General features: G+C 42.6%; 2 protein-coding genes and 1 non-coding gene across 4 annotated transcripts; 1 reads left to right on the forward strand and 2 right to left on the reverse strand.

The window, feature by feature from the left end:
* Positions 1 to 12,302: 12,302 nt before the first annotated feature.
* On the reverse strand, positions 12,303 to 243,384 carry PRKCH (protein kinase C eta). 2 transcript variants are annotated; one of them, XM_043918912.1, is made up of 14 exons: positions 242,483 to 243,384; positions 175,087 to 175,150; positions 125,270 to 125,420; positions 119,468 to 119,502; positions 117,522 to 117,610; positions 115,888 to 116,017; positions 112,794 to 112,921; positions 109,380 to 109,523; positions 109,029 to 109,202; positions 82,395 to 82,549; positions 34,935 to 35,073; positions 34,082 to 34,270; positions 14,964 to 15,107; positions 12,303 to 13,592 (listed from the first exon to the last, which is right to left on the reverse strand). In XM_043918912.1, exons 1-14 carry the CDS (start codon positions 242,843 to 242,845, stop codon positions 13,446 to 13,448), a joined length of 2,052 nt encoding a protein of 683 aa, XP_043774847.1. In that variant the 5' UTR covers positions 242,846 to 243,384; the 3' UTR covers positions 12,303 to 13,445. The 2 variants fall into 2 exon arrangements, with proteins under 2 accessions (XP_043774847.1, XP_043774848.1); XM_043918913.1 differs by lacking the exon at positions 242,483 to 243,384 and adding an exon at positions 201,886 to 201,909.
* TRNAW-CCA lies at positions 29,375 to 29,446 on the reverse strand. Its single transcript has one exon. It is a non-coding gene; the product is annotated as a tRNA-Trp (tRNA).
* Positions 243,385 to 282,269: 38,885 nt separating the features above from the next.
* On the forward strand, positions 282,270 to 285,583 carry TMEM30B (transmembrane protein 30B). The gene has a single exon (XM_043920726.1). The coding sequence runs from the start codon at positions 282,404 to 282,406 to the stop codon at positions 283,463 to 283,465; it is 1,062 nt and encodes a 353-aa protein (XP_043776661.1). The 5' UTR covers positions 282,270 to 282,403; the 3' UTR covers positions 283,466 to 285,583.
* Positions 285,584 to 288,358: the final 2,775 nt, after the last annotated feature.

Genomic DNA, 288,358 nt, shown 5'->3' on the forward strand with positions numbered 1-288,358 from the left:
ATTCTTCTTAATGGTATGGTAAATAAGATTTTTCTTTAATTTCTCTTTCTGACCTTTCATTGTTAGTATATAGAAATGCATCAGATTTCTATGTATTACTTTTATATCCTGCAACTTTACTGAATTCATTGAGCTCTAGTAGTTTTCTGATAGCATATTTAGCATTTTCTATATATAGTATTATGTTTTCTACCAACAGTGACGACTTTTCTTCTTTTCCAATTTGGATTCCTTTTATTTCCTTTCTGATTGTTGTGACTTGTCTGATTGTTGTGACTAGGACTTGCAAGACTATATTGAATAAAAGTGGAGAGAGTGGATATCCTTGTCTTGTTTTCTGATCATAGAGGAAATGCTTTCAGCTTTTCACCATTGAGTATTATGTTGGCTTAGGTTTGTCATATATGGGGCCTTTTTTAAGTTGAGGTATGTTCCCTCTGTTCCCACTTTTTTTTAATCTCTTCAGATATTTTTTCAGATCCTTTCTCTCTCTCTTCTCCTGGGACCCCTATAATGCAAATGGTGGTGCATGTAACATTGTCCCAGATATCTCTTAGACTGTTTTCATTTCTTTTTGTCTTTATTCTGTTCCATGGCAGTGATTTTCACCATGGATTTTTAAAAATTCAGTTGTTTTACTCTTTCAATTCAGTTCAGTTGCTCAGTCCTGTTTGACTCTTTGCGATCCCATGGACCGCAACACGCCAGGCCCCCCTGTCCATCACTAACTCCTGGAGTTTACCCAAACTCATGTCCATTGAATCGGTGATGCCATCCAACCATCTCATCCTCTGTTGTCCCCTTCTCCTCCGGCCCTCAATCTTTCCAAGCATCAGGGTCTTTTCAAATGAGTCAGCTCTTCACATCATGTGACCAAAGTATTGGAGTTTCAGCTTCAATATCAGTCCTTCCAGTGAACACCCAGGACTGATCTCCTTTAGGATGGACTGGTTGGATCTCCTTGCAGTCCAAGGGACTCTCAAGAGTCTTCTCCAACACCACAGTTCAAAAGCATCAATTCTTCAGTGCTCAGCTTTCTTTACAGTCCAGCTCTTTAGCTCTGTAATTTCTGTTTGGTATTTTCTTATATTTTCTCTTTGTTGAAATTTGTTCTTGCATTGTTCTCCTGACTTTGATGTGCATCTTTATGACCACTATTTTAATTCTTTATCAGGTAAATTACTTATCTCCATTTCACAAGGTCTTGTTCTAGATTTTTATTTTGTTATTTTGTTTGGAACATATTCTTGTGTTTTTCATTTTTCTTTACTCTCTGCATTGGTTTCTGTGTGTTAGATAAAAGAGCCAGCGCTCAGTCTTGAAGACATGACCTGGTGTAGGAAATGAAACTTATCATTCAACTCTGCCCTAGCTCTTGGTTGTCTTTCAATCATCTGTGATTGTCTAAGCAGCCATCTTTATTCTTGGTGACTCCCAGTATTTGAGGGAGTGCCAAGACCTGTCAGTGGAGATCTCAGTGGGGAAATCTCAAGGGGATCTCAGTCAGCACCAGATGTGGGCTGACTGGAAGCCACACCCCCAGGAAGCAGCATTTTAGGATATGCAAATATACCTCTTTCACCGGGAAGATGAGAAGGCATTTCTGTCTGCTCCCTTTGTACTGAGCCCTGGAGGCTAGCCAGTTTATAAGAAGAAGAACCATTGATTTGTTGGCTACCTTCCAACTGAACCTGTTAACTCAGCCCCACTAGACATCAGACTCAAGGATGTAACTTTTGGGTGACAGCCACAAAAGCCAGGGTACCAGATGTGTGCACAAACTGCTTTATCAGAGATACTGGTGACCCTGGGGTGGGACACAGGGAGACTGCAAAGACGGACACCCACTGGCCTCCGTTGTCTTTGGAGAGGATAGTGGTCAGCTCCTAGGAATATATTAAGTTAGAAACATGACCTTCAGTCTGCAGCTTGTTTTTAAATTTTTTCTTTATTTTTGGCTGCAACTGTTCTTTGTTGCTGCGCACAAGCTTTCTCTGGTTGTGGCAAGCAGGGGCTACTCTCTAGTTGCTGTGCACAGATTTCTCATTTCAGTGGCTTCTCATTGCAGAGCACAGGCTCTAGAGCAGCAGTTCTAGGCTTCAGTAGTTGTGGCTCACAGGCTTAGTTGCTCTGAGGTATGTGGTATCTTCCTGCACTAGGAATTGAACCTGTGTCCCCTGCATTGGCAGGCAGATTCTTAACCACCGGACTACCAGGGAAGTCCAAGGCTATTGCTTTTAAGATATGTAGATAGGCCTCTTTGATGGAAAGACTGGGCTTTTCAGTCTGTTGCCTCTGTACCATGCCTTGAGTGGGTAGCTGGTTAAGAATTGTTTTTCTGTCTGTTTTTGTGCTGGGAAACCCACAAATACATGCTCTGCTGGCCACCAAAGTCAGGTTATCAAGGGTTGCATCTCCTGGGTGGTAGCTGCAAATGCTGTGTACACAAGTTCCTTTCTGGGAGATACTTGTGACCTGGACTGAGACAGAGGCAGAGTGTGAAGCAGATGGCACCTGCCAGCCTCCCCAGTCTCTGGAGCAAGTGTTGTTGTTTAGTTGCTAAGTAGTTGTCCCCTAGATGCCTTAGAATCCTACCCCTCAGGCCATCACTTTTAAGATAAATATGCCTATTTTTTAGAAAGACTGGACATTTAATTCTGCTGCCTCTGCCCTAGACCCTGGGGTCATAACCTTGATGAATCCATGGGAGTTGGTTAAGAACTGTTTTTTTTAATTTGCGATAGCTTTGTAGATCTCATGGATGTAAGCCCAATTGCCTTGTAGAGGCAGATGTTTTGGGGGCTCATCTCTCAGGTGGAAGTCTTGAAAGTTGTTGCACCAGATATGCAGACTAACCCCTTCACTCCTCAGAGAGAAGCTCAGAATTACCAGTTCCCATCCCAGTTGTGTGTCACTGAGCTAGGGGTGGGGTTTATGGCAAGATTGTGTCTCAGCACCTTCTATCTATTTTGATATGGGTGGTTTTTGTTTTTTTGTTTTTCCCTCATTTGCCAAATATGTAGGAGCCACTCAGCTAGTTTCTGGGTTTCTTTCAGTGGTACTTGCTCCCTTGGGAGCTGTAGATTTGGTATATCCGTAGGAGGAGGGGAATTCGGGAACCTCTTATGATGCCATCTTGAACCAGAACTGCAAATGCTTTCTTAACCTTTTCCCTCCCATGCCTTATTTTCTCAAATCTCAATCTAAGACTTCATTTCTGTTTTTCAAACAGTTGAGTATCTCGCCTCTAAGAATGGTTTCTTAATACCTCTGGTTTTTCCCACTGAACTCTTTGCTCCCCACCCAAAGCGCCAGTGGTTGGGGATGCAGACTGGGGCCAATGCTGCTGGTTACCTGATACACTGCCTCCTTTATCCCTGTCACACTCCTTGAACCCTGGTTGTGTCCTCCATCCTTACCCTCCAGGAGAAAATGAATCCCTCTTTGGGCCCAGTGGGCTAAGTCATAATTTGTCCAAGACTTCGACTCTAAGCCACTGGTTCTGTATTCTAAATGCACAGGAACTTTAAAAATCCCACCAATCTCACCTGGGATTCTAGGGCACCCTCAGAAGCTGTGGTTCAACTTCTGTTGCCCTTGCAATGTGAGTGCTTTTAGGTATAGTCATGTGATGCAAAACTGGCTGATGGACTATGAGGAGGTAAGGTTGGGACACTTCTGGGAAGGTTTTACACATTAAAAAAAGAAGTAGTTGCGATTCAGAGGTGTTCTTTTTCTGTCCCTGGAGGTTGTTGTCTGTATGTGCTCCAAGGTGAAGGAGCTTTGATTAGTTTAGTAAATGATCTGTGAACATTATCTCATGTGATCCCCACACTACCCTCTTAGGTAGTTAATAGTTTGATCTTCGTTATTTTTTTACAGATAAGAAAACTAAAGTTCATGGAAATTTCAATACATTTCCCCTAATGACAACAGCCAGTAGAGCACGAACCAGATCATTTTGGTTCTTAAAATTATGACTTTCTTACTGTTAACCAAGGGTATGCTGGTAAGCTGTCAAATAAAACCAAACGAACCCCTGATTTGTAACATTTACTGATTTCCATGGTGTAAATAGTTCCACCAGGGCTGATTTAAAGCTGCCATAGTGAGCTCACTCATTACTGACTTGGAAAGAGATTTGTCTGACTGGTTCCTGTGAGCCAGTATGAGCCAGCTGCGGCAGAATGTGAGAAGATGGGGCAAGTGCTTGAATCCAGCCTTTGATGCTGAGATCCGTATTTCTCCCCAGACTTTCTCTCAACACAAATATCCCCTGAGAAGATCTTTATACTGGACTTGCTTGCTTAGGGAGGACATTTAGCTCTTCTTCCTGATATGCTTAGAAAGCATATCAGCACAATGAGGGACAAACCAATAGGGGTGAATTCAGTGGTTTCCTACTGTCCCCAGGATGCTATTAATGCAGACAGAAGTCCCAGAAGTCTATTTATCAATCTACATGATGGAGAATTGAGAGAACTGTTACCATTTGTTTTACCTCTTTGTCGTCTGAGCGGCTGTGCAATTGGTGCACACTTGCTGAGCCCATCAGCAGTGCTGAGCACAGGCGCAGGGCCGTGTGGAAGCGTGAAAGCAGCAGAGGCCCTGGCCAGTGGAGACATTATGGTGAGCCAGCCTCAAGCCCACCCCAGTGGGCCCTGGGGTGTGGCACATTTACAGTGTGCATGCTAAGCCCATTCAGTCTGTGTTGTGATGGTCTCCTAGGGTTGCAAGAAGCCTTTCTGAGATGGTCTGATCTGACTTCCTGTCCACCATCCCACCAAAGATCCTTGAAGATGTCCAGTGATGGTGAACTTCTTTCCCAAGAAAGTTGACTATATGCTTGAGTGCCTTTGTGAAAAAAGTTCACTTTTATGCCAAAACAAGTTCTGTAACCCCTGTTGCAGCCTGACAAGATCCCAGTTTCAACCCTGAGAGCTCTAAATTACCAGACTTTCTCCATATAGCAAGCATTAGTCAGGATGATGTTGTTCAGTTTCTCAGTCTTGTCCACCTCTTTGTGACCCCATGGACTGTAGCACTCTAGGCTTCCCTGTCCTTCACTGTCTCCCAGAGTTTGCTCAGATTCATGTCCATTGAGTTGGTGATGCCATCCAATCATCTCATCCTCTGTCACCCCTTGCTCCTCCTGCCCTCAATCTTTCCCAGCATCAGGGTCTTTTCCAATGCTCTTTGCATCAGGTGGTCAAAGTATTGGAGCTTCAGCATCAGTCCTTCCAATGAATATTCAGAGTTGATTTCCTTTAGGATTGACTGATTTGATCTTCTTGCTTGAGAGTCCAGGGGACTCTCAAGAGTCTTCTCCAGCATCACAGTTTGAAAGCATCAATTTTTCATTCAGCACTCAGCCTTCTTTATGGTCCAACTCTCACATTTGTACATGACTACTGGAAAAACCATAGTTTTGACCATATGGACCTTTGTTGGAAAAGTGCTATCTCTGCTTTTTAATACACTGTCTAGGTTTGTCAGAGCCTTTCTTCCAAGGAGCAAGTATCTTTTAATTTCATGGCTGAAGTCACCATCTGCAGTGACTTTGGAGCCCAAGAAAATAGTCAGGATGGACTAGGTTATGCCACAGTGGCAAAGAACCACCACAATCTTAGCAGTAATAAAAATATGAATAATTATTGCTGATCTTGTAAAATATCCATCAAGGGTTGGTTGAGGGCTTGAAGGTGAAAGTGTTAGTTGCTCTTAGTTCATGTTAATCATTCAGGGACTAGTCATTATGTTTCAACATGGCCATTTACTGGGAGAAAGAGTATGCTCACTGAAGGGGAAAGAGAGACTTTCTTAGCAGTGAATGGTCTAGCTGTATTACATGTACTATACATCAGTCTCCTCTTAACTTGTTGACTAGAACTCTTTACATGGCCTCATCATCCATAATGGGGCCCAAAAGGGATTCTTACCCTATGCCCAGAAGAAAGAGAGCTGGAAACACCTGGAGAGCAGCCTTAATGATCACCAGGGTAGTTTTTGGTATACTTGAAGGTCCTTTCCTTCTCAGGCTCATGCCCAGTTTACCCCCTCATTGCTATGTTACATGCTTTTTCTCCTCCATCATCCAGTTTACTCTCCTCTGAACATGATGGAGCTTTGTATCTATATGCTGGTATCCTCAGCTGAGTGCAGTTGTTTGGGCACAGTCTAATCACAGCAAGCTCAGTGGGGCTCATCACCCCCTCCTCTGAAACAGTTCAGTGGGAACTCTGGGGCCTTGATTGCATTTTTATTTATTTGGCAGCCATGGCACCCTATCCCTGTATTCACTAAGCCATAAGCTCAAGGATGCTGGGGACCATGACTGTCTTGCTTGTCATAGTGTCTCCATCACTTAGCAAAAGGTCTGATAAAATCCTAATAGACATTTGTTGGATGAATACGTACATTGAATTTATTCTCTTTGCTTCTTGCCTACTTTTTACTCATGCTATCATCTCCATCTTGCCCCAATATACTCAGCTTCTTCAGACCCACATACAAGTTATGTTTATTTCTTAATTCCAGCATAGAGATGAGCAAAAGTATTATCTTTGGAGTCAGAAAGTGGGTGGCTGACACCTAGCTCTGATGGCATCATTCAACAGCACATATTTCTTTAGCACCTACAATGGGCCAGGTGCTACAGACACAATTATGTTGAAGGTAAGACCAAAAAGCTGCTTTACCACTGAGTGGATTCATTTGGGTAAACACTGTCACATCTCTAGATTAGAATGTAGGGATCTTTGGGGTTTTTTCTTTTTTTACTTTAGTTTTTCCAGCCACAAAAGCATGTAGGCATATAGTTGATGCTTAATAAATGTTAGTTTCATGAGTGACTAGATCTCTAAGCTCCACTCTGCTCTATGTACCAGAATCTCCTGAGAAAGCATGTGTAGTTGGAAAACAAACAAGTAGCACTGTGTCTGTCATATTTTTGTGGTAGGTCATGATGTCTGAAATCTAAAGGAAGATATGAAATTTGTCTATTAATCCCAGGGAAGCAGGAATTACCTTAGGTTGCAGAACACTATTTCAGATCGATACTAATCTAGTAATCACCATACTTTGGGTACCATTGTTCATTGAATCCTGCTGGGTCACAAGGAAGACAGACTTTGTCATGTATGTTTTTGAAGCTCAGTTATGTGAAACCGATCATATATGCCTGATCAACCAGTCTAGTAACCATCAACAAAAAAGATTAGACTTTCAAGACATGTCTTTTATGAACCCCTGTACAATCCAAATGATTAGTAACCCTTCTGGTGCTCATAAATTACTGCTTAAATAATTCTGCAGTTTTGCCTGTACTTACCTAAATAACTGATATCATCTCTTTATCTCCCTTGGCCTACAATTCATTTTGTCAATGACAATTGTATCCTTGAAAATAATTTTCTTTGAGAAAATAGGGAACTGGGTTGAGGAATATTGCTTTCTCTTTCATTTACAAGAGCTATATTATCAGTTTCTAGAAGAGGGCTTATCCTTCTTGTGATCTTGGCCTGATGGTAACTTTAGAAAGCCTTTTTCCTTTTCATGTGTGGACAAGCATGAGAAATGTGAAGGGCAACCTTGTATGAGATATGGATATGTGATTTTTGGGGATAAGTGATCTGTGTGAGCCTCAGGGGGATTTGGGATAGAGAGAGCTTGTGGAGGTATAGGAGTGTGCCAGGGTGTAAAGGTTGTACAGAGAGGGATGGGGGAAGGAAATCTGAGAAGTGGAGGTTTTGCATGTGGTGAGGATAGTATGGAGTTGACATCTACTGATGAACGATTTTCCTCTGTTCATCTGCAGTCCTGAGAGCATAAGGCTGGAAGAACTTCAGAGATCATCCAGGCAATTTCTGACACTGTCAGATCAAATGACTACTAGACTAGCTTTGGTTTCTAATTTGAGATGTCTCCAAAGAAGATTCCTGTTTCAACCACTTGAATGTTGGACTGTACTCACTGCCTGCACAATCTTCACTTTATTTAGCCCAAACTCTCCTAGCTGTGGTCTGAGCCCTTGGAAGAATGAAACCTCTGTGGGTAAGAACTGCCTTGGTGGTGTAAGAAAGGCAGCTCTGGGTGGTCTTTGGGTGTTGCGTGAGGACAAGGGTGCTATGGCTCAAGGTCCAGTAAGAATACATAGGACTATGAGGTCTCTGGTTTTACCAGAAACCTTCATAGATATCTTAAAACAGGAAAAAAAGGCCCTGTGTTCTATGATTGGCTTCAAATCCTAATTCATGCCAGGGTGCAGCGGACATTGTGAGCACATGTGTTCTATTTTCTGACCTGGTGGTGTGTGTGCTAAGTGTACAGAGCATGCCCAGCAGGTGCTGGTGTTGGGGTGTGGTTCTATGTTATCTGGTCAGAAGTGAGTTGAATCCAGCAGAACAAAAGAATTCCTGAAAGGTTTAAGATAAGAGCCATTTTATGGAAAACCATGGGAACTTCTTAAGTCTCTTTTTTTAACGGTGAGCAGCACAGTCTCAAGCTTAACACTGATTCTGCATGTCAATCAGGGTAGGATGGACTCAGAACATCCTAGAAGTTTTTGAAAGAATCTCCTGAGAAATCTCTGCAGGCAACTACTCAGGAAAGTACAAAGCCCTCCAACTTGGAGCTGGCATGGAATCCCCATAGGCGAGATGGGCAGCGTGAAGAACGTGGGGGTCCCACTCACCCATTTTCCTGGAGGACATCACCTGCAATCTTCCCTTGTCCTCTGAAATAGCTGACGGTAATAATCTCTACCACTGACCAAGCATTTTCTACGTGCCCCGCTGTGGTACAGGCTTCACATAGAGCATCACAACCAATCCCTGCAGTAACAGGACTGGCTAGGCAGGTGTCAATTTTACTCATTTCTCAAATGAGCCCTGTAGACATAGGTTCATCTGAACTGAGTTGCAGATTGGACAGGGTGGGCCAGAGTGCAGAGTGTGGGCTAGAAAATGGTAACCTGGAGAAATGACTCCCTTTCTCCAAGAACACACATTAAGAGGCAGATTTGGTGAACAGATGTGGGTTCTACCCAGCTCACTCCTCTGATGTCTTGCCTCCCAGAACCATGGTGGGCAGAGCAGGCAGGGTTGCCTCAGAGGCAGTCTCTGCCTGGGCAATACCTGACATAGTGGGTAGAGTGTGGGTACGGGGGTGAAGCCAAAGATGTGGAAATACAAGGGATGGATGGCTTCCATTTCTGGGCCCTAAAAGAGCGTATAATGTAAGCAAATCAGGATTTTATGTCATCTTTGTGTATTGTAAACCAAATGATAGAGGGAGGGAGAGAGTATAGAGCTGGCTTATTACACCAGGGAATAAAGAATGCAAAAGGTGAGGAGGAGAGAAAGAGGAATTGACAGGGGAGTGGAGGTGATGGGGTGCCTCTGGAACAGGAAGAAGCCGAGGGTGGCACTCTTAGCCGTGGTTCTAATTCAACACAGGAAGGAAGAGAGACGATAAAGCCTCATTGATAGCTGCACTTGGACCTGATCTGTCCAACCTGCACCTCAGTTTAGAGTGACATATGACCAGAGGGCTCATTTCCACTGCACACGTCTCTGGCGGTATCAGAGTCTTATCCCTAGATGACGTAAAATGAGGAGTTATAGGACCTGGTGCAACTCTGAGCCAGGGGCAATCAGAGAGAGCTGCCTAGGCATTTTAAGTCAACACAGCCAGACAAAGCAAACAGGATGACCAAATCTGGGAATAGTGGGGACATAAAGCCTTATGGTGTTGGCCCGTGATATAGTCAAGGCCATATCTGTGACTAGAATATCTTTATAGCAATGTTCACCCAGTTAAGATCAACAAGTGATAAATGGGGTGCTTTTAATTTGGTCTTTTCTTTGCTACCAAATTACATCAGCTCTGTAGCTGTAACCATGCAGCTGCCCAGGTTAGCCCCAGGCTGTATGTCTCCTTTCTGATGATTCCACGTTACCAGCAGGATGGGTGACCAAGGTGGGTTACTGAAACACAGGGGATCCCCTAGTAGGGAAGAGAAAGGGGCTAGACCGCCCCTCACTAAACTCTCTCACCTCCAAGGCTCAGAGGTTACCCCAGGACTTCACACAGGGTTTGCAGGATCTTTTGACCCAGACTATTTCCTCTTCCTCAGGGAGGTCCAAGTGCTGATTGCATCATTCTGGCCTGCCCCAGTTCCTTTAAGGGGGGGCGGGGGGCAGATGCAGCAGGGTGGGGGTGAGCCACTCCAGGCCCTTGACATGCAAATCACACAGTTTCACTGCTGATAAAGGGTTCTACAGAACCGGATGAGTAATACCGTCCTGCCCAGCTGTCAGTTTATCTAGCGCTCACTGCTAAATCCAGTTTACACCCTTTTTATTGTGCTCAATACCTCACAAAATTGGGAACAATAAAATTGACCTTAATAGAGGAATTTTAACAATTTGGGCTAAAACTAGGGACTCAGGAGTTAAACTGCCTGACCTCAATCCTGACCCTACTGTTTCACTTGTGTGACTTCAGACAAATTACTTAATCACTCAATACCTCAGTTTCCCCATCTGTACAATGGAGATGAGACTGCCCGCCTCTTGGGGCACTGAATGAGTAAATTCACTGAAAAGTGTAACAGCACCTGTGCAATAAATGTTATCCATCAGTAAGTGAAAACTCCTTCTGCAGTCAAAAGATAATCAACATGTCAGAGCAAATGCTCTATTTTCCTTTCAAACACTCAGGGCTGCATGGCTAATAGGGTAGCATGGAATAGTTTAGGAGAACAGGGACAAATGGGTGTGGAGATGAGGGAGAAGGGTGTTAAGGCCTGAAGACTTTTCAAGATTCCTTTTTGAAGAGGCGAGATGGTCTTGCAGGAGGGAAGAGGCAGTGTGACCTTGTCTTGACCTCCATGGTACCCATGGAGCTCAGGGGAATGGCTGGCCTGGCAGACTAAGCACCCGCTGATCAAATGGCTTGTGGCCAGCCCGCCTCAGGAAGTGCAGGCCTTGTGATCCTCAAAAGGGAAGTAAGGTTTAGGAGGATGGATGAAAGATATGAAACAGAGCTCCAACCCTAGGGTCGAAGACTCTCTGAGTTTTAGGTCAATCTCCTGTACCTCCTCTCTCCTCACATAGAAAAGAGGGATGGGGCAGAAATGTTAGAAATCCTATCACAGCCACGTCTGGCTGTCAGATAATCTAACAGGTCTGCAGTTATCGTAAAAGAATGGACTGAACCCAAATTAGGGGACCCAGGTGGCAGACTTGGGAATAGGTTGCCACGAGGGAAGCTGCTGAGTCTAGAAGATAGTGGGGTCCTTTGCAGGCCTGTGACAGTGGATTTTGTAAACGAGCACAGGAGGCCTGCTATTCTTTGTGGTTCTTTACACTGTGAACAAGACCGAAGCTAGTCAGCCCCACAGAGCAAAAGGAGACACTGAGCTGCAAAGTTGCTACAAAGGCCAGAGAGTCCTCCAGTCCCTTCCAGAAGTCTGTGGGATTTGAACATCCAAGATGTCGACTCCAGACTGGACCTACTCTTCACCAAGTCTGAAACCTTTGGGTAATCAACTAATTCAACTTCTCAGATCCTTTCTTGTTCTCGGGTACAAAATGCACCATGGTGCTCACACTGGACATAGTGGTAGAATGAGCAGCTTGCCTCACAGGGGTATTGTGACGACCTAGTAAAATTACATGAGTGAGTATATCTAAGAATGGCTGAGAGTGAAATATAAAGGGAGGCTTCTAACTACTCTCTTCATTCAAAAGTCATTTTCCATCTTGGAATACAAAAAAGAACCTCCAACAGTGATGTCATTACTGCCCAGATACCCCTTGGCTCCTCTGTAATTCCCAGTCCTGTCTGTTTTTCTGGCCAGTCTGGTGTGAGCACAGGTGATGCGTGTTCCTCCCAGGAGAGGTAGGGAAACACTCAGCGCTGCCTCCATTTCGCCCTTCCCTTCCTATGGCAACCTTGGAATCTGCATAAACAGATGGCATAGTGAAGAGTAGGAAGGGGGCTGTTGAACTTGCTCTCACTGGATGAGAAATAAGCAATTATTGTGTCTAGCTACAAAGAGTTTGAGGATGAGTCTGTGGCAGTGAGGCTTAGACCTCATTACCCTGACTCAGAATGAAAGTTGTGGTTACGAAGAGACAGGCCACATTCATTTAAGTGACACACACAATGGGATGTCAACCTTTGCTCTCAGGAAGTTGCTTTGAGTCAAAAGTTCTGTCTGTTGTGCTCAAAGCTTATTTTAATTATATATCTCCTCTCCTAGTGGGGATGGGACAAATCCTTCTAGACAAGTAAAATCCCTTTTGTTACAAAATGCATTTATTTCAGCCAGATAAAATTCTCCAACTGCATACATGGGTACATATGATAAGGTCCTTCTTCGATACATGTCCTGCTTACAAGAGCCATTTCTAATTATTAAAACGCGTAACAAACATCTTTGTCTCTTAAAATATAATTTAAATAACTTGCTAAGGTATAAGCCATAAGTCTGGTCACGGACCTGATTGGAGAGTGGTTCTCCAGTGATGAGACCAGAGCAATATCGGCACATTGCCTCGACGATGAGATTCCACCGGTCTGCTAGCTGCTGAGCTCATCTGCTGGTCAACTTGCCAAGTATGTGGATAGTTGCTGTTGGGGCAGCAAGCTGCCTTCTGTGAAAAAAGTTATGTGCAGACAAAGTATGATGTAGGCAACGTGGAGAGGCATTTCACAGAATGCACACACCTTTCCAGTAACTTAAGGATGAAAGCTTGGTGAGAGCAAATCTGTTTACACTGCTGGGTACTGTTGCACCATCTCACTGGGCACTCAATAAATATCTATGAAGTGAAAGGAAAGATAAAAGAATAAGCTGTAGCAGTTGCCTTGATGTCCAACTGTTGTCAAGATTGGGCTTTATGAGCTTTATGGACACTATTTCTTGTTCAGAGTAAGTCATTCTATTTGGAAAGCCATCCCTTTCCTTCTCGTCAAGTTCTTCATGAGCATTTAGAGACTTCTTACAGACTGCCAGTATTCAGGGCTCATTGGCTTACAGAAGAGCTGGGAGTAGGCCATACAACGTCTAGGTTTGTCCCTTGAAGTAAGAAATCCTGAGTGACTTGGAAGTTCTAGGATCTGGTTTATTCTTCACACCTGTTCTTCTTTTGGCTCCTGTTAATATCCTGAACCTGAAGTAACCATGGAAACTCAGAGCTGAGCAGTGTATTTCTTCATGAAATCTCATTTCAGTATCCACTATTTCTAGGACCCTGGCTCCCTCAGAACTTGAAGTGGTTGATCTCCTGATGTTCCGTCCTTTACAGAGTTCTCCACCTGTTCCCTGAAGGTAAGGGTCTTGTTCGAACGTTGACACTGAGGAGTTCCCCACAGAGGAAATTCCTGGAAAAATCTCTCCTTTTGCTTCTCATACCATCTCTCCCATTCGCCACAGGCTATGGATGCAACTCTGGAGAGACAAAGGAAAAGTTTCTAAACTCATCCTGGTTAATCATAGGAAGATGTCCCTCATCAATTGGAGTTAAAACCGGTTCTTCCTTTATGAAGTCAGGGTCAAAATTACTGACGTCTTCTCGGGATTTCTGTCAAAAAGGAAACAAGGAAAACTTCAGATTCTGTACATGAGGCTTATTAATCTTCCGTGGGACTTAGCCCTTGCCAGTGAGTTCAGAGGACGGCCCTGCAACTCTCTCAGCAGCATTAATTCCAGTTATGACAATTGGTTAAACATTGCTTTCTACTAATTCTACTGCATTGTGTATTATTAGGGCATCTGTAACCACCAATTCACTAGCCTCATAAAAATCTTGCTGAGCAGACCAGTCTTAGGCTGGGAAGCTAAGGAATTAACTTGCTCACCTGACCCAGCCAGCTGGTTCACCCTGTCCATTTCATGGAAGTAACACTTCTCAGCAGGCCATACAGGGGCCCACAAGACAATAGAGGTTATGTAAATTCACACTATGTGCTTGAAGCGATTTTCTTGAAAGACTTCTTGGAAATTCTGAGTTCAGGGAACAAATGCCTCTCACTTCACTCACCAGCAGCTTCATTCTGCCCTGCTGGCAAAACTTCCCCTCCTCCCAGAGGGGCTGGCAGGGGGATGCCCATGAAAGGAAGTGGTTTTATGCTCTGGGTGTTTGGTGTCTCAACCTAGCAGGCTGTTACAGATTAAGCCAATGACATACGGAAACGTGTATTTTATATCTTTATAAACTAATGCTGGAGAGATCATTTTTACCATTGTGAGATCTCTCACTTCTCTTCCTGGAGTCAACGATATTTCTCTCTGAGCATCCTTGTCCCCCCTAACTTGTGATGTACTGGAAGCCCAGCTTCTCTGCCTTCCCACTGTGGTTCTCTTGATTCACCTATAAGAAACAGCTTAGCTCTCAGTCTAAGAGCTGGACCCTTCAGGAATGCCACCCTACTTAGCTTCCTCCCTTGGGGAAGCACCCATGGTACTCCCAGTATTTCCTCTCTTGCCCTGAGCCCTGTGCTGCAGGGGCTGTCACAGAGCTGAGCTCTCCAAGCCAGCGAGCCAGGCTGAGGGCCCTGAGGAGCATTTCACATCCTCTCTACTTTCCTGGGGGCTTGGGAAAGGCTCCCTGACTAAGGAGCATAAGGAAATCAGCTAGAACAATGAATTTCTCAACCAAACTTTTTTGGGGAAACCTGGAAAGTTTCAAAGCCTCTTCAACTCCAGGAAATTTTAACTTGAGGGGATGGGGCCAAGGCAAGCAAGAGGTGAACACTTTTTGAGACATAACCCCTGGCACACCAAGAGATGTTGCCTCGGGGGCAAGGAGGAGTCCTGGATAAGGCTGCCCTGTAGAGCATCTGGCTGAACTTCTGGTCTGGTCATCCCCTGGTGGACCATCTAGCTGCTCAAGTGGAACACTGAGACAGTTTAAGAAAGAAGAAGGTCTACTGAAGTGGTGTCAGACACTTACGATTCTGGGTCGGAAAGGTGGTTCTACTTGGCGATGGTTCAGCTGGGCCCAGTCGATTTCCTTAAAGAAAGGGTGTCTCAAGATGGCATGCTCACCGCCTTGACTTGGGCTGCCCAAGCGCATGGTGGGGTTCTTGGTCATGAACTGAGAGGGGGAGAAAGACAGTCAATCATACAATCACACACAGTAAGGCTGTCACAAGACGGTAGGCATCAACCCTGCCAGAGGAGATGATGTGAGGCTTCATGGCTGATCTTGCTTAACCAGCTGCATTTTCCATCACAGGCGGCACAACCACTATGAATCATCCCGTCAAGGCGCAGTTGCTCGTGTGTATTTCTGGCCTTCCCCACTTCCATTTCAGACGTGGCAACCAAAATAAAACCGAAGGGCCCAGTTTTCTTTCCTGTAAATACCATGTATTTTTTTTTTCTCCCCTTTAAAGAAAAGAACCTCTCTATAAAACAGTGTGCCTTTCTCCAGCACCGCAGTTGAGGACAGCCGGCAGCTTATGAATGGGGCTACTTTTCAGAACAGCTGTGCCATTTTTCTGAGCGACCTGACCAGCCGGCCAGGATTCCCGCTCTCTGACAAGACCACGGAGAGAAGAGAGAGCGTCATTATTCTGACGCTCCGGGTGAAGGAGCCGCAGGGTGAGAAACTTAAAGTTCTGTGTTCGGGCTCCAGGAAAAACAAAGTTGGACACTTTTATTTATGCAACAAAGATATTATAGTTTTGACTGAAGAGTTTTTTCCTTCGAGATGCTCCCTTCTCTCCTGCTCTTCCATTTTGAAATGTTTCATGACTGAGACTCTTGCCACATAGACCAAAATTGGAACACATTGCCACACATTTAAGGACTGTGTGTGTGTATCCATCCTCTGTGTTTATATGTCAATTGGGCAACTTCTTGGCAACTGACCTCCTATCAAGATGTTTTGGGCCAACTCTCCTTTCATGAAGTGGTCAATACAGGCATTCTGATCATTTCCTGACCAAAGACCAGTACAGGATAATTCACTCTTCATGGCAGGATGTCATTTCTAATTTTAAAGGCATACTCTTCCATAATCAAAAGAAAATGACCTTGGATAAAAACTTTTCAAAAATTTAAATCAAGTTATCTTTAAATGAATTTATAACAGCCCCCACCCCCAAACACCCCTTTCCAAGTCTGACTTAAGAACACAAGGCAAAAGTAATGAGCAGAAGCTGATACTTCTTTGGAGTGGAATTTACCCAGTACATTTGAAAAGATCTTGAAGGTGCACATAAGAAAGGGTGGGGTTGGGAGATGACCAGCCCTGCCATGTCACAGGTGTCCAAAGCTGCCAAACCTCCTGGGTTGCTTCAGGTGAATGTGATCAGGTGGAAGGAGGAGGCTGCCAAGGTCCCTAAGCAAAATGACAGGAGAGACCTCATAAAATGCTACAAAAGCTTCAAACAAGAGCTAGTAAAAAATGATGGAGTTTAATGGTTTCTCCTCTTTCCAAGAGACGGGGAATCAAAGGCCTGGTGGTGCTGAATTTGGAGGTGGAACTCTAAAGTAAAAGCAACTTTGAGAGCTACTGAGCAGTGAGCGTTCCGGGCATGCGGGGTGATCAGCAGACTTATAGGAAATGTCCCATAAACAACTCCATTCTGGAAGAGCTAGGCACTCGTGCTGTGCGGGCTCTGCCTAGATTAAGTGTATGCATCTTAGGAAGACAGGGGAAAATACACACACCGAAGAAACGAGTAGACTCCCTTCTTAGGAAAGTCAATGGGATACAATCCCTGAAGGAGTAGCTGTGTCTGTTCTAAAAGCTAATTAACAAAAGACAATGCTGCAAAAAACTCAAGCTACAAGGGCAGCAGAACAGACCCAGATGGCTTATGGGAAACTCCCAGGCCTGCCAATGGTGCGAGCAGAGGACACCTCGTGAATGTGTGGGTACAACTTGTTCTTCTGGGCAAGAGGAACAGTGTGGGGCTCTTGCTGCCAGGGTGGCAGAAACCCCGGTGTCTGAACGCCTTTGCCCATTCTTCCCTGCCCCGGCAGAGAAGCCAAGCTTCCAAGAGGCACTGTGGCAAGGCACTGACCAAAGAAAAGCAGACCAAGCCGTGGCTGTTCTCTACAGACTTCATCCCTGCAAACAGGGTCAGGCAGAATGACCCTTTCCACTAGCTTACTTAGAATTCTGATAATGTTCTTTTGAATGACCAGGCAGTTTTGTGTTAACTTTGAATATCTTGAGCCTTTTAGATATTGCCATCCTCCATGTAGAAGAAAAAAAAAAGTTCAATTTATAAAAGTTGCAGGTGTCTATGCAAGGCAGTGAACTAGGCCTCATGGTGGGGGGTGGTGTAGGAGGTGCACAGATGATGAGGATAGTATCTCCCCATGAAGGAGCTGATCAAGAGAAGCGGGCAGAGGCAAGCACGCTTTAACTAACACAGCTGGATAAAAAGAAGACATAGTCAAGTGCAACGGAAGCTTTGGAGAGAGCCTGGGCCACTAGCACACTAGCATTGGGGAGCTGGTGGAGAGAAGGCAGGCAGTGGCCTCACAGAAGAGGGGACATTTGATGACACGAGGTGGATAGAATTATCACATGCCTGAGAACGCAGACTGGCATAGCTGCAGGCAAGCACCCACCACGTTGGGTGTTCGGGCTGGCATGAAAGGACAGCTAAGGAACCGCAGGGGAGCCAGCAAGACCTGTCTACAGCGTATTTGACGTGAAGGATGGGAGCTGCCCTTGACCTAGGAGATGACTCTAGACACAACATGATGGCTAAATCCCTAGTAGAGAGGGAAGAGATACATGGGGGTGATTAGTTAGGAGGCTGAGATCACTGCCAAGAAAACATACGTTTGGAAACTAGAATCTCTCGTTAGTGAGAGGAAAGGCAGGGAGCAAGCCCTGGAGGGCTTTTGGAAGAAGAATGAACAGACTCCACACTGCCTGGAGCTGGGGGGGCAGAGAGAGGAGGGCAGCCAGGTCCCAGGGTCCTCTCTGGCTGTTGAGTGATGGAAATGGGTGACAGAAGAGGAACCAATTAAGGTTGGGAGTATACTGGTGTTAGTAGAAGTAGAAATAGTAGCAGTGATGACTTTTGTCAGAGGAATGAAGACATAATAAACATCTACCATTCTATCATTTCTCAAGACCTTACAGATCTGGGAAGTTGGTGAACTCAGCTTTGCATCTGAGATGTGCAGACATCCACCAGGAGGATCCTGACCAGGGTGAGAAGTCTGATTCCCAGGGATGATGACGACATTTGATAAGATAGAGCTGAGGCTGGGAGGGAGGCTGGCGTGCTGGGAAGGCGGACGTGGAGGCAGACAGAAGAGAACCGAGGGCAGCCCCAGGCCACAGACATTTTATTTGGCCCACGTAGAGTGTTTTAAAATAATTTTAACGACTTGTCAAAGAAGTAGCAAATGTTACATCACATGAAAGTCAAGTTTTCCAAATTCTCTTGGGAGATGGAATATTCTGGAATGCTGGGCCTGTACTACTTCCTGGTGAAAATGACCTGAGCTGAGCATGCCTGCCTCCTTGGCTGGGGCATGTGACCCCCGGTCCCGGCACTCTTCACGGCCTCACACCCGGCTCCACGCTCCCCGGCCTCCACATATGCCTGTGCTGGCTCCCAGCCCTGGCACAGGGTGAGAAGAAGAGCTCATGAGACAATCACAGGAGGACAGAGATCATGGAACAGAAACTAGGAGGGGGACCATTCCGGGGAGGAACAGGGGAGTGATCTGTGCTGCTGAGGGAGCAGAAGGCCAGTTGGAGGCGGGGCGGGGTTATCGGTCCTCTATGACTAAGCCCCACCCCCTAGCAAAGATGCAGAGATGGGAGGTTCAGGGAACACTGAACATCAATCCCAGGCCTGGAATCTTTCTTGGCACACATCAGTGGAGAGGGCTGGGGGCAGAGGGGGTTCACCGCCCTAGGCCAGGCCCAGGACTCGCCTTAAACACCATGTTCCTGCTGCTGGTGATGGCACCATCCCGTTGCAGAAAACTTTCTCTATTTGCTTATGTCCCTACTGGGACCTGAAGCCAAACACGTTAACAACCACGGTGTTCAGAGGCATCACTCATCCATGTCTAAGGTCATACTTAAAACTTGCCTCACCTCAACTGACCTTCTCCCTGACTGTGGTCTCAAAAGGGGAAGTCAGCCCAGGAGGAAAATAAAGTGACTCCATGAAAGATTTTGGATACATTTACTAAAGGAAGCAGACTGTTTGCTAGGTTCAATGAAAGCGTTTTATAAGCTGCAAAGAGTGAGGAGTCCAGGGTGGAAAATCTGATTCCACCTCGAATGTAAGTCTCCAGCTAACTGGAGATCAGGGGCAAGAAAGTGTGGACACCTCTTGTATTCCCCTTTCTCCTGAGGCCCTCATGAACGTGGAAAGATGGTCCTAAAGGACTCAAAGCATACCTGCCCAGAGAATGAGAAACAACAGTTCCTTCCAGGCTGCAGAGAAGGCAGGAGCACAGTGGGAAGCAGTCAGCCAGGTGCCCCGCCTGAGAAAACACAAGTGCTATGGGCCAGGTCGGTACAGGAATGTCCCGCGAAGCCTCCTGCCGGGCCAGGGATGGGTACATAAAGGATGTGAGAGCTCCTCTGATATGCAGGGCCCAGAGGGGAAGTGGTTCCGCTCCTCAGCTTCATTACTGTGTTTGGATGCCAGTTCTTCCATGAGCTGTGTGACCCTGGACAAGTGTATTAACTTCCCTGGACTTTAGACTCCTCAACTATGAAATAGAGATTTTTTAAAAGTTCCTCCTATTACGATGAGTAAATGAATGTAAAATACCAGCACAGAGCAAGCCCTTAATCAATGCTAGTGAGTTTCAGCAAGTATCTTGTTAAAGCACTCGGAGGGCCATCCTGTTCTACCTAAATGCAGGAGCATGGACTGAAACGCCTGTCAGAGAGGAACGTCTGAGCTGAGCTTTGGCCCCAAGGTTTATCTGGCGCTCTCTCTCTGCTATTCTACTTTGTAACCAGGAAAAGGGCACAAGATCTGTTTCTGCCTTCACAGTCCCAGACTCCAACAGGGGGGTGGTAGTGATGGTCTCAGGAAAAACAGCAAAGATTTCTTTGCTCATTTTCTTTGAGGAAAGCAATTGCTTTTCTGACAGCAAAGATTTCTAAAGACAATCTGAAAACAATAATACAGACGATTCTCGGGTTTTAACGTGCAGTTATATCTGCTTTAACAATAGAAGGGAAGTGTTGAATGCAGGGTGAAGAGAGCACTGGAACACCTTCGTGTAAATCTGAGATCAGACAGTACCTGTCATGTCTTGTGGGCTCTGCTACACCTGAGGCGGCTGTGGTTTTGAGTTGTCAGATGTTCCAGAGGATAGAGTTCAAACTCACGCTGTGTAACAATGCATCTAGAGATAGGGTCCAAATGTACTTTGAAACTCATTCAAATGTACGCAATGATTGAAAGTATTTTTTCTTTTGGAATCTGATTTCATAGGAAGAAGACTAGTTATATAAACAGAGTGATTAATAAGATTTTCTTTCAGGAGAGAAAGAACACTGTATTTCCTACTTAACAGATGGATTTGGCTGTTGAGCAAACAAAATGACCTCCTCCTTCCATTCAACTTCAGACCAAAGGTCACAGAGTTAGCAGTTAGTGTTGGGAAGCTAAGAGGGCATGCCTCAGGACATCCCCATCAGTATTTCAGGGAAAGACTCCTAGTTAGGAAGAATGAATTTCATGGCTCTACAGAGAGTCCTGAGGCGGGACAGCAGAGAAAGAATACAGGACAGAGAACAGAATATGGTCCATGGCCATGAAGGCTCTCCCTGCATCCAAGGCAGATAAAATGCATGCTGGTATAGGTTGCAGCCACCGGGGTCTGTGTGTTTTGCTGCTGTCACAGGTAGAATCTGACGTCATTATAAAGACTAGTCAGTCACCTTTTTCTCTCGCCCTGCTTCCCTCAGGCTGTGGTGTTAGGGCACAGACCCGAGAACCACCTGTGCCAGCAGCACCATGTGGCCCAGGGCCATGGTAAGAGGGATGAGGTTGGGCACCGAGTCAGGGATGGGGTGTCATGGGAGGAAATGCAGATTAGGAAACTGAGAAACAAACCAATCAAAAATACTGGGCAGAAGATCTAAATAGACATTTCTCCAATGAAGACATACAGATGGCCAAGAGGCACATGAAAAGATGCTCAACGTCACTAATCATCAGAGAAATACAAACCAAACTACAATGAAGTATCACCTCACACCAGTCAGAATAGCCATCATCAAAAAATCTCCAGTAAATGCTGGAGAGGATGTGGAGAAAAGGGAACCCTCCTACACTGTTGGTGGGAATAGACATTGGTACAACCATTATGGAGAACAGTATGGAGGTTCCTTAAAAAAATAAAAATAGAGCTACCATATGATCCAGCAATCCCACTCCTGGGTGTATATCTGGAGAAAACCCTAATTTGAGAAGATACCTGCAGCCCAGTGTTCACTGCAGCCCAGTTTACAATAGCCAGGACATGGAAGCAACCTTAATGTCCCTCAACAGAGGAATGGATAAGGAAGATATGGCACATATGTACAATGGGGTATTACTCAGCCATAAAAACAATGAAATAATGGCCATTTACAGCAATGGATGGATCTAGAGATTGTCATACTGTGTGAAGTCAGACAAATATCATATTGCTTATATGTGGAATCTTAAAAAATGGTACAAATGAACCTTTTTACAAAGAAACAGAGTCACAAATGCAGAAAACAAACAAGATTACTGGGGCAGGGGGAAGGAGAGAGGGATTAATTGGGAGATTGGGACTGACATATACCCTCTACTATATATAAAACAGGTAACTAGAAAGTTTTGTTGATTATATTTTTCATCCTGTCTATGGTTGGAATCCAGCAGGCTGTTCCTGGACATATACTTAATTCTTTATCAATGCTCTTAACACTTTGTCTTGCTCACGTTTTACACTCATTATAGCTTACCCTGAAACCCAAGCTATCTCAGTAGCTTCACTATAGTTATGTTACAGTGTTGGTTAAAAAAAGAGGTAAAGGTCAGAAGCGAGTCTCAGAGAAGGAAGCCCAAGGTCGGGCATTTGTGCCAATGCCAATGTTGTTGCCCAAGATGGTTTTATTCCTGGCAAACCAGTCCCAGGCAGCTCTGACTGATGGGGAGGATTTCATTGCTCTCCAGTAACTCCCAAATGTTAAAGGAAAGGGAAGCTCTCCTGACAGCTATGATCCTCCAAACACAGCTATTGAGAGGGAGCAAGTGTTGAAGAAGGACCCTCCAGAGGCATACTACACAAAGTCTTCGTTTCCTCTTGATGAAACCCAGTCCAATGCCCTTCTTTATTCCGGATACACATTGTCTTGGGTGTCCAAACCAAACCTAACCATCACCTGCTAAAAAGGAACTCTGTGTGATAACTGGAAGTGACAAATTAAAGAAAACAAAGTGTGCTACTTCTGTTCATTAGACTTTTTTCCAACTCTATCTCTTGGGACCCACAGACATCCGTCAGCAAACCTCTACATAGAAAATATTTCTATGCTCATTTTATAAAACCTGACATTTTTATCCTGTTTGAGATATGAAGATTAAAGAGTCATGTGATATTAATACTTCATTTAAAAAAAATCCTTCATACTGCTAGCCACAGATAAAATGTAAGTTTTCTAAGAACAGAGGTCCTAACAATCTAAAATGGGGGAAGGAAATTGAGAACAGTAACTTTAATAACATGCCAAAAATGAAGTCTCTAGGATATCAGCATTTTTCTGTCTTCTGCCTATACCAGCCTGGTCTGTCTGTGAGTACATGACCCGTTTCTATAATGTCAGTTTCAGTAAGAAGCCCAAAGCTCCATTTCCTCCTAAGGGAACTCCAGTCCTGGCCACGGGCAAGCACTGCCAGGCTGCATGTTAACCATCCTCTTTTTAAAGGATCTTTTGGTAACTGACTTCTGGATTCTCCCCGTAACAGTATTTGAAAAATCGGCTGTAATGATGGAGAGCTAGATCCTCTGCAAGACCCTGGCCCCAGGCTTCCCTCTGCTTCCTCGGCCTCCCCCTGGCTGACCACCTTTGGCTACTGCCTCAAGCACTCCAACCTCTGCCAGGAGGGGAGCAGGAAATGCCGAGGAACATGCCCAGTGCCACTGCGGTTAACTGCCTGGTGACAGGTGTGGGACACACTCAGCGCTAAAAGAGGATCCCCGATTTCTTGTGGTTCCCTCTCTGTACACAGAGGTGAGCGAGACTCCTGCAGACAACACACAGAGGAATGAAATCTGATAGGTGTGATGACAGATAAGCCCACACGCAAACATACACTTTAATTTCTGTAAAGCTCAGAAGCGAGAGCACGCTATAATCTCCTTCTGAGGCCAAGTTTACAGTGCTTCCTGAACTGACAAAGGTGACTCAGGGGAACGCACCAAACTCCTTTCAGCACTTATTTAACCCGGCCACCTGTGTGAGCAGGAGGAAAGGGCGTTGACTCAGCTGAGTCAGCACTGGTGCCTTGTGATCTCTCACAGGAGATGAAGGAGCACAAAGGAACGCTCACCTCAGGGAGGCCTTCATCTTCCTAAGCTCTGGGGACTCAGGAGGACTGACCCCGCCAAGCCTCTCTGGAGCTGATGAAGCCAAAGTTCAGTGCAACTGCCGAAGCTCTAAGCAAACCATGTATTTTCTTCTGTGTCATGATTATTAGCATTTTGGGATAATTGAATGCCAGTTTAGGAAACTCAGTGACATGGTAGCCAACAGAGAATGTGTTTATACCCAAACCAAGTAAAAAAAAAAAAAACATTTTTTAAATCATCTTTAAGGTCAGCAATCTAGAAAGTCTCCATCTGTTCATATCTTTATCTTTCCTCTGCTACCTTCTGTGGATGTTGCCAGTTTTTATATAACTGTTCTTTGAGAGCAGGGGTAGGATAGTTTTGCTTCTGAAACATGCATTTAACATAAACCTTCACCGAGATGAGACAGGAGAGACAAAAGGGCAAGAGAGAAAAATAGTCTTCTCTATTGGAGTGGAAACTGTGGTTATTTTTAGTTGTAGGGATCACTGCTTAATGACTTGGGATTTTTTTATTTCTCACGTAGAAAATTGGGCCAAAAACTCTGTACTCCATGTCCCCTCCCCCACTGACTCTCTGCTCCAGGGGGAGTGTTCTCACCAGCAGGTTCTCAGCCCTCTCTCCATGTTTATGTACACTTTGGGGAGACTCTTGAGTTTTTGGTGTAAGGCTATCCAATCCTGTGGTGGGGGTAAAGATGATGAATGGCAGAGTGAGGGAAGGAAAGGAATAGGGGTTAGGGGCTATGTTGGGTGAGATGTTGGTGCCCACCCTGTTCAGCCCCTCCCTCACCGTGAAAGACAGACAAGAACACCCCTCACCCTGAATTGAGGGGACTCACTGACGTTAGTACACCATACAAAGCCCCCGGGTCATGAACATCTATGATGCTATGGTGTTACATAAACGCGTATCCACACAGTTTCTACAGACATGGGATAATAATAATACCTTCTATTTTAAAGTAAGAAGGCATTTAGAAAGCATTTCCTTCTGAAGGAAAAAAAAAAAAAAGGGCAGGAAAATATCCAGAAGACGCCAATTCCAGGAATGCTGCTGACCTTATGCTCCAAAGACAAGACTGTCGGGAAATCTCAGGAAGCCAAGTAGGGATGACCCACCACGCTGAGACAGTGGTGAGAGCGGATGTGAGGGGCTGGCTCAGGGATCCTGGCCCTTCCTGCCTCTCCCGTGGGGAAGGGCAGACCCAGCAGAAGAGGGTCACACACAGAGACAAGAGGACCAGCGTGGGCACCGCTCACCAGTGGGTGCTCTCCTTCTCTGCGTGGTATTTGTTACAAATTCTCCTTTGGGGTGCCCTCAGGTACTCAACTTGGGACTGGGAGAGATAAATTAGGAGTTTGGGATTAAAAGATACATACTATATAAAGTGGATAAAAAATAAGGACCTACTGCATAGCACAGGGAACTATATTCAATATCTTGTAATAATCTATAACAGAAAAGAAAATGGAAAATAATATATATATTATGTACATTATATATATATGAGTCATTTTGCTGTACATCTGAAACACAGCATTGTAACTCAACTATACTTCAATTTAAAAGATGCATAAGAAAAAAATTTTAATTGAAAAAAGAAAAAGGCTCCTGGGAAAACAGAAATACAGCTCTCTCCAAAATAAAAAGCTAACACAACCTCATGTACAATTAAGCACTTAATAATCTTGATGATGTTGGTGGATGTTCAAAGAGAGGATGAAGATAATGACAGCTCTCAGCATGCTGTGAAATTACTACTCATAATTTAACAATACCAGTAACTTCTCCTGCATTGTGCCTACCACTTTGAAAATGCTTTCATGGTGCTACCCCCATTTGAAGTGGGTACCAAAGGTGTTACCATCACTGTATTAAGGAATAAAGACTGAGTAGCAGTGGCAAGTAGAGGTCTTGCGACCCTCAGACTAGTGTGTGTTCTTTCCATTCTATTATGTGAGGTTGCTTCGCCTGCCAACCAGGGATTTAGACAAACTGTTTTTATACATCCTCCATCTCTGAAATCCTGTGTCTAAGTTTCTAATGGTCACCAAGCTTCATGACAAATGATTACAATCCAGAAGAGCATGCATGACTTCCTGACAGTTTGGGGATTATGACACCCAGTGGAGTCAACATTAGGAACTCTTTTTTTTTTTTTTAATTTGAAATATACTTGATTTACAATGTTATATTAGTTTCAGGTGTACATCACAGCGATTAAAATGTTTATAGATTGTATTCCATTTATAGTTATTATAAAACATTGGCTATATTCCCTGTGGTTGTACAATATACTCTTGTAGCTTATATATATTTTATACATAGTAGCTTGTACCTCTTAATCCCCTACCCTTGTCTTGCCACCTCCCCTCTTCCCTCTCTCACGGGTAACCAGTAGTTTGTTCTCTATATCTGTGAGTCTGCTGCTTTTTGGTCATATTCGCTAGTTTGTTGTATTTTTTAGATTCCACATATAGGTGATAGCCTACAATATTTGCCCTTTAACTTATTTCCCTAAGCATGATACCCTCCAGGTTCATAACATTAGGAACTTTTGAAGTCAGTAAGCCCCCAGAATCACAGATGGTTACAAAATCCTTGAAAAAGGCCCGAAGTCCATATTTTTAAAGGAAGCAGGGTATCTTACCTTGATCTGGAATTACAAAACAAAATGAAAGTTCATTCAGAGTCCTTAAAAATGTCTCAACCTACCTAGCTCCTAACAGATGCATTTCCCAAGCCCTAGGTTCCTGGCCAAGGACTAGCACTGAACCTGGCTAGCACTACTCAGAAATTACCATGAGCATCAGTTTCTGAGGAAAGCACACTGCAAAAACATTAGCCTATCTCACCACATGTAAAACTAGCAGATGGGCTTCAGAAGGAGATGTTCACACAACCCAAAGTCATTCTTCCTCAACCTCCTCACCGGATCATCTCCCACTGTCACCCCTTCAACACCCAGGCCCCCCTCTTACTCTCCACCCTCTCCCCCAGTCCACGGCTGCTCCCCTGTTCTCAACACCATGCTATAGTGGTCATCTGCCGCCTCTCTCCTGAGCTCCAGACCCACGTGACCAACTGCAAGGAATAGACCACTTTCTGAATGTCTCCTGGACCCCTCAGAGGCCCCATGGCATCTTTCCCAGCCCTCACCCTCCCCTATCGCACTAAGGGTAGAACTGGTGATTGCACTTTTTGAACACACATGCTCCACTCCCCTCCGGGTACTTATACAAGATAGTTCCTCTGTCTAGACTACCCTCCCCCCACCCCCGTCAACCCTACTGAACCCTTGTTTGTTTCTCAACGCCCAGCCGAGACGCTGCTTCCTCTGCCTTGTCCTTATGTCGCTTCCCTGTCCTTGACCCCAGAGAGAGCTTTGATCGTTCCTCCTTGGCAGCGGGCTAAGTATCCGTTTACGTGTTCTCATTCCTACGAGGCTGTGAGCAACAGAAGAGGCTGTGTCTTTTCAGCTTTGCTTCCCGGCACTTCACACAAGGCCAAGCCAAGGGAAGACATCTGACAAGTATTTGCCGGGTGGAATGAGACAGGGATCCCGATTCCCTCATGTATCAGTTTCTTCTACGGTCACAGGCTCATCTCAGGTCAATAGAGAAAGACTCAAATGCACAATCTTTAAATAACACTATCATTCTTATCATAAACATTATATCTTACTTTGTGGAAAGTTAGATGGTTGGCAGATTCATGCTCTGTGAGTATTAAGTACATGGCACCCTGGAAGCTTCCTCCAGTGGCTCATGTTTCTAGGACAGTTGGAAAGAATCATATCAGGGAGTTATTTGGGTGCTAAACATGTGGGGCTCTAAAGGCAAAGGATACTTATTAATGGAAAGGAGAATAAAAATGGGGAGTGGCCAGGTGTAGGCTAGCTCAGAACCCTGGACTGGGAGTCAGAAAAAACTGGATTCTGATCCCAGGGTATTTCCCCCTCACTGTGGTATAATATATAGAACACAATATTTACCTTCTTAGCCACTTTTAAGTGTACAGTTTAGTGGGATTAAGTATATTCACATTGTTGTACAACCATCACCACCATCCATCTACAGAAATTTTTCATTTTCCCAAGCTGAAATTTTTCATCCCTTAAACCCTAACTCCTTACCAACCCCTCTGCTAGCTCCTGGCAACTACCATTTTGCTCTTGTCTCTCTGAATTTGATTACTCTAGGATTCTCATGTAAGTGGAGGTCCCTTTGTATTTGCTTTATTTCATTAAACATAATGCATTCAAAGTTCATCCAAGTTGTAACAAGCGTCAAAATTTCCTTCCTTGCTAAGGGTGACTAATCCATTGTATGCATATAACATATTTTGTTTATCCATTCACCTGTTGATGGACACTTGGGTTGCTTCCACTTTTTCCTATTGTTCAGTTGCTCAGGTCCAACTCTTTGCGACCTCATGGATGCAGCACACCAGGCTTCCCTGTCCTTCACCATCTCCCAGAGTTTGCTCAAACTCATGTCCATTGAGTCAGTGATACCCTCCAACCATCTCATCCTCTCTCACCCTCTTCTCCTCTTGCCCTCAATCTTTCCCAGCATTAGGTCTTGTTCAGTGAGTTGGCACTTCGCATCAGGTGCCCAAAGTATTGGAGCTTCAGCTTCAGTCCTTCCAATGAATATTCAGGGTTGGCTTCCTTTAGGACTGACTGGTTTGATCTTCTTGCTGTCCAAGGGACTCTCAAGAGTCTTTCCCAACACCACAGTTCAAAAGCATCAATTCTTTGATGCTCAACCTTTTTATAGTCCAACTCTCACATCCATACATTACTACTGGAAAAACCATAGCTTTGACTATATGGATCTTTGTCAATAAACTGATATCTCTGCTTTTTAATATGCTGCCTAGGTTTGTCATAGCTTTTCTTCCAAGGAGCAAGCGTCTTTTAATTTCATGGCTTCAGTCACCATCTTGCAGTGATTTTAGAGCCCAAGAAAATAAAATCTGCAAGTGTTTCCACTTTCTCCCCATCTGTTTGCCATGAAGTCATGGGACCAGATGCCATGATCTTCATCTTTCTGAATGTTGAGTTTTAAGCCAGCCTTTTCACTCTCCTCTTTCACCTTCATCAAAGGCTCTTTATTTATTTATTTATTTATTTTTTCCAAAGGCTCTTTAGATTCTCTTCACTTTCTGCCATAAGGGTGGTGTCATCTGCGTATCTGAGGGTAATGATATTTCTCCCGGAAATCTTAATTCCAGCTTGTGCTTCATCCAGCCCAGCATTTCATGTGATGTGCTCTGCATATAAGTTAAATAAGCAGGGTGACAATATACAGCCTTGATGTACTCCTTTCTCAATTTTGAACCAGTCTGTTGTTTCATGTCCAGTTCTGTTATTTCTTGACCTACATACAGATTTCTCAGGAGGCAGGTAAGGTGGTCTGGTATTCCCATCTCTTTTAAGAGTTTTCTGGTTTGTTGTGATCCACACAATCCAAGACTTTAGCCTAGTCAATGAGGCAGAAGTAATTTTTTTGGAATTCCCATGGTTTTTCTATGATGCAGTGGATGTTGGCAATTTGATCTCTGGTTCCTCTATCTTCTCTAAACCCAGCTTGTACAACTGGAAGTTCTTGGTTCATGTACTATTGAAGCCTAGCTTGAAGGATTTTGAGAATAATGTTGCTAGCATGTGAAATGAGCACAATTCTACCTTTTAGATTTTGTGAATAATGATGTGAACTAGCCTACCAGGCTCCTCCGTCCATGGGAGGAGGCAAGAATACCGGAGTGGGTTACCATTTCTTTCTCCAGGGGATCTTCCCGACCCAGGGATCGAACCTGGGTCTCCCGCATTGGAGGCAGATGCTTTAACCTCTGAGCCACCAGGGAAGCCCCAATGATGTGAACACTGATGTACAAATATATTCAAGCCCCTGCTTTCAATTCTTTGGGATATACAGAAATGGAATTGCTAGGTTATATGGTACTTCTAAGTTTGATTTTCTGAGAAACTGCCTGCCATACCACTTTCCACAGTGCCTGCACAATTTTACATTCCCGTGAGAGCTACACAAGGGTTCTAATTTGTTTGGTTGTTTTAAGTAATGTGCTGAATGGCCTTTGATGAGTCACAATTTCTCTGGACCTCAAGTTTCCTCATCTATTAAATGAGGGAATTGGAATAGATAATCTTTTAGGTTTCTTCTAGAAAAAAACAACAACACTATATTGGTCTAATTAAATCAAGTTGCAATTAGAGTCAGAAAGCAGTTTGAATGGTTTGTGAGGCATGACTTGCTACCTCAAACCATCTTCCTAATACAATAAGTAGAATCATACTTTTTCAGAGAAAAGGACCAAGAGTCTAAAAATGCAAAAATGCACCCCAGTCTCATTGATGACATTGGCATCTGCTTCCTGAGCATCTAGTCTATGCTCAGCACTGTTCCAAGTATCCCCCTCACATCATCTCTGATCCCGAGGGTACAGATGAGGAAGACCGAGGCATGGCAGAATCACACTGTGTGCCCAAGTTCCCACAGCCAGCAGGTGAAAGAGCCAACATCTGCCCTCGGACAGCTCTGGTCTGCAGGCCAGTTCCTCACCACCGGGCGCTGACACTTCCCTCCTGGGTGCTTCTCCCCACGTCTTGAGAGCTCTTCACTGTTTTCTTCCTTTTCTTTGATCACACTTCTGTTTAAATATCTCAGCCCTCTGCCAAGAACAGCTGAATTTCCTCAGCTACAGCATTTAAGCTTTTTATTTTTAGGCCTGGGGGCTGAAATGTACAAAGCTGTCTCCGAAATCCTCTCGGTGAATATGTTTTAGTAATTTTCTCTGACATCTTTTCCAGTGTTTTTCAGAAAATTGCTCTTAAGGTACACTCCTTGAGGGAGGAAGAACCAGAATGCTTACCGTGTTCCTGCGTGGCTTATGTGTACGAATTCACTGAATCTGGGGAGTAACCCTGTGACATGGATTTTATTACTTCAATTTACAGATCTTTTGAGCAAGGACACAGATTCAGAGAGGTGTGTTAGCTTGCCAAGGTCACTCAGCCAGAGCGTAGCAGAGCTGGGAGATAAGCCTGCCATGGACTGAAACCCAGGCTTCCTCGTACAGAAAGATGCCCGACAGAGGACACAGAGAGCCACGTAAGAAAGTCAGTGCTCGGCCAGCGACACAGCGTCATCCCCTGTGCTGCTGGCATTAGAAAGGGGCCAAAATAAAGTAAGCCAAGAGGTTCACAACTTCCCAGAAGTGAGTCTGCAGGGAGAAGGAACAACTCAGTCCCCACTGAAGAGCAAAGTCTCGCGAGACACCAGAGGCTGTTTTCTCCCAGAACCAAGATTGTGGAGGCAGGATGCTCCTGGATAACATATATACTAGTTACCAGCAATGTTTCTATAGATATCAAAGATATAAAGTAATTGAGGGAGGGATAAGTCAGGGATTAACATACACACGCTACATATATAAAATAAACAAGGACCTACTGTATAGCACAGGGAGCTCTACTCAATACTCTGTAATAACCTATATGGGAAAAGGACCTGAAAAATAGTGAACATATGTATAATAGACTCACTTTGCTGTACACTTGAAACACAGCATTGTAAATCAACTATACACTAATAAAACTTAAAAAAAAAAAGTAATTGGATCTATCTGGTTAAATATAAATCATCTTAACAGTTCCATGTGAATCTTAACCTTGCTTAGTAGCTACTCTAGGTTTTATAGGGATTGGGCTAAAAGGGGTGAAACCTGTATCTCAGATTTAGTGGGGAAGAATTCTCTTAAGAGGATTCTAAATGCTAAAAAGAGGTTGAGGACTTCTAAAAAAATTAAGAGGAGCAGATGCGGTGATGGTCAGCTCAATGCTGATACGGTCTCTAAAGATTTCTCCCGGACCTGGATTCAAAAGGTATTAAGTGTTTATCAGAGAAAGACTGAACTGGACTGTTAATCCTTAAATAGGGAACATTAAAGTTTCTTGAGGCACAGACTGACTTTTGTTTCCTACCCTGGAGAAGGACATGGCAACCCATTCCGGTGTTCTTGCCTGGAGAATCCCAGGGACAGCGGAGCCTGGTGGGCTGCCGTCTATGGGGTCCGACACGACTGAAATGACTTAGCAGCAGCAGCAGCTTCATGGTACCAAGCACAATAACTTTTATATACTAAGGCCAACAATGCATATTTCCTTATGGCATGAACTAGCATTTTCATTTGAATTATATAACTCTGAGGTCTTTCTTTTAAATAGTAAAAAAAGCTAAATCAGCTATGGTAATTGGACTAAATTAGACTAAATATGTGCATCATGAAAAACCATTAGTACTGTGATGGTGGTCACTGCAGGCTACAGGGGATTAGCATGCCTTGGAAGTCAGAAGGACCCCAACTCTAGACCACAGGACTGGGAGAGTAATAATTCAAAAGTAAGCCCAACTCTGCAGCACAATTTGTTGTGTTATCATAGATTAGGTCATCCACATTTTCCTTCCAAGGGTTGAGAAATTTTAAGGCATAAATCTATAAAGACAAGCCCTTCTCCCTGATTTTTTATTAATGAAAAATTATAAAAGCCACATTCTCCTTAGTCTAGATTTTCTACTAAATATACAAATAAATTTTTCTTATGAAAACAGGGTAGATAGAAGACATTTGATAGAATCCCAAAGTACTTCACTTTTATTTCTATGTGCAATTAAAGCTTCTTCAATATTAGGAGAGCACTGGTGCCTGAACTTGAGAATCAAGTAATAAATTATGATTCACTTGGGCAATATTTGCCTGAGAAGGATTTCTGTGATCATTTCCTGAGAAGTCTCCACTTCTGAAGCAGTGGAGACTTCTCAGGAACAACCATTCTATCGGCCCCAGGACAGAGTAATCTGTAAACAACATGTCCTTAAAGTGACACTAATTATATGACTGGAGATTTCCAGAGAGGCAAGCCTCTCACCAACAAAGCTAGTATTTCCCGAATTTAGTTTTTTTTGTCTCCAATCACTGGAAGTGATATAATTTGAACAAAGTAATTTTTGTTCATAGATACTACCCATAGATACCACCCCAGAGAAAATGGATTGTTCTGATATTCCCCTATTTGGAGAATATTCATCTTTATTCTCTCTGTGCATATACTGGGAAATAATACCTGATTTCCTAATAGGGTATTGACCCAAATTATATTATTCTCTCATTACATGTTAACTTTTTTATAACTTTATATTTTACTGGTATATTCGGGGTCTATAGGATATATAAGACTGTAAGGACGACAGGTGATGTCATATACCTGGTAATAAACAATACGAAAAAATTAGTTATCATTCTGTACATTAAACAGGTCCTAGAATCAGAAGGTTATTGGCATATGGCAGGGCCCTTGATCAAAGCCCTGGAAGAATTTCTCCTTCTTGTTGGTTGTTCCTTCTTAATTTTTTTCTGGTTTTCTTCATCTATTTCTTTTTAAAGCTTTTTATTTTATATTAGAGAACACTGATGAACAATGTTGTGATAGATTCAGGTGGACAGTAAAGGGATTCAGCTGTCCATATAGATGTATCCATTCTCCCCCAAACTCCCTTCCCATCCAGGCTGCCACATAACATTTAACAAAGTTCCCTGTGTTACACAGTAGGATCTTGTTGGTTTATCCATTGTGTATATTACTTGTGACTCTCTTATTTTCAACATAAAAGCATCAAATCCACGTTTCTTCCACACTTGGAAATAAGGCTTCCATCACATTGCCTTAAATGCACAAAATAAACACTTTTTCTACACAATATTCCACACTGCACCTAAATTGTGGGCCTGGCACCTGACTTACACAAGGACAACATGGAAGCAAATGAGATCTTGCCCAAATCTGAGAAACCTCTCTTCTCTGCCAGCACTACTGGAAAGGCCCCTTCATCCTGCTCCTTGGATGTTGCCGACAGAAACACAATCAGTACAGAAACAACTGCTAGCGCCATTTACATGACCCAACAGCCTTATTCATCCTGACTGGATGAAATAGGAGCATCACCTCACCTACACTGAAGCCACAAGTGGTAGAAATAACTTGACATCTGGCCAACAATGCTATCAACGACTATTACATGTGCTCAGTTGCTCAGTCATGTCAGACTCTTTGCAACTGTATCCCACCAGGATCCTCTGTCCATGGGATTCTCCTGCCAAGAATACTAGAGTGGGTTGCCATTTCCTCCTCCAGGGGATCTTCTTGACTCAGGGATCAAACCTGCATCTCTTGTGTCTCCTGCGTTGGCAGGCAGATTCTTTACCACTAGCATCACCTGGGCAGTTGGCTCCAAAAATAACTATTGCATAAGAGGACAAAAAAGCCTGAGAAAACTCTGGTTCTTTGATTCTATAGATTAAAACACACATTTCAGTTAGAGCTGGTAGGTGGGATCAAAAAACAAACAAACTTCAAACCCAAACAGCACACACAGCATGCTGGTTTATAACAGTTGGAAAGCTGGCTGAGTATGTCACACTTACAGATTTCAGGATCCCTGTGGCGTCTTCATGCAGCCATGTAGGGTAGACCACTTCATCATTCAGTATGGCCTCAAAGAGGTCATCCTCGTTCTCTGCCTCGAAGGGTGCGTGGCCACACAGCATCTCGTAGAGTAGCACGCCCATAGCCCACCAGTCCACCGCGGGCCCGTAGAGCATCTCCTGGAGGATCTGTGCAAAGGGGTGACATGAGAGGAGCTCTGTGCATTTAGTGAACAAACGCACCCTTAATGACTACAGAAAATGAAGGGTTAGGAGCTGAAGTAAAGCAAAGAAATTTCCTGCACTGGCATGCATGTTTCAGTCCATCTCTAGATTGGGGTCTATTTTCCTGGGGTCAAATCAGAGGCCTTCTCATCCCGGTGGTCAAACATCTATGATCTACTTAGGCCAAAGTAATAGTATACGCCGATCCAAACCTGAAAGCACTTTGGGACTACATCTGTGGAGGAGGAGGAGGTGGGCTCACTCACTCATATGGGGGCAATTCAAGAGCTTGTAGTTATTTCTGCTAAATGGGGCTGGGATCAAAGCTCTGTGTAGAGACAAAGGAGAAAATTAAATGGGACAGGTGTAGAGTGCACTTTGTCCTCACATTCAGGGCTAAACCCTGAAGCAACTGCAAAGTTTACAAAACTCTTTTGGACTTGAATTTGTACTGGGAGGAACCGAGGACATTTTTAGCCATCATTCACCCAAGGAGCCAGAGAGGAGTCTGGAGGTGTCAGCTTTCAACGCCTCCCACAAGCAGCAGCGTCTGCTCAGCCTTGCCTTTTGGATGGGGCTGCTGGGGAGTCTGGATTCCCAAAGCCGCTTAAGCAGTGAGCACACTCACCTCCGGAGCAATATAGTCGGGCGTGCCGCAGAAGGTGGCCGTGGTGACCCCGTTGCAGATCCCCTCCTTGCACATCCCGAAGTCTGCCAGTTTGCAGTGGCCCTCATGGTCCAACAGTACGTTGTCCAGTTTCAGATCTCTGCAAGAAACACAGAGCAGCAAATATGGGAGGGCAGCCAGGCCCCAAACCATCCACCTGGCTGAACTAGGTCATGAGATGGGGGTCAAACAGCCGGGAGAGCTTTCTGCACCCACCCTTCAAAGGGGACACACTTGTTTGTGTTATCTGGATAAGAGATTGAGATCTGCTCTCGAAATCTGCCTCATGGTCCTGGATGATGGTTCCATCTGAATGGGCTAACCACGCATCAAAACACAGGCTGCCCATTAAAAACTGACAATGTGACTGCCAGGCTTCCCACTGACCTTCTATCCAGGAGACATCCACCCCCCCTACACCCTGTTCTGCGGCATCTCTCTCTGCCCACTGGCCTTCGCTCGATGAAGTCCTAGAGCACGTAGCCACTGCGCAGCACACAGTGGGATAGGCATCAAGAGCAAGATGATCCTTCTCCCCAAGGAACGCACTGTGTGTTTGGGAGACAGATAGATATTCACTCGACTGTCTGCTCCACGGAGGAGGCATCAGATGCATCTGGTTCATGCTGTGCCTAGCACAATGCACTCAATAAATCTTTGTTCAAAGTATATACACATAGATGTGTGTGTGTGTGTGTGTGTGTGTGTAGATACGTGTATGTATACACACATACATTGGGGGAAAGAGGAAAGGAGATGGGGAGGGAGATAGAACCAACTGTTGTGTAATACAAGTGGCATGAGAGAAGTAGGAACCATGTGCTGTAAGAGAAAAATGAGAAGGAACAATTAATTCCTATTAGTGGCAGGACAGAGGGACAGTTCCACAGGAGAGGCAGGAATTGAGCTGGGTCTTACAGCATGAGTCAGTCTCCTAGGTGGGGAAGCGGTATGAGACGGTCACTGTGGGCAGGTGGACAGGGCCAGCGCACAGAGCAAGCGCAGAGATGCAGGTGAGCTCAGGAACCCCATGTGGCCTAGGAGGACTCACAAGGAAACACTGAGGCCATCACAATGCCAGGGCTAGAAAGCAGAGCTAGGTCCATACTGTGAAGGGCCCTGCATACCACACTAAGGAGTTCTGATACTTAGATATTAGGCAAAAGTGATCCACTGAAACTCTCTAAGTTTTCCAGCTGATGAAAAAAGATCAGCTAGAGGGGAGCTGAGAGAGTCCAGGGAAGAGATGTTAAGACCTGAACCAGGACGGTGACAGATGGAATGGAAAGTAAGGGTCAGTCAGCAGTGTTTTAGTGAAAACACTAGCAGGATTAAGGCCTGATGACCACTTAAAGGCAGATGAAGAGCAGCAGCAGAACTGATGACTCCTGGGTTTCTGCCTTAGATTCAGTGGGTTAGTGGGGACATTAATGACCAGGGAAAAGCAAAACAGGAGTGAGAACAGGGTTTGTTTGGGTATAACCCAGATACATAGAAACCTCAGATATTACGGTGAGTGCATGGTAAAGGCACTCACCCTCCCTCCCCTAACCCAGAGGAGCAGAATCCAATCACAGGAAGTGAGTTTCCAGCAGCAGAACTGCTTGGTGAAAGGTATCGATGGAGGTAGGAATATTGGTCAAATGTCAATAAAACTGTCTGCAAATGAAAGGCAGTGCTCCTAAACACCCCCTCCCCGACATAGGCTTCTGGCATCAACTGTCTCCCATTGCCCACACATACCAGGCATCATAACAGAGGGAAGCTGGCACCACAGCAAGCTGGGAAAGAGTCCCACACACCTACATCCCATTGTCTGCCTCTCAATCTAGCCTTGGGGAGGATCAGGGGAGCAGCCCTGCCTACAGGGCGACAACCTCTATCCTTTGATTTTTCAAGGAAAGATGTGCTCAGAGGCAACCACACTGGCTTAGCAGTGAAGGAGGCTGCCCAGCCAGCAGCAATGCTAGACCACCGCCCTGACCTGGAGGTCTGCAGTCGACTGCCAGGTGGGAAGCTACAGTAGCCGCGGCCTCCTGGGGCTATGATATGGGGGGTGACAGTGGTCCCTCACTGGGCATCTCCACAGTGGGGGCTACTGACTGCTGCTCTGGCTCTTAGCATCCCCAGGGGGCTGTGTCGGGGTATTCATGGCTCTGTTTTCCCATATCTTCCCATCTCCACTCTGACAATAAAGGCCTGTTGGGCTGCTTGGCCCGAGGGGAGAGGCTGGTCTCTGTCCAGCCCGGGATCACGTTGCCACTCCAGGGAGGGAGGTGATGACAGAACTGGCAAGACTGGTTTCCACCCTGGGCCCAGTGAGTTGATGCGGCTGGACCACGTGGGACCTGCAGACAGGGGTCACTGGAAGCCACCCAGGAAGGAGAACCAAGTCCCGTTTTCCAGGAATCCCCGGAGAAGCAAGATGAGAGCAGCAGCGTTCTCAGGCCAGCCTCCACTCTGCGCTCATGCTCCAGGCGTCTCCCGGGTATCTGGTGGAGATATGCTGGGTGCCTGTGCAGCCACTTCAGCAATGCGAGGCTCCTCCACCTCTAAACCAGACTCGGCCCCGGCCCCCCGGTCAGCCTCCTGCCCCTTTCCCTGGGCAGAATCCCACGTCCCACACAAGCTTTCAGTGGGCTCTGGTCTGTGGAAACCATGTCCTCCTCCACTGCCCTCTCAACACACACACAGTGTGAGCAAGATTCATTAGCCCACATGAAGGCAGGATCCCAGAAGAACAGGTGTGTGTGCTGTTGGGGGGCGGGAGGATTCTGGTCATAGCCACTGTCAAGAGCATGGTCTCAGTCGTTCTGCTAGAAGTGGTTTCAGACTCGAGGCCCTATTAGCGCCTGGTTGTCTGGCTCCTCTGGGGACTCATCAGTCCAAACACTGTCATCTCTAATCTCTGCCAGCTCCAGCTTCTCATCTGCGGCTCCAGGAGGGATCACGGCCTTAGGGGATCTGAGCCTCGGGGCTGGCTTTATCAGCACCATGTTCCAGCCCAGCAGTCCACGTCTGTGTGGTCCTACACTCAGAGACCTCTGATTCTCACACTGCCTGAAAGGGTGGGTGCATTTCTAAAATCTCCTGAAGCCAACGCGCCTGCTGAGAGCTCAGAAAGGATCTCCTTGGGTAGAAGAAGCAAGTGCTAACAGAAACCCACGATGGTCTAAAGAGCCGAACTGACATTGCTCAAGAGAGCTTGTGACTAACGTCCCAGCTAAGAGGTCTGACTGCCTCTTACTCAGCAGCCGTCACAGGTATCAGGACTTGTTCAGGGAGGGAAAAGCGCTTTGTCATCAGTTTCATATGCTGCCCATCACAATGCCCTCTGCTGAGAGAAGTCTTGGGACACGGCCCCGCTGCTCAGGACAAGGAACTGAGCGGCCCTAGGGATGTGACTTGGCCTGGTCATAGGATGCCCCAGGGCACAGAGGCCAGTTCTACACCTCAGTCCTGACTTTGCAGTCTGCTTTTAGGCATTTTCAGAACTGGACCAGCCTTGAGGGAAATGCCATTGCTGGTTTCATACCAAGTACTACCTGAGATCTGATGCTGGGAATGATTGAAGGCGGGAGGAGAAGGGGACGACAGAGGATGAGACGGTTAGATGGCATCACTGACTCAATGGACATGAGTTTGAGTAAGCTCCAGGAGTTTGTGATGGACGGGGAAGCCTGGTGTACTGCAGTCCATGGGGTCGCAAAGAGTCGGACACGACTGAGCAACTGAACTGAACTACCTAACAGGACAAAACTCTCAACTAGAAATAATAAGGGGGTTTGATTAAGAGCATAAGATAACCTGAGGATTCAGTTCTGCCCTCAGCCCAAACGTCTCATACCTCTACTGTGAGGTCTGTGCCAATGTCCCCAGATGGTCAGCTCTGCCCCCAGAGCACCCAGTTCACAGCTCTATGACTGACAACTTTCACTGCATTCCAGAAGACTCTGTCTATACACCTGTCTCACCCCTTGGCTGGGGCTGAGCCTTATTGCTCCCTGGCCTCAGCGCACACCTGGCACAAGATGCTGACCAAAGAGATAAACAGAGGCATTTTGGATGGGTCACAATGAGTTGCACCAGCCAATTCAGAGCCTATTTTATTTTGGGGGGAAGGAATGAAGTTCCATAAACTTCACTGGAACCCTTGTGCCAAAGTAATTAAACCTACAAAAATCCATGTGCTTTTCCTCTTGGAGAGAGATTCCAGGGGTGAAAGAAAGAGCCCCGAAATATAATAAATTCAAATTCTCTGCTTTAGGGGAAAAGACACCACTTTAGGAGGGGCAATTATAAAGCAGAGAGGACCCAAGCATAATCCTTTCCCTCAGCTCACACACAGATGAAAGAGGAGAACACAGAGCCATTTGTGGCTATTGTCAGCTTCCACTCTAAGGGTAAATAGCTATCTTCACTTAAACAAAAAAACCAAAGCAAAAAAAAAAAAAAGTCACTCTTTGACTCCTGAATTGAATATGAAATAGGCAGAGAGGTCAGTTTTTGGCTTTGGACTTCCTCAGCCTCCCCAGCCAACATTTAAGTCAGCAGCCGAAGTTAACAAGGCTCCACAACGAAGATTACAAGTTCATACAGGGCACAGGCTCAGATCCTAAAACACCAAATACACAATTATGGCCTCATCATTCATTAGCTTATTGAGCAGTGGTATTTAATAGCTCTACCTTTGTTATGCAAGCACAGAAGGGTAGAAAGAGTTATTTTATCCTCCCTGATGGTCTGAAAGGTACATTGTTCTTGCCAGGGTAATGAGGGTTACTTAAAATGCCCACAGTGGTTTCAGAGAGGATTCTGAAGTGGTTGAAAACAAAGGAAATTCAGAAATTGTATTTGTTTTGTTTTCACCACGAGCTATTCTGAGAGTCATAAAACAGAATGACAGGAGTCTTACTGCTTAGATCTCTGGACTCAGTTATTCTTCCAAAAGAAATAAAGACCAGTGAGTTGAGACTGGCTCCTTGAACAACAATGCATCTAAGAGGCTATTCAGAAGCTATTTTTAATGTATCTAAAAAAATTTTATCATGGAACATTTCAAACTTATATGGAAGAATAGTGAATAACATAACATCTCCTGTAGTGATCACACAGCAAATACAGCTATCTGCCCAATCGTGTTTCAACTGTACTTCTACTGCCTTCTTGACCCATCTTTTTTGTCGGATCTGGAAGCAAATCCAAAATATGAAATCGTCTCATCTATCCATATTTCAATATCTAAATCTAAAAGACTATTTTTTAGATAGAGTACAACTTTGGTATTAGTTATCTTAAAATATACAGTCAATATACTATTGTAAGTATATTGCTTTTTGTCTGTTTGCTTATTTGGGTGTGTGTGTGTGCCTGAAAAAACCTTCTGTAGATGATGATAACAAAATAACAACAACAACAATTAGTGTCAGTAGTAGTAACATACACTGAATGTTCACTAAATGCTAAGTGCTTCATCCACATTCTTATTTTACCTTCAACCCTATGAAGTAAGGTCTACATCAACGTCATTTAGTGAGCCAGGGATAAAGTCAGGATTTGAATTCAGTTCTGCTCACCTCCCTTCTAAGGCCTGGGCTCCAAACCCACCACAATAGGCACCCTCTCTTCCATACAGTGCTACTGTGTCACTGGCTAATTCTCCTAGTAGGCTGTTTCCTGAAAGAACTTCATCAACTGAAACAAGAACCATCTGAAAATCAACAAATATCCTGAAACTGATTTATGCCAAAAGGACATGTGACACATTATTAAATGCATAATCAAAATTCTAGAAAAATAAATTCTTTGTTTGGTTCTTAACTTTTGCGTGGAGGAGTTGATTGGATTTCATACAATCTTGAAGGTACAGGAGTAGGGGAACACATAGCAAATCTCTTTCTAGTTGTCAAATACTATAACGATAACTCTCTACCCTTTTCTAAGGAAGAAAAGCTGACATGTAGGCAAGAGTTAAGAGGTGGCATTTGCCAAGAGAGTGAATTTGGATTATGATCTTAGTCTCAAAACAAAACCATTTAGGGTTAGTTTGTGTTTTAAATATCTGGGTTTATAAAAACTTGACAGCTTTTTGAAGCAGGGCCAATTGTATTAAATTGGTAAAAGAATTCTAAAACGTCACTGAAAAAGCAAAAGCCTAAAATGTGGTTTTATCACCTGTTATAGTAATGCCATTTGTGTGTTACCTAACAGAAGACATTCAGCCATTCATTCATCCAACAAATCTCTGGGTACCATCCACGAGCCAGGCAATATGCAAGGGGCTCAGAAGATTAAAGGAGACAGGAAAGAGCAGGACCTCATACAGCAGGGTCCAGTGAGGATTTCAGTCTTTGGTCCAAGAGGGAAAAAAAGAAAAGAAAAATATTGAAAGGTCTTAAACAGGAGAAGGATGGCATTAATCTGATTTTACAACAAGGCCCTCCAGCCACAAGGAAAACAGGTCAGAGGGGAAGAGACAGAACATGAAGAGACCAGTTGGGAAGCTACTGGAGTATTCAGAAAAGAACTGATGGTGGTCTGGGCCAGGGTGGGGCAGTAATGTAAAGAGAACTAGACAGACGGAGAACTACCAGGGGAAGAAAGTAATAGGATTTAGTAATGGAAAGATGCAGAAGGTAAAAAAAGAACGTATGAGCATGTTCTGGCTTAAAGAATTTATTTTGGACATATTGAGGTATTTTTTAGACATCTGAGTAGACATGTTTAATGGGCAGCTGAATATACACTGCTAGAGCTTAGATGAAAGGCCAGGCCAGGGATAGAAAATGAAGAGTCATTAGTTGGGTGTGGATGAGTTCACCTGGGGAGAGAGAATGGAATGGAAAGGCAAAGGCTTGGGATGAAGCTTTGGAAAGAGCATCCTGAGGATAACATCCCTGGTCATTTTCACACTCAGAGCACAAACACTTTGTTGTTCAGTCACTCAGTTGTGTTCAACTCTTTGCAACCCCATGGACTACAGCATGCCAGGTTTCCATGTCCTTCATTATCTCCCTGAGCTTGCTCAAACTCATGTCCATTGAGTCGATGATGCCATTCAACCATCTCATCCTCTGTCACCTCCTTCTCCTCCTGCCCTCAATCTTTTCCAGCATCAGGATCTTTTCCAGTGAGATAAATTATAGTCAGGGTGGGTAGCATAACTGGGTACCAGGAAGGAAAGAGCCAACTGTTTTGCTTCCAATGAACCAAATGTAGTCCTGTTAAGATTTAAAAGGCTTAGAAAATGTTACCCTTTCATGTTCAAAACCATTTCATGAATTCGTTCTAGGTTAAACTCTCAACCTCTGCTACATGAAGGGATCCTTTGGGGAGTGTAGACTTAGGTTTTTTACTTTACAAAGATGTTTGTTGCTGTATTGTGCATAACAGAGCAAATTTTGGAAGCAAGCTAAATTATTTATTAAGAGGGGAATAGCTAAATAAATTATGGTATATCCATGACAGAATTTTATGAAGGCTATTAAAGTTGTATGAGGTGTAATGAAGGACAAATAAATGCAGGGAAATGCTTATGACAGAAATTTTGTCTTTTGAAAATGATTTTCTTTTGTGATTATACAAGTACTATTTTCATTATCTTAAATTCCATCATTCCTGAAAAAAATTATGGAGAAAACAAGAACAGGTTTTTAGTCATACAATCTTTCCTTAATGCCACACTAACAAATGTTATGAAGTAACTTTTTTCTCACTTAATGAACTTTTGGACATATTTCTATATCCTGTAGATCTGCCTCATTCTTTGTAATGGTTACATAAAATTCCATTATAAAGATGTTCCATAATTTAATTAGGTCCTTTTCCATAAACATGTAGATTGTTTCTAATTGCTTGCATCTTTAAACACATTACTCCATGTGTCCATGGAGTAATGAACATTATTTGCACTCTTGTAGGAGGGTTAAATTTTTAGAAGTGGAAATGCTGTGTTAAAGTGTACAAATGTTTAAAATTTAAATAGACGTTGAGTAACTGCCCTCTAAAAAGCTGGCACCAATTTATACTCCCACCAATAGTGTACAAGAGCATCCATTTACCTTCCATATTCAAGTTAGATGTAATCACCCTTTTATCCTTGCCAATTTGCTAGGGGAAAATGATCTCACTGTTTTACCTTCATTTCTTGATTATTGAGATTAAACTTTAAAAAAAATCTATATGGTTAATGGCCATTTGTATTTCTTCTGTCTGTTGCCTACTCACAAGTTTTATCCGTCTTAAAATTTGAGTTGCTTTTTGGATTATATTGTAGAGATTCATTACACATAATGGACAGCAGAAATTTGTTATATTGGTTGCAAATATTATTGTTCAGCTTGTTTTGTTCTGTTTATGATAACTTTCATATTTTTTATATAATCAAATCTATCAATCTTTTTATAGCTGCTGGGTTTCATGACTTATTTACAGGATGATACAATTCTAAATGAAAAAGCAGAACACAAAATTTTACTTTCAATATTCTTTTAATTATGTTACAACTATTGGAGAGGGAAGGAAGAAAGACAGGAGGGAAAGGGAGTTGGGAAAAGCTAAAAGATTACATGTCTAGGTGATATGTTCATGAATGATTTTTTCTTTTATGTACTTTCTAAATTTTTTGTAGGAATTATGTATTACTTTGATAGCCAGGAAAAAGTCTTAAGATATGTATTTACATATTTTGGCTTTAATCCTTTTCTTTAGTCTCTCTACTCTTTCAGGCTATAATTCCCAAGGAAGATGTGTAGGGAAAGTGATCTACTGGTAGGAATGGAAAGGACTTATTCTGGAAACCAGGTTGCAAGGGCATGTTGAAAAAAAATCACCTTACTTCCTTAGGGAACATGAACATTTGTGGACTCAGAATTCTGACCTGTTGTCAGAAGCTCATTTTTTTTAACCAATGAAATTATTTAAAGTGTCTCACATGTACATAATTATCATGAATGGCATTGATATTTTCAAACGCTCCATGATATGTCCCTAAAGTCTTAACCAACTTAAAGATGAGAATGAGGCACCTGCTAAATGAAGCAACGTTCTGAATTATTAAATGAGGTCCCCATGCCATTTGTCCTCATAAAGTGACATTCTAGCTGGTGTTTGTGAGGCAGATCTATTGCAACACTGGCTTAAGAACTAATATATGAAGCATGAACATTCATCATTATGAGAGTGGATGTAAAATAACTTATTTTCTAGTGAATGAAAAACAATACAACAATTTCCAGCCCAGAAAATGTTAGAAGCACCTTTGTGGCTCTTTTCCCTCTACCTTTTCCTATTTCTTCCCAACAGCTACTTGAGATGGGAAATAATCATAATAAATGACTCTGTGGCAAGGCTGGCTATTACACCCCCTTTAAAACAGGGCCAGAGACTCACAAACGAACCCCCTCAGGCCAGGTGCTGGGCTCCATAGCAGGCAGCTTGTTTCCACCATCACCCCTGTGTACACACAGGACCAACTTGAGCAAAGGGCCTGAGAAATTTCCCCCTGCCTTGTCTGACGGTAGGGAAAAAAAGAAGCACAAAGGAAACACTCCCTGACTCTCTGGACAAATGCAAGAGGCAGTGAGTTTGGCTGATGTCCACCCTGTGTGGATCACACACCTCCTGAGGACCATCAAATGAATGAGCCATCAAACTGGCAGTTGAGCCTTCCACATTTTTTTTTTTTCATTCCATTTCCCCTACACTTCCAGGAGGGTTGAAATTCCCTGGCTGAAGCAGCACAAATTTATTTAGGAGCTCCTCACAGTACTTTTATTTTATAGTTGCCAAGAAAAAACTCTCACCGATCCTTCTTGTCAAAACACTTCCTACAAGATGCCTGGCAGCATCCCGTGGGAGAGCAGGAGGCAGAGTGGAGGGCTTGGGACAAAGACACCAAAGAGATGACAGCCCCTTGGTGGCCAGGGACCTTCTGGCCATCAGGCCTAGGTCCAACAGAGAAGAGATGCTGGGTACAACGTCATACCTGGACTTGATGATTCAGGGGAAACAAAGTGATCAACAAGCTGAATCCTCCTTTAACAACACAGGCCCCCCACTGCAGAGAGCCAAGTGCAACTGACCCATGGAAAACCACCTGCCAGGGCAGCTTGGCTTCCCAACCACAGAAATACAACAAGGAAATAAAGGTTCTCCAGCTGCAAGATCACCAATAGCATCAGCGAGTCATGGGGATTCTGAGAGCCTGCAAGCTGGGGTCAGGGTAGGCAGGCAGAAGCTCCTTACTGGCTGGCTAGTTGCAGGGCATGTGCACAAAGATGAGGATGGAAAGATTTCCAATAAGGAAGAATCAGAGCACAGCTCCCTCCTAAGCAGGAGGAATCTAAGGACAATTGGGGCAGCTGTGGACTGGATGGGGATCCTGGTCGACAGATCCTACCAGGTTTATGTTGGACACACAGCACCAATACCAACAAACAGGTTCATAGAGTGCAGCTCTGTTAACATTACAGGGCACTAGGAAAGGCCAGCTGTGGTTGCTGCCATCATTGCTGGAGACAATGGGGACAGTGTAAATAAGGGACAACGAGAACCCTAACCTGTCCTGCTGTGGCTACTAGCTCCCTGAAAGGAAACCCAGGGCTCTTCTGACTAATGGGACTAGATCCCATCACTGAGGCAGTTCCCTGAAGAGAGGCTACTGCGAAGAGATAGTAATGTCCCTCCTTTGCCAGAGTTACTACCTGGGATGAACAAGTAGCAAGAGTTGTTGCAGTGGATGCTGAAGGAACATGCAGCCTTGCAGAATATGTGAAGGGGACACGGGTACTACTGGGAGGGGGTGATGAGGAATAGTTTATGGCAGGAAGGAGTAGAGTTTATAGCCCCAACCCAGGAAGGGATATGCTTGGCAAATGGCTAAACACAAATCTTTGCCAGCATTAGTAATACCTTACACAATAGCAATTTCAGAGGGGAGGGGCGGGGAGGGGCGAGGGGAGGGGAGATGGAGGGAGACCAAGGCTGACTTGAACCGGAACTTTCAGCCACACCTACGGGTCTTATCCAGTTACCTGCTCTCCCCATTGGAGAAGAAACCTGAGCCATCTAAAGGGAAGTCTCTGAAAAGCCCAAGGACACCTGGAGTTCAGAGCCACTCCCAGGTCCTAAGAATTCAATGGAAACCTCACATCTTAGTTCTGGCTTATACTTGGTACTGCTTTGTCTTCTAATTATGTTTTGCACAAAAAGTCTTGCTTTCCCAAATCAGATTACAAACTCCAAGAGTAGGCCTGGAATATTCCACAGGTCATTTCCAGGCTACTGATCACAAGCTAGATGCAGGGCAGCAACACACATCTGAGTTCCTTTCCAAGAAAGAACTTTACTGGTTTCCTCCGAATGCTATGCATATCAGAGGAAAATGTGCAAAGCATCAAAATTTCCTCTAAGACATTCCCTTTGGGAGAAGTCATTGCTACTTCCTCAACACCTACCCTATCCGTTCCCAGGACTTAGTCTTGAAACCAAAGAGCCCATGTTTTTCAAGAAAACCATTTATATGGTTTACTTTGAAATATGTGAGCACTTATATGTGGAGATGCTGTCCAAAGACTCCCCAATTTTATGTAGTAATATTCTTTTTAATTGAACAAACTCCAGAAGATAGTGAATGACAGGGAAGCCTGGCAAGCTGGAGTCCATGGGGTCACGAAGAGTCAGACACAATAATTCTTCTTATTAATCTGTTAAATGTGTGAGAATCATGATAACCTCCTATGATCTTAAAAATCAACAGAATTCACAAATCATGAGGAAAAGCATTTTTAATTTGTACATCTTAGTTTTGCTTTGGAAAGTATCACCTAGCTTGCAAGCAAAAGTAGCAGATGAACACATCTTTTGAGAGGAGATTAACATTCTTCTGGCCTGAATGCTGGACTAATCTTGATCCAATAAATACCGGCTAGTTCAGTTTGGTCACTTTCCCAGCACCTCAGTTTCTCTATTAAAACACTGTTAAGTTCTCCAGAATAGATCACATCCTGGGCCAAAAATCTAGTCTTGGTAAATTCAAAGAAATTGAAATCATTCCAGTCATCTTTTCTGACCACAGTGCAGTAAGATTAGATCTCAATTACAGGAAAAAAAATTATTAAAAATTCAAACATATGGAGGCTAAATAACACACTTCTGAATAACCAACAAATTCATAGAAGAAATCAAAAAAGAAATCAAAATATGCATAGAAATGAATGAAAATGAAAACACAACCCAAAACCTATGGGACACTGTAAAAGCAGTGCTAAGGGGAAGGTTCATAGCATTACAGGCTTACATCAAGAAACAAGAAAAAAGTCAAATAAATAACCTAACTCTACACCTAAAGCAACTAGAGAAGGAAGAAATGAAGAACCCCAGGGTTAGCAGAAGGAAAGAAATCTTAAAAATTAGGGCAGAAATAAATGCAAAAGAAACTAAAGAGACCACAGCAAAAATCAACAAAGCTAAAAGCTGGTTTTTTGAAAAAATAAACAAAATTGACAAACCATTAGCAAGACTCATTAAGAAACAAAGGGAGAAGAACCAAATTAACAAAATTAGAAATGAAAATGGAGAGATCACAACAGACAACACTGAAATACAAAGGATCATAAGAGACTACTACCAGCAGCTCTATGCCAATAAAATGGACAACTTGGATGAAATGGACAAATTCCTAGAAAAGTATAACTTTCCAAAACTGAGCCACAAAGAAATAGAAGATCTTAACAGACCCATCACAAGCAAGGAAATCGAAACTGTAATCAGAAATCTTCCAGCAAACAAAAGCCCAGGACCAGATGGCTTCACAGCTGAATTCTACCAAAAATTTAGAGAAGCGCTAACGCCTATCTTACTCAAACTCTTCCAGAAAATTGCAGATGAAGGTAAACTTCCAAACTCATTCTATGAGGCCACCATCACCCTAATTCCAAAACCAGACAAAGATGCCACAAAAAAAAGAAAACTACAGGCCAATATCACCGATGAACATAGATGCAAAAATCCTTAACAAAATTCTAGCAAACAGAATCCAACAACATATTAAAAAAATCATACACCATGACCAAGTGGGCTTTATCCCAGGAATGCAAGGATTCTTTAATACCTGCAAATCAATCAATGTAATACACCACATTAACAAATTGAAAGATAAAAACCATATGATTATCTCAATAGATGCAGAGAAAGCCTTTGACAAAATTCAACATCCATTTATGATTAAAACTCTCCAGAAAGCAGGAATAGAAGGAACATACCTCAACATAATAAAAGCTATATATGACAAACCCACAGCAAGCATTACCCTCAATGGTGAAAAATTGAAAGCATTTCCCCTGAAATCAGGAACAAGACAAGGGTGCCCACTCTCACCACTACTATTCAACATAGTGTTGGAAGTTTTGGCCACAGCAATCAGAGCAGAAAAAGAAGTAAAAGGAATCCAGATAGGAAAAGAAGAAGTGAAACTCTTGCTGTTTGCAGATGACATGATCCTCTACATAGAAAACCCTAAAGACTCTACCAGAAAATTACTAGAGCTAATCAATGAATATAGTAAAGTTGCAGGATATAAAATTAACACACAGAAATCCCTTGCATTCCTATACACTAACAATGAGAAAACAGAAAGAGAAATTAAGGAAACAATACCATTCACCATTGCAACAAAAAGAATAAAATACTTAGGAATATATCTACCTAAAGAAACAAAAGACATATACATAGAAAACTATAAAACACTGATGAAAGAAATCAAAGAGGACACAAACAGCTGGAGAAACATACCGTGTTCATGGATTGGAAGAATCAATATTGTCAAAACGGCTATTCTACCCAAAGCAATCTATAGATTCAATGCAATCCCTATCAAGCTACCAACGGTATTTTTCACAAAACTAGAACAAATAATTTCACAATTTGTATGGAAATACAAAAAACCTCGAATAGCCAAAGTAATCTTGAGAAAGAAAATGGAACTGGAGGAATCAACCTGCCTGACTTCAGACTCTACTACAAAGCCACAGTCATCAAGACAGTATGGTACTGGCACAAAGACAGAAATATAGATCAATGGAACAGAATAGAAAGCCCAGAGATAAATCCACGAACCTATGGACACCTTACCTTTGACAAAGGAGGCAAGGATATACAATGGAAAAAAGACAACCTCTTTAACAAGTGGTGCTGGGAAAACTGGTCAACCACTTGTAAAAGAATGAAACTAGAACACTTTCTAACACCATACACAAAAATAAACTCAAAATGGATTAAAGATCTAAATGTAAGACCAGAAACTATAAAACTCCTAGAGGAGAACATAGGCAAAACACTCTCTGACATAAATCACAGCTGGATCCTCTATGACCTACCTCCCAGAATATTGGAAATAAAAGCAAAACTAAACAAATGGGACCTAATGAAACTTAAAAGCTTTTGCACAACAAAGGAAACTATAAGCAAGGTGAAGAAACAGCCCTCAGATTGGGAGAAAATAATAGCAAATGAAGAAACAGACAAAGGATTAATCTCAAAAATATACAAGCAACTCCTGCAGCTCAATTCCAGAAAAATAAATAACCCAATCAAAAAATGGGCCAAAGAACTAAACAGACATTTCTCCAAAGAAGACATATAGATGGCTAACAAACACATGAAAAGATGCTCAACATCGCTCATTATTAGAGAAATGCAAACCAAAACCACAATGAGGTACCATTACACGCCAGTCAGGATGGCTGCTATCCAAAAGTCTACAAGCAATAAATACTGGAGAGGGTGTGGAGAAAAGGGAACCCTCTTACACTGTTGGTGGGAATGCAAACTAGTACAGCCACTATGGAGAACAGTGTGGAGATTCCTTAAAAAACTGGAAATAGAACTGCCATATGACCCAGCAATCCCACTTCTGGGCATACACACTGAGGAAACCAGATCTGAAAGAGACACGTGCACCCCAATGTTCATCGCAGCACTGTTTATAATAGCCAGGACATGGAAGCAACCTAGATGCCCATCAGCAGACGAATGGATAAGAAAGCTGTGGTACATATACACCATGGAATATTACTCAGCCATTAAAAAGAATTCATTTGAATCAGTCCTAATGAGATGGATGAAACTGGAGCCCATTATACAGAGTGAAGTAAGCCAGAAAGATAAAGACCATTACAGCATACTAACACATATATATGGAATTTAGAAAGATGGTAATGATAACCCTATATGCAAAACAGAAAAAGAGACACAGAAGTACAGAACAGACTTTTGGACTCTGTGGCAAAAGGTGAGGGTGGGATGTTTCGAGAGAACAGCATCGAAACACGTATATTATCTAGGGTGAAACAGATCACCAGCCCAGGTTAGATGCATGAGACAAGTGCTCGGGCCTGGTGCACTGGGAAGACCCAGAGGGATTGGGTAGAGAGGGAGGTGGGAGGTGGGAAAGGGATGGGGAATACATGTAAATCCATGGCTGATTCATGTCAATGTATGACAAAAACCACTACAATATTGTAAAGTAATTAGCCTCCAACTAATAAAAATAAATGAAAAACAAAACAAAACAAAACACTGTTAAGGTCACAAGGTGATCAATCTTAGTCTAAACAGATCCTAACCCCGGATTTCACTTCATAAATAACCCATGCCACAGCATTATACATGCCTCTATGTATATTAAAAAAGAAATCTAAAGATCTATTGCAAATATAAAGTCTCATGCAGCAATAACTATTTTCTGAAAGTGAAAGTTGCTCAGTCGCATCCAACTCTTGGTGACCCCATGTACTATACAGTCCATGGAAGTCTCCAGGCCAGAATACTGGAGTGAGTAGCGTATCCCTTCTCCAGTGGATCTTCCTGACCCAGGAATCAAACTGGGTCTCCTTCATTGCAGGCGGATTCTTTACCAACTGAGTTATTTCTAATCCTCCTGTGGGGCATATTTGACATTTCCCGGGGACTTCCCGGGGAAGTCCATGCTGATGACTTGCTAACAATCCAGAGTGACCAATCCTGGAGAGAGCAAACCAGGTCTTGTGACCAAGAATGACAGATAGCCAGAGGCCAAGTGAGAGCTCTCAACTACGCCCCCATTTACCTCTCAGTCTGCTTCCTTTCCCCGCCCCCAGGTAACCTTGGGGAGGTCATTCGACCAACTTTTGCCTGCCTGTTTCCAAGAGGTAGTGTAATGTGTGGTTAAGGGACTCTGGAGCCAGGCATCCTGGGCTGGAGTTTTGGCCCTGTTCTCTACCAGCTTGGGATCTTGGGCCAGTTACTTAACCACCATGTTTATTTCCTTATTGTGAAATGCAGATAACAGCAGTTCCTGCTTTATGGGAATTATGAGTTTTTAATATGCATTGCTTAAAACACTGCCCACAATGCATTGAAGTGCTATGGAAGCGTTAGTTATTATTTCCTCAACCAAAAAACCAGATAACAGATCACAGCATGGCCTATTACTTCAGATTTTTATGGGAATCAAAAATAGAGTATACACAGACTTTTAAAATTCTAAGTAACTACTGTAAGCTTCTGAGTTTGGGGCAGGGAAGTCTATTATATTATTAAGTGACGCACCTGGCTTATAAATGGCTCTGCAGGGAAGGGATCAAGAAGTCAAAGCAGGCTGCCATGCGGTGCCCCTGCCTGGCGCCAACAACCAGCAAAATGTCTCAAGAACTGGCACAACCTCATCACCCAAAACCTTCGTCTCCTTTGCACATCTTTGCTGAGACCACATTCTGAAGCACGAAGATGCTCTGTTCGGCAACAGCAGCCCCACCCAGCACAGCAGGAGAAGATTGGTTTAAGTTCATCTGCCAGCCAGTTCACTACAGGCACAGTTCACTACTGTACCATTTTTTTTTTTAATACATGTTTCAATGCTATCCTCTGAAATCATCTCACCCTCACCTTCTCCCACAGAATCCAAAAGTCTGTTCTTTACATCTGTGTCTCTTTTGCTGTCTTGCATATAAGGTCATCGTTACTGTCTTTCTAAATTCCATATATATGCGTTAATATACTGTATTGGTTTTTTTCTTTCTGACTTACTTCACTCTGTATAATAGGCTCCAGTTTCATCCACCTCATAAGAACTGATTCAAATGTATTCTTTTTAATAGCTGAGTAATATTCCATTGTGTATAAGTACCACAGCTTTCTTATCCATTTGTCTGCCAATGGACATCTTGGTTGCTTCCATGTCCTAGCTATTGTAAACAGTGCTGCAATGAATATTGGGATACACGTGTCTCTTTCAATTCTGGTTTCTTCAGTGTGTATGCACAGCAGTGGGATTGCTGGGTCGTATGGGAGTTCTATTTCCAGTTTTTTTCCTTAAAAAACTATACCATTCTTATAAGCAGTATGTACATGCATGTGTACTCAGTCAAGTCCAACTTTTTGCAACCCTATGGACTGCAGACCATCAGGCTCCTCTGTCCATGGGATTCTCCAGGCAAAAATACTGGAGTGGGTTGCCATTTCCTCCTCCAGGGGATCTCCCCCACCCAGGGATTGAACCCAAGTCTCCCATGTCTCCTGCATAGACAGGTAGATTCTTTACAACTGTGCTGCTGGAGAAGCTCTTTAAGCAGTATAAGCTGGAGGAGAAGAAAGTCACTAAATCCTACTGTTGCTACAATAACGTCACTGTGAAAGTGTTAGTCACTCAATCACTCAGTCTTTGAGACCCCATGGATTGTAGCCAGCCAGGATCCTCTGTCCGTGGAATTCTCCAGGCAAGACTACTGGAGTGGGTAGTCAGTCCCCTTCTCCAGGGATCAAACCCGGGTCTCCTGCATTGCAGGCAGATTCTTTACCATCTGAGCCACCAGGTAAGCCCCACCATCACTGTGGCTGGGGACATATATTTCCTTTCCGGAGAACTGACATGAAATCCACATCTCGCAATGCAATCAAATAAAACTCCTCATCTTCTACCCTCTCCCTGCCTCATTCTTTGGGCCATACACCCAATCATGGAGATGGGCCTCATACATTCAATGAAGTGATAAAACCCAGATGTTGCAAGGCCACTTTTGGGAGATGTTGCTACAAACTGTTCACTGTTTAAACAACCGGATGATAAATGAAGGTATCTTTTCAGTGTATCCAAGTCTCTTTTTTTGTCAAGTGTTTTCACCAATGAGCAGTCAACTCCGAGCACCATGCTTACACTGAAGCATTTCTATCAAGGCCACTGCACTGGTGTTCGCTTTCCTTTAACCACAGAGGTCTTCAATGGAAGGGGTGGGCAGAGGGTACAAGGTCCAAAATCCTGCCGCGGGCTGCTGCTTTTTTATGGTTCTTGTTTACCTAACTATATGTGACCTCCAAGGAGGTGCCTCCTGGTTTTCATTTTTCTATCTTTGTATTTTTTAGTTTCCCTTGGTGCCTAATACAGTGCTTTGCACCTCCTGGGCCCTTAATAAACGGCTGATATTCTGAGGAGCCTGCCCCCTCTGCCGTCTGGTGTCGGATTGGTTCTGAGACCCCAGTGAAGCCAGATTAAGGGACGCTGGAGGCTGGAGGGGGGAGACTTTTAGGAAACTGGTCGATTCTGGTTTGTGCTGACACCCTGGCACCTCTCTGGGATCTCTGGAGCAAACATGAAGCTGCCGTTGCCTGCTGGGGTCCTGTCCTGGGGGTGACCTAGGACCAGGATGGCACCCCAGGAAGCTCTGGGGCTCTGAGCACACTTTCAAGTCTACCCCACTCCAGACAGGAATCCTTCCTGACCCATTTAGAACCAAACCAATTCCAACCAAGAGATATCAGAAAGGAAAACTGGCTGTGCTTGGGGATGGCCTGTTAACATTTGGCTGACAGGTGAGAGCAACTTTTGTTCCTGCGAAAGGAGGATATTAAGAATTCTGTTAACTGACTAAACAGGATGTATGTGAATCTAACTGGCTATCAGAGGACACAGTGAACCTGGGAGTGGCTTCTGACATTAAGACAGTAGTTGAGAGGACAGCACAGGGAGTCAGGCCCTCTGGCTGAGAGCTGCTGGCCAGCGCGGGGGAGGGGAAGCGGGGGTCGGGGTGCAGGCTGGCATCTGGGCACACCAGAACCTTCTGACGGACGTGCATCCTACCCTCTCCTCAGAGGCAGCACAGGGGTCAGGCGGTCAAGCTGGAAGGCAGGTACTATCTGGTGCCCTGCCTGATCAGTCAGTCAAGGGACAGGGACATTTGTTTCAAGCCAGAAAGCAAGGTTTCTTGTCTCAGCTCTGCCACCACTCTGGGCCTCAGTTTCCTCATCTGTAAAATAATGGAGTGGGACCGGACGACACTTCCTCTCTACTGTGAACATCCAATTAAACACATCCAGTGAAAATTACACCTCCTTCTTATATTTGGAATTGGATACCTTCTTTGCACCACACTGCCACAGGCTCTATCCAACCCATCTCTTGGATCACTGCATTTCCTTATTGGCCTCTTTCTCCTTTTCAATCCTCCATTCTCCATGCTCTGCCAGTTATTTTTTGGAATGACGATTCTGATCTTGTCCCTTGAACATCTGAATTTAAGAGGCTCCCGTCTGGCTGTAGCATCTGTAATGCTCTACCATCTGGCCTCTGCCGGCCCTGCCAGCCTTCCTTCCTTCCTACACTGTCCCCTGTCTGCTTTTCATTCCCAGATGAGCAACGTGCTCCCTGGTGGACAAACGCTCTCTGGGCCTAGAGCAGTGCTGCTCAATGTGTGGTCCGGGGACTGGTACTCACCTGCAAATTGCTACTGGCCCACAGTGAAGTAGAAAATGAATGCATGAGGTAGCAAGGAAGTAAGTAGAAACCTTGAGAGTCAGCATGTATTTAGTAGACACTTTTACAACTATTTGACAGTAATTTTATGCCTGCTGAAACTAATAAAAATTTGGGCTTCTATGTATGTTTTCTTTTAAAGTTCACTTTTCTTATAAAATGAATAAAATAATAAAAAGTTTATTACATTTTATACAAGCTTTGATCCTAAATGGATTGGAAAAGAAGAAAATCCACTGGTTTACCACTGCAGAGAGTTCAAGGAGCTCTGGCCAGCATCCTTCTTCCTTCCCCTCTACCGGGCTTGTTTGACAACGGCAGTCTCACTGCAGGCTCTGTGTCTCGGAAACCTCCTGTGTCCCTTCCTCAGACAAGCATGGTGTCTCTCCTCCACGCTCCGTGGGAATTTGGTGCATACTTCTAATTATAGCATTGATTGTACTGACTGTAATCACTGGTTTCCCTGTAGGTTTTTCCCAGGCTTATTTCAGCTCTCTAACCTCAGAGCCAAGGGCCTGGCACAGGGCTGCATGGACAATTATGTGCTGGTTGAACTGAACAAGCCCTCAGTTTTCTACCCTGAACTCTGGACCTGCCTCTTGAGAAACCTGTATGCAGGTCGGGAAGCAACAGTTAGAACTGGACATGGAACAACAGACTTGTTCCAAATAGGAAAAGGAGTATGTCAAGGCTGTATATTGTCACCCTGCTTATTTAACTTATACACAGAGTATATCATGAGAAACACTGGGTTGGAGGAAGCACAAGCTGGAATCAAGATTGCCGGGAGAAATAGCAGTAAGTTCAGATATGCAGATGACACCACCCTTATGGCAGAAAGTGAAGAAGAACTAAAGAGCCTCTTGATGAAAGTGAAAGAAGAGAGTGAAAAAGTTGGCTTGAAGCTCAACATTCAAAAAACTAAGATCATGGCATCTGGTCTCATCACTTCATGGCAAATAGATGTGGAAACAGTGGCTGACTATTATTCTGGGCTCCAAAATCACTGCAGATGGTGACTGCAGACATGAAATGAAAAGATGCTTGCTCCTTGGAAGGAAAGTTATGACCAACCTAGACAGCATATTAAAAAGCAGAGACATTACTTTGCCAAAAAAGGTCCGTCTAGTCAAGGCTATGGTTTTTCCAGTAGTCATGTATGGATGTGAGAGTTGGACTATGAAGAAAGCTGAGCACAGAAGAATTCATGCTTTTGAACTGTAGTGTTGGAGAAGACTCTTGAGAGTCCCTTGGACTGCAAGGAGATCCAACCAGTCCATCCTAAAGGAGATTAGTCCTGGGTGTTCACTGGAGGGACTGATGTTGAAGCTGAAACTCCAATACTTTGGCCACCTGATGCGAAGAGCTGACTCACTGGAAAAGACCCTGATGCTGGGAAAGATTGAGGGCAGAAGGAAAAGGGGACAACAGAAGATGAGATGGTTGGATGGTATCACCGACACAATGGACATGGGTTTGGGTGGACCCCGGGAGTTGGTGATGGACAGGGAGGCCTGGCGTGCAGCAGTTCATGGGATCACAAAGAGTCGGACACAACTGAGCAACTGAACTGAACTGGTTACACCCCTTGAATATAAAATACTTCTGGCCAGTGTCTCTCCCTCCAATGCCTATCTGGTGTTCTGTATATCATGGGTGCCTAGGAAATGAGGACGAAATGACAGGACATGTTATCTGTATCTGGGATTGACTTCTTTGTGCCATTGAGCCAGTTGTACTCAATCCTCTGGCTCTCAATCTAGTCCTAGAGCTAATATAAAAAAGCTGGGCTTGTAGGTACAACAACCCATGACTAATGTGTGTGCCTAGTGATTAAACATCCTTACAACAGTCTGGTATTATAACCAGACAAGACAAATCACCTCTGTACATTCTGCATAAAATTAAAAGGTCACTCCAGGAAGAAAAAGAATAATGAGATTCCTGAAGTCCTTCATCAAGTTGAAAAGCTCATTTAATTTTTTTTTAAGGCATCTTATGGAAAACTCCAAAACCAGAAGGGATGGAATATTACAGAACAATTAACTTTAAAATCTCAGAAAATCCTTTAAGCCTGAACTAAAGAACACAATTCCCACCGTGTGGTACTACTCTCTTTTTGAAAGTTGGTAAGTGAAGTGAAGTCACTCAGTCGTGTCTGACTCTTTGCCACCCCATGGACTGTAGCCTACCACTCTCCTCTGTCCATGGGATTTTCCAGGCAAGAGTACTGGAGTGGGGTGCCATTTCCTTCTCCAGAGGATCTTCCCAACCCAGGGATCGAACCCAGGTCTCCCCGCATTGTAGGCAGACGCTTTACCATCTGAGCATAACTCCCAAGTTTATTTGGGATTCACTGGGAACCAGTGGTTTTTCCAGAGAAGGCAATTTGAGAACACATTTCCTAAACCTCAGCTTTTGGGATTCTACATTTACACTACACTACACTTACACTTTCTCTTTGAAGCCATGGAAAAATTCTCTCTGCTTCAGAGATCTTTCTTTTAAAATGGTATTTCAATCACCTGCCCACTTTCAGGATGTAGGGTATGAAATCATCCCAAGGCTTCATGAGGGCTTCTGAAGCCGGGGCCCCTAGGTTCACATATGGTCAGGAACCAAACAAGCCTCAGGAACAAGACAAGTGATTTTTTCCCCCATTAGAGAAGGAACTCTTCCTCATTCAAATTGAAAACAGAGAATCAGTTAATGAAAGAAAAATCACCAACATTTAAGATCTAAGTGATTATTCTGAAAACAGAACATTCTGACCGACTGATGTAGGTAATGTACAAGCCACAGAGTTCCACCCACTCTGATGAACTCCAGTTTCACTCTGAGTTTCATGGCCATTCGCAACAATGTTTTATCTGCCTATGAGGCCTAGGTCCCCCAAGTTCACAGATGGAACTTTTGGAACTTTTGGTCTGGGTTTCATGACACCTTTCCGGCCAGGAAGGCGGTGCTATTGCTTCTCCTGTAACTTTCCACCAATGCAAACAAGGTCACGAGTGCTGGGAGGCAGCAAGGACAGGTCTGCGTGGGCAGAGACTCACGCCAAGGCAGGGTACATGCTTTCTCTTCTGCAAAAAGCATTTGTACCATCCTGTGGGTACACGTGGGGGAGGCTGTGAGCGCTGCTCTCATCTGTGGTGACAGACGAGACAGCCTCCAAGCCATGGCTCTGGGAATGTCTTCTCCTCTCTGCATGGTTCAGGAGGCGTTAAGTTTCCTCTGCCTTGTCAGGCCCTCAGAGGTCAGGACTCAGGGCCATCTGAGAGGTTCTGCCTGTTCTGGTCTGGGAGCGCCCCCAGCAACTCCTACCTTCTAGCTGGCCAGAGCCAAACGTGACAGGGGTGAGTGGCCTGAGAAAGTGCCCTTTCCTAGAGACAGCGAACACAGCCTGCCCCCTAGGAGTCATCAGGGTCAGCTCTGGAGTGAGCACTTCAGAGACATCTCTTCACTCTGAAAATGCTCACCTGCCCAGTGCTGGCCCTCAGCAAGCAGGGCCACAGATTTGATGATGCTACATCCTAAAGAGATGAAGACTCTTAACTAGCCCATTGCCCAGGATCCCTTGGGATATGTGAGAAGGGAAAACTAAGGGATATTATTTGCAGAGGCTACACCTGAGTCCTTAAACTAAATAAGTTGAGAGCCCACGGAGCTGGGACTACTTTGTTAGGTAAATTCCAGGACAACTAAACTCAGTCTTCCTTAAGTCTCTAACCACTCCTAAGTATCTCCATTCTGGGCTCCTCCTCCACCCTCCCTTGAAGGGTGGGCGGTTCCCTGAGGTTCTGTTCTTGGCCCTTGCCTGGGTCTATTTCCAGCACAGATGCTAGACCATATGGCGCCTTTGTGCAAATTAGAGAAAGGCACCCCTTTCTCAAGACATGTTACCACCACCTCCTGGGAAATTCATAGTCATCATGCACATCGTCACAGACTCTGACAGAGTGGCACTCCCTGGAGTTGTCCAGGGCACAATCTGGCTGGTTGTGTGTGCAGTGAAAGCCCTGGATTCAAATATCACCCTGGACAGATGGCTCCTAATTTGAAACCTTGACCCTGATACCTCTCTTCGGAGATCCAGAGGTGTATGAGAAGTTAGCCATTAACCGATTTGGGAGCATCGCTGCTAGAAATATTTCAGCCCTTCAAACACAAGAGGATAAAACTGGACGCTTCCCACTGCTGTCTTCACTTAGTTAAAAACTTTAGAGTTCTCCACAGGAAATCTGAGTTGACCTGAATGCGTACTCCATGGGCCCCATATCCACAGAGTCCTCTCAGCTTTCCCTCTACTCCACCACCGGTTCCTCTCTTTTTTCCATCACTGTCACTGGAATGATTTATGACCAGGTCTTGACTGACTTATTCCACAACGGTTGGAGTTGTGGAACTCTCAGCTTCCAGACTTGCTCTTCTGATCTCTATTTTAACATGCCACACTTACTTCCTACTAGTCTCTCTCTCTTTCTCAAAAGCTTCTGATAACTTCAATTGACAGGCAGATAAAACCCAAACTTCCTAGGCCACATTCCAAAACCTTCCATGCTCTCACCCCAACTTACCTCAAACTGCCACATGCCCCCTGCTCTGGCCCTTCAGTCACACGGAGTCCTCACGATTCCCCAGCATGGAACACTTCCTGTCTCCAGGCCTCTGGCCCTAGTGTCCCAGCTACCTGGCATGTATTTTCACGTTCTGCTGTTAACTAAAAACCTACAGCCCAAATGCCGTCTCTTCTCCAAAACCTCTGTTGACCCTCTGCATGAGAATTAATTGCTTCCTTTTTGTGGGGTTCTCATTGCATTCTGTTTATGCTTCACTCTGAGAATTTATGGTACCATGTCTTAAATTGTCAATTTACGTATGTTTGGAGCCCTCAGTAGACTAAAGCACCCTGTTCTATTTATCTTCTGGTCTTCAGGTACAAATCCAGTACAAAGCAGATGTGCAGGACATACTGAATGAGTAGCTCAATGGTGGAGATGGAAAGACTTAAAGATAGTCTACTCTGAGCCTGCATGTTTTAAACTCCAGCCAAACAAGGGCAAATGAGAGCACCACAGCGTGTCAGGAGGGGTGAAGGGCAGCTTCCAGACTGAAAAGTCCATTTAACACAAACACACATTGATGCCATAACTCACAACCTGCATCAAATGTGATTCCTGGAAACCAAAAGCTCTTGGCAGGGACTGAGGCGCGACTCCTTGGAAGAGAGCTGGCGGGATTTGGGGCTTCATTCTGGAGTCCCCTTCTGCCTTTGCACAGCTCTCCAGACCCTGGATTGAAGCAGGTCCACCACCCTTGCTAATAACACGTTAGAGGAATTCTGGACATGACAGAATAATGCTCTCCTTGGGAAAGTGAGTACCTGGATGGCAATGAAGTGACACCAAATGGGAGGTTTCTGAATCTAATTAGTAGCACTGTTTGAGAACATAGCAAATAAGTTGATTATAAATTCTGAGTGGAATAATGTCCTCAAGCTTCGCTCGTTGAGACACATTTACAGACATGAGAAATCCATCAAAGAAAGACCATTTACAGAACAGGGGCCTCATGTGTAAGACACATTCAACCACCTGACCAGCATTTCTTCGCTTTTACCTTATGCATTAATAATACTAGGATAGGCAAACCTTCTCTTATCTGAGACTGGGTTCCCCAGTGTGGGGGAAAGAAATGACCAAGAACACAAATCTATCCAGACAGAGACAGAGGAGGGGTAGACTGACTTTGCTCTTCTGACACACAGGAAAATGGTGTCTGCACATAACCCTGCCCTTTATACACTGTCTCCTGCAGAAGCCTGACTAGCACAGAGAAAAAGGGAAGAGACTTCAAAGTCAGCTGCTCATAAACTTTCCTTGCCATCTAGGTTTCTGTTTCCCTTTCACTGTCATGGCTCCAATAATATCATTAACCAAGCCACCCTAGACAGCATATTAGAAAGCAGAGACATCACTTTGCTGACAAAGGTCCATATAGTCAAAGCTGTGGTTTTTCCAGTAGTCATGTATGGGTGTTAGAGTTGGACCATAAAGTAAGTTGCATGTCAAAGAATTAATGCTTTCAAACTGTGGTGTTGGAGAAGACTCTTGAGAGTCCCTTGTACAACAGGGAGATCAAGCCAGTTAATCCTAAAGAAAATCAACCCTAAATATTCATTGGAAGGAATGATGCTGAAGCTCCAATACTCTGGCCACCTGATGCAAAGAGCTGACTCGCTGGAAAAAAACCTGATGCTGGGAAAATTGAGGGCAGGAGGAGAAGGGGGTGGGAGAGGATGAGATGGTTGGATGGCATCACTGACTCAATGGACATGAATTTGAACAAACTCCAGGAGATAGTGAAGGACAGGGAAGTCTGACACGCTGCAGTCCATGGGGTTGCAAAGAGTTAGACATGACTGAGCGACTGAACAACAAAAACCACACTCACCATACCTAGAGTGGGGAAAAAAACAAAAACAAAAACCATCTATCACTACCTAGAGAAGAATGAAACTCCAATCCCTGTATTGCTTGATGCTAAGATTCGTGCCCACTGCATCCCATGGAATGCTTTTGTAACAGGAAGTTCCTTGAAACTAATGACAAAAAACTTGTCAGTTGCCAGTATTCTCATTTTCATCACATCAGACATCACCAGCATTTTGTGATCTTTGGTTTCTTGGAATCAAGGATGTATTAGTTATTAGTATGCATTCTCCTTGTCAGCTGCCATGTTAAAGGTTGAGGGAACCAAAGGGAAGGAGATGTTAACAGGGAAATGTAGGACTTATGCATACCGATTCACCTTCAAACGAAACAGTTTGGGTAATTCCATTTGAAGACATCAATGCCTTCAAAGAGGCTTCATGGAAGGCCACTGGCTGCAAAAACTTTGTTACAACCAAACTACTGCATTAAATGTTGTTCAGGAGGAGTCACTGTGGCCAATAGGAATAAGAGGCAGTTAGGTTCCTCCCTATTCAGGTTTCTCTTTTTCCCTTTCTGTCTTGGTCTCCAAAAGAGCTCCAGGGAACCACAGGGCAGAGGACTGATAGCCTCTCCCATCCTTTACAGAAATCTAGGTTAAGGATAGTGTCTGGTTTCTTAGGAGATTCATTCTTGGCACCGAAGAGAAATTTTCTGGGAGAGTGGCAGGGGGTGGGCATTGGCTAAAGACGGGAAGATGAATTTTCCAGAGTCAGCCCACCCAAGAACCCAAGGAAAGTGGACTTGGCTTCGGAAGGTCATCATCATCTGCTCAAAGGAGCCTGCATTCCAGGGCTGGCATGGAAGGTGACACCACGTAGCCCCCCGCACACAACTGTGGAGCTGGGCAACTGCCAGAGCCCCTCTGATTCGAGGCCTAAGGCTGCAGTGTGGTGACGTTCCTCCTGCGGACTCATGCGCGCTGCAGAAGTGTACAGAAATTCCACGATGAAAGACGATCATCCTGACATTTCTGCTAGCACTCGGGTTCTCCAGCAGATTTCCTGGAGCAGAGTCTGTCTGCCATCCAAGCTGTGGAGGCAAAGCTCAATGTTTTCCAAAGCAAGGCGGAAAAGCTCCCTGTGGCTGTGACATCCTAACACGGCCCTCGTTTCCTCTGAGAGAGCCACATGGGGACCAACTGCAATGGGAGACTTTGAACCAGGCCTGTGGGCACCGATGTGGAGTTAAAGGACATCTGGGTGTCCGGGAGGAAATGAGTGGCCAGGGCCAAGTGGAGTGTGGCCATTTCCTGCTGGTCTGGCCTCGGGTTCCCTGTTTTTCATTTTTAAACTGAACTTTAGTTGTATGGACACATGAGTTCTATTTGGTTAGAACGGTGTGACTTTGTGTCCCCTTGGGTCCATATTCTGAAGCTGTTTGAGTTCGAGACCCCAGGTCAAATACTTTAGACATTCAACAACGAAAGAAGTAGACAGAAAGGTATTCATCTGTCTCTCTCTCTCCCCCTTTCTTTAGCTCCACTGAGTAAAACTAAATGTGAAAAACTCACTTCCTTCCTTCCATGTCATTTTTACAACTGGAAAAATGTTACTTTTAATATGTTTACATTATACTTTTAATATGTTTACATTATAATATGTTTACATTACAATATATGCTTCCTATAGGCAGGGTCCTGGCCTGTGTTGGCCACTATGGTATCCTTAGACACAAAGTAGGTCTCAGTGAAGATTTGTTTGCATGAATGAATGAATGATGGGTAAATAAACAGATGCACAAATAAATAATGAATGTGGACCCATATAGTTAAGACTACTAACAAATTTGTATCTCACGTAAATATATTAAGGTATCATGCAAAGGAAATAAAACATGGGACTCAGGGGAAAGGCAATTTTCTTCCACGTGTCTTTCAAATCAAGATGGTGACCAATGCGAAAAAGATATTTTTAAATGGTTAGTAACTAAATTTACAGTTCATGGCCTGGGGGGAGAAGAGTCCATGAAAGGAAAATGCTGGGAGAATTCCTTTCCTACAGAAAGGGAACCCTTTACACTCGTAAAACATCTCACAGGAAGAAAAAAAAATGGTTTTAGAATGCAGACCCCTCTTTGCAGGGTGACTGTACAGTATACTGTCCAAAATGGGACTCCAAGTAAAAGGGGGCTATTCAGGAGGAATCACAGGAGCAAGCTGGGACTTCTTGGGACACAGGGCTGACTCACCTCTCCACTGCATAAGCTACCCACTGAAAGTGGAAGCAATTTCTTGTAATTCATCTCTTAAAAAGTGTCGTTCTTTTTTTTTTTTTTTAATTTATTTATTTGGCCATGCTGAGTTGCAGTGTGTAGGATCTTTAATTGAGGCATGTAAACCCTCAGTTGCAGCATCAGAGATCTAGTTCCCTGCCCTGGGAGTGAACCTGGGCCCCCTGCACTGGAGCACAAAGTCTTAGCCACTGGATTACCAGGGAAGTCCCACAAAGTGCTTGTTCTTTCCTGAACTCTTCTCATCTTAACTTTCTGCTGAGTTGTTATCTTGAGAATGGATTCTTAGGAAGCACCCTATCTTGGGCTTCTCTGGAAAGTTATTGGTTCTGGAGTTAACTCTTTCTACACCCAGTGTGACCTAGACCACCCTTCCTGGATTATCATCTAGTGAGATACTGTGAAAATGCTTTGCACTGTAAGCCCTCGACCCTCCCTCTGTGTTTGGATGCAAACACAACATCAAACTATACCCTAGCTGCCGCAAACTGGACAAAGCCAGCCGCCCCTCAGACGGACTGCGGAGGGAAAGTGCTTTTTAACATACTTCCTCTGGCGGTGCCACAGCACAAAGATTATACTCAGCCTCCCCGGCCATAAAAGTTTCAGTTTTTCCCATTCTCGCTGCCAAAGCTGAAATGCCAAGAAATGCTGGGAACTGTGATTATACACACTTCATATTTTATATTCTGAAACCCCAAGGAATAAGCCTTGGAGAACAGAGTCCTATTTCTTCAATGGCAGCTGAACAGATAGAGCACTCGACTTCTGCGGAGCAGGGCTGAGGATTTGCATGGGGAGAAACAAACAGAGACCTCACAGATGTTTCCCGTCTGTGTGGACCTTCCTGGCATCTGGGAGAGACCTTGGCTAGCTTTTCTCGTTGCTTTCTCCTTTGCTATTTTTTAACTTTCTGAATTACTCATCCAGATTCTTACGGGAAAAAAAAAATTGATGCCACACATACAAGTCAGTCATAAGGAAACTCAGTGACTGCCTCTGACAGGTTTGAACCTGTGTCTTCACAGACAAGAAAACAAAACTTCAGTGTTCTTCAGGCCAAAACTGAATCCCTCCCCTTTTTGAAGAGTGGCAATAAAAACAGCCATCCTGACAGCATTCAACCCTCAGGTTCACTTTGTCAAAATTTTCCTCTGTCAATGGAGTCGTAAGTTAATTTCAAGCTGTCAATGGAGTCTTAAATTAATTTCACCACCCCAGCATATTTTTCTCAATTCCAGTGACTAGTGTAGGAATTAGAACAAACAAATAAACACAAATCCCTAAAACAGGTCTTCCTTCCTCCCTCCCTCCAAGAAGTAACACAAGAGCCCCGTGTCCCTCGGGAACGGCTCATGATGGCAAGACCCATTCTTCTAAAGGGTGAATTTCATGACTCACTATCACCTGCTTTCCTGTGTTGCTCTGTTCCATTTCTTCGTCAAAGGAGTGTTAAAATCCTCACTAAGGGCAAACGAGGGAGGGGCAAGCGTCTCATGCTTGGATTAAACAAACATTTAACACTGCTCTCGCTTCCCCGGTGGCTCAGCAGCAAAGAATCCACCGGCCAGTACAGGAGACTCGCGTTCGATCCCTGGGTCAGGAAGATCCCCTGGAGAAGGGGATGACAACCCACTCTAGTATTCTTGCCTGGGAAATCCCATGGACAGAGGAGCCTGGTGGGGCTACAGCTCAGGGAGTGACAGAAGGGTCGGACACAACTCAATGACTAAACAACAACAACGCGCTGGATTTACAGGCTCTGGAGAGCTCTCACATGTTTTCAGAACCTAAGAGCTCATGTCTTATTTTTTCTCCCTTTGACAATGCCTGCTCCAGTGCTTCATAGAGAAAGAGACTTGAGAAACTTGATAAATGAGCACTCTCCCCCAAAGCAATGCAAGCCCCATGCAGCCAGCGTGGACGTGTGTGCTGCTGCTCCTTACCACTGATGCAACTGCAGGGTGTATAGGGCTGGAAATAAATTTCTCTTTGTAACTATACAACTGCAATAAACTTTTATAAGCCTGTTGCATGATCTGAACAGATCTGCACAGTTTCTCCAACAAGAGCAGAATTCTTTGCAGGTTTGAGCCCTTATCCATAGACCATTCTCAGAGAAGAGAAGGAGGCTCAAAACTTCTAGCTTTTTACAGGAGTTCAGAGTTGGTCTTTCAAAAGGCTTAGGAAAAACCTCTGTTCTTCGAGCATATACTATAACACCCTTTGTTTTTCAATAGGAAATACCCTTAAATATAGAGCTTGTGTATGTGTGTAAACCATTTCTGGAAGGACGTACAAGAAATGGATAACTGATTGCCTTGAGAAAGAGAAATCAGGAGGCTGGACTTAGCTTTCACTGTAATCTTTTTAGAATAGCTCAACATTTCTTTTTATCAGATTATGTATTAACACATCTAAATAAGTTACATCAACACTGCTCTTTAGTCAACAACTAATCCCCTATTTATATCCATCTTTCTATCATTTATCTCTCCCAATGTGATCTCCCCAGACAAGCTCAGCTGCTAGACATAAAAACAGAAATGAAGAAAACAAAGAAGAAACATTCTATACCATGTGTCAGAAATGGAGGGGTAGCGATTAAAAATGAACAAGGAAAGCAAGGCTCTGGATGCCAAGCTCTGATAGAGCCACGACAAATGCGAGAGAAAGCCTGAGGCTCCCAGCTCTTCATCCTGTACCCCCCGGAGAACATCCCTTCCTGAGCTGACCATCCTCCTCGTGCGCTGCTGATTGATTTCTCCTCCTCCTCTGCCCCACTCCTTTTGCTTCTTTCATTTAAAAATATTGGTTCTCAAAAACCACAGAACCAACCCATTCTCACCACAATCTGTGGTACAATCTGAAGACACATAATGAAAAATTAAGAACTGTCCAATCCATTCCAGACTTGTTTCTGCTTTTCCACTTCTTCCAAGCACATGTCTAGGCACAGCTGGCTTTGTTACTCTTTTTTTTAAGCAAAAAATGGGACTTAAAAGAGCATACATACTATTTAACTTATTTTTCTCACTGATTTATCAGGAGAAAACCACCCAGGTGAGTAAATATATGTCTAACTCAGTCATTCTTTCAACAGTTGCATAACATTCCTCAGGATGTATATACCATAATTTATTTATCCTTTCCTTATTAAATCTGTGCACCTCTTAAATGGATTCACTGTTCACATTTCTTTCCTGGATCATTTTCTAACTGATAACATGTATGGAACATTAACTGATATCAGACATGGTATCAGGATTATCAGAAATAAACCACATGAATTGAATTTTCACAATAATCTCATGTTATGGATTAGGGATTAGAAAACTGAGACTTAGAGGAATTAACGAGTTCATCCAGTATCACAGAGGTAGTACACTGTGGAGGTAAGTTTCAAATCCAAGTTTGATTCCAAAGTCTTGCTCTTAACTGTAAGTCCATACCTCCTCATTTGCAGTGTTGCCATGCAATCAGCCTGGAGCCTATGGCCACTGAAATGTTAGCCTGGTATTTACAACTTTGAGATGGGTCATTGGACTAGGAGTTCCACATGTTCCTCTAACTTGCAGTGTTCAGGTCTTCATCTCCTCCATCCCCACATCAGTACTCATCCTATACCTCACCTTCGCAAAAGGAAATTCTGAAGAGCCTAACATCACACCAACAATCAATTTCCCACTAGGCTTGCTACCCCTATAATCAGCACCAACAAAGTTCAGTTAAAGCCTAAGTCTTATTTACGAGGAATAAAATGAGCTAAGCAAGTCCTAGCTATGATACTGCTGATTTTACAACAGGAGAATGTAACACAGCAATAAGATACTTAATCAGGAATGAAAAATTACATGGATGGCTTATGAATGCTCAGAAATCAGTGACTGAAAAAGACAACCAGGATGAACAACATCACACGAATCATATTTCCTTCTTTGACAGACAAACTACACTGGAAGAACCAAATTGCTTCCAAATATCTGAAAGGCTTTTTTTTGTGTGGAAGATTTGTGTTTTTTCAGTCTCCTCTTTATGAGTGGTTCAGAACCAGTCAATAGAAGATACTGAGAGTTACGGTTTTGGTCAATACAGTGGAGAAATTTCCAGTAGTCATCGATGCCTAGAAGTGAAGGAAACAAGTTCCCCTCCATTTGGAGGTGTTTAAGTATAGACAAAATGACCATGCAGCAGACTATTAGGTATGCATGCTTTGAAAGAGAAGGGTATATAACTGAATTTCCTCCCAACCCCAAGACTCAAGAATTGTGTCAGTGGGACATGGACCAGGTAAATACTAAGAATGTAGGCTAGAATGCAGGACAGAGATTCTGTATGTGAAAGAGAAGGTTTGAAAGGATATTCTGAGGTTGAGGAAGGAGAAATGAAAGGTCACACAGTCAAACTGCCATCTCCCCATTGTGAGCAGCATCACACATTTTGGGACCCGGATCCCTCAATGATGTCATTCTTCAAGGTGAGAGGCAGTTTGCCTGTCAGTTTCACTCACTCCTCTTTGCAACTGAACCCACAGAATTCATCAATGTCTGGGCATATTTGCCGAAAGGTAACGTGGTTGTGGCAAGTTATATTTCTTCTTAGGAAGTTTGCTGATAAGTAAAACTTGATATTTGCAAGACAATGGAAAAAGATTCCACCTTCAGGCAGGCTATCTATCAAAAGGCAAATGGTAACACCACATTCCGCTTAGCTATCTCTCCTGCCAGGCTTAAGTACCAGGATCCAGGAGGAGGATTTGGTCTCAACACACTGGAAAATATAGCTCCAAGACTAACATACACGGCTCAGTGAGCCAAAAGAATGGCAATGCCTTCAGCTAATCCCCAGCTGTTCTCTCATGTCAACCCACAGTGTGTTCAACTCCAGCAGGTGCTATTCTCTTCAAGGTTGAAATTATTTCCGGGTAGATTTTGTACCATCAAGTAGACACAAAGCACCTTGCTTCACATAATAGAAAACATTGAAAGCTTAATAAACATATGAATGAACCACTGCGATGGGCTGAATGGTTGCACACCTCCCAAATTCATATCTTGAAGCCCTGACCCCCCTGTCCTTGGAGATGGGGCCTTTGGAAAGTAATGGGGGTTAGATAAGGTCATGAGGGAGGGCCCCCCATGATAGGAGTAGTGCCTTTATAAGAAGAGACATCAGAGAGGTTGTTTTTTCCCCATCAGACATGTGAAGATACAGTAAGAAGGTGGCAGTCTGCAAACTGGGAAGAGAGCTCACACCGGAAACCGAAATGGCCAGTGGCTTGATCTTGGATTTCCCAGATTCTACAACTACAGACATGAACTTCTGTTGTGTAAGTCACCCAGTCTACAGTGTTCATTATGGCACCTGAGTAGACTAGGATGTGACTCACAGACGAAGTGATCACAGCCTGAAAGCCAAGGCCTGACAGAACTTAACTGGCACAGAGCAACAAGGCACCTATTTTTGACATAATCAAAAAACTTGTACTAGGGTATATTCAATATCACATATGAGATCCCTTTTGAAAATAACATTTTATAATTATTAAAAAGGCAATGGTTGTTCTATGTAGAACATTTTAAAAACATTACAAAAAATAAAAACCACCTACACTCGCTCAGATACTCAGACAACCACTGTTGATCTGCTGATGTTTATCCTCCTGGAACTATGTTCTCTACAGAGAGTAAAGCTGACAGAAAAAGAGGTCTTTGGGGGCTTTCTTTTGACCATGACCATCGCTGCATTCAGTCACCTAGAAGAACTGCATCCTCTTATACTCACAAAGATGTTACTGAGAAGTGACTTTACTTTCAGGCTCCTAGTATGGATATTCACATCATACAACGTCCATATGGAATCAACACTGGTTGATTAGGGAGAACTGAACGGAGCACCAGGAAACTTTCTGAGACGATGGAAATGTTCTATTATTTGGAGAATTGATCACATATTGTGTATACTTGTCAAAACCTATCCAACTGTATATTTAAGATCTGTTGGGGGAAGTGAATTGGCAAGATCAATACAATCCATGGGGTAACACCAATACCCATCATTAAAACGTGTGCTTTGATGCATTTTTTCCCAAAGAACGTTCAAAAAGTGAACATTGCTGAGCATGCACAACATACTAGGCTCCGGGCTAAAGGCTTCACATGCACCTCTCAGATGTGCATTTCTCGGATCTGTATTTTATCAGTGAAGAAACTGCAGCTTTAGCAGGGTTAAGTAACTGGCTCAAAATTCCACAGCTGGGAAGTGGCAAGACAGAAGTGGAAACCAGGTTCCTCAAATCCCAGGAAAAAAATTACAACAATGCAAATGTCTTTTGACTCAGCAGTAATACCTCTAGGAATCTGTTCCAGGAAAAAAAAATCAAAGACTGAGCCAAAGAGATGTGTACAAAGAAATAATAAACTCACCACTGTTAATAAATCAACTTAAATGTACTATAAGTTAAGTAGGATCATATGATAGACCACTTTGCATCATGTAATATTAGGTTTAAAAGAGAATACAAAAGACTTTCATGATGGGGGAAAATGATCATGACAGATTAAGTGAAAAAAAATCAAGTTAAAAATGTATATATAGTATGATCTCAATTTTGTTTCTTTTTTTAAAAAAGTAAATACATTTTAAAACTCTAGGGAAATATATCTAAACAAAAATGATTATCTTTCAGTAGTAGGATTATAGGTTATTTAATTTTTAATTTAAAATTTTCAATGGTTACTATATGTTCCTTTTATAATTAGAGAGGAATCAATTTTATTTTCAAAATTAAAAAAAACAGGGGAAAATGATTGTTCTCACTAAAGAATGTATATCCCATGAAGACTATACATACACATTTTTATGAGAAAAATATTTGTGTACAGCCCCTTAATAACTTTAGGGTGTTAATGTCATTCAGTAACTTACACATAATCATAAAAAAAGTGAAATCACCAGGATTTCTAACATAGTCATATATGTATTTTATATATTATTTTATAGGATGGGAGAGTTCTACCACAGGTTGTGTGACCTTGAACAAGTTACTTTACTTCCCAGAGCCTCAGGTGTCTTTATCTGTAAAAGAAGGAAGACACAATCCTCTGGGAGAGATGTAATAAGAAGGTAAAACTAAATAGGTCCAACTTCTTACAGAGGCGTTTATCCACACAAGATAAAAGCTCAGTGCATGTGGCTATTACTTTGAACAGCAGCATCAGGCAGAGAGCTCAGGTTATCTCCTCCTCGCTACCCCAGACCTCCCTGCACCATCATCCTTGTCCTTGCAGAGCACACACCCCTCCCACAGGCTGTGCCCTGCCATTCCTTCAGACCAGAATGCTCTTTCCCCAGACATTCAGAGAGAGCCTGTTTCCTTGAGTCCTCAGGTCACTGCTCATCTGCTCAAACAGTCCTTACAAGAGAAACCTTTCTTAATCCACTATGTGTTAATAAACAGTAAAACTATTCTCCTCAAGCTTTATCTTCCCTGACAGAGCTTTTTCTCCATAGAGTTTATCACCCCAACACTCAATATATTTACTATCTGTTTGTCTGACCACCTGTGCTAGAATTTAAGCTCCTGGAGGGTAGGGGGTATTGTCAGCTTTATTTTCAGAGCTTTGAATAGTGCCAGGCCCACAATGGATGCTCAACCAGTAAGTATTAAAGGAATGAACAAGAAACCCAAGCTGGAGGGCAGGACTCTGTTTACTCCTCTTTTAGTCTCTGAGAGTCTGACATAAAGCTTTGCATTAAGTAGGCATTTCATAAGCAGTTGTTGAACTGAACAACTGAATCACTTGTTACAAATGGCAGTGTTCACCTGATACCTAAAGATCAATGATTATATTTTTAGAGTATAGCAAATAAATCCAAGGTTGTATTTAATTATAATGAAGAGGTAGATTGCTTAACCAATTTGGTGAGGAAGAGAGCAAAACTGGTGGTCTGGTTTCATTAGCCAGTGGAATCAATTAACACATTTGTCAGTTAGTCCCAAATAACCACAGCCTTTGTTGATGTAAAGGTCAAGCACTGATGAGGTAGGCCAGGATTTGTATTCTGATTTAATAAGTGAAGTATAGAAACAAAGTGTTTCAGGGCTGAAATTTCTTTCTGTCATTAATCTGGGTCCTTGGAGAAATTGCACCAGGATATTCACTCTAGTAACGGTGTGAAAGTGTTCTTGAATCTCCCCTCAAACAAGCAACCAAAATATTTGCTTCAAATGAAGCAAACAAAATGACTTTGACTGTTTTCCCCATACATTACAGAGACAGTTGAAATTTAAACAAAATGTTGAGTAGAGTCTCCAAGTTTTACAACCTGTCCCCTATGTTCCAAGGTTTCCTAAGGAAAATATATATATATATTTTTTTTAAATATAAATTTATTTATTTTAATTAGAGGCTAGTTACTTTACAATATTGTAGTGGTTTTGCCATACATTGACATGAATCCACCACGGGTATACATGTGTTCCCATCCTGAACCCCCCTCCCACCTCCCTCCCCATCCATCCCTCAGGGTTATCCCAGTGCACCAGCCCCGAGCACCCTGTCTCATGCATCGAACCTGGACTGGCGATCTGTTTCACATATGATAATATACATATTTCAATGTCATTCTCCCAAATCATCCCACCCTCGCCTTCTCCCACAGAGTCCAAAAGACTGCTCTATACAACTGTGTCTCTTTTGCTATCTTGCATATAGGGTCATGGTTACCATCTTTTTAAATTCCATATATATGCATTAGTATACTGTATTGGTGTTTTTCTTTCTGACTTACTTCACTCTGTATAATAGGCTCCAGTTTCATCCACCTCATTAAAACTGATTCAAATGTATTCTTTTTAATGGCTGAGTAATATTCCATGGTGTATATGTACCACAGCTTCCTTATCCATTCGTCTGCCAATGGACATCTAAGTTGCTTTCATGTCCTGGCTATTATACACAGTGCTGCGATGAACATTGGGGTACACGTGTCTCTCAACTCTGGTTTCCTCGGTGTGTATGCCCAGCAGTGGGATTGCTGGGTCATATGGCAGTTCTATTTCCAGTTTTTTAAGGAATCTCCACACTGTTCTCCATAGTGGCTGTACTAGTTTGCATTCCCACCAACAGTGTAAGAGGGTTCCCTTTTCTCCACACCCTCTCCAGCATTTACTGCTTGTAGACTTTTGGATAGCAGCCATTCTGACTGGCGTGAAATGGTACCTCATTGTGGTTTTGATTTGCATTTCTCTGATAATGAGTGATGTTGAGCATCTTTTCATGTGTTTGCTAGGCATCTGTATGTCTTCTTTGGAGAAATGTCTGTTTAGTTCTTTGGCCCATTTTTTGATTGGGTCATTTATTTTTCTGGAATTGAGCTGCAGGAGCTGCTTGTATATTTTTGAGATTGTCAGTTGCTTCATTTGCTATTATTTTCTCCCATTCTGAAGGCTGTCTTTTCACCTTGGTTACAGTTTTAAGGAAGCTATCTTAAGGACTTACGATAAGTACACATAAGTATAGTAACTACACACAGTATCAAAATGTGGCTAAAATGTGAAGAAAATTATTTGGTTTGAAAGAAAAGCATAATCAAATTTAGTTTATTATAAAAAAAAGATTGGTCTTCTTTCAGCTCAGAGGAGGCCAAGGTGCAACTTTCTTTGTTCAACCTGAATCCCAGTTCATCTGACACCAGCTGCCTCCACCACACCACTTAAGTTCAATCCCAGTGAGATGAAAAGCATACATATGAGGTGCACCAGAGGGGGATTTGGTGCTACATCTGCCCTGGGCCCCAAGATCGGCCCCCTCGGTCTGTCTCCAAAAAAGGCTGGTGATGACATCACAAAGGCAAGTGGTTATTGGGATGGTCTGAGGATTACAGTGAAACTGGCCATTCAGAACAGACCCAGACTGAGGTGGTACCTTCTGCCTCTGCCCTGATATCAAAGCCTTCAGGGAACCGCCAAAAGACAGAAAGAAGCAAAAAAACATTAAACACAGTGGAAACATCACTTTTGATGAGATTGTCCACACTGCCTGGTAGGTGCTGTTGAACTGAACAACTGAATCAACAACTGATGGTGCTGAGAACTTTCTGGAGCCATTAAAGAGATCCTGGGGACCACGGGCTGCAAAGTCGGCGGCTGCCACCATCATGACATCATAGATGACATCAACAGTGGTGTGGTGGAATACCCAGCTAGTTAAGAACTACAAAGATTGGTCTTCAGATCAGTTCAGTTCAGTTCAGTTGCTCAGTCGTGTCTGACTCTTTGTGACCCCATGAACCTCAGCATGCCAGGCCTCCCTGTCCATCACCAACTCCTGGAGTCCACCCAAACCCATTCCCATCGAGTCGGTGATGCCATCCAGCCATCTCATCCTCTGTCATCCCCTTCTCCTCCTGCCTCCAATCCCTCCCAGCATCAGGGCTTTTTCCAATGAGTCAACTCTTTGCATGAGGTGGCCAAAGTACTGGAGTTTCAGCTTCAGCATCAGTCCTTCCAATGAACACCCAGGGCTGATCTCCTTTAGGATGGACTGGTTGGACCTCCTTGCAGTCCAAGGGACTCTCAAGAGTCTTCTCCAACACCACAGTTCAAAAGCATCAATTCTTCTGCACTCAGCTTTCTTCATAGTCCAACTCTCACATCCATACATGACCACTGGAAAAACCATAGCCTTGACTAGATGGGCTTTTGTTGGCAAAGTAATGCCTCTGCTTTTTAACATGCTGTCTAAGTTGGTCTTCAGAGGGTTGATTTTTACAAGCCACAGATCCAATTTCTATGAAGTGAAGTGAAAGTCGCTTAGTTGTGTCCGACTCTTTGTGACCCCATGGACTATACAGTCCATGGAATTCTCTAGGCCAGAATACTGAAATGGGTAGCCTTTCCCTTCTCCAAGGGATCTTCCCAACCCAGGGATCGAACCCAGGTCTCCTGCATTGCAGGCGGATTCTTTACCAGCTGAACTACAAGGGCAGCCCAAGAATACTAGAGTGGGTAGCCTATCCCTTCTTCAGCAGACCTTCCTGACTCAGGAATAGAACTGGGGTCTCCTGCATTGCAGGCAGATTCTTTACCAGCTGAGCCATGAGGGAAGCCCAATTCTCTACTATTGAGGACACATCCTGAGCAAAATTTCAGCTGAAGCCTACGCCACAAAGAAAATCCAAATCAGCTGATAGCATGTATTCAAAGAATAATCTCATTTGTCCACATAGCATGTTTCAAAGAGCTTTCACATGTCCACTTCCATCTAATTGGAGCTTCATTAACACCCTGCATGTAAGTTATGTCAATGGTACCCCTCACTGAACAGACAGGTAAACAGACTTGGAGCTTTCAGCAACCCACCCATGTTCCCAGGACCGTCACGAAACGGGCTGAAACTATGCCTAGCATTCCTTCAGTTCAAAGAAGATGATGATCTCATCTAGTCCTATGATCTGAACTAACAGGTGTGTCCTGATGACTGCCAAATATTTAGTTCCTGCCCATTTTCACTGGGCTTCAGACTCAAGTCCATCTGCCTATTATGCATTTCCACCGGCATGTGTCTCAAGTACCTGATAGCTTACGCTTCTAATTCTCATCTTCTTCACCTGCCGAGGTCTCTTTCCAGGCTCATGATCTCTCCTACCTAATGGCACCATCATTTGTTCAGACTTCTAACTAAACACCCAGGTATGACCCCAGGTTTTTCCTTCACCCCCTGGGTCTACCCAGTCACCGAGCCCAGTCTGTTCTACTTGCTGGTACCTCAAAAACATATGGCCTTCTCCTCAGACCTAGTCTCAGAGCCTCCTTATCTTCTTACCCAGAACACAGTAACAGGCACAAACTCAACCTTCCCCTTCTGCCCCATGCACATATCCACACAAAATATATGTAAAATATAAAGCCAGTCATGTCATCCAACTTGCTGAAGATTCTTCAAAGACTCTCCATTACCTGCTACATAGAGCCAAATTCCCTGGTATCAAATTTGTATCTGATAGTGCAAGTTTTCATCAAATAAATATTCTCCTTCTTTTTCCATAATAAGAGAACCCTAATTTTTAGCTAGAACATGGCCATGTAATAACATCCTAGCCTTTACTGCAGTTAGGTGCAGCCATGTGTGACCAAGCTCTGGACAATCCATGGTAAGTACTGTAGGAAAGTTCAGGGAGGATCTTTAAAGAGAGCTGACTCCACTGGAAGGAATGTCCTTCGCCCTTCTTGTTCCAGTACTGCCTTGTATTGGAATACAGAGATGACTTTTGGAGCTACAGCAACCATTTTAAGACCATGAGGTGACTTTGAATATAGCAGAATATAAAAGATAGAAATCTGGGTCCCGGAGGACTCCATGGAGTTTTCTTGGCAGAGCCAGATCTCCTACCTCCAGACTTCTTACAGGGAAGAGAAATTCATTTCTATTTAATTTAAGCCCATGTAATTTTACATTTCCTATGACAGACAATGGTGCCAAACCTCAAGTGATACTGAATTCAAGCTTCTCCAGAATATTAAGCCTTCTATAACTTCGTTTCTGTCAACTCTTCTAGCCTTATCTCCCACCATACTTCAATCTTTAGGCTTTAGTACTACTAAATTAGTACTACTAAATTTAGTACTACTAAAACTAGTAGTTTTCTACCCCACCCTCCATGGACTTTCATACTTCTCAGCATTAAGTTCTAGAGCTTGTCCCCTACCTAAACACCTACTTAACTTTATTCAGCTTTTAACTTTACATACTCAGCTCAGGAATCATCTCTATAGGAAGTTTGCCTAAATCTGAATCTTAGGCTAAGTGACTGTTCCCTGTGCTCCCATAATGCCCTGGGCATGCTTCACTTTTGGAACCCACTTGCTATTATTTATGGGCCATCTCTCCCACCCCACAGAAAGAACCTTAGGGCAGACACCACATCTACTCATGTTGTATCTTCACCTCCTAACACCAGTGGAAGCTCTAATTATGTCCTGAGATCCACTGCACTTTCCTCAGTGAGATGGAGTGAACAACGTCACGTGCTTCTCAATGTCCTGTTTAGCCCGTAAGCTCAGTGTTCTATGAAGACTGAACGAAAATTTCCTAATGGTGATATTTTTTTTCTGAAGATGAAAAACAAGTTGCAAGTGAGCCCTCCTAAGAAAACATCCACCCCAAGAAGCAAGTTACTGTTTGGATATTTCAGGCTTGAAATCTTTCATCTGTAACAGGGAACTTGGCACTAAGTAATCTTGGAGGTCTTGTCTGGTTCTGACATTTTGTGATTTCATTGTTGAATATAAACACATAGATCTGGACACAAGGAACTCACTGTGAGCGGATGGCTCCTCCAGGGACTGACAACATGACCAGCCTTACCCAACTTTTAAGTAAATTATTTACACGGAGTGCCTAATAAAATCTTAAAAGTCACCAGAGGTCAGAGAGCACACCAAGTTAATGAAATGTCAACTAAGGGAAGTGATGCCTCCTGGATCCCAACCATACTGAACTTCTTTCTCTAAAAGGTTTTGAACTTGCCATGTTCCCTCCTGATACTGGGCACCTCCATTTGCTATTCCTCCTGTCTTGAATGCTCTTTCCTTCCCTCTTTACTTTACCTCAGCTCATGAGTCACTTCCTGAGGAAAATCTTCCACCTTTCCTTGACCAGACTGAAACACCCTATAAGACCTTCTCATTCAGCACAATGCATTCCTCTTCTTCACAGCACTGGTCACAGTTGCGATTTGGTATTAATATGATCACGTGATTGATGTCTTTCTCCCTCACTCAACCATACTCTCTACAATATAGCACTTTTGTTTTTGCTCATCACTGTATCCATATCCTTGGCAGAGAGTTGATGCTCAATAAATACTTGTCAAATATCCCCAAAGGCTGTGCAAGGGAGGACAAAAGGGGCCGATGAGTTTCACTGGAGGAGGAAATGTCAGGCTGTTCTAATAAGCTGGTAATTCTCAGAGCTCTCCATCATACCTTTGAAAAAAGATCTTGGGAGTTAGGGATTGAAGTCACTTTCTGGTGATGGAAGAGCAGGCATGGAATGAGACCACCAACTGGCAGAACAAGCTAAGAAGAGAGAAGGCAAGCATATGACTAAAAAGTTTGGAGTTCCAGGAACAATGCTAGGTAAAAGCTCATGGCCAAATCCAAAGTGAAAGTTATTAACGTACTGAGAATCTCACGACCTGTGCATCCTAAAGAAACAAGAGCTACTATATGAAGATTAAAATGACAATTGTCACTGTTTTTGTAGCACACATATCAAGAAAGAGTAAACCTACTTCTTGGGGCAGAAGGAATGATGCATTGTATGGCAAAGGGAAAACAGAACTCCTAACTTTGACTTTCATCTTTATCTCAAAAGACCATCTTTATCACTAGAATGAGTAGAATGAATATAAATACAGAACTGAATTCCAATACAGGTAAGAGTCCAGAATTCTAGGCTCAAATGAAAGACACATGGGGACTCTGTAAGTTCTGCTAATACTTAGGAGTTAGAAAGGCCCCAGGAGATAGGAATCAGACAGGTGTGACCCCAATTTTCAACAGAGGGAAGAGCTAGATAACAGAGAATAATGACTCAAGCACATGCAGCTACCACCGACCCAACACCAAGCTGATTTGGAAGCAGATGACTTGTGACATCTTAAACCTGAAAGCAATGCTCACAGAGGTGGCTTCTAGCATGGGCTCTCTGAGCAAAGCAATGCTCAGCTAACTTTAGATCACACAGGAATATGAAGTCAGCAAGGAATCTGATGGTCCCTTACAGTATCTTTGAGAAACAAGAGTCAGATGATATTAGAGACTGGTGTATTCATGCAGATGCTACAGCTGTGCTCAGAGAGAAGCTTAAAAATCTCATCTGGCAGGGATATTGCTAATCCTCTCAAATTCTGAATTTATTTAAAAAGTCAAATTAGGTAGTGATTGTTCTCTAATTTGGGGAGAACTCAAAAGTGATTTTCTTTTAAAACTAAGGTGCTGCGTAAGTATACGAGTACAAGACAGTATGTCAAGTCTGGCAGTCACCCTCTGTGACCAGTCCAACATCTGGGAAACAGGAGAGCAAGTGACCCCAGGAAGCACTTGGAGCTTGAGGAGTAAACACTGATTACCAAGACCCCACATGCTGAGAACTGCACAGGGCACAAAGCAGCCAGACGTGTAAGATGAAAACTGTGCATTGAAATGCACCGTGTTCAAGTATAGCCTCAGAAGGATGAATCAAAACTTAAACTGAGCTCTTCTATAAATTCTTCCTCTCTCAACCTATTTTAGATACATTCCATGTTTTCTCAGAAACAGAAAATCCAATGGGTGCTGGCTGGCTTTGGGAGCTGACATGTCAATGATGGCTGAGTTCCCGTAAGTAAGTTCCTGTGAGCAAACCTTAATACAGCTTACGAAACAGGATAGAAGTGGTGCCCGTAATGCTGGCAGGCAGATAAATGGGATGCGGGGCCCTTTGTTTGCCCAGTTGTGTAGGGCTTGACTCTGGAAAAAAGTCAGTGCCCATGTAAATTATTCATGAGTACTATCTGGGCTTCTAATCAGCCAACAAGCCCCGAACAAAGGAATGAATGGTCTTTTTTCCCCTTAGCAAAGTGACTCATTGACTGCTTAATTCAAAACCCTCTAGACTTGGTCTGTGGCCACACCAAAGCTCCAGACCTTCCAACCAAAGGCAAAGGGGCAGCCTCTTTCCTTGCTGTAATGCCCAAGAGCCAGACTTCTGTTCCTCCATGAAATGCAAATGAACACATGAACACATCTGAGAAATCAGGGTCAGAACGTAAGCAGAAAAGCACCTGAATGTAACTGGCCTGTGTCCTCTCATACAAGGCACAGTTGGCAGAGAGAGAGAAGAAAGTCATGTCAGAGGGAGCCTAAGGCAGTACCTTCTAAAGTCCCATTTGATGATGACTTGCAAATGGCACCATCTTTGTAATTCACTAGAAAAGAAATACTTCCCCTGGAAAAATAAGACAAAACAGCCAAACGACAACAATCCTATTTGAATAGATCAGAGGTATCATTCAGGGAGATCTTTTTAGCTCTGATAAAGGCCATCCCAGGACATGTATGATACACGGAGGCTGTCCAACACTCCTACTGTGCTCTCTGGATCAAATTCATACCCCTGGGATCCAAATGTGCCCTTTGCTATGTGTGGATTCCAGGGACTTGGCATCCAAAGGCTTATCCTTAAGACTCTGCTCTCAGGCGAATACCCTGAATGGAATTAAATTATCCAATGAAATAAACCCACAGGATGAAAATAGCATTGGAATCTATCCTAATTAAATGTGCTCCCTTCGAAGTCAAGCATATCAGTAGAAACTGCACGTGGAATTCAAGTGAAAGAGTACATTAAATTCTCAGATTTGAACTGCAATACCAAGAACTGAAATAAAAATTCTCAAGATGTGGGCTGATACTGCTTCACCAGAAACCACATCAGGTTACACTGTCCATCCTCCACATTTCAAAACAAATGAAACAAGGAGATGGAGACGCAGATGAAGCATGTGCCTTGCATGAAGGTAATGCAGTCCTATGAAAAGCCAGAATATTTAAGTATTCAAGTATTTTTCCCCCTTGCTGGTCTGAATATTTGTATCTTCCCTTCCCCACATTATATGTTGAAATCTTAATTCTCAAAGTTGATAGTATTAGTAGGTAGGGCCTTTCAGGGGTGCTCAGGTCATGAGGATGGGGCCTGATAAATAGGGTTAGTGCCTTATAAAAGTGGCTCCAGAGAGATCTCTGGCCTCCTTTACCATATGAGGTCACAGCGAGAAGGCACCAGCTAGGAACCAGAAAGAGGGTCTCCATCAAACATGACCATGCTGGTGCTCTGATCTTGGATTTCCAGACTCCATTGTGAACAATAAATGTTCATTGTTTATAAGCCACCTAATCTGTGCTATTTTGTTACAGAAGCCTGAATGGACTAAGATACCCATTCTGCCTCATTTTCACAAATCAAAGTCACTCTGTCACCAAAGGGGGAGTAAGAAGTCCACTCTTCAAGGGGTTTACTTGAAAATTTACTTTACAGTTGTACCCTAAGCCTTTAGGTCTCTCCTGAGGAGACAGTGTAGCTCAGTGGTTAAAAACATCACTGGAATTCTGGCTCCACTACCAGTGAAATTGCAATCAGTTCAAATTGCAGTTGAAAATCAGTAACTCATCTAAGTAACACGGATAACACTAGTGTCATATAATTTATTATTAGGAGGATCAAGAAAGAAAATGCAGGTCAAGTACTGGGCCTGTAACAAGTACTCCATTTAGCTTTTGTTGCCATTTTGTTTGTTTGTTTGTTTTTAAATTAACACCACAAGCCCTTGTCAAACAGGAAAGTGGTTATTCTTAAAAATTAAATGTGGGGAAGGCTCTCCTTGGGGTCCACAGACCAGAGATGGGTAGCTCAGCCACGGAGAGGAGAACAAACACGGAACACACAGTCCAGAGTCCCAGACCACCACCAGGAAGGACCTAGAACCCCCTCCAGCATTAGAGACCATGTCAGCAACCACCAACAATCATGTGCTGGGCTCCAGGCTGAGACAGGAGACATGCCCTGCTGGAGTCGCCAGGACAACAGCACGGCTGGGTCAGGAAAGCACAGAGCACAGACCTTCCACAGAGTAACCTGTGGCCGCCTCATGACTTAGGAGTGAGCGGAGACTCTTGGTTACCTTCAAGGGATGACCCCGCTGCGGGCTATCCTGCCTAGCACCCCACTCTGCTACCTCACAGTGGGGGGCTGTGACAGAGCACTGTGTCCACTTGAGCTTCCATGGCTCTGCACTGCGAATTTACTAGAAGACATTTTTGCACCACGCCTGCTCCATCTCGTTTTTCCACTTCTTTCTGGCACCATGGACCAGTCCTGCTGCATTCTTTACTGATCTCACTTCTCTTTGCCTATTTTGTTTCCTCTCAGGGTACTTAAGAATATTTCGTTTTTAAAGCTCTCTCACACTTTAATAATGATGTTCACACTGTCACCAGCTCACAAAGGAACAGCAAAGCTAATAAACGGCAAATTTCAATCAGGAAATTCTTTACATGAATGCACCCGAGAGAGAATTTTTCTCAAAGGAAAGAAACAATTGCCTCTCAAAGAAGGAAAAATAATGGAGCATATGTGGCAACTAAGTTACATGTGATGTAAAGGGCAGGAAGACATTGTTGACAATGGGAAAAAAGGAAAACTTGAGGATGAAAATTACCTAACACTCACTATTATATTTCCCACCATACTCAGCTTTGTGTCTGAGTAAAGGTTACTTTGATCTGCTCTGAGATCTAACAACATTAACCAGACTTCAAGCCTGTTTAACATATGATATATTACGATAAAGACTATGTGTCATGAAATGAAATCAAACAAGATTTAGGAGGGGACTTCACATGATAGACATCATCAAGCAGGACTCTGCTTGTCAACAGGTCACCTCTTGGCTCCTGGACTGGTGAGCGGCAAGCCTATCTGACCATGATTCTTATCACAGCCATTTAGGGCAAGAGGTATTCACGCTCTCCAGTTTAGGCATGGATCCTGAAAATGGAATGAATCACTCCTAAGGTTAAAACAGAGGAGACCAGCAAGTTCAGCCACTTGAAAACCCCAGCTGAACAAATGCATGAACAGTCTCCTTTCGAGACCCTCAAGCCTAGTTTACAAACACCACACAGGCACGAGCTTTAGTCTTCAGGCAGTGCTTATCACTGTGTTATTCATTTATTCTAACGGACACGCAAAACTTTGTGAATTTCAAAAGGAGTTCAACTGTCCATCATGAGAACTGGAAGGACAAGCTGAATCAGGGGAATGAACCAGGGATGAATTTTGAGAGGGCTTACCAGCACCCAAAACTCACCTATAGATGATTCCTTTGTCATGAAGGAACATAAGTGCCGAAATGATCTCTGCAGCATAGAAACGAGCCCGCGCTTCATCAAAACGCCGTGACTTCTGAATGTGAAACATCAAGTCGCCCCCATTCACAAACTCCATCACAAAAAACAGACGATCCTGGGTACAAACACAAAAAAAGGATTCAAGGTGGTATAGCCATCAGCCTAGAGATCAGTCAGCATCATACGATCTGGGACTGCAGTGTGGGGAGAAGAGGTTGTTAAATGGAGGTGCTCAATGGAACACCCTGACAGCGGCTCAGGGCAAAGCAGGAGGGTCTAATGGATTAGATCCTGGGGATGGTGGGGATTGGGGGGGGGGTGGGCAGTAGGTGGTGATAGTAACACCTGGATCTCTTTTAAAGAATTCCACACAACCTTGAATTTCTGCATTAAGTAAAAAGTAGAGAAGGTATCAGAAGCTTTTGGTTCTAATTCTGCACCTTAAACACCACGTAATCTTGAATTAAATTTTTTTTTTTGGATATTCAGCATTAGTAAGGTGAGAATGACGTCACTATCTTTACCAAAATCATTGACTTTCATAAACTGAAAGAGAGCAACATAATCAAAAGGTGCATGCTTTTGTCTGGAACGTGCAGAGTTATCACAGCAAGAGACATCCCATAGGTCCCCACACCTGGGCAGAGAATAACCAGAGAAAAAGGAAAACATTTTTGACCAATCAGCCAGACAACAGTCTAATGAGAGCCTCAGAGTTGCCTGGATGTTAGAAATTCCATTTAGCCCATCACAAGGTTCCTGAATCAGAAAAGGGAACTTAAAGTCAAGTGAGATGCTGTCTCCATCTGGAATAAAACTCTAACCCAGCAGGTTAAATGGGCTCTTAAAAGTCATTGATGCAGTTGGTGTACTAAGTACTGTACAAGTGTCATGAATAAAGTGCTGTGGAAAGCAACACTGCTTAATGGAAGAAGTGTACAGGTCCCCGTTAACAAGTGGTGTCTCCAAAAGGGACAGTGTAAAACACTTTGCTTTGGGAACCTCTGAGATCAAAGGATTTGCTTGCTCCCTCTCATTAGCATGTATGGAGTCCCAGGTTAGCCACGTGCTGGGAACGAACAGAGAGTAAGAGAGGCATAAAACATAGTCTCTGTCCACAGTGCGTCTGCTCTGGGAGATACACGTTACTTTAAAATAAAAACACAAAGTCATATAACCAGGTAAATTTTCCAATTCTGGTAAATGCTGTGAAGGAAAAGTGGAGGAAGCAATGACATCATATCATCTGTTTGTGGAGCTGGGAAGGTCACTCTGAGCAAGTGATGTGTGAGCCAAGACCTTCAGAATGAGTGCCATCAGGCCACTGGTCATCTTTTTGGGGGGTAGGAGGGTGGGAGGTTGTTTTGTAAGGAATCTGGTATTTTACCAATTCACAAAGGATATGTATATGCACCCCGAAGCATTTTTATTTGTGGTTTCAGTTGAGTTCAGTCGCTCAGTCGTGTCCAACTCTTTGTGACCCCATGAACCGCAGCACACCAGGACTCCCAGTCCATCACTAGCTCCCGGAGTTCACCCAAACCCATGTCCATTGTGTCGGTGATGCCATCCAACCACCTCATCCTCTTTCATCCCCTTCTCCTCCTGCCCTCAATCTTTCCCAGCATCAGGGTCTTTTCAAATGAGTCAGCTCTCCACATCAGGTGACCAAAGTATTGGAATTTCAGCTTCAACATCAGTCCCTCCAATGAACACCCAGGACTAATCTCCTCTGTGGTTTCAAGTGCTGCCAGCTCTGCCAGGGGCTGCCATACAGTCACAGCTGAATGGCAGACAGAGAGGGCAGAGATTGTGTGTGCTCCTGTTCACCTCCTGATCTACCACAGGTTTAATCAGGCTCTTCCTTATTGGAAGACACTACCATTATGACCTCTTATTCTCAATTTAAGACAGACCTAATTAGAAGAAAAAAAATCCTCTGGGTCTATGAAACATCTCTTCCTGCTGATGAGAAACAAGACTTCAGGAGTAAAGATGGAATAGCAAGATTCACACACACAAAACCAAAAACCAAACATCAGTAGAACAACTCTTCAGGCTGGCCAATATAAGCCAACAGAAAACTAAAAATACCAAGTCATCTGACTAAGCTAGAGGCCTTCAACTGAGTGGGAGTGACTGGCCAGGGGAGAGGCCAAGTTGGGCAGGACGAGCTTGGATGAGCAACAGGGCCCCCTGTTTCTTGTATGGGGCAGGCTCGTGTGGAAGGAACAGGTTAGCAGTGGGTGGGGCAGAGGGTGAGCCGGTGACAGAGGTGGGGCCAAGAGCTACAGCCACATACATGGACGTTGTTATGCCCCTGCTGTGTTTATTTGGAGGGGCCTCAGGGGCCTGGATGAGGATCCAGGCCTCAGCAAGAAGGTACACCTGATACATTTTTGTTAACTGGCCTGTCCACCTTTTCATGGCTGTGTCTGGCAGCCACATGAATTCCACTAGCTTAAAATGCCTTGTTACTGGAACTGGGTCAGTAGGTAAGTGGCTACTCTGTAAGCTGTGGACATCAGTGAAGTTAGCAAGAGCGTCGGCGACAGTAGGCATCAAAAAGATGAGGGCATTCCAAGGGAAATTGCATCCATTTCTAGCTTGCCCCCAAAACAATCCTCATAACTTCAAGTCTGAAAAGCCAGACTCTGGGCTAAATCCCAGATCTGGGGAAGGAAATACTGCCTTCCTGCCTTGGTCCCACTTCTCTGTCTCAATCCCACCACCTGCCCTAGAGGCAGATTCTCAGATAATGCAGGGGTTCCTGGGAGGCATGCACACCTGGGATGCACAGGAAAAGGTCATAAACTTTAGAACTGAGAAAGCAGGGGTTGCTTTTCACCCAGAGTTTAACTCTAACCTCCTGTCTGGCACCACCTAGAACAGAGGGTACAGCTCATAGCCCTTGGGCGACACATGATGCTTTAAGCAAGCAGGAAGGGAAAACAAGCCAGTTGAGACACAATGACGCTGTAACAAAAAGTAATGGCCCATCTTACCAAAGACCTACAATAAGGTCACAAGGGAGAAAAATAAAAGCATGTTATCAGCTAGCAAAATGCATTTGTTGTGAAGAGACCTTCTGTTTACATACAATTCTGTTCACTCCATTTTAAAATGTCTGCTGCAGAGACAGTTAACACTTGGCAGCAATTTCCCCACACTTTCTTTTGCAGAGGTGGAGATAAATGATAAAAATCTCCAGCTTTTAGCCAAGAAGATTCACTCATCATTAGCTGGGGGTGAGTGAGAAGCCATCCTCAGCAATAAGCTTTCATTAAACATGTCCTCAGGTGGGGCTTCTAGAAACTGTGCAATAAACAGTAGGGGTTGCTGCTGCTGGCAGCTGTAATGGGGAAGATGTTTCACATCAGAAAAAAAAGATCATACACATGAATGTACAGAATGATTTCAGTTATAGCCAAATGCAGATATGCACAGAAAAGATGAAAAAAAAATGCTTACATATGACAAGTTGTTTTCAATTGTGAGATCTCGGATGACATTTATCTCTTTTTTATGTTTTTCCATATCTCTGAAGATTTCTATGATGACTGTTACAACAAACCAAAGTCACTCATGGCTTCCTCCATTTTCTCTGATTTTCATATGAAAGCTGGGACATTGGAAAGGACAATTTTGAGACTGTCTAAGAGCAGGTATTCAGGCAGTAGGAGGTAGGATTAGGAAGCCAATAGAAAGAAGGGTCTTTACATCGCTGGTTGTTCATTATTAAGGCCCCTAGTAACCACCTTCTCCCTTAACAGCCATTCTCCTGCCTGATGTAAGCATGCCATCAGGCTGGTTGCAATCACATCCAAAGAGAGACTCAACAGCCTCTGACTTGGGTCCCAGGGCTCCACAGGGTGTACGGGGTCTGAGTTCTGATATGGGCTGTACAGAGTCTACTGAGTCTTTCAGAGAGACCTTTTGGGCTCACATTAAGAGTCTCCACAAGGAGGGATAAATGTTTGCTGGGCACACACTGTGCCAGGCCCTGGGTGGGGACTGAGCAGCATGGAATGAAGGAGAGCCCAGGCCTCCTCCCGGGAGCACGGCAGCCCAGAGGGCTAAGCACAGTACCTGGGCACAGGGGGCGTCAGGGGACACAGATCGGGGACACTGGAGAAGCCTGGAGGCTGGGGCGGGCTTTGGGGAAACTAGGAGCTGATTTCACCAGCTGTGAAGGCTGAGGAAGCACAAGGTAGGCTGGAGTGGGGATGGACAGGGCAGGACTCAAGGTGAATGAACAGCTGGAGTGTCAGGGGTGAGGCAGGGTGCGGTGGCTGCCAAGGGGGACACTCCCCAAGCACTGAGGGTGCTGAGTGGGGGCCTCATTGTAGCACATGCGGCTTTCATGATCAAGTGCTGGTACAAAAAGCCAAGGCTAGTTAGGATGCTCCCCTTCACCCTTTCCCCAGGTCACCCACAGCTGAGAAGAGGGCCCTAGACCTAGGAATACACGGGATCCCTCACTATAGGCTTTGGTCATAATTACAGGCCCAGTGTCTGGGCTAGAACATGTGGCGACTATACATTTTCAAGGGCTTGGCTTGAAAAAGACTCCAGGAAGTGTTGGAACCTGCCACAAATAATAAAACCTCAGCTACAAAAACCAGTGACTCTGGCTGAATTCTACTCCTATGGAATGAATGCCACCAAGCTAGAAACCTTTCATGTTAAGCAAATGACCTTTAAAGGCAGAGATGAAGCAATGAGGCAGAAGATCACCACCCACCTACTATTCCACAATCTGTGATGCTTAAGACCTAGTCTTGCTGGGGACTTCACAAACATTAAGTCACACTGAACAAACCCAAATGGGAAGCAACCAGAGGAAGCGTCTGCTGGGATCCACGCATTTAGGGAGGCCCTCACCGCATGGCAGGGTGGATTAAGGCTGCCATGAGTCATTTCTAGGGCACAGATGAGCTTCCAAATCCCACCGTGGGCAGGGAGGGCAAACGGCTGCTTCTGTATGTAAGCCTGTATAGACAGCATTCCAGTTTTTCTAAAATCCAATTTCCTAGACGCTGAGCCTGGACACCTGCACAGCCTCTGGCTCCTCGAAAGGAAGTCTTGCCCTGATCTGCATAGCAGCAGATTGAAGGTCCCGCAGACTAGTTGAACCTCAGCTCTAAAGCCAGTGGCCCAGCCCTTTGTCTGTCCCGTGCTCCTCTCTTTTGTCCCTGATCCAACCAACCACAAACACAAGTCATTAATGTGGAGGAATAACAGCAACTCAGAAATCCCTTTGTCCCAGGCAGCCTAGCCCAGCCCAGCGCAGCCCAGCCCGTGCGAGTTCCAGGAGGCCAAGGAGCTGGTGCCTGGTTAATAATAGAATTCCTGTCATCACCTGCCTGCTTCCATTGACCCGCTGCAGGCTGGGCCAGGTCCATCTGGGCTACTGTCAGTCCTGGGCTGCTACTTCCCCAGGCCACAGGGGATAAAAATATCCTGTGACCTGAAAGTGACTGTCAGTATAAGCAGTGTGCATTCCCTAAAGCCCCTCATAAGGACTGTTCTTTATGAGGTAGAACTGGTACGCAATCCATGAGGAAAAGCTAGAGACAAAACACATGTTTAGGACTTCCCTGGTGGTACAGTGGATAAGAGTTGGCCTGCCAATGCAGGGGACATGGGTTTGATCCCTGGTCTGGGAAGATTCCACATGTCACAGGACAACTAAGGCCGTGTGCCACAGCGACCCAGCCCATACGCTGCAACCCACTGAGTCTAAGTGCTGCAACTACTGAAGCCCTAGAGCCTGTGCTCCATTCCAAAATAAGCCACTGCAATGAGAAGTCCATGCACCACAACAAAGAGTAGTCCCCACTCGCCACTAGGCAAGGCCCATGTGCAGCAAAGACGACCCAGTGCAACCAAAAAAAAAAAAACCTACCCGTCCAGATAAAAGTGCTATGGTACCTGTGGCAAGGTGACCCTGCCGAAGGAGGGTGACTCTAGAGAGAGCAGGGGCCAAGGATGAGACGCCTTAGGGTCAGTGCGCCAGGCACCTCCAGAGGTGTCGGCTGAGCTCACTGAGCCCTTTCTCAGAGACCTGCCCTGGCGCAGTCACACAGGTAAGTGCTGGACACACTGCCCGTGGTAAATCGGACCAGGCTGCCCTTCCGCCCCACCCCAGGCCCCTTCACAGAAAACTGGAACTGAGATGGGCAGGTGTTCAAGAAGGCTGTGCTGAGCATAGGACCCGAGGAGGCATAAGCCAGGCAGCAGAGGCTTCCGCCTTTGTGATGTGAACACATGAAAAGTTTTGCTGTGTCAGAGGGGTAAAAGCCTGGATGGGCAGATGAAGGGGAAGAATGAGGGCAGAGACAGAGAGCATGAATGGCTGAGAAGGAAACCGTCTGGGTCCCTCACAGCCTTCTAGCTTCTGGTCTCTGCAGAGACCTGGCCAGTGTGTGCCCTTGGGTTCCATGAGACACCCCTGTACCTCTGAATCTCTGTTTTCACTTCTCCCGTTTTGAATGATCCTGGTTTAGTATTATCCTATTATTTTCTACCAGGAAAAATTTAACTGAAACATTCACCAAATTTTAAGGGGCAGGAGGTTTCCTGATTTCTAAATCTGGGGTAATAACATCTCTAATTACACTGATCGTGTGAAGATTAAACCAGAAGCCAAGTGCTTGGCGTGGCACCAGACCCAGAAGAGGATCTCAACAAACAAATACTACTGTTATTACTACATACCACAAAGAGGACCGAAGTTACAGCTGGGAGACCTTGTGCCAGCACTGAAGTCCCTGGTGTAGCTAAAGGGAAGCAGTGTGGTCAGGGCCGTGGCTTCCGGAGCCGGGGAGCCCGAGATACCAAAGCAGTTCCTGCTGCGCTCTATTTTCCCTTCCTCAAAACTCTCATCTACAAAATGGGGATAATAAGATGACTGAACTCACAGGTACTGGAGGATGAAATGATTTAAGCTTAGAATTTCAATCAGTATATGGCACATAGTAAGTGCTGGATAAAAGTTACCAGCTATTAGTGAAAGTGAGTGTTAGTCACTTAGTCGTGTCCGACTCTGTGCGACCCCATGGACTGTAGCCTGCCAGGCTCATCTGTCCATGGGATTCTCCAGGCAAAAATACTGGAGTGGGGTGCCAGACCCTTCTGCAGGGGATCTTCCTGACCCAGGGATCGAACCTGTGTCTCCTGCTTTGCAGGCAGATTCTTTACCATTTCAGCCACTTGGGAAGCAGCTTCTAGTAGTAGTACTATTGATGTCTTCCTCCTCATCACCACCTCCCCCAGGCTGCAGCCACCCTGGCTCTCTGCTCCTGGGGCTCTGGCTCCTGGGGTGGGGGTTGCAGCAGCCTAGAGAAGGAGCACCTGGGGCAGACATGGAGATGGTGTCCACAACAGAGCACTCGGCCTGGCAAGTACACGGGAACGAAACAGCAGCCGAAATGCTGCTGCAGCAGCTCCCTGATCCTCAGTTCAGGACAGGATTCTTGAGGGTTCAGGGAGTCAGGAGGACCCCAGGGCAGCTGCTGGGACGAGGGAGCACTTCCTGCTACTGCACGGTCATGGCCTTGACCTGATAAAGAGGACTTATCTTTCTCTGACGTGACTACTGAACAAGGGGTCACGAAACCAGATTTGATAAGCCAAGCCACATTAACTAAAATTTCCTCTCCAGCAAATTTTTTCCTTTTTCTAATGTTAGATGACAATTCATACTATTTTAAGAGCTTTATAATAATCATAATTATTATTGCAAGGCAAATGTGCTCCCCCATGAACTGCAAACTTTATGGGACTTCTTATAGTGGCTATTCTCCCCTTCGACGGCGTTCATTTGTTCTCATACATAGACTGAGAAAGATTTTTCTGTTTAAAGCAAGAACCCATAGTCACTGCCATTGACACATGTAAATCTCACCGAAACATGTATTTATAGGGAGGATACAGGTTACCTTTTGGAAATAACTCCAAGAATAGAAACAACACTTAAAGTTAAAGACTAATTTAGTTATTGCTTGAAGATAATGTTAGGCTGGGAGCCACATCTATACTTACTCATCCAAATCCTAAGAACTGCTATGAAATTACTTCTAAATAAGTAACATATCAACCCGGTATCAAACGCTGCTATTGACCAGCTGTGAACAAGCAAAAGGAAACCTCCAGGAATAGACAGCATTGTGCTGCATTTCTCGTAAGTGCCTCCTGCTTTGCTTTAGGATTTTTCTCTGACGAAGTCATCTACAGGGTGAATACGGAGTTCAGATCAACAGGAACAGTTACTGACGTCAAAGAGGGGACAGTGGAAAAGCACCCTGGTGAGGAAATCTGATTGCGCCATGCCTGAACTGGAAACCACTTGAACTTAACCACATTAAGAACAATTACAAAGGCTTCAAGGAAGAAACAAAGAGGGGGAAGCAAATGGCTTCTTCGTTTTTTGGTTTTGTTTTCTTTTTTTAACTCATCATTTGGTGTAGCCCAGAAGAGATGAGAAGTTAATTCAATCACCCGGCAAGTCTTCTGTTAAGCCCACAGGCATGATACATCCTGTCTGAGCTCAGACACTAGTCTTTGGGAAGATAAAATATGTCTCCAATATAACAAGCTCCAAGGAGCTTGCATTTGAAACCTTGGAGAGACACACAGTTCTTTCCAAAAACCAAGTGTTCTCCTGGTAAACTGGACACATTATGGTCTTCTCTTGTAATGCAACTTGACAAGGCTTACTGGCATACTTACCAGATGAGAGAAATGTCTGACAATCAAACCTGCAGTTCAGTCCCCTGTGAAGCATCTGGGCCGGGATACTTCTTAAGGCATAAATAAGTTGCAAACATATGATAGGGGATATAGTGAAGCTGGTATTCAAGTCCTCCCTTTCTGGGGGAGCCTCCTTTGTGCCTCTGATCCACACATATCTTCCCCAGTATCACTGAACTGGCTGTTCTGGCTTTCTGCACTTGTTCTTGTTTTCTCTGGAAAACCTGCAACCTTTCAAGGCAGAGCCCGGATGCCAAATGATGTATCTCTAGTACCACTGCCCCTGGTGCCTGGACCACACTAAGGGTTAATAAACCCAAGGAACTAACATAGCAGGAGCCAGAATATCAGAAAAGCTGGAACAAACTGCCAAAGACTAGTTTCACCAGCCATTTTGTGGGAGTCAAGCGCAAAGAACTAAAGTGCCTTGCCCACAGTTAAAATAGTTGGTGGAAGAGCTCAAGAGAAGTTAGGTCTGCTTGACGCCACTTCATCTCCCTTTATTTATAAAGCTTTGGCTTTTCTGTTTATAAAAGTAATTACATGTTCTTCATTCAAATGTAATTACAAAGTAAATACATGGAAAATTGAGGAAAAAATAAAATAGCTATAATCCTGACACCCAGAGATAGAAGTCTAAATACGAGGAGAAACAAAATTATTTATGGCTTTTAGCAACCAAAGAATTGCAGACTTTAGAGCACATAAGATATTTGCAAAATAATTTTAACTATGTTTGGTTTACCTCTTATGTCCTAATTATACTTAATACTTCACAGCATGAGAAAGAACAGAAAGGGAGAAAACAAAAAGCATACCCCTTCTTTTTCACTTACATTACAAATATTTCCTGATGCACTCAAGTCATCAAAACTGTGATTTTTTAAGTTACGTACTATTCCGGATGCCATTTCTATGAAATCCTACAATTAGCTAGATTTCTGCTTAAGTTGATCTGAATAAGAGGATATAGTATTAATAATCTAGTCACTGTACTATGATAAAGATCAGATTTATTAGCTTGGAAAAACAAGCATCTCTGACAGCAGATGATTACTAGCTGGACATGGTGTTTTAATTCTGAATGTAGACTCCCAAAGAAGAAATCTTAGGTCAGGAGTCCCCAGACTCTGGGCCACTGACTGATACCTCCAGTCAGATCAGCAGCAGCATTAGATTAGGAATAAAGTGCACAATAAATGTAATGTATTTGAGTAATCTTGAAACCATTCCTCCCAGCCCGGTCCATGGAAAAATTGTCTTCCATGCAATCAGTCCGTAGTACCTAAAAGGTTAGGGACCATTGTCTTAGGTGATTATTCACTTTTTTTTTTTTTGCTTGTTTGAATTTATTTATTTTTAATTGGAAGATAATTGCTTTATGATATCATGTTGGTTTCTGCCAAATATCAACATGAATCAGCCATAGGTATATGTATGTATACCTCTTAACCTCCCTCCATCTCCCACCCCATCCTACCCCTTTAGGTTGTCACAGAGCACTGGTTTTTTGATTATTCACTTTTTTAAAAAGGTTGGGTCACTTAAAAGTATACAGAATAGGATTTCTTTAAATCATTATTTCACACAGTACATTCTTTTTAAAAAAGATTTTGGTTTTAGCATCAAATAGGAGCAAGTCTACTGAAGATACTTGACGCATTTAGTTTGTATAGGGTGATAAAATAAAAAATAAAAATGCCATTACGCCATTTCACTTATTTAGATCCTTTTCACGACAGAGGTTCTGAAACTTTGCAACTTTTTAAAGAAGATTTCATCTCTCCCTTTGATTTGTGGATCACTTAGACATGTCTGCCTTCTAGGAAGAGATTCCAGGTTACAGCTGTCTGATTAAACACTTTTCCCAGTTAGGGAGGTATCGAATCTGGCCAAGAATATCCATGTCTGCCTTGAGAAGATGCCTGGGAATCCACTGGCTGAGAGGCTCTTCCTTCCTCTGCTCTATGTGCTGCAGTTTCTGTCTGGAATGTGCCTTCCATGTGCTATTTGAGTCTGATTTTTCCAGTGCAGCCACAATATCATTCTTCTCTGGCCCTCAAACTGGGGAATAAAATTCCCTAACCCCCCCTACAATCTCCTACAATCTCCTGACCCTTTGTTCAATGTGGGAAAAATATGGGTCTCCACGTCCACTGAGGAAGAAAGATGCAGACCTTAGTGTAAAGGGTGTGTGTGTGTGTGTGTGTGTGTGTGTGTGTGTGTGTGTGTGTGTGTGTGTGTGTGTGTGTGTGTGTGTGTGTGTGTGTGTGTGTCGCTCAGTTGTGTCTGGCTCTTTAGCCCACCAGGTTCCTCTGTCCATGGAATTCTCTAGGCAAGAATACTGGAGTGAGTGACCATTCCTTCTCCAGGGGATCATCCCAACCCGGGAATTGAACCTGGGTCTCTTGAGACCCAAGTAAAAGAAGCACAGCCATAATAAGATGAGGGACAAAGTAATCAGAAGTAGATGAAAAAGGTTTACCCTGGGGAGAGGATATTGTGTTGACTTTGTCAAGAAGCTTCAGCTGGTGAAATAAAGTTCAGAAGTGCCCTTCAAACCCGAAGGATGAGAATGGTGATTAAGATAGTGGCACCAACAATCACATCCCAGATTCAATGGATAGTTTTGAATCCTTTGGTGAACTGACTTCATCATGGCACTTGATGCCTCCTCCTATGAAACCTCTTCCTTCTGATTTTTCTTTTTTCCCCCACTTAGAAATTTCTAACTTAGGGCTTCCCTGATAGCTCAGTTGGTAAAGAATCTGCCTGCAATGCAGGAGACCTGGGTTGGGAAGATCCCCTGGAGAAGGGAAAGGCTACCCATTCCAGTATTCTGGCCTGGAGAATTCCATGGACAGTCCATGGGGTCACAAAGAGTCAGACATGACTGAGAGACTTTCACTTTCACTCTCCTCTCTTCTCCCTCTATAAACATCTATGGAAATATTTAAAATTACAGTTTCTACTATGCCAAGAAGAACTAAAGAGCCTCTTGATGAAAGTGAAAGAGGAAAGTGAAAAAGTTGGCTTAAAACTCAACATTCAGAAAACTAAGATCATGGCATCTGGTCCTATCATTTCATGGCAAATAGATGGGGAAATAATGGAAACAGTGAGAGAATTTATTTTTGTGGGCTCCAATATCACTGCAGATGGTGACTGCAGCCATGAAATTAAAAGATGCTTGCTCCTTGGAAGGAAAGTTATGACCAACCTAGACAGCATATTAAAATGCAGAGACATTACTTTGCCAACAAAGATTTGTCTAGTCAAAGCTATGGTTATTCCAGTAGTCATGTATGGATGTGAGAGTTGGACTACAAAGAAAGCTGAGCACCTAAGAATTGATGCTTTTGAACTGTGGTACTGGATAAGACTCTTGAGAGTTCCTTGGACTGCAAGGAGATCAAACCAGTCAATCCTAAAGGAAATCAGTCCTGAATATTCATTGGAAGGACTGATGTTGAAGCTGAAATTCCAATACTTTGGCCACCTGATGCGAAGAACTGACTCATTTGAAAAGATCCTGATGCTGGGAAAGATTGAAGGTGGAGGAGAAGGGGATGACGGAGGATGAGATGATTGGATGGCATCACCAAATCGATCGGCATGAGTTTGAGTAAACTCCAGGAGTTGGTGATGGATAGGGAAGCCTGATGTGCAGCAGTCTTTGGGGTTGCAAAGAGTCAGACATGACTGAGCGACTGAACTGATACTTGCACTATGCTAGGAGGATACTGATGACACAAATCTAATCTTCCATCTGGGTTACCATCTAATCTTACCACTGGGTTTTCTGTAAAGTGAACCCATGTATTCCATTCCCCCAGGCTCCCAATGGGTCAGAACTCTGGCCACTCCTCTTACTCTTTTACTCTAAAAGTCCTACCAATTCCACCTCCTACGTGTTTCCCTGACTCCACTCTTGTGATGGCTGCCTTGGGGCAGAAAGGTTCTGAGGGCCAGTGGTTCAACGGCCTTACCAGGGCTGCCCCCTGTCAGTCTCCTCTGCAGACAGCCACCTACAGCCCTCCCCAAATGCAGATCTTAGGTTGCTCTCTGACTTCACATCCTCTGCCAGTTGCTTTCACCTCTGAAGAGTCTAAACTCTTCAGCACAGGATGTCTTCTTTCCTCCCCATATTTCCTCTCCTGCAATCCTGCGCCATCAAGTTATTTGGGGGCTCCTGGCCACATCATAGTTTTAAGCCTCTATGTCTTTGCCTGGCTGTTACCTCCGTCTGGAAGACCCATCCCCTTTCTGTCTCTGTAGGGCTCCTATTCATCCTCAAAACCCAGCTCAGAACAGCCCCTCCCAGGGAATGTCCTCCCAACCTCCCCAAGGGCCACACTATGACTATCTTCTATCACACAGTGATGAAACGTACCTGTTTAGGATAGGGTGATCCTTGAATGAAAGCAACCAAAGGACAGTCCACATTTTATTCTTCCTTATGCTTTCAGTCCCTAGCATATAATGTCCCTGACTCAGGAAACATTTCCTAAATTGAATTAAAAATGCAACATAGATACAATACTACCATTCAACATATCAACAGGTAATGTCTCTGGTGGCTAGGATCTACTTGTCTTTTTTTTTTTTTAATTGAAGTATAATTGCTTTATACTGCTGTGTCAGTTTCTGCTATACAGCAAAGTGAATCAGCCATATACATATATAAATCCCTCCCCTTTTTTTTATTTCCTCCCCATTTGGGTCACCACAGAGCACTGAGAAGAGTCCCCTGTGCTATAGAGTAGGTTCTCATTAGTTATCTATTTTATACATAGTAGTGTATATATATCATTCTCAATCTTCCAATTCCTCCCACTCCCCTGCTTTTCCCCTTAATATCCACACATTTTTTTCCTCTATGTCTGCACCCCTACTCATGCTTTGCCAATAAGATCATTTTTACCATTTTTCTAGATTCCATATATATGAATTGATATACAATATTTGTTTTTCTGACTTACTTCACTCTGTATGACAGTCTCTAAATCCATCCACATCTCTGCAAACGACACAACTTTGTTCCTTCTATGGCTTAGTAATGTTCCAGTGTACATATGTACCACATCTTCTTTTTCCATTCCTCTACTGATGGACATTTAGATTGCTTTCATGTCCTGGCTATTGTAAATAGTGCTTCAGTGAACACTGGGGTACATAAATCTTTTTTAATTAAGGTTTCTGTGGGTATATGCCAAGGAGTGGGATTGCTGGGTCATATGGTAATTCTACTTTTAGTTTAAGGAACCTCCACACTGTTCTCCATAGAGACCGTATCAATTTACATTCCCATCAACAGTGTAAAAGTGTTCCCTTTCCTCCACACCCTCTCCATCATTTACTATTTGTAGATTTTTTTGATGATGGCCATTGTGACCAGTGTGAGATGATACCTCATTGTAGTTTTGATTTGCATTTCTTTAATAATTAGGGTGCTGAGCATCTTTTCATCTGTTTGTTGGCCATCTAAATGTCTTTCTTTGGAGAAACATTTATTTAGGTCTTCTGCCCATTTTGGGGTTGAGTTGTTTGTTTTGATATTGAGCTGCAAGAGCTGTCTATATATTTGGGGGATTAAACCTTTGTCAGTTGCTTCATTTGCAAATATTTTTCTCCCATTCTAAGGGTTTTCTTTTCATCTTGTTTATGGTTTCCTTTGCTGTGCAAAAGCTTTTAAACTTAATTAAATTCCATTTGTTTATTTTTGCTTTTATTTCCCTTACTCTAGTAGGTAGGTCAAAAAAGATCTTGCCGTAATTTATCCTAAAGAGTGTTCTGCCTATGTTATTCTCTAAGAGCTTAATAGTGTCTAGCCTTACATTTAAGTATTTAATTCATTTTTAGGGTCTACTTTTAACATGTAGAGACCACACAATTTTGCATACAGCCTCTATGGTATCTGTATCTTAAGCTGAAATGACATTTCCATACATGGAAAACAAACAAAAGAAAACAGCAAGTCTGTTTTCCCCTAGAGTACGCTTGTATTGCTACCAGCACATATTTTCTACACTGATTGGGAAATGTTTCTTAAAACTTGATCTCCGTCTGTAAATTCCAGTTATATGCAGCACACAGAGGACAGGAGTCTGACTCACAGATAAGAACCCCTTTAAGACCACTGTGACGATGATGAGTTTCATAAAATGTCACTCATTCAGGGCCTTGTTGGCAAAGCAGAAATCAAATCATTAAATGCCAAAACATGAGAGCTGCACTATATGGACCGCTTGCTTTCTAACATAATCCATTTTAAATATATGCTCGCTGAGCTAATCTTTTGTTCCCTAGATGCCCCCCGCTCTGATAACTCTGCCCCATCACAGCAGCTGGCAGCCTGCTAACTCCTGCTCACATTCAACAGATCCCTTATTTCCACCTCCTCTTCCCAGCTCAGGGCCCCAGTCCCCTCAAATGCCACAGTCTAGCTGCTGACAGCTGTTAGCAGCCCCTAAACAGGAACTCTGTCTACACACTCAGGAAAAAAAAAAGATATAATATTTATGTTTTTATAAAGAAGATCTGACACATTTTCTTTGACCTCTGTAGAGAGTAAATTGATCTAGCTTACTTGACTTTCCGTATGTAGGCTGGACCACCAGATGTTCACGTAAGGCAGGGGTTTTCAACTGGTGAGATTTTCCCCCCAGGAGCACCTGTTCATGTCTGGAGACTTTTTTGGTTATCATAATTAGGCACGTGCTATTGGCATTAGTGAATGGAGGCCGGCAATGCTCTCATCCTACAGCACACAGGACAGCCCCCACCCTCTCATAAAAAAGGGTTATCCTGCCCCCAACGTTAGCAGTGGGCAAATCTCATCACATTACATAAATAAGTCATTCAAATTTTATATAAAATTTTTAGTAAATTTAAATAAATTCATATATATATGTATATTGCTGTTGTTTACTCATTCAGTCATTTCTGACTTTGCGACCCCATGGACTGTAGCCACCAGGCTCCTTTGTCCATGGGAATTCCCAGGCAAGAGTACTGGAGTGGGTTGCAATTGTCATTCCCTTCCCCAGGGGATCTTCCCGACCCAGGGATCATACATATATATATATGTGTGTGTGTGTATATTTTTTTTTTTTTTACTGGAAAGGTTAATTATTCATCAGTCATTTAATTCCTTGACATATTGACCTGCTGGTGAAGGTCAAGGCTGTGGAGGTAAAGTTCTGAGCAATGTGGAGGGAACTTCCTGCTCCAGATCTGACCTGAAGCCAAAGTAAAGAGGGACAAATTGAATTTGTGAAAGTGTTAGTCGTTCAGTCGTGTCCCACTCTTTGTGACCCCATGGACTGCAGCCTGCCAGGCTCTTCTATACATGGAATTCTCCAGGCAAGAATACCGGAGTGGGTTGCCATTCCCTTCTCTAGGGGATCTTTCCGACCCAGGGATTGAACCCAGGTCTCCTGCACTACAGGCAGATTCTTTACCATCTGAGCCCCCAGGGAAGCCCCTGGTGGGTTTATGAGCAGGATCTCAATTCCACAGGTTCCCAAAAGAGCAACCTGAACCAGTCTGAGGTCCAGCTCCCTACTTTGCTGGCTGTGCCTAACTCATTTTGAACCACCTTTCCACCACTGGTAGACACACACTAGCACAGAATATCTGGGCTAGTCATGGGCACAGGCTACTTCCCACTTTGCAAGGAGATCTGAAATGAGGAGTGAGAGGAAGGACAAGGATGAAGGCACTTCCCATGGGCATAGGATTGGGAATGCACGTAGGGAAGAGGGGAGGCGTTTTGCTGGAAGGGCTCTCCTCTTGTTTTGGTTGGGAATTAAACATTACATCATTTTAATGTTGAAAATATCATATACCATAAGGATGAAATTGAGTTTCTGGGAAGAGTTCCAAGGCTCTCTTCGTAAGACCTGAGCAAGACATCATCGCAGACCATCCTAAGGAAGTGGGAAGGAGTGAGCTCCAAATACAGCAAGCTCTTTTGCTGTGCAAATATACTGAGAGCTGGATGTCTGCACAGAAAGGAAACAGGAGCTCCCTGGGTGGCCCTAAGGGGAGACGGGGCCTCTGCCAAAGCCTCTGCCGGTGCAGCACGGAGGGTCTCTGGTGAGAGGAGCCGAGGTGCTCTCTGGCTTCAGAAGGCAGGAAAAGGAACCCTGCATAGGAGCAGTCAGTCCTGAAGGCGTGGATATGGGGGTGGGGGCAGGGAGTGTTGTCCCGCAGCCTCCTGTGGGGCTCTCAGGGAAATCAGTCCTCCCAGCAGCAGGAGGAACTCTGTACCAATAGCAAAGGTGAGCGCGGGAAGTAAGCTGAGCTGCTGCTTAGCCACGACACCTCCTGCTTTGGACTCCAAGCCCGTTGCCCTCCCTGGCCCCAGGAATCTCCATCAGGTCTTCAATTCCCTGCACCAGATGGGAATGCACAAACAAATACAGCTTCAAGACACTTCTCCTGGACTCTCCTGTAAGCAGATGGCTGCTCTGAGCCTGCCCTAAATAGTAATCCCAGAAATTCGACCATGACCAGCCACTGCAGAGGGGTGACTCTCTGCTATGGACCTGCTCCTCAGGTCCCGAATTCCCCAGGAGGACACCGGCTCCATGAGGGAAGGGGCTCCTTCCTGCTTTGTCCACTGCTGTGTCCTCAGGGCTCAGAGCCAGGCCTACGCCCTAGAGGAACTCTGTGCACATTTGCCGAATGAATGAACACCCCTGATCTTCACCAACTGGTGGACAAGTCTCTGAAATTTGAGGTTGGCAAAGTTTATACTGACAGACAGGGCTGACTTTGTCCTGAGAGGCCCTCGATCTGGAGCCCGAGAAGAGATGGACATAGCTGTGTTCTGACCGGTGATGAAGTAATTATGGAAAAAGCAAGTATTTCAAAACTAGGAGACATTAGTCTGTGGTTTCCACCCAGTGCAGTTGGGTTTCTAGACTGCATGATTCTGGATGGGACTTGCTCCAGCCACCCACAGATGTCACCTTAGGTCTTGGCCCCAAGGTCCTAGTTGGTCCTGACAAAGGCCAACCCAGCTTCCCAGGGAAACACCTGCAGGCCACCCTAGGGTGCTAGTTGGACTGTTAGTATTATATTCTGGTTGCCCTTCTGAGGAAAGACTGGCCCGGAAGTAAAAATCTCCCCCAGAATCCAGAGCTCCTTTTCAGCTACCTTTCCTTTTGTAGCAGGGAGTAAACACAGTCATCATACTATCTATGCCACGTGCACGACTCTCCTCTTGCCAGCTAGACTGAGCATTGCAAACACTGTTTCTTTCCCTTGCCCTCCATCAGTGTGATTCCGGACTGGCTGACTTGTCACTAAACTATTTGGCAGAAAGCCCATCACGTTCTCATGCCTGGAGCTTTAGAACAGGGCCCCGCGGAGGTCTGAGCATCCATAGTTTGGCAGGTTCCCAGGCATGGTTAGGGAAAACCGTAACCAACACTCCCTACCACAAAGCTTCGCCGGTCATCAGACACACAGGGGATGAGTCTGACCCTGGCAAGTCTCGGCCAAGCCAAGGGAAATGACACACAATCCGTGAACCGCCTTCCACACACTGGAGGTGGGGGGTCCAGGCCATCTCTAGGTCATCACCGTGGGTGACAGCTAGTGACAAGGCCAGTTGCAGCTGAATAACCTCAAAAGGAAACACATGCCAACCCTTTCAAGCCCTTTGGTCACACCAAGTGTTCTGGCATCCTCCCCGAGCAGAGACAGCCAAGGGAACAGCAAGAACTCCGGGTTCTCCTATTTCTCATTCATTTTCACGACCCTATTGAGTCACAGATAGTCGGGAAGCTGGGATGCCTCTGGGGACAGAAGCAAAGGTCCTAAATCAGCCCCCACCTCCCCCGCTGGAAATTCAGAGCCCAGAGACGGCCCCTGTGCATTCTGTCCCCAGCGGGAACATGATTAATGTCAGGAACATGCCCAACTGGGAAACACCACGTTCTGGCTTGTTCTCTATTTTGATCTGAGCCAAAGGCAAACTATACCAAGTGACCCATAAGCAGACCACCTTGTGTTTGCGGCACTCAATGCTCAGTGGAAGGAGGAAGCCCAGTTGCAAACAGGCTAAGAAGAAATGGCCTTTCCTTGGGTATTTTATAAAAGGCCACAAAAGCCTATGCTGTGAAAACCTGCCTTTATTCCTGCCTGATAACAGGCAGGGGGCCCTCCTCAAGACAAGGGTGCCATTAGCTCGGCCAGAGAACCCAGAGCTCGCCTATGGAAGGCTCAGTGCAGTCACCTCCTGACTCCGGAAGATGCACCCCAGGGCGACAGGATGACTCTGCTGCCCATCTCTCCTGTCTGTGTCTCTCTTTGACACCTACACCCCTCTGCTAATATTTAACATAATGACAGAGAAAATAACTCAGACTGTTCCCCTGCACCCCTGTTGCCGGGTGACTTTCAGACATATTTTAAGGGTGACTTATGTGCACTGAATCAGTTTGCACCGGTTGGGTAAGCTGACAGCACTTGGGTCACAAGATTCCCAGCCACCCTACCCTTCAAAGGCAGGGTTTCTGCTTTACTGATGGACACCGAGGTGCGGCTTCTTAGGGAAAGCGATGGCCCCCCGCCAAGAACTCCAGGTGCACGGCTTTGGGAGCGCCCCCCGCAGGTGACACCTGACGACACCCCATCAGCAGGGAGGTGAGAGCGCCGGCTTCAGGCCCCGTCAAAGGAGGCTCTGTGTAACGCCCCCCCCGCCCCCCGCCCAGGGCAGCAGATCAGCAACGCATAAAGGGGCTCACGGCTCCAACGCGGCCTGGGCACCGGGCACAGTGTGTCCTATGTTTCCCAAACGGAAACCTTCGCTCTCACAAACTGGGTCTCTGCACAAAGGCTGAGGCATCTGACCACTGTTTACTCTGCCCCTGCCTCTTTGTTCCTCCCAGTCTCGGCCCTCAGCTCTCAGCCAGGCTCCGGGAGCGCCAAGGAGAGCCCGGGGAGCTGGGGGTGGGGAGACCCGGATTCCAGGCCATAAATGCCAGCAGGCTCAGCTGCCGACACAACAGTCCCTGATTAAGATGAAAGGAGTGTGAAGTGAATTGAACCTGAAAGGCTGGGAAAGGCAGTGTACCCCAGGCCAGCAGCCCGGACCTGGGCCCTCCTGGCTTCAGGAGGCCTCGCTCCCCCCACCCCATCCACAAAGAAACAGAAGCACATTGCAGGAACTGGCAAACAGAACAAAGAAGAAAAAGATCAACCATAATTCCACTACCTTCATAAGAGTCCCTGATAGTTTACTAGCATCATTTCCTTTCTGGCTTTTTTTTTTTTTTTTGGAGGAGGAGGGGACAGGTTTGCCAAGTTGCTCTCCCAGGAGGAACCTGAAATGGATTCATACTGCTAATATAAATTCTGTACTATTTCCTGGCCTCCCATCTCTCGTCCTACCATTTACTCTGTTTAATTTTGGGCAAGTAATTTAGCTTCTCCTTCAGTTTATCACTCAGCAAAATAAAGATAATAATTGTACCCATCTTCTAGGGCTGATGTCAGAATTGTATGCAATATATCATATATGTTAGATGCTTCTGAAAGTAACGCACAATCTTTAACTACTTAATATTCAATCATATCTCTACTGGCCAAAATCTTCATCAAGTAGTATGTTTTTATTTATTTTTTTTTCATTTATTTTTATTAGTTGGAGACTTATTATTTTACAATATTGTAGTGGTTTTTGCCATACATTGACATGAATCAGCCATGGATTTTAAAAGTAGATTCCTATCACTGAAGACTGAGGTTGTTTCCAGTATCTTCCTATTATAAATTATGCACTGAAAATTAAACATATTTATGCATAACATTTTATTCTTTATGTTGCTTTCTTTGGCTAGGTTATCAGAAATAAAATCAACAGATCCAAGAGTATAGCATTGATTCAGACTGTAAGCCATGATCCAGATTAATGAATTATTCACAAACAATTAGAATTTACAAATTTCAGAAATTTATGAGAATGCCAATGGAATGATGTATTTGCAAGTAACATGTATTATGATAAAAAAAAAAAATCTGAGGCAATAATTCACGGGCCCGTAATTCTAGGGAGTAAACTTGACAAATTATCTAATATTTGAAATTTGCTTATCTTTTTGTTTTGACCAAGAACAAAAAGCGCTCCCAAATCCCTACTTTGTGAGTGTTTACTGTCACCGTCATGCAGGGTCTGTGCTGCCCCTGGGAGTCCTGGGACATGTTTTGGTGTGGGGAAGGAGGCAGTCATCACAACACCCAGTTGGTTCACTTTTGAACCATGTCATGCATGTGGCAAGAGTGTGTCTGCATTCTCGCCTTTGGTCCTCACAGCAATCCTGCTTTCATCTCCACCAGGAGAACTCTGAGGCTCAAAGGAATTTTAAGGGAGTTGCAAGCCATTTAGACAGAGGAAAACAGAGCTGGAAGAACTCAGCTTCCTTTCCCAAGGGCAAGGCTGCTGCCATATCAACAGGTTGGAGGGGAGCCAGTGGAGACAGGAGGGGCTTAAGCAGATGCTGAATCAACAACCTCAATGTTGTACAAGATACCAAGTGGACGGAGCCGGACTCCAGAGTCAGCCTGACCCAGAGATGAACCTTGTTTCCACCATCCAGCTCAAGGGAGCCTTAGCAAGTTGCTCCCTTTCTCCTGGGCCTCAGAGACACTCATTCCGCAGGCCTGGACAGTGAGAGAAGTGCTGTTTCTACCAGCATCTTCACAATGAAGTGACACATTGCAAATGCTGGGGAGTGGCTCCCACGCCTCACCTCGGGTCCCTTCTAAATTCTGCAGGGGTGACTGTTACAGTTTGGCATGACACAGTGATCAGCATCTTCTTTTAGATGTCAGGGCCTGCCAAACCCAGTTGCTGAAAAGTAGTCATTTACCTGCTGTAATTTCTCATAGTAACCGGCATTTTCTGTTCTTCATATTTAGTTTTTCAATAGCAAATGGAGATAGTGACTGAGGACTTCTGACAGATGGACTGATGCAGAGAGCAAATAACATGCATATGTAGAGTCTGATACCTTGCAAATCTGAGAGATGGCTTAAACTATAGCAACATGAAAATTGCATATCTTTATCTCAGCATAAGAAAAATGCACTTGATTCTTTTAACCTGTTCCTACCACTTTATCATCTAGACTTAGGGGAGGGGAAAATTACTCTTATCCTTTGCTTTGGAGACATCTACAGCAACACACAAATTTTAAACCCCAAAGTCAGCTCCTCTCTGGTGCAGAAATAAAAATCACCTTGTGGTAACGACTGCCACCTTGTGGCCATATATGAAACTGTCACTAAAAATAGATGGCCAATGTTAAAGGCTTCACTGGCTGTAGTCCATAGCGTCACAAATAGTCAACACACGACTGAACATGTATTATACACACATACATCAGCTGAACACTGTGGAAATCACATGAAGACACTGATATTTGGGGATATTTTATAGTTCACATTTTCCTGGAAAGTTCTGCATGGTATATTGTATATTTACAGGCCTTCCAATCTGTTTCAGGTTAATTTATTTTCTACTACAACACCAGCTAATTGTTCATAAGAACTTAGACTGCTTCTATGGAGTCATGGGGATTTCCTTGGGTAGGTAAAAGTCCCCTGGAGTTGGGCAGGAGACACTTCTTTATTTGTTCATTAGAATAACTTTAAGTGGCCACTGCATGACCATGTCAGTCAGCTGTCTGACTCAAAGATGATCACCAGTTAATATTGTCCAACCCAACATCACAGCAAACTATCTGCTCTTTGGTGCGGCCCTGAATGTAGTCCTGCCCAGCTCATGAAATGAGGAGGAGCTGAGCTTGACGCCCAGGTGGACAACCAGCGCCACCCACCAGTCTTACCTTCCTCACAAGGGTGTTCTCAAATCCAGAACCGTCACCCCGCTTTTCTCTGAGAAAACAGCTGGATGAGGACCAGCAAAAGACTTAGGTAGACAAAGCACAGGATGTGGGAAATAATGCTTTGAGGTTACTCCGGGTAGCAATGGAGGATGGGCAGAACCGAGCTCTGACGGAACGATGGACCCAGAAATGGGAAGCAGAGAATCGGGGGCATGGTGGCAGGGGCAGCGTGGGCTCCAGGACTCCTGCAGCCACTGAGGACTCTGAGGAAGAGGGTGTGGCCTCCAGGGGCCCAGACTATGAGAGGCAAGAGGAAGGAGTGCAAGGGAAACTGCAGCCCAGGAAGCTAATGGTTGGACCCCGAGGCGCTTCGACATCACGGGAGTGCATGCCATGCGTCCCTTTTCACCTGTCCTCCTGTCTCCTGGCTTCCCTGCTCCATCCATCTCCATGCTGCATGGGTGCCTCTGCCAACACAAGGGGCCCTTACACACATGTGATGCTCAGCCTCACTTACTGTTGGAGAACTGCCAGTTAGAACTCCAAAGTCACCTTTAAAAAAAAATCTCTCCAGCCATCAAAATGATAGGCAGCATCATGACTGGAGAGGAGGGGAAACGAGCCTTCTCACATGTGGTTTGGGAGTGTGAATTTAGAAATACGGCCAGCAAGTGGAAAGAGCTTGGGCTCAGCAGACAGACTGCCTGGCTTTAAAACATCTGCCACTTGGAAGCTAAATTGCTTCCTGCCTCAGTTTGCTCATCTGTAAAATGGGAGTGATGCTAACAGAACTTACTTCACAGGATTACCATAAAGACTGATAACACACATAAGGCACTTAGAACAGTGCCTGGTATATAAGTGATAAAGTCTTAGCTATTTCCAGCCATGACAGGGGAGAAGGCCCACTAGACTCCATCAGAATCATAAATCCATCCATTTCTGACCAAGCAATACCACTTCCAACAGTGTCCCCATATAGAAATCATAGCACAGGTACATAAAGATAAAAGTACAAGGGACTCATTGCAAATTTGATTGAAATAAAAGTTAAGTATAACCTAAGTATATACCAATGGGAACTAGGTTAAATAATTTGTATTATGTTCTTAAAATGGAATAATATGCAGCCATTATAAATGAGGCAGTCAGGTATATACAAATATGAGACAATCTCAAGATACATTATGTTTTTTTCAGACAAATAAGGTGAATGGGGATGCAATGTACAATGTGGTGACTATAATTAATGATATAGTATTGAATATATGAAAGTTGTTGAAAGTATTTCTTAAAGGTTCTCAACACAAGAAAAAAATGCTGTAACTAAGTGTGCTGATAGATGCTAATTGGACTTAGTTGTGGTGCTCATTTTACTACACATGCAAATATAAAATCATTCTTTGTACACCTAAAACGATGTTAAATGTCAATTATATTTCATTTTTTTATATGCAAATTTTTAAAAAGTATACATTTTGCAAGATGTGTTACAGAGATTTACTCTCTTAATAAAACCATTTTGGATTTTTTCCTTAAGAAGACAGGGGTGGGGGGACTTCCCTAGTGGTCCAGTGGTTAAGAATCTGTCTTCCAATGCAGGTGACACAGGTTTGATCCCTGGTCGGGGAACTAAGGTCCCACACACTTCGGGGCAACCAAGCCTGAGCGTCACAACTACTCAGCACACGTGCCTCTGCTAGAGAGAAGCCCCCGTGTAGGAATGCAGAGTCTGTGTGCCACAGCTAAGACCCAAGACAGCCAAACATAAATAAATGTTTTTAAAAAGGAGGGTGCAAAATGGTATGCCAATATATACCACCATTTATGTTTTTTTTAAAAAAAACTAAATACAGATGCATATATGTTGTGTGTATGTATGCTTTTGTGTACAAACAATTCTCTGAAAGGCTATACATGAAACTACTAGTTTCAATCAAAGAAAGGAGATGAATACTTGAAGAAGGCTTATCTTACCCACTGCACACAAAAAATTTGCTTTTTTATGGTATAAAATTGCAGTCTGGTATGTCATTCTTCTGCTTAAATGTCTTTCATTCATTCTTAGGGCTAAAATACAAGCCCTTTTAACAGAGCCTTCAAGGCTCTCACAGCCTGGTCCTGGTCTGGTCCACTTCTGCAGTCGCAGTTCTCACTAGGCCCCTTCTCAACCTCACATTTTACGCTTGTGGGCTTTATGCACCCTTCTTGTTCCTGTTTACTGGTGGTGGTTTAGTCGCTAAGTCGTGTCCGACTCTTGCGACCACATGGACTGTAGCCCTCCAGGCTCCTCTGTCCATGAGATTTTCCAGGAAAGAATTCTGGAGTGGGTTGCCATTTTCTTCTCTAGGGGATCTTCCTGACCCAGGGACCGAACCTGCATCTCCTGTTTAGGAGGCGGTTTACTGACTGAGCTACCACGGAAGACCTGTTTACTGGTAGACCCACCCGGAGCTGTTCACCCTGTACAACATACTCCCTTTCACTCTCTCTGCCTGATTAATTCTAACCGGTCCTTCTGGTCCCAGTGTAGCTGTCACTTTCCCTAGAAATGCCTTGCAGCATCCCTAGACCAGGTGTGATGCCCCCATCCCACTCCTCCCAAGGCCTTTACATCCCTGATGGTGGCAGAGACAAGGGACGTGTCCTGAACTCTCTTTCAGAATGCCTTTGACAAGCAAGAAGATTGGGAAATAACTGTCAGACCCTCCCGATGCCTTCATAGGAGCCCTCTCCCCTCTCCATTGACAGCAGAAGCCCAGCCTGAGCCCAGTCTAAGTGGGCTGCAGAATGCCCCGCCTCAGGGATGAGTCAAGGTGGCTGGGAGCCCACTGTGACAAAGCAGCTTATCTCGGCTAGATCTTCGCTCTTCCAGCCTCCTCTGCAACTCAGGATGAGCCTACAACTCAAGCCTAGGAAAGCTTTTTCTACCCCTGATAAGAGGAAAGTGCATGAAGCCCTTCTGCCTCTCTTCCCGGTGCTTCCTGCGTTAGATGCTGTCATGTGACGTGTGATGGCTAGGGCTGTGATATAGGGTGAGTACCTTGAGACCTCAAGAGGAAGAGATGCCTAATGACACTAACCATCTCATACAATCCTAATAGTGCTATCATCAGACTTCTCAAGAAAAAAGTCTCTACTATGAACTAAACTCATCCTCTCTGTTTATTGTGTAAACCATTATCAGTCATATATTCTGTTAACTGCAGCCAAAAGCATTCCTGCTAATTGCACCCCATGATGAAAGTGAAGTCGCTCAGTCGTGTCCGACTCTTTGCAACCCCATGGACTGTAGCCTACCAGGCTCCACCATCCATGGGATTTTCCAGGCAAGAGTACTGGAGTGGGTTGCCATTTCCTCCTCCAGGGGATCTTCCTAACCCAGGGATTGAACCCAGGTCTCCTGCATTGCAGGCAGATGCTTTACTCTCTGAGCCACCAGGGAAGTTCCCACCCCATGATGGGGTAGACAGAATCCCAGGATCAGTCCACAGAATCAAGCAAAGGGTCCTTGATTGAGGCCAGGAGCAAGGCCTTGGGACATTACAAATCAAGATGCCCTCTTTGGGCCTATCCTGGTCTGAACTCTTTTTCCCCAGGTCAGAAACAGTTTAGCATTTAGCAATGAAGCCAAGGTCACAGTCACCAGGATAAGCAGCCCATGATGTTTACTGTCTTCTTGGACTTCTGTAACCTTCACTCTGCTAGAGAAGACTTATATACAAAGACATTTTCAATCTTAGGACACACAACCCTCAAAGTGATCCTTCTCCAGGACAGCATGAAAGGAAGTGGTTAGTTCATTGGTTCTGGTCATCAGAAGTCACTGGGTACTTCAAATGACCCTATCTTGGGAGTCTCCAACCCCCAAAGTTTCTGATCACTTTATGAAACCTTCACTTTATGAAATTCAACATATTGCAGTCTCAACTTTTGAAGACAGGAGGCCATGGGATGGTGACTGGGAGTCATACTTACAGGGGTCTGAAAGCAGCAGAACAACTGAGTGAGGAAGGGGTGATTGCGGGCCAGGGACAGGATCCTTTTCTCGGTCATGGTGCACTCCACGTCATCGTCCTGCAGGATCACGTCCTTCTTTAGCACCTTCACGGCATAGAGGTCTCCTGTTTCTTTTATTCTTGCAAGCATCACCTATGGCAAAGCAGCAGGAAGGAGCGTGAGCAGGAGAGCTCCTGCAGCTCTCAGGGTATGGCCTCGTCTGGGGCAGAAGGCAGACGGGAAACAGGCACGTGGGTACGTCCCTGCACATACAAACAACCTCCATGGAGCAGGCTTCCTTTAACCCAGACAGCTGAAGCTAAGACTCACCTTCCCAAAGCTGCCCTTCCCCAACACTCGGATGAACTCAAAGTTGTCGATCCCAAGTCGGTTGGAGGAATTTACCCCAATGCCATTTCCTTCTTTGGTGCTCTCCTTTCCCTGTCGTCTTAGGGTTGATCTAGAAACAAGCTTCTGCAAAGAAGAGATACAGGGAGTCAGAAATCCCCGTGGATTTACAGTTACAGATGGAGAAGACCTTACTTGCAGCTTCACCCCTCAATATAGCTCATGGGGAGCGATTAATACAGCTTGACATGTGATCAGGTTCTGCCATTCAAAGCTGCTTCAGCATAAATTCCTGATCTGTGCTTACTGTATTTGGGTAAGAATCATTTAAAAATATATCTAAGCCACCGAGTTTCAGTTTGTGCTCAAATGGCAGTATATAGAAACACTGTCTCAGCCTGGTCCACCCAGTTGCTTTCTACAGGTGACCACATTCTAAGAGCGCCATCTGGTGTCCATGTCCTACAAGTAGCAGATTTCACAACTGCTCAGAAAATCAAAATGAGAACAAAAGAAGCAACGTTATAATATACATTTTAAATTATAGAAGAGAAATGAAAATTAATGTAAACATTGGAACAATGAGCAAATATATGAAGGATAATATTGAAATTACCTACAATCTCATCAACAAAAAATAAAAACAATATACACACATCTATCTTTATGCTTGATTAATTTTTAAAAAGACAATGAAATCATTGTTTCATAACATTAATTTTAATTTAACATTTTTCATGCTATTATCATACTAACATATTATGTTAATTGCATGCTATTAACCTATTATCCACAGTTCTAAATGTCCTTCAAGAACATGAGTTTTAAAAAGCTGTCCAATAATCCATTTTATGGATATATTGCAATTGATTCAATAACTCCCCCGATACTGGACATACAGATTATCCCCCGTTTTTCTCTATATAGATAACACTCAGTGATCGTACTTGCACGCAAATCGTCCTATCACAGTGATAAGGAGTCTGGGCTCTCGAGCAGGCTGCCTGGGTTCAAATCACAGCTCTGCAACCCAACCCTGTGACCGTGGACCAGTCACCCACCTCTCTGTGCTTCAGTTCCCCTCCTAACAAAGGGGATGTTACAGCAGCTGCCACATGGATCACTATGAGGAGTAAATGAATAACTGCACCTAAAGCTCTTAGACCAGTGCCTGGCACATTCAATAAACCTAAGCTGTATTGTCATCATTATCAGCAAGATCATCTTTAGCATCATCTATTCAGATAACTTTCCGAAAAGGGAACTCTTTGAACCAAGGATTTAAGTTTGAAGACTTGGGATGCATGCTCAACTTGCCCTCCAGAAAGGTTAACCGCCAATACAATGAGAGCTCCTAGCTCACCAGGTGGAACCAGAGGTGGGTGTGAACTCTTCGGGGAGTTCTCCAGCCCCATCCTGCAGAGGACGCTACCTACAGACATGGCGACGGTGCAGATGTCCATCTTGGGATATTTATAAGACAAGCAGACCAGAAGAGACAAGAGACCAGAAGTCTAACATCTTGGAGCATTTGACCTATTAAAAAAACAGCTAATTTGGGACAACTTCTAAGCAATGTTTGCAGTAAATAGCTGGGCAATAGCCTGAAACTGCAAGGACTGTACTTACTCAACCACGTGAAACAGTGATTGAAGATAAAAAATGGATCATTTTTTAAAAATCCAATTGTTTTAATAGTTTTTCCTCATAAATTTTTCAAAGACAGAAAAATTTTACCAGCTTGAATTTCACTTCCTCCACCTAAATCTTTCCCCTGGTTGGGCTGGCCCTAGCCAAAAAACTTAAAGCCAGTATTTCTCAATCTTTTTTTTCCTTTTAACCCATTCTTCTCTTTTGAGAGACTAAAGACGTCTCTCTTTAGTGATGAACTGTCAGATAATAGATAATTTGGGTTTTCTCACTATTAAGTGTCAGAACATTAAAGACACTTGATTCAAATGGCATATGACCCTGCCCATTCCTGGAGGTTGTGCTGCATGGCTCAGCTCATTCCCACGGAGTTTCAGAAGCTCTGGGGCAGGCTGAAAGCCTTAACCTGACAATCTTCAGGCACTGCTGTCTGCGAGCATGCATGCTAAATCACTTCAGTCATGTCTGACTCTGTGCAACCCTAAGGACTGTAGCCCGTTAGACTCCTCTGTCCGTGGGATTCTCCAAGCCAGAATATTGGAGTGGGTTGCCATGCCCTCCTCCAGGGGATCTTCCCAACCCAGGGATTGAACCTGCGTCTCTTACAACTCCTGCATTAGGAGGTGGGTTCTTTAACACCAGCACTACCTGGGCTTCCTTGGTAGCTCAGATGGTAAAGAATCCACCTCCTAATGCAGGAGACAATCCCTGGGTCAGGAAGATTCCCCAGAGAAAGGAATGGCAACCCACACCAGTATTCTTGCCTGGGAAATCCCGTGGACAGAGGTGCCTGGTGTGCTACAGTCCAGGGGGCTGCAAAGAGCTGGACACGACTGAGCCACTTTCACTTTACTTTTCCTCAAATCAAGAAATACAGTGTCAGTCCAAGGCCCCGATCTACCAGGTGGGGCCCTCCACCTGGTAGAGGTGGTTAGTGAAAAAAGAGGAAACGGGATGGTTAGTGATGACATTTTTTGGACAACCAAGCACCTGCCAGTGATTGCACTTTTCTTCTTAAGTATCCAAAAATAGTTGCCAGTTCAGTCTAGAATTTTCCTGAACCAGACATCAAGCTACACATTTTAGAAGCCAAGCCATAGCTGTGGATCTTTCCCCAGCTCTCGGCAGACCCCAACTAGCAAGGCAGCAGAAGGATGCGGCTGAAGCTCTAATGGACCAGGGGAGGGTATGGGTCACTCAGGGAAGGGAGAAGACAAAACGGACACAGCAACAGACCCGCTCCACCCACCCCCCGAGAGCCAAGAGGAAGGAACTCCTGTCTGTGGCTGGACCAGAGATAAATTCACGGTCCATAAACAAAACCTTCACACTGGATTCCAGGGCTGTGGAGAATGCCAGCTCTTCAAGTTCAATGCCTTCAGAGAGGAGGAAGCAGAGGCCCACAGTTACTGGTCAACTGTACACCCAGGGACCCCACCAAGAGTAGAACCCAGGCCCCTGGATTCCAGGCTTTTCACCAGACCACAATGACAGGAAGCTGATTTACCAAAAAAAAAAAAAAAATCCTTTTTCTGCTTATTGCAATATCTGCACACTCACTATGTGTTGTTACATAACTGAATATAGAGTCTTATTTGCAGAAGAAAATGTTCTTTAAAAATGCAGTAAATCTATTTACCGTATTTGCTGAGACTAGGACTTGGATTACGCCACACACGATATGAGGACTCACCACATCTGGGAACGATGTCCAGATTACAATATGTGAAATCAGTAAAGGCTCACCGAGGTTGGAGAAATATTTCCTGGTTGGAGGCCCATTCCCGCCAGAGTCTTGGCCAGCTCCACTGCGTTTACCCCACAGTTTGGGGCCACGTTCGCCTGACATCGAATGTGTACGTTCATTTTACATACTGGAGGGAAGAGGAGAGAGGAATCCACATTCAGAAAAGAGCCACGTCAACATGAGATGCGAAACAGAACCGTGATAACCTGAAAGACTGTGACGGGGCAACTGCACGGGCTGAACAATTCCATCTTCTCTTAAAATTCAACCGACACAAATAATGATCCCTGACGGGAGCCTGGTGGGCTGCCGTCTATGGGGGTCGCGCAGAGTCGGACACGACTGAAGCGACTTAGCAGCAGCGGCAGAGTGTAAGTAAATCCCTGACTTTCTCTATTTCTGTTTTGTGCAGAAGCAGAAAGCCTAGCATACTGAAGAATAAGAAATTTCAAATACCTTTTTTTTTTTTTCACCACAACTTGATGAAAGACATTCAACTATGTTACATTTTAGCTGTCATCACTGATTTCCCAGCATGATTCAACACAGATTAAAATGCTCATCACAGGGACAGCTCAGTCAACTAAGTAACAAGGACACATGCCAAGTGACTTTATACTCTTCTTGTACCTCTCCAAAAAAAGTAGCAATCGCAAAGCCATGTGTAGATGGCTGTTTAAACAGTGAAATGGTGAGTCTGAGAGAAAAACCTCTAAGTACAGCCTTCTTTCTGAGCACTGTCTTTGGGTGGCCCTCACAGCTCAGAAGGCGGCATCCTGTGTGGCTGCATTTCTCAGGGCTTGCAGCCTGTGGCTTCATGGGTGACGAAAAGCAACTGTTTTAAAGGTCAAAGTAAGTGGCGGTTGGAAGAGCAGACCGAAGCGAAGCGAAGCTCCTGGCGCACAGGAAGCTGACTTGGGATGATGAAAGCCCTGAGGTTTAATCAGGACAAGGTTCTGATATGGTTTCTTGACCTGGCCCTGCGGAGGGGAGGCAGGAATGAAGCAGCATGATATGTGTTTGGGGTGCGTCAGCCCATCTTTGGAAGGATGCACAGATCCAGATTTTGTGGGGGCTGAATTTATGCAATTTAGGGTTGCCTTCTTTGAGAAGAAGAGCTCTCTGGGGCTTCCCTGGTGGCTCAGTAGTTGGGAATCCGCCTGCCAGTGCAGGAGACACTGGTTCGATCCTTGGTCCGGGAAGATCCCACATGCTGTGTGGGGCAGCTAAGCTGGCGTGCCACAACTGTTGAGTCTGTGCTCTAAGGCCCGGGAGCCGCAGCTACTTGAAGCCCGCACACCCTGGAGTCCATTCTCCCCAACAAGAGAAGCCACCGCAATGAGAAGCCCGTGTATCACAACTACAGAGCAGTCCCTGCTCCCTGCAACTAGAGAAAAGCCCATGTACAGCAACAGAGACCCAGCGCAGTCAAAAATAAATAAATAAAATCATTTAAAAAGAAAAAGAACACCCCATCAAGTAGAGACCGTGGAAGGTGCCTTGCAAGGGAGGGGCTCTGAGGCTTAAGCTTTATTAGCTTCATAGCACATCTTCCTCTCAGGAAGGCTGGTACAGACACATACAAGCCAGTAGTGGCTTTTCTAAAGCACCACGTGACCATAAAAGCAAAAATTATAAGAGCCGGAACGCTGTAGGTGTGCTACCCTCAGCACCACCAGGCACAAGAACCATGCAGATGAGCCCCACCCATGGCTCTGTACAGAGCATACAAGAGCAGAAAGTGACTTTCACCCTAGAAAGGGACACCACCCAGCTAATGATCAAGCAGTGCCTAAAACAAAGCCATATGGGCACTGTCTGCTATTTTGGTCAAAAAAGAATTTATTTCACGTATCTATGAAAAAAGAATCCTTGTGACCCCCATGGACGGTAGCCCTCGGGGCTCCTCTGTCCATGGGGATTCGCCAGCCAAGAATACTAGAGTGGGTTGCCATGTCCTCCTCCAGGGGATCTTCCCAACCCAGGGATGGAACCCAGGTCTCCTGCATTGCAGGTGGATTCTTTACCTTCTAAGCCACCAGGTAAGCCCACACACACAAAGAACACATGAACAAAGAATAATCAAATGGGGCTCTGGAGAAACAAAAGAATTGGCCTTTCTTAAAAACAAGGGACTAGCCCCTTTTTGGTAATAGAAGCAGGTTTGGTAAGTCCAGCCAGTGGAAGTTGCCCAGTTTTATTGACATGAACTCTGCCTTCCTCTGGTGACTTAGAACGTGTCTAAGGCTTTAAGCTGAACTCCACATGTATTTCAGCAGGGGACAGTGCATCCCATGACAGCCAGACTGTTACAGAAACACTCAGTGAGAGATGACTCCAGGTCAATAGCCTCTCAACTCCTAACAGGACAGGGATCAGCCCCCACACTTCCCAACCCTTTGCTAAGGCAAAAGCTCAAAACCCAGGCTTCCTTGGGCATAGCTGTTGAAGTGCAAGCCCGCGTGGGGTCAAAGCTGAAGAGTCCGTCATTCCGCCTACCCTCTGATCTCTACCAAGCTCTTTGACAAGACACAGGGCAGCTCCAGCTATGCCTCTGGAACTCAATTTCTGCTTATTTCTGGTGAGGTCATCAGACCACCTCTCTTACCAGTTCTTTACCCATAACCCAACCTTCTCTGCTGACCACCTCACCTCCTACTAGCTTCCATTTCTGACCAGATGCCATTTTTTCCTCTTTCATATACCTACTGAAATACACAAGGACTAGCCTGTACTCAGCACTAAACAGAGGATGGCCAGTAGGCTAGCTAACCAGATGGGACATTTAATTTAGCAACTGTGTAAACATGCTGTAGCTGGGAAATCTGTGGATCAGATTTCTCTACATGCCTGACAAGGGGTACATTCGATCTAGAGTCTCTCTACATGCCTGACAAGGGGTACATTCGATCCAGAGTCTCTCTACATGCCTGACAAGGGGTTCATTCGATCTAGAATCACAGAGATGTTTGTTTATAAAAGATCTGAAACCATGAGTTCTAGGTCAGATTCTGAACTGCAGAATTTGGAAAGCTCGCAGCAAGGTGTTCTCATGAGGAAGCGGGCCCCCCCCCCCCCCCGCCAGCATCTCACTTTTACACTGAAGTCCTTGTCGCATTATACCCCAGAGCAGGGAGCCACAGTGGTCGCAGAACGTCGGCACCTTGTAGTTGTGGACGCTGAACTTGTGTGGGATGTTGATCCCAAACCTCTGCTCAGCAGTCTGTGAAAAGGAAACGGGAGGACGAGAGCTGCAATGTCACACGTTCCGCGAAAACCGTAACGGGAGCCCACCAAATCAAAGCCCGCTGTAACTCCTGAGGTGGGTGCCTCATTACTGCTCAGCAGCAACGAATTACCCCGGCCTGACAATGCAGATTGAGCACGTGTTCTAGGGAACAAGACCGGACAGAAACATGTGGTACCCAAGATTGTTCTCCATCTTGGGGGATTAAAAGAAATTTGAATTTTCATTTCATCTTTTATATTCAAGCTGTGTGTCTCTCCCTACCAATCCCCTCACACTTATGTCTATTTCCTAGCACCTGTGAACTTCAGGATTAAACAAGCCTTTTGTAGACTATATACACTTACTATCATCACAAGTTCTTCCAAAAAGCGATTATATCATGAGGACAGGGCAGAAGGTGGTACCCAGAGGACATGGAACCACCTAAGGAATTCATTCCAAAGTGACATTCAAGTGGTGATCTTATTCCGCCCTTCCAGCCTCTGCCTGTCTTTGCATTTTGGTATCTCAGTGCAAAGATTCTGCTTTCATGTCAGGTACAATCACTTCTTGGATCAGGTGTAATCTCACAAACTATTTTCAGCAAATAATTAGATTAGGCATATGCTCTATAGTCTACATCAAATTTAAAGCGATAACAACAGAGCCACGCATAACAAGGAGTGGGTTATATTACTCCTCTTGAAACCTTTCTGGCCTCTTTCTCAAAGGAAAGAACACACGCCTCTATGTGTACTCCATAGCAATCCTGGGCGTACACTGTAAAGGACCATCAATTCAGAGCCAGACTCTTCAGTGCACTTGTGAATTTACCACTAACTGTTGGTCATACTTCACCTGCCTTCTACCTTCAGAATTTACACTGTTATACCCACCTCAGCTGGACGCAAAATGGCAAGAGTGAAGTTCAAGAATTTATGTATAAATAAACATCCTCCTTGAAATTCCTTGAGAGGCTGGAAGGAGCCAACAGTCACTTTGTTTAGGGAGTGCAATTTACAGTTAACATATTTATCACATCAGTTGTATCTTGCAGTATTGATCCTATTTTAAGATATAGGCTGAGAGAGAAGCTAGCTAGCAGAGGGTGGATTCTACATTCAAATACCAGTCATCCAATGCCAAACTCAGTGAACTTCTCACAATTCCAAATCTCTCTTCATATTAGAAGAACTGATCCCTAGAGCTTTTACCCAGCTGATCACTAATGGAATTATCTTAAGGACAGGTTAAGCTAAGCAAGTATAGAAACACAATGCCATAATATAAAAAGGAGAGACATTTCAATTCTGATACCATTGTTGGCTTCAAAGAGTATGGAAGGGAAGTGGGGGGCGCAGCAAAGAGGGACAGAGGGAGAGAGAGAAAGAGAGAGACAGAGGCGGAGAGGGAGAGAAAAGGAAGGAGGGAGGCAGAGAGGAGAGAGAGAATGTGCACACGTAAGCATGTGTAGACATTCAGCAAACTGCTATCTTACCTTTGAATCCACTTTGTTAATATTGTTTTGGCAAGTGCAGGCTGTAACAATTAGATGATGGCAGCGCTTGTGGACGACACAGGTGCACACTAGGGAATCAAATCCAGCAGTTATACATTTATCAGAGGCTGACAGCCTAGCCAGTTTCAGTAGAGCAATAAGGGCTGCACATGCCAACATGGCCTGATTTAGATGCTGGGCTCACGGGAAGCCTGTGCTCCCGTCCTTCCTATATTCCTTACCCTCACCCTAACTCAGGCCTTTGCTGAAGCTCACGCTATTCATACTCATATCTGGAACCAATGTCACCATTCCTGGCTTTAATCCTTCCTGAGCCCACCTCCAGAGGAATCATCTCACAGTATGATGCTGGTATCCTCAGCCCCAGGATCTAAAGCACTCATTCGTGTCTCACTATCAGTCAGAACAGAGCTGAAGTTTTCCAGGTGAGTTTCAGGCTCTCTCAAGCCCACCCGAGACTCACTTGTCACATTTCTTCTCTGAAGGTTTTTTGTCCCATTAAAAAACTAGACTAGTTGCTCTTCCTGGAGTAAGTCTTCACCCTCCTCCACACACTGTCCATGTCCTTCTCAATTCCTAGGATATCTTCCTTTCCTATCACTTGACTAAATCAAATTTATAATAGGACACAACTTTTAATAATGTTTCTTTCATGGAAACTCACTCCCCATGGCTTCCCTTCTAGACTGAAACTCTCTTCCTCCTCTGATCTCCTAAACTTTTAGCTGGCCTCCCTCATTTAAATTGTTCCATATATGGCCTCCAGTGTACTCAGGATTCCCAGCCAGCATGATGACTTGAACAAAGTAGGCATTCATTAAGTATTTGCAGAACGACTCAATCAATTGTTTGAATAGCTAAAACTTTATAAATAACTTTTTCTTCATTTTCATTTCGATAACTAACAGAGTGTAGATAGAGTCCAATTTCCATTAAAAAGCAATGAAGCAATATAAAAATACACATCATTTTTAAGATCTTTCAAGAACATACGAAAGTTTCCAGGATTAAATACATAAAGACAGATGACAAGTCAGTAAACAGTACTATAATCTAAAACAAATCTAGCTTTCAGCAGATCGAATTCTCAGGAGAACCAAACTGAAAGTGCCCAGGGAGCTAACTGGTCTTTTTATATGAGGGAATCCTTCACATAGAAAAAATTTATATTCTGAGGCATTTGTGTTTTTCACAGTCGGCTTGGCTACAGGTTTATTAATTTTATTGATATTTTTGGAGAACTAGCTTTGGATTTAGTGGATTTTTTTTTATTGTTTCCCTAATTTAAATTTCACTGTTTCCCACTATTATTTATTTTCTACCGCTTATTTTAGGCTTAAGTTTCTCTCCTTTCTGAGATGGAAACTTACTGATTCTAGATCTTTCTTCTTTTGTAATCTGTACATTTAATGCTATAAATTTTCCTCTCAGCACTGCTTTCACTACTTCTCACAAACTTTGATAAACTGTATTTTCATTGAGTTTAAAATATTTTTAAATTTCCTTTTAAGTCTTCTTTGACCCAGGAGCCATTTAGAATATATTGCTTAATCTCCAAATACTTGGAAGTGTTTGAATTATCTTTGTGTTATTGATTTTCAGTTTAATTACACTGCTGTCTGCGAAGATACTTTTCAGGATTTCGATTTTTTTATATTTGTTATGGTTGGTTTTATAGCCTAGAATGTGATCTCTGTTGGTAAATTTTCCTAGGAAACTTATGAAGAATGTGTATTCTGCTGCTCTTAGATGGAGTATTCTATAAATGTCAATTTGATCAAGTTGTGATAATGCTGTTATGGGGTCTCATTTGACCTACAGAAAGTTATTTATCAAAATATTAATGGAATGTACCCTGTTTCTGCTTGGTATAATCACTTAACACAGGAACAAGATTAAATATACTTTCAAAAATGTTTTCTTACCTTGGCATTGATAGCCCTGTTTTCCAAATACACCCCTGGTTCAAGACAATACAGAAAAAAGTAACCATTAGTCAAACACTTCAGCAACAACTCCTATAATTACAGCACTTAAGGAAAACAAATTTCATCCTCTAGTCTTTTATAAAAAATAAAATTTCAGAGAAACAGCAGTGATGATGGCCTTTTTGAGTGCTTGTTACCGTGAGACAAAAAGGAAACTGACAAATTAGAATACTCCAAATCATAAAAACAGGTAAGTATTGCCAATTCTCATTCTACCAACCTCTGTAGCAATCCCCCTAGTCCTTAGTGAAAATAAGCCCTTCTCTGTGTGTGACTGAGCCTCAGGCTGAAGCGTCACTCTACCACCTAACTGAGCATTCTCGCTCACATAAAGATGTGCAGAAGGTGAAGTAAGCATATGCAGATATACATACAGAGGTAAACAGGTGAGTCCAGTGGACCTGACTGACCTGAGGCATCTTTCCTCTTCTCTGTGCCCACATCACCCCAGAGTCCACAGGGGAGAAGTACAAGATGCCCATCACGCTCATAGCTCCCATCTCTGTCTCTCCCTAATACAGTCTCTGAGTGACAGTGATACAATTTTCACCCTCATTAATAAAGATCATTTTCCTAAGCCTGTAGGATGTGCTAGGCAATGAGCCAAGCAGCTAACATGTACTATCTCACTTAATCCTCACAAAGGCCATGTGAGGTAGCAGACATGATAGGATGACCTAGAGCACAGATCATAAAGTCAGATGGCCTGGATATGTGTTGGGGCAAGTTGTTAACTTCTGTCACTGATTCTTAATGTATAAAAGGCCCAATGATAACAGTACTTACTTTATAAGGTCATCATGAAGATAAAAAGAGTTAGTTGATAAAGACTTAGACCAGTGCCTGGCACTCTAGTGTACATAAAATTTACTATGTAAAAAAAATAAAATAATCATCTCTGTTTTGCAGATGAAGAGACACTGATGGGTTATATAACTTGTCCAGGTTCACATATCTAGTTGGTGATGAGAATGAATGCCAGGGTCTATATGCTTAATCATATATATATAAAACACATATACCACTATTATAAGTGTGTGTGTAGGGAAGGGGGAGGTAGGTGGGAGTTAAAGTTCCTTGGTAGAAAAAATTTAGTTAAATTATCAAGCAACTTTCCATTTAGAATGTTAGTTGAGATCACAAGTTCTCACCCAAAATGCCTACTAAACACCTGTAGTAGCCAGGTCATGTAAAGAAGAGAAGTTGAATGGTGTGACATGAAATAAACAGCAATGGACAGTCACTCTTCTGGTTGGGCAAACCCAGGGAGAGGTGTGTCTACAGCTAACTGGAGCATATAAAGAAGAGAAATGGGCTCAAAGTTGCCAGAGATGCTAATTTTTCTCATTTAAAAATGGAATAGGAATCTTTTCTTAAAGACTATAACTTTAGGCTTCATCATATCAACAACCAGTATAGGGCCTTTGGTTTAGACAAGACTCTCTTTTTTTTTATTTAACTTTTTAATGTGTACAAAGTTAGGGTCATTTCTTTTTTAAAATTTATCTTATTGAAGAATAGTTGATTTATGATGTTACATTAGTTGCTCGTGTACAGCAAAGTGATTCATTATACATAGGTTCTTTTTTAGGTTCCTTTCCATTATAGGTTATCAGAAGATATTGAATATAGTTCCTGGTATTATATAGTAGGTCCTTGTTGTTTTTCTATTTTATATATATATATGTGTGGATGTCTGTTAATCATGAATCCTTAATTTATCCCTGTCCCCTCCTTCCCCCTTTGATAACCATAAGCTTGTTTTCTATGTCTGTGAGTCTATTTATATTTTGTAACTAAGTTCCTCTGTGTCATTTTTTAGATTCCATGTATAAGTGATATCAAATGATATTGGTCTTTCTCTGTCTGACTTCATTTAGTAAATGAAGTTGGTTGAAAGGACACAGAAATAAGACTCACCTATGTTACCTACAAAACACTCACTTCAGATCTAAAGAAACACAGACTGAAAGCCAGGGGATAGAAAAAGGTATTCCATGTGAATGGAAATCAAAAGAAAGCTCAAATAGCAATATTTACATCAGACAAAATAGACTTTAGAATTAACACTGTTACAAGAGCTAAAGAAAGACACTACATAATGATCAAGGATCAATCCAAGAAGATGATGTAACAACTGTAAATATACATGCATCCAATATAGGGGCACCTCAATATATAAGGCAAATATTAACAATCATTAAAGGGAGAAATTGACACTAACACTATAATATTGAGTGACTTTAATACACTACTTACAGCAATGGACAGATCATCCAGACAGAAAATCAATAAGGAAACACAAGCCTTAAATAACATATCAGACCAGATGGATCTAATTAATATTTATAAAACACATCACCCAAAAGCAGAAGAATACACATTCTTTTCAAAGTGCATATGGAACATTCTACAGGATGCATTCTCCTAGATCACATGCTAGGCCACAAAACAAGCCTCAATAATTTTAGAAAATTGAAATATCAAGTATCTTTCCAACCACAACACTATGAGATTAGAAATTAACTATAAGAAAAAAACTTCAAAAAACACAAACATGTGGAGGCTAAACAATATGCTACCAAACAACCAATGGGTCACTGAAGAAATAAAAAGGGAAATTTTAAAAAAAGATACCTAGAGACAAATGAAAATGAAAACATGGCAATCCAAAACCTATGGGATGTGGCAAAAGTAATTCTAAGAGGGAAGTTTATAGTGATACAACCTTGCCTCAGGAAATAAGAAAAAGCTCCATAAAGAGCCTAACCTTACACCTAAAACAACTAGAGAAAGAAAAAACAAAGCTCAAAGTTAGTAGAAGGAAAGAAATCACAAAGATCAGAACAGAAACAAATGAAATAGAAACTAAAAAACAATAGGAAAGATCAATGAAACTAAAAATTAGTTCTTCAAAGAGATAAAATTGATAAACCTTGAGCTAGACTCATCAAGGATAAAAAGAGAGGGCCCAAACAATAAATTCAGAAATGAAAAAGAAGTTACAACTGACATTACAGAAATACAAAGGCTCATAAGAGACTACTATATGCAACTATATGCCAATAAAATGGACAACCTAGAAGAAATGGAAAAATTCTTAGAAAAGTACAATCTCCCAAGTCTGAACCGGAAGAAATAGAAAATCATAACAGACCAATTACCAGAACTGAAATTGAATCCTTAATAATAATAATTAAAAAAACCTTCCCAACAAACCAAAGTTCAGGCTCAGATGGCTTCACAAGTGAATTCTACAAAACATTTAGAGAAGAGTTAACACCTATCTTTTTGAAACTCTGCCAAAAAATCACAGAGGAAGGAAGACTTCCAAACTCATTTTATGGGTCCATCATCAACCTAATACCCAAACCAGAGAAAGATACCACAAAAAAAGAAAATTACAGGCCAATACCACTGATAAACATAGAAGCAAAAAATCATCAACAAAATACTAGCAAATTGACTTCAGTAATACTTTAAAAGGATAATAGACTGGACCCTGTTCATGATTTAAAAGACCAGAAACATAAGCTAAGCCTGGATTCTGACTTGCTAAAAGGTATAAAATCCAAAGTAATCACAAAAACCCCACATCAGTTCAGTTCAGTTCAGTCACTCAGTCACGTCCGATTCTTTGTGACCCCATGAATCGCAGCACGCCAGGCCTCCCTGTCCATCACCAACTCCTGGAGTTTACTCAAACTCATGTCCATCGAATCAGTGATGCCATCCAGCCATCTCATCCTCTGTCGTTCCCTTCTCCTCCTGCCCCCAACCGCTCCCAGCATCAGGGCCTTATCCAATGAGTCAACTCTTCACATGAGGTAGCCAAAGGATTGGAGTTTCAGCTTCAGCATCAGTCCTTCCAATGAATACCCAGGACTGATCTCCTTTAGGATGGACTGGTTGGATCTCCTTGCAGTCCAAGGGACTCTCAAGAGTCTTCTCCAACACCACAGTTCAAAAGCATCAATTTTTTGGTGCTCAGCTTTCTTCACAGTCCAACTCTCACATCCATACATGACCACTGGAAAAACCGTAGCCTTGACTAGACGGACCTTTGCTGGCAAAGTAATGTCTCTGCTTTTTTTTTTTTTTTTAATTTTTTTTATGTCTCTGCTTTTTAAAATGCTGTCTAGGTTGGTCATAACTTTCCTTCCAAGGAGTAAGCGTCTTTTGATTTCATGGCTGCAATCACCATCTGCAGTGATTTGGGGATAAACCCCACATAATACAAAGCAATTGATCAATATGCAGAAATGAATCAAGTGTTTCTGCCTTAAACAAAATGACCAAGTTCAGTTCAGTTGCTCAGTCGTGTCCAATTCTTTGCAACCCCATGAACTGCAGCATGCCAGGCCTCCCTGTCCATCACCAACTCCCAGAGTTCACCCAAACCCATGTCCATCGAGTCAATGATGTCATCCAACCATCTCATCCTCTGTCATCCCCTTCTCCTCCTGCCCTCAATCTTTCCCAGCATCAGGGTCTTTTCAAATGAGTCAGATCTTCGCATCAGGTGGCCAAAGTATTGGAGTTTCACCTTCAACATCAGTCCTTCCAATGAACACCCAGGACTGATCTCCTTTAGGATGGACTGGTTGGATCTCCTTGCAGTCCAAGGGACTCTCAAGAGTCTTCTCCAACACCACAGTTCAAAAGCATCAATTCTTCTGCACTCAGCTTTCTTTATAGTCCAACTCTCACATCCATACATGACCACTGGAAAAACCATAGCCTTAACTAGACAGACCTTTGTTGACAAAGTAATGTCTCTGCTTTTCAATATGCTGTCTAGATTGGTCATAACTTTCCTTCCAAATGACTAAAGTTTGCAACAAAAGCAAGATGCAAGAGTGTTTTTCTTCCTTCTGAGAAGGGTGTGTGTGAGTATGTTTTGTGCAAGTGAGGGAGTGTTTCTTCTTTCTCTCTGCAAATAAATGTGTTTAACGTTGCCTCTAATTGAAGACTAAAGGAGGAAATGGAAACCCACTCCAGTATTCTTGCCTGAAGAATCCCATGGACAAAGGAGCCTGGCAGGCTACAGTCCATGGGGTCACAAAGAGTTGGACACGACTGAGCGACTTCACCTTCACTTTCTAACTGAAGGTAACTACTACTTAAATTTATTTCACATTATAGATTTGCCTCTTAGACTTAAGCTTGAGTGACATATATAATAAGATTATTCCAAATCATCTAGAATTTCTCAACTATTAATTATCTTAATTATTCTTATTATTAAATAATTATTTAATTATTCTTAAAGGCCAGGGATTATAGTATGTGGTCACTGAAAGCTATTACCTTCAGCTACATATGATAAGGCTGAAGGCCGCTGTATGCTTAGTATAGCTGAAAGAATTTCTGTAAGTCATCATGTGATTCATGCCTTCTTAGAGAAATACTGTTGATATTTCTTTCCTCTTCAGGGGCAGACCATTTATTAATTGATTAGCCTCTCTCTCTAATTACTGCTTTTTGATCAGTTCATGATTCATTTAACATTTTTACCAAAATGACTAGCGAAAGAAATAACATGTAAAACTTAATCTGTAAATTGTATAATTTTTTTCTGCTGGTTTGGGAATTAAAATTTCTAGGTCAACATATTAGAATAAGAGGGGAAAAATCAGATTCTAAAACAATTCTTAATAATCATGTTTTCTGCTGAAATCACATACAACCAGAGGAAGTCTCAGCTCATGGCAGGAGAGAAGCCAAGGAGCCTCTTACCAGATAAACTCCCTGCAGTGAGAGCAATAGGTGGGCTGCCTCAGGTACGTGGCCATGAACTTGTGTCCGTTGATCTGGTGGACTCGCCTTCTCATAGCCCTTTGGCGCTTCCTGGTAAAATGTTTGAAGATTCGGTCTCTCTGGAGAGTAGCTATATATTAAAAGAAGCGGGGGAAAAAAAAGAGTGTAATGAATCTATCTGCACCTAATGTATGAGAAAATTGGATAGTTCAAATACTTCCCAGATGATTATTATTTTTTTCTTTCTTCAAGATGCAAAACTGCCCAAAAAATCATCATGCTTTGTTGGACCTATGGAACTCTGAGATTCCCATTGCCTGACTATCTTGGACTAGTCTCTCCAGCACAGAGCATGGGGTCCCCAGGGTTCCGATGTCCCAGTATGTGACAGCAACATGGTCTCATGGTACCTGTCCAGCTGTCCAGGACCTTAGATTCACTGACTGGCTGGCAAACAGGAATCCTCATTACTCTCCTTCCATGCTAGTGTCCTCAAAAAGCTTAGTGACGGAATTGCCCCCTACACAGTGAGAGCCCTGCCCCAAAGCATCATTTCCAGCACCATCTCTGTGAATTTGGAATACATAGAAATTAACTGGGAATATACTCAAAGTTCCTTTTCTAATCTCACATTTTAAAGATAGTGGCTCCTAATCTGAAGACTTGAGAATTGTGCACCATTTAAAGATAGTAAATGATCTTTTCCACTTTACTATTCTAGAATGTTCCCAATGTATGCAGAGACTTGTGATTATAAAATAAAGATTCCTTCTTCAATAATGCTTTTAAATAAATCACTGCTCCAAAGGAAATTAGAGGAATCATACAAGAATAATCTGCTAATAAATTTTAAAACCTGGGAAAAAAGTAGAAGATTTCTGTGTAAACATAATTAATGATCAAAATTCACTAAGAATTACATAAAACAATAGTCTAACTCTTTAGAAAAAATTATAAAGATTTTAAGGACTACCTCTGTCATTTTAGGTAGACTTTTCTCAGTAGCAATTATACTCAAATAACCAGAAACAACTGCACTACTCAGCATTACCTTAAAAGAAAAACTCATTGTGACCAAGTAGGAATTTTCTCAGAAGCATAACAATGGGCATATTATTACAAAATCTATTATATCTTATTCTATTAATAGGTAAAAGAATAAGTATGACAGTTTCAGTAGATGTTAAAAAGGCACTTGGTAAAATTTAACTTGTAATCCAATAAAAAATTCTTTTAAAAAGACTAGAAGAGTGTCTTTTTAACATGACTAACACATGATTTCACAAATCAAAAGCTAAATGGTAAGTTTTTAAAAATTCCGGTGACAGTTAAGAATAAGACTAATTCTCACCACCATTGTTTAATATTATTCTGAAAGTAATTGCTAAAATTATTAGATATGAAAATTAAAGATCAAACTATCAGGAAAAGGTGCCAAAGATACCATTATTTTAAGTTATTTAATGTATGACTAGAAAACTCAGGAGAATTTAGCCTAATTTATTAAAAAATAAGTACAGTATGATGGACAGTAATAAGTCATTAAAAGCCAAGGTATTTATTATGTCAAAAGAACTGATTAGAATAATCTTAAAAATCCCATTCATATAGCTACAAAAACCAAACTATCTAGGAAATAATTTATCAGAAGTGCAAAATTTATATGAAAAAAGACTATAAAACCAATTGAAGAAGATGAAAAGATGTGTAAAAATGAAGTTCTTAAATTGGAACACTCAATACTATAAAGTTGCCAATTCTTTCTAAACTAATCTCTAAACTGAACAAAATCACAGTCAACATTCCCAAAGGATGTTTTTAAACTCAATGATTTGTTTCAAAGTTTATTTGGTACCATAAATATTTTAAAGCTGTTCAAAAATTTCAGTAAGAGAGGACTTGCTGTACATGTTAAAACATATTCTAAAATTAAAATAATTTAAACAGTGCTTTACCCCTTCAAGAACAGTCCAAAACTAGAAATCAATTTGGCTGAAAGATAATATGGTTCAAATCAGTAGGAAAGATGGATTTATTCAATAAGCAGTGTACAGACAACTAGGTAGCCTTTTGGAAAATATCTCTACCTCACTTCTTACACCTAAATAATCTAAGATAAATATGAAGGTGGAAATTACAGAAAGAAAGAAACCACAGGGGGGAAAAATATTCCTAGAATGGGATAAGGATAACAAACTTCTACAGCCGTAAAAGATCCACGGATTTGTAACCTATGAAATTTAAAGTCCTACTGTCAATAGAGTTGAAACAAACTGGGGATAAAAGGATTTGCAACACATGACAAACTATTACATTTATAATATGTACAAATCACTTAGAAAAGAAGATAAAAATCTAGTAAAAAGGAGGGGCAGAGGAAGTGAACAGGCAACTCATAAAATTATAAATGCAGACAGAAATTAAGCATGCCAAAGATGTCCAACCCTATCCAAGATAGCCATGTAAGAATCGCGAGGTAAATAGCATTTTACCTCTTAGGTTGGCAAATACTTATAAAGATGGTTAACATGCCCATTCTTACAACCTGGTACGGAAAGAAGCACCTCCAGCTTCTGCTGGGAGGAGGATAAACTTGTCTCTAGTCCTGGCCCCGCCGTGCTCTGGATGTGTTTATCCTGCTAAACTTCCCTGTTCTCATCTATAAATCAGGTACTATCTTCCTTCTAGGTTTTTTTTTCCCCCAAGGACTGAATGAAGTAATGCATTAAAAAGGTTTTGGGTAAAGATAGACACATGGTAGCATTCAACACATGTATCTATTTCGAGAACGATTTCTTTTGATAACCAATTTGACAATACCTGTCAATGTTTTTTTCCAGTTTTATTGAGAAATAACTGACATAACATCACTGTATATGTTTATGGCATATCAGCATGATGGTCTGATTAAATACTGTGAAATGATTACCACAACAGGTTCAACTAACATTCATCTTCTCATAGAGATATAATAAAAAGAAAGAAAATATTTTCTTCTTGTGATGAGAACTCAGGATTTATTCTCAACTTTCCTATTTATAATACAGAAATGTTAGCTGTAGTCATCATGCTGTTCACATTATATCCCTAGTTATTATTTATCTTATAACCAAAAGTTTAAAGCTTTTGACCGCCTTCCTGTAATTCCTCTTCCCCCTCCAGCCTGCCTCTGGTAACCACAAATCTGAGATCCTTTTTTTCTGTGAGTTGGTTGTTTTGTTTTTCTGTTTGTTTTTTAGATCATACAGTATTTGTCATTTTCTGTCTGACTTCTTTCACTTAGCGTAATACCTTCAAGGTCTATCCACGTTGATGTAAGTGGTAAGATTTCCTCATTTTTTAAAGCTGAGCAATATTTAATTGTGTATATATTATCTCAGCTTCTGTATTCATTCATCATCGATAGATGCTTAGGTTATTTCCATGTCTTGGCTATTGTAAATAATAATGCTACAAACATGGGGATGCAGATATCTTTTCAAGTTGGTGTTTTTGTCACCTTGTTCAAGTGTTATGTTCATTTCTTTGCATGTAACAACTTCTAGGATTTTTTTCCTATAAAAAATACCAGAAAGCAGGAATGTATATCAATTGTATTTATATAGCATCATATCAATGTATGCTATATTCTTTTTAACAATAAAAATGAAGTTCAATACAAGAAATCTTAGAGAATGAAATGCAAAAAACATCCAAATAAATTTGGCTAAGACACCAACTCTCCAGAGGCTCTAGTACAGTTAAAATCATACCTACTTGAATTTTTGTTTTGTAGTGTGTGTGTGTGGGTGTGTGGGTGTGTGTGTGTAAGTTCTTTAGTAAGCAGCCTAATTACTTTCATCCTCAGGTTTCCCATCTATCCAAAGAAGATGAAAATATACCCCAAGTCCTCAGTCATATGGGGAAAGTATTATATAATCAGTATTCCTGAGAGGGTCTTACAACTTTGGATAAGGGTCACATGAGAACAGAAATCACTCTACTGCTCTCTTTCACAATAATTCTAGAAGCCATCTAGTAACCACAAAATAAGCAGATTTTAATGTCGCTTTGCTGACAGATGATGAAATTTAGCCTAGATGATAACACCCTATATCTGATCTACATTATCACCAACCTAAGACCCAGCTCAGCACTGGCCAAAGTAAAACTTGTACTGAATTACTGAACACAAATCACATCTAGATGCAAATTAAATTCTCCCTGGGGAGTCTAATTACCAATAATTTACTTACATAATCCCTTAATACTATAAAGATTGGTTAAAAGGTCAGCTCATTTGCAGTTTTAACATTTCATAAATTGAATCCTTTTTCCCCCCTCAACAGCTATTACCATTGCAGTAATATGACCTATGAATCTCCTAGGTGATCTTACAGCCAGAAGGACGTAGGAAGAAACTGCATGTAGTTGTTCTCCAAGTCAGTCATCCCCCAATGCACTCACTCCTGCCTTTCACCCTTCCTCAAATGTTCTTTCCTTGGGTTTTTTTTTCTTCCCTCAAATGAGTTAACATAGACTTTCCTGTGTGTTTCAGAGCCTAAGCGGCTGCCCCCAAACCCTAAATTAGGGTGAAATGCTTCTCCTCACCCTGTTTCGATAGCAACCTGGGAGCACACCTCCATCTTTTCCCTTATCCCAGGAAACTAGGGACTGTGTCTCTTTCACTAAACTTCACTCTTCCTTCCTCGTATTCATTTGCACATGTGCCTCTTTCTATTTAAAAAGCAAACACATATTTACCCACATCTTGGAATCTGCAAGAAACTTAAGTCATGTAAGAAAACTGGGGCTGCTGTGGCTTCATATGGCTTTCCCTGTTGCCCTGTCTTGCTGGCTGCCCTGAGCACAAGAATGAACTCTGGGACTGCACTCTGTTGCTCTGTGTACAGACTGAACCCCCGCTTGAGAGTGCAGGGAGATCTTCCTCATTGTCTGCATGGCCTCCTGTTGATTTAGGACTGAGAAGGGCTTAAAAAGACAATTTAATCCTTCTGTGCTTGAAACCACCCTGGGCCTTGAGAAACCTTTCAGATCATCTGTCAGTTGAGCACGTCAAGCAATCCTAACATGCTTTGCAGCCAAAACTTGCATCACAACTTCCATTTAGCTCCTGAGGTGCTCAATGCCTCTAAGTAAATAGGAAGCTGGCTCCATGCCCCAGCGTGGAAACTCACATTGCCATCTCTGGAAGTGGGCAGGTCTGGAGCCCTGATCTGTCTTTCTAGGAGTTGGTTTTCACAAGCCCTCCCAACCACAGGGTGGAGACTAATTATGTGAAGTGTAATGATGATTAACTATTTTGAAATAAAATTGTGTTTCATAAAATCTGATTGTCATCCCACACATTCTTTTTCAGAACCTGAGAAGGCATTAAGTGACCAGAAGCCACCCCAGGGTAAGTTCTCCTCGTAGAAAATTTTATTGGTATGAAACTTGTGTTGCTGGTGGGAGGATTTGTAGGGGAGAGATGGCTTTCTGAAGTCTCCATCAAACTGTCTTAATTTTATCTCAAAAATGGTAAATATTCCATCTTTTTCAGTCTTCTGCCCTCCCTACCTGAATTTAAAGTTTCACATACCAGACATGGGCTTCCGAGGCAGCAGTAGTGGTAAAGAACCTGACTGCCACTGCAGATAGACGTAAGAGACGCAGGTTCGATCCCTGGGTTGGGAAGATCCCCTGGAGGAGGGCACGGCAACCCACTCTAGTATTCTTGCCTGGAGAATCCCACAGAAAGAGGAGCCTGGTGGGCTACAGTCCATAGGGTCCCATAGAGTCGGCATGACGGAAGTGACTTAGCATGCATGCACGCACGCACGCATACCAGACATAGAAATCCATGTTTGAAGGCACTTTGGAAACATTCTGATGTGAGTCAAAATCATAGTTTGACTATGATATTGAAATATCATATTTCAATATGATTCAAATATCCTATTTGAAATCATAGTTACAAATTTCCAAGTTAAAATCAGACATAAAAAATCTATGGCATTTCGTAATTTCTATAATTACTGACATAGAATACATAAGGCGAATACTTTTGAATTTAGTGTAGAATGCAATTTACGTTGAATTTGCTCAGCAGCACCAGTATTTGGTTTACTATACTCTGTAACTGGTCTTCAAGGGGCTGTGCAGAGGAAGTCATGAGGCCTTCATTTGTGACCACAGGTATAAAGGCCTGCAGGTGGGTGAGGCAGGTGAGGGCCTAGAATCTGGAGTGCAGCTGTGAATCCTGCATCTCCCCCTTATAAACTGGGTGACCTGGAACACGTTGTTCAGTCTATGCCTCAGTTTCCTCATTTGTAGAATATGAAGGCTAGAGAACCCTCCTCAAAGGGCCACTTTGGGGACTTGCTGAAATAATGTGTAACATAATTAGAAAAATACCTGGCAGGAGGCGACTGTTACTAATTACAACTGTTGTTAAAACTCTTACTTCAGCATTCAAGGAATAGAAAGGATTTTTAATCCAGTCATCCAATTGCCTCGAAGAAGAATCAATACCTAGGAAACCATTTCCTAAAGAAGCTCAACAACATTCCCAAGGCTCATCTAGCTACTTAGTACCAGAACCACCCCCAGAATCCTCCACTCTTGATTTTATCCCAGGACCATATGGCTAACATCATACTGTACTTTGTCCTTTATTAACATTATTAACAATGGGTCTCCTAGAATCTCCTAGAATCAACTGGGTCTCCCCCTGGAAAGCAGTAAATTTTCTAGTGAGGAGACAGAAACTCACAGGAAGGTTAAACGAGGTCAAGCAGACAGTGATCGAAGTGGGTACGCCAAACCTTGTTTACTGTGTTGAACTACTGAGCAATGCTATCAAAGTCTTTTTTCTTCTTCCTGAGATACCCGTTTTATCATGTGTGCACATGGGAGGGAATAACTGTGGGAAAAGCAAACAGGAAAACTTTTGTGTTGAGCAAAAGTTACTAGTCAAGAAAGAACCACAGAGTATGATGTTGTTTATGTCTCCCAAATATGTCCCTGAAAGGTAATGCAATAAGGTAGTGAGAGAATTTTGCTTAGTATTATCCAACACACTGAAGAAGAAACCATGTGATCACAGAACTGTGTGGCAAAGAATAATGCTTAAGAGTTTAACGTAGGTGACTCCTGTCTGAGACAATAATGATAATAACAGAACGATTAGCACACATATAAGGCAAATACATAACAAGTAAATCTTTACAAGAACACAACACCAGTGGGAGAGAGCATTTAGTGAGTGTTGAGTGAAGATGGAATCACAGGAGATGTGTACCTAGTCCTTTGATTAATTAAGGAAGATTTGACAAATGGGCAGAGATTAGCAGTTGTTTAGAAGTGGAAAGGGAGCTTGGTGACCCAGGATGGGGAGAAGATTCTGAGAATTTGTACCAGCAGCGATGACAATGACAAAGAGTATTGGTATTAAGAATGGCAGGCAAAAGCCCCTAAGTGGCACTGAGCAGAAGAGAATCTTCTGTTTTTTAAAAAGAGTTGAACCACATGACTCACAGTTATTTCCAAATTCAGAACGAGTGACTAGACTCAATGTATAATGAGACCTGCTTCTTCAGAAGCTATACACAGATGTTTCTCAGGGACTTGGCTTCTGAGGAAGCCCAGCCTACAAAAACATCTACCATCATGCAAACTCGCAGAGATGACTATCAATGGCAACAGAAGGAGAGAAAAATAATTTGTACTAGACTGACTCTCTCACGTGGGACTCATGGCTCATAGCACTGTGAAAGCTGAGCTCATCCTCCCCGCCCCCACCCACCCATCCCTCCAGCCTCCTCTGTTAGCAGAAACAGGAGCAGAACAGAGGTCCTGGATAAGGCCATCAGAAATGGTACCCAGGTTCCATTAGAAGCCAGTACTCTCCTCAGTACTTAAAGAAAGGGATCTTGGCTCCAACAACATATGGTTCCTCTCACTTCACAGTTTCTTAGTCTCCTGCACCAGCTAGTCTCTCCACCCAACCTTTAAACATGTGCATATCCCAAGGTTCTTTGTACATCATTCTTCTGGTCTTTCTGGATGCTCATTCATCTTCTACAAGACTTCATAAGATCTCTTGACTTCCAACAATTGCCTGTGCATTGAGGACTCCCAAATATGCAACTCTAGTTCTGGCTTCTAACTACTAAACTTGTTTCTAAGTAGCTTCTCAGCATCTCTTCAAGACATACCCAAGACAAACCTAAAACTTGACATTTGTAGGCTGAACCCTCTTCCCCAACTTATTGAAGCCATGCTAGGGGTAGTAGCACCACTCTGCCTGAAGTCATCCAGAAAAAAACAAAACATAGAGATGCCTTCATATACTTCTTCACTCACAACAAATTGATCATCAAGTCCTGCTAAACCTTCTATGATCTAACTGGGTCTTTCCCTCCCATGCTCGTGCCTTCTTCCTCTCATCTGGACTGTGAAATAGTTTCCTAACTAGTCTCCCTGTGTAAGTTTGTTCCCTTCCAAAATCGATCCTTTATCCATCCAGCTATACTTATAAAATATGCATAATTCAGGGTATGTGAAACTCCTTAGGGAAATTAGGTTTACTGTAGTTGTCCTATTCGAATCATATTTTATTTTAAGGTAATAGGGCATAGATTTTCCCCAAAGGGTGGTGCTTCCATTGTCCAACATCTGAGAGAAAGTTGAGTCCTCAGACAGCAAAATACCTTTCAGGTGGGCCTTAGGTAGGAGACTAGTCTCTCTCCTTGGTCCTCACTTTTTGAGGTTCAGACCTGAGGTCCCAGGAATGGGGCATCCCCAAGGCTCTGCAGAGGAAGACTGAGGTAGACTGGGAATAAGCCCAGTAGTAATGGGCTTGGAGGACCAGGGTTCCTTTCGTTAAGAACCTAGCAGACTCCTCTAATAAGTTTGTCTGGGATTCCCTCTTAACTCAGTCAGTAAAGAATCTGCCTGCAATACAGGAGACCCAGATTTGACTCCTGGGTGGGAAAGATCCCTTGGGGGAGGATATGGCAACCCACTCTAGTATTCATGCCTGGAGAATCCCATGGACAGAGAAGCCTGGCAGGCTATAGTCCACGGGGTCACAAGAGTCAAACACAACTTAGCAGCTAAACCACCACCACTAAGTCTGCTTAGTAGATACCAAGGTCAACCGAACACCCACAGCTCTCAGGAACCCATCAAATCTTCTCCATTTCAGCCTGCCACCTGGGTTCCTTCAGGGATCTCAAAGGGTTGGTAGATCATACTCAAGGGGCAACGAAACTGGGATATTTATCCTCTAGATCTCATCTGACATTGATTAATGGCCGCTTCAAGGAAAGAGGACGTTAATTCTCCAACATTTCCACCCTTCCTTTGTGGGCCGAGAGGAAATATGGGTGGATCACTCATAGTATCTACCATAGAATGAATTCATACTTAGCCTGGCCCTGGTTTCTTATTTATATTTAACTGCTATATATATTTCTTAACAAGGAGCTTCAAATTCTTTGTGGAATGAGATGAAGTATAAATAGAAAACCCTTACAATGATAAACTTTATGATTGTGCCTACTCTTTTCTGCACACATAACTTAATGAAAGAAACTTCCTCTTGCTCCCTATGATCAAATGCAAGAATCCTACAATTCCTTGCTGCAAAACAATGGTAAGAAATTCTACTCTGTTAGCAAGATTCTACTAATATTTTATTTTCCCCCACTGATTTCATCCATAAATGGACTTCCAGCAGCCATTTCTTCATTCCTCAGTTTTTTAAAAGAAAAGTAAACACTGCTCAGTGAATTATTAACCATCGGCTTTCAGGATGAGGAGGAAACACGTTTCTGTCCCATCAGATTTGTGTTGCAGCCTTGGAGATGTGTCCATATCATCCCTCTCACTGTCATCCTGACTATCTGGAAATTACTTCAAAATGACATTATCCACAACTTGAAGCTTACGTTAGATAAAGTATCTTGGTTTTATATGCTTTAAAATGGAAGCATTTTCCAGTTTTCTGGCAATTTCCTTTTATCCTTTGTTACTAAATTTAACTGGAGAGACAATGCCCTACTCATGGACTCCTGTTCCTTTGATAACCTTCTGCACTTCAGAGGATAATGCAGCCATGATGTGGTTTCACTTGTCAGAGCAGAGGTAACATAAAATGTCTGTTTGCTTTTTCATTGTAGCTGTGTACAAAGATAATATATGGTCACTATAGAAAATGCAAATGATAAAGAAAATAAAGAAGAACATCTTCTTTTAAAAAGTCATCTTCAATCGTACTATGCAAATAATCACTGAAAATTTTAGTTAACATGCCACATATATACACTGTATAGATATGCAATCTTATATAACTGATGTCACTCTGTGCTATTTCCCAACTACTTTCCAATTAAAACGTCTTTCCATATATTTTTAAAGACTATTTTTTAGAGCAGTTTTAAGTTCACAATAAAATTGAGAGGCTGCACAGAGGCTTTTCATATACCTCCTGTACCTGCCCTGCACATGCATGGTCTTTCCTATTATCAATATCACTCACCAGACAGATACATTTGTTACCGAGGATAAACCTACATCAAACACATCATAATCACCCAAAGTCCACAGATTACCTTAGGGTTCACTCTTGGTGTTGTATATTCTACAGGTTTAGATAAACGTATAATGATATATATTCATCATTATAAGATCATACAGAGTATTTTCACTGCCCTAAAAATCTTGTGCTCTGCCTATTCATCTGTTTCTCTCCCCCTAAGTCTGGTAACTGCTGATCTTTTTGATTCTCCATAGTTTGCCTTTTACAGAATGTCTTACAGTTGGAACCACACCGTATGTAACCTTCTCAGACTGGCTTCTTCCACTTACTAGTAAGCATTTAAAGTTCTGCTGTGTCTTTTCACGGGCTGATCGTGCATTTCTTTTCAGCACTGAACAATATTTTATTGTGTGGATGTACCACACTTTATCTTTTCACCTACTGAGGGATAACTTGGCTGCCCCTGAGCTTTGGCAATTATGAATAAAGATGTTATAAACATTCATGTGCAGGTTTTTGTGTGGACATAAGTTTTCCCTATGTTTTTAAAAGTTACTATTTCTGCTTTTATAGCAACTAATGCTAAAGTTACCATTTAATCATATCTTATAAAATGAAAATGCAGCAAGGCGAACTTAAAAGTAAGCTAATAGTATTAGCATATCATCCCTATGAAAGTAGAGTTTTCCTATCTGAAAACTGTATGTTTTCCTCATTCACTCAAAGTTTAGAGACTGTTTTCTCTACCCCCACCCCCAGCCTCCAAGCTCAGGTTGGTCTTCCTTCCTCACAAAAAAGATTCTTATACAAACAACCTGTCCAACCAAAATCTTTTCCAGATAAACATGTGTTTCCTGCTGAGAACTAAAAGAATCCTGCCCTTTAGTTTGGCTGATTCCATTTCCCTTTCATTTTTTTTTCCCCTTTCCACTGGTAGACTTCTGAGGTCCCTTCTAAGCTCCAGAGTCCTGATTTCATGATTTTAGAAAAACTTCACAGGATATTAGCCATGAAGAGTATGATGTCTAATCATTTCCTTTTCCAGCTACATGGCTGGAATAAAAGCAATGTTGCTCCCTCACGTTGCTGATTCAACATGATTTTTAAAACCACTGCACCACTGCCCACTGTAAACAGACTAATTCAAAACCTAACACTGAGGGTAAAACATTTTTATCACACAACCAAACTTCCTCTAATTTCCAACACCAATGCCAGGGCTTTAAACCTCCGTCAACTTTATTTGAAAATTTAAAAAAGAGAGAAGAGATAGCTGTTCTAACCGAATGTCATTTATATCATACGGTCACATCCTATTAGAAGCTAACAACTCAGAAGCACATATTTGGCTATTAGATTGGTGGGCTTTTTTGTTTTGTTTTTTGACAATTGCTTTATGCCTTAAACAGGAACCAAAAAAAGGCAATAAATTAAACTTTTTAAAACAATGTAAACAAATGCTTGGTACTGACAGGGATTGAAACCATTGATAAAAGCAGAGTTTTGGATTAGCAATAAATTCCCGTCTTCTTGCTCCAGTGTTATTATTTCTGTGCTACCAGAAAGAACATTCCACTAGTCAAAGACAAATGAATTCTCTTTTCTTAAAATGCACTCAAAGGGTTCTTTCTTTATTATCATTTATAGTCCACTCTATATCCTTGAATCAGAGTTCTTATATTTCGAGGAAAAGCAGAAATGTATATAAGTATATACCAAATTGCTGGAAAAGGTGGGACAAATGCCTCCAAATTCTAGAGTACTTAGTACTAGCTCAACATATCACCTTACAAAGTCTGTATATTTTGGTTTTAATTCAGAGCTTTATCATAACCTAGTAAACATAGTCTAAATACACCACAGTTCAACAAACTGCTAGGGTTCTATGGGAAAATGAAGAGCAACAGACTTTTCAACCCTAACCTGTCATTCAACTCACGAATCACTTTGGGGATAAGGAGGTATTCTTCCCCATCTTAAACATTAAAGGGCAGGTTGGTTTTGCTACAACCTTGGTCCCCAAACAGGCTCTAAGGACGTACAACCTCTTCCTTCTGTATCCTGCACTTAGTCGCTCAGTCATGCCCGACTCTTTGCGACCCCATGGACTGCAGCCCGCCAGGCTCTTCTGTCCACGGGGATTCTCCAGGTAAGAATACTGGAGTGGATTGCCATGCCCTCCTCCAGAAGAGCTTCCCAACCCAGGAATCGAACTCAGGTCTCCTGCATTGCAGGCAGATTCTTTACCATCTAAACCGCCAGGGAAGCACTTCTCTGTCCTATGTGTATTCAATCCACAGATTTTTGAATCTTTATTAGATGTTGGACTTTGCAATGGGAAGTAGGGGTATGATGGTGAACAAGGTACAGTAATGCCTTCAACAAATGAAAGTCTATGTTGGAGGCAGACTATAAATAGCTATTACTGTGCAGGAGTGTGGAAGGGCAGAAGTCTTACCCACACAGGGGTGATCAGAGGTGGCTTCTCTTAACGACAGTTCAGTTCAGTTGCTCAGTCGTGTCCGACTCTTTGCGACCCCATGAATCGCAGCATGCCAGGCCTCCCTGTCCATCACCAACTCCCAGAGTTTACTCAAACTCATGTCCATCGAGTCAGTGATGCCATCCAGCCATCTCAGCCTCTGTTGTCCCCTTCTCCTCCTGCCCCCAATCCCTCCCAGAAGCTACAAATTTCAGAACAAGTGAAGGGGAGGTGAAGGAACAGGAAAAATGTGCTTAGTGAAGGGAAGGAACAGGAAAACTGGGGAAGAGTGCTGCAAGAGGAGGAAACAGAAAGTACCCATGTCCAGAATGAAGAAAATACAAGAATCAAGCAATCCCTAATAGTCACCTTCTGACCTAGTCACTTTAATACCTAGTAATACCACCATCATCAAATATTTGCCAAGTGTCTACTATTTGCTAGGGCCAAGAACACCAAGAAGTAGGATAACATTACTCCAAGAGGTTCTCAAATCATTATGGTGGGGTACAGGAAGAATCTACTGCACCTTCTATTTACTTGTTTCTCACATTCCTCACTTTGAAAAGAAAACGTTTAATTTTATATTGGAGCATAGTTGACGAACAATGTTGTGTTAGTTTTAGGTGTACAGCAAAGTAATTCAGTTATACAGTCTTTTCCATAGTATTCTTTTCTTTTCCATCGTCTTTTCCATTTTGTTGTTCAGTTGTGTCTGACTCTTTGCGACCACGTGGGTTGCAGCACACCAGGCTTCCCTGTCCTTCACCATCTCCCGGAGCTTGCTCAAACTCATGTGCATTGAGTCTGTGATGCCATCCAACCATTTCATTCTCTGTCATCTCCTTCTCCTCCTGCTTTCAACATTTACCAGCATTAGGATCTTTTCCAGTAAGTCGGCTCTTTGCATCAGGTGGCCAAAGTATTGGAGCTTCAGCATCAGTCCTTCCAATGAATATTCAGGACTGATTTCCTTTAGGATTGACTAGTTGGATCTCCCTGTAGTCCAAGGGACTCTCAAGTGTCTTCTTTAACACAATTCAAAAGAGTCAATCCTTTGGCACTCAGCCTTCTTTATGGTCCAACTCTCACATCGTTACATGACTACTGGAAAAACCACAGCTTTGACTAGACGGACTTTTGTTGGCACAGTTAAGTCTCTGCTTTTTAATATGTTGTCTAGGTTTGTCATAGGTTTTCTCCCAAGGAGCAAGCGTCTTTCAATTTCATGGCTGCAGTCACCATCTGCAGTGATTTTGGAGCCCAAGAAAATAAAATCTGTCACTGTTTTCATTGTTTCCCCACCTTTTCTATTTAGATAGTTACATAATATTAAGCAGAGCTGCCTGTGCTATAGAGCAGGTCTTTGTTGGTTATCCATTTTAAATATAGCAGTATGTACACGTCAATCCCAAATTCTTACTTCAATTCTGTGATACTTTGTGTTTATAGCAACTATAGTATTATATACACACCACATATATATAATCATATATATATATAACTTGTAAAAAATATACATATATGTGGGGTTCATGCCAAAACTTGTTCACTGATGTCTCCTTGATCAAAAAAGCTTGAAGGCCATTTATCCCAATAGATTCATATTCCAGTTTGAGTCACAGCTATAATGAGATAAAAAGCACCAAGCAGTGAGGCTAAGTGCTACCTTCAGGTGTTGGAGGAGTAAGGGGTGAGAAGGAGCTACCTGAGACCTATGGTGTTAGGAGAAGCTCCAGACCAGAGACGGCATTTCATTCAGGTCTTGGAAGAAGAGTAGAACTTAGACCAAGGTACATTATAACCGTTAGGGAGGACATTCTATCTGGGAAGACTGACATAGCCCAGGAATACAGGTCCTAGGGAACAATGAGAAAGCCAGCTTCTCCAATACAAAGGCTTCCCAGAGAGGCACACTTTTTTTTTTTCTTTTTTTTTTTTTTTTGTACCATCACTAGCTGAGTAAAATAATCCAGTTAAATTTTAATATTTTTGAATTTTAATAAAATAACCTCAATTACATTGATTCTATTTCATCTCTGTTTACAACTCCTACTCTGTCGCTTACAGTCATGTCTGACTCTTTGCGACCCCACGGACTGTAGCCCACCAGGCTTCTCTGTCCATGGGATTCTCCAGGCAAGAATCCTGGAGTGGATTGCCATTTCCTCCTCCAGGGGATCTTTCTTACCCAGGGATCAAACCCTGGTCTCCAGGATTGCAGGCAGATTCTTTACCTAGCATATACATGCATATTTTTTTTCTGGCCTCATTAAAATGAATCATGTTATATCTTTGTCAAATTCCTTACTTACTAAAATACATTTGGTTTTAGCAACTGCTGCTGCAACTATGGTAGAGTCTGCAGGACACAGATTCCAGGATTCCTCAAGACTCTGGAAGCACCAACAATGGATGTGCCACTCACTTTCTTCATTTGGAAGTAGCATCCCTAGCTACTGATGCTGATCTTTGCTGTTGATCTTTGCTGTTGTTCAGTCACTAAGTCATGCCCACTCTTTGCGAGTCAGGCTCCATGGACAGCAGCATGCCAGGCTTCCCTTTCCTCCACTATCTCCTGGAGTTTGCTCAAATTGATGTCTGTTGAGTCGGTGGTGCTATCTAACCATCTCATCCTCTGCCACTCTCTTCTTCTTTTGCCTTCAATCTTTCCCAGCATCAGGGTCTTGTCCAATGAGTCAGCTCTTTGCATCAGGTGACCAAAGTATTGGAGTTTCAGCTTCAGCATCAGTCCTTCCAGTGAATATTCAGGGTTGATTTCCTTTGGGATGGACTGGTTTGATCTCCTTGCAGTCCAAGGGATGCTCAAGAGTCTTCTTCAGCACCACAACTCCAGAGCATCAGTTCTTCAGTGCTCAGAATTATGGTCCACCTCTCACATTTGTAAATGACTACTGGGAAAAAAATACCTTTGACTATACAGATATTTTCTTCATAGCCTTCTTTGATCACAAAGATCAAAAACAGGGGATCAGAGCATGCCCTCTAATTGTAAGGCATTTATAAACCTCCACCATTTGCCCCTGAGAAACAGAATGGCCACTCAGTTTTATTTGAGCTATTGCCCAAAGCTTACAAATTGGTTCCTAAATGTAATTCTGATGAAAGGAGCCTAAAAAGTCTCTGTGGTCTTTCTGGCCTTCTGTCTCATTTTCCTCAGTTTCTTACTTGTATTTAATGAGAAGATAGGAACCGGTTTCACTTGATCGGTAAGGAATGAAGTTTTTCATGTTTCGCTCTACTCCAGATCACCTGGAAACTCAATGTAAAACGGTGGGAGTCCTCCATATAAGAGATAAGTCCTCTTGCTTTAATTTTGCTTCAAGAACTTAGTGTTGATTGTCTTGGAGGCTAGCTATGGTGCCGGACGAAACAAATGGCTCACGTGTCCACTGGTGGCAAAGCACTGCCCAAGCAGCTGGCCACCGAGGAGGCCCGCTGAATGAATGTGAAACAGGGGTGCGATGGGAACAATGACATTCAAAATTCTTTAAACCATCTATGCGACAAAGCAAAAACTGCTGTTACTCAAAGTTTGTCCACTTCACTCACTCCCCCTTTCAAAAAAGGGGATATTTTAAAGAGACATTTTAGAGAAAAGTTCACCTAGTCAAAAAATATCCTTTTTTAAACTTTTAGGCAATGATTGAATCTCAGAAGCAAACCAATGGGGAATATTTTCTGTGATTGATAGACAGAAATGTTTTACTTTCCCACAATATAAGAGTCCCCAGTAATATCAATGAAGTATTTTTGGTGTTTAAGTGCCAAGTGAAAGCTCTAGCTCATAGAAATAAAGTGGACCAATTCTCAATCAACCTGTTTTGGGAAGAACCCCACAACAGTCACGGCCTATTCTCAGTATCTGGTGTAGACTGGGGACAAAGCGGAAATTCTGAGGGGAGAGCCACGTTGCTGCTCTTGTGAGCACATGTATTTCCCCATTACAAGCTGACTCTAATCCACTTTGGTAAACTGCATTCCTGAAGCAGTAACTCATGAGAGATGAAAGAGTAGAATTTCCTCTAACAAAACTTTCCGCATTTTCTTGTAGCTGTGTGAGAAAATTCCTCCATGAACACAAGGATGAGGTACTCCAGCTTCACACTGTACTTGTAGATAAAAGGCTGGGAACAGAAATGATTTTAAAATAAGCGATAGCCTTTTACATAAGACTGTATAAACAAGGGTAATAACAGAAGACTTTCTTCTGCCAGTATTTGTGGCCAGCTCTAAAGAAAACAAGAGTCTTCACGGGAGTCCTCTTATACCTCCTTGGGGCAAAATTTCCATCTAAGACTACAAAGAAGCTATCTTGGATCAAAGGGTTGTTAAGAAGTGACACCTCTGATGGAAACATCACAGGCTGTCTGCCCAGACTTGTGAAAGAGCAAAGAACCTGGCTTCAGCAATGACAGGGGCAGCGTGAACCAAAATTTTATTCTAGATCACGTGTCTGGTAGCCTGAGCACTGTGTTTTGGGTGAGTAACTAAGAAAATCATAGTCTGATTTTTTTTAAACCATTTTCCCTGAAGGCCCTGGCAAACACATGGCACCATGGGGAACATGACAGCTTGGTGGTGTGAGCAAGGCATGGGCATGAGGAACAGGTGGGATATGAGAACCCTCCTCTCTAGGAAAAGCCAGACAGAACTGTCCCTGGATGCAGCCTGGCCTGCTTTCCACTCACTAGGAACTCAAGTGTGGCCAGAACTCTCCAAAAAAAAAGTAGTAGATAGTTATCTCTTAGATAGGGATTTCCCTGATAGCTCAGTTGGTAAAGGATCCACCTGCAATGCAGGAGACCCCAGTTTGATTCCTGGGTCAGGAAGATCCACTGGAGAAGGGATAGGCTACCCACTCCAGTATTCTTGAGCTTCCTTTGTGGCTCAGCTGGTAAAGAATCCACCTGCAATGTGGGAGACCTGGGTTCGATTCCTGGGTTGGGAAGATCCTCCGGAGAAGGAATAGGTTACCCACTCCAGTACTCTGGCGGACAGCACTGAGCGACTTTCCCTTTTTAGTCTCTTAGTAAAGTCATGCATTTCTGAATCTAAGGTCAACAGAGTAGGAGACAAAGAAAACCGACCTTTCAAGGGCTGAATTTGCCTGAAACAGGCAATTACCCAGATCCCCAGCCTTTTCTTTAAGGCCCACCTAAGCTTGGAGCAACGTCCCCTTCCAGAGTAATACCAGAGGCCCCTCTACACAAATCTGCTCCAAACAGGTGTCTCTGTCGCTCAGAGCCCTTCCTCCGGCCAGACTCTGCCCAGGTCACTCTCTTGAGCATGACTGGCTGTTCACCTTCCCAAAGCCAACCCTCATTGAGGTGCTTCCTCTTCCCAAGGTGAATGCAGACCCCTCCAGCCCCTTGTGCTCTCCCCTCCTCTTCCTCCTCATCACCTTGTGGCCTGATGCTCTTCCATGGATAGCACCCCACCTGGCCTTCACCAGCTCACAAAGTCACTCAACTGTGCATCTTCCCCTTTTGCCTCAAGTAGATGAACGATGTCTTGCAGGCCAGAGCTACTTTTTACAGTTTTGTATCCTCACAGGATTCCATTAGTGGAATCCTTGCAGATTATACCAACACACAATTGAAAATCATGAAATGCAAGTTAAAGGCCCCTTCTTTCCCATTTCTGGGTATGCAGAATGCTGTGGTTCAATGGGACTGCCTGCTTCTCTGGGGCCATGACAATGTGGCAGTTTTAAGGTAGTGAACTGTAAAAGGGCCTGGCCTCAGAATCATCTGGGAGATTTAATTTTGACATCAACACTTACACATATAAATTTGTTCTATTCATTAGACCAAACATTTGTAGCATACCACATCTGTACCAGGCACTCTGTTAAATACAGTTTTAAGTATGACTAAAACAAAGAGTGTGAATGAATACAGCACATACACACGTATGTAAGACACTGGGTCGCATTAAGCTCACAGTCTGCTGGAATATTTCTTATCAATAAGTGGAGATTCCCAGACTCTGAAAGTGAAAGTTGCTCAGTCTTGTCCAACTCTTTGCAATCCCATGGACTGTATAGTCCATGGAATTCTCCAAGTCAGAATACTGGAGTGGGTAGCCTTTCTCTTCTCCAGGGGATCTTCCCATCCCAGGGATCGAACCCAGGTCTCCCTCGTTGCAGGTGGATTCTTTACTAGCTGAGCCATAAAGGATGCCCTCCCAGACTCTATTCCAAACTAAATCAGAGTATCTGGGGTAGGAAGCAAGAATCCGCTTTTTAAACACCAAGAGCTAATGGTCTAGCAGGAAGGACCCTCAAGTTAATTGTTAAAACACAAAAGCAACTGTTGCCTCATTTCTAGGCTGCGTGTCCAGGGTGTTATGAGACAGGGGAAGGAGCCTGGAAAGAGCCCAGAATCTGGAGCAATGCAGAAGAGACGTGGCTGAATCCAAAGCCAAAGCAGTGCTGGATCGGCGGGGGCGGGGAAGCAGAAGGAACAGGAAACCCTCAAGAAGGTCTTTCTGAGCCATTAGCCATTACTACCCAGCTGGCTCCTACTTAAAGGCCTTTTAGTGGCTGCCTTCAGGCCTCAGGGCAAAGTCCTTAAGGCAGCACACGTGCTGGTTTATCTCTCTGCACCAAAGCGTTATCACTCGTCCAGCCCCGCCTGGCCCTGGGCTCTGGACCAGCCTCATCTCTGCCTTCCTCTCTCCTCTCCCTCCCTCCTACCCTGCCTCCCACTAAGATGACTTACTTTAAGGTTTGCCTTGTTGAACATGATTCAAGCCAGGGTTTAACTGCCCTCCCGGTAGTGTCTGCAGCCCCAACACCAAAATTCTTATCACACAAACTCTCATTTATCTGTTTAGACTGTGAACTAGGGGTATGTTGGGGTGGGAAGATGTATCCTTGGGCTTCTCAGGTGGCTCAGCAGTAAAGAATCCGCCTGCAAATGCAGGAGATGCAGGAGACGCAGGCTCGATCCCTGGGTCAGGAAAATGCCCTGGAGTAGGAAATGGCAACCTACTCCAGTATTCTTGCCTGGAGAATCCATGGGCAGAGGAGCCTGGTGGGCTACAGTCAGTGGGGTCACAAAGAGTCAGACACAACTGAGCATGCGTGCATCCACCCAGCAAAGAATGAATGAGTGAGTGAGTGAATGAATAAGTAAACAGAAGTATAAAAGAGTTTGCCACATTCAGACACCTACAAGTAGTATACTATTAACACAACTGGAACTACAGTGAGAGTGAAGGACTAGTAGGAGATGAGGTTTAGAAGGAAGATGAATAACAGACCTGGGCAGGAATGAGCCTTCACAGATCAAGGAAGGCACCTAGAGGATTCAATGTTATCAGATTCCTGAAATTCTCTTGAGATAAGGCCAAGAGAGTATCCAGGTCACAAGAGCTGGTTTCTGATGATTAAAGAGGAAGATACATGTAAAAACAATGTATACATTATAACGTCACATATAAGTATAAAAATACTTTCTGCAACGCCTATCTCCGAAACTCATTCAATCTTACACAGTTAGTTTTCACAGTCCAGCATTACCTAAAACTGGCTGCATATTTTGACGATAAAAGGTGACAAAAGTGCAGAGGTCAGGAAATGCAGTCATGAATCCTAGGAATGCCACTCTCCTTTCAAAATAAACCAGTTACACCCCTGGGTCATTCATCAAACCATCCATTAGATCATGTCTACTATAGATTCATCCCAGTGGTAACCTTTGCTGAGCCTCTGTTTTTAGCTCAATGGTTTGTGTACTTAGAGCAATAAACCACAGCAAAGATACATGTCAATAAAATTGATTGCAAACCTTAAGCAAGGAGTAGAACCCTTCTTTTCTAAGTATTCTTACAACAAGCTTCCCCATCATGAGGCAGAGGGGGCTTCGGGGTGTCTCAGGTCCCGTACCCAGTTCCAACCTAAGGTGTCCTCCTGAGCTTCTCTCCTCTAGCCCAGGCAGCAGCAATGGGAAAGATGGGGGTGACGAAGACACATCACAACCGGCCCTTAACAGCCTCCTCCAGGAATTCTAAGCAAACCTCTCCAGGGCTCCTGCAGGATTTGGGGCAATAGGTTTCTAAGAAGGGTTAGAGATTCACAGATGAACAGATAACAATAGTTTTACTCATTCATTTGTCCCCATAGCTCACTGCAATGGTTATACCATCTTTGAGGAAAACAAAACTTTGCTCTAAGTGCCCAAGACCTTCACCAGCAGCTAGGCAGACGGCTGGGAGAAGCGAGTCCTCGAACAAAACACAAGCTCTCCAGGGATCCAACGCAGGACTCCAGCTGCGGCATGGGGTGAGAAGGAGTTTGCTGAACAGACCGAGTCCTCTGGGCAGTCAATCCCCTCCACCCTGAGCCCATGCATCTGCCCCAGGGTGAGAGTGACTCACTCAGCAGTACTGTCTTTGACACTGATACCCACATACCTAGGCTACAGAGTCTGCCTGTGGGACAGACTTCCACACACTTGCATCAGCCTGGGTTAGGGAGGAGAAGGTGGCAGTGGCACGTGCCCAGGTTGTATTTCCCCACCCCTACCCCTAACTGGTAGCTCAGCGTGGCAGGGGACGGGAGACAGCGCTGGGCTCCTTGAAGGAGAGGCGTGGTCACTCACACACATACGAAACACGTGTTACTCCCTAAGTACAAAGCGTACAAGTGTAAAAACCCATTCAATGGTTTTGAAACAACCATGGTCCAAACTGGGATCCAGCCAGCATCTGGTTGAAAGAGGCTGCAGGGACGAGCCCGCAGTGTGCAGCGGTCTGGTTCTGCTGAGTCTTGTGGAAGCTGGGGTTCACGCAGCAAGGGCGGGCTCTGGCACAGGGCTGGCATCTCCGGTAAAACATGACAAAACATGGCAGCCAAAGCCCAGTGCATAGGGGGTTAGGTGGCTCTCTTCCAACCACCTCTCCTCCCTTATTCTGTACATCTAAGCTCACCTACAAAGTACACCTTCGTACACATGTAACTGTTCAGCATACAGCCAAAACATTTGTAAGTCTAATTTTTAGATTTTCTTCATTTTAAGCAGTTCCCCATGTTCCAGATCTTAAAAATGACAATCTATCCCTCTCGGATTGTGTCTCTGTGTAATAGCTCAAAGCCCTATACCAGTTCCTTAAATACCACCAGTGAGAGTCAGGGACCTTGGACAGAATTTGGAAGAAGTTTTATCCCACTTCCAAATCATCGGTTCTTTCTTTTTTTTTTTTTTTTTAAATCAGTTTTACATACTGTACTCTATTGGCTTTCAACTGGGTATGATTTTGCCCCCTGGGGACATCTGGCAATGTCTGGAGATATTTCTGGCTGTCACAACTGGGATGAGGGTGGGGTTGCTCCTGGCATCTAGAGTGTACAGGTCAGTGATGCTACTAAATGTCCTATAATGCACAGAACTGCCCCCATGACAAAAAATTATCCTACCCAAAGTGTCAATCGTGCCAAGGTTGAAAGAACCTTATGGTATTTGGATTCTGTAGATTTCATTTGGAGGAAAAAGAAAGAGTATTCTGTTGCTTAAAAATAAGTTTGAAAACTTCTGCTCTTGGACACCTGCCTGGACCTGAACTATTCAACAGCTGATAAAGGCTCTTTTGTATTGAGCTTCAAAGTCCTTAGATAGTACATATTTTCCCATCAGACATTTGCTTTTAAATTCCCATAATAGGTCTTTGGAGAAGCTCTAGCTGCTAGAAGAGTTAAGACCTTGTCTTTTTATCTTTAAACACGGGATGGGAATCAAGGCCAGGTAGCCACCTAGTAGGACTTAACACAAGACTCCTACTGAGCCGGTGCAGAATCTAAATAACTTCAACCCGAGCTGGAGAAGATCAGATGGACGCTAAGGGTTTGTCCTGCTGGGAAGCCACGGGTGTTGGCTTCATAGCGATCAACCTTCCATTAGTCAGGCAGAAAGCCAGAAGTTAAATATATTACTTCTTTTAGGAAGGAAAATGAACAATGGCCTCTTCATTTGAAACCACGATGGGAATTTAGGAAGTGGCAGAGCTTAATTCTCAGGATGGAAAATGGCCCAGGCTTCAGGGTTAACGTCCTTGTTCTTGTGAGACAGACTTCAAGAGGTTTCCAGTCTCTGCCGGTGAATTCTCTATTTACTAATTCTAATGCAAAACCCAGGGATTAAGTGGCATCTCTGATGCCAAGCAAAGAGATAATTCTGACTCTGGGGTCAGAGGAGTAAGCAGAGCTGCCCAACCTATTACAAAGGCTTCCTGGTCCTCTGAGGGTCTCTGAGACATCTCTCAGTACCTGAAACTGACACTCCTGGCTTAGGCTAATCCTTCCAGATACAAACACAGAATCCACATAACCCATCACACGTGGCTCTTCCCAAGCCCAGGCTCACCTTCTATCCCCATCTTCTCTCCTGAGGCCATCAGGCCTTCCAGGAGGCGCCCTTGCCCCTTGTATATAAACCATGACCTGCCATGCTGACTGTGTTTATTCCCCTCCAGACAGAAGGCAGGGATGCTGTCACAGTCACCTTTTTATCCCTAGGACACAGGCTAGTGCCTGGCATACGAGGGGCTTAATGTTTAATGAATGACTGAATGAGCCTGACCGTCAAACATGCAACATGCTTCAAAGTATGACCTCCCCAAACTGGACCCGGCAGGCCAAACCCGCCTTCACACTTGTACGTGCAGTTCACGGTGTGAATGTAAGGGCAGAACTCGCTTTGGTAAACACAGCCGAGGAACAGGATAGACCTGTGCAGATGTTAGATCTTTCTGCAGGAACCACTCCATATGGAAAACAATTGCAGGGTGGATAAATTCAATAAACAGCTGCCCTTTGAGGTGGCAAAAGACACACTCTCCCTTTTCAAATGTAATCAGCGGGTCAGATGACCTTGCCTCAGCCCTTCCAGCAGAGAAACAAGCCTGGTGTGGCTTCCTCATCAGTCCCTTAGAAGCATCTACAAAAACCCTCACACCCAAACCAGCTGTGCACACAAACATACTTTCAACCTCGACACTTTCATTTCAAGTTTTGTCAGATAAAGATTCCATCACTCCATAGGCTGTTTTCTTTTCTTTCTTCCTTTCTTTTTTTAAAGAAAACTGGCTATTGGGACCATTCCCAAGCTATGAGTTTATAGTGCTGGGGTGGACTCCTTATAAAGGAAGATGACTCCACAATGCAGTCAAACACTGTCTCAGACCACAAAATATACAAAATAAACACAAGTAGTGTTTATATACTTTTGTAAATTAAAATCTAATTAAAGACTTTACAGAATTTAATTTTGCCATTAAGTACATTCCTGGTCCAAAAAGACACAGAGTCTAACTAGCTACACTTACGTGAGGCACTGGGAAATTAAGCAAAGGCTTGGTAACCAACAGAATTAGAACACTAAGCCAGCCCATTTAAAGTTGCTGCACCAACACAAACATCCCTAGAAATAGGGCTCTTTCAGTTACAATGATGGTAGATCAGGAAAGATCACCAAAAGAGGAGACACTAACAGGGATTCTATTCGGTAAAGCAATCTGGGGTGCTGAGAATGAGAGGAAGCCCTTTCACAGAAGTTCACCCCAAGGACGCATCTCACCTCTGGAGACACTGCCCTTGCAGTCAGTAATCATATAGTCATATAGAATTGGTGGTCGTTTAGTCACTAAGTCATGTCCGACTCTTGTGACCCATGGACTACAGCCTGCCAACTGGGTCACTTTTAAATTTAAGATGTTGAGTAGGAATTTTCTTGATGTCCTCGAGTTTTCACTGAGGACAAAAGGTACTAAGCACCCCAAATCTAAGTTCTGAGTGCCCCCTCCCAGCAGGGCTTCCTAGGAACAGAACCCTTAACCCCACTACCAGATCTGCGCATTCCCTCAAAGTCAGAACCTGTCTGAGAAAGGGAGGGGGCTTCAGCATTAGAGGGGGGTCAGAGGCTATTCCCTCCCCAGCCTGAAGCAGAGGGAGGGAGACTGACTCCAAGAGAATCACTCTTGGGGGAGGAAAGAAGAGGAAGGGGAGATAGAAAGGACAGAAGGGGATGTTGGATCTCAGGATGAGACTGTGCCCTCCTTCCAAAAAAATACAAACTTCCAGTTAAAAAATAAGCCACGGGGATGTAAGGTACAGCATGGTGACAACAGTTAAAACTGTTACATGTTTAAATGTTGTTTAGAGAGTAGACCTTAAAAGTTCTCATCACAAGGATTTTTTTCTTATGTAACTATGTATGGTAATGGATGTAAACTAGATTTATTGTGGTGATCACTTCACAATACATACAAATATCAAATCATTATATTGTACACCTGAAACTAATGTCATGTTATCTATCAACTGTACCTCACAAGAAAAATAGACTTCATTGTCCTCTTCACTCCAGGCAACCAAGTCATGGTTGGGAGAGGTGAGCCAACGAAGTCTCAACGGAGTGTGAGACTGAAGCTTTCAAAACGAACAGGATTTAGTCTAACATATTAATATGAGAATGTTTTAAAACTGAAGGTGAGCAATCCAAGAGTCCATTGACAGATGAATGGATAAACAAAATGTGGCATTTACAGACAATGAAATATTAGGCAGTCTTAAAAAGGAAGGGAATTCTGATACATGCTACAACATGGATGAATTTCAAGGACCTCATACTAAATAAAATAGGTCAGTCACAAAAGGACAAATACTGCATGATTCCACTCATGTAAGACACCCAGAGTGGTCAAATTCAGAGACAGAAAGAATGATGGTTGCCAGGGTCTGGAGAGAGGGGGAATGGGATTTATTATTTAATGAGTAGAGTTCCAGTTTCACAAAAACTCTGTTCAGTTTCAAAAAAAGTTCTAGAGATGGTGATGGCTGCACAATAATACAATAAAAGCCACTGAACTGTACAGTTATCACAGATTTAAGATAGTAAATTTTTATGTTAAAAGTATTTTGCTACAATTAAAAATAACTTTAAAAACTGAAGGTAGTGATGGATGTGTTAATTAACTAGATGATGTATATGTATTTCAAATCGCTATTATGTATACTTCAAACACCTTGTGATTTTATTTTTCAGCTGTACCTCAATGAAGCTGAAAAAAGAAACTGGAGGTAACAGGACAGTGATGGAATTGGCCCCATATAGTGTTAAGGAATCCACCAGCCAAAGAGAAATAAGATTGTACATAGCACAGTCTAAAGTAAGAGTAGTTAAAATAATTCCGGTAAACATCCCCAGTGAGAATCCTCATTAAACTGATTCCACATAAAGAAGATTAAATGGCTAATCTTCTTCCCAAGCTCCCTTTCTGGGTAGAAATAGAAATCTGGGTGAAATCTCTTCCAAAAATATCATTTCTAATGTGATTCAGTTCAGTCGCTCAGTCGTGTCCGAATCTTTGCGACCCCATGAATCGCAGCACGCCAGGCCTCCCTGTCTATCACCAACTCCCGGAGTCTACCCAAACCCATGTCCATCGAGTTGGTGATACCATCCAGCCATCTCATCCTCTGTCGTCCCCTTCTCCTCCTGTCCCCAATCCTTCCCAGCACTGGGGTCTTTTCCAATGAGTCCTTAATGTCAAAGTTGGAGTGGGTGGGGGCTCTGCAGATGCTTTTTAAAACAGGAAATGGTAGGAACCACTTCTCTCTGCCTCACTTTATGCCCTCACAGATCGACATGCTGGGGGTGGGGTGTACAGACAGAGGTAAAAAGCAGAGCCGAAACTGTGCTTTTGGTTTTAGCTGGAGAGACAAAATGCGTAGGTGGGGGAAATATGTGGGTTCAAGCTTGGTGTCTAGAAGAGAAGTAGCAAGGACAGAAATGGAGTAAGCAGAGGTGGCTGAGAGGAGAGGAAAGCGATGACTCGGGTCTGAGTCCAAGGGCTGTGAGTCTGAACCAGGGCTCACAGGAAGCACTGAGGCTGAAGGTAATAACTGACAGTTTCCCTGAAGATGAGAGACCCTGTAAGGGTAGGTGCTTAATTTTAAGATACAAGAGGCGGAATGGAAGCCCACAAAGGCAGAGGAAAGAAGAGATGGAGCAGGATCAGAACAGGATTAGCACCAAGCAGAGGAGGGCTGCTTCCTTTCATCATCAGCACTTCATATTCAACAGAACATGGAGATGGAGATTTGGTGTTTAGTCGCTAAGCTGTGTCTGACTCTTGCCACCCCATGGACTGCAGCCCGCCAGGCTCCTCTGTCCATGGGACTTCCCAGGCAAGAATACTGGAGTGGGTTGCCATTTCTTTCACCAGGGGATCTTCCCAACCCAGGGATTGAACCTGTGTCTCCTGCATTGGCAGGCAGATTCATCACCAATGGGCCACCAGGGATGCCATGTTTGCTAACTGAAAGAATGAATGAACAACCACGGTGGGAGTGCCCAGCATGTGACTGGATGTGGAATGCCGCCACTCAGGAGAGTGGGCTGGACCGCAGATGAAGATATCAAGGTAGACAGCAAGAGGCAGAGTAAGCCCCTAGACGAACACAGATTCCCCAAGGATATGAGTGAGCACAGCAATGGACTGAACCCTGGAGAATACAAACTGAAGCAGGATGCAGAGAAGCCTAAAGATACAGAGAAGGGAGAGTCAGGGAGGACATCAACAGATTTCAGTGTTGTGGAGGTGGAAAAGTGGAGGGCCCTGAGCTGGAAGGAGTGAGGACATTGTCAAATGCAACAGAGACGTCCTAAGACGAGGACTGAGAACTGCCGACTGGATCTGGCAATGCAGATGCCCCTGGGGACCTCATCAAGGGCTCCTGGAGTAGAATGGTGTGAAGGAAGCCAAGAGCTTCAGGAGTGGCTAGGGGAGAAAACAGAAGGTGAAGAAGAGGTGAGAGTGTACACAGGCAGGGCACACTCTGAAGATGTCTGGATGAAAAAGAAGAAACACAATGGACAGTACCCAAGAAAGTGCTGGATTTTTAGGCTGAGAACATTTGGCCATCTTTACAGATTGAGGAAAGAATCCAAGAGAGAGGGAAGTGAAGAACTAGAGGTAGGGAAGCAAAGTGTTTGGAGAAGCTCAGGTCTTTGGCAAAAGCAAGGACAACTGTCCTCTGGGACAGAGGCTAAGGAACAAAGACGGTGGGGATGCAGATAAAGTCAGGAGCAGGATGTAGCTGAGAGAGGTCACACCTGCTGCAATTTTCTTAATTGCTTAGGAAGCAAAGCCACCTGCTTCGAATGAAGTGTGTAAGCCGCTCAGTCGTGTCTGACTCTGCGATCCCAGGGGCTGTAGCCCACCAGGCTCCTCTGTCCCTGGGACTCTCCAGGCAAGGATACTGGAGTGGGCTGCCATTACCTTTTCTAAAGGATCTTCCCGACCCAGGGACCACCAGGTCTCCTGCATTGCAACTGGATCTCTTACTGTTTGAGGCACCAGGGAAGCAAGCAAATGGGCTCTTGAAGAAGATAAAGGTTAAGTCATCATAGAAGCGAATGGGAGAAGGAAATGGAGGTGCTGAGGATCACCACTCAGAACAGAGGGCAGATATATGCAGTGGTGATTTGAGGCTCCCAAAAGAACAGGAAGCAGAAACAAATACAGCAGCAAGGTCAGAGCAGATGATTGTTGAGAAAAGCTGGTATGTTTTGTAATCAGGAGGTGGCTGAACAAGAGAGACTCAGAGACTGAGGTGAAAGTAGGTGGTCAGGAGCAGAAACAGAATATTTGTCAAGATTTGTTGTTCTCTCACAAAGTCAAGTCCAACTCTTTGTGACCCCATAGACTGCAGCACGCCAGGTCACCCTGTCCCTCACCATCTCCCGGAGTTCACCCAAGTTCATGTCCATTGAATCGGTGATGCCCAGATAGTTGGCTATTAAAGTGGAAAAGAAATAGGATGGCAGCTGAGGATCAGGTGAAGAATTTTTTTCTATCAACATAACCAAAGGAGAAGCAACCAAAAGCAACTAAGGGATTGTACAAAGTGTAGTCAGACCAGATAAGTGAGCAAGTAAGAATACATTAAGAGGCCAGAGACGATGAATCTGCCCAGGAAAAAGGTGTAGCCTCTGTGAGAAGAGAGGTTTCCTTGGCAACCGGCAGAAAGGAAGAAAGGAAATAGCCATACTGAGAGACAGTGGGCACATAAAGATAGAAGTTATTGCAGGATATATTTTAGCAGAGTATTAGAACCAGAATTTTTTGAGAGGGCAAAAAAGGCTTGCAAGTATAATGGTTTTGGAGTTGCTGAAAAACCACGAATTTTTGCTGAGCACCTGGTTATACACTGAGAATTCAGATGCATTCCTTGTCCCAGGAGCAGTGCTGTAGAATAATTGCTTACGTCTGGCACTGGCAGAGCAGGCATGAAGGAAAGTAAAGGTACAACTAACTCCTGGCATCACTGAGTCAACACTGATTGGTGACCCCTAATCTAGGATCAAGAGAACACTGAACGGACCAGGATGGGCTTAGTGATCAGATAAATCAGTAGGGGCCAGATTTGGGTCATGTGAATTTGATGGAAGTAGCATTAGGATTAACTTATAAAAGGCCTGACTTAGGTACATCATGTTGGAGGATCCAATTTGTGGGATTTTTTTATATCTTCCTTCTCTGTATTTCACTTTTTTGAACATAGGGAATAGTCATCATAACTGTTTTAATGCTAATCCTAACATCTGTATTAGTTCTAGATCAGTTTCAACTAGTTAACTGATTTTCCATTATAGGTCACGTTTTCTTGATTCTTTGCAGGTCTGGTAGTTTTTGATAGGATGCCAAACATTATCAACTTTACCTGTTGAGTACTGGATAGTTTTGTATTCCAGAATCTTGAGCTTTGCTCAGGGACACAGGGAAGTTACTTGGACATTGTTTGATCCTATCAAATTTTGATTTTTAGATTTTTTAAGTGGGCTAGAACAGTGCTCAGCCTAGTGCTAGTTATTCATCACCAGGGAGGCAAGACCTTTCTGTATACTCAACTCAGTGCTCCCTGAATCTTGGTATTTTCCCATCCAGTTGGTAGGAACCGGCAGTATTCCTGGCCCTTTGTCAGCACCAGGCAGAGTTCTCTCTAAAATTCTTTTGGGGGACTCTTTCCCCTGCCCCAGGTATTTTCTTATCCTCACTAGAACTCAAATACTAAAGGGGTCACTCTGCATATTTGTGGAGTTCCTTTTCTTGGCAGCTGTCTCCACTCTGCTATTCTAGCCGGAGATCTCTAGCTGCCTTCTTCTTTATGGACCCTCAGATCCCCATCTCCTCAATTCAGAGAGTCCATAGACTCCACCTGAGAGAAGGGATGGGGGAGCATCCAAGAATATGGTGAGGACTGCAGAAAGAGGACCTTAACCATGATAGCTCCCATGTCACAGTCCATGAGTTGGAAACAGTGCTAGAAGAAAGAAGCCAGCTCCCAGATCTAGATTCTTGTTCACCCTTGCAAACAGCAGCACTTCCCCAAGACCCCTAGAAGAAGAGAGTCTTTAACACTGTTTGATGACACCTGTCAGGCTTCCCTACCCTCAGCCTTTTGGATTCGTATTACCCTCCCTACGTGTACCATGCAACAAAGAGGCTAACCTAATCTAAATCCACACAGAAGTTCACAGATTTTCAGCATGCACTCCTCCTTCATGTGCAGTGAAGTTGTAATTTTGCCTCCAAAATGTGCAAGAGATATTTTAATTAATAATTAAGTACTGGGTTTAGAGATGGATTTTCACTTGAATAGAACATCATCCTTAAGTTAAGAAGGAACTGGGTGGTGGTTAAGCCCTAAACAGAATAAGCCAGCCTGCAAACAAACCCTGCTTATGGGCTCAAACAAGAGACACCATCTGGTAATACAAAGACAACCAAGCCTGTAAAATTAAAAACCACAAAAGTCAACACACACTTTGACTGATAAATGAGAAACTAATTTAATAAACTAAGGCAAATATTTGGGAAAAGACTAAAGGCTACAAAAACATCCACATGCAGTGAACCAATTGCAAGGTGTGAATAAACAACAAAAGAAAACAGTTAGTGCTTTTCCGAGTTGATGGACAGCACTTTGGTCATCAGCCTGATGACCAAGCCTAACAAAATCCTGGTACAGGAGAAAAGACAGGGAGCCAAGGCCAATGCCACCCGACAACTTACAATGTCCAAGCTGGCACTTCAGATTAAGTCCTCTAGGGATAAGAAATTAACAGCAAGTAGCACATATCAGTTCAGTTCAGTCACTCAGTCGTGTCCGACTCTTTGCGACCCTATGAACCACAGCACGCCAGGCCTCCCTGTCCATCACCAACTCCCAGAGTTTATCCAAACTCATGTCCGTTGAGTCGGTGATGCCATCCAACCATCTCATCCTCAAGTAGCACATATAATCTGCTTTTAAAACATACCTTTATTCTGGGACCTAGAAATATCTTATTAACTCATTCTTCTTAAAAGAGCTATGGAAGAAGGTACTCATTACATCTACATATCTGCACCAAAGGAACCAGCCAACCCTGGGAACTGGTTTACAATATGATCTCAAAGGACAGTTCCCTGGACCCACTGCTCCCTGGGTCATGCTAGATAAGGGTGTAGACTCTAATGCCTGTCCTGTTGTCCTGTCAGCATTCCTATGGAGCGATCGTGGCAGTTACACACACACACACACACACACACACACACACACACACACACACACACACACACACACACACACACACACACACACACACACACACACACACACACACACACACACACACACACACACACACACACACACACACACCCCTTCAGCCCTCACAAGGAGACACCATACAATCCATCCAGGCATTGGCTAAACTCTGAAAGGATGACTTGGGAAAAGATGTAGTATTGGGTATGGTGGGCAAATTTAGGAAGAGGGGCAACCTATGATCCCTGAGACCTAGCAAGCAGGAAACTGGTGAAGCAACATCCCGTTATAGGGAGAGAATCCTTCCCATACCTTCTTTTCCATCCAGGGCTTCACTGATAGCAGCTCCCATCAAAAGCACTTAGATACACAGACTGGAATGTACCGTGTACCCTTCCAGAACATGAAATCCACGACAGGTTCAAGCACTGTCTAGGATTTGAAACGATGGCCGAGAAAGGAGGCTTATGTTATTATATCTTTCCCAGTGTCTTTTAGATGATGCACCACAAAGTACATGGAAATATATCAGGTATGGATTTCCTTCCCAAATGGGTGGGTACATAACATGCATCAGGCCATATACAATACTTTGTGGGTGTGTGCAAGCATGTATCATCTCATGTAACCTTCACAGCAGTCCTGGGGGTAGACACCACCAGTCTTGTGCTTTTCACATAAGGCAACCATTGCTCAAGGTCACACACGGCTGGGAAGCGCAGGAAGCAGAGCCGGGTCCATCTGATCTAAAGCTGATGCCCTTCTACCACCAACCCCACATCTCGAGCACAGTAAAAGACCCCCTCCCCTGACAGCAGTTCCCAGGGGACTGTATCTATGTGGTTCTGTTAATGACAGGGTTAACATGAACACCAGAAATGAACTTTGGGGGGTATTCAGGAACCTGGAGACCTATTATCTAAAAGCCTGACTTATTTTCTTGATTTAAAAAAAAAATAAAAGAGAAAGAGTTCTCTCCCTACCCTTCCCCCTAAAACTCCCCAGACCATGAGACGCCGTCTGACCCCAAACCAGAAGTGGGAGTGCTTCTGGGGTCGGCTGGGATGCTAAACGGTGCAAGAGAGGAACCTTTATGTTCTTCAGCGAAGGGAAAGTGTTTTCAGTTGACTCCAGCAAAGTGATCCTTCCCCTTAAAAAAACAATTAAGAGTGCCCCACGGCTACTACACACTGCCAAGAAGAAACACTGAACAAACACTCATCTGGGGTTGCAAGCTGAGAGGTGGAGACATGGAGATGTGAAGTCAGAGGAAATAAGACAACTGGGAGTGCTGGGGACAGGGGTGCCCTGGAGAACCCTGGGTCTGAAGAGTTCAAGTTGAAACACTTCAAAAGCATTGCACTGTGCCACATACCAAACCAAACCCGCCTGCAGGCCAGTCTCAGCCCATGGGAAGTTCATGGTTCCTGGTTAGAGGCAGAGAGAGAGAGGACCGAACAGACAGAGCTAGCATAGAGTGAATATCCTGCACATGAAAGAGAACATCTGCAAGGCTGGACTTAGAGTGACCCTGCAGCATTCACGGAGGCACTATCAAGAATGTAGTGATTAGAATATCCACTAAGAATGTGCAGCCCATGAGGCAGAGGCATAGAACAAGACACTCGCTGACTGGTCAAAGGCACCCTTGAGCAGGACTCGTATACTATTCCTTCTGCATCTTGGCTGAGTGTCCCCATGGTATCCTGAAGGGCCAGCAGGAGGCATCAGTCCTACTGAATCATCACTTGTTAATAAGTTTAACAAAATTAATGGTTCCCCCTGACAGTTAAGTTCAGTCTTTGTCAATGAACTTCCCTAAAGTTCACTGCTGGAAGGACCCCTCCGGGTATTTTTAGGCACTCCTTTGGGTAGACTCTAAGCAACCATTAGGTGAGACAGTGGTACCCAGACATGCAGTCACTTCTACATAATGATTTCTGAACACTACAGACTTAACTGTTGTTGTTCGGTTACTCTTTCATGTCCGACTCTTTGCCACTCCATGGCCTGCAGCATGCCAGCTTCCCTGTCCTTCACCATCTCCTGGAGCTTGCTCAGACTCATGTTCATTGAGCCAGTGATGCCATCCAGGCTTATTTCAGAGTTATTACACCTTTTCTAATAAATAAGTTATTCATTTCATTCCACTGAGACACCCAAACTCATCAACTGAGTTTTCATTATCAAAATCCCTGTAATAGTGAGATTAATATAGGTGAACTAAATGCTCAAAGCATAATCATCAAGGGAACACTTTTAAACTAGCCCCTTCTCTGACATTCCTCCTTGCTTAAAACTATCCTAATTCTTGCTCACCATGCGAACAGCTGCTGTTTTCATTTTCTGAGTATCAGCTATATTCCATAACACAAGTTACACAATAGAAATCAGGTGCGGGGTCAAAGCGAGACCTTGTAGTTGATGCAAGTCTTGGAATTGGTTGACAACCTGCTCCAATCAGAGCTACTGTGCTGTGTGTAGTTGCTTAGTCATGTCCAACTCTTTGCGACCCCATAGACTGTAGCCCACCAGGCTTCTCTATTCAGAGGATTCTCCAGACAAGAATACTGGAGTGGGTTGCCATGCCCTCCTCCAGGGAATCTTCCCGACCCAGGGATCGAATCCAGGTCTCCCACATTGCAGGTGGATTTTCTACTGTCTGAGTTACCAGGGAAGCCCAATCACAGCTAAGCCCCTGACAAAGTAAATCTGTGTATCAGGTTCACCACCACCGAGTAGGAGATCAACACCAGTGGAGCTATGCCCGGCCTTCAGAAAACTTGATGATACCTTCAAATATTTTTGCAAAAATAACTCTCTTCATGAGAGTGCTGAGAAAGTCAGTGTAAAGTGGAAGATATAAAACGTTTGAATCAGAAAAGTACATACTGAGTTATTTAATCTGTTCTTGGCTCTAAGACTTAGCATACAGGTGCCACTGTAACACAAATACTGATAAATAAAAGATGAAAGACATTTTCATAATTCTTGTCATTTTTAAAGACAGAACACCAATCAAATCTTTTAAAACATATATGTTGCTTTTTAAATGTTGGCTTCTATTGTAACTGGAATCACTTTAAATCGCCTTTTCCTGATCCCAGCTACTCAAAGAGAAGGGGAAACGCCTAGAAGTTGTCTCAAAGCCAACATTCCCATCTTGATTTTATGCATTCAATCCTGATTTGAGTCTCAGCATTAGCACCAAATTTAGACATATATACATATATACTAAGCAAGGCCCTTAGCCTCTGAGTCTCATTTTCTTCTCCCAAAGGTGCAAAAACTGTAACCCGACCTGTTTATGTCACAGCATTTTAAAGTTTCTTAAAAAAAAATGCATTTGGGGTTTTGTCAACTGTTAAAAGACTAGAGCAAAGTAATACACTCTGCTATGCAGTTTTTTTTCCTTTTTTTTTTTCAACCTGTAAACTTCCTCCCAATCACCAAAATTTTCCATTAATCAAATTAGATATGATTTAAAGTATAACAGGGGCATTCAAACTTGGCCAAACATTAGAACCACTCTAAGTGCTTATTAGGAATCTGTTTTCCTGGCCTCTTCCCAGGAGATTCTGATTCAGTCTGGGGCCTGAAAAAAAAATCTGCATTTTTCAAAATTCTCAAGTGATTTCATTGTTCTAGAACAGATCCTCCTCTCTTGCCATTTCATACTTTTTGAAGCCCGATTTTCAGGACTTGGTAATTCTCAATTGAAGGACTCAGATAATGGAAATATCCTTGTTTACACAAAATGCAGTAAGAATTAACCTTCAAAAAGTTATATACTAAGTCTCCTATGTGCCCAGACTGACCTTTAACCTACTTACTTCTCCAAATGTCATAGCATTTATTAAAACTCAACAAAAGTGAGTTTCCGCCACATTCATGGACAGAAGATTCTAGCTGAACCAAATTTTCTGACTGTGTTTTAGATAGGTCAGGTGAATAAGAGTAATTTCCTAATAACCTATAATTGAATTTGAATTATACCTAATTATATTTAGTAGTGTATGGAACTGTTATATATTGCCAGATAGTACATTTGAACTTTTAATGCATATTAAACTATGCAACTGATCCTAATGTAGTTTAGAACAATAAGAAACCCTGATGGAATGCACAGAACTCAGGATAGTCTTCATGATAAATTTAAAAGTTTTTGCTTAACAACTTACATTAAATCACTATAAGTGGATGTAAATATGGTGCTCTATGGGCTCCCAGACGAAGAAGAAAGATTATGTTCAGCCAGATGGTAAGACAGCATCAAATATAGGTGAACTTCACTCAATTAACAAAGATGTGTTCCTGATAAGGGAAGCAACATTAACAGGGTGCAGACTTTGTCAACGAGGATGCTAGTACCTCCCCTGAACTTGAGCGCTCAGTAACAATCTTCTCCTCTGCTAACACTCACTCCCCCTCCACACTCCCCACTGAAGGTTTCTGTATTTCCTGTCCCCTCTTCCCGTAACACAATCTCATGGTCCCTCCTTCCCTTTAGGTCGGCAGCTCTAACACCAACCTAATTTGAACAGAACAGCACACACACAGTCCTCATCTCTGTCCCCTCACTCTGCCCTATTTTTTCCATAGCATTTACCACTTGGCATATTATGTTAATTTGTCTAGTTGTTTGTGTCTCCGCTCACACACCAAACTTTGAGTACTATAGGAATAAACTCAATGTCATTAGTAAGTACCTACCTACACACATGCATGCATACATATATCACATGTTATACGTAAACACACTGTGTGTCCAGAGAGAGTTCTCTTGATCCACTGGACCCAAGTGGTGATAATTTAGAAGTACTGCCCAACCCAGTAAATTGTGTAACCCAAGTAAATTCACAGAGATAGCAACCGACTTTCTCCAAAACAATGTTAGAACTAAGCTGCCGCTTAGGAAAATCAAAGGCAATCTCTGACATACACAGAGAATGTGTCTCAAACCCTAGACCACTAAGGCTCCCCTCGCCCACTCTCAACCTCACATAGGAAGTCATATAGTGCTGAACAGAAATTTCAAACACCAGGATGAAATCCTAATGCTGATGACAAGTTTCAGGGGAGAAGAAACAGCTCTTCCTGCCTCTTCACCTGCCCACTGACACAGGCATTACTGGGGAAAAACCCTACTAAAAGGGATGTCAATATAACTGGCCTGGCGCACAGAACCTCTGCTGCCTTGCTCATTTCAAACAATAAGAGCAGAGAGCACTGGGGCTGCTGGAAATGAGACTGAAGCACAATGAAACCAGACTCTGTAGCAATTAATTTTTCTATCAAAAAATTAAATCATTTCTGTTTTCCCCAGATCTCAGCTCCACTGAGAGAATTTTGCATGAGTGTAATTCCAACTAAAAAAAAAAAGAAACTTGAGAAAATGAAGATACTAGTCAGGCTCTGTGTTCTGCACGAATCTTGATTTCAGATGAACATGCTGGTGGGTGAGTGTCACAGGAGGTGAATCTGTGGATGCTGCCATCCATTGGCTTTTGAGCTATTTTTGTGGTTCAGCTTTTAGTGCTAACAGCTCTGACCACTTGCTCAGAAGTACTGCGACTGCCTTGTTCTGCTCAAATCAAGCAAAGGTTTAGCATCAAGCTACCGACAGCAGCATCTCTAAAGTTAGAAACCACCACAGGTTTCTGGGTAGTTTGGGTGTCATTTCCTGACCTCCCTATTTTTATGAGAAAGGGCTTATAAGAAAAACCGGCTGCAGAAGTACACCACACGGTAAAAAATAATTAGAGAAAAAGGATAACAGTTTCAAAAAATGACTGAATTTTTCTGTTGCGTATATCACCTAATTGTCACCTAACATCAGTCCCAGTAGAGCAGACACAAAAGCTTGTCAGTTCCTTCTTCTTTAAATTATCACAAAAAGTGCTGGACTTCTGAAAGAAAAATTAAAGGGGAGATAACTAGAAATTCTAGAGATAATTTGGCCTCAGGACCCTTTTCTAGTCTTAAAAATCAAGGGCTCAGTTTGTTTATGTGGGTTCTCTCTACTGTTATTTATCATGTTAGAAATTAAAATTGAGACTTTAACAAATTTTATTCATTTAAAACAATAACAAGTCCATTGCACGTTAACATAAATAACATTTTTATGAAAGAGAACTTTATTTAAAAAAAAAATTAAGTGGGAAGAGTGGCATTGTTTTACAATTTTGCAAATCCCTTTAAAGTGTGACTCAGAGGCCAGTAGGATTCTTAGATCTGCTTCTGTATGCCATCTTCTACAACACTGTTTTAGATGAGGTATATGAACAAAATCTAGCCTCGTACAGAGAGTAGTGGAAAAGAGAGTGTTTTAATAGCTTTTTCAGGTGCTTCTTTAATTCTATACCAAAACTTGACAACTGGTAGTTTAAGAGTTAGTTGCAATGTAGAATCTATATAATCAATAAGATTTTTATACTGTTACACTAAATCAATTAGTCTATCTTAAGCTTTCAATGGATCCTTGACTCATGCATGGCTTTGTAACATTTTGTATCGGTCATTTTGAAAATGAGGGTTTACTGAGTTATGCAGATCTTCTTCCAAATGTTGACCTATTTTACAATATTTAAAAAAAAACCTCACAATTGTTAATAAACAACAAATTCATAAGAAAAGTCATTTTTTTTTTAAGTATTGCAAGCTGACAAGCTCATATGGTGAGTATAAAATTTCTAAAATTCTACCCATGCCTTGCAGGATCCAATTTTATCACTAGCATCATACTCAGCTTTTTGCTTGGAAATAAAAAGCTCATTTCATTCATTTTTAAGAAAATACCTGACAAAATCCTATGTCTCCATAACTACAGTTTGTCATTCTTTCAAGTAAAAATGGTGTCCCATGGGGTGAAAAAAGTAGATCAATTATTCAAGTGTTCTTTCTTGAGACACAATAGTATTGTAGTATAGAGTGCCTTATGCATTGTTGTTGTTCACTCCCTAAGTTGTGTCCGACTCTTTGCAACCCCATGGACTGCAGCACACCAGGCTTCCCTGTCCTTCACTATTCCCAGAGTTTGCTCAAACTCAAGTCCATTGAGTCAGTGATGCTATCGAACCATCTCATCCTCTACCACCCTCTTCTCCTTTGACTTCAATCTTTCTGAGCAACAGTGTCTTTTCCCATGATTTGGCTCTTCACATCAGGTGGCCAAAGTATTGGGAGCTTTAGACTCAGCATCAATCCTTCCAATGAATAATCAGGGTTGAATATTCTGGAACTCCCAGAGATCTGCAGGACCACACTTTGGGAACCATTTAAAAGTTCATCATCAATAGTCGATGAAAGTAACAGAAGTAGTCAGAATGAAGCCAACAATGGTTGAGACATAACTAAGCAAATATAGCAATCATATGCTAACTGAACTTGTTTGACTTAAAATTTTTCCAAGTTCTAGTTTAATGCTTTCAATAAGAGAACATACTGATGATGATGGTAAAACTCAGCAAATCTCAAGCTCAGTCTTCCCAGAGTTCTCTGATCTATACCTGGTATTTAAGAAGGTAGTACCTTTCCCAGGTTACTATCAACCTTTAGGTGTAAGAAGGAGGAATCCAAAGAAAGTTTCACAAAAGAACATTATCCCAAAAGAAAACAAAACTCTGCGAAGGTTGGGATTATATCACCTAAAGGGCAGTTTTTATCCAAGGTAGAATAAAGAGAAAACATGGAAACACCTCCCAGATAGTGGATGGCCTAGGAAGATCGTGGACCTCAGCATCCCAGTCTGAGCTTGTGTCTGGGCTCCAGCACTCATTATTCAGGAGACCATAGCAACTCAGCATCCCTGAGCTGGATTCACCGCTTGCATACTGAGAACTATATCAGCCTCAGAAGTTTGTTGTGAGGAGCAAATGAAATAATATGCATGATGGCATGAACATATAGACAGCAACTATTAGGAGGGTAAGAGGCTATCTTGCTACTGGAAGAAAATGAAACAAGAGCTGCTATTGCTCCTTGCTCAGTTTCAGGCTGAGCACAGTGTCTGGTCCTCAGAAGGAGCTCAATAAATGAGCCTGCTCTCATGGGAAAGAGGATCAGGTCAACCATGACATGGGCAGTTTAGCCTCAATTCTTTAAAAAGATCATTTCTTTTTCCAGCTTTCCTTGTCTCCCCATTGCCTCAATGCCTCTTTGTTACCCCCCAGCCCTGTCTCCAACCCAGCAGTCATTTCCAGTGGGAGCCACAGAACTGCTTGGACCACCAGGAGGACTGAAGTAGCCACTCATCCCTCAGGTTGAATGTACAGAAAGAATACGTATTTTTTCAAAAAGCTAACTTTATATCAACAATATGTCCCCAGGCTTGAAACATGAGAAAGGAATACTGAAAACTGCCATCAGAGATGACTTTTCCCCCTTTAAAAATGACGCACAGAGAGTGTGAGAAACTGTGAGTTGCAGCCTCCAAGCAGTTAACACACGTTTCATCTGCCTTGGTGCATGCAGCCATGATGATTTAGCAGAGAACATAATTACGTGTAAACCAGTGGTTTGACACAGGAAATCTGAGGGAAAATGTTTCAAAAAGATCAGAATCTCACTCAACCTTATAGTGCACTCCCTTAGAAGAAAGAATACTTTAGGCAGATACCAAAATTCCAGCACTTTCCATCCTCTCCCCAGGGGAAATGAGTATTAGCTCCAAGTAACATAATCTAAGAGTCTGAAAGAGGGGGGCAATTCAAAGCTTCAGTGACGCTTTCTCGATGAGCTTCAAATCCACAAATGACAGGTTCTTTGTCAGACTGTATTTTTGTTTATCTTTTAAGAAATCACTTTTTCCTCCAAACTGGTACAGAATACTCTCAACTTTGCTTGGGGAACTCTGGGGAAAAGACATGTCCACAAGATTTGTCTACCATTAATTCTTTTGCTTTACGTCATTCTTTAAGAAAACTATCTTAAAATGAAACTTTCTAAGGGCAAAGTGTTATGTAATTGTTAATAGATGATTTACCTGTCATTGGTTATGAGTGAGAACTTTACGACAGAACGAAAGGATTTGTCTTACTCATTTCTTCCTACCTGCAGGTTTTGACTCACAGCTTAGTATTTATTTAGAATCTTTAAAAATATTTCTGAAGTACTCTAGTCATTTAAATGTTTAACTCTTCCTCTTCGTCATACATAAAAATAGGGAATTAAGGATAAAATGTATAGAGATAAAAAACACCAGCTTTAATTTATAAATGAGAATAGATATCATGTATTCAAAGTTAAAGCATCATTTGGATGTTCCAGAGGCAACCCACATACTGTTTTTTGTTTAGGAAATAGGTATTTTAAATGTGTAATTTTGATTTCTTATTAAGGAGAATTTCAAACACATGAAAAAGTAGTCACACTTATAAACCTACATGTAACTGTCATCTAGCTTCAAGAGGCAACTTGTGGCCAATCTGGTTTTATCTGTACCCTCTCTCCCCTTCTTCCACCTCTGGAATACTCTGAAGTATACCTCAGAAATCATTTTATCAGTAAACATTTCAGTATGTATCGCTCATAGATGCTCTATTTTAAACAACCAAAATGCCACAATCACAGCTAAATAAGGTTAATAATTCCTTATTATTATGATGTATACAGTCATACATTTTCCCAGTTGTATCCTGGGAGTTCGTTTTGCAATTCTTGCTTGATATGTTTCACATGTTGAAGGTGGTTAATATGTTTCTCATTTGTTATTTTGGTTTTCTCTCCTTTTTTCCTTTTTTCTTCCAATTTTTAATCTTTTGCTATTTTTGGTTTTCCCTTCTCTTTTTTCTCTTCCAATTTTTAGTCAAAGGAAGCAAGTCTCTTGTCTTATCAAATGTTTCCACATTTTGAATTTTGCTGATTGTATCTCGTGGTATCATTTTAAATGTGTTCCTATCCCCCTATTCCCTCCACAGTGGTGGTTAAATGTGGAAGCCTCACCAGATTTGGGCTTGATTTTTTGGCAAGACTACTTCACAAATGGGATAGTGTACTCCCATAAGGAAACACACGTCATTTGGTTCTCGCTCTGTGGGCCAATCATTGAAGTATGAGATATCCTGAATCCAGGCAAACTTCACTTATATAAACTACACTATCTTCAAATCTTACACTGTATTTCTTAATAGCATTACAGTGCAACAACATCTTTTTTGATTTGTTGAGGGGATATCACTATTTTAACAATTTCTTTTGTTGCTTCTCTTCCAATTAAAAAAGTGATGAGTTTAGTTCAACGCATTTTCAACGATACTTCAAACTTTCTTTTTCTTGGCCACTCCACTCTTCCAGGTAAGAACTAGTCCAGCATAGTGACCATCAAACAGAGCCACAGTGACAGCATCTAGAGATTGCATTAGAAGTCCAGGTTTCTTTCATCACTTTAATAAAATTTCAGCTCGATTAGGTGGCTGATCCAGTGGTTAGCTCCAGAAAGGCTTAGTCAGAATGAAATAAAGAATGAAATGAGACAGCCCTTTGAAAACAGTAAGTCAGTTCAACTGTGTCTTGGCAGCTGTGCTGAGGGGAATTCTATATCTGATCAAGAGTGATAACATCTTTCTTAATATGAACAATGGTGATGGGTTTTTGATCCAGTTGACAATGTTATGCCTTCAGCTCTGTGACGGATCTCCATGAAGAGTTTTTCTTGCTCCATCTCAGTTCAATGTTAGGTTTTGAAGCGGGCTCATCTTCTCATCTTAGCATTAAACATAAATCTATACATAGCACACTTCATGATCAAATTGTGAAGCTACTGATGTTAACACCAATTTATGTGTAACTTTTTTTTCTAAAAGTCCTTTATGTCTGTACTTTTTTCAAACTTCATTAGCAAACATTTTGATGTCAATTTGTAAGATGTTCTACCATCTGGCAAAACAGTCCCTAACATGCAGTAAGCACTCAAATATTATTGAATAAGTAATAAATATACTAACAAAAAGAGTGTTCATTAAGTAAACCTTCAACAGAGTTTGGGTGAGTTTGACAAATTATAATCTGTGAGCCAGATTCTTAATTATTGGTGTTCCACAGAGTTCTGCACTTAGTCAACCTTGGTTTTCTAAATCTTCTCAGTGGGTCCCAGTCTCCCACTGGCAGCCATAGTTACATCTCACGCCTAGATGCCTTAACAAACTCTAGACTCTTATTGCTACTAAGCATCTCCTCCTGTATTTCTCCCAAGTGTCTCAAACTCCACCTGCTCAAAGCTGAATTCACCACCTTCTACTGCTATGTTTCTAGTCTGGTGAATGACTACACGATATCCTCTGAGCATCACTGGAGTCTCATCCTTCTTCATCCCGGACACCCCATGAACTGCCAATTCCTGCTGGTTTTAAGACCTATACATTTCCCATAGCTGTCCCCCACTCTCCATTTATCCCCACAGATTCCAACTTAACTCCAGTTCTAGTAATCTCTCTCTTCAGTTCAGTTCAGTTGCTCAGTCATATCCAACTCTTTGTGACCCCATGAACCGCAGCACACCAGGCCTCCCTGTCCATCACCAACTCTCGGAGTTCACCCAAACCCATGTCCATCGAGTTGGTGATGCCATCCAACCATCTCATCCTCTGTCATCCCCTTCTCCTCCTGCCCTCAATCTTTCCCAGCATCACGGTCTTTCCAAATGAGTCAGCTCTTCGCATCAGGTGGCCAAAGTATTGGAGTTTCAGCTTCAGCATCAGTCCTTCCAATGAACACCCAGGACTGATCTCCTTTAGGATGGACTGGTTGGATCTCCTTGCAGTCCAAGGGACTCTCAAGAGTCTTCTCCAACACCACAGTTCAAAAGAATCAATTCTTCGGCGCTCAGCTTTCTTCACAGTCCAACTCTCACATCCATACATGACCACTGGAAAAACCACAGCCTTGACTAGACGGACCTCTGTTGGCAAAGTAATGTCTCTGCTTTTTAATATGCTATCTAGGTTGGTCAGAACTTTCCTTCCAAGGAGTAAGCGTCTTTTAATTTCATGGCTGCAGTCACCATCTGCAGTGATTTTGGAGCCCAAAAAAATAAAGTCTGAACTGTTTCCACTGTCTCTCCGTCTATTTCCCATGAGGTGATTGGACCAGATGCCATGATCTTAGTTTTCTGAATGTTAAGCTTTAAGCCAACTTTTTCACTCTCCTCTTTCACTTTCATCAGGAGGCTTTTTAGTTCTTCTTCACTTTCTGCCATAAGGGTGGTGCATCTGCATGTCTGAGGTTATTGATATTTCTTCCAGCAATCTTGATTCCAGCTTGGCTTTCCATCCCAGCATTTCTCATGATGTACTCTGCATATAAGTTAAATAAGCAGGGTGACAATATACAGCCTTGGTGTACTCTTTTTCCTATTTGGAACCAGTCTGTTGTTCCATGTCCAGTTCTAACTGTTGCTTCCTGACCTGCATACAGGTTTCTCAAGAAGCAGGTCAGGTGGTCTGGTATTCTCATCTCTTTCAGAATTTTCCACAGTTTATTGTGATCCACACAGTCAAAGGCTTTGGCATAGTCAATAAAGCAGAAATAGATGTTTTTCTGGAACTCTCTTGCTTTTTTGATGATCCAGGGGATGTTGGCAATTTGATCTCTGGTTCCTCTGCCTTTTCTAAAACCAGCTTGAACATCTGGAAGTTCACGGTTCACGTATTGCTGAAGCCTGGCTTGGAGAATTTTGAGCATTACTTTACTAGCGTGTGAGATGAGTGCAATTGTGTGGTAGTTTGAGCATTCTTTGGCATTGCCTTTCTTTGGGATTGGAATGAAAACTGACCTTTTCCAGTCCTGTGGCCACTGCTGAGTTTTCCCAATTTGCTGGCATATTGAGTGCAGCACTATCACAGCATCATCTTTCAGGATTTGAAATAGCTCAACTGGAATTCCATCACCTCCACTAGCTTTGTTCATAGTGATGCTTCCTAAGGCCCACTTGACTTCACATTCCAGGATGTCTGGCTCTAGGTGAGTGATCACACCATCATGATTATCTGGGTCGTGAAGATCTTTATTGTACCGTTCTGTGTATTCTTGCCACCTCTTCTTAATATCTTCTACTCCTTTAGGTCCATAACATTTCTATCCTTTATTGTGCCCATCTTTGCATGAAATGTTCCCTTGGTATCTCTAATTTTCTTAAAGAGATCTCTAGTCTTTCCCATTCTACTGTTTTCCTCTATTTCTTTGCATTGATCGCTGAGGAAGGTTTTCTTATCTGTCCTTGCTATTCTTTGGAACTCTGCATTCAAATGGGTATATCTTTCCTTTTCTCCTTTGCTTTTTGCTTCCCTTCTTTTCACAGCTATTTGTAAGGCCTCTTCAGACAGCCATTTTGCTTTTTTGCGTTTCTTTTTCTTGGGGATGGTCTTGATTCCTATCTCCTGTACAATGTCACGAACCTCCATCCATCTCTCTCTTAGAAAACTTTAATTGTCTCTTACTGGCTATCTATACCCATCTCCTCTTATGATCCTAGTAGCCCTCTGCCCCCAGCCCCAGGTACCCATGGCCACCAAGTAAGATTTTCCCACTCCTTAAAACCCTTCACTGGCACTCCATCATGTCTGCGAGCCTAGAAGTAGCGTAACCATGCAGTTTATCCTCTAACCTGGGATCCTCATGATGCTGTGAGTGGTTACACTGGTCCAGCAGACAAACTCAGACTGTCCTGGGCAAACCTACGCATGCCTGCGGGCTCAGTTTCTCGTTTGTGTCTGACTCTTTGCGACCCCATGGACTGTAGCCCTCCAGGCTCCTCTGTCCATGGTATTTCCCAGACAATTATACTGGAGTGGGTTGCCATGTCCTTCTCCAGGGGATCTTCCCGACTGAGGGATTGAACCTGCGTCTCCTGCATTGGCAGGCAGATTCTTTATCACTGAGCCACGAGCATGAGGCCCTCCCAAGTCTCTGCCGCACTTCCCACCGCACTCCCTCCTCTCACTCAGCACCCCTCTCACTATGCTCAGTCTAAGGAACTCTTCACTGTTCTCTCACCTCTATACCTATCTTCCCCTCTTAAACATTCTCCTCCGCCAGCAATATTTCTATTGATCGTTCCACTATGCTCCTCCCCAGTGGAGCTTCCTCTAAAATCTCCTGGCTGATCTGATCACATGTTCCTGCCAGCCAGCACCGTGCCTTGAACTTATTCCTGTGCTGGGTCCTGGGCCCCCACAGCAGAGGAGCTCGTTCCAGTGTCTGTATCTTGTTCATCTTTATATCCCCAGCATCTGTGATGAGATCACAGGTCTGTACCCAGCAGGCATCGCTCATGTCATTTCTCATGTCATGTCTTATATTTAATAAAAACTCTTTTGCCTTAGCTGCAAATTCAGCACAATTATCAAAAGATGAGAAGATGAGACAGGATGAAATAAGGACTAGTCAGTAACTCCTAATGCCAGTCTGGTGTATCACAGACCATACCTCCATTTAAGCAATTGCTTTTTAAAGGAGAGCCTTGGGATTATAGCATCTCGGTTAATGGCAGAACCCCTAGAACAGGCCATGAAAGGGAAACAGGTATGGTGATAAGCCAACATCACATTAGAAACTGTCCACTAAATTCTTGAGGCTTCTAGTATAAAAGAAAAACAGTGCCGAAATAAAATACACCTGCTGATTATACATGGGTGCCACGCAGGGGTGGGGAGAAGGACAGGAATCTTGCTGCCCTGACAACAGGAACATGGAGATGTGCCTTCAGAGAAGACTCTACACTTTCCTACACATTCTATCATCTGACCTCCCAAACAACCCTATGAGATAGATCAGGTGTACACTGAGGTTCAACCAACATTTCTTTCTTTTTTAACTTCACTTTTATTTTATATTATAGTTGATTTACAATGTTGTGTTAGTTTCTGCTGCAAAGCAAAGTGATTCAGTTATACATATATCTATTCTTTTTTCAGATTCTTTTCACATACAGGTTATTACAGAATATTGAGCAGACGTCCCTGTGCTATAGGTCCTTGTTATCTATGTTAAATATAGTAGTGTGTATATGTTAATCCCAACCTGCTAATTTATCCTTCCCCCACCTTCGCTTTCCCCTTTGGTAACTATAAATTTATTTTCTGAATCTGTGATTCTGTTTCTGTTTTGTAAACAAGTTCATTTGTATCATTTTTTTAGATTTTACATATGAATGATATCATGTGGTATTTGTCTTTCTCTGCCTGACTTACTTCACTTACTGTGATAATCGCTAGGTCCATCCATGTTGCTGCAAATGGCATTATTTCATTCTTTCATCAACCAACATTTCTTGAGCCTTGACCATCCCTCTGGGATCCCAGGCCAACGCTCCCTTCACAGCCTGCGCCACACCAGGCAAGCCTGACTCACCCTGCTCCTTTATGGAAAGCCCTCCAGGACCCCAGGTGGGAACTAGAGTTCCCAATGTTCTCCAGCTGACCTGTCACCTGATAGCCAGAGATGATCTAGGGTGGCTGACAGGAGAGAGGCCAAACCAGGGGCATTCTCACAGAGCCAGGTCCCTGTGCTGTCACGGCGGAGGCAGGAGTGTGGGGGTGGGGAGCACCATTCCTTCCTTGCGTAGCACAGAGACAGTCATCACATTCTCTGCATCTGACAAGGAAGCTGGGCCCTAAGGCAGCAGCAACGTGCCAGCTCAAGTTGAGCCCCAGCCTAGGAGCTACACTGACAAGATAAGGCTCCCACAGACAGGGAGATCAGCTCTGAGCTTCTAAAATACAGCCCACACAGTGATGCTATAGATCCTGAAACTTGAACATTAAAAATCTCCTTCTCATGGGTAAAACAGCCCTTTTAACATCATTTAAAAATACACACACACACACCCCCCTAAGAGGGGCAGAATGCGAAGATATCGATCACTGTCACTTTAGTGTGAATTAGCCCATGAATTCCCTGTCTTCCTTATTAGCAAGTGTTCCTGGAGAGAGGAGATCACTGAGCATCTTTCTGGAGTAAGAGACATTTGAAGACAGAGAACAGGAAGGACTAACTTAAAGGGGAGGTGGAATTACCAAAGATGAACTTGGCCTGCCTCGCCATTTTACCCAGGGTCACCTCTGAAAGGAATATTATTGCAATGGCCTAGTAAGCACTCACCCCAAGTAACACTTGACATTCCTTTCTTATCACCATAACTAATAAATTAATACCATGAGAATATTGAGGATTATTCGAGTACCATTGTTCTGATGTTTCTAGTGTACAGTTAAGGAAGATAGAAATGTAATAAAATTTATTCTTAGAGAGCCAGTATAACTCTAAAAAGATTTGTAATGTAACAACAGCAGCACCATCAGACCTGGTCTAACACACATGGCCTCACTCCTCTGGCCTGTTGCAACTTAGGGCAGCATACTCAGGTAGTTCAGCATATTCAGAATCTCACCCACTCCTCATTCATGCCTCTCCACTCACTGTTGGGTTTGTCTATACCATGGTTGTACCCACCTTCCATGTGCTGTAAGAATGTTCTATCAGCAATGTTTGGTAATATTACATTATATTTTATTTGACTGAGTTATGAGCAGATTCATTTTTTCTCATGAATCCTGTTTGTTCAAAATGCCAAGCAAAACCAAAAGATGTGTGAGCAGGCAGAAGACCCCTAAACTATAATTTGGATGGTTTTTTCATGTTCAAGTAACCTAAGTTTCTGCTAATTTCAATACCAGAGCAAAAAGATAAGATGCAACAATTGAGACAAGTTGAAAAATACTAACCTTAAGATAATTTGCCCACATGAAGGAGAAGGGTTGAATGTGATAAGAGACAATCATTTCTCAAAGGTGTCACCAATTTGCAAAATGCCAACACCAAATAGACAAACCATAAAGCCACACCTCTATAGACCTTTGCAAGGATTTTAGTAATGGTAGAATAGCTTGCAAAGGACTAACCTTGCCAACGAAAACAATTAAATATTTAGAGATATATTCTAAAACAATTAATTGGAAACACTGGAAAGCCACTAGAAAAGGGACAGAAATTGCAAGGAATTTGATACACAAATTAATACAAGTTATCATTCCATAGCCACCAGCATGTCTAAAATTAAAGAGAATTACCACATTAAATGTTGGTGAGGACATGGAGTAATTAGAACTCTCATACATTGCTGGTGGGAATATAAGAATACAACCACTTTGGAAAATCATGTGAGTTTTTTATAAAGTTAAACATGTATCTACTCTGTTATTCAGCAATTCCACTGCTAGGCATTTACCCAAGAGAAATCAAGGTGTAATTTACGTACAAGAATATTTATGGAAGCATTCTTCATAATAACCCCAAACAGGGAAAACTTCAAAATGTCCATCAGGACAAGAATGAGCAAACAAAATTGTGCTACATTTATAGAATAAAATATTCAGCAATAAAAAAGAATAGAATACTAATATACACAATGACATGAATAGATCTCACAGAAATTATGCTGAGCAAAATAAATCAGACACAGAAGAGAACATGTTCTATAGTTCCATTTATATGAACTTCCAGAAAAGACAAAACTAAACTACAGTGAAAAAACAAAACAAAATATTGCATTTACTATCTCTGGCAGCAGGGGATTAACTAGGAAAGGACACAGGGAACTTTCAGAAGGATGGAAATGTTATGTCTTGGATTGAAGTACTAGTTACATGGTTGTATGCATTTGTCAAAATCAAATTCTTCACTTCTGATCTATTCAATTCACTTTATATAAATTTTACCTCAATTAAAAATAAAGGAAAGTGGGAGGTGAGGGTAGTGTCAGGGGAAGAGGAAAAGAATCACTCGAAGGACAGGATGAGATAAAGATTATAAGGAAAAGAATATGATCCTTCAATTTTTAATACATTAAGAGGCAAACTAAAGGTTTGGCCCAAAGTCAAAAATTTAAGTACAGCTTAATAGACATGAACCAAAAGAGGCAAGAACTTCTTGAACTAAGAAGATGATGAATAAAAAACAAAACACAAGATGGCCAGAATTAGCAAATATATTTGCTCTGGCAACCAAAACCAGTAGACCATTAGGCAATAAAATACCAACCAGCCTAATTTAAACAGTTAATTTTTTAAAGTATCTTTTATAAAATATTATTTTTATAATTTCTATGATGGAAATTCCTATTGAGTATGAACTCAACAGTACACAAATACCAGAAACCACCCCAAATTCACTCTTACCTTCAGTGAAACTCCCTGTTAGAGTTATTACGACAAATACTTTCCCTTCTGGCTCCAGATCCACCTAGAAAGAGAGGGGAAAATGTGTTATATTCTAATTTTGAAGTATTCTTTTGGTGGATCTCAAAAAATTCTTTCCAGAGAGGCCTCAATGTGCAAATCACAGCCACAGATCAGATCTCGGTCTTTCACTGAACAGCAGATGGGCAAGAAACAAGTAACAGTGCAAGAAGTTGTAAAGGATGAAAAACAGATCTGAATGAAACTATCCTTGCAATGTTTCCCCTCTCTTGAAATTTCTCCTCTTCCATTTTGGCTCTTTGAGATATTGATAAGCATTCATACACAAGGTCACTGTTTCTGAAACATCCCTAACTATGTGCAACATCTGTAAGAACAATATTTTGCTAAACCACGTGGCAAGTGTATAAAGTAGAGAAATAATGGCAACACAAAAGGCTATGAACCCATGTGATGCGGTCAGCCGCACACCTGTAGTTTTGGGAAGTAAAGAGCTTGACTGGAAGACCGCTGTCTCTGTCTGTACCACTTCGAGTGCCATCCATCTTCAGGAAGCACCAGGACAGGCAGTACATGTGCTATGCATTCACTACTCTCAGCTGTCCACAGGAATATCAAGGCTCCTTTCTGTTCTCACCTGCGAGCTGAGAAAACAAGATGGACATCCTGCCAATGAGGCAGCTGGACGTCTTCTCACTAGATCCCATCCTCTGAAAACATGCCCATCTCCCAGAAGCCTTCACCCAGCACGGCCCCAGGACAGGGCAGTGCCCTCCATGTCTGCTCTGACCACACGGGCCCAGGTAGGCAGGCTCTGCCCTCTTCATGCCAACCTTGAACTACCCATGAACACCTCTAAGCCATGGATTCTGATACATAAACTTACACAAACACATAAATTTACAATATTTTAATTGTAATTAAACACATAAATTTACAATTGTCCTTAAATATTTGTTTAGCCCATGACTTCAGTTCTGCCTTTGACCTGAAGACAGAAAGGTCTGGAGAAGTTGAGTATAGAAATGGATGGTATTTTGAGTAGAATATTAAATTTAAGTGAGCTGCAAATCATATGGTACAGTGTTCAAACCAGACTAGAACATGGACTCCAGTCTGACCGGCACAGTGGCTCTGGGCAAGGTCTTAACCATCCCCTGTTTCAGTGCTCACATCTCCAAGTCCATGACATCATTACTCAGCGTTTCTAACACTGCTCCCATGAGACAACCTCAAAGAACTTTGACAGTACTATTTACTGCTTGTACTATACCAACAGGTGACCCCTACTGAAGGGGAAAAAATGCATTGACCATACGCTAGCTCACTGCCACCGGTCTTTAAACACTACTCGCTGCTTATACTTTTTCAAAAGTACTGACAAACAGTACAAAAGTACTGTCCTGTACAGACTCAGGAAGCTTCATCTACATAAGAGCTGATTCTTACAAACTCTGCCCTTCTCTGCCTTCAGTCTACTACTACCAAGCGTGGTTACCGCACTGTAATTCACCCCAGTGTTCAGACCAGCTTCTTGCATCACGACTACTGCTAACTTAACAACATCCCCTTAACTACCTTAACACCACTTGTGAACCCTTACAGAACAGCTCTGAAAATAGAACTCTCTGGAGAGATGACTAAACAGGATGTCAGTCTCTAATTGTCTCCACTCTCTGCCTTGACTTGTTTCAAGTCAAAAATATGTTATTTTTAAAAGCCACTCCCTCATCTTCAATATAAAATCCTGTCAGAGCCACACACATGCACACACACTACTGACCTCACATCATCAACTGCTGCTGGCACAGAAGGAGCTGCTGCCAGCCGACAGACAGACAGACTGCCAGGCCACCTCTGTGACCCAACACGCGAACTCCCTCCAACACTGCCTGATGGCCTACAAAGAAGGTCCCGCCACCTCATGGGTCAGGAGCTGCTCTGCCAGACAGCAGGAGACTCCAGCACGGAGAACCAGGAGGTCTCACAGTGCAACAGGTTTGAGCCTCAATTTTGACCCAAGCCACCGTCGTGTTGGAAAAGCCAGACTCAAAATACCATCTGTAAACCGAGTTCACCTAAGCCCTCTGACCTTAGAACGAGATTTTACCAACTGCAGGTCGAGACTCATAAGTGAGACATGAAAATCATGTGATGAGTTTCATACAACAGAGATTTTTAAATGGAACAGAAAACATGAACAAACCAAATAGGAAGGAAAAGTACCATGTCATGAAAATTGTTTGCAGTTCTGTATGCATAATAAGGGCATACTGGGCTTTACAGTAAAAATGTATTCCTTACTGTGTTACAGAGAAACAGTTTGACAATGTGGCCTTAGCGGTTATCTGCTTCATCTACACAGTGCAATGGCTTGGCATCTATTCATGGTGGCTGTTCAGACACTTTCAGTGACAGCCATCTGATACCACTGCAGCTGACCTCTTTCATTCCTGTCCCCCAGGGTAATCTTTCTCTGTAACCAACAGCTTCCTTTGGTGGAAATGCAGTGACCAATATCTTCCATTCACCAACCCTAGTATTGTCCCCTATAGTTGTAGCACATATTTTATCTCTAGGTGGAATATCCATGCCAGCTTCTGGCAACAGCACTTCAGCTTTGAGAACTAGCCTGCCCTCACATTAGTCCATGGCTCAGCTGCGATTCTATCCCTGCTTCAGAGTGGACATGTGACCCAAGTTTGCCAAGCAGAGCACTGAATACCCTCAGTCACGATGACTGGCCTGAAAGCAACATAAGCCCTATATCACCGTCTGCGTACTTGCTACTCCCTACCCTCAGTCACTGGTGCAGCTTTGGGCAACAAAATGCAAATAGGTTCAATCAGGAATCCTGGATCTATAGGGAGAAATACAATCTCACTCCAGCTGAACTTCAATCTGGAAGGACAGAAACTTGGGAAGGTCTGGCACCATTTTGTGACACTGGGCTGCAGAATGAAGCCAATAAAGAAGGGAGAGCTGAGAAAGAAAGAGACCAGGTCTTGATGTCATTCAAAGCTTCAGATCAAACGCTGCTTGATTCTTCTGGACTTCTCAGTTATTTGAGCCCATACATTCTTTTTCCTTTAGCCAGTTTGAGTAAGGTTTTTTTTTTTTTAATCACTTGCACCCAGAAAGGTTTATCCAAATTGGCAGCCTAAGAGAATAAGTCATATTTTTAATAAAGTCAATTATCACCTCCCCTGTACACCGTCTAACACCCATGCCATCCCCTACAATCTGTTTCCCTGTCTCTTCCCAGCACTGAAACAGCTCCTGTGACCCATGTGCGCACCTGATGGTCAGATCCAAAGATGTGTCTGTCTTTCCCTCGGCTGACTTCTCTGCAGTATCTGATGCTCTGGCCAGCTTCCCTCTTTCATGAATCTCTCTATAAACCCTGCTGATCCTAAGTCCCCTTTTCCTCCCATTGGAATATTCAGACCTCATGATTTCAAAACCCACCTGAGATCTTTTTGGAGGAGGAGAAAACACAAACACATCAGAACCTCCAAAAGGGTATGGTCACTTACCTAAGTCTCAAGCACAGACTTTACTTCCAAACCTATCTATGCACCTTTTCTGAAAGTCTCCATCTCTACATCTCATTGAGACAAGTCCCTTTAATTCAACACATCCAGAGTGCAAAGTCTCATCTTGTACCCACTAATTGACTCCCCCTATTCCTGATTCCACATTTTCCCAGCAGCCCACGCTCCTCCCCACATGCACGTAATCCTACCAGATCCCTCCAAGTCCACTTTCTGAGAATCTCCTCAGCCCACCCCTTCCTCTCTATCTTCCCACTCTGCCTCACCTAGCCTCTTGCAGATCTGGCCTCCCAGCTGGTTTCTATCTCCAGACTCATTGTCCTCCAGCTGTTACCACTGACATTTCAAAAGTGAAAGTCTCACTTTCTAACTTAAAATCCTTCTGTGTCCTCTCTCTCCTATGATAACAGCCAAACTCCTCAGCAGGGCACACAGCCCTGCATGCTGCGTCCTCACCATCCCAAACACATACAACCCGTGTCTCAGCGTCTTTCAATTATCTGTAGACTCTGCGGGGAGGCATGTTATTTCATTTATAAGCTGAGAGATCAACAAAATGGATTTTGGGTCAGACAGCATAATGGAGAATGTGGTCAAAATGGTGGAAAATACCCATTACCTGTCTGAAGCTTATTGCTTAGTGATTTGGGGCATGTGCCTTTTTATCTAGAAAATCCTTCTCTTTTTAAACTGTCAAACTCCTATTTGTCCATTGAGAGTCAACTCAAAACTCACTTTGTATAGAAGACCTTCTGAGACCACTTTTGTTTTAATTATTTATTTTTATTTTTACTTTTCAAAGATAGCTTTATTACTTTGCCAGGTAAAGAGGGACACATCAGGCTTGTTTTTTATAAGGGAGAGGGATCAATTTATTTATGGCTGTGCTGAGTCTTTGCTGCTCACAGCCTTCTCACTGAGGTAGCTTTTCGTTACAGAGCATGGGTTCTAAAGCACATCGGCTCAGTAGGTGTGGCACGAAGGCTTAGCTGCTCTGCGGCATGTGGGATCCTCCCGGACCAGGGATAGAACCTGTGTTCCCTGCATTGTAAGGCAGATTCTTAACCACTAGACCACCACAGAAGTCTCGAGACCTCTTTTAGACAAGTGGACAACTCTACCCCATTACAGAGACCATTGTTGGAACCCACTTGTAGTTATAGTCATCATGCCCTGGTCACTTAGGACAGTGCCTTGCACATAAGAGGACTGAAATGGTTTTGTGAGTGAGTAAATTAACAAACCAGCAAGGATATTCCAAACAGTTTCATATAGGACATGGTTTTCTCCTCCTTTACCATTCTGATAAATGTCCTCCAGATAATTTCTCCACACCCCCATGAAAGAGTGAATATCAGCCCACAGATGCAACCAAACCTTAATGGGATAAAGCAAGGTTATCACAAACCTTGATGTCAACACTGACAGTGCCCTTTAGTGGTGTAGCTACAGACTTCATGAACACTGGAGAGAAGATCCAGTGACCCAACCCGAGTGTGTCATCAACTAAAACCTTTGCACCTTTTCTACCTGCTCTAAGGCTCTGCTTCCCACATCCTAAACAGTGATTAGGCCCCAAATCCTAAGCTTTGTATTTTTCTACAGAATTTCAGCTCACTTCTGTGGGTCCCAAGGCTCAATGAATCCCAAATCCAGTCATTCAGTCACTCTGCTCGTCAGCTTCATGGCCTTCCACATCAGGGCCTGGGTTACCTTGTCATCATCTATGGTACTTACAGAATGTCCACTATAACAGGGCTGAGGTCAGAGTGCCCAGGAGGTCCCACTTACAAATGCAGGCCTTGAGCATTCTTTCTGGAACAATCATTCAGGGAGAAGAGCATAAACTAAGCCCTCTTTCCTATAGACCACTTCTATTAGTGAGGAGGGCAACTCCTGAGTCCTTGCTGAAATTCAGAAAGCAATGGCCTTCAAAATGTGGCATTCTTACGAATCCATATAGGATGTTCCTATACATAATACTGAACTTCAACTCACACACTGTAGTTTATACAAAAATTAACTCAAAATGGATTACAGACCTAAATATAAAGCCTAAAACTTTAATACTTCAAGAAAAATACATTAGAGAAAATCTTAGAGACCTTGGGTTAGGCAAATATTTCTTAGATATAAGACCAAAGTGCAACCCATGAAAAAACAAAATCATAAACTGGACTTCATCTAAATGAAAATGTCTGCTCTTTGAAAGATACTTTCAAGAGAATGAAAGACAAACTACAGATAAGGAGAAAATACATGTATCTTTTTCTCATAAAATAAAGAAATTGCTTAACTCTGTTTTAAAACAAACAAACAAACAAAAAAACCCAATTTTTAAAAAATGAGCTTCATCACTTAATTTCACCAAAGAAGACATATATAAAGATGGCAAATAGGTACATAAAGACAAGATCAACATTATTAGTCATTGCTGCCAAGTCGCTTCAGTCGTGTCCGACTCTGTATGACCCCATAGACGGCAGCCCACCAGGCTCTGCCATCCCTGGGATTCTCCAGGCAAGAACACTGGAGTGGGTTGCCATTTCCTTCTCCAAGTCATTAGAGAAATGCAAATTAAAACCAAAATGCAAAAACAATGCATACCGATTAGGAGGTTTAACATGAAAAAGTCTGATGATACTAAATGGAAGAATGTGGAACAATTGGAATTCTCATATGCTGTTGATGGGATTGTAAAATGGTACCATCACTTTGGAAACAGTTTGATATTTTCTTAAAAGTTACACATACATCTCCCATTTGATCCAGTCATTTGACTTGTATTTAGGGAAGAATAATGCAAGCATATGTTCAAAAATATGTATGCAAATGTTCACAAGGGCTTTTTAAAAAATACAATATAGCCATACAATGGAATGTGTATCAGTCACTCAGTCGTGTCTGACTCTTTGCAACCCCATGGATTATAGCCTGCCAGGTTCCTCTGTCCATGGAATTCTCTAGGCAAGAATACTGGAGTGGGTAGCCATTCCCTTCTCCAGGGGATCTTCCCAACCCAGGGATTGAACCTGGGTCTCCAGCATTGCATGCAGAATCTTTACCACTGAGCCACCTATGAAGCCCTAGTATTCAAGAATAAAAATAATAATCTATTGATGTAGGCAGCAACATGTAAGAATAGTAAATGAAAGAAGTCAAACACAAAAGAGAATATTCTGCCTAGAAAAAGCAAGACAATATATAGTTTTACATGGCTATAAACATATAGCTTCTATATTGGCAGAAAACATATCTGTGGTTGCCTGGGGATGGGTAAAGGATACAGGACAAGTGGTAAAGAGGGATTAAAAAGGGGCAGGAGAGCATCAAGGCGAAAGAATGGAGAAAGAATACTCTTTTTAACAAATGGTGCGGTGACAACTGTATTCCACATGCAAAAGAATAAAAGCGAACTCCCACCTCACACCATATGTAAATATGAAATCAAAATGGATCATAGACCTAAAACTAAGAGTTATAGCTATAAGACTCTTAGAAGAAAACAGGAATAAATTTTCCTGACTTTGGGTTAGGCAATGGTTTCCTAGGTATGACATCAAAATGACAAGTGACAAGAAAGTGATAAACTGGACTGCACCAAAATTTAAAACATCTATGGTATAAGAACAAACAAGTGTCTACATCTCACTGCCCAAATGCTCTTCCCAAAGTGCCACTCTCATCAACTTTCCTCCATCCAAGCCTCCAGAGGCTTCCCAGTGCCTCCAGAAGAAAACTCATTCTGCTTCACCTGATTTTCTAGGGCACCATGAGCTCCCCTCTGTCTCCCCACTAATTAAACCAAACCTCTTCTTCAAATTTCCAGTCTTTAAACTTGCTCTGCTAGTCAGGTCTGTCTCCTCACTGTGGCACAGCCACACCTGTGCTTGGGCTGCTGTCTCTGCTTAGAAAGCCATTCTTTCTCCATCTATCCACTCATCCCAACCTTGGCTGGATGACTTCTAGGGTCAGGATCATTGCCAGGTGCTCAGGATTTCTCAGAGAAGCTCCCTGGGGCTGCGGGTGGAAGGAGCAGCTGAGTGTACCTGGCAAAGATGATGTAGCTACAGAAGTTGAAGGAAGAAACTTTTGCCAGGAAGATCCTGACAGGCGCATTGATCCCTCCAGTCTCAAAATTCCTTTCTCGATTATTATCTTAGTATTTACCAATGCCCTTGAACAATTAGATAAAATTTCACAGACTTACATCTCATCACTTGCAGTTATGTTTGTAAGCTCCATTCCCAAGGGAGCTGACAATTTTTTTTTTTTAATTCTCCAAAGGACCTAGCAGAGTTCCTTGAACCAAGTAAGCACTCAACAAATAGCTGCTGATTTGGTCTAGTGAGCCAAATTGGGAGGTCATCTGACCATCTCAATTTCATCACCTATAAAAGAGGAATGACAGTATTTTACCCTACAATAAATACTCTGCAACAGTACTTCATAAAATATAAAAGCACTTCAAGATGGCTCCAAGGCAAACCAGTAGCATATGGACTACACAGGCCCACTGCTTAGGGATGATACTCAGATTGCTTGACATGCCACCATACTACCAGCCCCTCTCTCCCCTCCCTCACCACACATCTTGAGCCAGTGTTTCTTTTGGCATCACTTTGCAGAAGTTAAGCGAATCACCTACATCCCGAACCTGGTCTTCTTGTCCATGAAACAAGACACTTGTTTAACAACCTTTCAAGCTCTAATGTTCCATGATTCTAAACAGGCTTGGATAAAAGCCTGCACACCGGACTCAACGGAAACACTCATTTAATTAACTGGTAATAATTTACAACCATTTCCCTTCACAGAAGGCATTAGAATTGATCACAAGCAGGAAACTTCTGGCTCCTTGATATCCATCTGAGCATGAGATAAGCAAAAGGCTCTAGCATATTAAAAGGAAAAAAAAAAACAAAAAAAAAACAACCATCAACCCTTTATTGGGCAGAGGTAGAAGGTTCACCTAAACTCTATGGTGAGTTGACATCTTCAGCCAGACATCTGTGATACACCTAGATTCTTGGCTAGGTAAATCCTTTCTATAACTTTCCTAGGTCTTACTCTAGGGATAAGTAACCAAAGAACCTCAAAACATGATAAAGCATTTCGCAATTCTCTTCCAGCTACAACCATCAGACTTAAAAACAAGAGCTCAAATTCTTGGAGGGAAAAAAATTCTTTACAGAATTGTACCAATAACCCACCAGGAGGCATGCAGTTGTGTCTGTTAGCAACAGAAACAGCAGTTACTGTGTGGTGAACTCATCAATGTGCAGGGCCCTGCCAGGTGCCTGACCTACACTATTTCTCAGCTTCCCCGACCCCTCCACGAGGTAAGTAATTCCACCACCAGTGTACAGACAGGAAAAGGGAGGCTCCGTGAGGTTACGGAATTGACGAAGGTCACCCAGCAGTGAAGGCCAAGCCGAGATCCAAACTCAGGGAGGCTCCAGCCCCAGCTCCACACCAGCCTCCCTGGAGGCTGCTGTGCCTGCCTCTGCCTGTGGGTCGCCGCAGGTTTGCCCGATGCCTTCTGTTCACTGAACCAGCCTGTCTGAGCTTCGCGGCATGTTAGCTCAATCACACCACCCATCTCCCTGGGAACTTGGGCTGGACTTGTGCCCTCAGCACCCGAGGGCACTCCCTGCCAAATGCCAAGCCTCAGTGTTCCAGCCTCCCTTCTTCGCTGCCAAGGCCAGTGGGAGTGGCACCAGCCTGATGGTGTCGCCTGATGGCTCTTCACAGGGGCACGTGGCAGGAGCCATGAAGTGTGGCTAGTCTGTGCTGCGGCCGGCAAAATGCAGCGGGTGGCTCAGGTCCCGTTAGTCAGCTGCCTGGAGGACCTGAGTCAGGGTCATGTGCTGCACACACACAGCACGTTGCCTTGTCATGGGAAGGCGTTTAAAGGGAAAGGGGGTAAATGAGGCAAATCCTATGTCCCTGCTGACTTTCTACTTTCACAGTCAGTCAAGGTTTGCATGTTAAAAGCACATTAAAAAGCACCACAGATTAAAAACGAGAGTGGATACAAGTATATGCAAGGCTGAGTCCCTCCACTGTTCAGCTGAAACTATCACAAAGTGGTTAATTAGCTATATTCCAATACAAAATGTGTTTGGTGTTTAAAAAAAAAAAAAAGAAATGGCATCATGGGTTGATCCACCTGTCCAACTACAAGAAAAAAAAAAAAAGACAATAAGGTGAAACTTATCAAATCTGACTGTAGTTTAAAATGAAGGAAAATACCATCATTTGTCAGTGACTAAATCCTCATCTTGCTAAGCCTGGACCCTCCGCATAGTTGAAGAGGATGGTAGGGAAAGAGCCCTTGGCTGTGACCACAGCTCCCGTGGCAGGTCATCTGGCTTCCACACCTAGACATTGAAGGTGGACTAGGCTTTAAGCCCTTTTCATATCTGAAAATCTACAATTCCAAGCCAGAAATAGATTTTGAACTCCACGGAGGAAGTAAAGAAAACACAAGAGTCTGTCTCTCAAATGCATGTTTAAGCTTCATGATAATTCTTAATTACCAATGTTGAGCCCCATCGCCAGCTCCACACACCCAATCACGGTAAATTTAAATTTAGAATTATTTCAATTCAGAGTCCATTACCCCTATATTCTAGTGTAAAATGTGTATCTCCTGGCAAAACTGGAACTTTTCTGCATTAAAATTAGTTTCCAAAGTCTCTCTGCCCAAAATGAAAAATCAGGAATAAAGAGTCCAGACTGGATATCTCTTAGATATAGAAAGCATTTTTAGTGAGCTAAAGATAGATAGAAATGGTCTACTGTATAAGTGCTATGTGTGTGTCTCAGTCTTTGACTCCAATATACAAGAAACTGAAAATGTCAATTAGATGATGGATGCCTTAGGCTCTTCAAAACACTCCACTACAATTCCTCCCTCTTCACCTCCTAGGGCATTCAATTCTGTGCTGGGAGGGCTACCTGACACCTGCTTTACGAATAAGGATGGTGGCTCTGAAAGGATCTGCCCAGCCAAGGAGATCCAGAGCTGTTGCTACTCCAGATGGACAGAAAAGGCTGGGTCGAGCTCTTCTGAGTCAAATGCCCACCCTTGAAACTAACAGAGGACACTCAGAACAGCACCCTTCAGAACTAGGAAGGCACTTTCTTTCTCCTCCAATAAGGTGTCTGCTCCAGCAAGAACCTCATTCCAGACCAGACCCTGAACTGAGAGAGGAACCACAGTAATTGCGCTCCTTACATCAAAGAACACCTTAGAAGTTTACGTTTGACATGATCTCCACCCTTCTCTTGTCTGTTCCGTAGACCCCTCCAGAAAGATAACATACGCTATCCTTGCCAGGATGAGATAGTAAGTGAAGGGGACAGGTGACCTTTGCATGTGGCTGGAGGTGAGAAACGCCATCCATGTCCCCCTTCCTGCTCAGAGGCCTCCACAGCCCCAGGGGGTGACCTGGGGTGAGCTGTCAGCCCCACAGTGAGCCTCCTCCTGAGGCCACTCTCCCACAAGAACGGAGAAATATTAGAAGACGGAGATTCCAAGTTTTTGCCACAGAAGATCTCAGTTTTTTTTAAAGAAAAGGATATAAATAAAACCAGAGCTATTCTACTTGATAATGGAGGAAGAAAGCCAAGCCAAAGCAAGAAGTCAAAACTACATATTTAGCATACTTAAGCATTCAGGATGTTTTATAGGCATGTCTACTTAATTTCTCACTGCTCAGGCTCTTGGTCACCTTTAGACGACTGTGAATCTGAAGGACCATTAGAAAATGCATCAAGCCCAAGGTCTCTCCCAAGGGTTACTGTGACACTTTCACTCCCTTTGGTCTTCCAGAGGGAAGGAGAGACGAATGCTGTAAAGAGGTGACATATGTGTCCTACCTAGATATACAGGTAGCAGTTTTCCAGATGGGCTAGGGAAGGAGAGACAGGAAGTATGTGCAAATGCACATCGACTATTAGGGTTGTATACGGTGGAATGCAGACTGTGTAAATGAGATGGGTCAGAAACAAGGCTGGAGAGGAAAAGCTATCAGTGGCTTCCTGGCACCCTGGAAAGTATTATTAAGTATTATTCGCTCTGTCGTGTCCAACTTTTTGCGACCCCGTGGACTGTAACCTGCCAGGCTCCTCTATCCATGGGATTCTCTAGGCAAAAATACTGGAATGGGTTGCCATTTCCTCCTCCAGGCACCCTGGAAAGCTAGCCCTTATTCCAAGGGAATGGGGATCCACTAAGGGCTATCTGCATGTTCCAGGATTACACGAACATGACAAAGCCCTACTGGTATTGGGTAATAAGGGGAGAGGGGCTGGTGGTGGGAATGCAGAGCTGAAGGCTATTCCAGAGGTCTTAGCAAAGGATGCAGGTGACCTGAGCTAAGCCAGCAACAGAGGAGGGGGGCAGAAAAGGAAAGATAGGGGAGGGAGCAACTGCTAGACTCTGCAAGCAGAGGTGGAGTAGAACATGAAAGAGAAGTGGGTACAGAGAGAGTCTATGAGGCCAATGACAGTCATGGTACCATTAAATAAGATGGTCTCTAAAGAGATGAGCTGATCTAGAGGAAGGAGAGTTCAACGTATGACCATTACCATGTTGACTGAGCACCTACTGCGCACCCTGGTGGTTGTTCAGAAGCTAAGTCATGCCTGACTCATGGCCACCCTTAACAGCTTCTTAAAGTTTAGATGGAGAAGTAGGAATACCACATAGATAGAAAACACAACCCAGTACACTCTCAATGGAACAGGTAAGGACAACATTAAAAGCACTACTGAGACCAAGAAAAGGAGCTATCAGAGACTTCCCAGTTGTTAAGACTTCACCCTCCAGTGCAGGGGTTGTGGGTTCGATCCTTGGTCAGGGAGTTAAGAACCCACATGCCTCACAGTTGAAAACTCAAAACATAAACAACATTGCAGCAAATCTAATAAAGACTTTTAAAATGGCCCACATGAAAAAAAGATTCTTTAAAAAAAAGGAGCAATCAGATGACATGATACTATACAGAGAAAACCCTAGACACCATCAGAAAATTTCCAGAGCTCATCAATGAATTTGGTAAAGTGGCAAAATATAATATCAATATATAGAAGTCTATTTCATTTCTGTACACTAACAACAAAATATCAGAATGAGAACTTAAGGAAACAATCCCATTTACTATCACATCAAAAAGAATAAAATACCTAGCAATAAACATACATAAGGAAGCAAAAGACATACACTCTAAAAATTATAAGATACTGATGAAAGTAACTGAAGCGAAAACAAATGGATGGAAAGAGAGCAATATTGTTAAAATGACCATATTATCCAAGGCAATCTACAGATTCAATGCAATGCATATCAATGGTATTTTTCATAGAGCTATAACAAAAGCTTTAAAATTTGTATGGAAACATTACAGGCCCCAAATGGCCAAAACGATCTTATAAGAGAATAATAAAGCCAGAGCAATCATACTGCTTGACTTCAGACTATGCTCTAAAGCTACAGTCATCAAATCAGTATGGTACTGGCACAAAACAAGACACATAGATCAATTAAACAGGATAAAACACCCGGAAGTAAATCCATGCACTTATGGTCAATAATTAATGACAAAGGCAAGAATACACAATGAAGAAAAGACAGTCTCTTCAATATACGATGACGGGAAAACTGGACAGCTACATGTAAAAGAATGAAATTAGAACACTATCTAACACAATACACAAATAAAATAAACTCAAAACGGATTAAGGCCTAAATTTAAGACCAGATACTCTAATACTCTTAGAGGAAAACATACACAGAACACTCTCTGACATAAATCATGCAATGTTTTTTTGGATCCATCTCCCAAAGTAACGGAAATAAAAGCAAAAATAAACAAATGGGATGTAATTAAACTTAAAAGATTTTGCACAGCAAAGGAAACCATAAACAAAAAGACAATCTACAGAATGGGAGAAAATATTTGCAAATAACGCTACCATCAAGGCTTAATTTCCAAAATACTCAAACAGCTCAATATCAAGAAACCAACAACCCAATCAAAAAGAATGTAGAAGACCTAAATAGACATTTCTCCAAAGAAGACATACAGATGGCAACAGGTACATGAAAAGATGTTTAGCATCTTTTTCTAAATAATTAGCATCACTAATCATTGCATGCTCAGTTGCTTCAGTCACGTCCAACTCTTTGCAAACCTGTGGATTGTAGCCCACCAGGCTTCTCTGTCCATGGTATTCTCCAGGCAAGAATACTGGAGTGGGTTGCCATGCCCTCCTCTAGGGGATCATCCCAACCCAGGGGTCAAACCTGTGTCTGTGTCTCCTGCACTGCAGGCAGATTCTTTACCACTGAGCCACCTGGAGAAATGCAAATCAAAACTATACAATGATGTATCACCTTGCACTGGTCAGAATGGCCATCAATAAAAGTCTATAAATAATAAATGCTGGAGAGGGTGTGGAGAAAAGGGAAACCTCCTACACTCTTGGCAGGAATGCAAATTTGCACAGCCATTATGGAAGTTCCTTGCTTCCCTTGTGGCTCAGCTGGTAAAGAATCCACCTGTAATGTGGAAGACCTGGATTCGATCCCTGGATTGCGAAGATTCCCTGGAGAAGGAAAGGGCTACCTACTTCAGTATTCTGGCCTGGAGAGTTCTATACACTCCATGGGGTCATAAAGAGTTGGACACGACTAAGCGACTTTCACTTTCACTTTTCATGGGTGTTCCTTAAAAAAATAAAAACAGTTACCATACGATCCAGCAATCCCATTTCTGGGTATATATCTGGAGAAAACTACAATTTGAAAAGATATATGCACTCCAATGTTCATAGCAGCATCATTAATGATAGCCAAGACATGGAAGCAATGTAAATGTCCACTGACAAACGAATGGATGAAGAAAATGTGGTGCATACATACACAATGGAATATTATTCTGCCAAAAAAAAAAAAAGAATGAAATAACGTCATTTACAGCGTTATTTACATGGATGGATCTAGAGATTATCATACTGAGTCAGACAGAGAAAGACAAATATCATATGATATCACTAATATGTGGAATCTTAAAAAAATGATACAAACGAACTTATTTATAAAACAGAAACTGATTCACAAACGTAGAAAACAAACTTATGGTTGCAAAGGGGAAAGGTGGGGAGAAATAAATCAGCAGTTTGGGATTAGCATATGCATATGCATGCTACTATATATAAAACAGACTAAAAAACAAGGACCTACTGTATAGCACAAGACACTATATTCAATATCTCTTAATAACTGATAATGGAAAATTATAAATATACATATACATATTTGTAACTGAATCACTTTTCTGTATCCCTGAAACTAAGATAACATTTTAAGTCAACTCTACTTCAATTAGAAAGAGAGAGAGGGAGGAGCAAGCACTGGGCTAGGACAGAGCTTCAGCTGGGTTGAGGCCTGAAGACAAGTTTCAGTAAGGGGGAGAGGAGATCCTTGTGAGTCAGGAGCACATCATGAGCAGAGACAGAAACAGTATCAGAACTAAACTAACCCAGCCTGGCTGGGGAAGTGTTCATACAGAGGAGTAAGAGAGAAGGTCAGAGGCAAAAACTGTAGAAACAGCTGCCTTCAGAGAATTTTAACCTTATTAAAGAGGAGTTACTAGAAGTTTTGATTACGTAAATTGATGGAGAATAACACGTAAAAGAGGTTATTTTGTCTACTAGACCAATGAATGGGGAAACAGTATGGTCCAGAAATATGAAAGGTCTCTTGAGGGTGCAGTCAGTAGAAATTAAAATCATACAAACAAAGCAAACAAAAGCAGTAGGAAGGTCAAAGGAACATTGAATTAGAGGCCTAGGTGACCTAGGTCAGAGGTCAGCAGACTATGGCCTACAGGCCAATTTCAGCCCATTGCTTGTTTTTGTAAGTAAAGCTTTATTGAAACACAGTGACCTTCATTTTTGTTTACATATTATTTATGTCTGCTTTTGTGCTTCAAGGGCAGAGGCGAGTGGTTATGACTGAGACCTTACGACTCACGAAGCCAAAAATACTTACTGGCTGGGCCTGTACAGAAAAAGCCTCCGGGCCCCTGTTGCCATTAATCAAGCAGGGAACGCAGGGGGAAGGAACACGTTTTAGAAGGAAGGAAACCAGTTCAAATTTGGACACAAAGGAACCCAAATAGAAACATCTGGCAAGAAGACAGAACTAAAGACAAACTGTGGAGGGAGGACCAGGCTGGAGTTCTCATCTAGGAATCTCTCCCAAAAGGTGATCACTAAGAGCCTTCAACTTTTCAAGAAAGAGCACAGGAAAGGGAGAAATAAGAAAGCAAATTCATTTTACAAGGCAGAAGAAAGAAAAACCAGAGGTGCCATCTAAGGGATGGGTGGATTTGCCCAAGTGTGGTTTCACGGGAGGAAGCAGCTTCAGAAAAGAAGCCACAAGCTGCAGAGGTGGAGGAAGATAAGGACTTGAATGGCATGCCAGGCTTGGGAACCAGAAAGTAACAGTGGGGCTTCTCCCATGGAACCCACTCCTCCTAAGCAGTTCTGTTGGAAAGGTCCTCCTCATACTTACCTAAAGTTCATTTACACCACTGAATATTCTACCTGGAAGTTTAATTCCCCTCTAAAATTTAACCTGCCAAGATAAGTGCGGTGGGGAAAAGGAGAGCGCATAGCACTGAAGCAAGAAGGAACATGTAGTTCAGCTATATAGTTTAATTAAGCAGGAAGGTAAAGCTGGCAATTCAAGTTGTGCCTTGGATGCCAAGTTAAGATTTTAAATTTAAGAAAAATTAGATTAGCAATAGTAAAGGAGGACAGGCTGGGAGACAAGTTAGAGGACTGGGGGAAGAGGACACTCCATTAGCAACAAGAATACCCACTGCCCGGAATGTGGTTTCTAATACCATTCTCCAAAAAAAAGGAACCAGCGCTCCTGGGGAAATGGCTGATTCTACGGCTGGAGCAATAAATATATAAAATAAGCCTGGACCATTTGTAGTGCCAGAAAGAAAAAGGAAGTGCTCAAAACATAAAAACAAAACAAACCCACAATGATGGGGTTATGTCACCAAGAGACACAGGAGCCTACTCAAAGAGCTCCCAAAGACTGAAGCTGGACAGTTTGTACAACCAAATAATGGAGTGTTGGATTGTAAGCTAAAGTATAAAATAAATATCCACAAGTTCAACTAACCTAAACAAAATGTCAAACAAATAAATAAATGGGGAAGGGGCAAATCTCACAAGCAGAACACCAAATCATGTATGTACATACTTCTCCCTGCCCCTCAGCCCAGGAAATGGAACCTAACTCTCCAACCTTACATGTGGGCTGGACATAGTGACTTCCTTACAAAAAGTACAGGAAGGAAAGGGGTGGGGGTGGGGGGGTAAGTGCAACCCCATGGGAAAAACCTGACAAACACGAGCTCATCCATGCAATCAAGGTTCCCATCAACATTAATAATGCATTTGCTAGTATGTGTGTGTAGAATGCATGCTGATGTAATTAATGTGATGTAATGACAGACTGTAAAGCAGAGACATCACCCTGCCGACAAAGGTCCAGATAGTCAAGGCTATGGTCTTCCCAGTGGTCACGTCCGATTGTGAGAGCTATACCATAAAGGAGGCAGAAGGCCAAACAATTGATGCCTTCGAATTTCGAGCTGGAGAAGTCTCCTGAGAGTCCCATGGACAGCAAGGAGATCAAACCAGTCAATCTTAAGGGAGATCAACCCTGAATACTCACTGGAAGGACTGATGCTGAAGCTCCAGCATTTTGGCCATCTGATGCACACAGACGACTCATTGGAAAAGTCCCTGATGCTGGGAAAGATCAAGGGCAGAAGGAGAAGAGGGTGTCAGAGGATGAGATGGCTGGGTGGCAATGAACATGAACTTGCACAAACTCCAGGAGATGGTGAGGGACAGGGAGGCCTGGCTTGTTGCAGTCCATGACACGACTGGAAAGTGAACAACCACAATGACAGACTGTGTGTTATCTCTGGTCTTCCTCCCCACAGCCCCATCACCTCAGTCTAAACATCAGACAAACCCAAACTGAAGGATATTCCACAGAATACCTAACTACTACTCAAGTTTTTAGTTCATCAAAAACAAGACAAATCTGAGAAACTGGGACTGTCTTGAGGAGCCTAAGGAGATGTGACAACTAAATATAACATAGTATCTGAATGGGATCCCAGCACAGAAAAAGGACACCAGGCAGAAACTAAAGAAATCTGAACAAACTATGGAGTTTAGTTAGCAATAATGTATCATTATTGGCTCATTATCTGTGATAAAAGTATGATGCTGATGTAAGATATTAAAAGAGGAAACTGGGTATGAACTGTGTGAGAACGCTCTGTACTATCTTCATAACTTTCCTGTAAATCCGGAACCATTCTAAAATAAAACGTCTATTTAAGAAAAGTAGCTTTAAATAAAAAGTGCCTCCATAGAGCCCTGATTCCAAGTAACCTCTAGAGAAATCTGAATTAGGAACAATACTACAGGTGAGAAATGTGAACCCTGCAATATATAGATGAAAAGCCAGCCAGAGGCAGCAGAGCAAAAGGACCTGACTTTTTTAGGTTGTGTAGGTAGCTTTTGCCCTATCAATGTTAAGTGGGTCTTGTTTCCAAATTTCCCCACCTTGCGAGGGGTGAGCCCACCCCAGGCTGAGCCGATTTTTTCATACTGCAGCCTTGAGTGTTGCTCCATGCTCCTGGAGAAGGCCCCCACTGAAAACCCAAGACTGTTCTTTTAAGAAGTACTCCCATTCATTCCTTTTCTCTAGATTGTTTTCAGACGAGCTGTTGGTGAAGGGTCTTCCCTTAAGCTAAAAGTAGAAGAGAAAGTAAGAGAAAGAGACAAGGAGAAAGACAGGGGGAGAGAGACAAAGAGAAAGACAGAAAGAGAGAAAGACAGAGAGAGATACAGAAAAAGAGAGAGAGAGAGACCAATGGGCCAGGAAAGAAGGGAAATGAGCCACTCACTGCCTCCAATCGGCATCTAACATAACAAGGTTTTATTTTTTTGGCACTAACGCTGTGTAATGCAAATGATGTCATGCCCATTACACTATCTGATTTCACAAAGAGTTGCAGAAAATCTGAACAGCAACTCCTCATCCAAAAAAAAAAAAACAGGATAAGGACTAGAGTGCAGGTTTTCAAGACACCTCAGTTTTTCATTTTTCTCCCCAGTGCTAAAGGAGTAAGGGCTGCAAGAACTTCTCTAGGCCCCTTGAGCCACAGTCTCCTGATTTGTACTTAGTACAAATAGGCCCCAAGCCCAAGGCCAGTAAACCAGCCTCCCATGTAACAAACCCCTCAGGTGACTGATGCACACTAAAGCTTGGCAACCACTTAAGTAGTTCTTCCTCCCCTCTTCTCACCACTACCTCCCTTCCCTGCTCATCCTACAATCCAAGAAACTGTAAAGTTTGCTTTTATACAGTAAGTGAAGTCGCTCAAGTCGCGTCCGACTCTTTGTGACCCCATGGACTGTAACCTGCCAGGCTTCTCCGTCCATGAGATTTTCCAGGCAAGAATACTGGAGCGGGTTGCCATTTCCTTCTCCATTTATATAGGAAGGTTCTCAAAAAATATAAATTTCTGTTTGTACGTTATATCGTATTATCTATGCACCAGTTGTTTGAAAATAGCTCTCTCTCTATTTTTTTTTACTGAGAACTTTCTCACCCTATTATGCCTCCTATCCAATTTTTAAATTTTCAATCCACTTTGGTTTGTTTCGTTGTTTAGTTACTAAGCCATGTCCGACTCTTTTGTAACCCCATAGACTATAGCCCATCAGGCTCCTCTGTTCATGGGATTTTCCAGGCAAGAATACTGGAGTGAGTGGACATGTTAGTTGCCACTAAAATTTTGACTTTTCCAGAGAAACTGTTCCTATAGCTAATACATTAGCCAGATAGTGCTGTCAGTTGCACAACCTGTATAAAAACCAAAATCATTGCACTGTACACTTTAAAAGAGTAACTTTTATGATTTGTGAATTATACTTTAATTATAAAGAGCATATATTTATAAATGAACAAAAAAGTAACAGTTTAAGTGGATGTATATGAATAATCTATTGTTAGTGGTTATCCCTGCCAAGAATTCCACCCTTAACTCAAACAATTTAGAGTCAATTGTTAATCTCAAATATGACAAGTATCAGACATATATTTTACCAAGAGTACTGTGTTATGAAAATGATACATCAAATAAATTCTGTTAAACACACCTATTCATTCATTTGTTGTTGTTTAGTCACTCAGTCGTGTCCAATTCTTTGTGACTCCATGGGCTGCAGGCTGCCAGGCTCCTCTGTCCATGGGATTTCCCAGGCAAGAACACTGGAGTGGGTTGCCATTCCCTTCTCCAGAGGATCTTCCCAACCCAGGGATTGAATCTGTATTTCTTACTTAGCAGGTGGATTCTTTACCACTGAGCCACCTGGGATATTTACACTAACTACATATTTTTACAGTGAAGTAACAAAATATGTGTCTAATATGTTTAATATATGCATCCCCTACTAATAGGGTAATTATTTTAAAAATTCAAAACTACAGATTGGTTGGCTAATGGTCTATCCTGAGGTCTAGACACCTGATTTCCTCATTTCATTCTGTAATTTCAGTTAATATAAAGTAACTGCTATGTTAATATACCATTCTTGAGTAAAGATTATGACTTTGAACAATATTCACCATCCTTTCCCATTACTACTGATTTTATAGAGCCTAATGACATAGCTTTGGGAACTGTAACCACTTGCTAAATAAATATTATTTCTAGATTTCGAATTTAAAAGTCATCGATCTTCACTGCAGCAGACAGGAAAAGGTCTTTGTTTTCCAAATACCCCCAATGACTTTTGGAAATATTTACTCATACAAACTGTTTACGATTGTAAAGTGAAAAAAAAAAACCATAGTATTTTATAGTTCATTTGAAAGCCAAATGCCCAAGAAAAGAACAGTGTTGGCAATCATATTTATCAATATGTACTACATTCCACAAAACACAGTTTACAGGAAGTTATATAGTAAAATTGCAAAATATAAACAGGTAAAAAGATAGAATGGGGAAAATGAAATAGACAGTCAAGGCTGGAGTCAAGTTTAAATGTAAATAGTTTAATTTTTATTGAAGTTGAGCTAAAAATTTCAATCCAAATTTCTGAAGCAAAGCAAAATGAGAACCAAGATCACAACCATGAGTTGCATTAACCGTAATAAAACCACACCAATTTCTGAAAAGGAGCAGAACTTGCAAGGCTCTTAGAAAGAAATGTCTCTAATGCAGCAGCTCTCCATTGTAGTCCCCAGACTGCATCAGCTGTGGGTTGTGTCTGACTCTTTTGTGACCCTTAGACTGTAGCCCACCAGGCTCCTCTGTCCATGGGATTTTCCAGGCAAGAGTACTGGAGTGGGTTGCCATTTCCTTCTCCAGGAGATCTTCCTGACCCAGGAATCAAACTCGCATCTCCTGCATTAGCAGGCAGATTCTCTACCACTGAGAGCCATGAGGGAAGCCCAGGCCACATCAGTACCACCTGGGAATTTCTCAGAACTGCACACAGTTAAGCACCCCGCTCCCCTTAACCAGTCAATCAGAAATTCTGGGGGTAGGCCCAGCAACACGTACCTTAAGAAGCCCTCCAGGTGGTACTGACACAGGCTAAAGTTTAAGAACCACCATTTTAGTGTATCGTCATAGATGATCCACTGAAAGTGGTTACAGACTTGCTCAGAAATGTATCAGTGACTCTATGGTACATTTTTTTTTTTTTTTTTTATTAGTTGGAGGCCAGTTACTTCACAACATTTCAGTGGGTTTTGTCATACATTGATATGAATCAGCCATAGATTTACACGTATTCCCCATCCCGATCCCCCCTCCCATCTCCCTCTCCACCCGATTCCTCTGGGTCTTCCCAGTGCACCAGGCCCATGGTACATTTTGCACAGCAAATTCTAATCAGCTTTCTTCTAAAGCTAATTTACAAAGCTCAAACCACATGGCCAAGTACACAGCTAAGATGTCAAAAGGAAGTATGGGCCCAAGTATGTTTCCAGGGTCTGGCACATATTAGATAGGCTTCCATCCATTTTCAGAATAAATAAATAATGAATAAACGCATACATATTATTAAATACCCTTCAAAAAATTCCCCATAAGCACCAATTACTATCAATTATGCTTTGGATGCCTATATCAAACACATAGTTTCAAAGACTGCAAAAATGTCTTATGAATTTATTTGCAGGAGAGAAATCACCATTTATAAGTAAACATCTTTCTGTTAATATTTTAAATTTTTGTACACGTTTTGAGAATATGCAAACCTCCACAGCACACTCCCCTGTTATCTCCAGTCAGGAGGTAATGGGTATCTAGTTTTACGGATGGAAGATCCCCCCAGGAGAGTGACAGGAGCTGCAAACAGGCACATCAGCATGAAGTCCTCCGACTTCAGGCCCGGCTGTTCCTTCTTTGTTGCTTCATAAACATCCATGTGTCTGCTGAGCAGAGACTCCTTCAAGTCAGCTCTGCCTTCAAAGATTTTCCTGACAAATCAGTCAGGCTGAGGGCCATCAGCAGGAAGTCTTCTTCCTGGTCGGGACACTCACCAGGCTCAAAGGCAAGATCATCTTGGGGGCACAGTTTCCTTTTTTTTTTTTTTTTTCCATAACAAGAGGCAAAGGGTGACCTCTGTCAGGAACCTCCAGCAGATGCTGGAACTTGAATAAGTTGGCACGCCCATGCAGGGGTGAGGCTGGGTTAAAACCCTGCTCCTCAGCCAGGCTGGGTCACAGACCCGTTCTGACTCTCTCCCTAGAAAATCCCAACTTTGCATCCTATTCCCGAACTCCGGTTTAGAGCCTCTCTATCTGAGTAACGCATTATTTGCAGTTGTAACAAGAAAGTCACAAGCAGGACACAAACCTACTCTGAGCCCTCTCATTCCTTGTATAATGATTCCAGGTCACAAAACTCTCAGCAGGAGTCAGAGTTAGCACCCAGTGACTCATCCAGCAAGCATTGATTGAGCACCTACTGTAGGCTAGGCATGGGTGGGTGCCAAAAATAGGGAAATCACAGGAAGAGAACGGCACCAAGGGCAGCCCGGCCATGCGGTGCCTGTTGCATGTACCCTCACCCACTGTGACCTCACCTGCTATGACCTTGATGGCAGTTACATCAGGGCTGACCTCTGACACCTAAACGCACACACACACTTGCAATGCAGGAATTGCACCACCTTGGATTCATTTTCCTGGTGCGTGTCCTCCAAGGAAACTGAGTCAGACATGGATGTTTAGATTGGGGAAGAGGCAGACACGTCCCTTTGAGAACCACTAGCTGACTCGATCCCCTCCCTGTGGATGTAACGCAAGCCTTCTTCAGCTTCTCATCTCTCCTCTTTCTCCACTGTTCTTTGTCATATATTTTTGTCATATTTTCTGCCTTCTTGTATCTCTAGGTCCCCAAGCTGCCAAAGTAGGAAAAATTCATGCTTACAGCCCTTGGGTCACCAATTCCATAAGCAGCGAAAGAGTGGACCAGTGGAGGATGTAGGCAACTGGATATAGTCAGGAAAATAGAATTCCCTACTCAAAATATTTAACTCAGGAATTTTACTTTTAGTCCATCTTACTATTGCTACCTTAGAGAAGGAAAGTGAGACCACACCAAAATGACCACCTCCCTAGACAGAGAGGTACACTCAGTGGATTTGAGGCTAAAGGTCCATGGTCCTATGTTTATCACCATTACACTAGAGCCCAAGAGTCCTGGATGCCTCAAAGTCTTTGGCAATTGGGGCAAGTATAAATATTTGCATAAACATGGACTAGAGAGTGGTTGAAGGATCAACGGATGTATAAGAAGGGTCCACATTAGTTACAGTCTGGGTATAAGCTTCCTTGCCTAATTCATATCATATCCCCAAAGCAATTAGCAGTAAAATTGATATGACTAACACTCACGTCCTTATATCGAGGAAATCTATGAATTCTGAGGCCACGGTCTCCAAAATGCCAGGGGCCAAGCTGGGTTCACCTAAAGTAGTTGCCAAGAAGTCTGCAACTTCCACTAACTTTTTTAAGGACACCAGGTGAACAAGTGAATTACAAATTATTTTCCTCCTAAATTGGAATCTGGTTCCTCTCCTGTTTTGCTTACTTCTTATTGTCTTTGCTCAAGGAAATAAAGATTTAAAAAAGGATACATGGCCACGAAAAGAGTTTTTCCAAAGTAATCATTGGTCTAGTAGTTTTGCATAAAATGTCTTCAAAGTTTTATGAGTCTTTCCTTATTGTAAAAAAGGCCAAACTTTTAGCAATATACTAATTCTTTGCATCTCAGTAAATGGGAACAATAGAAACTAATAACCTACAACTTCCAAAGGTGTGCAATGTGTACCTTCTACACATTATTGAAGGACCAGGACATATCTGCAAAGAACTCTGCAGTCACTGTCTCACCTCCTGACAGTTTGGGAGGCAACATATCATCATCATTCCCTTCTACCAATTGGGAAATTGAGGTGAAAAGTCAGGCAGAAGCTGTCAAACAAGGCTTCATAACTCCCAAGGTTCAGTCCCTCTACGTAACCCTGATCTTCTTTCCCTTCATTTTCTGTCATTAACACCCCTTCCTTTACCGTCACTGCCTGAAATGGCCTTTCTTCTGAACTCCAGTAGACCTGCAGTCCAAACAATGTGTCTGTCCATTAGTCATGTCATGTCTTGCAATTTACATCCTGCATAATTATCTAACTTTTCCTGTGTTTACATCTTGCTTCTTCAACTAAATTCAAAGCTATCAGGAGTCAAGATGCAAGTCTTATGCGTCTTTTTGTCATCATACCACCCAGCACATGGTAGGAGACGAAAAACTACATGCGATTTGCTTCTATTTTTTCTTATCTTAGAAGACATAACTACAGTTTAAGAAATCAAATACAGAAATATATAAAGTTGAAAATGAAACTTTAGGTGGAATTCAAGTGTATATAATTCAGCATCAATCTATTGCTTTCCTTAGCATGAGAAAATACTTAAATTTATCTTAGAGCTTTCAGATCTTTTTATTAATTACCCATCCTTTTATTCCGTGAAATATAGGGGTTATATACCTCTTTCTACCCTCTCTGAAGAAAGTAGCAAACTAAAAATTGACTTTTAAATAGATTACCCAGAACCACCACACTAAACTGAATAGCAAAATGTGAAATATCTCTGAAAAGTATAAAGTAGTATCATAAATTACATTCATTGTCTAAGCTTTCTTATTTTCCTCCTTAAAGAGACACAAACCCAGACTTTTCCCCACACTTTAAATAAAAGCATTCCAACAGGTGTCTTCAGAGACACTGAAGGGAGATGCCCCAGCATCCAGGCAGACTGCTCAAAACATCTAGGACACACACCTATCTATCATGCTCTTAAACATCCAAACACAGTTTTATTCTACATACTGTCCTGTGATTCAGAGTGAATCTTACAAGTTTGTCCAAGTGGAATCAAAGTCTCTTTTCTATAGTTTTTCTTATGGGTTGCCCTCCACTCAACTGGTCGTCGCTGCCAGGCCACTTCTGCCACCCACTCCTATGACCACACCCTGGAACTGCTCTGTCCTGAGATCAACACCCCTCTCCAGCCTTCCCCACGGCCTCCATTCTTTGGGCACAGAGAGCACTTCAAGGCCGTGAACTGATCCCTTTCAACGCGCGAGGGCACCTCCTGGCCACATGCCTTCCCAATTCTTGCCAGCACCCCTGTGTCCTCACACCTTCCTTTTCTGCCACATCTGATCAACAAAACCCCACCCTGGACCACTGTCCTCATCTGCTTCCTCTCCTCCTGCACACCAGCTAAGGAGTCACATACATGCCGGGCCACGGAACGTTCAGAGTTTCTGATCTCAAGCCTTAGCACCTCTTCACCTTTCTTTCACTCTTTGTTAACTCAGCTCTGATTTTCTCTAGTGACTGGATTATTCCGAAATAATCTCCAATCTCTTCAAATGCCCAAATCCATTCTACCTTCACTGCTACTTCATCCAACACTTAGAGTGGCCAGGAGTTAGGGATCTCAATGACAAACCTCTCAAAAGCCTCCCCGCTCCCCGACCACCAGCTTCTAGGACAAGCACAGATGCCACCTTCAGAGCGCCTCCTCTCAGTCTTTTCTGGAAATGTTTCTTCCACTTCTCATACTCCCTAGGACTGTTCTCTATCCACTGCCTTCTTCATTCTCTGTTCTCCTTGAGCATCAAACTATTCACACTGGTTCTAACTACCACCTCTATTTGGGTGATTCCTAGGTCCCTGTCTCCAGCCACCCATCTTCCAAGAGCTTCAGGATCACATTCAATTGGCTGGTAGACACCTCAAAATCAATACACCACCTTGGCCCCCACACCAATTCTTTCTCCTACATTCCCTAGATCCATTAACACCACCAGAATTTTAAAGGCCATCCTGGTCTCTTCCATCTCATCCATTCCCCATAGCTCACTGATCAAAATCACATAAGCTTCGTATCATGGGAACTTCTCCTATCTACCTTCTTTCCAGCCCTAATTTCCATTGCTTTCCTGCATGACTGATCCTCTACCACGATAGCTTTCTGTCATTTAGCCTCAAACCTATGATCCACCAAGCTGCCGTGGCAACCCCCCAAAAGGCAAACCTGACCATTTACACTTCAAGTTAAATTCTTCAATGATGAGCTTCCCTGGTAGCTCAGTGGTAAAGAATTCATCTGCCAATGCAAGAGACACAGGTTCGATCCCTAGTCCAGGAAGATCCCACATGCTGCGGAGCAACTAAGCCTGTGTGCCACAACTACTGAGTCTGTGCTCGAGAGCCCAGGAGCTGCAACTACTGAAGCCATTCACCTTAGAGCCCAGGCCACTGCAACTAGACAGCAGCCCAGGCTCACTGCATCTAGAGAAAATTTCATGTAGGAGCAAAGACCCAGCACAGTCAAAACTAATTTTTTTTAAAAGCATTTCTTCAGTGGCTCCCCATCTACTAGAGCATATATCTGAGCTTCACATAGTATCTCTGACTCTTTATGGTCTGGCCTCCAACTACACCACTCCCCTTATAGCCCTTGACCCCCATCCCATGCTTCATATTCAATTAACGTTAAAAGGCTTGCCCTTACCAGCATACACAGGATGTTTAATGCATTAACACTCACGCTATTCCCTCAGCCTACAATGGCCTTCTTCTCGCCAACCCATTCATCATGTGACTAAGTCCTACTCATCATTCAAGACTCAGTTCAGGTGACTTCTCCACAAAGACGCACGTGAGGTAAGGAGCTGTTTCCTGTGATCTCCCAGCTCCTTGTCACAGCACTCATCATCCGGTGCTGACATTGCCTGTGCTCACGTCCACATTCCCTTCTACGTGATACGCGTCTCTAAGGCTGGGACACATCTTCTACCTCTGGGAATTAGCTCAGTACTGGGCGCAAAAGGGTCATCAATACACGCTGTGGCTTCGACAGGACACACGTCTTCAGCAGTGCTGGCCCGAGCAGCCCAGGCACTAAGGAAAAGGGAACTTTGTTTCCTTCTGTGGTGATCACTATAATGTTCATGGGAGGAACATTTGATTATTCCACCTCCTCTGTGTCAGAGTCACATGAATCCTGACTTTTGCAAGTCTGTGATAATGTCTGTGATCACTCAAGACTGAGTAGTCTGTCCTCAAAAACTCTCTAGAAGTTAAGCTGATTTCTTTATTTCTCTTAGGCTAGATGGAAATCAGTGAACAACAACATTCCTCAAAACAGCAAAATGTTCAAATAATCAAGGGTTTTCGAACAAATGAACATCCTTTGAATTTCTCAGCTTTCTCATTTCCCTTGGTCCCTTTGTTTTCTTTTAAATAATACAGTGCTTTATCTTAAAAGGAACTGATCCTTTCAGCACATTCAAATTTATTTTCTGATTAATTTCCTGACACTAGTACAGATTCTGAGGCTCTCTAATTTCACCACGAACTCTCTCTCCTTAAAGTTTTATAACACTAAGTGAATACATGTGGTAAAACTCAAAAAAAAAAAAAAAAAAAAGATCAACATAATCATAAAAGTGATCAAAAAACGACATGTTTATTTTCAAAGGTCTTTCTGAATATGAGTCAACTTGATTTAGTTTTGTATTCCACACACGAAAATGTCCTTCTCTTGCCCATGAGGTAAGCATTATTATTCCCATTTTGCAGGATGTAAAACACAAGGCTCAAAAATTTAAATAACTTGTACAAGCAGTGACCATGGGTTTCCATCCCTATCTACCTGCTCCAAAGCCCACATTCACAACATAAGGTTAAGCTGCCTCTTTTCAAAAGAAGCCATAAAGGGTATAAAATGAGCCCCATTGCGATGAAAGGAGACAGAGTTGAAAGTTTTAGAAAAGACTCCACAAATAATTAACTCCCTGAAATTCTAATGTTTCACTGAGAAGTAAAAGTTCATTGGTAAAATATACTTGTAATGTGGGTCAGGAACCCACTTGACCTACACTATAACCACTGTGATTATTATCCAGGACAAACAGCCTTCGCTCCCCACTCTCTTACAAACCTTTCCACACATTACTCCAAATTACAGGCCCTCTATTCTCTGCCTCAATAATGAAGCACCCTAAGAAGACAAAGGTACAGGAAGGTCAAAGCAGAATTCACTGTCCTTCACTCCCAAGCTCACATCCCTCCTCTTTAAAAGGGTTAAACTGAAGAATGTCTCCAGGCACTGTTTTAAACAGAGTAGGGAAAGAAGCTGCTACTATGAAATCATAGCCTCCATAATTCAAAGAAAGTCCTACCTGCCATAGCCGCTGAAATGGACTTCAGAAGCCATTCAAATGGGAGTCACTTATGGCTTCCTGGGGTCTCTATTTTTCCTGTCATGACCTCTTATTTTTATTTAAAGTTTTCTTAATTGGAGTATAACCACTTTGCAATGTTTATTAATTTCTGCTGTACAATGAAGTGAATTAGTTATATGCATACATAGATCTCCTCCCTCTTGGACCCTCCCTCACACCCCCACCCCATCCCTCCAGTTCTCCACGGAGCACTGAGCCGATGTCCCTGTGCTATACAGTAGATTCCCACTAGCTATGTATTTCACACACAGTGATATATTTATGTCAAACCTGATTTCCCAATTCATCCCACCCTCCCCTTCCCCCCAAGCCCATGACCACGTGCACGTCTGTGTCTCTTTAATCATGTAATGACTCACACCATACTTCCCTGGGCATGGCAGCCACGGGTGAATCTGTGTGAGATCAACTGTACAGGTCTGTCACTTTTATTCTTTCTGAACAATCATTCCAATCCACCCCCCTCCCCATCCCTCAATGATACTGGCATCCAAGGGAGTCAGTGTTAAAAGCTGCTGTTCCACAATGCAGTAGTCTAGTGAGTTCCATGGTACTATAAGGTAGCTCAAGTTTCCTAGCATGGTTCCAGTTAAACTAAATCTACGCTTACTTCTTAAATTTCTCAGGCCACCAGAAGCTAAGCGGATAAGGCAAATGTGAAAGAAAACAAAAGAAAGTAGAAGAGCTTGCCTTCATTTTGCTTTTAATTTTTTAAGTGTTTTAATATCCAACTATACAAGTCATTTGTTTCCCTTTTATCCAGCACACCCCCGCCTCCACACACACACACTTCCTCACAGAGAGATAGCATTCTTTAATAAATGCTATTTAATTCCAGGATGTATTTTAGCTTCTGAGTTTTTCTAGTAACATGAATCAAAGAAAAACAATTCCATTTATTCAACTCACATTCATTTTCCCCCATGAGGTGTATAAGAAAACATTTCCAGACAAACAATACAGCATTTCATGTCTGAATGTCACTGTCGCTAAAGATAAAGACAAGATCAAATGACAGGGTGATATAATGCTATATACTCTATTTAAAATGATAGAGCAATTATATGGTGTTCCCAGTAGAAATTCTTATTGCATAGAGCTGTAAAACCATCTCTGTGGTAAGGTGGCTTTGATATTATCCAACAAGAATTTTAGATTCAAAAACAGTGTGTCCAATAGTACTTTCTGCAACGAAGGAAATGTTTTATATCTGAGATGCCCAATATGGTAGTCTCTAGCCTTACGTGGCTACTGAGAACTTGAAATGTGGCTAACACAACTGAGAATCTGAATTTTTTAAATTTTAATTCTATTTAAACTTAAGCAGCCACACGTGGCTAGAAGCCACAGTATTGGGCAGCAGAGTTCTAAAATGTCCTAAGCTTTTCAGAGTTCGGCTGTCATCTTTTTAAAATAGAAAATTAGGAAACAAGCAGCCTCTCAAGTAGGTCAGTCTATTTTCCATCACTAAAGATGTTCTGTCTCATGGTATATGTGCTCTCTATCTCCAAATCAATGGAAAGTAGTTCTGCCCTGCTGTAACACTACTCAGAAAACTTAACACCTGTGGTATCTCCTATCAGGGAAGTTCTCATGCAAATAGAAAGTGTTAACACTACCACAGGTTTGAAAATATTAAAGTGTTCTCTGGACAAAAATTAAGCCACTACTGTGACATATTTTACTCTTCACAGGAATAATTTTCAGGCTCAGACAGTCGTGAGCTCACAGTCTCACTGCAGCAATGCTACCTAGGACGAGGAACTCCAAGGAAGCAATACCAGAGTGTCTACTTCAGCCGTGGCTGCCCAGACATGGCTTGAACTGCTGAAACCCAGTCCTGCCCCAGAACTAGAAAACCAAGGTTGTTCTGAAGTTTGCTTGTTCTTGAATTCAGTCATTCATCTAACAAACATTTAACACGTACCTACTACATGTCAAGCACCAAGTTAGGTACAAAAATATAAGTTTGAATGATACATCATGTCTGCCCTTCAAGATTTATGTTGAAAGAAAAGACCATGAATAGATCATCACCCAATGTGGTAGGCTCACAATGAGTACAGAGAATGACAGGATTCTTGGAAGATTACCAGACTATCCTGGGAGGGTCCGGGAAGGCTTCCTGGAGGAGGTGGCAACTTCGCCGATTCCTCAGGAGAAGGAATTAGTAAGGCAAAAGCAGGGAAGATAGCATTCCAAGCAGGGTGGATAATAAAGGTGAGAAAGAGCCTAAACAGCATGGATAGACAGGGAACAGTACAGGACATTTTTGTTCATGTACACAGCTGGAGTCAGGGAGTGTCAGAAAATAAGCTAAAATGCCACCAAGGCTATGGGGGACAGCCAGGTATACCACATTAAGGAGCTTGGTCTTTGATTTACACCAGAGGGCTTCAAGGGTAGAGAGAGGTCCTGTTAGACAGAGACAGGACACCTAGCAGCAGAGTGGACTTGCAGGTATGAAAAGAAGGCAGGAGACCGTGGTCTCACCTTGGGGAGTAATAATGAGACCCTGCATGCAGGCAGTAGTAATGAGAATCAAGAGAAGAGGGAAGCTCAGAAATTCCTAGGACTAGAAAATAAATGGTAATTAGAAATCAGCCACACCGGGTGACTGGCTGGATAAAAGAACCAAAGAAAATAGGTTTTAAGGATGACTCAGTGGATAAGTGTAACTAAAAGAGACCACCACCACCACCAGCAGAGCAAACATTCACTGTACTCTTATTCGGAGCCAGGCGCCAAACAGGTGCATCAGTCTACCTCCCAAGAACTTTCTGAGACAGGTACTATTTTTAATCCCCATTTTAAAAAGGAAGACTCTGCGGCTGGAGAATTAAATGATTTGCTCATGATCAAATATCAGCAAGTATCAGAATCCAGGTCTGTCTAATTCTAGAGCATCAACCTTCACCACCAGACAATACAGGCTCTGAAGATGGGAGAAAGGGGGCACTTAGGAGGAAAGGTGGTATGTTCAGCCCCTGGACAGTTAGGGGGCCTTTCAGACATACATGTGATAACCAGTCGATGCCGGAAATCAGGCTGCAGTATAAGGCAAAGAACTGGGGAGCAGGGAGTCACAACACATACGTGGTGATGAAAACCCAGTGAGTGAATGAAGCCCTGAAGCCAGAGTATGTGAGAGGAGAGAAGTATTCCTCCCAGAACAGAGCTCCAGCTGCAAGGGGTGAGTAAAGGAGGACATATCCACTAAGGAGAGAAGCAGCAGGAAACCCAGAGGCACGGACCATCCCTTCTAGAAACCAAAGACTCTTCAGGAGAAGACAACAGATAAGTTGTATCAGACACAATAAGGATGTCCAGGGCAATAAGAACTACACACGTCCACTGGATTTAACAAACAGGTATTAGTAAGTATAAGAAACGCAAACGCAGGAAACACTTAAGAGCTATTCATAGCCAAAGGAAAAGAGATACTCAACACGTAAAGGTTGAAAATTAGAGAGGAAGGCAGAGTAACTAACAGGGTAAGGCCTAGGAGGAGGAAGGAGGGTATAGGGAGAAACCTAGAGGAAAGCAAGTGATGTGACGATACATATGTTTGCAGGTATCAGAACAGGAAATTGGTAGAAATCATTCTAGGAAGTCTCAGGTTTTTTTTAATGAAGTCAGATGCAGGGTCATCTGAGTGAAAGGGTGGAGAGGCCTTTGGGAGAACCAAAAGCTTAGAGTAACTTTTCAGCAGAAGGGGGATGAAATGGACAGCATCAACTGCCCAGGGGCAAGTCTTCCCTGCACAATTTGGTAGTCCAGATACGGGCATGGAGAAGGCATCTTGGCTTTGGTCTGGGCCTGGGGTGTTGCTGGTCAAGGATAAAACCAGGGAACCAGCCAGTCTTCAGATGACCTACCATTCCCCTCCTCGTCACTGGCTGTCTACTGAAGTCTTCATTCTACCTCTTAGTGGGTTCTACCGAAAGTAACTGAGAAACAAAGAAGATAACTCTTTTCCCCCAAGATGTTCCAAGACAACCCTTAATAATCAAAATAGCACCTTACTAAGTCCTTTGACTTTTACTATGTAAGCTTCTCAATTGAGACAAAAACCAACTAACAAAACATGTCAGAGGCAAAGCCAGAAATAGCCTGTAAAAAATCTTTCAGCTCTCAGATTTCACGAAATTTTACACAGAAGAATCTCAATTCTTAAAATGATGCTAGAACTATAATTAGTAGTGCCCCAGGGATCAGTGTGAGGAGAGTATAAGGGATCACAAGCAATCCAGATTCCGAAGCAATGCAAGGATAAAATGGATACAAATTCCCCTCTTTAATAAAATGGTACAATACATTTCCTTAGACATCGACAATGAAGGGCACGATTCCAACTCCTCCCCTCCCCCAAGCAACCACCCAACTAGAGCTAGCAGTCTGCAAAACAATGGGAATGTCAGGTCACCCTCCTATTGTGCCCCCCTCCACTTCCTCTTTCACCCTAGATGAGTTGTCATCTTTCCATGAAAGAATGCCAAGCGTTCAGTCAGTCTGACTGGCAGTTCCTGCTCTTCAGGTTCTCTGGATGCTTCAAAAGGGTGGTAATGTGTTACCGGAAAGACTACCCTCCTTGGCAGTCTGTTTTCCAGGCTTCCACCCCTGGTGAGTCACCTGCAAGTTTCTATTATGTATAAGGAGATCTATGATTAAAGGAGACTTCATAGGAGTCTCATGAACCTGAAGTTGCCTCTCTTGACAGTGACACTTTTGAATTTAAATTTAATTATACAGGTGTTTTGGTGGAGATCTTCCAGATTCCAAGTCAGCTAGAATGTGCAAGCAGCTACAAATAAAATCATGACGTAGCAATACTAACAACATCGGCCCTGAGTAGCAACATTCCAAGCAATGAATTCAGAAGCTACCCATTAGGCAAATGATAAGTCAAAGCAAGAGTAGTCAAGAGATTTAAATCTTGAGCATGTGACTACTAAATCCTCCCTTAAAATTTATTTACTGTACATTTTTAGTACAGAAGTAAGAATACAAATCTTGGTCCTATTATTTAAATACTTATTTGATGATCATCCTTTTAAAAAATCCTTTGACCCAAGGGATACATTAAAACATATGTAAAAAAAATGAATTTTCTGATGGAGAACAATATGGAGGCTCCTTAAAAAACTAAAACTAGAACTACCATATGATCCAGAATCCCACTCTTGGGCATATATCTAGAGAAAAACCATAATTTAAAAAGATACATACACCCCAACATTCACTGCAGCATTATGTACAATAGTCATTTCACAGAAGTAACCTAAATGTCCATCGGCAGAAGAATGGATAAAGATGTGGTACATATTTCTATGGACTATCACTCCATACTGAGTAATGGAATATTACTCAGCCATAAAAAAGAATAATATAATGCCATTTGCAACAACATGGATGGACCTAGAGATTGTCATACTAAGTAAGTCGGACAAAGACAAATATCTACCATATAGTTTTTATGTGGAATCTATAAAGATGATACAAATGAATGTATCTACAATCAGAAACGGACTCACAGATTTAGAAAAGAAACTTATAGCTACCAAAGGGGGGTAAATCAGGAGTGTGGGATTAACATATATACACTACTATATATAAAATAAACAACAAGGCCCTACTGTATAGCACAGGGAAGTCTACTGTAATAACCTATATGGGAACAGAATCTGAAGAGGAAGAGATATATATGTATATATATAAGAATCATTTTGCTGTACACCTAAAACTAACATAACATTATCAACTACACTCCAATACAAAATTAAATTAAAAAAAAAGAAAATGAATTTTCCAAAGTATCCTATTCAAAGTTTTTTTTTTATTACCAACCCTCTTCCACATGAATCTTTATTAGATACTATTAGAGATTAAACCATCCCTTCCCTCAAAAAACTAATAGTTTTTGAAAGGGCATAAGAACCAAAATAGGAATAGTCATCAGAAAACACTAGTAAAACAGACCCTGAAAAAACATATTTTTTTAAAAATGAGGAAAACAAGAAAAAAATGTCAAAATAAGTCCAAACCGTGAATATTATTGGTATATAATACAATGATAGATCAAGGAGGATTTGTACAGAAAAGCAATAGCTTTAGCAGAAAAGAATTTAAGATGAGCCCACTCCTACTGCAGAGTAGGGCAAAATCAGGTAAGACACTGAATAGCGTGTTGGCACTGAGTCTTCCTCCAGCAACTTTGTTGCAAGGGGGAAAGGTTTATTTTCATAAAGCAATAAATAAATGAATTTCAATCACTGCTTTATGTAATTTGCCGTGTCTGACTCTTTGCAACCCCATGGACTGCAGCACCCAGGCTTCCCTGTCCATTACCAACTCCTGGAGCTTGCTCAAACTCATGTGCATCGAGTTATTTATTCAAGCACTCATTTATTAGAGATACTGGAGTGCCTAGTAAAGTACCAAGGGGAACAAGTCAGACATGGACCTGTTCTCAGAGTTCACAGTCTATTGAAGAAGGCAGAAATAAAATAAATAAACCCAAAATGACTATGTGTTTATAACCATGATTAAATGAGAAGAAAAGGTACAGAAAAACCCAAACTACTTTGGGGGGACTCACAGAAGACCTCTCCATGAAGTGGAATTCAAATGGAGAATTAACCAGGCAGTAGGGAAGACAGATCTAGGAAATGGCCATAACTTATGCAGAGGTTCTAAAACTTCATCTCTATATCTCCAGGACCTCAACACTTAGCAGGCACTCAATAAATGATTATGGATACACTTTTGGTTCTTATGACATTCAGAAAATCTTTCAAAAGGAAACAACCCCTAGATATAGGAGGGGAAATAAAAAGGAAGACCTACTGGCACAGAATGTATTCTTTATGAAACAACAACAACAATTAGTAATAGCAATAAGGAGTCAACAAATTATGTAAAGCAGTGACTGAAATATTCTGCAGCTATTATGCAGATAATAATTTGCATAATTTGCAAATATGCATATGTTGCAAATTTGCAACATACAAATAGTAATTATACAATTAAGAGGGGAAAGGTAACAAATGAGTGTAGTTTGATTACAAACATGGAAAAAAGTGAAAATTAAGAATAATATATGTCCTTATGTATCAACTGATAAATAATCAACTACCAACCATCCCACTTATGTTTCATACATAAAACTGCAAATTCCTTCAAATTTGGAGGAATTCTTCCAGTTTTCAGACAAAGCCCATTCCCATCAACTCCATTCATTCTGGGCCCCCAAAGAATTGCAATATTACTTCAATAACATCTTTTATTTCTTATATTTCCATAGAAGGCCTTATATTTCCATGAAGTGTTTTCCCATACATGATATTTTGGCTACTAAATATATAATTGTTTCTTCCATGTGATTTTTATTATATAATAGGTTAGTATAATGTGCTCTACAAACTCTAAGGGCAGAAAATGAAGACAAACTAAAGAGCCTCTTGATAAGGGTGAAAGAGGAGACTGAAAAAGGTGGCTTAAAACTCAACATTCCAAGAACTAAGATCATGGCATCTGGCCCCATCACCTTATGGCAAATAGAAGAGGAAAAGTGGAAACGGTGACAAATTTTATTTTCCTGGGCTCCAAAATCAGTGCAGCCATGAAATTAGAAGACGCTTGCTCCTTGGAAGGAAAGCTATGACAAAATTTGACAACATATTAAAAGGCAAAGACATTACTGTGCCAACAAAGGTCCATACAGTCAAAGCTCTGGTTTTTCCAGGAGTCATGTACAGGTGTGAGTGCTGTGTGCTTAGTCACTCAGCACTCTTTGTGGCTCCATGGACTGTAGCCCACCAGGCTCCACTGTTCATGGGTATTCTCCACACAAGAATATTAGAGTGGGTTGCCATGCCCTCCTTCAGGGGATCTTCCCAACCGAGGGACCAAACCCAGGTCTCCCACATTGCAGGTGGATTGTTTACCGTCTGAGCCACCGGGGAAACCCACAGGTGTGAGAGCTGGACCGTAAAGAAGGCTGAGCGTCGAAGAATTGATGCTTTTCAATTGTGATGCTAAAGAAGACTTTTGAGGATCCCTTAGACAGCTAGAAGATCAAACCAGTCAATCTTAAAGGAAATCAACCCCAAATATTCATTGGAAGGCCTGATGCTGAAGCTCCAATACTTTGGCCACCTGATGTGAAGGGCCAACTCATTGGGAAAGACCCTGATGATGGGAAAGATTGAAGGCAAAAGGAGAAGGGGGCAGGGGATGAGATGGTTAGATAGCATCACCGACTCAATGGACATGAATTTGAGCAAACTCTGAGAGATAGTGAAGGACAGGGGAGGCTGGCATGCTGCAATCCATGGGGTCACAGAGAGTCGCATATGACTTAGCAACTGAACAACCACCACCCAGTAAGGAGAAGGAGGCTCCTGACCTCCCACATGGGACTCCAAAGGACCTTTTTTTTTTACTACTGACTTTTTAATTACCATCACATATTCTTTTTATAGTTTTCTAATATTACTATCTAGAAAAAAATTTAAGTATATGTAAGTTATAGTCACACTTCATAAATGTGAAAAATTGAGAAAAAATATCACTCAAATCTTAATGGCCTAACAAACACTGCAATGGATTTGTTAAGTGTGCTTTTAGCTGTTTTACGCGTATCTTTAGTCACTTTTTTCTGATTATAAAATTAGACATGCTCCCTAGAAAAAAAAACACATAATTTGGAAAATAAAAATGTTTTGTAATTCCACCCCACTTCTGCAGCCAAAAAACCAATACTAAAAGTTTGATACATAATCTTCCAGGTCTCTTCCCTTTAGTTTTACAGGTCCATAATCCCTTACTTACAATCCTGATACTCAAAAAGCTCCAAAACATGAAAAATTTTTGTAACATTTGTTGTCAAATTTGACCTCAACAAACATAAGACAATTTGCCATCTTAATTTATCCCACTTAATGTGAATATTTATGTTTCACTACAGAATGTTAATGTTTTGGATGACAGGGTGCCATCCTAGCCCCCAGGGGAAGTATTACTTAATAGAGACGCATGGCCTTGCGTAAAACCAAAAACTCCTGAATTCAGGAACACATCTGGCCCCAATAGCTCAACTAAAAGATAGAGACTTATACGAATATGACTACCATTCATTATCATTAATATTTTAGAAATGGACCATATTGTGCCTACTTCTCCGCAAGTGGATTTTTTTCACTCAGTAATATCAGGGACATCTTTCTTTCCATATCAATTCCCTGTATTCCTTAACAGCCACGTGGACATGAGTGAGGAGGTAAAGGATAAGAACAATGAGGCAATCCCTGATTTTAAGGAAAGGGTAAGTAATTCAACAGTCAGACCCACAAAAATGGCTAGAGAGAAAGTCTCCAAGAGTAGATATTGCAGAACTGAGAGCCAGAAAAGCCCTTAGAGATAATGGCCTGATTTCTCTGTTGAACAAATAACCTCAGTGTAGACAGAAGTGATGACTCACTTGAGTTCACTGTTCTTCAGCAGTCAACCCGGGACTGTCCCCTCAGATTCCCAATCTCCCACCCTTCCTACCACACACTGCTGTTGCTCTAAGACTCTGCACTTCATGACTGACCGAAAAATGTGAAAATAACTTTCTCTGTGAGGGAGCACCGACTGCTCCCGGGGTTAGCCCAGCTGTAAGCATAGCAATCTGCTCACCTGCCATGATGAATAGTAGCCATGCAAACTTAACAGCATTCTTTTTTTTATAGTTTTACAGCTAAACAGTAAGACATATGGGAGGTCATCTTCTCCTTGAATTCATTACTAATAATTCAAGCTCAAAGTTGGGTCACTTTTTCCTCAATACAAACCACAGTGTGCCAAGAGCATGTCATTTTCTTGACTAATTTGGACTTGTCTTTTGGGTTCCAAAGAGCTAAATCTGTACCAGAGGAAAGGACTATGCTATCAACTGGAAAACTAGCAACACCATTCAGGTCTCCCCTAGAACTCCCTGCCCCTCACTCTGCCTCCAAAGACCATTTAGTTCACTTGAATACGTCCCTCCCAGCTAGAATGCTTTCACTAACATAGAGCAAATCTTAAATATATATATGCTCCCAGAAGACAGAAAAGCAAAGGGGAAAAGACAGACTAAAGCCACAGAATGTCAGCCTGCTTCTCCCTGCCCTCTTCCCCAACAGGCCCCCAACCATGACCACACGTCCTGCCCACTCCCCCCGCCCGCAGGCCCAGAGCAGGAAGTGTGCAGAAGTCGAGCTAGAAGCGCCATCTGTGAGAATGAAGATTTAGAAACACATTCCTCCAGAATCCTGGGGCCCTTCAAAGGAACCCTTACCCCACAAAGACAAGGGAAGTAAATGACAGTGATGCAGCCCTCACTCAGCACCCCTGGCGCTACAGCCCAATCATTTATTTGGGGGATCAGCAGCTACCTTTAAGTTATTTAATTGAGTCTCATTTCATGAAGCCACTACAATGGTTTAAATGAGCATTGCTTAAACTGTGTAAACTACATGATGAGAAACACGTGTCACGCACTGCTTACCCTGGGATCCTAACCCACAAAGCAAAGTGGTGCTTCATCAAAGGTCCGGGGTGAACAGGAAGCACCAGAACCTACTCATTTCCTTGGCTGAGGCTGCATGAGGCAGACTGGGATCTTTCAGGCAGAGTCGAAACATTACCTACAATCCCTCAACAGAAATACCTGCTACTAAAGGACTGATCTCTGAGTGCTGTAAGATCAAAGTCACCAAGGATATTCTAGAATTATGGAAGGTCTAAGCTAAGAGAAGAGCTTTTTTTTTTTAATTATTTATTTTAATTGGAGGCTAATTATTTTACAATATTGTGGTGGTTTTTGCCATGCATCAACATGAATCAGCCACAAGTGTACAAGTGCCCCCATCCTGAACTCCCCACCCACCTCCCTTCCCACCCCATCCCTCTGGGTTGTCTAAAGGGTTGGCATAGTCAATCTCTCTGTTCCCACAAAGGAGAACTAATATTCCCTTCCTTCTCTCCCAGGATGCTGGAGCACATGGAGTTACAGAGCACTCTGAGTTTCCTGGTACAGGCAGCCACAGGGATGAGAGAACGTCCTGGTAGTGTCTTCAAGAAGCACAGGACTCTGAGGAAGAGATGAGGACAGAGACTCTGCTGCAGCTTCCAGGCCCAGTTTCAGAAATGATCCAGAGAGACAATGGGATGTTCTTAGTCTCCAGGGGAGTATGGAACCAGCAGCCAAGGCACAAACACTGCCCAGATAAAAGAAAAAGTAATCTTCATTTCCTGTACAAGTCCAGAGATCTAAATATCTGTCGGTTCTGTTTTATTTGTATACTGTTTGTATACAACACAAGCCAGGAAATAAGTGTACAGGTGTTTTTCCTAGGGCCCAGTAGCCAACAGGTGGCCTTTGGATGGACTACTGTCTTGACCTCAGTCCTGACAGTGAGGGAAAGGGATGGTAGAGAGGAGAAAAAGAATACAAATGGGGTGACCATGAAAGCAAGAAACATCACATGAATACCAGTGTCGGTTATCTTCCCAGCTTTACATTCCTGTAACACACAGACCTTTTGGGGGTCTTTATAGGGCTTCCCTGGTGGCTCAGATGGTAAAGAATCTACCTGCAATGCAGGAGACCCAGGTTCAATCCATGGCTCGGGAAGATTCCCTGGAGAAGGGAATGGCAATCCACTGCTGTATTCTTGCCTGGAGAATCCCATGGACAGAGGAGCCTGGTGGGCTACAGTCCATGTGGTCGCAAAGAGTCAGACACAACAGAGTGACTAACACATAATATACTGTCACAATTCTCTGTATGGTCACTTTATTCATCCTTGCATCCCAAGCACAGTCCTGGCATCTCACTGACATTTAATAAATACAGTATTTCTAACACCACCATGAGCACAAGAATGAACATATAGACAGCAACCAGAATTTCTAAAGTAACAAGTATTGTTCCCCATTCCCCACCAGAAGGATTAGCAAGGTGTCAGCTGGCACCCTCTGTAACAACAGCTGTGCCCTCCAGCACAGGAGAACTGGGCTTGGACCCAGACTCTTTGTCTTTTGTTAACACTATGCGTCTCTGGGAAAGTCACTTAACCTCTCAGAGCCTCCATTTCCACATCTGCAAAACGGGGATAATATCTCAACTGAACTGATGAGAGAGTAAATAGGTAACAAATATTAAGGACTGATACACAGGAGGTGCTCAATAAACATGGGGGCGGGGGAGGAGCAGCATAAGACAGCAGATCAGTCATCAGGCCCCAGCTACGCCCTGTAAGTTACAGGCTGCGAGACCTCCTGAGTCCCCTCAACTGAAAGGGAAATGATGATCCACCTGCCTCAGAGAATGACGGTGAGGGTCAAAGTAGGAAATGCACATGAAAGGAAACAGGGAAAATCCTGTGAAACCTGTAAAGCATTAAGCAAACTGTCTCTCGGGCAGACTTGTAAGAATGTAAACTGACACCAGCAGCGTTTTATCAAATTCTCAGAACGATTCCGTGTAACAGCACTTCCAAAGCATGCCTCGCTGTTAATCTGTCAGTCTGCTGGTCAGCTGGACAACCAGTGCTAACTGGTCATCTTCCAGGTGCCGAGCGGCTGCTGGGAGCAGAGGATGCACCTGGACCCTGCCTTCAGGAAGCTTAGAGTCTAGGAGGGGATAACTAATCAATTGTAAATAACTGTGTATAAAGTGCTACAAGGAAGAAGTACCAGTTGCTAGGGAAGTGTAAGATGGGGGGAGGGGGGGACTAACCAGGCCTGGAGGATTCACAGGAAAAATGATATTCACCAAGGGCTACTTGGCTTTTGGTGACTGTGACAGCAAAGAAAGAAGAGGAAAAACTTCAGCCACAGGAGTTACATACCAAGGTTGGTGCACAAAGCAGCTCGGCAGAGTTTACTAAAATTAAGAACACCAGTAATAAAGGCCCAGGCTTTCCTGGTAGCTCAGCTGGTAAAGAATCCGCCTGCAATGGCAGGAGACCTGGGTTCCATCCCTGAGTTGGGAAGATCCCCTGGAAAAGGGAACGGCTACCCACTTCAGTGTTCTGGCCTGGAGAATTCCAGGAACTGACTAAATAGTCCATGGGGTCGCAGAGTCGGACACGACTGAGCGACTTTCACTTTCTCTGTTACTGGCCCCCGTAAAGAACTAGAGAAGTTTTCCTCCATTTTGACACAATCAAAGCAGAAAAGTGGCTTATCAAGCCTGTACATTGGAGCAGAGTTTTGTTTCCCTCCATTTGCTGGCAAATCTGGTCCCACCTCCTTCCTCTCCAGAGGCCACACGTGGTTCAGAGGGCCTCACTAGTTGATCCACCCAGCCTTTCCTTTTATTCATTCAAAATCCACTTTCTGGCCATGCACCTCCAAAGCATTCTAACACTGGGCACCCTACTCTGGCTGTGACCCCTTCTCCAAAACACCACACTGTACAGCCTGCCATTTAGGAGGACATAAAAATATAATGCGGTGCAGGCAAAACTAGATGGTTGGCCAGTAAATCAACTGATCTCAGATCGTATCAGAAAGAAGAATGGAAAGGAACTGGGGAATTCCTTTGTGGGTTTCGACAACTTTCTCGGCACCTGGATGAACCAGCTTTGGGAAACTAGTGAGATACTCTCTTCCCAGACCTATTAACTTTCTTCCTCATCCCACTGCCCCAGCCAGGCTCAGTCAAGTGCATTTCATCCCACTCCTGAAGAACCTGGGTCCTCTCTTCCTTTCTCTTTGCACAAAGGTGGTTGCAACCTTCCTTACTCTGAGGAAACTTCACTGTGAGTGAAGTTAACATGCACAGCATAAAATGTTTTAATATCTAACACCTCAGATCCACCAGTATAAATTACTAAGGAGATTCATTACCAACTACACCAGACTTCTGGTGTGTAAAACAGAACTATTATTAAACAAATTCTAATGAAAACGGACTGAGTACCTCTCCTCAAGGGACATACCTTAGGTGTCTTGCCTCCTATGACCCCTGGATTAACAATGGCCACCACTTAGGGGTAATTAAATCTAAACTGAGAGCACAAATTTCCACAAAATGGGGATTTTTGAATAAACGACAAATGTTCCAACTGCATGAGGCCAAAAACACCACTGCTAAGCCCAGCAGGCAAGAGGTACCAGGTGCCTGCCAACCACCTGGATGTGGGCACCGAGGCCTGAGAGCGCGCAGGTGACAGAGGAGCGGGGGACGCATGGGTCTGTTCTGACACGTTCCATACAGTCTTGGAAATCATCAGAAAATTACCATCAGGACAGGATATCATCTTAAACTGCAACACCCCATCCCAATGACTCCAAGGAAAACAGTGAGGCAAGGAAAACAAGTGAAATAAAAAGCAACTGTATTTTTTAAGTAATTAAATTTCCTTCAAACCTGGCACAAACCAGACCACCTTAGATAAGCAGCGTCTCCTGGATTTTCAGCTAAATGCCATCAGTTTTTGGAATACCTATCACTGGTTCCTCTCGGGATCAGTCCCCACCTCTCACTATCAAACTCAAAGGAACTCAAACACAGTAATCATTAGTGAACAGACTGTAAAATAAGGGGCAGCAGACAGGTCCAAGTAAATATATGGTACAATTCCTAAGCCATCCCTAAACTTAAAAATGACTTGTGACAACTTCATTAGCTAAGTTACGGAATTAAGACATGAATGAGAAAACTAATGCTTAGGAAAAGGAACTCATTTAAATATTCATTCCTATAGTGTCGTCTGGTTGAAGTCTGGGACAGAATGGTTCACAAAACACAGGCAGAAAGATGTGAAACATTTGCTCATGCTTGCTTTGCTCATGAAGTTTAATTTCTTTCGAATTCTGCATTAAGGCCATATTGGACATAAAATAAATTTATGGTCCCTAGAAGTATCAGGGTGTCTGTTTCCTCTATGAGGTAAGCTCCTTGAAGGTAGAGAACCTATCTTTTTATTTCTTTATGATCCATGTCTAACAGAACCCCAGGCACATAATAAGTGATTCAAGAAAGTGCTGAACCTGTTGCAAAGTAACAGTTAATTTTAAAATATCTCAAAAGAGTTTTTTTAAAAAAGGCCATCAGCAAAAGCTATAGCCCTAAGCACTAGGAAATTCCCCTGACTACCTTCAGTGACTATTTGTAGGGTACAGCCAACACTTTCTGCACCAGCTTGTGCTGGTAAGTTCTATTACAAGGTCTCTACCTAGTAATTCACTGTTCTACTGAGAGAGCATAAAATTAAAGGTAGAAGAAATGTATAGTGCAGCAAGCACAGGGTTTGAGGGGAGGTAAGTCCCAGAGAAAGCCCATCAGATGTGTGCTATGAGATCATCTGATCTCACCCCACTGCTAGGACAGGCACTGTGGTGAGGACCCACTGTCTGCTGCAGAAGCACACTTAGCACATGGAACATGTTGTTTGTAACCAGGGTCTATGAACTGTTAAGCCCTTGATAATTTCTTTGGCACAATATCAGAGTTAGGACATATATACCGTTAAATGGCAAATACATGGAAGTTCATCTCCAAGTTTTACATCTTGCTACTAACCAATCACCTGAAGCAGGTGTAATGCCACCTGGTGGTTCTCTGCAGGGGTTCAAACTCCAGCTCCATCACTTAACTAGGCAAGTATCTTCTTTGAGATTCAGTGGCCTCAGAAGGAAGGGCTAATGAGAAAAATACATCTCAAAGGCATTCTGAGGATTGGATAGGTTAATTTGTGTGAAGCACTCAGCCTGACACCTATTAACCTTTACTAAGTACCTACTTTTATTACGCATGATCCCACCTTCACATGACTCCATTTATGACTTCTCTGTTCCCTCTGGACCCTGTAGCAGAACTCCTGGAAAGCACAAGTTGAGACTCATGGTGGAGGATCATTTATCCTCTTCAACATGCACAGTTCCATCAGATTTGCCCCACCATCGAATACTGTTTGAGGCTCTGTCAACCTGGTGTCCAGATACAAATACTGGAAGTTTTGGTCTATGGATGGGGAGAGGATATGAATGACCTGCCACTCCTACATAGTGGTCAACGTTAACTAGAAGCCATGGGAGATTAATACATCTAACATAGGCCCCTGTCTTTTTATGTGAAGTCTAAAATCTATGTAATCTGGAATAATTAAATATTAAGTGGAGACCTCTAGAAAAGACTTGAAAACACTCTCCTCACGATAGTCTCAAAGGGACCACAGGTGACAGAAGACCCTAGAGAGAGACTGTCCTCCATAAATGTGCTCACAGGAGAAGGTTCTGAGAAGGGAGGGTATCTGTATGTGAATATCTTGGGATGTACTGCCCTAAAAGCAGGGGAAAGGGGAAAATGATTTGTGAGGAAATATACTAGAAAAGGGAACTGCTGGAGGGTGAGTGTGCAGTCTAGTGTTGTGACAGGAACAGAAAGAGCCCCTCGCAGGTCTGAGAAGGTCATTCTCTCAAAGTGGAAACCAAAAAACTATCACATGAAGTAGAAGCCTTGGTAAGCAACTCGAGCCTGGCCTCAGTCATTCCACTGGGAGCTCGAGGCAGTCACTGGAACCTGAAAAAAGAAAGGAAAACCTAAGCCCCAGATGATCTTTAAAATCCATCTAGCTTGAAGGAGCTAGCAATCTGGATCTGGTGAAAATAGAAGGTCACATAACCAGCCATGGGAGGCGATTTTAGAGTCACACCCAAGCAAAGATCAGCAGGGCCAGTACCCTCATCAGAGCAGACCAGCAGGTGACCAGCCCACCTTTCTTATCCATGAGCAAATCTGTGGATTACAGACCCTGGTGGTGTTCCAGCTGTACCTACAGCTGGTGTCTGCCTCAGGGCTGGCTCTGCCGGCTGAAAAGAACAAGTCTGGTCACATAGCAGCCACTCAACACTCTCCATGGGCTCTTCTCACGGGGAAGTTACTTTCAAACATCAAATACTTAGTTTATGTGCTGCGTGCTAAGTCGCTTCAGTCATCCCAACTCTTTGTGACCCCGTGGACTGTAGGCTCCTCCTCCCAGCTCCTCTGTCCATGAGATTCTCCAGGCAAGAATACTCCATTGGGTTGTCATGCCCGCTTCCAGGAGATCTTCCCAACCCAGGGATCAAACTCATGTCTCTTACATCTCCTACATCAGCAGGTGGGTTTTTTACCACTAGCACCATGTGGGATGCCCATGCTTCATTCAACAAATCAGCAAAAAAGGGGGGAAAAAGGATGAAACTGGGACTTCCTTGGGGGTACAGTGGATAGGAATCTGCCTGGCGGTGCAGGGGACACAGATCCAATCCCTGGTCCAGGAAGATGTTACAGAACAGCACATGCTGCAGAGCAACTAAGCCCATGGGCCGCAACTACTGAAGCCTGTACACTCCAGGGCCGGCAAGCCACAGCTACTGAGCCTGCGAATTGCAACTACTGGATCCCGTGTGCTGAGAGCCTGTGCTGCACAAGAGAAACCACTGTAATGAGAAGCCCATGAACCACAGCTAGTGAGTAGGTCCCACTTGCTGCAACTAGAGAATGCCTGCACACAGTACCAAAGACCCAGCACAGCCAAAAATAAATAAATTTTTTAAAGAAAGGATGAAATCGGTCACTCACCCCAGCTTGCAGTGTGCTACACCTGCCACATGGCAGCTTACTTTCCTGGGAACCCCTGGCACACAATAGACCCGTCAACCTGCCTCTGTGTGCATCACAAGACACTTTTGCGATGGCTGAGAAATGCCAGGCACTGTCTCACTTGACTCCTGACCCACTTCCCACTGACCCAGTGGACTTATGTCTCTCTCATTTATTTCCTTTTCTTCTTCCACCTCCAGTGTCATTAAGCTGCAAGCCGGGCAGCAGACGTGGATGACATCAGAATTCTCCGAGCTGGGGGAACTTTCAGAGATCTGCCGGTTCTGTCAACAGCCTAAACCAAGGCTACACCTCTTTCTCAAGCCCATAAGAAGTCGTGTCCTTCAAATGAGAACCTTCATGGTGTTTCAGAGGTACATGGGCATCATTTCAGGATGACAAGGGAAGATTACTAAAGGCAAGAAGCCACCATCCAAAAGAGTGACTATTAACAAAATATAGGCCTGGTGTAGCACAAAGGGGATGTGATTCTGGTGGTAGAAGGCTCACACTTGAAACTGTCAGAATCCTGGAACCGAGAGAAAGCCAAGAGGTAAGGCTGTGCTTTCCACAGAAGATAGAACTTGGAAAAAACCTATTCTAAATAATCCAGACCAACTGCCTTGTGCCATATATAATTCCACTCATCTCAGCCTAATAAGTTATAAATGACACTTTTTAAACATCTTCAGACTCAATAAAACTAATGTTTACACTTTCACCGTGTGTCATGTGTTGTTACACAATGAATATTACTCAAAATATCACTTGGTTACCAAAAAAAACAGGCCAGGTCTTACTATTGCACATTAGATAAACGTTTTATGTTTAAGACAAATGTCTAAAGAAATCTGTCACTCTGCCTTTGTATTTTCTATTCCTGGTTCTATCATAGCTCCAGAATGAATGAAAAGTTAAGACCTTCTCCTTATACAGCCTAGTTCTTTTGTAGTTTCATAAGAGAAATCAACCAGTCTGAACAGATGAGTCTTCTCTATCTAACCTAGTGTCTTATTTTTCAATGAGCTGGTCACTGTTTCTCTAAAGAGCCACTCTTCTGGAAGATCTCTCACTTGAGTCATAGTCATTTGAGATTCATTAATTTCCTAACAAGAGTTACAGTGACCCTTTCTCCAGGCAGTACACTAGCCTCCCAGCCATTCCTTTGACTTATTAATCCAAATAACTACTTGATTACAGCAGTAACTGGTCTGCCATAAATACCAATCAGGCATAACGTGAAGTCCAGTTAATAGCCAACTATTCCCAGCCCCCCGGAAGCACTCAGAAAAAAAGGAAAGCAAGTGATTCAATTAGAACAATTATCTGCTGATCCACGAGACACTGAAAGGGTCAAACCTGCATTTGCCAGAGATAAGTCTTAACTCGGCTTACTGAACGGTAATGTCTTTGGCTGTCTTAACAGAGATGCTACACAGTTCCTGGACCTCACCAGCAACTTACACAGGGTGTTGTCTAATGTTAGCTGCTAGAGACATAGACTAAACAGCCTTTCTGGATGCTGATCTTCAACGGATCATTTACACCTAATAATCATTTCTTACGTGGTAATCAGTAAACCTGGTTTTAAGACTCCACGGTGGACCAGAACACACTGGAAAATTTGCAGTGAGAGATGGAAAGATCTGTGGCATTTTCAGTGAGGGCTAAAACACCTCCGCCCTGTGGGTTCTGCCATACAGCCACAACAATGACACTGGCGAAGGGCAGAGTTCCTGTGGAAACACTTACGGTGCGACTCTTCTGGTGGAAAAAACAAAGGCCTCATGCCAGATAGTAGGCAGCGATCGAGCCCAGTGGAACCAGGGGTCGAGCGCAGATAGTTCCGAGCCCAAACCAAGATAATCATTAACTTCACATACATGGAGATAAAAATCTGTAATTAACTGGAGGACAAAGCCCACAGATATGACATGGTCTGGTATTTTTGAGATTTTCGAGCAGCCACCCTTTGAGTAACTCATAATCCAGGGCATTATCTCCCAGGCTTTTCTGCAGTTAGGAGAAGGCAAAGCACCAACATCTATATTTACAGGAGTTCGAGTGATCACGTTATATGCTAATAAATGAGCTAGCTCCACCTCCACCACCCTCTGCTTGAGTCTAATTACTAATTTAGCCTTTAAAAGGGCACTCCCTTCGGCTGCAAATGAGTCTGGCACTCCTGTCCAGAAAAGAGCTGGACATCTAGCCTGAATGCTGCCCCTCCCAGGAGCCAGTCCGGCTACACGGCACAGGCAGGCCACTCTGCTCAGGATGCCATCGGCCCACCCCACACAAGCCTCAACCATTACACTGACTTGTACCACCTCTGGGGTAAAGAGGAAAACCCTTTCTTATCCCTCCCCTCAAGACGCCCGATTCAACCATTAATTCAGCACCTACCAAAACTAGCCACTGGGAATCAGCAGGGTTAGGATAGTCCCTTGCCCTCATGAAGCAAGTTCCTGCCAATGGTCTGAACCAGACACGGTTTGCCTTCATTAATTTTTAAAAATTTTTAAATGAATTTAGCCTTTAAAAATTTTTTTTCAATTTTTAAATTTTTTATCAAAGTACAGTTGATTGACAGTGTTGTGCTGGTTTCAGGTACATGGCAAAATGACTGCTACATATGGGTCTCCCCTGGGGGCTCAGTGGTAAAGAACCCGCCTGCCAATGCAGGAGATGCAAGTTCAGTCCCTGGGTTGGGATGATTCCCTTGGAGGAGGGCATGGTAACCCACTCCAGTGTTCTTGCCTGAGAAATCCCATGGGCAGAGAGGCCTGGCAGGCTACAGTCCATAGGGCTGCAAAAGAGTCAGACACAACTTATCTACAGAGCATGGCATGGATTTTTATCTATATAATCTTTTTCAGATCTTTTCCCCATATAGGTTATTACAAAATATTGAATATAGTTCCCTGGGCTACACAGGAGATCTTCGTTATCTCTTTCGCATATATATATACAGTTTGCTTTTAAAAGGCACTGAAGTGTTAGCCCTGTATAAAATGACCCACATGGGTAAAATCCTAGGGAAAAAATACAAATCCCCAAGGGAGATACAGGACAGGAGGTTGTGCCACCATAATAAGCCTGATGAATACTGCCTTTCATATGAAGACTGAACTTGGGTGTATCTGCCTCCACGGCGTCCTCCCTGAAGCAGGTTTACAATCCCCTACGTCCTGCACGCATTTCTATTCCTCAGCTCCCCGATGATGCAACAATGGGTTTGTGCCGTCTGCCTCACTACAAGATGAACTCCTTGAACTGCACCCCTAGCACCTGATGCTCCTCTGGCTGAAGCAGGTGTCCTGGGAATGCCATGTGTGTTGGTATGTTTATCTTCATGCCCTGGCCTGTCTGTGGGTGTGTGGATGGTTACATAGAAAGTGACACATTTTTGCTACATGACCTCCTTTATCCCTGTCTCCTCCAGTGTTATATAACAAGTCTTCTATCCAAACTACAAAGGAATACCTGCTCTCCTCCCCCAATATGTACTGAAAACGAAGGCAATTAGTCATGAATAGAAGCAAGAAAACCTAACTAGCTCATCTGTACCTAGAACATAAACTGGGAGACAAGGAGAGATGGGAGAAGGAGTGGGGGAGGGAGATAAGGGCCAGACTCGTGGGAATCTTCCCAAGGGGCCTGAACTTTATAGGCAATGGGAAGCCTTTAAAAGACTGCCAGCAGGACAGAGGTTAAGGTTGGGTTCCAGACAGCTCATCCGGGCAGCTCTGAGGAGGACAGATTTGAGGGAGCAGATTCGTGGTGACCAATTCCAAGGCTACTGAAACAATTTATCTGTGTGATAAGGGCCTGAACAAGTGTGGTGCTGATGGAAAAGAGAAACTGACTTAAGAATATACAGCAAGCCAATTCAGAAGGACTTGGCAGTTGATGAAAATGGGAATGAAGCGAAGAGACAGAAAACTGCACAATGAAGCCCAGGTGCCCAAACGATGGTGAGATGGGTTCTCAGGGAAAATGCATGGACAAGCAGGCAGGGATAAAGATGGGGTATTTAGTTGTGGGCAGTGTTGACTTCAAGACACCTGAAGGATGCCCAAGTAGCCCTGTCCAGCGAGCATATTAGACATGAGACCTTAGGCCTGTTCTGAACCTTCTAAGCCACAGTTTCCTCAGGTAGGAAACGCAGGAACCATGGAACTGCTCATCCCTCAAGACTGTTGCAACAGATTGAAGGAGACAGAATATAAAGCCCTTCGCCTTAAGCCTGCCCGTTCCAAGAAGCATTAATCAAGTTCAGGGACAAAGATGGGAGATAGAGTTTTAGAAACTCTTGGCCTACGTGCAATACAATTAAGACCATGAGAGCAGATGAGACTGTCTGCAGTAAGGAAGACAACAATATAAGGACAAAACCCCAGGAAACACCAATATTAAAGGAGATTAAAGGATGAGGAAAGAGATACAATAGGAAACAAAAAATTCCCAGAAGGTGCTGAAGAAATACTGAAGCAGGAAGGCAAAGAGAAGGAAGCAGCAGAAGTAAGTGACAGGATTACAAGATTGTCCCTGGGCCTTGCAGGAGTGGTATTCACCGAGTGATGTAGGCAAAAGGCAGTCTGCACTGGGAAGAATGAATGGGCTGGAGAGGACAGATGCAGTTGGCTCTTTGGGAAGATGGCTGAGATGAGAAGGGGAGACACCAAGCCTCACCTCGAAAGGGAAACAATCAAGGCCAAGACAGGCCTGGGTCATTTATGCTGTGGGGTTTGGGGAACTTGAGTGCTTAGGGATCTGGGTCATTTCTAAAGGGAAGGTGTTGGGAGGAAGGGAGAGGATGAAGGTACAGGAAGTGAATACTGACGCAGACAGACACAGAGGGGACCCAAACAGAGCAGGTTTAGGACTGGGCCTCATCCCAAAACGCCTGCAGGATACGCCACAGGTGGGAGCAGGAAGTTCACACTGCGCACTGCAGTTTTCTTGGACCATCAGGGCCCTTGACTACAGAGAAGACGCTGGGTGTTAGGAAATACACTTCAATTCTGAGTATAACCAGGACTCTAATCTGAGCTCTTCCCACTAATGACTCCAGCAAAAGACAAATAAGGAAGCAAGGGTCTTGTGAAGAGTAAGGGGAGAGGGAGTTGGGGAATGGTGCTTGGGGATACTTCATTATTTTTCTTCTAATACTCTCAGTTTCTTCCTTTTAATGTAAGCTTCACTGAAGCAAAACTGTCAGCAGGTAATTTGACTTCGAAATACTAATAGAAATGATATTAATGGAAAGTCTCCTTTAATATCTTGACAGGAACAATTTTTCAGAATCATTATTTTCCCTGTTTTAAAACAAAGTTCTACATTCACAAGCCCAACAGGACCAAATTATAGCAGAAGGAATTGACAATGAGCATCAGAAATTCCATTCAGAGAAGAAAAGGCACACTGGACTCCTAATTAGGCAGCTTCACAGGCCACTTATTTATCTTTCCAGAAACAGGATATGTTTTTAAAAAATAAGCTTAAATGGCAACTATTCCTTCAAGGTCACAGTTAAACCACTATCCAGTTTATGCCCTCACTGGTGTCCTTTTCTTACCAAAGGCAGGCTGTTGTTAATAGAGTCCTGACATCTGGTATACCAGAAGATGGTTTGAGTCAGTTTTTCCTACATTGAAAACCACCTCTTATCACTTAAACACAAGTTAACATTTTATTTGGGGAACCTAGGGTTCAGTTTAGTCTTTCCACACACCTTTTACATGTATTTAAATAATCAAGGGAAGAAAAATCACACTGGCATATTCACTCTCCCGAAACTACTCCTGAGGCTGCTTTTAAACTCAAAGTATTAATGTTTGTATCTGAAATAGGAATATTTTTAAAGAGATGATCTCTTAGCAAAAGTGGATGACAGTGTTTGAATTCTGAGGCCGACTCAAGACATGAGAACAAGGAGGGGCTTCTTCAGTATACACAAGTTTCCTAAGTCCCTCCCACATGCAGGGGACTTGGCCAGGGACCAGCGGGGGCGTTGAGGGTCACCAGTGCTCACACAGATAACTGGATGCTCACACAGACAGTGGTACAACTGGGCTGAAAGGAGGTCAGCGGGCAACATCAGGCCAACACCCATGAATACATTCTCACTCGCCCCCAGACATCTGCAACAGCAGCGCCCCAGCAAATCAATACAACCACAACCCAGGTACAGGATGTGCATGACAAGAAGGCGAGGGGGCCCAGCAGGGAGACTCAGAAACAATGTCTTCTCTACGAAGCTTAAGAACCAACCAAGACTTCTGAACAGCCAAAACCAAGGCTGCACTGAACATCACTATGAACGCTGTTGGGCCTTACTATGGAGCAGATGAAACTTTTGTTCTGAGAAAGTAAACATTTTCATATCAGAACACATCTAACTTAAAATCACCCATGAAAGATCTAGGACCCCAAACAAGTGTTGAGTTAACTGATAAAGCTATAGATAATCGATATGGGGGAAACGGTCATATTTTCTGTAAACCAAATCACTATTGTTGGCATCCTTGATTCACCCAGAAATCCACAAGGTCAAATGATGCTCTTATAAAATTGTAGTTTGCTTCCTTGAAAGCATGAAAGAATAATTCACATCCAATGCATTATATATTCAAACTTAAGGAAACATCTTTTAATGCCTATTCAAAGAGACTATTTACCATCTTTTCTCAGCAATAAACATGCTCACTTCAGCTTTTGAAAGCCGGCTCCATTGGACTTTTGCAACTAAAACATTGCAACTTTACTTCTTTCTGGTTATTCCCCCTAACTCATAACCTTCTCCCTGTTCAGCATCAGATGTGCTAACCAACAAACTCAAGGTTTTCCATAAGCTAACTCTGGCCAACATTGCAACTATAGTAATTCTAGCTTCAATTCCCCAGATTCCTTTTGAGATCTTTCAGAATGGACATGTGTGCAGAATTTTCCCCAAACCCAGGATAAGGAAACCATCTCCTCTTTCACCAATAACCACCCTATTGATTTACACACCAGAATCCTAAATAAAAAGCAAACGTGCCAAGAAGGTTAGACTCAAAAACCCTTTCTAAAATTCTAAATTCTAACCTCTAAATTCCTTAAAATTAAAAACTCCAAAATTCTGTGTAAATGAACATCTTACTGCTTTGAAAGCTAATTTCAGAAAAGGCTGGGATCATGACTTCATATTTAAGTACTGGGGTAGCGTGGTGGTAATTGTGACTTTGACTTTTCTACAATGGTATATGTCATACACTTGTACTAGTTTATGTAAGTCTTCACTATATTGTCACGCAACCCTATGAGATAGGTAGTAAGTTACAAGGAGAAAGCTGGGGCTAGCAGAGGTTAAGTGACCTCGTTAATAAGAGGCAAAATGAAGAGTTGAACCCAATCTGGCTGACACTCAACCATCATACTGTGATGCACTGCTAATTATGGTCGTTGTCCAATAAAACATTCCTCAAAGCCTGTATTTGTGTGCTATGACTCTGTCAGTATAAATTCTGCGTTCTGATTTATATGGCTTAGGCAAATGCTAATGTGTCTTTTTACATTCAACAGAGACCAAATAGACATTGAAGGGATGGTCAGAAATATTCCGGTGATCAGGCAGATGCCAAAATAGGCATGATCCAAAATTATTCAAAAATAGACAAAATTATCCAGAGTTAATTCCTCAAATTATACTCAATCAGGTAAATGACCTTGTAGGAGTCAGCAAGAATCAACTGTACCCACTTATAATTTTTGAGGTTTTATTTTCTTTATGATTACTGGCACTATGGTTATTAATTCTCCACACATTTATAGTTTCCTAAAAAAGTAAAACACGTGGAACCCTGTCAATTATATCACTGCAGTACAATTATCTTATCTAAGTATTAAAACATTCCATTAATACTTATGACTCCATAGAAAATAAATATATCATTTAAAAATTCAAGAACCTGGAATAAACTTTGATGTCTTCGTTTCCTTTCCTCTATATATGTGTATATTTTTTTTTGGAACCTATAGCACTGAAACAGGTTGCAAGCAGGCAGATGCCTTGGTGTCATTTGAGGGATGCCCACAAGACTACCAGGTGGATCAGCAATAAAGACTCTGCCTGCCAATGCAGGAAACACCAGATCAATCCCTGGGTTAGGAAGATCCCCTGGAGTAGGAAACCACAACCCACTCTAGTATTCTTGCCTGGAAAATTCCATGGACAGAGGAGCCTTGCAAGCTACAGCCCATGGGGCTGCAAAGAGTCAGACACGAGTGAGTATGCACGCACACGCACAAAACTACAACCTCCCCCATTCCTCAGGAAGCGCCTACATCACCACCTTCATTGTCTAAAGTGAAACCATCCGAATACCTTTCCTTGGCCAATATGATTATTTTCAGGAGGTCCTTGTCAAAATATTAATGTCCTTGGGAGATTAAAAGCAGCCAAAGCTACCATTTCTTGAGGGCCTATTTTGTGCTAAGCATGTTTTATGTATTAAATCTAATCTTTACACCAGTCTTCTTTAGTAGCTAACTAGAACACCGTTTTCCAGGAGAATACAGCTGAAGGGACAGGCTCACTGTGGCAGAGCTGGGATAACACACTGCACCTGCTAACACCAAGTCTATCCTCTTTCTCATACCTTCTGCCTGCTCCTCCACATGTCACACCTGTTGCCATCTTTGGGCCTTTTCCTGAGCTGTCCCCTTGGCCTGGATGCTCTCTACAATCTTCACATGGCTGGACACTTCTTGCCACTTGGGTCTCAGAGAAAATGTCACCCTATGAGTCCTCCGCCACTCTAGATAAAGCAGTCACCTTGTCACACTCCATCACACCTCCCTGTTTTAATTCTCTACTTAGCACCTAACCACCATGGGCTATTCTTGTCATTACCTGTTTGCCTGCTTATTGTCTGTCTCTCCATGAGAGGGTAGAAGCCCTGTGAGAGCCGAGATTCTGAATGTTGTGTTCTCTGCCCCAACTATAACACCTTAGAACAGAGTGGGTCACCCAGCAGGCACTCAATATAGGTCAATGAACGACTGAATGGCTTTTCTGCTGCCTCCTCCACACAGTAAGATGGTGTCAGGAAAGAATCAAATCCAGAGAGCTAGATTCAAGCTTCACCTCTGACTAGCTAGGGGGTTGCACTCTGGGCAATCTTCATTCGGCTCAATTTCTAGGATCATCAGGCTATTTTCCAAGGCGTCAGCAAGGTGAGCTATAACTCAGAAATGGAAAATCTTGTTGGGCTGGTGGCTCAGATGGTAAAGAATCTGCCTGCAATGCGGGAGATCTGGGTTTGATCCCTGAGTTGGGAAGATCCCCTGGAGAAGGGAACAGTTACCCACTCCAGTATCCTGGCCTGGAGAATTCCATGGACAGGGGAGCCTGGCAGGCTACAGTCCACGGGGTTGCAAAAGAGTCAGACACAACTGAGTGACTTTCACTTTCAAGACAGACCCAGGCCACAGGAGACCCGGAATCACAGGACAAGAGGAGCAGGCAAGCACCACTGATTCCATTGTTTTGTCTTGGACTAGCACAGTGGTTCACCATAAGGCCCAGGACAGCTCAAGAAGAGGGTAAATATTTTAAGTATACTGATAAATCCTATCTCTTTTTACAGGGGGTTATCTTAACAAAAGACATCAAGCCAAGGTCATTCAAAATGTCCCAGTTTTTCTTTTTTTTTTTTTTTTTTTTTTAGCTTTCTATCTATTGCAAACCTCAAAGAAACCCTTCAACAGTAGAGACTTCTGAAAATACCTAAATAACACAACCAAACAGGTCCTAAAATAGGTCATCATCTAGTATATTTCACGGGGAGCCAGAAGTGAGAACACATTTTAAGTACATACCCTAGGAATTAGAAATTAATAACAACCTCATTTTTGATACCTTTTAATACTTGAAGCCGGGTATCCACAGTCAGGCTTCTGGGGACCACGAAACTGATGACACGGTTCCCAGCATGTTGTCAATATGCACATATGTGCATTTTTCTAGAAACAGGGTCCATAGCTTTTATCATCACTAAAATGGTCCAGGGTTCAAACACGGTTTCAGGAGCATTGCATCTACTAAAAACCCATTCTGAACTCTTCTGGACTGTGATAAATCAAGAGTAATATATAATAAAGCACTTAAGAGATGCACAGCTCACAAATTAATAAATGCGTTTTGTTTAGGAAATGCTGCTTATACGGCTTTTGTGTGCTCTTCCAAAAAGAATTTCAGAGCCTAGAACAAATCAGCATCAGCAGAACAATCTCCAGAAGACATTTCAGAAGGGAGCAGAAACTGCACTGTCTAATGGAACAACGATCAGAGCCACATAACCCTGATACTGGAAGGGGCCACAGAGCACAGGTTGCCCAGCCCCTGCCATCACAGACAAGAACATTAAAGCCCAGGGTGAGGACAGAGGCACATCAAACATAAGTGTTAGGAGACAGATGCAGAAATAGCACCAAGTAAGTGCAAGAGATATATATGACTTGCAAATAAAAATTCAGCTTTGTGGTTCTGGTTTAAGCACTTGGAGAACAAGCACTACATTGAGAACATGCTCACACTGGCCCCATATGACTTATTTCATTAAGGTAATTATGAGGGGCTCATGTTGGCCCTGGTTCTATCCTCTGGCAAATTTCTTAATTTTTTTTTTTCTAAACCGTAGAGCAAACTAAATACCTTTGGTTACCTTTTAAGCATTTCTCCCTCTGTAAGGTCAAAATTGTGTCAGGGTGAAACTTATGTAAAAATCAAAGGAACTTTCCAGAAGGCATAATTAAAGCACTGTTGGTATAGTCGTTCTATTAAAATATTCTAGATGCTTTGACAATCACTGCTCTAGTGTACTGGTGCTACAGAAACACACTAACATAATAATCTTGATAAATCTCTTTATATGATTCTCAACAAAAATTTCCCATCTCATAAAATTCTCCAGTATAGCACTTAAACACTAAAATAGCCAATACCCTTGGGCCCATTCTGCCATCTAATTAAAATGTCTATCGCACATGTGATTTATAGGACTTGTCATCACATAGGGTGGATCTATAGACTGGTGGCTACAGACACCTCATGACAACAAAGCATTAATTACCATGCTAGTGAGAATGGCTTCTAGCAAAAGCTCAAAGGGTGGGATTCTCAGTCTCTCTCTGATGCAAGAAAACAGGGACATAACTTACCAGTCCCACAGAACGAGGAGCCCATTAGTGTAAATCAAGAGATACAATTGCATGACTTAAAATGAGAACCCACTGTAATTCTTTAAGGTTGATTCTAAGCCAAGGAAATAACACCAACATCACTACCAATGCTAAAAGTCATTTAGACATGAGCTAAATCCTCTCCAAGCCTGAGCAATTTAGATTTGGACCAATTTAACTCTTAGGAGTTACTAACTTTGATAAGACATAAGTCATTTTGACTGCTTAAAACCAAACCAATTACTCCAAAAGCAAAGAAATGATGTAATTGCCTAACATATGGAGGCAGCAGCTTTAGAGATGGAAGGGTCCCTAGAGAGACTCTAGTGCAATCCCCTCCCGCTAGAAACAAGGGAGCTGAGAGCCTATTACACAGAGGCTTGCCTGAGGTCACAGCTGACAGATGGCAAAGCCAAACCTTGACCCCAGCTCTCCTGACTCTCAGAGCACAGTACTTAGATATTGCTGTAAGTTGCACAATGAAATACAAAGAGTTTCTTTTTTAATTGGGTAGTTAATACCAAACTAATTTGCAGTTAAAGTTAACTTCCCATATATTCACTAATAAGCCAGCTTCTACTAAAATTTTAGGAAACATATTAATAGGTAAATAAATATCTAAAAAAGCAAATATCTAATTTAATATATTTAATAAATGACTACATATCTAAATATATTTGAATAAGTATATCTTCATATCTATGTAGATGTTAGTGTATAAGTGTGTGTGTGATGTTAGTATATAAGTGTGTGTCTGTTATATATCACATGAGCTAAGGAAACAGTAATGCTTTAGCTAGAGCTTCGGTTCCCACATTCTGAAAACAAATACTTGAGCTATCATAGATTCAAAAACTCAAAAACCTCCCAGGATCAAGCAGCTAATAGGGAATTGAGTATTAGGGAGTGGTGAGGTCTGAAGCAAACCTCACAGAACGAAATGTATTCATTTGACAGAGATGTTTTTAACATTGACTCTGAAGACATCTGCAGGGCATCCATGGGCCTAAGAGTTGTCAGGCTTTTTGTTACTCTTCCGAACAAGATGACCTTCCTGCGGCAACATCTATGATTCTTTTCTGATCTGCACAAAACTTGGGATGTTTGATGGTTCAAAAAAAGGTGCTACTGTTTTCTTTCTTGGGGAGTTAAATGTTCTTTCAGGTCATCTGTTCACAGACATTGAAATTTAGTTCCCTCCAAACTTTCAGAAGATGGAAAGCTTTCTAGGGATCAGGAAAATTTACCTTTCAAAAGGATCGGTGATGTCTCTCTGGGAAAACATTATCAAGTCAGAAGTTTCTTTTCTTCTTTTGAGGGATGGTTTTTCCAAATCCTTTAACTGAAGTAGACCTGAGCGGCCATGCTATCTATACTGAAGCCTTAAAAATTAGCTGTTTTTTCTCCAGGAAAATGTTTCTGGTCTCCCCAAAGTTGGCACTCACCAGCATCATAGTTCTTACTTCTGTCCTGTCATTTCCTAGTTGTTTTCCCTGGTCACCACTTCCCCAATCTCTCTCCCCCGTGGGATTATGAGGTTTACGAAGAAAAGGGCCATGTCTGTCTTGCCCACTGGCCTCTCCAGAGCAGAGCACCATGCCTGGTACATAGGACATGCTCAATAGTGGAGGAAGGCTCATTCAGGGCTTGGCATTTCATAGAGAAACATGTAATAGTCTGTCAGTAGCTACCCCAGGGGCAGAGGGGATGAACCTCAGTCAACAGCCCACACTTTTAAACCCTGAACTCGTCTGATCAATATCATACACTTCCATGAGAGCCCAATCAATTCATACATCTGTCCTTTCAGGAGAGAGGGGAAGTGGACAATAGAGATCTTAGGGTGCTGAGGGAACACCAAGGAGGAGGAGAGCCAATCCCAGACTTGGCATGTCAGGGAAAGTTTCCTGGGTCAAGTGATGTCTCCAGTGAGACACGAAGTACAGGCAGGAATTAGCATGATGGCTCTTGAGGAACTGAAAGCTGCTCATTGTGGCTGGAGCATGAAAGTGTGGGTTGGGGAGAGGTGAGCCATAAGGCTGAAGAGGAAATCAGAGCCCAGCTCATGAACACATGCTATACCATTTTAAAGAGTTGTACTTATCTAAGGGCAGTGGGGAACCACTGAAAGGTTTTAAGTAAAGGAATGATTATCAGCTTGGCAATTGAGAAAGATAATTTTGAATACAGCAGTGATGAAAGTGGAAAGAAAGTGATCAGGCACTGAGTTTCAGGCTTCATTTTTATCATATTCTAACAAAATGGGGCCAGCAGCCAACATAAATGGAGTACCAGACCTAGCCAACTGTTTTGCAAAATAGAACAAAGACTACAAAGAATCCAAGGCATCTCTCTGATTCTACGTAAATGCTACCTACCTCGTAAAAAATTACTGCACTTTTACTATCACAAACAGTCATCATTCTAAACTCTTGCTAGATACCAAAACTGTACTAAGAATTACATAAGATACAATGATTCACTCTGCCCACCAACCTCATTAGCTCTCCACTGTTCAAGTACAACCAAATTTAACATGTCAGGCTCACAAATTACCAGTGAACAAAGTTACATCATATTAACAGGTTTGGTGATCAGTCTTTTAAAATGAGCAAGAGCCAGTAATTTTCCAAATGCAATTTTCAATTTATTACTATATACAAAGGACAAAAATCTGATCCAGTCTTTAAAGCACAAGTTGATGTGCAATTAATTAATTTTTTAAATGGAACACTGATCATTGGAATAACTGGTCACTCCTCAATTACTTCCATTTATTTCTTTTTTAAAAGATGAATGTTTAAGTAAAAATCTTTCCAAAGTGCTTACATTCTACTTGCTCCAAAAACACATTTTGACAAATATTTAGTATCTACTATACCCCTGACATTGGAGAAGGCAATGGCACCCCACTCCAGTACTCTTGCCTGGAAAATTCCATGGACGGAGAAGCCTGGTAGGCTGCAGTCCATGGGGTCGCTAAGAGTCAGACACGACTGGGTGACTTCACTTTCACTTTTCACTTTCATGCATTGGAGAAGGAAATAGCAACCCCCTCCAGTGTTCTTGCCTGGAGAATCCCAGGGACGGGGGAGCCTGGTGGGCTGCCGTCTATGGGGTCGCACAGAGTCGGACATGACTGAAGCGACTTAGCAGCAGCAGCAGCATACACCTGACACTGCTCAAGATGCTGGACTTAGAACAGTGAATAAGAGAGATGGGGGTCCCTGATCTCAAGGTGCTTACAGCCCAAAAGAGAAGGGTATAATAAAACAGATTAACAATGATCTGAGAGTGTTGAGTGCATTGAAGGGTAATAGATAATGTGGTCTGGAAAATTCCTGAAACATTTGAACCACAGCTTAACCATGATGAGAAGCAGCCAGCCCCACTGCAGCAAAATTCTTATCATGAAACTGAAGACACAAAATATATAATACAAATCACATATACTGGGATAAACCTCCCGATACACGCTAAAATGGTTTCCTCCTAAACACTCCACCCCAATTGACTCCAAAGCAAAACAACCATGAGAATGAAAAACTACACAACAAAATACAAAAGAGAACGACCCAACAGATAGTGAATCTAGAAGATTCAATCTGATGCTCTAAATCCATGCAGCTGGATCCACGAATCAAGGGCAGAGACAATCAGTGATTGCCCAGTGGTAACCTGGCTGCTTCCTGACAAGACCACCAGACAGGTACCCTGACTGAGAAGTTGAGAGAACGCAGCCCTCCCAGTGCTGGAGGGAACAGAATGTCTTTAGGAGGGTTGAACCAGGAAAACAGCTTGGGATCCTGCCAAGCAAGTCCTTCCTTCCTGAGGGGATGCCAAGGTCTTTCCATGACGCAGCCTCCAGCTCCTCTTGCCTCCTCCCATGTCCCCATGTCCTGCAATGAGTATATTAGGTGCCAGTCCCCATGTGGAAAGCTAGCAAATAACGAGCAAACAAGTGAAAGAAGGAAATAAGGTTTTAATTTGGACAAATTTTCGGGTATCACAAGTCCAAGAAATTATACAAAATAAACCAGTTCGAGAAGGAACAGAAAAAAAAGCTGACAGTGATAATTTAGAAAATGAGATTGTCGTAAAGTTAGAAACTATATTGAATGACTTTGTTTTTTTTGTTTTTTTTAAATGCTCCTACTCTGATCATTTTTCTTTTTCTTTTTTTTTTTGCACTAAAGAGACAATGTCATTTTCGAGAGTCAGCCTTGGCTCAAATCTAATTCAGGCATTTTACTTACTTACCATCTTCTTTGGAAAAATAAGGATAATAAATCCTCATTGTTTTTTCTCTACAGCTTTATTGGGTATACTTGTCCACATGCACATACTTAACAGCGAACTATCTGAAGCACTTAGACATAAGTATATAACTGGGAAACTATCACCACAATCAAAATAATGAATACGTTCATTTCCCTCAAAGTTTCCTTATGCCTTCTTTGTAATCCATCCCTCCATCACTTTCATTCCCCTGGCCCTAGGCACCACTGCTCCGCTTCCTATCACTGCAAATTACATTTTTCTATAATTTTACATAAATGAAAACATCCACTATGTACTCTCTCTGTCTGGCTTCTTTCAGTACATAAAGTACATATTTTGAGATTCATTCATTTTGTTGCATGTATCAACAGTTCATTACTTTTTATTACTGTATTCCATTGTATAGATACATAATTTGCTTAAATATTCACCTGTTGACTGACATTTTCCAATTTGGGGGCTATATAACAAATAAAGCAGCTAAAAATATTTATGTACAAGTCTCTGTATAAATGGCTTCATTTCTCTTAAAAGGAGCTAGGTCCCACAGTAAGTACATTTCTAACACTAAGAAAGTGTCAAGAGTTGTTTTCCAATGCGACTATCACTTTATATCCCTCACAGTAGTATATGACAGTTCAGTTACTCTACTTGCTCACTCACGCTTGGTATGATCAGTCTCTTTAATTTTAGCCTTTCCCATGAGTTTTGGTCTTAATTTACTTTTCCTTAACTAATCTTTTACTGTGCTATTTTCCATGAAGGGTGCCTATTCAAATCTTTGTCCCATTTTTAATTTGAATACATTTCTCATTGCATCCCATTTTTAAACTGAGTATTTTTCTCATTGTCATTTTATATATTCCTGTTAAAAGTCCCCTGTCTGATGTACATGTTACAAATAATTTCTCCCAGTGGATTGTGTCTTCTTCTTCTTAAGAATCTTCTGAAAAGCAATAGTTAATAGTCTGATTTGATTTCTTTATAGTACTTGCTTGTTGGGTCCTATCTGAAAAATACTTGCAGTGACCAAGGTCACTAAGATTTTCGTCTACGCTTTCTTATAAAAATTTTACAGATAAAATCCTACTTTTAGGTCTATGATCCATTTTCAGTTAATTTTTGTGTATAAGGTAAGATTAAAGTCAATGCACACGTTTCTGCATTTAGCTATTCAATTGTTCAAGTAGCACTTGAGAAAATTATCATTTCCACAATGGAACTGCCTTGACATCTTTGTCAAAAGAAAGTCAACTGATCATATACGTATGAATCTATTTCTAGACTCTCTTCTATTCCACTGATCTCTCTGACTCTCTTTAATACCACATTACCTTGATTATGGTAGTGTTGTAATAAGTCCTGAAATCAAATACTTTAAGTCCTCCAACTCATTCTTTTTCAAAATTATTCTTAGATAAGTCTGGGTCCTTCACGTGTTCATATAAACTTTAGAATCAGCTTGTTAATTTTTACAACAAAGCCTGATGATATTTTCACTAGAAATGCATTAAATCTATTGAACAATTTGGGAAGATGTGAGGTCTTAAGAATATTGAATCTTCCCATTTATGAACACAGTATTTCTCTCCATTTATTTAGATCTTTTAATTTATTTTAGCAATGGTTTGTCATTTTCAGTGACCAAGTCTTACATGTTTTACTAGATTTATCCAATTTCATGTTTTGATGCTCTTTTAAACGGTATTTTTCTATTTCAGTTTTCAGTTGTCCACTGAGAGTATGAAGAAACAAGTAACTTGTAGATTGGTCTGGATCCTGCAAACTAGCTAAACCTAGCCTGTTGGTTCTAGTAACCCTTTTGTAGGTGTCTTAGAATTTTCTATAGACACTTTAACTTCTTCCTTTGCAGGCACTTTATTAATTGCCTGTTGTACTGACTGTGACCTCCACTACACCGCTGAACAGAAGTGGTAAGGGTAGCTATCCTCGCCACTCTTGATCTTAGGGGAATATTATTCAGTTTTTCACCATCAACATGTTACTTGTAGGTTTCTCACAGCTGTCCTTCATCTGGTTGAAAAGTGCCCTTCTATTACTAATTTGTTGAGTTTTTATCATGAATGGATATTGACTTTTGTCAAATTCTTTATCTATTGACCTAATCATGTGAATCTTTTTTTTCTGTTATTAAACTATTCTGTTAATTTGAAGAGTTGCACTGATTGATTTTAAATGTTTAGTCAACCATGAACCTTGCAGTCCTGGTTATAACCCCACTTGATCATTTGCTATATTACTGGGTGTGATTTCCTAAAATTTAAGATTTTTTAATATCTACACTCAGAAGGGGCATTGGTCTATAGTTCCATTTATTTGCAAAGCATCCATCAAGTTTTAGTATAAAGGTAATGTTGGCCTCATGAAATGTGCCAGGATGTGTTTCCTTTTCTTCTGTTTTCTGGAACAGTTTGTGTAATTGCCAATGTTTCTTCCTTAAATGTATGATAGAACTCACCAGTTAAGCCACCTGGGACCTCAAGTTTGTACTGCGGAAGGTTTTTTAACTACAAATTCAATTGCCTTAATGGACATAAAGCTAGTTGTTTGAATGAGTTTTGGTCATCTATATCTTTCAAGGAATTTGTTCATCTCATCTAAACTGTGGAATTTACTGGCATAAAGTTATTCATAATATTATTTTTTTTAACATCCATAGAATCTATAGTGATGTTTTCTCATTTCTAACATCGGTAATTTGTGTCATCTTTTTTCTTGATCATTCTGGCTTGAGATTTATCAATTTTATTGCGTGTGTGTATGTTTTTCCAAAGAACCAACATTTTTGTTTCATTGATTTTTCTCTACTGTTTCTGTTTTCTACTTCACTGATTTCTGCTATTGTTACATTTCTTTCTTTCTGCTTACCTAGGATTTAACTGGTTCTTACTTTCCTAGTTTCAGGCAGAAACTCAGGTCTGTGAAATCTTTTCTGACTGAAGAGTTTAACACTGAATTTCCATTTAAGAACTTCTTTAGCTGTCATATTATATCTCACTACCTCCTTGGATATAATGCAAATTAAATGAAATAAATGTAGTTAGGAAAGAAATGGTTGACTGCCTAATCCACGGCAGGCACTGTGCCTGGTACTAGGAATGTGTGCATGTGTGCTAAGTCACTTCAGTTGTGTGCGAGCTTAGGAACTGTAGCCCGTGAGGCTCCCCTGTCCAGTGGGATTCTCCAGGCAAGAATACAGGAATGGGTTGCTGTGCCCTCCTCGGTACTAGGAATATAACTGCATAAAATAGATCTCTTTCTCTCATCAAGCTTAGAAGGTAATATCAATGAAACTGGTACAAAATCAATGTCAAACGCTATCTTCTTAATACTTAGAAACTATGTTAAGCAAAAAAGCATAACAACTTTGTTTTATTCTAATAATAAAGGTATCTTCTGTTTTTGTCTCTTCTCCTGATCTAGGAAGAATTAAACTGCTAGTTTATTTTCATTGTTTAGCAATCTGTAATTTCAGTTGCAAAAAATATATTTATTGTGGAGTAAATTATTCCATTTATAGCTTTCTGAATAAACTACGCATTTCAATTTAATATGCTAAGGACAAGTAAGTACTTCTGTAATTCAATTTCAAAACCACTTTAGACCTATAAAGGGTCATTTAAAAAACAAGCGTTCCATATACTTTCAAATAATTTAACAAAATTATTTTAACAAAAATTTTTTTTAAAAAGGAAACTGCCTATTTTATCTACCCTATCATCACAGTTTCAAAATACCAAGAATTTTTAAAATTCTGCCTCCTCACTGAATGAGTGTCTGACAAATCACCAATTTCAAGGTCATTTAAATGCTGATATATCCTACCAAACTCTTGTATTTTTCAGAACACCACTACTGGGTTACATTAAATACCTAATTGATTCAGACAATTAGGATATGTAAATTTAATTTACATTTAAATCTACAGCCAGTGGGAAAATCTAAATAGGGACCCCCACTTTTTCAAGTAACCTGAATCTTCCTATACTTATGCTTCTTCCAGCCCTTACCCTGTGGTCTTCATTTAGGCTACAGGTTCTCAAACTTGACTGCACACTGGGATCACCAGGAGAGCCGAAAAATACTGATGCTGGTGTCCACAGCCAGAGTCTCGTCTAGAGTCTTTACAAGCAGGGAGTTTTAAAAGTCCCTCAGGTGATTCAAATGTGCAGATTACGGGTAAAGTAAACCAGTCTAGGATCTCTCTTGGAAAGCATGCTTCTAACGGCCATCGGTCAGTCTGCACCATTAAATTTCAGAACCCGGTTCTTTAGAACTTTGCCCAACCTAACTCCTAACCGGATACTAACTTAATAATTCCATTCAGATTCCTAGACTGACCTCTACTTCCTATTCAGAAATTCACAAAATAAAATGTCAATCTGTATTTTAGCCGTTCCTCTCCAGTCCACTTTTAAATTCCACAAAGTAAATTCAGCTGAAGGGAAGTTAACTCAATATAATTTGATGTTACAGTTAAACAGTCGTTAAGGTTTTTTCTCCTACTTAAGAGACTACTCCACAAGATAGCTGTAATTTTACAAAATATATGATAAAAGTATCAATTCCTCAAAGTGTAAAATAAATATCTAAATGAGTCTTTCTTATTATCCATCTGATTCCCCCACTTGTTAATTTCAAACAGGTTTCAATTCTGGCCTTAAAACTGACATCCTCCAGAATTTAAATCATTAAACTCCTGAGAGTCTTCAAAGGACTTATTTGGCCAAACCAGACCACTTCATTCTAATTATCATTTCATCACATACATGTGGGAAGGATAACACCTGCATCACAAAGGCAGTATGAAGATTAAGAAGCAAAAGCATTTTAGCACTATGTAGAGTGCTCTAGACATTTTAATTTATTTGCAGCAGACATTTTGCCTCATGGGAACTATGTGAAAAGCACAGGCAAGTAGGAAGTTACGGGTAACTACTTGTCAATACACAGAAACACAAGCAGGTGAGGTGAGAAACCGGGGGTGGTTAACAAACTGCTGAGGAGCCCTGGAAACTCTCAAGACCAGTAACTAACTGCAGGAATCAGACCTCTTGGGCTGAAACTGAACTGAAGTTACCTGCAAACACATGTAAACCTCACCTCCTTGAAAAACTGCTTAACAAAACTTTGCCAACTGCAGACCCAGGCACTCCTATCCCTGCCAGTGTAGGTTATTTACCTCTGGGATGTAATGGACGTGCATGCTGAAACACGTGTGCACGTCTGAGCGGCTGAACCAACACGTATCCATAAACATTATGAATAATACCTGCGAGAATGCAAGGCTTTCGCTTAAGAAACGCTTAAAGATCTTTACCCAAATCAAGTCACTTTCCTAACACACCTTCCTTGCCTTTCCTGTATTACCCGCGTGCAGAGAGTTGGGGCGCCTTACTCAAAGTCTGGGCGGGGAGGGGGGTGGGGTGACCGCCCCTTCCCCCGACTTCCCGTTAGCCCAAGCTGCCATCCCCAAGAGGAACCGTATCCAGGATGGCTTCTTCGAGGCACAGCTGTACCCTCGCACACCCACCGCGGTCGCATCACCAGTACCACGGGCCACCTGGACGTGGACCAAAAGTGGAGGGAATTCCCTGAGCCGCGGAGCCTGGGAAGATGGGAAAGCGGAGCCCGGGCAAGTTCTGTAACATCAAGGAAGGGAACGGTGCGGAGTGGACACCAAGGGGAGGGCTCCAGGTACTCACCCAGCCCTCGAAGGTGTCCGAGGCGCCGGCCGTGCGCAGCAGCTCCTGGAATTGCAGGGTGCAGTTGGCCACAAAGTGGTCGTAGCCCAGGGGCGTCTCGTGGAAGACGGCCAGCTCCAGGTGGCCCCCGTCGGTGACGTTGGCGCAGAACTCCTCATTGTACGTGGGCTTGTTGGTCTTCTGCTTCGTGCTGGTCTGGCCCACGCGGACCTGGTCCACGCTCACCGTCAGGTAGGGGTCCAGTAGCTGATAGCCCTTCTTAAAGAGCGAGTGGCGCAGGGACCAGCGGGTGGGTTGCAGCCCCACGGCCTCGCCAATGCGGACCCTCAAGTAGCCATTGAACTTCATGGTGCCGGACGACATGCCGACGCCGCTGTCCCGCCCCGGGGACCGCGCGGTCTCGCAGCCGGAGAGCGGGGAGCCCTCGCTCAGGCCAGCCCTCGCGGCGGCCGCAGGAGTGGAGGCAGCTCCCGGGAAAAGCAGCACCCAAGCTCCCCTCGACCGGCCATTCTGCCTCCTCCGCCGGACCTTCCCTCCCCTCCTTCCCTCCCTCCCTCCCTCGCGAGGTGGAAAGGAGGGGAGCCGGGCGCCGAGCCCTCAGCGGGCCGGGGTCGCCCGACTGTCCCTCTCGAGCGCGCGGCGCCTCCCGGGGGCTCGCACGGGACTCGCCCCTTCTTCAGGGCCAGGAAGCGCCTCTCCCGGGAGAGCCGGAGCGACCCGTCCGGTTAGCTCGAGCCTCCAGCGTCTCCTGCCCCCGCCTCCGCCCGCTCCGGCTCCGGCTCCGGCTCCTGCCCCCGCCTCCGCGGGCTCACGCTCTCCCCCACTCGGCGAGCTTCAAACCAGGAAGCAGCTGCCGCCGCATCTCCGGCAGGAGCGTCGAGCCGCTCGGCTCCAAGTTCACAGCCAGCCTACAAGGGGCTCGCGCCGTGCGAAGCCCGGGGGCGTGGCGCGCAGCCGGAGCCCGGCCCTGCGTTCGGGCAGTGGCCGGGCGCACGCAGCGCGGGGAGCCCCGCGCGGGTCGATTCGCACCGCTCTGGGCGCACTCGCTGCAGCAGGGTCTGGCTGGGCGCTCGGGGCTTGGAGGTTACCCCAGGTGCAAGCCAAAAAGGGAAGGGCTTGTGGCCCAGCCCCAGAAAACACCTGAGGCGTGGGAGACAGACCCAGCGAGAGCTGGAAGGCGGGTTGGAGAAGGAACAGGGAACCCGCACGGCTGGGAGACGCCCGCGCCCACCTTCCCACCCTAGGAGGTGGTCTGGCTACCCAGCCTGACCGTCTGGGAGAGGCCCTGGCCAGCCGGAGGCGGGTGCATGGCGGGGAGGTTCCTTTTCCTAATCTTTACAGGGATGGCTCATCCCGAGTTCAGCTCGGGCCCATCCTGTTGTGCGCCTTTCCTGCGGAGAGTAATTACACGGTTGTTGTGTGTGTGTGTGAGTGTGTGTGTGTGTGTTTTAATAGGGCAGTAGTAATGATGTCCGCCTCCTTCCTCGGAGAGGTGTGTCTTGTTGCACAAAGAGCAGGAAAGGTCGGTTCTGAAAACAGACGTGGCCGAGACTACTAAATCTCTTCCTCTGCGGGGCGGTTCCTGGTCCGCCTAGCCCTACAGGACAAGGGCAGGAGATGTTCACTCACACAAACACACACGCACACACAGACACAGTCCCCAGTACACGTGCGCCGAAGAAATAGCCTCTTCTAGGAACACTAGCTGTTGCTGTTTGTGAGTCAGAGGGGGCCGCCTCCAGTTGCTTCTCCACTCAGGGCTCCTGCAGTTTTTGTCCCCTGGGAGCTCCTCACTCCCTAAGGGCCACCTCAACCAATTTGTCTCCCATAAAGCCTAGGCCATTGTTAAGATCCCTAATTACATTCTCTTTGGCGACTCTGAGTCTCCTGGGAGCAGGTCAGCCTTTCTATTCCCTACTTCCCACTGCGCTATTGGGGGCTCTCAACCTAGGTTCTCAGCATTTCACTTAGGCACACTATGGAATGAAAACAGAAAAGAACAATGGTCGGTGGGGAAAGGCAGGTCTTAAAAACAGCATTTCCTTAGAAGAATGGGGCAGGGATGCAGCACCTCGCCCAGATAACACCTTAGCTTTAGACGGAGCCATAAAGCAAGCTCTCCAACATCCGGGGAGCTCCTGTATGGTCCCAGTGGAAAAGGTCAAGGGGATCATTTGGGTCAACTTTGTCATCCTCTCTTCCAAAGAGTAGGACTCTAACTTTAAGAACCACTGAAGGATTTGCTGCTACTGGATCTCAGCACTAAGAGAAGACAGTCCCAAATGCCGGGCAGCTACACAGCTGCCCTGGGGTTGGGTGGTGAGGCCCCCGGGTACTCCATTTTTGCCCTGTCAGTGCCAGGTGTGGGTGGGCAGTGGTGGCCCAGCGGTGAGCAGGACAGCCATGGTGCCTGCCCTCCCGGGGCTTAACAGTCCCACAAGGGAGGAAAAACAGTAAATAGAGGGTGAAGTGGAGGAACAGACCAAGGTATCTTGGGATAATGTAACCGGAGGGGTGAGGGGAGCTAATCAGAGAAGGGTTACCTAAAAAAATTCACAGCAGAAGGATCTATTTATTCAGAGTTCCTGAGAAAACAGTTTGTCCTGTTTGGGGAGCCAGGAGGATTCCATGTGGCTGGAGGGACAAGTGGCTGAAAAGAGCCTGTAAAGGTGGGTCGGGGGCCAAGACTAACCAGATGGTAGGTCTTTGGACCTTAACTATGGACACCTGGAAGCCTCTGGAAGGCTGTTAAGCAGAGCCAGGGCAGGATGAGATTGAGGTTTTAAAATATCTCTCTGGAGGTGTGCAAAAAATGGACTGGAAGGAGCCAGCATGGGTGTGGGGACACCAGTGAGGAGGCTGTGCCTGAAGTCCAGAAGGGAGAAGGTGGTGACAGAGACTCGGGTGATGTGATGGCGATGAAGCTAAGGAGGTGGAACTGAGACGGAGAGTGGACAGGTCTCAGTGATGGATGGAAAGAAGGGAATGAGGAAGAGGAAAGCATTAAAAGAAGCATGCTGGAAATGGACTTGAGCAATTGTGTGGATGACGGAGCCGTGAGTGATTAGGAAACACTAGGGGAGGAGCAGCAGATTTGTGGAAGAGGGTGAAGAGTTCAGTTCAAAACATGTCAGGTTTGATATCCCTTTGATACATTTAAGTGGAAATCCAAAGTGGGCAAGTAGCTATGTGGTTGTGAAGGTCAGAGGTGGAGTCAGGGGTGAAGGCATAAATGGAGACGCCAATAGTGTAGAGATCACAATCAAAGCTAAAATAGTGGTTGAGAGCTCCACTAGAGGAAAAGATAGGAAGAGAACATAGTTTGAGAAAAAGAAGGGGCTTAGGCTGCAGACTTCCAGAAACCCCAACATCTACAGGTAAAGGAGAGGCAGACAGTGGGGTTGAGAAGCGGCAGGCAGAAGTGAGAGAAAACCCAAGAGGATGTGTTTTCCAGTTATTGTGGAAGCCAACTCAAAAGTTCTCGGGCAGGAAGGAAAGGTCAGTTGGGTCAGAGGATGCTAAGGGATTAAATAAACAAGACTAAAGAAAGCCTGTGGAGTTGGACAGTTCCTGAGTAAGCTTTGAGCTGATTCAGTAGAAGGGTAAACGTGGAAGCCTATTTAGAGTAGGTTGAGGTGAAAAATAAGAGTGAAGAGAGTGAGTGTAGATAATCTTTCAAAACATTTGGCTGGAGTAGGGAGGAGAGTGAGAACTGAGGAGAAGATCAACTCACCAGGTGGAAGGCTTTTTAGTAAGGAGAGCTGTGTAGGAAAAGAGAGGGTTTGCACAGTTCTGAGACCGCAGGAGCGAATGTCATCCAAGGCATAGGTGAAAAAATGGGCCTTAGTTTAAGAAGCACCTATGCTTGTGGCTCTTAGCCTGCTCTCTAAACTTGCCTGCCAGGGAGATGGTCTCCAGCACCCTCAACTTCCTGGTTTTCTAGTTTAACAGCCCCAGAAGAATGAGAATTTTCTCTACTAGCATCTTTAAATCAATCTTGAGGAAGACTCTGATGGTCTCCAGCCCACGTCATGTGTCACTAGGTGGCTCGTAGGGGACACTAGACAGCCGATAGACAGCACCTCATGCAAAGTCCCTGTAGGGAAGGACTAGATGCCAATACAAACCTCACCTACATGACGGCTGTTGTGCAGAGCTGATCCTCCTGAGTTTTAATGAAGGCAGGGGTGAAAGAAGTTCGCTCTTTCTACGCATCCCACCCTGATCAACAGTGGCTTGTACATAATACAATGTAGAACTTGCATATCTGTATGGTAGTGGTTTAGTTGCTAAGTCGTGTCCGACTCTTGCAAGCCCATGGACTGTAGCCCTTCAGGCTCCTCGGTCCGTGGGATTCTCCAGGCAAGAATACTGGAGTGGGTTGCCATTTCCTTCTCCAGGGGATCTTCCTGACCCATGAGACAAACCCAGGTTTCCTGCATGGCAGGCAGATTCTTTACCAACTGAGCTACGAGGGAAGCCGCATATCTATATCTGTATAGACTGCTTTAAAATATGTATTATAGGTTTTTTTTAATAGACTAGAGGTTTGTTTTTGCTCCACTTATCACTATAGTAAAGTGCACTACATCCAAATGAGTTCTATTCTGAGAGCATGTTCATTAAGTCCAACAAAATTACACTTAGGTGCCCAACTAACACAATCAGCTATACAGTACCACACTGTAGTAGGTCTATAATAATTTCATACAAATAATACATAAAAAACAAACACAAAAAATAAAACATTTTAAATCTTACAGTACCTCGAAAAGTACAATAGTACAGTACAACAACTGGCATACAGGGGCTGGTATCAAGTGAAGAGGCAAGAAGAGTTATTGACTGGGGGAGGGAGAGGAGATGAGAGATGGTAGAGCGAAAGGAGCATCAGCAACGGGGGATGGAAGGCAAGCTGCGATTTCGCTCATGCCTGACACAGATGGAATGCTCAGCTGCATCTTTGACAGGTTGCAACTTGAGGTTCATATGTAGGGGACTTACTGTATTCTTTTTTTGTGTCTTAGTCACACTATAACTTTGGACTTCTCTATATACAATTCCTACTACATTATCTAAGTTCTTTTTTTACTGCTTGATTGACAAAATCATTGCTATTTTTCAGTTTTCTTATGGAACATGTCACACAACCCCCATTCCATTTTAAAATAGAATTAGAGAACTGAGAGGAAAATGCAGCTGGGTCAAAAACCACCCCATGTTACTATAAAATAACATAACCTTTGATACCAAGGAGGGCAGTTTAATACCATACATCAGAAGCTTTAAAGTTGGAAATCACTTCTTTGCCTGAAGAGGTCCAGCTCAATTCAGTTCAGTCGCTCAGTCGTCTCCGACTCTTTACAGCCCCATGGACTGCAGCACGCCAGGCCTCCCTGTCCATGCCCAACCCCCGGAGTTTACCCATACTCATGTCCATCGAGTTGGTGATGCCATCCAACCATCTCATCCTCTGTCGTCCCCTTCTCCTCCTGTCCTCCATCTTTCCCAGCATCAGGGTCTTTTCTAATGGGTTCGGCTCTTCGCATCAGGTGGCCAAAGTATTGGTGTTTCAGCTTCAACATCAGTCCTTCCAATGAACACTCAGGACTGATCTCCTTCAGGATGGACTGGCTGGATCTCCTTGCAGTCCAAGGGACTCTCAAGAGTCTCCTCCAACACCACAGTTTAAAAGCATCAATTCTTCGGCGCTCAGCTTTCTTTTATAGTCCAACGCTCACATCCATACGTGACTACTGGAAAAACCATAGCCTTGACTAGACGGACCTTTGTTGGCAAAGTAATGTCTCTGCTTTTTAATATGCTGTCTCGGTTGGTCATAACTTTCCTTCCAGCAATAGTGAAATGACTGAGTAAATTACAGAATAACAACTCAGTGGAATATCACATAGTCATTAGAATGACATATGATAAACAACATAGGAAAACATAGTGAATAACATTTTAAAAATCTAAAGTAAGAAATATAAATATGTCATGAAATACATAAAATATGTATACCAAAGGATTAAGATTGGAATGCATCATGGATAAATGAAAACAGTTCTTAGGATGTTGAATTTACAAATGAATAACGAATGTACTCATCTGTGAGGGCTCTGAAGATAAAATATTTAATGATTCAATACAAAGCATGTGATACATTGCCAAGCACATGGTACATTTCAGCTGTTGCCCTGACTGCCATATTATCATTTATTAAGTATTCACCAGCACTGTGACAAAGCGCTTGACACACATTTCATTTGAGTCTCATGACAACCATGGATGTAAGTGTTATTGTCTCTATTTATACATAGGAAAAGTGAGGGCCGGAATGGTTAAGTGAATTGTATCACACACTTAATACATGAAAGAGCTAAGATTTGGCCCATTTTTCAAAAATTGCATGCCTAACCCCTATCCCAGGTGGTTTTATTGCACAATAGGAATGAAAACTGTTAAATACACTGAGTACAGAGAGGAGGAAGTTGGAGATTCTCAGCAGGCAGAAGCAAGTGGTACACAGGGCAGGGGTTCTAGCAGTGCTGCTTCTCATCCATTTTTAAATATGCCAAGGTAAGTATGTAAAAGGGTATATGCATAAAGGTACATATAATGTGGCAAAGGTGGACCACAATGTCGTTATACATGTTCCAAAAAGAGTAGAAAAAGGTAAGCTACATCACAGAGATAATAACATTTCTCAGGATGGAAGGAAGACATGAGTCTCATATTGAAAAGGACACCGTGTACTAGGCAGAATGAATTAATAAAGACCCACACCTAAACACATCACTATGAGGCTTCTGAAACCAGGATAAAAGGAAAATCTTCAATGACATGGAAGAAGAAACAGAGGCCAAGTCAGAAGGGAGGGTGAGGTGGGAGGAGTCTGGGATGAAGTCAGAGTAGTGAGGTCCTCAGAGAGCCACAGGGTCCTGACACCAACAGTCCGTGTCTCAGTGGATGAACAGCTCATGCTGAGTGAGGGAACGAGGGAAAGGAAGGCTGAGGGGCAAAGTCCTAAAGCGCAGATGGAGTAGACTGGCTCAGCTTCTCAGCCTTCCTCAAAAGACGGGCCTTCCAGGGACTGATCTCAGAACAGAGGAGCAAACATCAAAGCAATACGCCCTTAAAAAAGCAGTCAGGTTGCCTAAACATAGCCTGGTGATCGGGAGCAATAACTCAGTAAGACATTTCTGCCATTGTTTTCTAACAGGAAACTCCACTCAAGTTAAATATTTTCTGAATATAAACGGAACAAACACAAATCTCTCCCATGGCTGGTTTACTTTCGACATAACTCACCTACTCAAATCAACACATTAGAATATTTTCACTTGAAACTTTTACATCACCCAAGAGCCTTTCCTATTAGTAGTATGTGCATGTTTAGTTGCTCAGTCATGTCAACTCTGTGTGACCCCACAGACTGCAGCCCACCAGGCTCTAGGCTCCTCTGTCCATGGAATTTTCCAAGCAAGAATACTGGAGTAGGTTGGCATTTCCTGCTCCAGGGGATCTTCCTGACCCAGGGATCAAACCCGCATCTCCTGCACTGCAGGCAGATTCTTTACCTCTAAGCCACCTCTTACAATCCTAATAGTAGTATGGAACCCTGGAAAACTTTACAGGCATTCTGTTAAGAAACAGATTCATAAAAGTCCTTGGCCTAGATTACAGTTATGTAGATTTATTTAAAAAGACATACCTTCATATAAAATAAGAGATAAATAGGGGAGCTAAGGCACATCTCCTTTTAGTAACTTCAATTATTTCTTCATATCTACTTCTATAATTACAACCTATGTCACCAAATGAGACAAAAATATCTTTTGAAGCTAAAGGAATTTAAAATTCCTTAATTCTGAATACAGAACTTATGATAACTTTTCATTTTAGTATGTTTCTTAATATTTTAATATTTCTAAAAAGCACTAGTAATAGAAAGCAAGCGTATATGGTTTAAAATAGTAATAATTTTCTCTAAACCTATTATTAATGTAGCAAATGGTCAGGTTGTTCCATTAACTTTTATCATTTTGTTCTAGTCCACTAACAAACCAAGTGGCTATTAAGTGGCAAGCAAGTTATTAGATTTTATGGGTTGTGTAGGAAATCTGTGAGAGGAAAATGATTATTTTGCTATGATGGTATCTTTCTTTTGCCCTTTGCTGGGTTTTCTCTCTGTCTCATCGATGGCATTCTCGGGTTTACTCAGTGACCGTCTAATCAGTATTCCATTCTGCTCACTGGGCAGCATGCTCAGGCTTTTCAGAGCCCTCAAGAATTGCCTTTAGGTCATGTGTAACAGCCTTGACACGTTCTTTCAGCCTTGAAATTAAATAGTAGATAGTAATAAACTTTAGTACGTGGAACGGCTTTGGCCGAGTCAAGCAATCTTAACAGGAAAATCACTTGGGCCTTCATGGCTCTGCTTTTTCTTGGTTGTACAAAGGGAAGGGGAGGAGCTTCACTTTAAACAGGATATTTTGCCAATAGGATGTAGCAGTTACTATTTACTAGAGGAGCCATTATAGAAGTTCACAATATCCTATTAGTGAAAAGAGCAGGGATCCTATTTAGTGTAAAGTGTGCGTGTGTATGTTGTATGTGTATGCATATGTGTGTGTGCATGCGTATTTTTGAAAGGGTAGAAACCCTAAGTGTGAGCATGGTTATATGGGGTAATGGATTATGGAATAGAGTCTGGCTAGTGGAGATTTTGAAAACATGGTCTCTGGAGGCAGATTGCCTCCACCCAGACCCTATCCCCAAAGCAGTGTGACTTCAGGCTCTACCTATTCTTACCATGCTTCAGTTTTCTCAGCTGTAAATTGGACTGCTATGAGGTCTATAGAAATTGTTTGTAAAGCCCTTGAAATAGTGCCAGGCACATGGTAAGCAACTTTATAAATGTTTATTATTATGGATGATTTTTTCTTCTTTTCATTTATCTGTATTTTGTGATTTTTCTATTTTTCTATAATTGCTGCATTTCAGTAATTTAAATTTTTTTAGTTAATATTAAAAACTCCACACCAAATCACAGATAGGTGGACTTTAACCCCTTCAAATTGTAATCATTTCCTGTCATCTTTCTAGTGAGGCTTGAACGTCTTCTGGTTCTTGGAAATGAAAAAGCAGTTTGGCCCCTGTTCCCAAGAGCTTATAGTTCATAATAAGGAGGCATAAAAAAAGACTTTCCGTCCTTGAAATCTTGGTAATGAAGTATGAAAGTTTCTCATCAGCCTCAATCATTTTGTCATGTGAGGACACTAAAATTGCCCAAGTAGCTTCCCCTTTGCCCTTTAAAAACTCTGAATCCAAGCATTTGTTTAGAACACAGAAAGTTAGCAAACTTTTTTTAGATACTAGAAAAGGTAAATACTTTATACTAAATCAAGGTACTGTTTGCTTTCTAATAATTTAATGGAAAATAACCACTATACCGTCAATATAATTTTAGCTCTAGAAGCCAACAGGTGAGAGAAGTGCAATTCAGACCTTCTGGCCATGATTTTTGGGCTGAAACAGGGAGTGGGATGACCCAGGAATTGGCATTTTCAATAAAGTTTAACAATCTCAGATGATTCTTCTATACTTCAGTTCAAGAAGCCCAGACATAAAGGAAAAAAGCATTCGAAGACAGGTTTGCATCCTCTAAAATGGCTAGATGACCTCAAAGAAGTTACATAATAACACAGAATTAAATGAGAAATGAACTTCAATGCACATGGCAAAGTCCTACAGTATTTCATAAATGTTATCAGTTCTTCCTCACCCTGTTGTTCACTTTCCCTTCCCCTATCCCATTCTCGCTGCTTACGCTCTATGCCATTTGTCCCCCTGGGCTGAGGAACTGGTACTCAAGACCAGAGGCTCAATCCCAGCACATGCAGAGGCTCTTCAATCAGAGGCAGGATTTTTGACACATTCTCTTAGTTCAAATATCAAAACAAATATAATTGCTCATCAGTCAATCCTAAAGGAAATCAACCCTGAATATTCAATGGAAAGACTGATGCTGAAGCTGAAGCTCCAGTACTTTGGCGACCTGATGCAAAGAGCTGATTCACTGGAAAAGACCCTGATGCTGGGAAAGACTGAGGGCAGAAGGAGGAGGAGGCAATAGAGGATGAGATGGTTAGATGGCATTATCAACTTAATGGACATGAGTTTGAGCAAACTTCGGAAAATAGTGAAGGACAGGGAAGCCTGGCATGCTGCAATTCATGGGGTTACAAAGAGTCAGATAAGACTTAGTGACTGAGCAACAACAATTGATTTGGGTGGATGTAGAGTCTGTCACACAGAGTGAAGTAAGTCAGAAAGAGAAAAACAAATATTGTATATTAATGCCCTGGTGGCTCAGAGGATGAAGCGTCTGCCTGCAATTCGGGAGACCTGGGTTCGATCCCTGGGTCGGGAAGATCACCTGGAGAAGGAAATGGCAACCCACTCCAGTATTCTTGCCTGGAGAACCCCACAGACAGAGGAGCCTGGTAGGCTACAGTCCACAGGGTCGCAAAGAGTCGGACACGACTGAGTGACTTCACTTTCACTTTCATAGAATCTAGAAAAAATGGTACCAATGAACCTATTTGCAGGGCAGGAATAGAGACACAGACATAGAGAATGGACATGTGGACAATGAGGGAGAAGAGGAGGGTGGGACAAATTTGGAGAAGAGCAATGATATGTATACACCACCATGTATAAAATAGATAGTAGGAAGCAGCTATACAGCACAGGGAGCCCAGCTGGGTACATGTAATGACCTAGAGGCATAGGATAGAAGCTCATGAGGGAGGGGACATATGTATACATATAGTGATTCACTTCATTATACAGCAGAAACTAACATATATATCATTGTAAAGCAATTATACTCCAGTAATAAAATAAAATTAAAAGTAGAAAAAATATTTTAAAAAAGGATAAATGCAGTGATTACAACACAAAACAACCCAAAATATATAATCACTCATATTGAGACTTTAAATATGGAGGAAAACTTGAAAAAAATAACACTGGTAACAAGACAAACAAAAGAGACTTCTGGTGAGTGTAACAAATAGGGAGAAAAATAAACTCGTGGGCTAAATGGACAGGGAAGCACAAAAACCTCGCAGAGTAGGAAGATGAAACTTTGGTTCAGTACAGGCAAAAGGAAGCCAACAAAGGAATTTTACACATTTCCCTGCCTTACTCATTTTTTTTTTTTTTTTGAGAGTCTGAACAACTGAAATCAGGAAACACCTGGGCTTGTTAACATTAGTTAGGAAATGACTTTAAAAACTTGGACTCAGTTTGAGATAACTGATGGCAGGCAGTGATATCATTCCAGAGTCTATATTTCCAGGTATGAGCTACTTCTCTGAGTTTGGGTCCATTCTTGTAATAGCCATCAGAGACTCAATGCATTATATTTATGGGGTGACTGTTTTCTTTTTTGTTTTAAAATTACCTGGCACTCTGCCACAGATTTGTTTTTGTTCACATTCATAAGTATTCAATGAATGTTAATAACCACCCAGAAATACAGCTGTCATTACTTTGAGATGAAAATAAATGTATAGAGTGAACATTTTAAGATGACAGACAAAAGTACAGCATTATAATAAGAAGATGGGTCAGAAAGTAAAAATACAAACACAAAAAGGATGAGTCCTTTGATCTGGAAGGCATGCCTGAGAATTTTAGGTCAAACGTATTTTACAGACGAGGAACCAGAACCAGAAGTCAGGCATTTCTCATGTTGTTTATTACACATTTCCTGGGTCTTCAGAATGTGGGGCCAGAGCTCCTCAGAGTGGGTTCTAGTCTCAGGTAAACTGCTGACTCAACATGTCTTATCTCTCTAATTGAGTTATACAAACAGTGGTATCATATATATCGCTTGCATATGTTTTGTTAAACAATAAAACACATAAATTAATGTACAATTGATGATTTATAGCAGTTTCTTAGAAATTCACTTTTGGGAAAATTTGTTTCAAGCATTAACTTTGATATGCCAATCAAATTACAACCAGTGAAAAAGGTTATTTTTGTCATCTTTAAGAAAATTACAAATTGGATTTTGTGCCAGTAAACAACAAGGTTTATATACACCATTTTATTGTCTCATAATTGTATTATATCCCATTTTTTAAAATATGAGGACATTAGAATATACTTTGTTCTACTCATAGTTTGTATTAATGTCTTGAAAAATGTCTTTTCAATGTTTGATAAACACTATAATGAGTCTCACAGATATTAATGTTAATTATTGATCTTTATGATTTAGAAATGTTAATTACAATGATTTAAAGGAACTTCAACAAACTAATGATTATGGAGGTTTGATTAAGAATACATAATAATCGTGTGGAATCTGAAAAAAATTGGTATAGATGATCTTATTTACAAAGTGGCAATACAGACACAGATGAACAGAACAAACACAGATACCAACAGGGAAGGGGGAGGGTGGGATGAATTGGGATTGACATATATACACTATTGATACTATATATAAAATAGATAACTAATGAGAACCTATTGTATAGCACAGGGAACTCTCCTCAGTGCTCTGGGGTAACCTAAATGGGAAGGAAATCCCAAACAGAAGGGATATATGTATATTTATAGCTGATTCACTTTGTCATAAGTAGAAACTAATACACTGTAAAGCAACTATACTCTAATAAACATTTTTTTTTAAAATAGTACATAATAATCATCGAGAACAGTGCCCTGACATAGAAATGAAATAAAGATCTTTACGTGAAAAATAGGAAAGTGATCTTTTGTTTAGTATTTTATTAAGGTGCACAGACTGTACCAAAGCATGCAGAAGAGGACACCCACTTCTGGCCCTACAGAGTGACTGGTACTCGGCTGGCCCTTCACTGAAAACAACCATAAATCCCTGCGGTAACGATTTCTGGCACTTGGCAGTAAACGCCGTAGGACTACGATACTTGAGAGAAGGGAAACTCCGAGAGCTCTACTTCTTCAGTTCTCTGCCTGGGGACACCAACAGAATGATAAGGAAGTAGAATCCAATGCATGTTCTGCTGAACAAAAGGGGTACAGACCGAGTTTAGAATACACATGGTCCCTAGAATTTGTAAGGCAGGATATCAAAAAGGAAGAAGCTGTTCAGAGGAGGGTGACAAAGAAGACTTCATGAGTGTTTCCCTACAGCCAGTGTGCAGAATAAGAATTCATGAGCCCTGAGAATGGGCTCATGCAAGTAAGAGAGCTGGGCCAAGATATCATAGGCCATGTAGTACTGGAAACATGAGAATGTTGGCCCAGACACAGTGGCACTGCCTTACTAAGCACCTAAAGTGTTCAACTGAAACCCCAAAGAGGCCACACCTTAGGAGAAAATACCATGCCCCAGAGAAAGGGCCATACCCCAGAGAAAGGGCCACACCCAGGAGTAAGGACAAAACTGAAACAGAACTGTCTTAACAAATAATAAAACAAAGCCCAACAAGATCAAGAAGATTTGCCAGTAATTTAACAGCCTGATAGAAGAAACCTCAACACCCTTTAAAGGAAGATAAAGTAATCCAGACTCTCTATAACTCCCTTATAACAACATTCAAGAATAATATTTAAAATATTAGAGATATGAAGAAGCAGGAAAATGTGACCTATAATCAAGAAAAGGAACAGTCAATAAAAGCAGAATCCAAAAGGACCCAAATATTAGAATTAGCAGATGGGGTTCTTTAAAACAGCTATTATAAATATATTTAAGGGTCAACAGAGGAGGATTAGTATCTTGAGTAAACAGATGGGGAGTATCAGCAAAGAAATAAACCAAATGGATATATTAGAAATAAAAAGTTTTACACACACACACACACACACACACACACACACACGGGCTTCCCTGGTAGCTCAGATGGTAAAGAATCTGCCTGCAAGGCAGGAGACCTGTGTTCGATCCCTGGGTTGGGAAGATCCCCTAGACAAGGGAATGGCTATTCACTCCAGTATTCTTTTCTGGATAATCCCATGGACAGAGGAGCCTAGCAGGCAACTTTCACTTACTTACTGTGTGTGTATGTGTGTGTGTGTGTGTATGTGTGTGTGTGTGTGTGTGTGTGTGTGTGTGTGTAATTTGGGTCCTAGTAAAAAATATGAAAGAGAATGGAGTAGAATAAAAGTTGAAGAAACAATGACTGAAAACTCTTCTAATTTGGCAGAAAATATCAGCCTATACATTGCATAATCAACAAAATCCAACCAGAATAAATTCAAACACCACACCTAGGTATGTCGCAGTCAAAAAACTGGAAACCAAAGAAAAAGAGTGAAAAGCTAATTACCTACAGGGGAACAACACTGGGAGTTCGAGTCACCTTCTTACTAGAAACAATGGCGGCCAGAAGAGGCAGAATGTCATCATGAAAATGATAGAAATAGTAGTAAACCCAGAATTATAAGTGCAGTAATAATATCTTTCAAAAATGAAAAAAGACATTTTCAGATAAACGGATGCTGGAATAATTCACTGTGAACTATAAGAAATAGGAACAGAAAAGCTTTTGAGGATGATGGGAAATGACAGCAAGAGGAAGCCTGCCCTGGAGGGAGGGAGCACCAGGATCAAGGACACTGCAGGAGGAAGAGCAGTGGAAATGCAAGTAGGTGTGTAAACATGAAGGACTGTCTTCTTCTCTCCTTCTCATAATTTATTTAAATGACAAAACACTGCTAGAAGACAAATATATTGTAGGGGGTTCAACTCATGTAGCAGTAAATATATATGACAAACAATAACAAAGAGGGTAGAATTAAAATGATAATATTATGAAGTTCTTATATTTCATATGAGGTGGTTAACTCTAAGTAGAATGATAAGGATAGAGGACTTCCCTGGTGGTTCAGTGGCCAAGACCCCGTGCTCCCAGTGCAGGGGGTCCAGGTTCCATCTCTGGTCAGGGAACTAGATTCCACATGCTAAAACTAAGAGTTTGCATGCTACAAGTTAAGATCCTGCATGCTCCAACTAAGACCTGACACAGCCAAATAAATAATTTTAAAAAAAAAGCTTTGATCTTTAAAGAAATATTAAAAAAATAACAAAGAATGATAAGGATGTGTCATCCTATACAGAGGTCACTAAAAGCTATGACAAATCTAGACAGCATATTAAAAAGCAGAGACATTACTTTGCCGATAAAGGTCCATCTAGTCAAAGTTATGGTTCTTCCAGTAGTCATGTATGGATGTGAGAACTGGACCATAAAGAAGGCTGAACGCCAAAGAACTGATGCTTTTGAGTTGTGGTGTTGGATAGGACTCTTGAGAGTCCCTTGGACTGCAAGGAGGTCAAACCAGTGGGTCCTAAAGGAAATCAGTCCTGAATATTCATTGGAAGGACTGATGCTGAAGCTGAAACTCCAATACTTTGGCCACCTCATGCAAAGAGTTGACTCATTGGAAAAGACCCTGATGCTGGGAGGGATTGGGGGCAGGAGGAGAAGGGGATGACAGAGGATGACATGGTTGGATGGCATCACTGACTCAATGGCCGTGAGTTTAAGTAAGCTCCAGGAGTTGATAATGGACAGGGAAACCTGGCGTGCTGTAGTCCATGGGGTCACAAAGAGTTGGACATGACTGAGCAACAATAACAAAAACCATGAGTGACTAAAACATAAACTTTAAATTAAAATTAAGCATAATTTAAAATTCTGTTTCTCAGTTCACATTTCAAGGTCTTAATAGTCATATATTAAGCTCTTATATTGGAAAAGCACATGAAATATTTGCATTATGGAAGAAAGTTTAGTTGGAGAATGTGAGAAACCACTGGGAAAAAATACACAAATGTATAACTTGAAACCAGTAAAGGAGTTCAGCTAAAATTGAGGACTGATCACCTATCCTATAAGTTCAATCGATGCAGAAATATTCACTTTATTCACTATCGTATGTAATACCAGGCTCAATGGTAGGCATACAGAAATTTTACAATTATTTGTTAAATAAATGAATGTATCAGCTCTTCCAAGTCTTTAAAATTAAATAAAATAGAGTGCTAAAAATGTTTTAGCATTTAAACAAAACAAAGAAAAAAAGGAAGAATATGAGGAGAAAAACGACAGGACAATAGAAAACAATTAGCAAGGTAAAAGACTTAGATTCAACCATATCAATAATTACATTAAGTGTAAATGAACTGACTAATCCATTAAAAAGGAAGAGATTGCAAGGATAAATAAAAAAGAAGATTCAACTATATGTTGTTTGCACATGATGTGTTTTAAAGGGCCAAAGAAATTGAAAGTAAAAAGACAGGCCAAATAAATCTAAGGAAGCTGGTGTTCATACCATCATACAAGATAAACTTCAAGTCAAGGAAAATGATCAGAGTTGAAGAGTAATAATTCTTTATTAATAAATGGTCATTTCATCATGAAGGCATAAAACAATCTAAATATCTATGGGACTAAAAAAGCTTTAAGTACCAGAAGCAAAAATTAGAATTTAAAGGACAAATACACAAATCCATAATCATAGTTGAAGGTTTTAACACCCTTCTCTGTAACTGATAGAATGAAACAAAACAAAACAAAACAAAAATGAATAAGGATTAAATTATTCAAACAATATTATCAGCCAACTTGATCTAACTGATAGTTACAGGGTATCACACTTAGTATTTGCAGAATACAAATACATAGTATTTTCAAATGTGCATGAAATAGTTACTTTATTAGTGAAAGTTCTCCAAAGAAACAGAACCAATAGGATAGATAGGTGGGTAAATGGGTAAACAGACAAACAGACAGATGGGTAAGGATTTTAGTATAAGGTATCGGTTCACATGATTATGGAGGCTGAGAAGGCCCTGATCTTCTGTCTGTGAGCTGGTGACCCCCTCCAGAAAAAACAGTGGTGTCCTTCAAAGACTTGAGAACCAGAGACTGATGGTGTAAACTCTAGACTGAGGCTGGATGCCTAAGAATCATGAGCACCGAGGGAAGGAGAAGATCAATAACCCAGCTCAAGTGGTCACTTTCCTTTTTATTCTATCTAGGCACTCAGTGGACTGGATGAGGTCCATTCACCGAGGGGAAGGCCATCTGCTTTACTCAGCTCACCGATTCAAATGCTACTCTCTTGTAGAAACACCCTCACAACATACCCACACAACATGATTCTAGATAACTTGTATGTCAAAAAAGAAATCACAGGGAATTTAAAAAATACTTTCACCTGAGCTATTTAGGAACAAAAAAATGTCAAAATTTGTTGGATACAGCTAAAGCAGTACTTAGAGGGAATTTTAAATATTTGTATTTTCATTGCAGAAAAATAAGGTCTTAAAAGCTGAGGGGAAGAGCCAACTAAACCCAAAATGAGTAACAGAAAGGAAATACTTGAGAGCAGAAACCAATAAAATAGAAAACAGAAAATGAATAAAGTAAAGAATCAGTTTTTTTAAAGATTAGTAACATTTAATCTCCTAGCATGATTTATGAAGGGAAAAAAACTCACACAAATTACCAATATTAGGACTAAAAAGGAGACCTCACCAGAGGTCATAGAGATATTAATAATAAAGGAATATTACACTTAACATCATGCCAATGAATTCAACAACTTAAAATAATTGGAAATATTGAAAAAACATGATATATTAAAAACTGACACAAGAAACTGACACAACAGAAAATCTGAATAGTCCTATATCTGTTAAAGAGAACAGACAAAACTTTGGTAACAGAAACCAGATCAGTCATTGCCTGTTGAGCCTGGTGCCTGTTAGAGGTCTTGAGAGAATTCTCTGGAATGATGGAAAAGTTCTGTACAGCCAATTTTTTGTGCTGGTTACAAGGATGTATCATTAACACATTCATAACATTATATTCTTAAGATGAGTACATTTCACTGTTATGTACATTTCACCTCAATTAAAAATAAATAGGCTGTATCCACTAAACTACAACAGAAACATAAAAAAGATTGAAACATTCTGAAATTTTAAATATACAATTTTTTAAATAATTGAAATTTAAAGTTCCATAAGATATGTTAGATAGTATAATGCCAAAATGATCCTATAGCCTTATCTGAAAAATGTTTCCTCCTTTTTCCTTCTGAATTAAAGTTCTAGAGTTCAAATCCAACTGCATTTCTTTCTGCAATTAAAATAACTGGGCCAGTCCTGACTTCCTCGTGGTCCTTTTGCAGTGTGATCTTTCTGGAACCAAGAGGGTATAAATTCTCCTTTAGCTCCTTTGCCCCCAGTGTATATCTGCCTTACAACACCTATATACTGCATTCTTATTGTTTAAAAATAGTTACTCTCTTACCCTACACTATGAATTCTTTGAAGATAAGATTGTGCTTTTATCTCATTTCCCCAGTGCCTGGCATGATTCCAGGCTTAGTAGGTACTCAATAAATACTGATTGAGCAAATAGTCGAATGATATTCATATGGAGGTTCTTTGAGCCAGAATACACTATTGGTCTTGAAAAAAGTATCTAAACATTTTCCCTTTAAATAGGATTCCCTTCCTGTTACACGTTATCTAAGGAAACATATTCCATAAGTGTATTCCAGCACCCCAGAGGAAAAATAAAACATCCAACAAATATTAGATAGGAGATACTGAATGAAATGCTCAAAAATGCTCCAGTCCAAGATTAAGTGAAAAAACAGAAAAGATAAAGGAAAACTATGAGATAAAATGAAATGGGGAAATGAGGCCATAGGCTTTAGATTATAAAAGGAAGAAAAGTTTACATATGGGAAGGAGCTCTTTCTAAATCACTTTCTAAAAGGTCAGATAGTATTCAAACTGTATGAAAAAAATTTATTTATCCTTTGAAACATTTATTTTAAAATAGCCTGTCTCATAATGGATAAATACGTATGACCACATTGTGTTATCCCAATTAACAATATAGCTCGCTAACTTCTGTAGCCATCCTGTGAGCTGCAGTGCTCTGGTTTGATTTCAAGTTAGGTGAAGTGTACTCAAATATATATGAACTCTTCAAGATAAGATGTGTGCTATACTATTAGACACAGTGAATAATGTTTAGCAAGAGAGCCTGTAAAACTTAAGAAGTCTCCAAATTAGCATCAGGAAGATGGAAGAAAAGTAACTTAGCAGTTAGAGATCTATGATCAAGAAAAGCAAGAACTTATTTGCAGGGCAGGAATAGAGGTGCAGACGGAGAAAAGGACTTGTGGAAACAGCAGGGGAAGGGGACTGAGAGGGTAGCCCTGTCATATATATACTAACATGTGTAGAATAGCTTGCTAGTGGGAAGGGGCTGGGTAGCACAGGGAGCTTGGTGCTCTGCAGTGAACTAGAGGCGTGGGATGGGAGGGTGATAGGGAGGCTCAAGAGGGAGGAGATATACGTATGCATATGACTAATTCACAGTGCTGTTAGCAGACACTAACACAACATTGTGAAAATATAAATAAATAAAAAGAAAAAAAAGTAGGAAAGAAGGCTCTCCATTTACAGAGAACTAAGCAAGACTGCTTATCTCAAGAAAGTGTCTGTGGGAGATGGGAATGTAGGATTAAACACCTGCAAGGCAAGGGGTTACAAGGCTTTTTGCAGAGTTTAGGGCTGGGGATGCTCTGATCTGAGTCAGAGGAGATGGGGAGGTTTTGGTAACAATCTGCCCTTTTACTTACAGATATTGACATACTGAATGTGACAATGTTTTATGGCTGTTAGTATCCTCAACCAAAATAATTATAAATATATTTCCTGTCAAATTTCCATATAATATATATAGTAGATAAATAAGGTCCTGAGCTAGAGGCAAACTGCTTGGGTCCAAATCTTGCCTCCTCTGCTCATTCCTGGGTGAGTTACTAAATCTCTTGGTGCCTCAGTCTTCTCCTCTCTAAAATGGGTATGCTAACACCTGTGTCAAAGGGTCTTTCAAGGATGAGTTAACTCATGTAAAATGCTTACAACAGCATCTGGCACATGTGTTTAAGAAATAATACTATACAGTATTACTACAGAAGGATAATCAAGTCCCTTCCTCTGAAGGAAGTGAGTACACAGAGGTGCTAGTGGAGGGAAACAGGAGTCAGAACACACACACATTCCTCACACATACCAGAAACTCTAACAGCCTCACTCACACGTTATGGGACCTAACACCCTTAAATGGTTGCATGAGTAGTTTTCACCAAGTGATGGTTTGCGGCTGTAAACCCTGGAGTTTAAAAATTTTTTTTCTGGCAAGGCTTTATGGGGGCCCCTGATGCAGCAGAGGGGAGTGAGAACAAACAACAGGTGCCCCTGCTTGTTGAAGGTAATAGCCTTAAAAACAAAACCAGGCCTAAACCCCAAATCAGATGAAAACTTAGTCTGTCTTCGTCATATTTTGCAGCATGATATTTGGAGGCAGGAAAACCCTGTTGCATCTCCACTCTCAGGAAATACCTGATGAGGACACTGTCCTGCCCTAAAGTGTGCAGAGTCTCGTGGAGATGGTTCACACCATTTCCACACAACATACATGCTCTGACTGAGGTCTGTGCCCAGGGCTATGATGGTCTTTGATGGAAAGAACACACTCCTGCTGGGGTGAGCAGGGAAGGTGATGGACCTGGGTTATAAAGAGTGAGTGGTATTTTTCACAGAACTAGAACAAATAATTTCACAATTTGTATGGAAATACAAAAAACCTCGAATAGCCAAAGTAATCTTGAGAAAGAAGAATGGAACTGGAGGAATCAACCTGCCTGACTTCAGACTCTACTACAAAGCCACAGTCATCAAGACAGTATGGTACTGGCACAAAGACAGAAATATAGATCAATGGAACAGAATAGAAAGCCCAGAGATAAATCCACGAACCTGTGGACACCTTATCTTTGACAAAGGAGGCAAGGATATACAATGGAAAAAAGACAACCTCTTTAACAAGTGGTGCTGGGATAACTGGTCAACCACTTGTAAAAGAATGAAATTAGAACACTTTCTAACACCATACACAAAAATAAACTCAAAATGGATTAAAGATCTAAATGTAAGACCAGAAACTATAAAACTCCTAGAGGAGAACATAGGCAAAACACTCTCTGACATAAATCACAGCAAGATCCTCTATGACCCACCTCCCAGAATATTGGAAATAAAAGCAAAACTAAACAAATGGGACCTAATGAAACTTAAAAGCTTTTGCACTACAAAGGAAACTATAAGTAAGGTGAAAAGACAGCCCTCAGATTGGGAGAAAATAATAGAAAATGAAGAAACAGACAAAGGACTAATCTCAAAAATATACAAGCAACTCTTGAAGCTCAATTCCAGAAAAATAAATGACCCAATCAAAAAATGGGCCAAAGAACTAAACAGACATTTCTCCAAAGAAGACATACAGATGGCTAACAAATACATGAAAAGATGCTCAACATCACTCATTATCAGAGAAATGCAAATCAAAACCACAATGAGGTACCATTACACGCCAGTCAGGATGGCTGCTATCCAAAAGTCTACAAGCAATAAATACTGGAGAGGGTGTGGAGAAAAGGGAACCCTCTTACACTGTTGGTGGGAATGCAAACTAGTACAGCCACTATGGAAAACAGTGTGGAGATTCCTTAAAAAACTGGAAATAGAACTGCCATATGACCCAGCAATCCCACTTCTGGGCATATACACTGAGGAAACCAGATCAGAAAGAGACACGTGCACCCCAATGTTCATCGCAGCACTGTTTATAATAGCCAGGACATGGAAGCAACCTAGATGCCCATCAGCAGATGAATGGATAAGGAAGCTGTGGTACATATACACCATGGAATATTACTCAGCTGTTAAAAAGAATTCATTTGAATCAGTTCTAATGAGATGGATGAAACTGGAGCCCATTATACAGAGTGAAGTAAGCCAGAAAGATAAAGACCATTACAGCATACTAACACATATATATGGAATTTATAAAGATGGTAACGATAACCCTATATGCAAAACAGAAAAAGAGACACAGAAATACAGAACAGACTTTTGAACTCTGTGGGAGAAGGTGAGGGTGGGATGTTTCGAAAGAACAGCATGTATATTATCTATGGTGAAACAGATCACCAGTCCAGGTGAGATGCATGAGACAAGTGCTCGGGCCTGGTGCACTGGGAAGACCCAGAGGAATCGGGTGGAGAGGGAGGTGGGAGGGGGGATCGGGATGGGGAATACGTGTAAATCTATGGCTGATTCATATCAATGTATGACAAAACCCACTGAAAAAATAAATAAATAAATAAAGGAGAAATTGGAAAAAAAAAAAAAGAATTTAAGTTCAATCTTTGCACAATAAAATTTGAAATAACCTAAAATCTACAAAAAAAAAAAAAAAAGAGTGAGTGGAAGGGAGCTGTGTAGATCCAGTCTTCATCCATTCAAAAGATATTTATTGAGGACCTACTATGTGTTAAGAATTGTGTTGGATGATGGAGATAGGTAGAGAGTGAGAGATTTATATGCGAATTCCCTGGTGGTCCAGTGTCTAAGACTCTTTGCTCCCAACGCAGGGGGCTCAGGTTCCATCCCTGACCAAAGAACTAGATCTGCAACTAAGAGTTCAAAGGCCAAAACTAAAGATCCTACATACCACAATGAAGATCGAAGATCCTGAAGGCTGTAGCTAAAACCCAGTGCAGCCAAAGAAAGAAAGAAATTTGTTTCCTACAGTCAGCAAAGTAGACTAACAGACTGTTACCATACAGTGTGATCAGGGCTGTGGTAAGCAAGGAGATCAAACCAGTCCATCCTAAAGGATATCAGCCCTGAATATTCATTGGAAGGACTGATGCTAAAGCTGAAGCTCCAATACTTTGGCCACCTGATGTGAAGAACTGACTCACTGGAAAAGACTCTGATGCTGGGAAAGATTGAAGGCAGAAGGAGAAGGGGATGACAGAGGATGAGATGGTTGACGGCGTCACCAACTCTACGGACATGAGTTTGAGCAAGCTCCAGGAGATGGTGGTGGACAGGGAAGCCTGGTGTGCTGCAGTCCACGGGGTCGCAAAGAGTCTGAGATGACTGAGCGACTGAACTGAACTGAACTGAAGCAGAGAGCTCATCCTATCTGGAGATGCTATGGGAAGATTCCCTTCCCAGAGGCAGTGACATCTAAGCTAGGATGTACACAGGAGATGTGAAGGGGGTGGGGGAGGGGTGTGGGCGATGGAGAGGAAAGAATTTCAGGGGGGAAGGTGTGTGCAGAAGTAGCAGGAGGGAGAAAGTCCAGCTGATCTGATAGGCTGACAGGTGTGTCAAAGGACAGAGTACAGAGTTTGAGACAGGGGAGATAAGGCCAGAGAGGTGGGACAGGCCCAGGGCCTTATGTTCATGTTAAGGAGTTTGGATCTGTCTTGAGAGAGGCAAGAGGCTATGGAGGATTTCCAGCAGGATCTAAACATGGTGATATCCCCATTGTATACAAGAATCAGTCTGGCTACAATTTTTAAAAAACGAGCTCAGAGGGACCAAGACCAGGAGAAGGTTAACAATCATCAGCCAAATGAGAGATGATCCAACCCATGCCCATAGTAGTGACAGAATGTTAAGGATGGCGGGGGGTGGAATAAAAGCAAAAGAGGGCAGAGCCTGACTTCTCAGATGTCTGCATAGGCAACTGCATGGATGAAGGTGGCATTGCCCCAGAGAGGGAAAACTAGTTTGGAGGTAGGCAGAACTCATTTCAGATGAGTTCAGAATAACAGTGCCTGAAGACGTCTAAGTGGAGGAAGTGGATACAGGGAAGACTAGGAAACAATGACACCAAAAGGTAAGCAGAGTGCTGGGCAGAGGAGAGACAGCTCAGGGAGAACTGTGGAGCGGAGGACGCGGGGCCTCTGGCCGGGCTCTAGGGTGACGGGCAGTACAGCGGGAGTAATGTACACGGGAGGCTGGAATCAGGGGAACAGCGGACCATGGGGACAGCAGGCACCGGGGTATATTCTGTCTGGGGATCAGACCTGAGAAACAGCTTCCATTAGTTGGTTAAAGAAAGTCATGAAGCTAGCTCCTAAGAAAGCCATTTTCTTCTCTTCCAGAGTTAAAGCTAGCATTTTGGATAACGTCTAAATGAATTTGCATCCTATATGTAAACGCTTCCAGGAATAAGGACCTCAAAGTGAGAGAATATAGCTACACTAATGCAAATTTATCAACAATATTAGAAAATCAGGAGCACAATGCTCCAAAGGGGAGGTGGAAGAGTTTTTGTATCTCATTCAACTCAGAATTCCAACACTCCAGTCTCAAAGTCTAACAGGCATTGTTTTTTGTTTTTTGTTTTTTTAGGCGTTGCTTTTATGTCATATAGGAAGGAACATTTTCTTTCTTCAAGGAGAGTTTCATGTAGGACTGTGGGATAATGCTCGGGTTGTTTTTAACAAATTTTAATACTGGAAATTTTTATGTAAAAAATAAAACATTTCTGCCCTCACTGACAAAAGAAAGTGACAATTTTAACTAATACATATTACTTTCTCCTGCGCAGCCTGGCATTGGAATTTCATGTGATTTTTATATTTGAGATGAACAGCGCCACCTAATGGCCACAAACCATATTCCGAAAGAGAGGAAGAGAACTAACATTGAAAAAACTAAAACAGGGCATCTGGTCCCATCACTTCATGGCAAGTAGATGGGAAACAGTGGAAGCAGTGACAGATTTTATTTTCTTGGGCTCCAAAGTCACTGTGTATGGTGACTGCAGCCATGAAATTAAAAGACACTTGCTCCTTGGAAGGACAGCTATGACAAACCTAGACAGAATATTAAAAAGCAGAGACATCACTTTGCTGACAAAGACCTGTAGAGTCAAAGCTACGGTTTTTCCAGTAGTCATGTATGGTTATGAGAGCTGGATCAAAAAGAGAGCTGAGTGCCAAGTAATTGATGCTTTTAAATTGTGGCACTGGAGAAGACTCTTGAGAGGCCCTGGGACAGCAAGGAGACCAAACAAGTCAATCCTAAAGGAAATCAACCCTGAATATTCATTGGACGGACAGATGCTGAAGCTGAAGCTCCAACACTTTGGCCACCTGATGTGAAGAGCCTACTTATTGGAAAAGTCTTTAATGCTGGGAAGGATTGAGAGCAGGAGAAGGGGGCAACATTGGATGAATGGTTGGATGGCATCACTGACTCGATGGACATGAATTTGAGCAGACTCCAGAGATAGTGAAGGACAGGGAAGCCTGGCATGCTGCCATCCATGGGGTTGCAAAGGTTGGAAATGATTTAGTGACTGAACAGCAATAACAAAATCATTAGAAACACCTTGGATGAAATAATATATTCAACTATGATGATTCTTTTTTTTTTAAAAGAGGTAAATTAGGAGTATCAATAGAAGGATTTTATCTTGATTTCTACAAGGCTAATGTGGGACTAATCTTCTGCATGGAAATAATTATTCCACACACTCTCCCTGGGGACATTATGGGTCTCCCAAATGCATCTTGGACTCCAGAGAAGGAACCTTAAGCTGGCATCCACTAATTCTGTCGGGAAAGCTGTAGCATGTGGCATGACCCTTTGCCAGCCCAGCTCTGGAATCAAAGGAATTTTCCATTGCTCACACATGCCATCCAGTTCTGGAGGCATAAGTGAGAGAAGGGATGGGAGGAGCATGGCTGTGCACCATCTTAGTCAAGCTTGCTACTCTAAGAACAATGCCTCCCAGACTGAGACTTGGGTGTGGGGCTCCCAAGTCAAATGAGTCACCTTCCCTTCCAGGTCACTAGCGTCTACAAGGCTACGTCATTTTGGTCTCAGTCTTTCTGAGGTGGTTTGAACCATAGGCTATAGAAATCTATAACTTCCTGTAAGAATTGTTCTAAAATAGCCTGCTCTAATTGAGAAGGGATTTTAAACAATAAAGTGCGCTGTTTCACTCTTCCCTCATCACATAGAATATTCAAAATGACCAAAATTCCACTAAAATGTGGAAAAGCAATATTTTATTGTGTAGTCTTTTCTACCTGCCTTTAAGTTCTTTGGGGAGTGAAGATCACATACTGCTTTATGTACAATCGCAAATGTTTCTTGAATTAACTTCCAGGCTTACAAGAATGCAAGGGGACTTCATAATGCAAAAGCCCCCAAAAAGCAGCAAAAGAGCTAAACAAAAAAGTTAAAACATAAGTTTTTTATGTAAGGTTTATTATGTTATGTGGCACTAGTGGTAAAGAACCTGCCTGCCAATGCAGGAGACATAAGAGGTGCAGATTCAATCCCTGGGTTGGGAAGATCACCTGGAGGAGGGCATGGCAACCCACTCCAGTATTCTTGCCTGGAGAATCCCATGGACAGAGGAGTATGGTTGCAAAGAGTTGGACACGACTGAAGAGACTTAGCATGCACGCATGCATGGAGATCATCAGAAATGACGATTTTGCAAATTGGTGTCAGTACTAAACAATCACTTTCTTTGCTTTCTTCTTGGACTCTGATAAGTTCCCAAAATATGTTGGAAAGGGAGAAGAGGGAAGAGAGGTGATAAGAAATGGCTTGAGAAGAAATTTGAGAATTGTGGGCTAAATGTCATGGAGACCAGGATATCACTTACCAGGCTTCACCACCTGCCAGGCACTGGATTCAGCATCTTGTGTGCATTACTCCATGTTAGCCTTATCACCATTCTTGAAGATAGATGTTACTATCCCATTTTTGAAGAGCAGGCAAAGAGAAAAGATATTTTGAAGCTTGGTTGTTCAGTTGCTAACGTGTCCTACTCTTTGTGACCCCTTGGACTGTAGCTCGCCAGGCTCCTCTGCCCATGGGATTTCCCAGGCAAGGATACTGGAGTGGGTTGCCATTTCCTTCTCCAGGGGATCTTCCTGACTCAGGGATCAACCTGCATCTCCTGCTTGGCAGGCGGATTCTTTATCACTGGGCCACCGGGGAAGCCCCCAAGTAAGGTATATCTATAAGTAACTAAGTGGTTCTGTCCACTTGCTGGTCCAGGGGCTGGGAATAGTAGTTTCACCTCGTGCTTCTCCCAGGGGAGATTTTTTTTTAAAATTTCTTCAAATAATTGTGTTCAGCATAATGGTCTGAGAAACACTTTCTTGGATCTGGAGGAAGGTCTTTAGGGATATGCCATAGGGATATCTCTGATCTTTCTCTTTATTTCTTTTGAATTTTTTAAACTGTAAAATGCTTTGTTGTTTCCTCTATTTATAAAAGCAAGCCATGCTCAGTAAATAATTTTTTGGGTGATTCATACAAGCATTAAAAAAATAATAATAATTAGTAGTAGTGTGGCCCCTCAGAGATAAACCCTGACCTTTTTTGCATGCATCTCTCTCCAGGCCCTCTTCCATGTTTTACATCAGTTCAGTTCAGCTGCTCAGTCGTGTTTGAATCTTTGCGACCCCATGGACTGCAGCACGCCAGGCTTCCCTGTCCATCATGTTTACATATACCCACACATATTTTAACAACAATAGAATCAAAAACGCATACTATTGAACAAATTTTTTCAGTTTCCAGTATACCGTGGACACCTTTCCATGACAATAACACATTGGAGCTCATCTTACCATCAAGTAAATCTACACCTAGTAAACAAGTCAACACTGAGGCAAATCCAGTCAGTATTTTCAAGTAACTTCTTTTTTAAAAAAAATTCCTGAACTCATTATTTATTTATTTACTTATTAGTTTTGGCTGTGCTGGGTCTTCCTTGCTTCAGGCTTTCTCTAGTTGCAGCGAGTGAGGGCTACTCTCTCCTTGTGGTGTGCGGGCTTCTCATTGCAGTGACTTCTCTTGTTGTGGAGCAGAGGCTCTAGGGCATGTGGGCTCAGTAGCTGCAGCTCCCAGGCTCTAGATCACAGGCTCAACATTAGTGGTGCACGGGCTGCATGTGGAATCTTGGCTGGACAAGGAATCGATCGTGTGTTTCCTGCATTGGCAGGTGGATTCTTATCCATTGTACCACCAGAGAAGCCCCCAGTCAGCATTTTGATTGGTGACTTGAATGAAGGATTATAAGTTGAGGTTAAGGTTATTTTGATCAAATATTTAGATAATACAAAACTAGCCGAGATGGCTAATGCACTAAAGAAGCAGAATGTAAATCATCTTAATAAATGCTGTTATGACTCTAAATTGAAGTAGAACAACAAATATAAAACTTCAAGTCTTTGTAGCATCTCCCTGACCAATCCCCATATTTGGGGAGAGTTCTGAAGAAGTGGGGTGAAGACAGGGCAGGCAAATCAACCACCCACTTCAGTCAGTATCAACAAAGAAAGCGTAGCAAGAGAAGCGGTGCAACATAAGCCGTGAGAATGATAAATCTCAATGCAAACTTATTACCTCAGAAAAGCTTGGTCACCCACGCTATAGACGGGCAGGTTCTGGGGCAGTTTCCCTGGTAAGACCTTCCTGGGAGAAATCCTGATATTTAGATCACGGGTGCTACCCAGAGGCTAGCTTTTCACAGCTTGCAAGGAGGAGGCTGACTGCTTTGTGTGCAGACAGAGACTGGGACCTGGCAAGATCATTGAACACGTTTTAAAAATCGAGCTAAGTAAAACTCTCACTAGAGAAGACTGATCGCCCACAGATCACTTCTAACAGAGAGCTCGGATCTTAGCGAACTCGCTATGTTGGGGAAATGAAGTGATTTGGCCTCCAAGATGACTGTCTGTACAAGTTGGATAGTGGGGACTCTGCCATCTCAACGTGGGGATGAGCTGTCATCCCAGTTGAATGTAAGGACTGCCAGAGGTCAACTGTGTGAACTTACAGGGGGAGGGCCAAATAGGGGTCATCCCCCTGCTTCTGGAAGGAAGACCTAGGACCAGCACTTAACAGGGCTGTTTTCTGTTGCTGTCACCCTCCCTGTCCAGGCACTGGGGTGCTGTCCCTGGAATGGTCATTAGAGATGGGGTAAAGAAGGGCCTACAGGTAGCCAGAAGTTTCTTCTTTGAGCCTTAGCTGGCAGGCCCTGAAAGAAGGCAGGAGGCTTACCAGATCACAAGGCTATGGCCAGTCAGGCCTTTTAGGGCTTTGCCTTAACAGATTCCTTTTGCCAACCTCGGAAGTTAATAAAGATGAGCTTACCTTTGATTGATTTTACAATTTCCCACTTTCACTGCCCAATCATTCACAGTTAAGTACACAGGGATCCTCACACATACTATTCTCACAGATATCTCTTTCAAAGGGTTATCACACGGCTCTGTGAGTAGATAGGAAAGATCCTTTGTGGGTGGTGTTTTAATTTCTCCTCGTTGATTGGACCAGAGTTACGTCTATCACATTTTCCCTAAAGGCAATCATGTACTGATTTACTAGATGGTCTATCTAAAATGTATGTCACTTCCCTGTTCAAGGAATTCTAGGACTCCCGGGCCAATGTTCTACACAGAGGGAACTGTGGGCACAGCTATTCTACCGTCAATCATTATTAAACTCTTTGTCAATCTAGTGGAGCAATCTAACCAGAAAAACCTGAGTGTTTGCTGCTTTTATCATTTTTCTATAACCTTAGACTCTGAAGACTGTAATCAGTTGTAGACTGGGATATACTAGCTCAATATTGAGGCCCCAGGCCCATTTCCACCCTCACCTGAAAGGTTTATAAGAAATCCACACCTAATACTACTGTGTTTCAAAGTCAGCAATAACAGTCCATGGATGGATCAGACAACACCAATGCCATGGTCTTAATATGAAGAACCAGAAAGGCATAATCACCAGCTGACCCCATTTTTTACTGTTGTTGTTTAGTCACTAAGTCGTGTCTGACTGTTTGCAACCCCATGAACTGCAGCACACCAGACTTCCCTGTCCTTCACTAGTTATCTTTTATTATCACAAAGAAAAGCCAGTTGTTCTAAATCCAAAACCATCAACTTCCTAGTTTTACATAATTTTTAAACATATATAGACCCTTCTCAATATAAAAGGTAGATGTTCTGTGAGAAATTTATTGAGATTTGCTTATGGATAAAATGCGTGTTTGGTTATAAGAGATATAAGTTTTTCAAGCTACAACCATTGAGGCTATACGTTGAATATCAACTTGTTAGAGCAAATGCCAAATTATCTCTTAAGGAGAATCTGGGAAACAACAGATGGTCATTTCTTAGCCCAGCTCCAGGTGGAGGTGCAGTGGCCTTCTGTCCACCATATGTGCCTGTGAGTTACCTCCGATTTAATAAGAAGTTGTCAATCCCTCCCTAGCTTGCTTGCTTATTAAAACACATGGCTCTGAGTTTAACTGGGGCTCTAGGAACGTACCATGATGTTTCTCATTTTCGTTTTTTAATTAAATGATTTTTGGCTGCACTGGGTCTTCATTGCTGCATGCGGACTTTCCCTAGTTACAGTGAGTGGGGGCTACGGTCCAGCTGTGGTGCATGGGCTTCTCATTGCTGTGGCTTCTCTTGTCGCAGCTCACAGGCTCTAGAGTGCTCCAGCTTCAGTAGTTGTGTCACATGGACCCAGCTGCCCAGCAGGATGTGGGATCTTCCCGGATCAGGGATCAAACCCGTGTCTCCTGCACCGGCAGGCAAATTCCAAACCACTGGACCACCAGGGAAGTCCAAACTTACCATGATGTTTAATCTTGGAACTCACAGCTGCTCCTTAATTATTGAAAACTTCAGAAAATGAACGATATTTATGAAAGACTACCTGAAGGACAGCAGTGGACCCAGTCTTTAAGATCAGCCATTATCAAACCTCTTTTTTAACCAAAGAACTCTTGTTCAAACAATGTTTTTCTTAAAAGTCCAGGATCAGAGAAACGGGATGCAAAGGCGGGACCGGGAGCTTGGTTCCACAACTGATGGGCCCCTCAGAACATAGCCTGAAGACCACTGATAGAGCCTCTAACCCCATTCATAGACAGCGGGGCAGAGAAGCAGAGCGGCACGTGCAGACTGGACTGGGGACCTTCCTAGAATGGCTTCACGGAATTGTGCTTTAAACAAGCATCATCATATCTCACTCAGGCAGATGTTGTAAGAAACAGTGCTAGGAAACAAATGCAACATTTACTGCAAGGTTGTTGTTAAAGATATTGTTTACCTGGTTTTGTGACATCTTGTCTGGGAGAACCCCAAGGAGGAAATACTTCCTAGTCTTTGGACCAGAAATCACATTCTTTTGAGCTAATGTTTTTTTTCCTCCTATGGATGCAATGGTTGATCCCTCACTCTTGGTGTTGGTCACTAGAAAGTTTCAGAAGCAAACCTGCAGACTACCCCCAGCAAGTCACACAGTTTCACAGTAGGTACTTCATGAACCACTTCTCCCTCAGCTCCACCTTGTTTTCTAAAATATATTCCCTTAGCCTTCATTCTTTTGCTTTGAAGTACTTTTTGTATGTTGTTTGATTGCATATTTTAAAGCCACCTCAATATTTTTTAAAACATCATGTAAGAAAATTCTTACTAAGAACATCTTCCAGGACCTCCCTGGTGGTCTAGTGGCTAACACTCTGAGTTCCCAATGCAGGGGGCCCAGGTTGGATCCCTGGTCAGGGAGCTAGATCCCATAAGCTGCAACCAAAAGATAAGCACATGTCACAGTGAAGATCAAAGATCCTCATGCTGCAACTAACTGACACAGCTAAATAAACAGATATTTAAAAAGAACATCTACCAACTCAAGCAATGGAAGGCGCCAAGGATGATGAATGTCTAAACTCAAAAAGGACCGAATCAGGAAACTAAGCAAGAATATTCTGGAAATAAAAATCCTGGCGCACACATGATAGCCATCTTCACCGTTCTTCCCTGGTGGCTCAGACAGTAAAGCGTCTGCCTGCAATGCGGGAGACCTGGGTTGAATCCCTGGGTTGGGGAGATCCCCTGGAGATGGAAATGGCAACCCACTCCAGCACTCTTGCCTGGAAAATTCCATGGACGGAGGAGCCTGGTAGGCTATAGTCCATGGGGTCGCAAAGAGTCGGACACGACTGAGGGATTTTACTTTCTTTCACTTCCTTCCCCCAGTGATTTTGCTACTTGGCCAGTTTGAGAACCACTGGATCAGGTATCATGTCGGGTCCTGGTCCCTCTAAGATGCCCAAACTTTGGTTTAGAAGTTGACACAATACAGCTATCCTCACAGTATCCTTCCTACTAAAAGAAAACTGAAAATTTTAGACACAACCACTTTCAAATTCACATTTCAGAGAGAAAGGTCAAGGGCCCCTGCCATCCTCCAAGGGTAATATAATCTTCAGATTGAACACTAACAAGGCACTTTGATCAGCGCACATGACAAGTACAGGTTCCCAGCTTCTGGGCCAAGGTATTTAAATATTTATATCTGTGACCTAGATAGTGAAATTAGAAGTATGTTTCTTCGGTTCATTGATGCTATCAAAGATCATTAAGCACCTCCTTCTTGGGCACTTCAGTTTTACTAAGATGAGCCCTCCCTCCTCACATTATGGGTGGCAGAACACAGGGCTTTGTCCTCATGTGGCAACCAACATCTGCTTTATTCAATTTCAAAGCTGATAACTTTTTGAAAACAATTTTAAGTGTATAACTATTCACTCCTGATTCAGTCAGGAATTCCTAGGTTTCAAATAGATATTGCCAGGACTTCCCTGGTGGCCCAGTGGCCAAGACTCTGTGCTCCCAATGCAGGGAGACTGGGTTCGATCCCTGGTCAGGGAACTAGATGCCACATGCCACAGTGAAGATCAAAGACCCTGAGTGCTGCAACTAAGACCCAGCACAGTTAAATAAATTAATTGATATTTAAAAACACAAATAGATATCATGACTGTGTGAAAGAGAAAACCAGAGGATATATCACATCCAGGTGAGGGTGGCCTCTAGCCTCAACAGACAGGCTGGTTCCTTAGACACTGCTCTGCCCCTGTCCCCTCTCTCTTCCCATCCTCACCCTCGTATATGCCCATCTCACCTTTCACAGTACATAGCCCAATTCACTTTTGATTATACACTTTCTTGTTTCTAGTTACAAAGCTCTCCCTTTCCCTCTATCTCAATTCTGTCACCCAACTTGTCCTCCTGATATTTTGGGTGCCTCTCTCTTCTGCCAACTCACCAAGTACAACTCCTGCAGCCAAATTTTATGCACACAGTTCAAGTCCAATCCCGTCACTTCTGGTTTGTCCAGCCTTTTAACCTGGCCATCCCACATCCAACGCCTGTGCCACCTATCTTGGTCCCATTGTTTATTTTATACTGGCCCCTGCAGCTCAACTCACCCAATTCTGCTTACACATGACCTCCACTGTTTTTTCAGGAAGTTAATGACCAAAAATCCCAACACACCACAGCAAGGAGTGGAAAGAATTCCTGTCTTTTCTGCCTTCAGTGCTTGCAGTACTGAGTCACTCAAGTTTCTCTGTATCTTCCACTAGGGGGTACCACCCCATAATTTTTGAAACAGGAAGTCTGCTGAATACAGTTCTTAATGAAAAATGAAATCCAGGCACAGTGGATTTTTTTCAAACTTTTCTGAACACATGCTGTAATTTTATGAAGCAATTTAATTTGATTCCTTTAAAATAAAAGCTGCCCCATGGGCAGAGTAATAGGCAGCAATCTTGAGCTGTATAAACTTATATAAGGGAATGCCAATTAAAAACCCTTGGCTCTATTATGGTAAGATAAATAGTCATGAATTAAATGAAATAAATGCAAAACCTGAGTACAGCCAGACAAGTGAAATTATTTTTATTTAAGCAAGAGAAATAGACATGCTGAACAAAAGTTGGCTTTAAAACGAAGACGTTTGTTAAACAAAAATAAGGCAACTCAGATGTTCTGGGACTTGGCATAAATGGAACAGAATTCTCTTATCTTTGGGCTATAAAGGACTTGCAACGCTAAAAATCGGTTCAATTCTTTGGGATTTTTTTAAGAGGAAGTATGCCCAGACATTACACTGTAGTGACTGAAAATGCAGGATGCCTGAAATTTACTTTCCAATCTCCCACCTACCTCTATAAAAACTTGGCCAGTCTCCATCTCCTTAGCCTAAATCTTAGTTCTGCATCAGTTTGATGGCTTTAATGATAGGACCAACCACCTAGGTTTCGGGTGTGAATTACATGAGCTACTGCATATAAAATGCCTACAGAGTGATGGCCCACAGTAGGTACTCAAGAAAGGCTAACTATTTATTCAGTGAGTCAGTGCAGTGTACCGAAGACCTCTTAGGATGGCTAAGACAAGATATCTTTGCATTGAAAATGATACTTACTATCATTTTGGCAAACACACTCATACAGATAAGTAATCAGGAGACCAGAGAAGTTAAGCAATTTGACAAAGGTCACACAGCTATTTCTTGATAAACTTTAGAATAGAACTTGGACTTCCTTAATGTCAGGCAACTTTCTTTCCCTTATCCTATATTGTTTCTCCTAGTAGCTGATAGTTTATTCACGCAGATTTAATACATTCTGGGGCTAACAATGGGTTTTGTTGGCAAAGTTTTGGTGAATGTAGCCAAGTAAACATTGTTGCAGCAATGTCAAAGACTCCTTGGTGAATGTAGCCAAGTAAAAAAACATTGTTGCAGCAATGTCAAAGACTCCAGCAGTATGTATCTTTAACAGGTTTGACTTTGAAGCCCCTTTCCTACTTTTAGAAACTTACCCTTAGGAAATAATATAAAATGAAAGGTTATATGCAAAAAGATGTTTGCCACCATATTCTTTGGAATACTGAAAAAATAAAAATAATCTACATGTCCAACAATAGGAAAGTAGTTTAATATGGCAGAAGCATGGATTCTGGAACCATTTAAAAATTATGAAGACCACAAAGAAACAGATAATATTTACTTTATTCATCTCATTGCATAAGGAGGTAATTTAACACATAGAATGATACTGTATTTTTGTAATTAAAATCAATTAAATAATTATATAGATAAATCCAGAAAATAAAAGAAAAAATAAAGTGATTTTAGGAATACTGGAATTGGAAATGACTTTTTCTTTCACTGTGAGTTCTTTTCATGATAAAGAGATGGAATAAAGACTTGTTGAATGAACTTTCTTTATTGGGACTGGGAAAGATTTACATGATCCAAGTATCCTTTAGTGCATCATGATGACATATAGCCAAATGAAAGACAGGTCAGAGTCCTCACCACACACTGAACTGAGGCCCACAGCAATGTATCCCCATCCTTGGCCTCTCAGAATTTACAAGCTGATAGAGAAGACATGACATAAACCTGGATCTCGACACTGCTCAACCTGCAAAATCTTTAACATCCCATCTCAAGCCAGGGCTGTTCCCCTCCCAGCTTTCATGCCACCTGCTTATTAACATCATTAGAACTGCCAGTCTGCTGGTCCCTATGCTCTCTTTTGTTCCCACAGCTTTGTTTCATTTTTCTTTGCTATTCTGCTTAAATACTAAGGCATCTCACTTTAGCTACCCTGTCCACAATAAACTGCAGTATCTTAGACCTTTATTTCTAATTCATCTGAGCTGAAAGCCACCATAAGCTGGATGTGTTCACTTGTCTTGGCCCAGCCTGGGTTGCAGGACTTCCCTAGATGAAGCCACCCAACATCCCTTCCTAACCCCTGGTCAGCTTCCTCTCCTGCTCCTGGTGGTCCTGCCTAGTCTCAGGCTTTCCCTTCTCCCCCCAGCCCCCCAACGCACTTCACTGTACAGAAATTCTTACATGAGAAATTTCTTCCCTTGAACCAAGCCCAAAGTCTAGCTGCATTCTGCATCCATTATTACTCCCTGCCTTCCAGTTTCAGAGGTGACCTGACCCTGCATGTGCCCTCGAACCCAGCACCTCCTGCCTATTCCCACTTTTGTACCATAAGCTTGTTGTTCCTCTGTTCAACTTTGCCTGAACTCTGATCGTCTTCCTTCAAACCCTTCTCCCCTCCAACTCTTGCCATCATCTATAAAGAAGCCTTTCCCTTGAGATGGATACATACTCTTCTAAATGATTACCACTTGCCTTTCTCCTCCCCTCCCCCTCCCTACCTTGGCTGTCTCCAAGTCCTCTTTGCCTCATCTAAGATAACCTGACTCCTCCCACTCTACCACCCAAATTGTTCCCACAGAAACTAAATCCAAAGGTGCCTTTTCATTTCATATCTCACTAGAAATCCTCAGCTGTGTTTCACCCTGTTAACCATTCCTTGTCTTGAAACATTCTCTTGACTTTTGGGACACTCCACTGTGACCTTAGTTATTGGATAGCTATGTGAATGAAAAAACAAATGTCGCTTGGGGAGGGGAGAGCTCGTAAGGCTCTCAGCTCAACAAGAGGGCTCACGCTTCAGGGGGGTGGTGGCAGGGCAGGTGTTAGATTTAAAATCCACGAGATGAAGTTTTGGGAACTGAATTCCTTCCTAGGGACTAGTTTTGTGAACTCTATGTCAAGTCAACTGATGACTCAATGATAACAGTGGTGGATGGAACCCATCGAAACGATACAAAGAACTGTTTATTCTTTTATCTCATGGAAGGACAGGTGTAGTGGAGACTGGATCATACTACAGGAACTTGTGGACAATGCTGGGATTTCCTCTCTTGAAGATGATCAGGAGTGAGGGAAGTGGAATTCAAGTCAGCTGGGTCTCCCTCAGTCCTCTCTAACAGCTAAAGCTTCCAAACTGCATTCATTCTATTCAATAAGACAGAGTGAATTTTCCATTATTAAAAAATTACTTTTTAATTTTAGTATCATTCTTGTAAAGTACAATCTGGTACTTAAGTATAAGATGTTTCTCATCTATTTTGATTCTTTCTTAATTTTAAGTAATATGTCTTCTATTAGACTGCAAAAGGCCTTGATGTCAAGGGTCCTTTTTAGTTTGTCTTTTGTCTTCTACATTCCTTAGCATAATAAGACTGACACTAGAAAAATGCTAAAAACAAAAATCCCAATTAAAGACCTAAATATTAGATAGGATAGTAGAAAACTCTGAGAGGAAAACATAGGTAGAACAGTCTCTGACATAAATCACAGCAAAATCTTTTTTAATCCATCTCCCAGAATAATGGAAATAAAAGTAAAAATAAACAAATGAGACTGACTTAAACTCAAAAGCTTTTGCACAGCAAGAAAAAGTGAAAGTTGCTCAGTCGTGTCTGACTCTTTCCCATGGACTATATAGTCCATGGAATTCTCCAGGCCAGAATACTAGAGTAGGTACCCCTTTTCCTTCTTTCCAACCCAGGGATCGAACCCAGGTCTCCTGCATTGCAGGCAGATTCTTTACCAGCTGAGCTATCAGGGAAACAAAACAAAAAGACAACAAAAGATTGGGAGAAAGTACTTGCAAATGGTGTGACTGATAAGAGATTCAGTTCAGTTCAGTTCAGTCACTCAGTCTTCCGACTCTTTGAGACCCGATGAACCACAGTACACCAGGCCTCCTTGTCCATCACCAACTCCCGGAGTCTACCCAAACCCATGTCCATTGAGTCAGTGATGCCATCGAACCATCTCATCCTCTGTCGTCCCCTTCTCCTCCTGCCCTCAATCTTTCCCAGCATCAGGGTCTTTTCAAATCTGAAAATTTACAAACAGCTTATGACACTTAATAGCATCAAAACAAACATCCCACTCAAAAAATGGGCAGAAGACCTGAATAGACAGTTCACTAACGAGGACGTACAGATGGACAATAGGCACATGAAAAGATGTTCAAAATCACTACTTACTTGAGAAATGCAAATCAAAGCTACAATGAGATATCACCTCACACCAGTTAGAGTGGCTACCATCAAAAAAAATCCACAAACCACAAATACTGGAGAGGATGTGGAGAGAAGGGAACTCTCCTACACTGTTGGTGGGAATGTAAATTGGTACAGTCACTATGGAGAACAGTATGCAGGTTCCTTAAAAACTAAAAACAGAGCCACCATATGACCCTGCAATTCCACTCCTGAACATGTATCCAGAGAAAAACATGGCCTGAAAAGATACATGCACCCCAATGTTCACTGCACACTGTTTACAATGACCAAGACATGGAAGCAACTTTAATGTCCATCGACAGAGGAATGGGTAAAGAAGACGTGGTATATAAATACAATGGAATAATACTCAGCCATTAAAAAGAATGAAATAAGGCCACTTGCCACAACATGGATGGACTTAAAGAGTGTCATACTAAGTGAGAGTATCATACTAAGTGAAGTAAGTCAGACAGACAAGGAGAAATATAACATCCTTTATATGTGGGATCTAAAAAGAAATGGTACAAATGAACTTATAAAACAGAAAGAGACACAGAAAACAAACTCATGGTTGCAGTGGGGAAGGGATAGTTAGGGACTTTGAAAAGGTCATGTACACACTGCTATATTTAAAATGGATAACCAACAAAAACCTATTGCATAGCACACAGAACTCTGCTCCATGTTATGTGCCAGCCTGGATGGGATGGGGTTTGGGAGAGAATGGATACATGTATATGTATGATTGAGTTCCCTTCAGTGTTCACCTGAAACTATTACAACATTGTTAACTGGCTATACCCCAATACAAAATATTTTTGGAGTTAAGAAAAATAAAAAGAAAAAAGAAATATACAAACAAACAAAAAAAATCCTGTTGTTTAATTTAGCAAGTATTTTAACGTTCCAAATTTCAATTGACTCCAGAATGTGATATATTATTCTAGGTGCAGAACTGTCATATAGAAAATATTTAAGTTATTAGCATTTTATGAATGGGAAGAGAGGCAGAAACACCTCAATACCTAAGAAGGATTTGGCACAAAGTTGAAATGGCCTGACACCTTCTTGTGTATATTGTACCAACCTAGATATAAAAGCTGGAATCCCAAGCAATGTTCAGAACTAACTCGGGTTTTCTTTGCACTAAGTCCTACAAATCCTTGTAGTTCACCTTAGGCCAAAAGTCGTAACATCCTTGACTGTGGATAGCAGCTAGGTCTTTTGGAACTTTGGATTAGGCTTTTTTTTTTTTTTCCCCAGTCAGGGAAATAATCTGAAAAGAGAAAGAAATTACATGTAGTCCAGTGCATTTTTCTGTTTGTGTGGTTCCTCCACCAGCTAAAGATATTTAAAGGCTCTTGAACCTCTTGCATCTTTAATTCTCTTTTTTAAGTGTCATTTTATTTTTAGATAACTTTCCTTTTTTTTTTTTTTTTTTTTTTAGCTCTACAGCCAGATTAGGGCATCTAGCTGGAAAATCATTTTCCCTTAAAAAAAAAAAATGCTAGAATTTGAATGCAGGCATGGAATTTCAAACATTTACTACAGTGCAATTCTTCGGACATTAACATTTATCGCTGAAAGATAACTGAAAAGGGTCCTTAAATTAACCTACAAAGACAAGAGGCTCTAGAGACACTTTTCCCGCCTTTCAGATAAAAGAGGATTCATTACCTGTAATCTTCAAAGCTCCAGGACGCACGATGCAATCCCTCAGTGGAACTTTGTGCTAGAAGCTGCAGCTTCTGTGATTTCGGGCAAGACTGGCCCAGGCACTCCGGTCACATAGAAAGCGGAAGGGAAGAAGTACCTGAGCAAGGTAGGAGCCACTCAGAAGCAGCCTGGGGCCGCCACTCACCTCGAGGAGGAGGAGCTGGCGCCAGGACCCACCCGGATGGAGAGGACAAGTGAACCCGGGCCCGCCAGGTGAGGGAAGGGAACGCCAGCCCTACTCAACCCCAGAAGAGGCGGGGCGCGGCTCGCGATTACCCGCAGGGGCGGAGCCGGTCGAGCACCTGGGCCGAGGCGGAACCGAGGGGATCCAGTCACCACCAGAAGAACCTGGTACTAAGACTCACCTGTGCGGGGGCCTGAGGCCGGGCCAGGGCCAGAACACACCTGAGCCGGCGGAAACCTGCCCCGAAGGGCGAGGCACCCCCCCGGGCCGCCGCAGCCGAGCGCCCCTTCGTGGGTCCGCGCGGCGCCATGACCTGGAGCGCCACCGCCCGGGGCGCGCACCAGCCGGACAACACCGCGTTCACGCAGCAGCGGCTCCCCGCCTGGCACCCGCTGCTGTCGGCCAGCATCGCGCTGCCGCTCTTCTTCTGCGCCGGCCTGGCCTTCATCGGCCTGGGCCTGGGCCTCTACTACTCCTCCAACGGCATCAAGGAGCTCGCGTACGACTACACCGGCGACTCGGGCACCGGCAACTGTTCGGTGTGCGCCACGGCCGGCCAGGGCCGCGCGCCGCCGCCCCCCTGCTCCTGCGCCTGGTACTTCTCGCTGCCCGAGCTCTTCCAGGGCCCCGTGTACCTCTACTACGAGCTGACCAACTTCTACCAGAACAACCGGCGCTACGGCGTGTCCCGCGACGACTCGCAGCTGAGCGGGCTGCCGAGCTCGCTGCGCCACCCGGTCAACGAGTGCGCCCCCTACCAGTACAGCGCGGCCGGCCTGCCCATCGCGCCCTGCGGCGCCATCGCCAACAGCCTCTTCAACGACTCCTTCTCGCTGTGGCACCAGCGCCAGCCCAACGGGCCCTACGTCGAGGTGCCGCTCGACCGCACCGGCATCGCCTGGTGGACCGACTACCATGTCAAGTTCCGCAACCCGCCGCTGGTGAACGGCAGCCTGGCGCTGGCCTTCCAGGGCACCGCGCCCCCGCCCAACTGGCACCGGCCGGTCTACGAGCTGAGCCCCGACCCCAACAACACCGGCTTCATCAACCAGGACTTCGTGGTGTGGATGCGCACGGCTGCGCTGCCCACCTTCCGCAAGCTGTACGCGCGCATCCGCCAGGGCAACTACTCGGCCGGGCTGCCGCGGGGTGCCTACCGCGTCAACATCACCTACAACTACCCGGTGCGCGCCTTCAGCGGCCACAAATGCCTCATCTTCAGCAGCATCTCGTGGATGGGCGGCAAGAATCCGTTCCTGGGCATCGCCTACCTGCTGGTCGGCTCCCTCTGCATCCTCGTGGGCTTTGTCATGCTGGCCGTCTACATTCGCTACCAGGACCAGAACGACGACGAGGAGGACGACGAGTGATTCCTGCTTTCAAAGTACCCTTTCTGCTCCTTGCCAAAACTCTTGCAAACTTCTTTAGGCTTCTCCCTCTCGACTGTCACCCAATTCCAACTTCGCCTCACTTTGCCTCCTGCTGTGGATGAGGGGACCAGAGAGAGAGAAATTAACACCCGATCAGGGGCTTCCAGGCTCTTTTAGGGTGTTTGAACTGCTAGAGCGAGACATTCCTACAAATTTCCCCCATCTCTTTCACGAGTGGACACGTTAGGTTCTTTGAGAGAGGAACGGACGCTTGCTTAGACACTCTTATTCAACCCCCATCTGATGAAGAGACAGACCTGTAGATGTTAAAAGAACTCTTTTGAGTTCTAACAGCTACTCATTGGTTCTGATTCTGACTTTGAAGCTAGAGCTTTAACCACTGTGGTACAGTGGTTTTCTTTTCTTGGGGGTAGGGATAAGTGTAGAGAGTGAAGCCCACAAATAACCAGCAGAGGCGTGGAGGAGTGGAGGAGAACATACTCTTTTAAAATGTAGATAGATTAGAAGGCCCCATCCCCAGAAATTCTGACACTATAATAAGGCTTTGGTGAGACCCTCGAAGCTGCAGTTTTAACAAACCCATCTGGAGATTCCTCCTGTATTCCCTCAAGTTTGGGAATCAGTGCCCTGAACCAGGCAGCAAGTAGGAAGCTGTTTCCCTATTCCCTCATATGTCCGAGGCTAAGTGTGACTCCATCACTGCCGTCCAGTTTTTCAGGTGGTAGTCTTTTCCCAGGGGCAGTGACAAGCATAATGTTCCAAGTTTGGTCTCACTCCTCCTTGAACATAGGAAGCTCTCTGTAAGATGCAGAGTAAGTGAAAACAGCAAGTTGGCATATAGATTTGCAGAGCAGGGTTTGTAACAATTCATTTGCTATTTTAGTGCAAGAAATTTAATTTTTTTTTTTTTTTTTTTTTGGCCAGGTACTGTGTAGAAACTTGAAAATGTCAGGTCAGTTTGTACAGTTCAGTGGGAAGGTTTTAACCTTAAAATCAGATAGCTGAAGGGGACCTTAGAGGGAAAATGTTTTTCCTAAAGTCATATTGTGACTCAGTCTTGTCATCTAAATGATTTTTTATGCTTAGTGATTTTTTTATGCTTATGTTTCTCATACCTTTTCCCTTGTGTCAAAAAAAAATTAATGTTCTCAAATGAACCATGTTTGTTTTTAATAATATGTTGAAGTGAATACTAAGAAATTAGTCTTATGTAAATTAGACTCTTAAAAATTATTTGAACCATTGAGATACTTATGTAAATTACTCTTAAAAATTATTTGAACCATTGAGATAATGTTAAACTTTGACTACTCTAAAATCATTCTAATATATTGATATATAAAGTTACTGTAAGAAAATAGAATTTTTAAAAACCCTTTTATGGCAAAAGAACTTTAAAAAGTGAGATCATCTGCACAAGTTTATTTGCTGAAAGCAAACAGTTATTTGGTCTTCTGTCAGACTTCTTAGTGCCTGTTCTCTATTACAGCTACTTTCCAGTTACTACAATTTTTGCTCATGCCTATAAAGCAAGGCAATACTTTGAAGTTTTTTTTTTTTTTTATTGAGTAGTCACAGAAATATTGAATTGTACTGAATAATTTATATTAATTTTATTTTATTCTTCTGGTTCTTTGAAAAATAATAGACATAGACAGCATGCATGTTCGCTGACATGTGTTGGATCTTCTGGAACAGTTGTGACTTAAGAGATTCTGTCCCAGTATTTACATAAGCCAAAAAATGTTTTATAATCCAAGTATGTTGGCTTCCTAACTCCTGATATGACAATTTTACTGTCAGATTGTGTAGTGTGATTTTAGACTGTGGATATGTGATTATATGTATATAGAGAAATTTTTATTTATCATGAATTTTTGATCAAGCGACTGCTTCTTTATAATTTACCACATTTTTTTACTACTTAATTGAGAAGAACCATGTATATTACTATCATTTTTACAATATTCATTGCTATAAAATTTTAAGAGTCTACAAAATTAAAGGTATTCTGATTAAATCAATGAATATGGTTCCAGGCTCTCTTCTCTGGGTTTTTGAAAGAGAATAAAGGTTATATTTGTGTTGCCTTTGTTATCACATTTGCTTAATCCTTTTGAACTATGATCTTAAAGCCACAGACGTCAAAAAAGTTACCAGCTACCATCCACTTTGCTCATTTGTTTTTTTTTTTTTTTTTTTTTTTTTTTTTGCTCATTTGTTATTAGCAGATTTATACTGCAGCAAGAAAATCGTCTTTCAGAATAAAGCTCAAATGAACTCAGTCTTTCAGTGTTAACTTCCTAACAGAATTTGAACTTACATCAATATCAACATGTAGTATGAATCAGACAATCCTTGACTGTTGTTTGAATTTGGTAAAATGTGGTCTATTTTTAATAATATTTAGTATTAAAAGTTACTAAAGAATGTGACTGCAGCAATCTTCTCCATTTCTGCATTTTACCCAAATTCTAAATTACAATTATTTATTGGGTATTTTGGACTACAAAACTTCAGAAACTTTAAAAGCAAAAAATGAAACATTTTCCTGCACTGTAGCATTTTGTTTAGTATCTCTGGATTCTAGCTAGGTTTGAATTCTCATGTTGTCCAGTAAATGCTTCCTAGCTAGAGCTGTGTAATCTGGAATGAGACCGAAAAGTGAACCTCAACAATTGGACTGGAAATGTGCTTTGATCTACTTTGTAAAGTAAACCACAAACAAAAGAGAAACTAATGTGGTTGGCAGGAACTCCCAATACAGAATAATGTAACAAGAAAGACTTCCCAAGAATCTCCAGAATCAAATTAACAATTCAAGGACTAGACAATTGTTTCAAATCAGAGACAGAATAACAGTCTGAGATTTTCTTTAGTAAAAAGTACCACTTCACACTATATAACCACAACCCTTTCGGCATCCTGGTGTCTGTGCCCTCTTCTTGTCATTGGGGATCTCAAAAGTCTTGAGTAAATTCTCAGTTATTGGTAGAACTACAATGTAATCAATTCCTTATATGCCCCTGGGCACATCAGTTATGGTGTACAAGTAACTGTAATAATAGTAAATGCCCTCTTCTTTTATTTTCATCAGGCATTTCTTTGCACCCTAGATTTTTTCCCACAGATAAAACATAGCTGACTGATTTAGATGACAAAATTGAATTTTTTTTTAACTTCAATTTTTTCCCCCCAGGAGAATTTCTCATAATTTCCCTCCAACAAAAGCAGTCACATAAAGTGTCATTAAGGAAGTCATTCAGTGAATCTGACTGAAATATATTAAGTTCCCAGAGAGATTTTACCCGAGAGTAGTATTTTGGTGTCAAGAATTTGCAAAAATTATAAACAGTTGTCGACTCACTGTATACTACCATCCCCCATGGTTTCTTTGATAAGACTAACAATGTGTATTCAGGGAAAAATACTTCCCCACTGGTTTGCCACCTGGCATTATAATTCTCACTGTTAGTGGTAATGATGTAAATTCGTTCACCACAGCAAGGTGGCATTTCTTTCTTTATGCACTTGGCTGAGCAGCTTAGCATGGCACAAGAAGACCCCAAGGCAGTGAAACCTACCATAGACTGTGGGGTGTGGAGGAAGAGGAGAAAAGAAAGAAAAAAAAGGTGCAGTTTGGAGCATGAAGCAGGGTGTCATGAAGAAGGGGGAGACTTGGCTGTGACTGGAACCCGCTGCAGAGGGCAGAGCCCACAGTGACCTCACTGATGACAAACCTTGGAGAAATTCAGTCAGTGGATGGTAGCTCACCTTCTGAACCTCTCAGCTTGTCTTTTTGATGAGTTTCAGTGTGATTTATCTTTTTCCTTAGAAGCAAAAGAAATTACTGTCAAGAACCTCCTCTCCTTTCTCTCTGCATTGAGTTCTTAACTGAATTCCTGTTAAAGTGGCTGAAACCTTACATTACTGATGAAAACTGTAAATGATGTGTCATTAATTATGACACTTTGTTCTTCTAAAAGGCCTTTGCTCTGAAAGTCCAAGGTGCTTAACACTATTATACAGTTTCATTAATTTTAACCATCAAAATGCATGACGTTTTAGAAAGTCATCAGGACTGATGAGGGGGAAATTCATTCTATTTTGCTCAATTTTGTTCAAAAGTCAACGAAAGCAGTGTTCTACAACAAAAGCACAACCTTTGGATGGAGCAGTCATAGTCATTTCAACGGGGGCACTTGAATATTCTCAAAGGAAGACTTGATGAAGTCTTGCTATAATTTTAATAAGTTAAAGACACATTCCATTTTTGTTAAAGAATCCAAAATGAGAGCTCCATCACTTCCTTCCAAGTAAACAATAGAATGTTGTTGTTATTTACTTGCTAAATCATTTCCAACTCTTTTTGCAATCCCATGGACTGTAGCCTGCCAGATTCCTCTGTCCATGGGATTTCCCAGGCAAGAATACTAGAGTGGGGTGCCATTTCCTTCTCCAGGAGATCTTCCTGATCTAGGGATAGGACCCACATCTCCTGCATTGCAGGCAGGAGCCACCAGAGAATTCTTTACCACTGAGCCACCAGGGAAGCCCAAATGACAAAATGTGAAAGTGTGTGAAAGTGTTAGTTGTGTCTGACTCTTTGAGACAGCATGGACTATAGCCCACCAGGCTCCTCTGTCCATGGAATTCTCCAGGCAAGAGTACTGGAGTGGGTAGCTATTGCCTTCTCCAGGGGATCTTCCTGGCCTAGGGTCGAACCCAGGTCTCCTGCATTGCAGGCAGATTCCTTATCATTGGAGCCACGAGGGAAGCCCAAATGACAGAAAGGAAAACACTTTACTCTTTCCTTTTTGTTTTTACCTACAGGGCTTTAGGGGTGAAGACTTGATATATCAATGTAATTTG

This window comes from Cervus elaphus, chromosome 12 (assembly GCF_910594005.1).
Source record: "Cervus elaphus chromosome 12, mCerEla1.1, whole genome shotgun sequence".
NCBI lineage: Eukaryota > Metazoa > Chordata > Mammalia > Artiodactyla > Cervidae > Cervus > Cervus elaphus.

Excerpts from the sequence above, each read along its gene's own strand:
- PRKCH (XM_043918912.1), bottom strand. The coding sequence starts at position 242,845 with ATGTCGTCCGGCACCATGAAGTTCAATGGCTACTTGAGGGTCCGCATT. Across the intron at positions 116,018-117,521 it reads TTAACAAAGTGGATTCAAAG|ACTGCTGAGCAGAGGTTTGG; the intron begins GTAAGATAGCAG and ends TCCTTTTCACAG. Across the intron at positions 112,922-115,887 it reads ACAAGGACTTCAGTGTAAAA|TATGTAAAATGAACGTACAC; the intron begins GTGAGATGCTGG and ends TCTTCCCTCCAG.
- TMEM30B (XM_043920726.1), top strand. The coding sequence starts at position 282,404 with ATGACCTGGAGCGCCACCGCCCGGGGCGCGCACCAGCCGGACAACACC.